Raw genomic sequence first — 280,859 nt, forward strand, 5'->3', positions numbered from 1 at the left:
ATGCAGACACCATTATGGGATTCTTGAAAGTAGCCTTTTTAGATCTTGATATTTGTCATGAGACAGTATCTGTACTTATTTTCTTGCCTAAATTAACAATTCTTTTTAGTTGTAGCCCTAGTGCCTGAAATTTAGCACAGTACAGGGTAGACCGTGAATAAATCTCATTGCAGGACTAAAGTTATTCAATATTAGTAATAACATTTTTAAATGTTATCTCCTTAAACTCATAGACTTCCAGAACTTCAAGAGAACTTGGAGTTTATCTTGCCCAAACCCTTTATTTTAAAGTAAGGAAACTCAGTATATGCATAACTGAATCACTTTGCTGTACACCTGAAACTAACACAACATGGTAAACTGACTCTACTCCAATACAAAATAAAAATTTAGTTAAAAAATGAGTAAATAAATAAAGGAAACCCAGACTTAGAGAATCTTACTTCTAGGGCTTAATATGATGACAGGGAAACTACTTAAAGATCATCTCACAGACAGAAGTAAATCTGGGCCTGGAGCTCAGGTGTCCTGACTCCTGTTGAGTCTCTTATCCTTCCCTCTCTTTGATTTAGCATCCTGTTAAAAATAAAAGCCATATTTCCATTTTTCCTGGTGATGTTTCTATGTATTGGAATATAGGAAGGCACAAAGGGAACCTTTCATGAAAATGGCCTGTGCCCTAGAAAAATGTGAGGGCTACTCTTATAAAAAGATACTATTTTCCTTCCTATTGCTCTGAAATTATTTTTTATAACACCAAGCCCAAATGTCTCTGTCCTTTGTCCCCCAGACGTCTGACAACTTTGTGGAAAAAAGGTACCATAGAAAATGTCTCCCTGTGAGGTCCTTACATTGAGGCCACCATCATCAGCCATATTTAGGTAGTGAAAATGGAAAATTACTTCCTTAAAAACAATGACATGATATCCTACATGTAGCAATCATATCAGTCAATTGTTCACTATATTTGGAGATAAAATTCAGAAGCACTGGGATGAGGGCATTAAGTGAGTTATTTTTGTTTAAACTCTCTGCATTTTCCCTAGAGATTCTGCCTTCTGTCAAGATGGAGTTGTTCGGGCTTTAATATTTGTCATCAAACAAATAGCTTTGATCTCATAGATGCCATAGAGAGACAGGGGGGAAGAGCCCCATTACTCAGAGAGAAAACAAACTTCATGAGCTGCAGGCATACGTTCTGAATGTCAAGGCCCTATGCCATTGTCATTCTTAAAACAGAAATCGAAGGACCTGCAGAGAAGTATGTTTCCCTAAAAGGCAGTTCACCATGGAAGGAATGACAGATCAGCATCTACATGGTCAAGTTGGGTTTTCCTGATTCAATGCATTGGCTGGGGAATGATCACAAATTCTTGTGCCTTGCCAGATGTCACCTTAGATACACCTCTGCGAGTCCACGAGACACAGCTATTTAAGGCCAGAGCTAGGTCTTCTCTGCCTTCCCCCTGCTCCAGCCTGACACACAGTGAGTGCTAAGCAGAAGTAAGTGCTCGGAAAGAACCCATTTATAGCAAACAGAACTGGAGTCTAGGCCAGTGGTTCCCAAGCGAGGGTGATTTTGCCACCACCCCGAAGGCAGCAGAGACAATTTTAGTTGTCACAACTTGGGAACGGGGGTGCTCTTAGTGTCTAGAGAGTACAGGCCAGGGATCCTGCTAAATATCCTACATCGTGCAGGGCAGCCCCTCGACAAAGACGTATCTGGTCCAAATTGGCATTAGTGCTGAGGTTGAGAAACCCTGCAGACACTATGAGAGGGAAAGGCTATCCCTGACTCCTCAGATTCGCTTTCCACTGGATGTAGTTCCATCAGTTCAACCCCACGGCCTTGCTCTGCTCCCCGACAGAGAAGAGGGAGTGTTCCTCAGATTGGCGAGATGTGGCTGAGAACCTGGGCATGCAGAGACCAGCCCTTTCTTCCTGCCTTTCTTCTAGGGGATGCGCGGCTCACAAGCTTCTGCTCTGCTCCTCCAAACGCAAGCACTACAGCCCAGGCCCCAGGAGGTCCCACCCAGCCTGAACCTGAGCAGGTGCGTCAGTCTAATTTTGCGGTTCAGTACCAGGGAGCCCATTGTTTCTCCACACCTAAGGCAAATATAAACCTCTTACTTGGTTCAGAATGCAGGCAGGGAAAATAAGCACTATTTATGGTCACCCAAGTTTCCCAAATAGGCCGTGTTTGTATTCATTAAGACCTATATATTTGTTTCATTAGAGCCATCCTGCGCTATTTCACCCCGGGGCCAAGGAGTGCGGGACGTGGATTTTTCCTCAGTGGACAGTCGCTCCCAGGAGCAGGTTCTGCCTAGACAGATATGCTGTGATATGCTCTTGCTATCAGGAAATGTCCCTAAATTATTGGGAAGCAGGGGACTTAAAGATACGTTTGAAGTCATCATCCAGCCAGCACTGCTGTGACAGACATGAGTCATTTCAGAAATGGAGGTTTCTGATTAAAGACTGAACTGGATTTGATAACATGGAGAGTGCAGCCCTCATCGGTAGGTTGCAGGGAAGGTGATGTTTGCTCAGACTGAACAAATGTGGAGGGTGGCAAAGAACAGGCCCTTTCCAGGACATGGGCCTCAGGTGTCTTCGCTGTACTTAGAGCAGAAGTTTACACATTTTCATTAGACGCTCTAGGTCTGTGAGAAGATTTTTTCGTATTGTCACTCTCCCATAATGATAAGTCTAGGATAAAAACATCTTCTTAAAATGCGCTCGCCAAAATGGACAGAGAAAAATGACGTTAGTGGTTTCCATTTCTCACAGCTCTGTTTAAAGCTTTTCCCCCTAGACACATTTGTTTTATTTTTAGTGCTTTCCCTATAACATCATTGATTATATCTGATTCATAATTAACTTAGAAAACACAAGTAAGACTTGGGATTTCCATTTAATACTTAGATTTGGGAAAGACAATATTGATGGTTTTGTCCGCTCAAGTTAGTACCTCTAAGTGGACTTTGAGCATTCTCCAGTTTTACTTTACCCGTTTTACTAGATGGAATAAAATTGATATTTGATGTTGAGCAAGAAATACTTATTTGTTTTCCCCCAATCATTATTGTTCGTTTATAGCTCTTTCATCATGTCTTCCAGTTGTTAAGATTAAGCTAACATGACTAACATACCCAGCAGCATCATTACTATGGTAACAGCCCTCAATACTTGAGTACCTACTTTGTATCACAAATTGCCCTGGGTAATTTACACAATATTTCCTTTAAATCTTATAATAACCCCATGTAATGGGTGTTATATCCCAGATTTTTCAGGCAAGAAAACTGAATCTCAAAGAAGTTAAGTAGTTTACTCAAGGTCATATAACTATGAGGGAAGAGTCTGGATTCAGTCTGAGGTTTGCCTGACTCTTTTATCAGGGATATAGATATAAGATCATATCAGCAAGGCACAGGGCAATTCAACCCACATCAGTTAAGTGCTTTTTCTGTGACATGCCCTATATTAGCTACTGCCAGGAATAATTAAATGGCAACTGAAGAAGCCCTGACCTCAAGGAATATCCTTAACAAGGAGATGGAGAATACAGGTGTGGAGGTAAAATGTTTCTCAACATTTTTACCAATCTACTACTGAGGGCAGAAGAGATTATTGAGTAATTCAGAGGATCTGAACATGTGACCCCAACTGACTGCAATGGGCATGGCACATCTTTGAAGTACTGCTGTAGTTAATATTTATTTATTTATTTATTTATATATTACATTTTGCTCCATAACAGATCCGTGTTATTTTAATGTAGTTACCATTGACTAGAATGGGTGCTCCCAGTAGATGAAGTACTTTCTCCATGTGATTTCATGTTGTCTTGGAGTATCCCACTGCTGTGACTATCTACAGGGTGAGTCAGAAAATTGGAGACCCAGAAGAGAGGACGGGCTAGAGGATGGCCCTTTGGAGGTCTTGGGATAGAGGTGTGTATATTTTTCAAGTGGGAGGAACATTAATAATTGTGACCAAGAGTGTGAACAGTAGTAGATTAAATTATTAGCTCCAGCACTTCACTCCCCTCTGCATCTATAACTTTTGCCATGAGACTTTGTAGTTCTTCCGACTAGAGTTAAAGGAGTCCCTCTGCCCCCTGTCATTGGCCTTGGACATGTGACTTTTATTAGCCAATGAGATATTTGCAAATATAACACAAACAGAGGCCTGAAATATATGCAGATAACCCAGAATGCTGTCCATGCCTTGGCACCAATCCCAGCTGAGCCCAGCCTCAATCAGGTGACCTCACTGACCTACAGGAACATGAGTAAGAACACTATCAGTTCATATCTGCGAGACACAGAACAATTCAACCAACATCCATCCATTGAATGCTTCTTTGTGTGTCCCCTCACTGCCCTGTGCTAGGTACTGTCAGGAATAATAATGTGGCAACTGAGCATTCCTTCCAGATTGTTGTTAACCGTCGCATTTGGGGCCAGCTTGTTTCACAGAAAACCTAACAGATCTCTCGAACTTCAAATACTATCCTTTTATTCCATAAATATGTGAGTACCCACCCCATACCAGGACCTGCTGGGGATGTGATCTTAAATAAAGCAGACATGCTACCTGATCTTACAGAGCTTACAGTCATGAACCTATCTTTCTTTGTGTTAAAAAGAAAAGTAATTCTTTCAGACTGCAAGTCATTACCCTCCACCATCTACTGCTTTTAAAATTAAACTCAAAAAGTCTTGAAAGTATTCACAATCATAACATTTCAGGGAAAAAAGCTATGGTGTAGAAACTAGACAATGTGCTGAGTTTGGGGTTTTGTTTTTCATTTTTTCTGCAAAGCAAAGCAGTATAATTGGAAAATATAGTGTCTGAATGCAATAAATAGTCCGTGGCTTTCTGAACGTATGAAGATGAGTGTGTGTGTGTGTGTGCATGTATGCATATCGGAAATCTCAATAAATGGCATATCATCTATTCAGTTACCCAACTGCAAAACCCACAAGTTATCTTTGACTCATCTTATCCGAGTTTTCCCAAATATCCTGTGAATAAGTAGACTTTTGCATCATAGTGTCATCCTAACCAAGCCATTACCATCTGACCCTTGGATTATGAGGCAATAACATCTTAACAGGTCTCTGTTTTCTCTCCGTCTTCTCTCCTTGTCTAGTCTACATCAAAAGATTTATCAAAGATATAAAATTGACCTTTAACTCTTATGCATGATGTCCTTTGATGTTTTCCTATTCCTGTAGAATGAAGTCCAAGCTTTTTAGGACACAAAACAAGACCTTCCATATCTCAGCGCTGCCACCTCCCCTCCTATGACTCTGCCTCACACACGGGCATCAGTAAGTAGACACATCATTAGGGCAGGCATAAGGGTGATGCAAGCAAGGTGTCTAAGGACACAAACTTTAAGGAGGTACTGACTCTTGGGATCACACAAGCACACCCGAGAATGAGTGCCTCCCTGAATGTTGTGCCCTAAGGGTCTTGCTTGCTTCAAGCTGGTCTCCTCCTTGAACTTCATGCTGTTTTATAGCTTCCACTTCTTGACTCATATGGTTGCCTTTGCTGGAACACTATTTTCACCTTCCTTTTCCTGCCAATTCTCACTCACATATTTTAGATTGGGTTTAACTGAGCATCTCCTGGGAAGCCTTTTCTGACTCCCCAGGTTGATGTAAGTTTACTTATACCTTCTACGCTCCCACTTCTATCTTTTTTCTTTCATTTTTTAAAATTGAAGTATAGTTGATTTACAATGTCATGCCAATCTCTGCTGTACAGCAAAGTGACTCAGTTATACGCACATTCTTTTTTTATATTCTTTTCCATTATGGTTTTCCACAGGATGTTGAATATAGTTCCCTGTGCTACACATTGGGACTTTGTTGGTTATCCACTCTCAATGTAATAGTTTGCATCTACCCACCCCAAACTCTCAGTTCATCCCTTCCCCACCCCGCCTCCCCCTTGGCAACCAAAAGTTTGTTCTCTATGTCTATGAGTCTGTTTCTGTTTTGTAGAGAGGTTCATTTGTGCCATATTTTAGATTCCACATATAAGTGTTATCACCATATGGCATTTGTCTTTCTCTTTCTGACTTACTTTAGTTAGTATGATAATCTCTAATTGCATCCATGTTGCTGCGATTGGGCTTACTTCAGTCTTACCACTTACCATATTGGGTGAAAACTGCTTATCACCCCTGCCCCAACCCATTGACTCTAAATTCTCTTAAGATGAAGTGTTTTTATACTCATCTTTGTGACATAAAGGTCTAGGCCAGTCATCCTTGAAACTCTCCCTCTTCTGAGTGATCTAATCTATTACTAAATCATGTGACCATTACCCCCAGACATCTTTCAAGGCCATCAACCTCTCTCCATCTCCACTCAAACCACAAGGCCGTCATTATCTCTTACCTGTACTATTACATTAGCTTCTTATCAGGCCTTCCCATGTCCATTCACACATACCCCCAGCCCAGCACCTTCATTTGTTCTTTTCATTGTAGCCATGGTAAGCTTTGGAAATTGTAAGTAGGATTATGCCCCCAAACTTTAATGGCTTCTTATTGTCTTAGGACACGAATTTATATCCTTAGGTTGGCCTACAGCCCTCTTGCACAGTCTGACCCTGTATGAACTCTACAGCCAATCTCACTCAATTTGAGCCATTTTTTTTCATATTCCATGCAGTTGCCCCACCTAATGATCTGGATACAGGCAGGTCCCACTGATTAGAACGTTTCACCCCCTCCAGTATTTCACAGGATTAATAGTTCCTTCTCATGTCAGTCCAAGAATCATTAGGTCAAGCCTCCTTGAAAACTCAATCTAGGTCAAGTTTCCTGCTACTCATTTTCCTAGTTCTATGTTCTTTTCCTTCAAAATACTCATCTCAGTTCAAAAATCTCATGTTTCTGGGCAATGATTTTTGTTTAATGGCATCTAATTTTCTTTGTGTTCATAAAAAAAATAAAAATTTATCATGTAAATTTTCAAGCATGTACAAAGTAGAATATAATGGAACCCCCAGTTCCTTCTCCCTGCCTTAACAATTAACAACATATGTATCTTTTATCTTTTGTATCTTTTATACTGCCCTACTTCCTCCCCAAATATTATTTTATCCTTAAATACCATAGCTTTTACCTCTAGAAAATAAGAACTCTTTCTTTAAAAAAAAATCCACAAAACATTTTCACACTCTTAGATTGCCAAAAATTAATGGGTTTTTAAAAATTATCAAATATCCTGTTAGTGTTCAAATATGATGTGAGATTTATATTTAATTTTTGACACCCCATCACATTAAGATCAGGGACAATCTACCCAATACAACACATGCCACATAGTAAATACTCAAATATTGCTGAAAGTGACTGAATAAGTTGATTGTTACTTAATAAATATTTATGAATATTTATGAACTGGTCACAAGAGCTCAAGGATACCTGGGGAGCAAGTCCCAAAGAAGACCAGTTAAAGAAACTGCTACCCCTTTCTTCACTCCATGTGGGACAAGCCTCTTCTTCAGTTGGCATTCTGGCCCTTGGAGCAAGATGGCACTCTGGGACAGACTCAGAGGCAAGGAAAGGTGTCAAAGCTGTGCCCTTGCGATAACCTGCTCTCACCTTTGAGTGAGACTAATGAATGACAGAGTGCTTCCTATCACAGGACATCTTTACTTTTGCAAAAATTTAATAAACAGAAACCTCCATTAAATAGTCAGGAGACCAGAAGCAGGAGCTCTCCCACCCCACTATGATAGCCAAGCCCAAGAGGAAGAAAAAAAGATTTCTTTTCTGGCAACAACTCAACCAATGAAAAGCCATGGAATTTTTGTTTATTATAGCCTTCTCAATTTTCTTTTCCTCCCTATAAAAAATTGTCTTTTCCTTGCCCTGCAGGGACTTGTGTGTGGCTCGCCACGGTCACAGACCCAGAATTACGATTCTTTGTTGATCCTGAATAAACCCATTTTGCTGGAAAAATAACTGGAAGTCTGTTGTTTTAGGTCAGCACTCTCTTTCTTCCCATCAATCTCTTTTTCCCATTCCCAAAGAGCACTGGACTCTAAAAGTAGTGTCCACTAGTCAGAGGTGGTTGAACCAGGCATTGTAGGGATTGGTGGTTGGTCAGGAAACTTTGTGTCTCTGTACAGACACTTCAACATGGTCTGAGTATGTTATTAAGAAGCTCAGGTTTATCTCATCTCACCACCGGGGAGGAGAGCAGTTATAGTCAAATTGAGTCACAGGAGAAGAAAAAGCTGTAATGCTTATTACTTCTACTCTCTTTTACTTTTATTTTTTATATATATAGTTTATATATTTCCTCTTATAAAAATAGTACTTACCCCTAGATGTGATTTTTCATTCTTTCATAAGCAGTTTTCCACATTATAATAAACCTTTGGTATTATCTTTTACTCCACTATATTCTATTAAATGGCATTTCCAAACTTTTTATAGTGAAAATTTAGTTTGCTTCCATCTCTGAATTATTATAAATAATGCTTTGATAAACAACTTTGTACATAAATCTTTTTCTGTATCAAAGATAATTTTCTTAGGGTTGATTCCCAGAAGTAGAATGACTGGGTCAAAGAACATGAACAATTTTAAAGCTTATATAAGCCTATTACCAAATGGCTTAGAAAGCATCGTTGTTCATTTTTATAAAATTAATGTGCCTTTAAATTAAATTTAATTTTGAAGTAACTTTTATTGTTTTTCTATTGCATAAATAGCCCATAATTATTATAGAAAACTTAGACGATACAAATACGTAACAAGAAGTAAATTAGAATCAGGAGCAATTCCGACACTCAGAGTTAACCACACAACATCCTATTGCATAGACTTCCAGATATTTCTTTATGTTTATCAGCAATGAGATTATACTGTGCATATATATATATCAAGTTCTATAAGGTCTGAAAGAAGAAACATCACAGATTACTACTTATAACAAGGATATGTTTCAGGGGTACATAGAGACACAGAGTAACTAGAGAAGCTGTTTCATCAGAAATATAGTCATTACAGATCCAAGTGCTTCCAGGACAAGGATTTGGCTGGGCCAAATGAAGAAGCAGATTAGAGCATTCTCTTAATACATCTATTCCTAATCCATTAAATGCTTTTAGCATTTTTACTTCCTGAAAGAGAGATTTGATTCGGTTTGTTTGCTATCCTCCATATGGGCCACTTCTACATCACTTTTGGAGAGGGTTCATTTCCTCTTTTACATCCAGCCTATTTATATTTACCTTGTGTTCTTGCATGGAGGCTTTCAATCTGTGGAGAGAGTCATATGACTCCTTTCACTCCTGCCAGGCAATTTATGAAGCAAAGAACTAATTCAGGCACTTCTCTCTGACATGATCTAGGGAGGATGTATATTTTTTAAATGCCACTCACATTAATGTCAGTATAACATTGTTTTGTAATTCACTTTATTAATTTAACACTGAATCTTCAGCACTAACTTTAAGCATTCCATCATTATGAATGTGCCAGAAATTATTTAGGCCGTTTCTTATAGCTCAACACCAGGTTTCTTCTAATTTGAAGCTATAGTTTTTTAAATGAGAAAAGAGAGGCTTTGTAGATGAATTATTTTTGGTTTCTTTCTGTGCTAACATGTCTTTACCCATCTCTTTTATTTTAATTTTTCTAAGGCATTTTATTTTAGGTGTGCATCTTAAACAAATCTGCAATTTTTATTTTTTAATAGAAGAGTTTTCCTATTTACATTAATTTTAATAACCAAATATGTATTATCTTTTTTTAAAAATAAATTTGTTTAAACAAAACAAAACCAGTTACCCATTTCTTCCACCCCTATTTTCTTTCCTACCTACCTGTTTTTTTGTTTTCTATGCATCCTGATTGTTTTTCTCCTTTTAATCTCATTTGTTATATCACTCAAGTCTTATTTGGAAATAATATATTGTCTGATTTGGAAAAATACATTCCACTTTTCTGCTAGTTACCTTTGAGGCAAAAAAAAAAAAAGCTTCTCTAACAAATGAGAAATAACATCTTTGAATGCTTTTCATAGAGGCTCATACATTTAGGAAGAAATTAATTCCTTTATCTCCTGAACTTACCAACCATAATTTTGTAGGAATAAATGACTTTTATAGGAATAAACAGATCATTATGGATAGACACATTTGATTCCTCCTTGCTCAAGAATTTCAAGAAAATGTAAAATTCCAAGAATTTTAATGTTTTCATTAAGTTTTATAACCATTTTTACAACCATTATTTATATATAAATTATGATAAACTGACTTTATCATCGTCATTTTATATACCTTCCTTATTCTTTAGTGCATTATTTTGTTTAACTTAGTAATCAGCTATACTATTTTTTCATTTAATTTAATTAGGAAAGATATGTGGATGCTCTATTTTTTGAGTGCTTGCTTGTCTTAGAATAGGAGAATTTTTAAATTTAATCTTCTAATACCTGAACTGGTTTTCCATCCTAGCCAATCTGCTATTCGCTGCCTTCATTTCATTTTAAAATTAAACTTGTATGGAAATCCAGTCTTCTCTAACTTTCTTCTTCCCCATTTTATTATTCAATATCCTAAGGAATTGTATTGATAGTATACTTCTGGTAATTTCTAATTTTTGGTTTTTTGTTGCTTTTAAATTGGTTCCATATAGAAGTATCTAATCTCATTCCTCAGATTGGTCCTGAGGGTCAAAATAGTCCTTCAGAGTATTTTCAGATGCCTTGTGATTTTTTTTCTATATTCTTAACTTATAGTTGATAAAGTGTGTATTAGGGTACCCTAATAATATTATATATGTAAGTGTGTGTAGGGGAGAGAGGGGCATCTTTATGTATCCAATTCTCAGAGCTTAGATGGCTTCTTTCAGAGATTCTGTAAGACCCTATAAAAACCCTATTTATGCTCAGTTAAGGGAAAAAGAAACATTTACTTTTGTATTATGTGTTGTTGTTTGTTATTGAATCTTTATGTTTGTTTACGTGTGCAGTTAACTCTGAATCAGAGTTCAAGTTACATGTAGGGATTAAATGGTGCTACAGTCAGAGGCAGACCTGTCAAAACATATTGCAGGGGCTTCCCTGGTGGCGCAGTGGTTGAGAGTCTGCCTGCCGATGCAGGGGACATGGGTTCGTGCCCCGGTCTGGGAGGATCCCATATGCCGCGGAGCGGCTGGGCCCGTGAACCATGGCCGCTGAGCCTGTGCATCCGGAGCCTGTGCATCCGAAGCCTGTGCTCTGCAACGGGAGAGGCCACAACAGTGAGAGGCCCGCGTACCGCAAAAAACAAAAAAAACATATTGCCGTGTGGTTTTTTTTTTTTAAATAAATTTATTTGTTTTTTGGCTGCGTTGGGTCTTCACTGCTGTGCACGGCCTTTCTCTAGTTGCGGCGAGTGTGGGCTACTCTTCGTTGCGGTGCGTGGGCTTCTCCTTGCGGTGCTTTCTCTTTGTTTCGGAGCACGGGCTCTAGGCGTGAGGGCTTCAGTGATTGTGGTACGTGGGCTCAGTAATTGTGGCTCGCGGGCTCTAGAGCGCAGGCTCAGTAGTTGTGGCGTGCAGGCTTAGCTGCCCCGTGGCATGTGGGATCTTCCCAGACCAGGGCTCGAACCCGTGCCCACTGCACTGGCAGGCGGATTCTTAACCACTGCACCACCAGAGAAGCCCTACAGTGTTTTTTCAATCGTGGTTTTTGTTGCATTTTTTAGTCATCTGTGGCACCCTTCTGACTATTTACTCTCACTCTATCTTTCATCTACGCTGTTCACATAATCTTTATATTTTTATAGATTCACACTTGTTAATTGTTTAATAAAAAAAATACAGAATTTCTTGTCTTGCTTATTAGGGCGCTCTCCATCTCAGAAGTTTAACCAATATTTGCCTATATTTCCCTTTGGTGTTTTAAATTTACATGGCTATTCAATCCTCCTGCAAGTTATTTTTGGATAAATTATGAGATAGAAGTCCTTCACTAGTTTGTCTCAGATAGCTAGCCAACTGTTCCAATGCTGTATTGAATAATCCATCACTTTTCCATGGGCCTGTCATGCTACCTTTATCATGTACATCTTCACATGAACTTGCCTTTATTTCTGTACTTCAGATTTCAATTATATCCATCAATGTCTAGATTTCAATGCCATATTTTGCTAATAATCTGCCATTATCAAAGTCTTTTGATTATAGCTGCTTTTAATCCAGGGTATTAAGTTATCTCTTAAAGTACAGCTAGTCCTTTACAAAAATTCATTTGTAATGCATAGAATTTATTATCATTATTTACTCTGCATTTTACAACTCATTATTCACCAATGATTTTTATTGTCTTTCCCTATCTTGCATTCTCAATCTGATTTAATTTTCATTGGCTAAAGTAATTCCTCGGGTCTTTACGAGACTTCTTTGGTGGTATACTTTCTGAAGTTCTGTACATCTGAAAATGTTCTCCTTTTTCCGCCACAGCTGAAGGATGTCTTTGCTGGTTATAGAAATCTTGGGATTTACAAGTGCGTGTACATTGTTCAACTATTATTTTAGCTTCGAGGTTTACAAAAGAGAAATCTGATACTTCTCTGATTGTCTTATGTAAGTAGACTTTTGTTTTGTTTTGTTTTCTGTCTAAAAAGAGGGCCAAAGCACATCTGGCCAGCTGCTTCTTTCAGTCAATAAAGTTTTACTGGGACACAGCCATAGCTATTTATTTACATATTGTCAATAGCTGCTTTCACTTGCTATAAGGCAGAGTTGAGTAATTGCAACAGGAACCATACAGCCCACAAAACCTAAAATATTTGCTACCTGGACCTTTACAGGAAAAGTTTGCCAACGCCTTCCCTAACCTAACTCACAAGAATAACTGTCCACTGAGAGCATTTCGGACATGAGAGAAGAGCGGTGGAGAAGATATTTTGGAGCTTGGCATCTTCAGACAGTGCACCATGAATATGTCCTCCTACAAATATGGGAGACCAACCTTGCAAACCCTGCTCTGAAAGGATGAACATGTCAGACATATGATACCCAGATGGGTCTGCAGCAACTGTGATTCCAAACAGCTTACCGGTGCCAACTTCATTCTCTCTGAGTGAGGTAGGCGCTGGGAGGAGAGAGGAGGACGACCTTTTTGAATGGCTTTCTGCATTCTGTGGCAGATCCAGCTGTCATGTTATTGAAGTTGCTGATGCCCCGAGAGTAACACTTCCTTTAGGGAAGCACAGTCTTGCTTGTGGAAGAGGTTTAATTTATAAGCCGTCTAATTTAATTTTCTCTGTTTGGACAGACTGTAATTTGGTGCTAGAAAGAAACCCTTCAGAGAGTTTTGTTGTCTTAGCAGACAATGACATGGCTTCAAGTTGCCCTACCTCAGAGCCCCAGTGCTCACACATTTGTGGCAGATATACATGCTTTACCTCTTTAGTTGCTATTTCAAATCAGCACTTGGGTGATAGCAATTTAGGCAGACAGGATCGCTCGTCTAATTCTACTTATGTCAAATTACGTTTGGTACAAGGGAGCAGAACAATTTAAATTATAGAATCCAAAAAAATACAACTTCTTTCAGAGCTCCTAATTGGAAAAGGTAACATATTCAGTAATCCCCTGGGACTCTGGAAGAGCTAATTCATCTCAGCAGAAGGAGCAATTATTATCAAAGACCAGTGTGCTTAGCTCACTCCACACAGGGACAGATTCACCAAAGGAATCGGGCTTTTAGAACACTGCATTTAATCTAAATTTGCTGTCTGTTCCATCACGAATTTAACTTGCCTAAACCACTGAGCAAGTAACACGAGTTTCAAGACCATTCTGTAGTTCACTGTTTTCATATGTGTCTATAAATAGTCCAAGAATCTTAGCAGGAGAAGAAATCAAGCCCATCTGTTTTGGAGACTCAGAAAAGCTCCCCTTTCCCATCACTCAGTGCTTTGCATAGAGCTCTGAAAAAGCAGTTTAATTTGAGTCAAGTCAGGCACTCTTCAAATTCTAATTTATTTTATTGAACAAACACTGGCACAGTGCTTACTTAGATGTCAGGCACTGTTCTGAGCACTTGATAAATTAAAATATTTAATCTTCACAACAGCCCTATTAGGACAGGTCCTGTTATTAAAATCCATTTTACAGATGAGGAAACTGAGAAACAGAGAGGTTAAGTAATTTGCCCAAGCTCGTGGAAATAGGAAAAGTCAGGATTTGAATTTGTATTCAGGAAGCCTGGATTCAGAGCCCAAACCCTTAACCTCTGCTCCCTTGGCGCCACTTCTGTCAGCATCCCTCACCACCAAAGGGAAATCCTTAAGCATCATGGCTTCTGAGAAAGCAGCACCATCGTGAGCCCTCCTACCACGGCTTTCCTAGAGCATTTATCAGTTCCTCCAAATCTCCACTGAGGAGTCTTGTCTTGTGCTGTTAAATAACAATTCAGATGATATGCTATAAATCTGACTCTTTAAATTTTCTTGGGCAGGGTACAAACCCAGTACTGTGCTCCATAAATACATACTGACTTCTTCATTGATCCTTTTTGTTTTGGGGGTTATTTGGTTCTGTGGATATTTTATTTACTAAGAATGGAAGTGTGTCTTTGAGATGTGTTTACCTGGGGAAGTCTGCTGGTATAACATTACAGACATCTCCTAGAAAGATGAAGAAATCTCAATCCAAGTGTTTTGAGGGCTTTGAGACCTCTGATTTCAAGGGCCCTTGCCATTTTCAAATGGACATTTGTGGTTCTGATTATCTGTTGATAAGCCAAATTCCATAAATAATAAATAATATTATTTCCCCCCTTGGCATGAACTAGAATCACAGGTGTTCCAAAGTTGGTGTATGAGAGAAAAATCACTGAGCTAGAGAGAGACTTGCTTATCAGCCAGCTTCCCTCTAAATGCAGCTTTGTGCCTTCTTTTTTCAACATACGATCTTATCTAACTCCCCAAAAAACTTGTAACATAAGAACACGAATTGGGGACTTCCCTGGGGGCACAGTGGTTAAGCTCTGTGCTCCCAGTGCAGGGGGCCAGGGTTCGATACCTGTTCAGGGAACTAGATCCCACATCATGCCGCAACTAAGAGTTCGCATGCCACAACTAAAGAGCCGGCGAGCCACAACTAAGGAGCCCACAAGCAGCAACTAAGGAGCACGCCTGCTGCAACTAAGACCCAGTGCAACCAAAATTTAAAAATAAATTAAAAACTAAATAAATAAATATTAAAAAATAAAAATTTAAAAATTTAAAAAGATAAAATAAAAAAATAATTAAATATAAACAAGCAGTGTAAATTAAAAAAAAAAGAACACTAATTGTGTAGTGGTTATTTGCAAATACTACTTTGAGAATTGTGAGGGTTTCAGGATACAGTCCTGGAGAATATCAAGGTTCTATTATAGTTAGTAATTTATGGGTTGATTCTACCATAGGCCATGAATCTTCAAACACATTTATAGCAGTGGAACTGTCTCTAAAATGAAAAATTACACAGAACCCCAAAATGAAAAGACAGAGCTCTTCAACTTGGCCTCCGCAGACTTTCTAGAACACAGTCTGAAAAGAACTGCTGTAGGTCAAGTACACATACTAGTGCTCTGTGTTGGTTAGGCAGGGGACAGCCAGTAGCTGAAAATGGGCAGACACTCCATTTTTTATGAGTTCATGAGTATGTAGCTTTAATTTTCATTGAATACTTTCACTTGCAAAGATGCCAGTTGGATACACTGGTGGCACAGTGGTTAGGAATCTGCCTGCCAATGCAGGGGAACAGGAGTTCAAGCCCTGGTACGGGAGGATCCCACATGCTGCAGAGCAACTAAGCCCGTGCGCCACAACTACTGAGCCTGCGCTCTAGAGCCCACAAGCCACAATTACTGAGCCTGCGTGCTACAACTGCTGAAGCCCGCGCACCTAGAGCCCATGCTCCACAACAAGAGAGGCCACCACAGTGAGAAGCCCGTGCACTGCAACAAAGAGTAGCCCCTGCTTGCTGCAACTAGAGAAAGCCCACGTGCAGCAACGAAGACCCAATGCAGCCAAAAATAAGTAAATAAAATAAATAAAAATTTTTAAAAAGATGCCAAGAGCAGAATTTGTTGAATCTGCTTAGAATTCAGTTTGGATGGTCACTTAGATGGTCATTTACTTTATTCCTACTCAAATTAAGAGTGTTTTTTATAGCCCAGACAAGAACTCATGATCTCTTCTTTTATTGGAAGTAAATTTTGAAAAGAATTGATGGTAATCCAAGAGACCTCTCTTCAGGATGGTTCCATAAATTCATAATTTGAGATATTCGTCCATCCTCTCTGCTCCATCATTTCCCAAAGACTTATGAAAAGCAGAAAGGGGTTAGGGGTGCCAACAAGTAGAGCTGAAACCCCTGGCCTGATGGGCTCTGTTGCTGGAAACCAGCAGTAGTGGCTGAGAGTCCAATTTATGATGGGTGGTAAGGACTAAAATTACAAAGTGGATGATGAGAACACAGCATCTGAAGATTAGACATGGGGGAGGCTTGCTAGCTTGTGAAGAGAGACCAAAAAAAACCAAAAAGCTGCCCTACTGAATTCCGGGGTCAGGGCTTTAAAAGAAGTTGTGTCCTGATATTCATGTGACCAGGAATCAAGCTGCTCACTGCACTGGATCTGTGACACCCTTGGCATCGCTGCAGGACAGGTCCCCCCAAATTGCATTTTAAGACCTGGTTCTTAACTGGAAGGAAAGGACTTCAGTGGAGGAAACTCAAAATTACGAGACTGCTAAAGACAAAAAAATAGAAAAATGAAAATAAAACAGAAACCAAAACTTCCTTCAAAATGAACCTGCAAAGCCAACTTCCAAACCTAAGAAGAAAACTGATGCTAAGAAAGGCAGACAGTAACAATAACATAGGTTTCCTATTCTGTTCCATGAGGTTCTCAGTCTCTCTCTTTGCCAGTTATATGCTTTACCATATATTTTACCTTATAAGACATGTTCTCAATCCCTTACTGTTCCTTTTCAACATTGTTTTCTTTTCGACCCTTAGCTCTCCCATCATACTTACAAGATAAGCTTGCCACATTTTATTAAAAATTTTTGGGATATTTACTGGGATTGAATGAAATTTAGAAAGAATTTATATCTTTTTTATATATATAGGTGAATATATGGATATATATATCTGTGGACATGAGCTACATATAAGGCTATTTGGATCATTTTGGAAAAGTTTTGTAATTTTCTCCACAAAGGTTTTACACATCTTTTATTTTACATGTAAGCACCTTACAGTTTTTATTAGTATTGTGAAAGGCACCTAAAAAATAACCTATAATAGAGGCCAGAATACCAGGAACTAATATCTTCATAGTGCCGAGGGGTAAAAATGGCCAATTTAGAACTTCATATTCTGCTAAATTGTCGATCAAGAGAGAAAAAAAGAGAGAAAGGTATTTTCAACATACAAAGATTATGATAGTTTACCATCTACAGATTCTCCTCCCAAATTTTAAAATGTTCCCACCAAAAGAGAAATATTATGAGATAAATATTGTAACCTCCATTTTACATGTGAGGCCCATGAGCTCCCAGAGGAGTCAAATAACCTATGCAAAGTCACAAAGCAAATTATGGATATAAGTACTGGGCTCTCACCTCATTCCTGCTGAAGCCAAATTATCTAGCAGCCCCAAGATTGGAAGCTCCTAGAGCCAGTAACTTATTTCTTTTTTGCTGCTAAGTAGGAATAAACTGGTTTCACTCTGCCTTTTGAGAGCCTGGAAAAAAGGAAACTCATGATTCCCTCTAGGACTAAAAGGTGATGGGTCTCTGAGGGCAAGTTATTCACAATAGGCTGGTGCATAGTAGTTGCACAATAAAGATTTGTTAGGTTGCACTGAACTGAGCCAAATTCAGTTGAATTGAACTTAATTGTTGGTAATGAAGGGAGATGGTGCAGGAATCCTCCTTCCTGAACATCATGGAAGAAACAGGAACCATTCTCCAGGGCTGGTAGAACCCAGGTATCAACAGCTCCAGTGTAGCACTAGTGAGTTATGATTGCTGGGTAAAGCAGTCCTTTTTCTAATTTCATGGATAACAGTGGAACTTGGAAAAAATAAAAGTGGACTTGAGACCCTTTGTCACTTGAATTTTTATTTTATTTTATTTATTTTTTTGTTCTTTTTTACCAATAAGCTCTTTTCATCTGGGAGCAAATGTGCCAAAGAATTTGTTATTATGGGATTTTTCATTCTGTTCAAAACAAATTGAGGAAACATTTTCCTTCCAGAAAAAGACATCTTAGGTTTTGAATAAGCATCAGAAAATCCCTACTTTTATCAGAATCTTCCAGTATTTTCTGGCTTGCTCTTCATCCCCTATGTACATCTTTTCCTTAACATGTCATTTTTCCAGGTGACAACTGCCTTAAAGAGGCCAGTTTCCCACAGCAATGTGTCAGAAATGATAAGCTTTTTTTGGTTACACACAGCTAAACGTGGACTTTAAAACACTGGTCTTTCCAGTCTATTACATGCTCACAAACCTTTCTTTTGCCGTCCCTCAGGGGAAAAAAAAGTGTACAAATCAATTGGGCCAGGATTTTCTTTTCTTTGAATTAACTAGTGAAACCTTTCTCTTATCTATTCTTTTCTACTCACACAAACTCTGTGTCTTAATTCCTCCTAATGGTACCAGATAACTGTATTCCATGGTCCTTCAAGTTGCAGTAGGCTCAAAGCTTTGGGCTCAAATCAGTCATAGCTCTACAAATGCGAACAAACTATGGAACTCCCACTAAAATAGCAAAGCAAATTGTCCCTACTTTTAATAATGCAGCTTTGCACATGGAGCCCATATGGCCTTTAAATTAAGAAATTAGTTACATTTCCTTGATAGCTCACATTCTTATTAGCACCTTTGGCGTCCTTACTTGGCCTCCTTCTAATTATTCATAAAATATTATCTTACATGAGATGTCTTGTTTCCCACTAATTTTTTTCAGTTTAAAAAATTATTATTATTAAATGGCATATTCCCAGTATTTATGTTAAAGGAAGAAAAAAGAAAAGAAAAGATCTTTGCTATGGGATGGAAACTGGTAATTATGCTCTGCTAAGCACATCACAGACGCCCAGCTGGCACAATTAAAGAAATAGCTGATCAGTTCCAGTTATTGATTCTGCTAACATGTTTGTTCACGGTTGCTTCTTGTCTAATTAGTTTTTTCTGCTTTCTTAGTCTAAAAGCATACCTTTCCAGACGGGGCTATTTTCAGACATTAGTGAGCAAGGCTTCCTTTAGTTGCCTTCTAGATTTGTTTTTTTTTTTTTTTTTTTTTTTTGATGCAATAGTTTGCCTATTCATTTAGCTAGGCGATGGCCTGAAAGCTAGACTTTCCTCTGAATTCCTTATTGAATTTCAAATCTGGATCTTACATGCTTCTCTTTTTAAATGGATGTCTCCGGAGCATTGGTACAGCCCCAATTGAAGCTGTTGTCATCAGGGGATGACATGAGACTAGGGCTGTCTCCACAAACCGGGACAAACTGAAAATGCCTAAAAGTTGCTGGAAGTCCTATTTGGTGAGGCTTGATACAAGCATTCATTCTCTCTTCTGCCAAAAAGGAAAAATTTTAACACATTGTAATTTCCATTTCTGAAACACAGATCGTGCAAGGAGTAAAGACGTTTTTGCTGTTAACAAAAGGCGGGAGGGGGCAAAATGCAGCACCAGTTTCTAGAAACAAAAGCTTATGATCTCTGTCCTGGAAAACCGATGAATACCACGCTATTGGAGGAGAAAATGCATATGGTCTGGAGTCTTTGCCTTTGTCAAAGTTTGTGGAATAAAGCTTTAAAATACAGCAACAGATGCTAGTGTGACATGGAGGCAGGGCGTCTGTGGCCCAGCAGATCAGTTGACTAATAAACCCTGCCCTGGCTCTATGGCTGTGCTCAATAGCAATGGCAGCTGTCACGAAGCTCAGGGACGCCGGGATGCTGTCAACATTTTAATCACTCCCGTGCAGGCAAAGAATAAATGTTGCTCTTTTTTAACACTGCTATTTTTTTTTCCCAACGTAAGGTTTAGAATCAAAGGCTTTTGTTTACCTAAGCATTAAAAATGAGGCAACCTTAGAGTATTTCGATAGGAATTTCTATTGTCTCAGTTAAAAACGATGGGACCGATCCATTTTAATCTGGTGTTTTTACTCTTAACTGCTGATTTAGTTGGTCCTGTTGCTATAAACCTTTCAAACCATGGAGGATGAGCCAATTTTCCTTCTTTAACAAAAGAGCATCTTGCAGATTATAATATTCCATTAGCTTTACAGTTTTACTTTAGCACCATATTGAGGCATTGAGACACTGATTCAAATGATAGAAAATTAATTTTCAGCTTTTTATTACATTTTCAGTGGAAAACTACTGATGATATAGCTGCTGTAGCATAAAAATGACACAAGAAATTATGAACTTTATTTCCTTCAGGGAAAAGAAAGTAGACAGTTAAAAGCTTTGCCACTGCTTGTATCCGTCCTAAAAGTTCACAGAAGACTAAAATTTGACCCCCCAAAACCATGAAAAACTTTAACCTTTTAAAACTTCTGCTGTTAAAATCATTACATTTGGATGTAAAACATGATACAGAACAGGAATAAAAATGAATCACATCAACTCAACAGCAAATAGTTGTAAGTAAAAGCAACTTCAACAGAGGCAGATTTTAAAGATGGGAATATAATTTGGGAACTCTGGCTCTAGCACCAAATCTGGCCCACAGACTATTTTTGTAAGTAAAGTTTTATTGGAACTCAGCCACACTCATTCACTTACACACCATCTATGGCTGCTTTTACACTACAACAGAGAATATGTGGCCTGCAAAGCTAAAATATTTACCTTGCTGTTTATGGAAAATATTTGCCAACCCTTGGAAGAATGCATAAATTTTCTCCCTTGAAAAGCAAAAACTAGAAATAAGATGCTCTCTCTCCCTCTTTGTTTTGTTTTGTTTTTTTCCACTAAAATATGCACAAGACAATAATACTGACTTAAGATATCAGGTCATTTCCAAAAGGGAATCCCAGTGGAAATCAAACCATAAGGGAAAATTGAAACTTTGGAGCATTCCTGAAGAAATGAATGAGCTGGTATAGTTCATTTACTCAGATATTCAGAAAGCAGTGTAACAAATAGGAGATCCTGTCTTCGCACATTTTATTCAGTTTATTAACAATTGGTAATGCTTTAGTTTCTGTACCGTTGCCGAAGTTCACTCATCTCCCCTCCAACTCCTTCCATAGCTTTTGTCACAACCTGGGTTACCTCCTTTACACCCATTTAACTCTATTACGTGGTCACATAGTCCATGTCCCACTATTGTGTGCCTTGGGATAAGTCTACCGGTGTCATCGAACAGTATGATTGTAAGTCTCTGACTCCCCCTTTTTCCGCCCTCATTTCCACCTCAAGCATTTAGTCATTTCAGACTGTGCTCCTTTTTGCCCTTCAAAGCAAAAGGAGAAGGAGAGGACTCAAACTCCTTTCACTAAGGTATGGTACTGGACAGATGAAGACAACTCACCCTCCCTGCAAAAACATTTGATTATAGTATAGGAGATATAATAAATGCACCTATCAGCACTTCAGGCTTCTAAGAGTGGAAACCCCGCCCCCTGGGGGATGCTGTTTTCCAGAGGGCATTTTCTAATGCTTCTCAAAGCATATGATCAAGCTACTGCCCACATCTAGGACTTTTTGCCAGCTATATACTTTCTCTGCTATGCCTGCTCCCAGCCTGCCATGTTCCTTCATTATGTGGCACCAGGGACCAAATTCTCCAGTACACTGTGAACCACGTCTGAAACATAGGCTTATCGAATATTTAAATGCATGAGCATACGTTGCTTCTCAAAATGCCCCAAAGCCTGCCCTCTTGACTCAGAGTAAAAGCCAAAGTCCTCACTAGAGTCCAAAAGCCCCAACATGGTCTGGCTCTCCTCTGCTTTCTGAATGTCAATCCTCAGCTCTCCCTTCTGCTCATTCTACTCTGGGCACAATGGCTTTCTCACTATTATCCTTGTTGCCACCTCAGGGCCTTTGCACTTCTTGTTTCTTCTGTCCCGTTATATCCATGGCTTATCACCCTCACTTCTTTCAAGTCTCTGCTCAAATGTTATTCTTTCCCATAACCCTCCATCCTCTTAAGCCAACTTCATTTTTCCCATAGCACTTGTTACCTTCTAAGATAATATATAACACATCTATTTATTTCTCTCGCCATTAAAACATAAACGCCACAAAAGCAGCAGATTTGCTTTTCTTCATTGATGTTTCCCCAGGATGTAGGACAGTACCTGGTACACATCAGGCACTCCATAAGTCATAAGTCTTTCCTGAATGAATTACTTCCAAAGCTTGTGAACAAGAAACAGATTTACCACCGCTCCCTCTTTCTTACCACTTTGACTGCGTTGTAAATATGTACAAATGATGGCTAATTTATAAAAATGTGCTTCTTTCTGTTCCCTCACTTTGAGTCTTCTGTTCCATGGACTTCACCTCACCTTCCCTCTGAAGTCTCCTCAGAGTAAAAAGAAACCTTTCTCCCATCTCCAACTCCATGTGTATTAAGACCCTTGTTACAATGGACTCCTTCAAGTCCACGCAGCATTGCTGCCCAGCTTCCTGAAAAAAACCACAGGAACTATACACCACGTGTACTCTTGGCCCATCCTACTAGGTCCCAGATGGCACAGATCTTCCAGACAGCAAATCTAATATATGTCGAGTCTGAGCAGGCCACAGAGTTCTGTGCCTACAGAGGAAAGAACCTCTACAGAGTGATCATCATTATGTAGCCATATGACAGTCCTTTCCCCTGACATATGGGCTGGGAATTGGGATGGCTGTCACCCCACTTAGTTCCTAAATTGCTGAAGGGCAAAGAGCATTTCTTCAGACCAGGTTAAACCTCATCACAGCTAGCTAGCATGGTGCTTTTCTTCCAGTAAGCATTCAGTACAGAGATACTAATAGGCAATAGGAGTGAGGAAACAAAAGAAAAATTAGGCGACGGCTTAATTATTTGTTTAGAATTATATCTTCACCATATGTAGGTAATGGTTCCAGTGGAAATGTGGCTCTGTGTATAGAGCTGCTTTGACACAGATGCACTAAGTATACAGAGAGATGCAAATGCAGAGAATATGTATGCACGGAGAGAACTCAAGTACTTTTATATCTGAATGACTTCATGCTCTTTTCTTATAACATCTAGTATGCAAAAAATAGTCACAGAAAAACATATTCATCCATTTCTATAATTTTTATTGTTATATCAAATTAAAGTATGTGTTTTTCCGGAATTAAATGTAAGATGTAGAATTTCTAAAAGAGGCTTTGAGTCTCACAACTACTAAATAAATTTAAATTTAATTAAACTAATTCAACCCTTCTTGTGATGTGGTTTATTTTTTTCCAGTTGGAAAAAATGACCACATTACCATTGTTACTGGTAAAAGAACAAAACACAAAAGTATAAATGATTAAAAAATTATGTAGGGGGCTTCCCTGATGGGGCAGTGGTTAAGAATCCACCTGCCAATGCAGGGGACACTGGTTTGATCCCTGGACTGGAAAGATCCCACATGCCGCGGAGCAACGAAGCCTGTGCGCCACAACTACTGAGCCTGTGCTCTAGAGCCTGAGAACCACAACTACTGAGTCTGCATGCCGCAACTACCGAAGCACGCCTAGAGCCCGTGCTCCACAACAAGAGAAGCCACCGTGATGAGAAACCCGTGCGCCGCAACGAAGAGTAGCCCCCGCTTGCTGCAACTAGAGAAAGCCCGCAAGCAGCAACGAAGATCCAACACAGCCAAAAAATAAAAATAAATAAAATAAAATATAATGTTAAAAAAAGAAAAGATTATGTAGGTTTACTATGGTGAGCATGGGAAATGAAACTTACATTTAGCTTTGCCTGGGGTAACAACTCCAGCTGCATTGCTACAGAAACTCCCGTTCTTTCCACTTCTATATCAGCCCCTCTTTCCTCCAGCTACTGTATATCTACAATTCTCTTTCCTTCCAAGCCCTTATATCCCTTCCACTGTTCCAAACACCCTTCTTATCTACTTGTCAGTGATGGCAAGAGAGGTGAGGCAGAATGACGAAGGTAAAAGAGGGGAAGCGTCTGCCCTGTTTCCACATCATGGCTAAGAGCCACTCCCTCCACCGCAGCTCTCCCTGTCCACCATTGCCTGCTATTTCCCCTGCACCTGCCTCAGGGTCTCAGTGTGCCCCTCATATTACTTGTCTCATTTCAGAGTTCCTGCTCTGGTTTCTATACTCACAGCATGAGGAACTCTTATCCCAAGCCCTGGATCTTCTTTGTCTGGCCATAGGAAACCCCATCAGTACCTTCAAGCCTACAACCAACAGGCAGCTTGAGTGGTTGGAGAAGAAACCTCTGTTCTCACTTCTAGGCCTGCAGTTAAGGGCAGGTGTGCTCCTGATACTCACATCAGCTGTAGCAATGCACTTTTGCATAGGAACATGGCAATGTTTGGTGATTGGAATCTTCAGTAGCACACAAACAAAGAGCCTCAGTAATTAAGAATGGGGGAAGAGGGGATAACCCTCACAAACATTCACACCCAAGTTCACAAGGGAAGAGAGAAACCTTGCAACTGTTGGACAAAAATTTCCCCCAGCTTTATTGAGATATAATTATGTGAAACATTGTGTAACTTTAAGGTGTACAGGTGATGATTTGATATGTGTATCAATATCTGTTGCAAAATTATTACCATGATAGGGTTAGTTAACACCTCCATCACCTCATGTAATTATTTTGTGTGTGTGTAGTAAGAATATTTACAGTTTACTCTCTTAGCAATTTTCAAGCATGTAATACAGTGTTGTTAACTATTATCACTATGCTATACCTTAGATTCCCAGAACTTACTCATCTTATAACTAGAAGTTTGAACACTTTGACCAACATCTTTCCTTTCTCCCCCACCCCCCAGGCCTGACAACCACCATTCTAGTCTCTGTTCTGAGTTTAACTTTTTTAGATCCCACACGTAAATGAAATCATATAGTGTTTGTCTTTCTCTGTTGTCACATATGGCAGAATTTCCTTCCTTTTTATAGCTGAATAAGATTCTTAATGTAAGTGTTTATCACTCTAAACTTTCCTCTTAGAACTGTTTTTGCTGCAACACATAAGTTTTGGTATATTGTGTTTTCATTTTTGTATGTTTTAAGATTTTTTTAATTTCCCTTTTTATTTCTTCTTTTAACCCATTTGTTGTTCAGAAGTGTATTATTTAATTCTCAGATACTGTGAAAATTTCAGTTTTCTTCCTGCTATTGATTTCTAATTCCATACCTCTGTGGTCATAAAAGATACTTGGTATGTTTTAAATCTTCTTAAATTTGCTAACACTTGTTTTGTGACCTAATATGTGATCTATCCTGGAGAATGTTCCATTTGCACTTGAGAAGAATATGTGTTCTGCTGCTCTTGGATGGAATGTTCTCCACATATCTGTTAGGTTCACTTGGTCTAAAGTACAGTTCAGATCTGCCTTTTCCTTATTGATTTTTCTGCCTGGATGATTTACCTATTGGGGAAGTGAGGTGTTAAACTACCCTAATATTATTGTGTTTTTATCTATTTTTCACTTCAGATCTGTTAGTATTTGCTTAATATATTTGGAGTGCTCCCATGTTCAGTGCATATCTACTTATGATCGTTATGTTCTCTTGATGAATGTACACCTTTATCATTATATAATTGTCCTCTTTATCTCTTGTTACAGCTTTGGAGTCAAATTCTATTTTATTTGCTATAAGCATAATTACCTTTGTTGCCTTTTGGTTTCCACTTGCATGTAATATCTTCTTCCAGCTCTTCATTTTGAGCCAGTATGTATCCTTGAAGCTAAAGTGAGTCTCTTGTAGGCAGTGTATAGTCAGGTCTCTCATCTTTTTTCTTTTTTCCATTCAGCTATTCTGTGCCTTTTTACTGGAGAATTTAATCCATTTACATTTAGAGTACTTATTGATAGGTGAGGGCTTACTAATGTCATATTATTGTTTTCTGGCCCATGTTCCTTTCTTCCTGTATTTCTGTCTTTCTTTGTGACTTGATAATTTTCAATAGGAGTATACTTTGATTTCCTTCTTTTTATCTTTTGTGTATCTACTGTAGGTTTTTCCTTTGTGGTTACCATGGGGCTTAAAACATCTTATAGATATAGCTATCTATTTTATGCTGATAACAACTTTGATCATATAAAAAAAGAAAAAAAAAGAAAAACCTCTACCCTTTTAATCTCCTCTTTTATATATTTAATGAAATAGTTTACTTCTTCTTATACTATTATTTATTTAAAAAATTATTGTAGCTACAATTATTTTTAATACTTTTGTCCTTTAACCTTTATACTAGAGTTAAGTGGTTAATACGTCATCATACTACAGTTTTAAAGTATTCTGAATTTGACTATATACTCACTTTTATCACTGTGTTTTATGTTTTCATGTTACTAATTAGTATCCTTTTATTTTAGCTTGAAGATTCTTTTCAGCATTTCTTATAAGTCAGGTCTAGTGGTGATGAATTCCCTCAGCTTTTGTTTGTCTGGGGAAGTCTCTATCTCTCCCTCATTTCAGAAGGACAACTTTGTTGCATAGAGTAGTTTTGGTTGCAATTTTTTTTCTTTCAGCACTTGGAATATATTATTCTTACCTCTTGGCCATAAGGTTTCTACTAAAAAGTTCACTTATAGTGTTATGGGGGATAGTTTTATGGGGGTTCCCTTGTAAATTGCAAACTTCTTTTCTCTTGCTGCTTTTAAGATTCCCTCTTTATTTTGGGGGTTTTTTTATTATAATGTTTCTTGGATTTTTACTTATTGTATTTTATTATATTTTTTATTTATTATAACATGTCTTGGAGAAGACATTTTTAAGTTGAGTTTGTTTGGGGACCTATGAGCTACATGAACTTGAATGTTCAAATCTCTTCCCAGATTTGGGAATTTCCAGCCATTATTTCTTTAAATAAGCTTTCTGCACCCTTCTCCTTCTCTTCTCCTTCTGGGACCCCATCAACCACAGATTGTCTTTTTTAGTGGTACCCCACAGATCAAGTAGGCTTTATCCATTCCTTTTCAATCTTTTTTCTTTGTTCTTCTCTGACTGGATAATTTTAAATGTACTGCCTTTCAATTCACATATTCTTTCTTCTGCTTGATCCACTCTGATATTGATTTTCTCTGTTTTTCTTTTTCTTTTTTTTTTTCATTCATTGTATTCATCAGCTCCAGAATTTCAGTTTGGATCTTTTTTACAATTTCTATCTCTTTGTTAAACTCTTTATTTTGTTTGTGTATTGTTTTCCCTATTTCATTGAATTGTCTTTCTGCGTTTTCTAGTAACTCATTGAGCTTCCTTAAAACAACTATTTTGAATTCCTTGTGACGTAAAACACAGACCTCCATGCCTTTAGGGTAGGTTACTAGAAATTACTGTGCTCCCTTCATAGTATTGCATTGCTGTCTTCATTGCTGTCTTCACATTGAAAGTAGCGGTCACATCCTGCAGTCTTTACTGACTGACTTCAGGAGAGAGATACCTTCCATCAGCTCTGCTGGGTATTCTGAGGCTTTCTCAGACTTTCTATGGATACACCTGCTCCTCACTTCTTGCTCCCTCTTGTAGCAGAAATCTTGAGCTTGTTTGTATTCTCTAGAACCTGCAGAGCCAGGCCATGTGCTGAAACCTCTCTTTTGCTTTCCCAAGAGTGGTCTCTTCCAGGCCTGCATACTTGGGTCAGCTTTCTGTACATGCTTACCAGCTATCTGCAACAGCTTGCTCTTGCCACCATCTGGAACGTGTGCAAGAGGTCAACCATGGTGCAGAGGTATATGGGTAAAGTGTGATGAGTGCTGGAGACGACCGTGGATCAGCTGGGGAGATCTGTAAGCAAAGTATCCCCAGTGGCTCGTGGGCAGGCCTCCCCATTGAGTCTCTGATGTGGTTAGTGGGATCTACGTCCACTTGATATGTTCTGTTCTGAGCCATGGCTGTTGTTCTCCTACCACTCATGCCCCCAGGCATGCAACACAGTACTCTGGATGTGGCAAGAGGGAAATGGGCCTTTTTGGCAGTGTCTGACAAAGATGGGGAAGCCAGGCGCTTACTCACACAGTATCACTTCCCTGCCCTCAGGAGAAATCACGGGCCAAGAAAAGCTCTCTTGGCACTGAGCTGTGCCACCTTGCAGAAGGGGTGATGCAGGTGAAGTCAAACTGTTCCTCTCACCTGCCTGATGCATCCCATCTTGATTTTTTCCACAACAGGGTGCTAGGACTTCTCTGCTGGAAGAGACTTCCACAAAGGCTCTCTCATTTGTGGATGATTGTCTGAGATGGTGTTCTCCAGGGCGTCCCAGAGGGGAGAGGGGCTGGAGCAAGTTCATGAGGCACTTCTGTGTCCACAGCCAGTACCGAGGTCTGCGTGCCTATTACCTGACACATGGGTGGGTGGAGGCTCCTCCTGGGTCCCAGGCATATGGTGCTGGTGACAGACCAAAGCCAAAAGGGCCTGTAACTGAGCCCTCAGAGGCAGAGAGCTGTTTTCAGGTCTATAGCTGGGACCACAGTTGGCAGGTCAGCTGCCTGGTGTGGGCCTGTCTTCTCAAAACTGCTCTCCTCATTCATGGACTACACCAGGCCTCACCCTTACCTGGAGCTCTGAGCTCCCACAAAGGCACGTTTGTCTATGGACAGATGCCAAATTGTTTGGGTGGGGTGATACAAGCGAGGGATGTCTTATTTGGTCATCTTGCTGATGTCTCTCTCTGGAAACTTTAGAAATTGTTAAAATAACACAGTTGAAACTTGCTAGCCTGAAAAGTCTCACAAAACTTTTTTTTTCTTTGGTTAAGATTTATTTGTGTAGATAGCTACATCACCACAATCAACTAAAATCCTTTCCACACCTGTTTTGGGCTGAATTATGTCACTCTCCAAATTCATATGTTAAAACCCTAACCTCTTATACCTCAAAATGTGACTGCATCTAGAGACAGAGTTTTAAAGAGGTAATTCAGTTAAATTAGGTCACCAAGGTGGGTCCTCATTTTGTATGACTGGTGTCCTTATAAGAAGAAATGATTAGGGCACAGATACATATAGAGAAAAGACCATGTGAAGACACAGGGAGAAGTCCATCTACAAGCCAAGAAGAGAGGTCTCAGAAGAAAACAATTTGGCTGACACCTTAATCTTGGAATTCTAGCCTCCAGAATTGTGAGAAAATAAATTTCTGAGGTTTAAGCCACCTAGTCTGTGGTATTTGTTACAGCAGCCCTAAAAAACTAGTACAGGGACTTCCCTGGTGGCACAGCAGTTAAGAGTCCACCTGCCAATGCAGGGGACATGGTTTGATCCCTGGTCCAGGAAGATCCCACATGCCGCGGAGCAACTAAGCCTGTGTGCCACAACTACTGAGCCCATGCTCTACAACAAGAGAAGCCACCACAATGAGAAGCCCGTGCACTGCAACGAAGAGTAGCCTCCACTCGCTGCAACTAGAGAAAGCTTGCGTGAATCAACGAAGACCTAACGCAGCCAAAAAAAAAAAAAAAAAAAACTAGTACAAACCACCAAACACTGTCACTCACTGGTTTATAAATGATGTGACCTTAATTGGCAATCTGAATATATCTAAATTTGTTTCCATGTGAAATTTTTATGCAAACTCTTAATCTACTAGGGCAAAACTTTTGAAATGTTATCTCTGTTGGGGACTACTACCTGGGGGGAGGGGGCTGGTATCAAGTACTTTTCAGATCCCAGTCTTGTAATCTGAAAGAAACACACTGGAGGTGCGTACTTGGGAAATCTTTCTATCTCTAAATTCAGGGATTAGAGACCTGGCAATTGAGTGATGGCAAATACTGCAGTCAATCAACAATATTCTTTCTCCCCTTATTCCACAGAATAGAGGCTTTAGAGAGGTAAAACCAGCATCAGATTAAGAGTATATTTTCCAGCCTTTATGCTAGTGGGGAGGTTTGGCCATAAAGCTAGAATCTGGATAATGAGATGTGAGTTGAGGTGTGTAATCTTTGAGCCCTATCCATAAAGGAGAAGAAGCATACCCCTCTTCCTTTTACCCCTGAGTCTAAGCGTGAAAATGGTGATGAATCTACCTTCAGGACAAAAGCAATACCTTCAAGATTTCAGATATTTCAATGGAGACTTGGTTCCCAACACAACTGAGCTTCTCAACATCCTGGGCTATTTAGACTGTTACATGAGAAAGGTATAATTTCTACCTTACTTAAGCCACTGCATTTTGAGATTTTTATAATGGTAGACTAGACTGTATTTTAACTGATACTCAAATGCCATAAAAGAAGAAAATAGATAAAGATCTGGAAAGAAGGGAAAAAAAGAAAAAGAGTGAACAGTTTCCCATGTATATAATTTATCAGTGCATTGATTTATGACTTAAAATGAACACTTCTAAAAAAAAATAAGGGAAAGACAGATGGCCAAATAAAAAAATGGTCAAGATACTTGAAAAGGTGCCTTATAAAAGAAGATATCCATACAGACCACATACATGTGAAAGGTTGCTTAGTCTCAGTGATCAAAAACAATACGACCTCACAACTTCTGAATGGCTAAAATTAAAACCTTTGACAACACCAAGTGCTGGTGAAGATGTAAAACAAGTGGAATTTTCCTATGTTGCTTGCTGGTGGTAAGGTAAATGGTACAATCATGTTTGAAAACACTAAGGTAGTATTTACTGCCAAGAGTTGATCAGATGCCTCTCCCATGTCCCACCAACTGTAGCACCTAAAGAAATGTGTGCATATATTTCTTAAAAGATACATACTAGAATATTCATACTAGCCCCAAACTGGAAACAACCAAGATACATAAATTGTAGAATGATCATACAGTGGAATACCGTACAGAAATGGCACGTAACAAACTACTGCTACACAACGCAACATGGAAGAATAGTCACAAATATAATGTTGGGTGACAGGAGCCAGAACCAAGAATAGAGAAACCCCCTGACTCATTGCTTCCAGCCTAAGTCAGTTTTGAGTTCTAGTAAATCCTAGCCAGTTCTTCTTTTTTACTTCCTGATCCCTTCACGATATCTATACACAAACATTACTTGAATGAGGACATTCAAGACTTAAACAAAGACAAATTCTTCTTCCTAATCTAGTTTGGCCAAATAAAATAGAAGGAAAGGTTAAGTGATACATTATCATAAGGGAAGAAAACTTTACAATTAGAAAATTTATAAGAGGCAAGTTTGTGAGTGTTAGATTACAAAGCAAAGAAGTTAAGTTTCCAGTGTCTGGGTGTAGGACTGGAAGCCGGGACTCATCAAGGAAGGGCTGAAATTAATTGATAAGAGATGATCTGAGCAGAGAAAAGTGTTAGTAATAAGAATAGAGAAGAAAGGCCTTATTAAGAAGTAATCTGAATACGTGGCAAAAAGGAACCATGCTTAGAAAATAAGGTTTGGGAACCAGATGGCCCTAGGTTCTAATCAGGGAAATTTACTATCTGTGTAACTTTGGGCAAATTACTTTAGCTCTCTAAGCCTCAATCGCAAAACTGGGGAATGTTTGTTTCTAACTTGCAGCAATTTTAGGAGAATTAAATGAAGCAACAGAGCACCTGGCATATACATAATACTCAGTAAATTTGAGGTCTATTTCTATAGCTACTAATAAGTTTATTATTATTACCACATGTACAGCTTAGCAGAGATATTGCCATTAAACTATATGACTCTTCATCATCCTGCTTAAATGATATATAAAGTGCTTGTGTGCTCAGCACTGCTGAATCTCAGGAATAGACTTCATGTTTAGAAGAGGTATAGACTGAGGTATCGTTGCTCCTAAAACATTTTGAACAGGTTATATTCGACTCGTCCTTATCCACACACGTTAGAGGTCCCTTAGCTTATATAAATATAAAACTGTAAAACACCAGTCAGCTTCTGTTTACCAGGTCACAAAGATATTTGAGGTCCCTTATATCTCTGTAACTAATTCTGTGCCACACAAATGCATTGAAAAGGAAAATAAAGACAATTATCCACATAATTCAAGGAGCAAACACTTGCTAGAAGGAAATTAAAAGGAAAATTCTATTGAACTATATTTTCTATGAGGAAGCTCACCATGGAGCTATTCAGCTTAGCAATTTCTTGTATTTGTGCCACTTTTCTATGCCTTCTAATTCTGGTTTTACTTGCTTTTATAAAATGACATTTAGCGTTTGTGTAAATAAGCCTCTAAAATATGGAAATCCTATTTATAGACGTGGCTTTATAGAGAAATACCTGTGATAATGCTTACAGTCTAAGATCATTACGAACAAAAAACCCTCTGGCTTGCTTGCTACAAATTGGAATTTCTAATCTTGCTTCCAAAGAAAGGTTTATGTTTTTTATTGCAGTCTAAATTTATAGACTTTTTTGGATTCTCACATTTCTATAGTCATTTGCATAGTACAAAAAACATATTACATAATGAGTCAGTCAAGCTAAATTATAGGCAGTTCTTTTCAATCAGGCCACTGCAGTTCTGTGTTGCTCAGTTCAGCTCCTGTCTCCCACTGCTCAGATGTTGCCATGGTGACCAATTTTTGTCATGTACATTCCTAGGTCCCGTGCGGCTCCCTTATTCATAACACCTCGCCATCACTACAGTGACCGCTGGCTGTTATCTGATTACCTAATCTCCCCTTACATATCACCTTGAAGCTACCTGGGTGAATTCTTGAAACCTGAGTGTAAATGATATGTTACATAAACAAGAAAATAAATTCATATGAAATAAGAAGATCATGGTAATAACAAATAAATAAGACTCTTTAAGCCATCCACAGGCAGGAATTCTATGAATTTATACTCTCACTATTCTCCAGCTATATCACCGTCCATATCATTGGAAGATCGATTTGATTCTTTTATGACAAGTGGAATAACAAGATTGCAAAACTGTAGAGCTGAATTTGATCAACCACGTTGCAATCCATCTGATCGTTGAGATTTCCACTGTTATGACAGCTGAAAAACACAAATCATCAGTATACTGGAAGAAGGCACTGAGGAGGTGCAGAGACAGTCTAATTTATCCATAGGCCTAAAAAGACAATGTCATATGGATAAAATAAATTCCACCTCTTTTTACTTTTTAGATATTGTAGGCTGAATCTCTTTCGAGTAAAAGCACAACCTTAAAAAAATCACAAGAAACCAGATCAAAGACATAAATAGAACAAAATATGCACAAGCGATCTCATCCAAGATCAAAGATGTGAACGTAATTGCCATGAATAAGAAGTGCAGAGCTCACCAGAACAGAATGCCTTCAGCACACAGAGAATTCTCCCAAAAGAAAAAGAAAAAGAAATGAAGAAAAGGAGAAAAAAGAGTCTCTGGTAAATCAAGCGCTCCACAAAGCCAGTAAAATGTCTTTATTTTCCCCTTTGCAGGAAGCAAAATTTCTATGCCGTACTGTTGAAATGACCAAATATGGAGCAATGCCCACCAACTCTGAAGAAGGGAAGCACATTAGAACATTTCCACTTTATGGGCTAAGCGTCAAAATTTTATAGTTTTTTTTCCTGCCCAAATCCACCCCCAAAACTTTAATCTTTAAAAATGTTTCACTGTAAAACAACCAGGTACAGAGAGGGTTTTCAAGATAGTGAAATATTGACATAGTACCATTTGAGAGAGCAGCTTTGCTTGTTAAAATCATGTAATTAATTTAATGCATAAGGGAAAAAGAAAAAAAAGTAGAGGGAGTTCCCTTTATTAAATATTTATCACTGGAGCCCTGGGTGGATGCCACTCAGAGAAGCAATCATTAGAGATGGGACATTGATTGAAGTGAATATTAAGTAGTACTCTACGCTAAATAACAACTGCTGATTTCTTGGGAAAAAAAAATTCTTGGGACTCTTAAACGATCTTTTAGAGAGTCTTATTGCATGCACGTAATTTTAAGTAATTCGGTCTTTTAAAAACGTCTCTGCCTCTGACCTTATAGAACTTTCATCTCATTCAAGCCAATGAACTCAACTCTTTTCTACCATTCTACAGTGACAGGGTGCAGGGGAGAGAGGGAGAGGGAGAGGGCGTGTGACACAGTACGAGACAGGGAACACGTGAGATCAGATGGTTATCAGAAATGCAAGCTCATACCTTCAGAAAGAGGAGAAAAAGCAAATTAATAATCCATGATTTGGAACTTCCCTGGTGGCACAGTGGTTAAGGATCCGCCTGCCAATGCAGGAGCCACAGGTTCGATCCCTGGTCTGGGAAGATCTCACATGCCGCGAGCAACTAGGCCTGTGCACCACAACAACTGAGCCTGTGCTCTAGAGCCCACGAGCCACAACTACTGAGCCCACGTGCCACAACTACTGAAGCCCCTGCACCTAGAGCCCATGCTCTGCAACAAGAGAAGCCACCACAATGAGATGCCCACTCACTGCAACGAACAGTAACCCTGGCTCGCTGCAACTAGAGAAAGCCCGCGTGCAGCAACGAAGACCCAATGCAACCAAATAAATGAATAAAATTGAAAAAAAATCCATAATTCTATTTAGCCTACTAGGGGGAAGACAAATTTATGATTCAAGGTAAAGTTTGATCAAATAGGTTAGCACTAAAAGTGCTAACTTTATTCTCTGTAGCAAAAAACATTTAGGAAGCAATGTGCTTCCTAATGATATTTAGCTATAAATATGTACATTAACAGATATGCACATTTTTGCCCTTAGAATATAGATATAATAATTGAAAATACTGTTTTGAAAAATAATACAAATTTGGGGCAATCTATTTCTATGAGGCTAACGTCCTCCACAAATGTACCAGAATTCATTTTGAGGTTATTTATTATATTGTAGGGTTATTATGGAGAGCAGTATTTTCCTATCATTCTAGATCCTGAATATTATCTGACTTTTATTGTGACTGAAGTTCTTTACATGTTTAGTAGGCTAGTTTCCTGGGCTTACTTCACCTGCAAGCAAAATGCAGCCTCCACCTACATAAAACAAAGCATTATTCAAGGACATAGGATTTCTTGCCACAGAGATTTTCATTGCACTGTGAAGTAGAAGAAAACTACTGCAGAGTGGATTATGCAAGGGGCTATATGTGGGAGGGGAATACAAGACATTTTAAATAAACCTAGAGAGACACTGAGGCTTACGTCTTCTTAGCACTAAGTATGGTAAAACAAACAAAATTAAAATGTGTCCAGAGAAGGGAAGTCACCTCCCAGTAGAAAATATCCCTTTACTATTTGTTGGAAGGATAAGAGTGGACTACTGAAGAGTGAGTCCACTTCCTGCAACATCTGGAATTTCTAAGGGAAATGCTCTTTCCCCCAATCCGTCTATTTATATCAGCATGCCGTGAGCAGTATGCTTTGGAGGCTACTATTGAATCCACTTTCAGGGATTTTAGAAATGTCAGGATAAGAAAAAAAAAAAAAAAAGGACACTGTTCCCTAGCCAAAAAGGACATTATTGTACTACCATTGATTACAAACACCCTTGGGACCATTTTCTTGAGAAGCTAGTAAAATAGTCTGGTAAAATGGAATAACATTCCTCTGAGGGATGCTTACACAGCAGTAGCAGTTCTCAACTGAGGACAATCCACCATCCCTCACCAGGAGACATGTGGCAATGTTTGGAGAGATATATATATATATATTGTGTGTGTGTGAGTGTGTGTGTGTGGTACGCGGGCCTCTCACTGCTGTGGCCTCTCCCGTTGCGGAGCACAGGCTCCGGACGCGCAGGCTCAGCGGCCATGGCTCACGGGCCCAGCCGCTCCGCGGCATGTGGGATCTTCCCAGACCGGGGCACGAACCCGTGTCCCCTGCATCGGCAGGCGGACTCTCAACCGCTGCGCCACCAGGGAAGCCCCGCGATATTTTTGATTGTCACAATTGGGTGGGGAGTGCAACAGGCATCTAGTAAGTAGAGACCAGGGATGCTGCTCAACATCTTGCAATGCACAAGCCAGACTCCCCGCCCAAAAAGAAGTATTCAACCCAAAATATCAACAGTGCCAAAGTCGAGAGACCCTGGATTAGACGGTCCCCTCACTTCCCCTCCACTTGTCCTTTGATTTCATGAGAGCATTTTTACCAAGAGATAAAGCTTACAGTTTCTTTAAGGATAATCGAATCACAACTTTTCTTAGGTGACAATCACATATTCATAACCCGTTTACTGTAATGATGCTTCGAATCGTGTATTGAAAATTTAAAGTTTGATAAATATTCAGCTTGATTTTTGGATTCATTATTTAGTAACTGGGCTAAAGCCCAAACTTTTGTCAGGATGAAGTAATTCCCCACACCGTTATTTCACTCTTGCATCCCTCTTGTGATTAGGAGTCTGACGCCCAGAAATGGCTTGGCAGCTCTATGGACCCACACATCTACATTTTTCTTTGTGTGTGGATTTTCTGAGAGCCCAGCACACTACTGATAACATTTTTACCTTGGAACTTATTTGATTTTTACAAGTTATGGCCTTTACAAACAGAAGTGATTCTCAATCACCTTTATACCCCCATTTTCTCCTGTAACACTGTAGACAGACATCTGGGGATTTTTGCAGAGTGCTCAAGTAACTGTTTTGAATAAGAGAATTGCTATAGTCAGAATTTCAAAAGAAAAAAAACTCTTTTCTAGTCTTTTTGACTCCTCGAGTCCTGCTAATTCAAGTCAGAATTGTAGATGTTTCAGAGTTGATAGAAAAGAAGACTTTGAGCTTGCCTAAGCAGTGTAGTGTGGCATCTCGTTAGAATGCAAAATCCTCTTTTAGATGTTTCGTGGTTAAATGAGAGAGATGCACTGGACACCCTTTTGGTCTCAGAAACAAGCCTTGATCCACTCACTTTGACAAGACCCACTGTACGTCAGTCATTAGGCCATTTCATAACAAGGCATGTCCTCATTATAAGTCATTTATTCTGAAGAATTCTAATTAAAACAGACCAGGCAAGACTTTTACTTGAAAATTTCCTTTATCCATTGTCAAGCTACCCTTGAACTTTAGGCTGACTTTCTTTAGTAACATTCTATAATCCAAGGTGTTCACACAATCATTCAAAGATATGTATTGTGTCCACTACCCAATAATATATATGTAAAGTATAAATTTTTGCTAGGCTTACTTCTGAACGTGGAAATATTATCTTAAAAAGTAAACAAATAATTGAGAAAACTTTTCATTTTTCCTTAACTCAGTGTTTTCCAAAATGTTCTGAGCATAAAACAAATTATCTGGTTACTTATTAAGAGTAAAGGCTCTTAGCCCAGCTTAGACCTCTGTGGGAGGACCCTAGGAACCTGTATTTTTAAATAGCACCCAGAGAATCATATGATTTGGTAATTTGGGAAACAGTGCCTTAGGAGAATGCACATACCTGGGAGGCCACAACAGACACCATATTAAATTATATATTAATAGATTGGGTAGCTATCTTTCTAAAGGTTGCTTGATACATGCAGAACACTTAGAAGAGTGGCGCATAGTAAGCGCTGAGGTGTTAGATATTATTTTCCCGTCATACTTGGTGTAGATAAGGATTATCATTTAACTAGGTCAGCCTTCAAAAACCATTAGTCTTCTCAGTCAATGGCCCAGAGCCTTGTATTTATTACATCCATGATTCTTTTCGTCTTTTTCCTCAGCTATTTAACTAAATTCCTGTCTCTTTTTTTATTAACTTTCCTATTTTGATGGCTTTCTTATCTCTTTCTTTAACTGAGTGTTCCTCCTGATACTGACTTTTCCAAGAGTCATTTAATTCTTTATCTGTTCACACAAGGAACCCTTCCTGGGAATTCTAACATTCCACTGATAATCATCAAGGTATGTACCTTGATCCTACCCTCTAAACCCAATTTACCTGTTCCCTGAGACTGATTATTTAAAATGAATCTGAGCTTTCCAGGCTCTTACCCTCTCTAACTAATGTCACTTCAATGCACAAATATTTGAACATTATTCTGGAATATTCCATTTGAGTTTTCTGGAACAGGTTATGTTGAACCTGGGAGCAACCCAGATGACATGTTGATTTTTTTCCCTACTTCAGAAAAATCCTTATGCTCATTCACTGATTTATCCATAACTACAGCTGGTATTCTCTTTTATACAATGCTTGGAACAATCATAAGAAAGGAACAGAAAAGGCCGTATATCAGTCTGCCCCTTTCCACATTATTCATTACTCATTATTGCAGCCTTTCCTAAGTAAAAGATATTTGTTACATAAATCAGACATGTAAAATCTATGTCACTGAGTTAAAGGGAAAAAGAAAGAAGAAGCTATTACTTTGGCCTACTATCAATTCATGTATGTTTAACCTTTACACCTAATACGAGTATTCCTAGGCTGAATTTTGCAACTGAGAGATCACTTCATATGGTGGTGTATACATACATTCATGTATGCATACAAATGGGTTTATTCACAAAGAGAATATTGTTTTCTTTGTAAAGAAGAGTTTCGTTCTGCAGTGAGTAGATAAAAACCATTGCCTTTATTTTATCCACTGATTCTCCCCTTTCAGATCTTAATGAAATAAATAAGTGGTAAGTCTGAAAATTCCCAAATGGCCACAGAAGCTACCATTACTCTGTGATAAAAGAGGTTAAACTGCCCAAAGCCATAATTTTGAGTCTTAATTGAATGCTAGCAGTTCAACCGTGAGCAGGATGTCCAGAAGAATGGCAGATCCTCTGTAGGCCTCCCACAATGGGGATGCGTGGGTAGACACCATCTGCAGCTCAGGGGTGGGGGAACAAAAAGACATTTGAGGAAGAGGGCATTTCTTACCGATATGATTTAATGGGAAAGAGCTGAAAGTCATCCATCATGACTCTGACACACATCACACCCAAGATCAGCCAAAGCCACTAGATGTCACATACCGCCTGCAGCGTGTCAGGCCTTCTGGCATCAGCACTTTTGTGCATCCTGCCACCTCCCCTTTCTTGCTGTACTGCATGGGGAGGCCCAGGAATGCCTCTGCCCATCCCACACCAACGTTTGCTAATGCAGGCTTTATTATCGCACACCTCAACAACCACTCAGGACAATTCATCTGGTGACAGGGAGTGACAATCAGAGCTGAACAAGGATGCCAACGTCACCAGATGCTGCTGGATCTCTCATAAACTGGGTTAGCTCGACCATGCTGTTCCAAGAAGGCCAGGACAACATGGGCCAGGCAAGCACACATAGGTGCTCAGAAGGACTCATGGGGACAGCTGCTCAGAGACACAGAGATTAGGCCCAGACTCGCTTCCACTTCTTTCAGTTTTCCTTACAGATCTTACTTTAAACTAATTATCTCAAATATACAAAATATGGAATTGGGTTAAGACGAGCAAGGAAAACAAGTAAGCTATGTCTCCAGATCACAGTATGATGACAACTTGTCCTCACATCCAAGTGTTTTTCATTTAATTTCAAAGTATGAAACGGCATGAAGACACACACATTTATCATTATAATGTGTTATAATTAAATTTATATTATATTCTCTTGTTTTAACTTCTTAAACTATTTGTTTTTATCTCATCTTCCAACTAAATTACAAGCTCTCCAAGCGCAGAGGCCATGGGTAGTGGTGCCCCTTTGGTCCTCACAGGGCCTAATTCCGTATTAAACACTTACTGGTTGCTTGATGACTGGTCAGCTGGTTTTAAAAGGTTTTGCTTCTGTTCTTGTTTTCAATATTTCCAAAGACTGTGGAAGAAAACTGAAGACAACGTGCAGAGTGGAAAAAAACAAGGTTTGAAATTATTGACTCGGACCATATCAAAGAAATATAAAGGCAAGCAGTTTGATTTTGTCACTTGAATCGAGGATATTAGTAACCTGAAAGCCCTGTGCTTGTTCGGAATAATTTTACAGGTTCAGACCCTAAAAACTGTGCCCACCCTTCATGTTCTAGGCTTGTATATACCATAGTATAAATAGCCCATTTGCATCTAGGTGTATTCGTTACTAAATCATAGGAATACATAAAACTACAAATAAAGGACAGTTCTCTAAGACAATAACTTGTCTGAGTGCAAAATAATTGGGACTCTTGCTGACTGAATGCATTGTTGTGTTTGGAAACAACCCTATGAAAATACCAACCATATCCTGAAGCTGGCACTTCAAGTTTATCCAGGAAAATCCCATAGTACAGTGTCTTCATCACTATTCCCACATCCTTTGAGTATACCCATATTAATTACTTTCTTCCTAGGTTTTTATTATTCTCGTTTCTTCTAACATTTTCCACACACACACAAAGAGTTAACTTATATTGTGGACAAGTTATTGTATCCATTCCTGAATATATTCTCTTGCTGGAGCTCCAGAAGTTGGTACAATGTTAATATTGTATTGCGTCCTGAAACAACTTTTATTTGGGGGCATTGATGCAATAAAAATATTTCATATTTATCATGTATACTAAGGGTAGAGATTACCTGGTGGAAACGACAAGTTCTTACTCTGTTTGTGAGAAAATTCTGATTTGGTTCTCATTTATAAATTGTGAACCAAAAGGTAGGTTGGGAAAAGTAACAGAGCAAAATTAAGCACGTGATTATTACTAAGTATTAAGAGCAAATTGATGTCATTCAAGATACAATAAAAATACCATATATAACCCAGTTCTTAAAATCCAAGTCAAAAAAAATACAAACCTAAGGACAAAAGAATTTATTCACTATATGTGTCCTATAAACAATGTTTTCTTGTTAGAATTAAACTATAATTTAAATAACCAGATCCAATGCAAGTAAGAGACTATGCTAAAATATTGATAAATTAATTGACATTTTAAATATCTCTTCCTTTTTGATCAGGCACTTGGAGACTGACATTCTAACTTGGATGAGTAAGGGTTTAACTCAGCATAAAGATATGTACGAAAATGTAATTTATATATTGCGTATGTAAACACTGTGGACACACCAGAGAACACAGTCCATATGTGGTTATATGACCTCATCTGAGCAGCCTTCTCTGACATCTTACTCCTGTAGCTGCAATGTGCCTCCACCTTCAGCTGCCATCACCTTTTTTTTTTTTAAACATCTTTATTGGAGTATAATTGTTCTACAATGTTGTGTTAGTTTCTGCTGTATAACAAAGTGAATCAGCTACACATATACATATATCCCCATATCTCCTCCCTCTTACATGTCCCTCCCACCCCCCCCATCCCACCCCTCTAGGTGGTCACAAAGCACCGAGCTGATCTCCCTGTGCCATGCAGCTACTTCCCACTAGCTATTTTACATTTGGTAGTGTGTATATGTCCATGTCACTGCCATCACCTTTATGCATGATGCATAAAGGGATTTGCATGATGTGATTTGCTCACTTGCTTTATTGTCCCTCTCCCCGACTAGAAGTGGCCTCTAAGAGGACAGGGACTTTGCTACTTGCTCCCTACAGCAGTCTTAGCACTTCACATAGTGGCTGGCACTCAAAAACATACGTGCGAATGTTAGAATATATATGAAATACATGTGTTCTTTTGGAAGTAGATAAAAGAAGAACACCAAGAAGAATTTTCACGTGTGTAATTGTGATCTTCTAACGTCAGTTGTAATGTAAAATATTTCTTCATTCAAATAAAGTGCTTTACGCACAGTATTTTAGTATGCATTGCACAAATAATCTTTTTCAGTAAATCATTTTCAATAAGTACTTTTCCACAGAGCAGCTGAAAAGGAGTAGGAAAGAAGGTTATAGATAAAACATAATAAAGCTTTATGATTAAAATTTCTAAAGTCCTCAAGGTATTATTCCATGACTCATGAAATAAAGGCCCTTAAAATCAATTAAATGAAACCAAGTTCAGCGTATTGTAGTCGATACTTAGATTCCTGAATTTTATATAGTGTTCACGTTTGCCAGAAAGGATGCATTATTAATGCCTACATTAGATTTGCTGATGGTAAGCGACTACAGTGATGAATGGGGAGATTTTCTTGCACATACACTATTTTAAAAGTTTCAGTGAGTGTGTGTACTTTTAGAATAATTTAAACTGAATTAAAACAATCTGAAATTTTTGTACGTAGTAAACACCTCTAATTCTAGTTAGCTCCAAATGCATAGATAGATGAAAATGTTGATAAAAATGGAAGGTAAATTTCCATAATGAGAGACTTCAGTTGTTAAAAAGTCTTTCTTCCAGGGGACTTGGGATTATACTTTGAACAAACTAAAAAAAATAGATGATTCCAAAAACTTAAAATCTACTTTTCTTACCAATTAGGTAAGATACTCCCCTTCAGCACACTTACTTATGACACTATGTTTGTTTAACTTCAACATCCAAACAACTGAGACAGTTAGCAAAAGACCAATTTTGTATAGCTCCACACCCACAGATAATGGGTCTTTAAAACCATGCACAATGCCATTCTAGAATTCTCTCTTTGAGAGAAAACCACAAAAGCATTTTTTATTTTCCAGCTCTTGCCTTTCTTTAAGCAAAAGTATTTAATTTTTTGCAAAAACTAATAATACATTTATATGAGTCAAACATCAAAAAGCATGAAAGGCATATGGTGAAAAGCCCCTTTCTCTTACAAAGTAAATATTTTGGAGTTGGTTTCCCAGTTTCACCAAGAAGTAAATTTGCAGCTTTATTTTCTGTTCTACCTCTTGCTTTTGGGAGTTTCTAGAAGAGTTTCTAGTTTCTTGGGAGTTTATAGAAGGATGTTCATCCCAGAAGTTCTGCCTTCTTGCTTGAAGGATCAAACTGGGGCCCGTGATCGTTCTGCAATTCCCTGGCCCCTCTGTTGTCTCTTGATAGCCCTGGCTGCCTGCCTGAAAACTTTCTCTCTTATTTCATATCCTAAAAAGAAAATTCTTTCATCCTTGCCATTTTCCAAGGTGCCCTAGTTCTCCTGTAGCCGTCAGTGCCAGAGTCTTCAAAAATAATCCAGACTCATTGCCATCATCTCTTCATCACCACCTACTCATTCTTTAACTTTATGAAATCTAATTTCTGCACCACCACCACCATCAACCCTCTCCAACACACACACACACACACACACACACACACACTCTTACACGCACACATGGAGACCTATTCATCATCCTAACCAAGAGCACCTTTCGCAGTGGCAGCTCAGCCACTCCTGGAACCATGGCCCAGCGCTTCCTCCACCCAGCTCCATCCATAGAGACGCTCACATCACCCAACCTAGCTTCCTTTTCCTCACCTCAGGATCCTGCCTCTGTTCCCTTCATTGGTGTTTTTCCCTCTTTCAAGTTCTGCTTACTCCAGAGCTCTGTGGGGTTTTTGTTTGTTTGTTGTTGCTTCTCTAAATCATCACCAGAAGTATCATCCACTATTGCTTCTTTGGGAGATAATACAAAATCTTCATACTGAGCTCTTATCTCTCTCTGGAATTTCAATTATGTGCTTCCCAGGTCTCCTGGATATTTTCACCGGATCGTCCCACTACTGCCTCAAAACCTGCTAAACTCACACTCTATTTCCCTCAGCCAGTGGTTCTCAGTGGAGGGTGATTTTGCCGCCGCCCTTCCCCCCACCTCCTGGGGACATTTGGCAATATCTGGAGACATTGTCACACTGGGAAGAGCTGCTACTGGCATCTAGTGGGTAAAGGCCAAGGGTAATGCTGAACATCCTGGGGTCCAAAAAACAGCCCCCAAATTATCTGGCTCAAAATATCAAAAAAGTCCAAGCTGAAAGTCTGCCCTAATCTAATTGCCACTGAAACATCCCCATTTCTGTCACCTACTCACTTTGACAGAAGGTCCTGCATTTAATCCTGAGCTGTTCCTCTTCTTTTCTATTTTCCTCAGGTTTCCCACTCCATTCAATATCCAGAGTTTCACTTGGGTTTTTTCCTTGGAAATTTCTGTTCATTGATTATATTCTTCATTCCTATTACTGCAGTATTTGCATGCAAGCACTTGGGTAAAAAAAAATAATAGTTTCACTGCTCTCAGTAGCTCAAGACTCTTTTCCCTCCTATCCTGACACTCTACTGCTAAATACTGCTAATACTGTTTCTCCCACATCAAAGATTTTCAATGGCAACTTTCTGGAGCCTCTTTGTCTTAACATTCCTTCACAGGTCAGCCCTTACCACCACCTTCCTTTTACGCTCTGTTCGAACTTTCCATTCTGCCAGACTGGCCTATCCTTTATTCCATCTTTTGCTCTAAATATGAGAACTAAATAAATAATTACACTAGATTAGTAGCTCTATCGAATAGACAGCAAAATAGTTGATTATTTTGCCTGTCAATAAAAATTAACCATTAACAAAAACCGGTTTATCCTTTTGAAGATTCTATCCTAGACATTTTGTAACATATCAGAGAATTCTGGAACCAAGCTAACTGAATCAGTTCTTGTCTCTGCCACTTCTGAGCTTAGGCAAGTTACTTTATTTCCTCATCTGTAAAATGGGCTAACAATAAAGCTTACCTTATAAAGTTGCTGTGTAACTTAGAACAGTCCCCAGCATGTAGTAAGCACTATAGTATTCTCTATTATTCCAAAAGAAAGAGAAGAGTGCTCTATTATTCCTTTGTAAACCCACATTTGCAGGCTATTACCGATGTATACTGCTAATAATGTTATTCTTATTGGTGTGGTGGTCAAAGTGATACACCCTTTAATACACATCTAATTGTTTAATAAGCTGCTGAATATTTTCTGAAAATAGCAACCAGATTTTTCTTTATGTGTATGTATATATATATGTATATATATATATATATATATATATATATTTTTTTTTTTTTTTTTCCCAAGAGACTTTTAAAAGATTCTGGAACCTAAAAGTTCCTACAAGATGCAAAGCCTCAGTACATTCAGTGTTCCCACATCAGCCAAGTTCTCCTTGTTGCCAGGGTTATCAAGTTTCTGAAGTTCAGCATTCAACATGTTCACTGTTAATTAATACATGGCTCTGATCTACTTGGGGAAACTGTAAAAAGCAATTAAGAGCAAACCAGACTGAAGAATAAAGGACGGGCTTTCTTCTTTTTATCTCTTCCCGGAGTTTCAACGTTTTTCACTGTAGCTCCCCCTGGGTGGGTTGAGAGGTGGAACAGTTCATAAGTAATTATTTTGAAATTGGTGAGGGGTCGGAGGAGGTGTTAGCATTTCTCCCTAAACCTGGCCTTCCTTGTGAAGTTGCTGCTGTCTCCCTGTTCTTTGCGTCTTTCCCCTGGGTGGACTCTCTCTCCCGGAGTGATGGTGACAGCAGGGAAAACGGGAAATGTGGATCTGTAACTACGTGACTTTATTGCCTGGTGTACAGGCTCCAGATACCATTTGATTTCATAACTCAGATCCTTTCCTTTTGCTATCTCCTCTGTTCAGTATCAAACTCTGCCCAAGTCCTCTCTCAACTACCACCACCACCCCCACCGTAAGTGGAGCTACTAGAACAAGTGAGGATCTGCCTGTAATTACTGCTTAATTCATTTGCATGTGGATGTTCTCATTATAATGTCATTAGCGTGGGGAGGGAGTTTGGTTGCCAGAGCAACCAGGAGTGGGGCAGGTGCAGTTCAGCCTCAGATGGATTCTCGGCTGTTTGGTCAAACTCCACCTGTATTCCTGGCCATTATCACTCTTCTGGTTACCAGAAGAAAACATTCCGCAGCTTTACCCTCTTTATTTTGGCTGTGTCTTTGGAGTGTCTTGGTAACCTGTACACTTCTTCCTGATTTTACTAAAAACTTCTTTTATTTTAACTAGCCATGCTTAGGGATTTAAGCTCCCGCTCGCCACATGTGGCTTTTGAGCCCTTGAAACGAGGTTAGTTGAAATTGAGATGTGCCATAAGTAACTGTAATATACACAAAGGTCTTCAAAGACTTAATATGAAAAAAAGAGTGTAAATTATCTCAATAAATTTTTTAATTTGGATTGTATATTGAAATGGTAATATTTCAGATATATGGGGTCAAATAAAATATATTATTAGCTTTTTATTTTATAAAATGGCTACTAAAACACTTAAAATTACATATGTGACTCACATATATGTTCCATATTATATTTTTATGGACAACACTGTCCTAGATGATAGATTTCTCTTCTAGACCTCCCCTCTGATCAGTACTTCCTTCTTTATCCTTACAGACATTTACAATAGCTGGAATCCATGCAGAATTTCCATACCTAATTCTTTCTGATTGCCTAGCAATTTGCTTGTTTTAGCCATCATTTCATAAATACTCTTAGAGGTTAAAGAATTCGGTTTTCCCATCAATACAGGAATTCCCTCTTAAAGCAATGCTGATGGATGGCTAACCAGGCTCTGCTTGAGTCTTTCCCTGGGGCCCCTACTTTACAGAATATAAGATAGAGGAGAACTCAAATTATAAGAATGCTTTTCCTTACATTGGCAAGAAATCTGCTTCCTTCATAAATGCTACCCACTAATCTTAGTTCTGCCCTTGGAATAAAAGTAGAGTAAGAGTGCTTCTCATCCACATGACAGCCCTCCATTTACTTGAAGACAGCTGTCATGATCTGCTAAGCTAAGCTTCTTTGTTAAACATTACCCACTCCCCTCAACAATTTCTCATAAGTCATGGCCTCGAGGCTCAACCATCCTTGTTGCCCTCCTCCAGACTTTTGTCATTTGTCAATGTCCCTGTAAAAATGAGAGATCCAGAAGAGGACATCCAACTCCAGATGTGGTGCACACTGTGTAGAAACAGTAAGACTATTCCATCTCTTCTACCCGACACAGCCTAAGACTGCATTTGTTTCATCACCTCCTCTGTCCCATTGTCCCATTCTCGTCCGCTCAACCTAATAGATATTTTTTCATATAAACTGTTATGAAGTCATAACTTCTTTATCCCAGACTTACATAATTGATCTTTTAAAACTTGAAACCCAAGGCTTTATGTTTACCTCCGTAAATTTTACTTGTGCTCTTTATTACCAGGTAATTTTGTCTGCTTCTTTCTCAGTAAATTAGCTGTGCTTCTCAGCCGTGTGCCAGTCAAAGACATGATAAACTTGCTTTCGATGTCATCTCACTCACTGATAAATGTACTGAACTAGACGGAGCCACCTTGTCCATTAATAAAGAGACTTTGGCAACTGTTTTTCTAAAATCAGTATGCACTGTGGTGTTATCTGGACAAATTATTCCACCAGAAAACAATAGCAGTCAGTAACGATTTATTGTGTGCCTACAATGGCCAGAAATCTTCTAGACATTGAAGTATGATTTGAATTCAGTGAAACAGTTCTGATGCCTAGTGATCACCTCCTCCTTCTCTACACGTTCCCAAGCTGTATCTTTAACAATCTGTTAGGACTGTTAGGACATTTTGCCAGACTTCGTTATTGATCTTGCTGGTTTACAATTTCTGTAGTTCAACATTTTAACTTTTCAAATAACAAGACACCATTTGCAGCTTGCCACTTTTTCCATATTCCATCCATCCTCACGGTGTCTTAAAGGTTATCAGCCACTATTCCACAATCATACCTATAAGTTATTTTATTTTCCTGGGGAAGAGGTCAACTGTACTTGGAGATTTATAGTTATTTAAAGTTGCTCTCTCCTTTCTTCTTTCTTTCCCTCGTCCTGGGGAAACTGTATCTGCCGTGGTTGTCACATTAGCCTGGCATCTAATGTAGAGACTAATTTTTGACTGCTTAAATTTTTAATGTTTTTTCCTCCTCTTTCCAGTTTGAAAGTTATCTCTTCATCTCATTGAAAAAGAAGGAAAATTAAGCCAAATAGGTCTTTTGCCTTCTTTCTTTTATTATTAATGTTAAAGCATTTTTCCCCAGGCATGATCAACAATTATGTTCTTAATTCATCTTCTGAAGGCAAAAGGTACACCTCATTTTCTAAATAACTTTCATCAAGATAATGAGACTAGATTCCAGGAGACTCTTGGTTTCTATACCTGGATTTACTAGTAGATCATTTAGAAATTTTGTATACTTGTTTTTCTCCCATCTATACTTATAGTATGTTTCTGACTTATAAAGATGTAAAAATGTAGTCAATTAAAATGAAAAAATTATACAAATTGTCATCAGATTTTCTACAGAAGCAATCCAGTGAATTTCTAATTTAGGACTGATTCTCTCTCTCTCTCTTTTTTTTTTTTTTTGGTAGCCTCTGCAGAAACATGTAATATCTTGACACTATTAGATGGCCTGGTAAAATATTGTTAAACTCATTTAATTCTAAGCCCAGCATTTACATTGTTACCTATATTTCATGTGTGTATATGCCACAGATGCTGGCAATAGTTGTATGGTTATAATGGTCTAGCGTTGCATGTTGAAATCTTTTGTATAGCCAGGCTAAAGTGTCCCAGAGAAAAAAGTTCTAAATAGGTGCTTTTGAAGAAGAGGATGATAAATTGTTACTATCTATGTTGCCAAAAAGTAAGTGATTATATATAATTGAATGAATCTTGAAAGGTACTGTAAGCTATGAGTTTAGTCTTCTGCATTTATAAATGTTACATCCACACTTAGATTGTATCTACTAGTGTAGTGAGAAGGCAAACTGTGAAAGAGTAATTTGACTAATTCAGTCATAATTATCATATCAATCATTTGGATATTTCAGAAGAAAGTTTTAAGTGCCTGAATTATGGAAATAATTACTCCATTTCTCCATTGCCTTTACTCTGTGCATATGAAGAGATAATCTGATAGACCGTTTTTTTCTTTTTATAAAAAGACAGCTTTTAAAATTCGGAACCACCCAATATAATCTCTGAAAACCTTTCACAGGTTTGCATCTGGGTTCTTTTGATAAATATTATCTTCTCATTTTTATAGCAATTTTTCCAAAGCAAAGGGCATCTTTTTCTAAAGTTATTTGTCAGTATAATGCAAATTAAAAATTGCAGCTTAATATTGTAGATTATTTCCTTACAATATTGCAAAAACAGCCTTGAATTGAATTAGATCATACTGGCTGCTTACTTAATTCAGTTAAAATCAGTAAACATGAAAGAAACTAGATTCTGATGGTAATTTTATTCATGTCTCAGATTTACAATAACCTCAAATTATTTTGTTTGATTTGTTTTTCCACCAATAATTTAGTTTAATTTATCACTTTACAAAACCTGAATAGGCTATCAAAGTATTGAAATATAAATTCTTTTAGGAAACCTGTCATTCTGAGATTGTCCTTATTTTTGCTCCCAATAAAAGATTTGTTACCACCCGCAGGAAAATTTTCTAACCAAAAGATAGCAATAGATTGACTAATTAAAAATGCATCCATCTGTTGGTCTGCTTGTTGCCTTGCTATTTGAAAAATGCAGATCTAAGTGGGTTGTTTTATTTATGAAGACCCTCTAACTGTGAGAGTTATGAATTCATAAGCTTGCATTCATCAACACAATAAAGGTTAACATTATAACAAAAGTTAAATATATAGAGCGTTTCATATATTTCTTTAATAGGTTTGAATTTTCAAACATGTAATTTTAGAAAATAGAGCTTTTTTATATAAAATGCAAAATAGGTTTTAACTGTTCTTATAGAATTTTAACAGAAATTAGGATTTACACACAAAAACATCTTGCATATGAACCGTTTGATGTTTGCTTTGCTTATGAATAGCAGATAATTACTTTGAAGTGACTGAATATGAAGCTTTATTCTTCCTCAAGGAAGAAGTGTGAAAATTGGTAGAACTAGGATTATATTATTTTAGCATTGAAAGGAAGATGATCCTTTCAATCATCTAGATCAAGATGCTCTAGATTGAAAGTGGAGGCTTAAAGAGATGTGATTGCTTGTCCAATATCAAACAATCCAGAATCTAAGATTCTTGCTTTCTTAATGTGGCGTTTCTTTCACTGTTTAACGTGTTCTTGTAGTACCCTGAGTTAAACTGTCTGATTTTTAAGCTCTGCTTTGTTAAGTTATACATAGAATCTACATTCCATTAGTTAAGATTTTGTCATCTGTGTTTGGGAGAAAGAAATTTTGACTGATATCTTTACTTCCGTGTAAATTTCAGGTATAGGAAAGAAATCAAGACTCACACTTTGTGATAGCCAAGCAAAGAAGCAGTTTGTGTGTGTGTGTGTGTGTGTGTGTGTGGTCACCATGTAAGATATCTACATATAAAAACAGATTAATCTCTGCAAGAGATGGTACGCAGGAAGAAGACAATTCCCATGGGCCAACAGTGCGTCTACCTCTGAATTTAAGACTAATAACAAATGGAAACAGTAAATTTTTGGTGAAAAAGTACTTGTGAGGCTCTTTAAAAACATCTTTCAGACAATTACATTAAATAATAAAAATGTATGGTCCAATTTTTAAAAAATGATTTACTGCAGTTATCTAGCACCTCACCAAATTAAGATACAATAACGTTAACAACAAACCATTATTTTGTGCCAGGCACTATGCCTATGGCTGAATATAGAGTATCTCACTGAATTCCTATAATAATCCTGAAGTGGGCACTATTATTCATCCCATTTTACAGATGAAGAAACTGAGGCTCTCACTAGGGCATACATTTCCCTCCTAGAATGTGATAAATGTAAAGAGAGTTACTGTGTGTGAGAAGAAGAACAGAAAACATGAGAGCTGAGATGAGGTTGAATATCAGATGGACAGTTAGGGTCTTTTAACTAAATGATGCTCTCTCCTGCTTTAGCCATAGATGCACAATTTGAATTTGGGTCTCAATAAAGTTACAAATCACATGTCATGGGCAGTCAAGCTTACTCTCAAATGGTCAAACCTTTCACTGTTAAATCTTGCTATGAGTCTATTATGTCACATCCATGGAGAAATAGGTTTTTATACAATGCTTAATTCTGACAGTATTTTTAAAAGTTCAGACAATTCTAAATTTTCTTTGATTCCTGACAAAAAGTGAGAACAGGGGAAAAAATGAAAAAGCATTAGTTTCTCTGAACCTCATTTTAATCACGAATTTGAATCTTCTAAACCATCTAACTTTTAAGCACACTTGCTAACAAATAGCTAAGCCATTTGTGTTTGTTCTGCGTTTTATTTCTCTCTGTGTTGGGGGCAGGCAAATAATCAGCTAAAAAAAGCTAATGCTGGTGGCTTTGGGGGACAGGCTTCAAGCTCCTGAAATCAAAAGTGGACTGCAGAGACAATGGGGAATGTAGTTAGATACTCTGTTTACGGAAATGGGCACATTTGTCCAATACGGTGTAACCCAAGGCCATCCATTTTGGTTTGGCAGCAAGCAAGTAATTGTATGAAAAATCTGCATTTATTCCCCAAATGGCTATAATTAATGGGCCCCATAAAGAAAGTCAATGCAAATCCTATGTGGTCACAGAAAAGAAGCAAACCTCCCAAACTTTTGGGAAAATTTTCACCATCAGCTAGTTCAATTTTATAGCATCGGTTAATTACAACCTGATTCACTGATAAATATACCTAAAGGAAAACACCTGTCCACACACAATATGACTACCTACTGAAATTCATTTTTTATGGTTATTTCCCAAATTAAATACCCTGAACATAAATGGAAAAATGTATGTTTTCCTTGGTGAAGAAAGAATTAAGGAGAAATTCAATAATATGGACTTGAAAGAGAAAATCAATAACTTATTTTGAAGTTACAAGAGGCAATTTTATACAGATGCCAATTTTTAAGGAGTTTATTTTTTTCTTTAATCAATCATCCTTCCCCCTTTCCCCTATATAAACTGCTTTTATTCTGAGTTAGAAGGCAAGATGGTATTACTCGAAAGCGTATTCTTTATAGAGATAATTAACCTCAGTGGCTTAAGAGTATTTCTAGACTTGTGTGAGTTTGTTCTTATGTGTATGCGTATTTGTACAGATAATCTCCAAGCACACTTTGTATTAAAATACACCAAACCAACCCAAATTGAATTCTAAAGACCAATATTATTCTTGGCATTATCTTACCAAGAAGACAATTTATTGAAAGCCCATTTCTATCCACAACCAAGTGTAATTTATTGGGGGTTTCCAAGAGCTTTAAAATATTAATTCCGAGTACTACTTCATTTGTTCTCACCAATTTCATCAGTTTGAAAATTAATCAATTGGCAAAAATGTTGAACTCTAAGTGATATTAGATTTGAATTATGCATGTGAATTTCATCAGAACATGAAGAGCAAAACATATTACAGAATTATAAATAGGTAAATTATCTTTGAAGAAGGATCTGTGTAAACTGAGAATAATCAATAATATGGCTTTAATTCTAAAAGTTTAAGGCTTTTCTATCTTTGCAACTCTTAGTTTCATGTGTGTATATTTTTCCAGAATTCTTTACATTTAGATTTGTTCTATTTTTTTATACTAAGTACCGAAAGAAACACTGGTTTTGAAGATTCGCTGTGTTTAGAAAAAAAGAATCACAAAAGTATTTCCGTGGTAATTATTAGCTTTGCACTCAACAGGTTTAAGGCATTGGTGAATCAAACATTTGCTCAACATTCCCCATGGATTTGCCAACCATCTGTGTTAACATCCCAAGTAAGCTCCAGGGTTATAAAGTTATTTGCTCAGGTTTATTGGTTACACTCTTGCCCCCGAAAAACTACTGCTTGCCTTTTGCCTGGTAGACCAGAAACCCAAATGTTATAAGCGACAGTGCTCCCAGACCCACAGCAAAACAGATCATTTACACAAGATGATAAGCTATAATATTCAAATCTATACCTTTCATGCGTTTTACTTTTATATCTTCTTATCTCCAAGAAAACAAAAAATAAAAATAGATACATAGTAAAAGTAAAACTTGAGTACAGCTACTACAAAAAAGTAAGCTATAATATATTACCATGTTATAATATATTAAATATTATAGGTGGTATGTACCTTAATCGAAACAGAGGCAAATGTATTTTACTTCCTGTGACAAGGCGAAAATTAATCCGTTTATTTTTAGAGAATATCAGGGCTCCTAGTGATTTTAGAGTAAACTTGGAACATTTGGTTTAAAGATCCTGCGACTTTAGCAGATCAGGAAATGTGATGTTCAGTTTTAGAGACTCATAATCAGAATGCAGACGGCACCAAATAAAAAGTAATTAAAATGAGGCTTCCATCTTAATCCAGTCTCTCTTTCTAGAGATTGGAATTTTAATTTGTGCTAATGACCTATCTGACTTTTCAGAGAAGTAATCTACTGTACAAATAGAAACAACTCAATAGCGGGGCTTCCTATTGTAGAATGCAAACTCCTTCCGATATTAAGACATTACATTATACAAGATGCAATCCGTGCAAAGTCTCAAGCATAACATTCCTCCAGCTACTTTCCAATTAGCAAAAACAAATGTTCCCAAGTAATTTTATGAAGAGATATCAGTACTTACAGGTCAGCTAAGGATCAATCAATCCGAGAAAGGGGAAGCTAGAACCTCTGATCACTCAAACTGGGAGAGAAACTAGGACTATTCTTGGGCACCAGTCCCCAGAAAGATTCAGCAAGGGAGCTTTATACTTTGCATCAACAAGCCTTGGAATGCTTGCCTTCCCAGGGTGATTATTACATCACATTGCTGGGCTACAGATGTGGGAGTTTGGTATATGTATGTGTTTGCATTTTTGCCTGTGTTTGAGAAAGCAGTCTCTGAAGGACTGTAGATCAAACCCTCCCTCTGGTAGGCTCTCATCACCAGCTTTTGAAGAAGAATTAGTTATGTGCCCCCCTCCTTTTCTACCTAAATGTAGTGCTGGGCCTCAGGATGTTGGCACACAAAGCTTCCATCCAAGGCTGTCACTTGACTGACAGCAAAAAGGTTGCCGGGAGATGGACAGCTGTGTGTAGGTGGACACGGAAAAAACAGAGAGCTGAGCAGATTCAATCAGAATACAGCAAGAAGAAGCTTCTAAACCACAGACCCCTCCAGCCTTAGCAGCCTTGAGAAGCTTTAAAGCCGCCTAGTTTTATTTTTAATCGAAGTCAGGTTTTAAAACAAGTACCCAAGTTTATAAATAGATGGATAGCTATAACACATAAATACACATTGTAAAGTGGCACAATAAGTGTATTGTTAAAGAAAACTATAAATGGCGAGACCCAGAGCATCCTGAATTTCCTCTTTGCCTCGGCAACTCAACGTGTGCGGTGATTTCCGCATTGTAACTTTAGCTCTTGGAGTCACTTAACCAGGGTGGCCTGCTAAGCAGTATGGGCACAACTGGGCATTTATCGAAGTGTTTTAAATGATAATAATCTGATTGAAAACTATAAACGTTTCAGATGAGAACATAAGGAGACACATGGAGGATATGCGGCCCGGTTTTGTTTTTTTCTAATTTTTATTGGAGTGTAGTTGCTTTACAGTGTTATGTTAGTTTCTATTGTACAGCAGAGTGAATCAGCTATACGTATACATATATCCCCTCTTTTTTGGGTTGCTTTCCCATTTAGGTCACCACAGAGCACTGAGTAGAGTTCCCTGTGCTATACAGTAAGTTCTCCTTAGTTATCTACTTTATACATAGTATCGATAGTGTATACATGTCAGTCCCAATCTCCCAATTCATTCCGCCCCCCGCCCCCAGCTTCACTGAGCTGCAGTAAACTGACCATTTAATGGAACAGACTTGATTAATTTCCTGCCGATGACCAATTACCTCTGAGAGGTGTCTATGTAATATAAATAGGCAGGTTAAAGCTTCTGCAATGGGACCTCACTCTTAAAGTTAATGCATGTTGGAATACCTCTCATAATCACCTGTGCATGTTTTGGTTCAAATTTGTTTTAATTCAGAGCTGCAAGAGATAGAGACTTAAAAGTCAGGCCATATATCGTAACCCACATGTTAATCCCGAATGTCAGAGTGGAGTATCAAGTCTCAGGAGATAATTCCTATAATATTTATCAGGTACAAATATTCTCTATAGAAGAAAGATTTATCCCAAACTGGGATGAATCAGTTTCCAATCCAGCTAGAGATGTTTAAGGATGTTCTTCTTAAAAGGCTGTGTTAATAGAGTCACAAATTTAAATAATAAATGGCATGGGACTACCATTCTCTGCATTTTAACGCCTAATTTTTAACTTCTTCTCTGACTGCCCCATCAAAAGAAAACCTGGGGTGCATACACATAGAATTGAATAAGAAAAAAGCTAAATGGTCCAACCAATATACTTTAAATGTCAGTTTGAGTCAAATGATCCGTTACTAACTGAATTTCTTTTCACCTCCCTACTTCAAATAACTCATTGTTGGCCTGAATTTCAGCCAGTTTATTTGTGCAGATATAGGCATGATCTAAGAAAAAGTAATTCCACATATAACTAAGTAAAAGAGGGCTGCTTAATATATTTTAAAGTTGTATGATGTAGGTTTGTGCATAGACTTCTGAGTTAGCATTTATTTTATATGAATTTTTCATTGTTTTTAAACATTCTATGTCCAAATAATGCCAGTTCTAACTAAAGCATGTTTATGAACCTCACTTTATTTCTTTATATAGGGAATTTACTTACGTTCAATTGATTTTAATAAGGTTTTACTGATTTACGTTGGGACTCAAGTAGTATTGTAATTCAGAAAAAAAAAAAAGCCTATACTATGTTTCTGGGAGTTTTGGCTGAGTTTCCTCTTTAGTCCTTTTGAATAAACAGTCAAAAGTCATAATCTTTTGCAGGCAAAAAGCTTTCCTTATTTATTAATTGAAATAAATTATTAGGTTAAAGAAATAAAATATAAACATAATTTCAAAAGCAATATTTCCTCTATAAATATGCTTATAACATTCCATTAATAAAATAAACATTTAGGGCTCCCCTGGTGGCGCAGTGGTTGAGAGTCTGCCTGCCAGGGCAGAGGACGCGGGTTCGTGCCCCGGTCCGGGAGAAACCCACATGCCGCGGAGCGGCTGGGCCCGTGGGCCATGGCTGCTGAGCCTGCGCGTCCGGAGCCTGTGCTCCGCAACGGGAGAGGCCACAACAGTGAGAGGCCTGCATACCTCAGAAGAAAAAAAAAAAATAAATAAAAATAAACATTTAAAGAATTTATATTTTACTGCTGACTGAAAGAAACGCACAAACTAAAAGTTGAGAATTATGTTTTATCTGGGGCATTACCGAGGACTATAGGCCGGGAAAGCAGCCTCTCAGAAAGCTCTGAGGAACTGTTCCAAAGAGGTAAGAGAGGAGCCAGGATATACAGGAGCTTTTGCTAAAAAACAAAACAAAACAAAACACAAACACACACACCAAAAAAACAAAACATGTAATCCAACATCAAAAGATTACCGCTAATAACAAAAACCAGACATCTCAAGTTAATCATTTGATTGCTTTTCTATATATGGAAAGATGCAAGATTCTGGGCATGTTGAAATTATTTCTTTGATATGCACCTTAACTACCTAGGGCCAGTATCCTGTTTTTCTGCATCCTGAATTCCCCTCAGGGCGCACCGCTGGGGACAGCTGTCGTGACTGATGACTTGATGGTGAGCAGTATTCATTGTTTACTGAAATGGCAGGCAACAATTTTTTGTCCACAGTACATATCTGTCATTTAAGACATTTTTAGAATATTCAGAGACCTTTTAAATTACAAAATAAATATTGGAGGTACAAGCACTCTGTAAATGCTTTAGACTATGATATGGGAAAGGAAAGTTCCGTTTCTAAACTTCCATTCTCATTATGCACTAAATCATAAATCATGTTCACAATCCTATTATTTTTCTTATAGCATTTCACTGCAATTACATATGGTTTTTCAGAAAGAAAAAATAAAAGGGAGAAGAGGCTGTTGCTGTGCTTCTAGAAATTGATTCTCTAACCAGATAATTACTTCTCTTTTAACGGGGCTAAATAAAAAGGGTTCCAGTTTATGTTATCCCCATATATATTATCATTAGTTTTTCATGATAAAACAACTGTAATTCCAGAGCTCTTTTAATAATCATAAATCAACATAGCTATTAAATATTAAAATATTTAATAGCCAAAATAGTGGCTGTAACTTGCAGCTTCACCTTGGCATTTTGAGTAAGAATGAGTGAACACCATTTGCTAGGTGTTGTATCAAAGGGTTCCAAGTAAAAAGCATTCTACATTTCTTCGCGGGCATGGCTTTCGTGCCCGAAAAATCAAATCGTTTTGATGTTTGACTCATGTTCCCAGGACAGCCAAAAACAGATGCAAGTGATCTCCTCTGAATTCTCCTGAAGAAAGGTGCATTGTCTCTGCAAAACGTTTAGTTCTGGATATCTAGAGTTGCTGCAGGACTGAACTGGGTGGATGTCTTCCTCTCGTTCCACCTCCTTCTCCACAGCTCCCAGGAGAACAAAAGTTTCCCGGTGGTTTCTGTTCGGTTCCCCCAACCCCATGCGGTGGGTGTCGTGTCTGCCCAGGGCTGAAAAGACAACATTCACATCTTAATCACGCGGTCTTTGGCACATAGTAGGCACTTGAGTAATGTTTGAGTTGAACAAAAATTCAGATATAGCACCAGACAGACTTTCAGAAAAATCTTGACCCCTTGAGATCTCCATCCTTATTTTCTTGTCCTTTTCCTCAGGGATTCTGAAGGTCTTTTACTGTGTCTTAGTATCTCACCCGTCTGACTGGTCAAGGCCTGAGTTCCGGGGCTCTCTTTCCCACTGAGGTGTAAAGGACTAACAAGTGGCCTGCTTCTTATTTGCATAAGAAATAGCAGCAAAGCCTTGACATCAAAAGATAAAATCTCCAACAAAGTTTCCTGGGAGATTTAAGAAGCCCATCAACTATAGTTTCAGGTCATTATATTTCAGGTGGTTGCTAAGTTTAGGGGCATTTTTCTGACAAAAGTTGATATTTCATTAGAGCTTTGGTTATTCATTATCACCAATATCTTGACTTGGTGGTGACATTTTTTATTCCTTACACCTTGTTTCATTTAATTATTTTTGAAACTATTATATTTGAAGACAGTTACAATCCCTAGGTTCAAATCCCACTGAATCATGTAGGGATATAAGAGTTTAGTGTGAGCTGTAATAAATCAACAATGAAAGAAGGGAAGCACTTAGAATTTATTTCCCCTACCTACTCCAGGGGTTGGTGAAATAAAGCCTTCTCCTCTCATGGAAAGCATAAGGTGAATCACAGAGATCGGTTTCCTTATGGAAGGGAAGTTTCAAGCTGAACAAATGATTGCGCATTTAAAAATATTAATAGTTATTAATGAGATATTATTTGAAAGTAGTAATAGCTACTGATCATGAACCAGACACCATACTACGTGCTCTACAAAATTTATTCCATTTTTAGAAGAATCACATAACTATCTACAATTCACAGATAAGAAAACCATATCTCAGAGAGGTTAAGTAACTTACACAAAGACACCCAGCTAGTAAAAGAACAGTTAGAATGTTAAACTAGGGATGTCAGTCTTGAAAATCCTGGTTCTGGCAATGACAGGGAGTCATTGGAGCACTGTTGGAGACTCCATTTATTAATAAAGAGACCAAGGTCCAGGGAAGTCCAGCTACACTAGCTACAAAATCTGGCAGACTGTCTAGTAAAAGGCAAAGTGGATTCCTGTTCTCATTCTAACCTTTTCTCTAGTCTTCCATGCCCTCGCTTTATTGTCGTTTTTTTGTCCAAAGGTCCAAGGTTCTTGTTGCTTTGGTAAAATTGGTCCTCCGTTTAGATGCAGAAACTCCTAAGATACTTGGTGTTATTTTGAAAAGTCTTTACAAATTAGAGATACTTTTGAAATTCAACCTTAATTCAAATAAGCATTTAAAATGTACTTTGTAGCTCAAGATTTTATGGTAGGCACTGTACAAAAAGAACAATTATGCCAAGAATTTCAAATTATTCAATTATTATTTTCATTAAGCTTATAAGCATATATGTTTTGACATATCTCTTATTGGATTCAAAATACTCTCAATTTCTCACAGCAGTGGGGAGGCTAGTTTTATTAAAGAGTCAAGCTAATTTATACTAAAAGTAGGTGATTTTAGGCGCTTTTCGTGTGGTATTCTATTGTATGTTTTCGACTTCACTGAGTGACTGATTTGTTGCAAATACTCTCAAATGTCTGAAAATTCCAAGGCGTTTTCCAATAAAGTAGGGGATTTGCATAGATGGTAGACCAGGACCACCATCATTTTTTTCATTTTTGTCCTGTTTTTAAGGAGGAATCATGTCTGTTGGATTAGAACACTTTTCCTCTAGGTTGTCACAGTGGACAGAGGAATTTTCAGCACCTCATTTCTTCTTTTTTTTTCTACTATAACTTTTATTACGGAAAACATCGAACACACTTAAGCATAGAAAGAATAGTATAATGAATTCACGAGTCCTATTTTCGGCACTTAAAAATATACCCCAAATTTCCCAATTCTGTTTCATCTATTTATTCCTTTACTCTTTTTCTTTCTTTTTCTTTTTTTATTGGAATGTTTCTACAGAAATCCAAGCTATCGTATACCTTCATCCTAAATACTTCAGTATTCAACAGCTCATTTCTGATCTTTAGCCCAGAAATGCTATAAAGAGGAAGTTATAGTTCAGTTTTCCCAAGTTAGCATTTCCTGCCTCTTGGGTCTCCAGATTATTGGGCTGCTTTGGGTCCTGAAAAGAGAAATGGGAAGAAAAAAGGGGACAGACATCACTGAATGTCCCCTAGCAAGTGAAGCCTTGCTTTCAGGCAGCTGTGGCTAGAAAGACTTTAATAATCAGTGTGCATATACCGGGGGTGGGGGTGGGCAGGGAATGGTTCATGTTTTAGAAATTTTACTGTTTCTAAGGAGGCAGCCAGCCGATTTCCCATTTCAACCACCCATACATGCAGCACTCAAATTTTGCAGAGAGGCAACAAGCAACTATTGTTTAAAAACGTTTTAAAAATAATTCGGATTGCTCTTTTTCTCCGCTGAGTCTGTGTACAGAATGACAGGGACCAATATTCATCTCCTTTTTCAATAAACCTCAGGGAGACACGTGAAGGAACCTAGAAATGCATTCCTTAGAAGGACTTCGTGCAGTTATTTTACACGTACATATATATCCCCCTTTTTACTTGTGTAAAATCAGTAGCTACAATAACTGAAATCCACTTCCTCAGACTGTGACATTTCAGTAGGTCTTTCACGGAGAAGTCAGAAAGTCTGGAGCCGCACAAGCTGTCCCTCTAGGCCACCGACTCACACGGCTACTGCCCAGCGCCTCGCCAAGCGCGCTCAAGTAAAAGTTGCCCATATAATTAGCCCGGGTCTGAATTTGCACAAGTGGAGTAGACACGATGTGCTACGGAGGCCAATGACCTGAAACCGTGGCCGCGATCTGCTTTCTCCTCCACACCGCCCTACATCCCTCGTTCTTTCTCTAGGATTTCTATTTCAGGGATGGCAGCTACTCAGGCAACCCCTGGGATACTAAGAGTTTCTCCTTGAAACGCTTTCTGATTTCGTCTTCTGCAATCCAGCTGGCGAGCAGTGCGACAGGACTCCGGGGCCCTCTCCACGGCCACCCGCCACCACTCCGCAGGGGTGGCCTGGGTGCTTCGGAGAGGAGCGGGTGGATGAAAAGATACCCCACGGACACACCTACTCTGCGGACTGCGTGCTGCGGTCTTTGTCCGCTCGCCCTTCCGCGGGGGCCTCGCACTCCCTTTTCTGGCCGGCAGGTGGCGCGCGTGGTTCACGATGAGCTGCCGCCGGAGAGGGAAAGGCGCTTCCATCTCCCCGCGGTCGCCTTCCCGCTGGGACCAAGGCCCGGGAGGAAAACCTGGCCCTACCCCGTGCGGAGCCAGAAGAGGGGTGGTTTGGGAGGAGGAGAGAAGGAGGGAGGCCTCGTCAGGAATCGGGGCGTCTTCAAACGTCCGGAGAAATTCACCGAGTCACGTCGGGGGCCGGGCCCCGGGCCGCCTGCTGCGTTGCGGTCTCTGGGCAGCGCTCAGTTGGCCGCGCCCGCGTCCGGGGCATCAGGGGACAAACCAGGGCCCAGTGCTGCCTGGGCCCCCAGGAGGCCCACAGTGACACCCGCAGCACCTCGGCGGGGGCGGCTGCGCGGATTTCTGCGGGTCCTGTCGCTCACCACCGTCTACTGGGGCGGCGAGAGCTGTCCGGACCAGCCCAGGGGAGCAACGGGAGCGCAGGGCTGCAGCAACCGCTCCGGGCAGCCCCCGAGCTCGGGTTTGCGGCAGGTCCCGGCACTTCCACTTCAGCTCTTCGCCTCTACCCTCCGGGCCCCGAACTTGCTCGGCCCGGTTCCAGGGACTCCCCACGGGGAACACACAGTTGGCTCCCGGCAGCCAAGGCCATCTCGGGGCGCCTTGCCGGGGTGGGGAGTCCTGTCCCGGGGCCGGGGAGGTGGAAGCGCCTTTCCCTCCACGGCTGAGCGCGGAGATGGGGCCTGAGGGGGCTTCTCCGTTGCTAGAAAGTCTTTCGTTCAGTCTCTGGAGACAGGCCGAGGGCTGCACTCGACGTTGGGGACTGATTAGGTACCGCTCTCCAGGCAGCTGGGAGCCTGGGAAAAAAGCAGTAATCAAGCCACAAAACTCTCCCCAAAGAGCATTTCATATGTAGATGCACCACAAAGACACAAAATGGGGCCAGGAGCCAGGTAGCAGAGAGAGGCCGCGGCCGCGCGCAGGAGTGAACGTGTAGCCTGAGTCGGGGCACGCGGGAGGCGAACACTTCGACCCTCAGAAAAAGAGCAACAGCAAAGAGGCAGGTCAACTTGATACTTTTTTTATTGCAATAAAAGAGCATTTTTCTCCATCTCAAACCGCCCGAGGCGTAAGATTGGGTTCCCAACCTTTCCTCGGACTTCCCCCAACCAATTCAGAGTCTTTCGAAGCTCCTTCCGCCGTCCAGGGGCTGGGCCGCTGAGATGCGACCAGGGGACCCGCTGCTTCACTCCAGCAGGGGAGGGACGCGGCAGAACTCGCCCCCTTAATCCCGGGGAGACCAAGCGCCCAGCCGAGCCGAGTGGGCGGGGCATAGGGGCGGGCTCTGCTCATCGGGGGCGGAGCAAGGCAACCCCTTCTGCGCTACTATTGGCTGCGGGCCGCGGACTGGCGGGCGCACGTCACGGGCGGGGCCCACCCCCTTGGCAATGTCTTCAGCCTGCTGCACTCCTAACTTAAGCATTTATTCCACTGGGATAGAAGCGGCAGGAGCAGCGTTAGCACCGGCGAACCATGGCTGGGATTTTTTATTTCCTCCTCTTTTCGTTTCTGTTTGGGATTTGCGACGCTGTCACGGGTTCCAGGGTGTATCCCGCGAATGAAGGTAAGAACGGGGCGGCCTTTCTGCGGTCTGGGACAGAGAGGCGAAGATCGGCGGGTGAATGGTCCCCGGGAGCGCGAGGCCTGAGGGTGCAGGGGGATCCCGGCGCGAGCGGTCGCCTTGACTCCGGAGAAAGGGGTCTGGAGCGAGGAGAACCACGAAGGGAAGGCGGGGAGCGGCCGGGCAGCCTGCCTCGGGGCGGTGACCCGTGCGTGTGGCGAGGTTGCCCAAGTTTGTAGCGAAAGGACAAAGTTTATCGGCATCCACCGGCGAGGGCATCCCGAGGTGCCCCGAGGGGAAGCATGGGAGACAACGCCAAGAAAACAAATAAATAAATAAATTTTGTGGACCTACTCCTACCGCCACTTACCCGCTCAGCCCAGGTCGAGGGGGAACGGAAACCTGGAGGTCCCTGAGGGTATGGTGGTGCTCTCGGGTTCTTGCGAAAGCTTTGCGAGCTCTGGTTTCTGCAAAGTTTCCCGAGCCCTGCGCTTCCCGGGACCTGGCTGCCGGGCCTCCGCCGCGCAGCGGTCGTGGCGCCGCTCGCCGCTCGCCGGTGACCTGATTTGATTGCTAGCACCCGACGTCAGATACCTTTCTCCCAGCCGGGCCCCTGCGCCGTCGGGGTGCGACTGCTGGCCTAGGGGACACAAAGCTCCTCTTGTCATCCCGCAGACCTTGGGAACCCGCTGGCAAGCTGAACGTACTCGAGTTTTAGCTTTTTGCCCCTACAACTGTACACCGGGTTAGTTAGAAGGGAACGTGCCGGACCAACTGACTCAGTATAGGTGCTCAGTTTTATGTGCGTCTGTTTGGACATGCTGGAGGGCTGTGTGTGTGTGTGTGTGTGTGTGTGTGTGTGTCTGTGTCGGGGAGGTGGGGGTTTATCATTTAGTTTCTGATGATCTCAGAGAAGGGCGAGTTGCGTGTGCGTGTGGGTATGCGCGCGCGCGCGCATATGGGTGTCTGTGGGTGCGCGGGTGTCCGCGTCGACGCGGACAATTGTGTGCCTGTGCTCGAGTGCCCCGATTGTGTGCGCTTCTGTTCCGGCAATGCTCGCGCTCGAGCCTGCGCGCAACTGGCTCGCCGACTCCTTCACCTCCCCACCCTCCCCCATCCATCCATCCATCCATCCATCCATCCATCCGACTGTCCATCTTGCCAGGATCCGTGCATCCATCCCCGTACAATCTATCATTTTCCCTGTTCCGAAGGAGGGAGCCAAAAACCAACTTAGCCTTGGCTGGGCGGGCGGCGCCAAGAGCTCGCCGGACGCAACCTCCTAGAGATTCACACACCTGCCGGCAGACAAGGCTTGGGAGGAAAGAGGCGCTCTGTCACCCTTTCGATCTCCTCTCTCCTACCGACGTGGGCCATCTCGGTCCCTGGGGTCGTTCCTCTGAGCGGTATCGTGGATCCCGCGTTCTCCTGACTACTTCGCACTCTTGTTAGGACGTCCCCCAAGACCTCTCTGCACCAAACGCAGAGATTTTTTCCTTTTTTCCCCTTGTTTTTTCTTTGGGGAACAAAACTTGGGAGCCCTAGACAAAAAAGGCGGTGATGGAGCTGTAGGCTGATGTAGAAAGGAGGGGAGGTCAACCCCTCTCCGACCCCTCCTCCCCCTTAAAAATTAATTCATTTTGTTGCTTTTTATTCCCATCACGTTTTCTTTTCTCCCTTTTACCCTCCCTTTCTACTCCCTTCCTTTTTTTGTAAATTGGGTCTTATTGTTCCCTTTGTGTCCCTAATCCACCTTACATAAATCCAAATGGATGTAGCGGGCTTTTCTCTAGAGACCAAGAGGAGAGAAGGTGGGGGGCGCAACTCCGGGCGGGAGCGACCCGGGGAAGGCTCTACATTTTAAAATAATTAACAGAACCTAGGAATTCAGGTTTCTCGGGAAAATCAGGAGAAAGAGGCTCATTTTTAACTACTTTGACGTCGGGGTGAAATGAGAGGAGAGGTGGGCAGAATTCAGGGGCCGGGGGGCGAGACTGAGAGTTGGGGTGCGCACGAGCAAGGATGAAGGTTTCCCATTTCCCACCCCTCCCCCCGCCTGAAGAGCCAGCCTCCCTGATCAAATTAATAACCCAGTGGTTCCTTTGAGATGGGCCTTACGACCCTCAGGCCTGCAGATCTCGGTGGGAAAGACAATGTGGAGAGTTTAGGAATCCATTGCGTCGTTTTCAATGTTCTCGGTGCCTAGGACTGTTCCAGCGTGGGCGGGGTGCGACCGCCGTATAGCCGCCCTCCCGGTCCCCCCAAGCTTGGATGCATACTCTTAGGTGTAGCACAAGCATACAAAATCTATTAGGCAGTCCTCCATAACTAAAATTTAAACCAGTGATTTCCTCTTGGGGGAAGGAGTCTCCGATTGTCTTCAAAAAGGCCAAAGAGAATACTTAAGTGTATTTGCATTCTAATTCCACACGTCTGCCATTTCCCCCTTCTGAAACTTTGATATTTAAAAAAGCAGCGGATACCACATCCAGGGCCTATTATTTGGTGGTGGAGGGAAAAAAAAAAATGGTAGGGGAGAGAGCCTTTTCATGACCCTTTTGAGTACTCTCTGATAGAATTCACTTGTGGCTCTGTCACCATGATGATGAGTTATGCGGTCATCTGAAACTTGCAAAAACAAATAACTCTAGTAGATACCAGACAGAGATGAATGCAGATTTTGCTTGGGAGTGTAACTGCCCTACATAGATATATTTATTTTTTGAATTGTACTTGAGATTCTCAATTCATCCTTTTTAGAAAAAGAATCAACTGAGTCCTGGGATGGAATTTTAAATGCTAAGCAAGTTAAATAAATAAGAACCTGCAGATTTAAAGAGGGGAGAAGATCGAGTGAGTAATGATTATTTACATAAGTGAGACCGGGTTTAGGTTTTGATCAGAGTTGGATATGCACACCCTCGGCACATATGGAAACGCTCAGGCAAATGGTTTTTTGTAGTATTGGCTTTTTGCAATTGGAAATTAATCTATTTTTCTTTGGTTTTTTGCAGTTACTTTACTGGATTCCAGATCTGTTCAGGGAGAACTTGGGTGGATAGCAAGCCCTCTGGAAGGAGGGGTAAGTTCCGAATTGCTCTCTGACCCACAGGGTAAAAAGGAGTGATTAGCAACTTTCTGAGAGTCCTAATGGCGTGATTCTTGTTGATTGTGGCCGGGGGTCAGATTTCCGCCATGGCCTATGAAGTGAATTACGCTTTGTTGGAGAAATCCTATACTCCCTTTGGATAGCTCTGTCATGGAAGAACTGGAATCCAAAAGGGGTTTCCAAACTAGGAGATTGGTGGAGGCATTGCCTTAGATGCCTATTTAAGACTAAAACACCAACAAGAAATACGATCTGGGGACCAAATTCATATATATGCCTATTGCTGTGATAGCCATGAAGTCCTGACAGGGTTAATTTTAGAGCAATTGTTCTATTTCCAGAGGAGGAAAATGAATAAACAAAAATACCAGGGAGAGAACATTACTAATCGTACCAGGAGCAGGTTTAGTTCTGTGTGAGAGCAGCGGGGGGCTCTGTAACTTGCTATGACAATCTTAAATCAGCTGCTTTTCACTTGCACGCTGAGAGAAAGCCTTACAAACTTGTACCAAGGGCAGCATCTATGCAGAAAAAAAAAAAAAAAAGCCCCAAGTTTGGCATTGTTGTTACTAAATATGAAAGTTAAAGTATTTGGAATCTTGCATCTTTGGGGACTGGGGAGGCTGGATTATAGAGTATGAGAGGGCATCACTGTTCGTTTCTTCTTGAATTTGCCGTGAGAATAGAATAGAATTAGGTCAATAGCTGCATTCTCCTACCCCATCCTCCCCCCCTAATAATAGGTCAGAATGAATCAGCTTTGGAAAGAAGTCAGTACAATGTGTAACTCTGGCATCTGCCAAATTAAAACTCTCAAATCCTTTAAAAATTAAGCATATCATCCTACCTTTACATGCTTGATAGTCTGTGACTGAGTCATTTGATTAAAAGCAGTGGGGGTGAAAGATTAGGAGTCTTTATCGGGCAAAAATTGTAATGCCAGCACCCAGTATGGCGCTTCACACCTGGCCATTGAATAAACAATAAAGGATTGAAAAAAATAAAGATTCACAGAAACTGTTATAGAAGATGGGCTTCAAAAATAAGACAAGGGGGCTTCCCTGGTGGCGCAGTGGTTGCGAGTCCGCCTGCCGATGCAGGGGACGCGGGTTCGTGCCCCGGTCGGGGAGGATCCCACATGCCGCGGAGCGGCTGGGCCCGTGAGCCATGGCCGCTGAGCCTGCGCGTCCGGAGCCTGTGCTCCGCAACGGGAGAAGCCACAACAGTGAGAGGCCCGTGTACAGCATAAAAAAAAAAAAAAAAAAAATAAGACAAGGCAAGAATGGAAAATTTTAGGCTTTCTCCAAAGCAAGTCTTGTCATCCATTTGAAATAAAATGGAGATTGTCCTGCCTTCCTGTTTTTCTTGCCTGAACCTGACTAAAGTTGGTTGGGTCTCTGCTGAAAAATTCTAGTCTGCCCTCAAAACCATTTTTTTTTTAAAGGGAGGGAGAATGATTGGCAGGTCTCTGGCAGTTTAGACAGGCTGTATTCACCGCTGATTGCAGGCAATTGCCCTCATCCTTTGAATGCGAAGAAAGGTACAGCTTTATCTTGTGAGAGTCAGACTCTTGTTAATCCTATACCCTGGAAAGGTCATTGATTCAAGGAGGCTTTCCCATGCTACACCAGAGGTATTGCTCTGTAGGCTGAATGTATTCCCGGACTGCTGGCAAAACTGAGGATGGAAGGTATCGGTACTTGCATTAAAAAAATTAATGAGCCTTATTTTTCTTACTGGCTGTTCCCAAGTTTGAAGAGAGGATACATCCAGTATGATTTTGGACCTGACTTGTTACACTAAATATACATGTGGCCTATTGAAAAGCAAGGAGTAACACATTTTCAAGTACAGTTCATGGTCTATCTAGTTTCTGGGAAGCTTTTATTGCAACTTAATACGCTACAGACATCTCCCTCCCCCCACACCAGCTCCCAGAGAACTGTTGAAAGAGCACCTGGTCACTTTTTCTAGACACAAAACTTCTTTTGGTTGTCTCCGTGTCCCTTAAAAAAAAATATATATATACTGTGCATAGCTGACTGTACACAACCCAGAACCTTTTATGGGCAGAATGTGGACTTCTGAATATAGAATGTATTCCTTCCCTTTCCTTAACTAGCATGTGTGTAATGTTTTAAATATTGTTATGAAACATAAGAAATGAAATTTTATTTGTGTATAATAGAATTAGTCCTTCCAAGCTACATAGTAGCCATTGAGAAATTATGTGCCAAATTATAAAGTTTAATTAATTTCTAGATTTTGTAATAAAGAAGACTTTTTTTGGGCCTAGAATGAAGGGGTAAATTGGATATCTAACAAGTAGGGGGTGGATTGGCTTTAAAAAAGTCTTTCTGAGTGTAAAAGCGTATTTGAATCTTTTGATTTTTCTGAAATCTCTACTTATTGTTAGAACAGTTCACATCTTTCTTGGCTGGAAATCTGAGATTATAATTTTGACGAATAATGACATTTATTTGTTGCTTGTTGTTGTTATTTTTAAAAAGAAAAAGAAACCTTATTTGACAATACCACCAGGTCAAAAATGAATTGTAGTCACTGTTCTTTCATTTTTCCATCAGAACAGCTAAGCAGAACATGAAAATAATGGAAAGTGATGGTTTCTGATGGCAACATTGTAGCAAAAACCTAATTTCTTTTCAGTGTTCATTTAAAGGAGTATACTGAGTTTCTGACACTGATTGTAAAATGCAAAACTAAGGGGAGATTTGTCCTTGTTCTGCTGAATTGATCAATGTGTTTAGACAATTAAGTTTGGGCTGGAAAATTCGAATTAGACCTGAATTATGTGTATGAACTGTGGAGATATCCCTATGTGCTTTCATTTACATTGATAAATGTGTTTTTCCATATTTCCTTTGTTCTGAGATGAGAAGCATGCTGAGTAGGTTTTTTTGAAGGTGGGGATCTATTTTTGGATTTACATGAATTTCCCCCAAATAAGTAAATTACTGGTGATTTATTGCTTAGTGGATAAAAAGAAATTTTAATCACCACAGGGCACTTAACTCTCCCAGTTCTAAAACTTTCATAATGGTGGCAGATGAAAGGGATACAGAATTTTATGCATTATGGCCCTTCACATAGTAACATTTCCATCCATTAATAGTTTTCCAATGCACAGATGGGAAACCTGTTAAAAGATATGTTATGATTCTATGTACTTCATTGGCTTGAATGGAGCTTTAAGTATAGCTATTATAGAATACAAATTTTTTTAAACTATCTTTTTTCTTCTAATTATATTCATGTGTTAGATACTTAAGCTGATTTGTACCAGATCTATATAAAGAAATTACTGTAGATATTAATGAAGAATTGGAGGCTGTCTATCAGTCTGGTAGGAGCCCCAAATTATCTTGCTGCTTTTAGGATTACTTTAAAAGCCACAGCGAGAATGAAACTACAACGCTAGTCACAGTGAATTTTGCTGAACTCAGATTATCCCACTATGAGAGTCTCTATGTTAGGAGGTAGATTGAAAGAAAACCCTACCATCCTTCTTTAATTTTCTTGGGCTTTGACTCATAAATACCATTTACTGTTTTATTCCCAATATCCACAGTCTATTTAGAAGCAGTGCACGTGTGCATTTGTGTTTACTTTGTTCTAAAAATAAGAACAGTATACAAACTTTTTGACTGAATACATGTTCTTGAAAAGTGTTCTACCATTATAAATGACAGTGTATTTGAGAAATCTAACCATAAAGTTTACTCTCTATCCTCCCAGGATTACCAAAACCAAAATGGTGAGATTTTCTTTACCCCTTTAAAGAGTAGTGACATCGCCAAAAAAAAAAAAAAAAAAATAGACTTTTTTTTTTAGGTGTTAGAGAGCAGAGTTCTGACAGGAGCACCACTGATTGATAACTGTCTTCCTTTGGCAGACTCTGCACTTCCTGCTCTTAATTTGCAGGTCTCTGCTCAGTTGTTGAAACAATACACATACTAGTTTTTTCATTTATGAGTAAGTTTGAACTGTTGTCACTTGAACTTGTAGCAGTTGTAATAGGTGAATTTGAGGTTGTTAGACCACCAGGAACGAGGAACTGCTGAGAACTCAAAAGCAATCAATCCAGCAAAACCTCTGGATCTGAGGCAAAAGAGTGAAAATTAAAATACTTTCCCAATATAATATCACCTTGGTGAGGAATTAGTGCTGGGTAGCTTTCTTTCTTACTTCAACAAAAATCATCACTGTGCTATGAGGGTAAAATAGAACTGATAAATCACGGTATGATGAAATTTTTGTAATTGATGCATTTCCTTTGGATCTTTGCAGTGGGAGGAAGTGAGCATTATGGATGAAAAAAATACGCCAATCCGAACCTACCAAGTGTGCAACGTGATGGAGCCCAGCCAGAATAATTGGCTGCGAACTGATTGGATCACCCGAGAAGGGGCTCAGAGGGTGTACATTGAGATCAAGTTCACCTTGAGGGACTGCAACAGTCTTCCGGGCGTCATGGGCACTTGCAAGGAGACGTTTAACCTGTACTACTATGAATCGGACAACGACAAGGAGCGTTTTATCCGAGAGAGCCAGTTTGCCAAAATTGACACCATCGCCGCCGACGAGAGCTTCACCCAAGTGGACATTGGCGACCGAATCATGAAGCTGAACACGGAAATCCGGGACGTAGGGCCATTGAGCAAAAAAGGGTTCTATCTGGCGTTTCAGGATGTAGGGGCCTGCATCGCCTTGGTTTCGGTCCGAGTGTTCTACAAGAAGTGTCCGCTCACCGTTCGCAATCTGGCTCAGTTTCCAGACACCATCACAGGGGCCGATACGTCTTCCCTGGTGGAAGTTCGAGGCTCCTGTGTCAACAACTCAGAAGAGAGGGATGTGCCAAAAATGTACTGCGGGGCAGATGGTGAATGGCTGGTGCCCATCGGCAACTGCCTATGCCACGCTGGGCATGAAGAGCGGAATGGAGAATGCCAGGGTAAGGAGAGCCATCTTGTACTTTTCATCAGGACCGCGTGCACATAATTAAATCAGAGATGAGGCTAAATGGAGTAAAGCCAGTAATTAGCAGCCCCTGTGGGACGTGGTGGGACAGAGGGGTCTAATGAGTAAGTGCTACAGCTCCAGGTGGTAAAGCTAAGACGATCCTAGTACTGACAAAGTAAATGATGCTGCTGTAATCAGCAGAAGGCCAGACACGTTTGCTAACAGGCACTTAGATCTGAACCGGCTTGATGTGCCCTCTGAAATGTAAATGAACAAGCTGAAGAAAGGCCTTGATTGATCCTTGCTTAAAGAGGGCCGACCCATTTTCGAACCATGGTTCTCCCGTCCGTAAACATCTCTCCTCGTGTGGATGTGTACGTGAATGATATAAAGGTGGAATTAGGATTTGTTGTTCCAGTTTCCTCCTGCTGATTAAAATTGAGCTGTGCGAGGAAAGTCCAGTTTTTCCTGCCTTGTGGACCAGTGTAGACATGGCCCAGCAAAGTGGAGCGGCAAGGTGTCGAGTGCCTTATGTTCCACTGAGCACCCATTGATAGGGTTTCCAAGTGAAATGAACCTTGATGAAAGCCCTCTTGATTTCCCTGAGGATGTGATAAAGAGCTAGGAAGGGTCTTCTTATTCGATCTGTGGTGAGAGGCAATAGTAAATTGTAATCCATTTTGATTATTGAGTTTCTGAAGAAATCCAGATTTTTTTATCATGTTAATTACTATTTATCATATTACTAAGGTGACTTTTTTTTTTTTTTTTTCCTCTCACCTAAAGTTCTGTGTCTGCAATTCCCTCTTCCCTTATTTCGCCTTTCCGGGGAGTTTGCAAACTCGTCTTCTTTATAGCAGCTTTGTGTTTGAGGAAGGACTGGGAGTAATCCATATTTATATGGATTGCTCATGTCATGTGTGGATTAAGCCTTAAAAAAAAAGCAGTTATTCCAAGATTTTAATTTTTGCTTGGTATTTATTTTCAGTGGTTGTTAATAGTCTGCTGCTGCCAGTCTTATTATGGTTCCTGCTAAAGCGTGTAACTCTTGGTCCCATCTCTGGAACAGATCAGATTAATCTTTTCTCAGGGTAATTGTTGAACTGTAGACTGCATTGCCACATGGTTCATCTGATTTGGCGATTAAAGAGCCCGAAATAACTGACTGCCAAACAATTTGTCTGGCATTTCAACCATCTTAATGACAGGGTGGGATTAACTATGGAGCAATCCACTTGACTGATTGGAAATCAACAGTTATAACCTAAAGAAAGTTGCATTTGGGGTAGTTTGGTGTCATAGAGTTATGCATTTCTCCTTTCAGAGTTCATAAGTGTCATTCTTGATCTGCTATAGTTATTTCTAGGCATAGCTAACAATGACTGTCTTTTAACTGCATGGAAAAGTAAAACAGAATAAAGGCTGGCAACCTTTTCTGTTGACCTAGAGTCAAAAGGTAAACCTGTGAACTTGAAAATTTAAAGGTTGGAATTTCAAGGGTTTTTTTGTTCTGTTTTGTTTTTACAAAGGTTGATTTCTTGCCATTTTGTTAACTCTTGACTTGGCAACTACTAGGTAAGCTGTACCAAATGGAAACCCTGAAGTAGATTCTGGTATTAACATGAGAAAATACACGAGTGCATTGTTCCTGGCACTGAAATTACAGTCATCATAGCAGGAAGAGTGAAATGAATAGGGCAGTGACATTGCATCACATTTTAGAGTAAGTTATTCTGCCTTTTTGATTTTTGTAAGACAGGACTTGCACATCTTTACATTTCAAGATTCTTATATATATTTAAACACACACACACACACATTGTCTTCCATTTCTTGCTCAAACGTTCATGCTTCTGGCATTAGTGCATTTCTCTGTATCTAACGTCATTGATTTCCAATTGTCACAGAGCCCAGTAACTCATACATTGCTGCACAGTGAGACTCCTTGACATTTTTACAACCCAAATGAGGAGGAAAAGAGAAAAAGATGGAGGGGGAAGTGAATGTAAAGGCAATTGAACATGGTAGTGGTTGGCTTTATGGAAATAACCTTGGGAATCCAGTTCATCGTCATGTGGTCCATGGAAAGGGTGAGGCTTCATGTTTTAGGTCCAGTCCGTTTCTGAGCAAACTGTTCCTAACACAAGGCGAGATATGTAATGGAAGGGGAAGGTTGATTAAGCTATTTTTGAGAATCTTTGTTCTCTGCACTCTTGCTACCCAGGTATTTTCTTTGCTACTTGTAAAATGATTACATCTTTCAAGAAGACACTTCTTGCACAAAACCTTGCACTTTGCTTGTATTCAAGACTACCAGGTAAGAATCTCTGATGAATTTAGGGAGGAAGAAAAAACCTGAATGACAACAATTCTAAAATTCCAAGTTTGAGTGAGAATTTTTAGGGATAACTCAAGACTGTAAACATCTTAAGAGTAATGAAAATGGTTTCCTCCATCCGTGCCATCATTTCTGGAATATCAGGATTATCTAGGAAGAGCAGAAAGAACATCGACACAAGGAAATGTGTCTCAGTTTGGTCACTTAGCTGCAAGACCTTGAGCATTTCTTAAGCCCTCTGAGCCTTGGTTTGTTCATCTATAAAATGGGTTGATAATAATTGTACTTAGCTTAGAGACTTGCTAGGAGGACACAGTGATGTAAAATTAGTAAAAATCACCTTTTAGGTCATAAAGCATTAATCTGATGTTAATGCTAACATTTCCTGTATCACTCAGCTCTTACCAAGGTCATAGCTGTTGAACTTTAAGGTTGTTGAGTTAAAATGGTAAAAGGGAAGTCCGTCTTACAACCGCTCTTAGAAGTCAAGGACAAAGATAGGAAGCATTGCCTTTGCCCTAACAAGGAATAACATTCATTTGAAAATGATATTTGGACAGTGTCATTTTTTTCCCCTCCCCTACAGGAAAGAGAACTTTCTTCTGAGTGAAAGAAAAGTGATTTGGAAGTGGGACAAGAAAGACCAGGGCGTAAAGGGAGCCTAAGAAAGGATATAAAGGAGAATGGGCAAGTCTTCAGAACTCTGGCAGCAGGTTCCTCCCCAATTGTCTTTTCAATGGGTCTGCTGTGGCAGGACAAATAGAAGAACAGGTGAAAGGTCACCTACTTCCTCATCCATCTTCCTTGGGGTCTGGGAGGTCAGAGTGAAGATTGATTAAGATCTTAAATGTTTGACAAAAGATCCTTGGGCAAAAATGGCCAGGGCGGGTGGGGGCCTGGGGTGTGCTGTTGTTTGCATCTAACCCTGGTCTTCGGCTGGAGTCCTCAAGGGACCTTGGGGACACGACTACACTTCCTCTTGGAGTTCTTACCTCCAAGCAGTACATGCAAATGCAGACGGAGGTGAGTAGCCGCGTCAAAAGTGTCAAGAGCGGCAGGGTGATGGCGGGCATTGCCCTCTGAAGCAGCTGCAAGTTCATTCTGCCCTTGAATACCATTTTCTGAAATGATCTGGCTCAGTCCCAGCAGGACAAAAAAGAGTGTAAGCCACTCATTTGTCTTCTCCAGGAGAATGTCTGCCTGGTGTTAGCAGTAGTTTGAACTTGCCTAGTGATTGGGTGCAGTGGATAGGTAACTGTGCTAGTTAGTAGGAAAAAGGAAACAAAATCCTCCTGAGACATGTCCCCCCCACCCCCGGGAGGGAATGTTCCAGATGTTTTACAGGGTTGTTTTATTACCTCAGAAATATTAAGCAGGAGGAAGAGAGGAAAAGATTCTTTATTAACTTATTCTTTGCTTAATTAAAGAACTGAACAATGAAAGGAAGTCACAGATTTACTCTTTGTGAAAGATTAATAAGCAATATTTTCAGAGAGCATGGATAAAAATAATACTAATGAAAAGAAGACATTCTTATGGAGTCACTTAAGGCCAAATAATGCTAGGTAGGAATTAAACCTTGCTTAAATACGTAATTTTGCTGTAAATTGTTTGGGGTCCTCTATATCTAGGATCTATATTATATATCATTACATATATGATGCCTTCATATCAGCGAAAGGTATCTTATTAAAAGCTCTTCTGAGAAAGAACGATACAGAAATGCTTTGATGGCTGTAAAATATTTCCCATCTGTGCTCTGAAAAGAGGGAGAGGACTGTGTTTAGACAAAAAATATTACTTTGTTTTCCTAATATATTATAGAAGGACCGTAGGAGAACGCAGTACGGGAAAGGAAGCATTTAAAATATAGTTCAGAGAGATACTGTTATATCCTTTCCACTTCTGAAATTTTTCTTCTACCTTTGAATCATGTCTTTAAGAATCAATTGCTCAAGTCACATGGCTGCTTTTATCTCTGGCTTTGAAGCATGGCTGTGATCATTGAAAGACACGATTCTTTACATCTGAGAAGAGCAGGGTTTAATTATTGTCCTTTTCCCGTTATACTTTTTTATTTTCCCTTCTACGTGTGACCAGGCTTCTTTTGTGAGTGTGAATCAGGCAATGGTCTCTATTTGGGATTCACCAAAGCACCACGTAGGAATTATCTCAGGGATGTTTGAATCCGATATTTAAGATTTGATGATTTATTTTAATCTGACTGAACTTCCTTGTACTTTTCAAAAATGAATTAAGACACAATTATTCTGTTAAGACTTGAGTCTTTAGGAGAAAGACATTAAATGGCTTTTCAGTTACTACAGCGCGAAACAGAGGTGGTCATGATACGTGTTTGACTTTCACATCGTTGAATTTTAATACTTAGGTTTTTGGGGGGCAATTTTTTTTTGCATTTAATTAATGAATTTAACATTACCAAAGAACTGTATGCTTCAGACTCTTACTCCAACTTATTTCTGAGTTTCCACTCTTCATGATTTGACAGATAATGCAAATATATCTATATTCATGTATTTAAAAAAATTATAGAAATGGAATCATCTTCTTGTCATCTTGTTTTTAAGGTGCTTGACTGTTTGTCATGGACATCATTCCATATTAGAGAATATAACTTTTTTTCATCCTTCATAATTGATAATTAATATTCTGTAGTATGAATATATCATGCTTTAATTTTTTTCCTTGTTGGTTGATAGTTAGGGTGTCTTAGTTTTTCCTGGTAATATTTTTAAGCAAACACTTTAATTTGTGAATCATACATGTACATTTTTTAAGAAATTGGATTAACCTTGCTTTGTTATTTTTCTGGCTTTATCTTGGACAAGTGAATTTAGTAAAACTTCTTGACTATGAGCATGTATGTGGAGGAGGTCAGTCTAGGATAACCAGACAAGTAACACCACTGACAATTAAGGAACACAGTGGAGTCTCATTAAATGTTCATTGAATGAATGAATAAATAAATGCATAAGGTATTGTGGCCTGTTTCATATTAAACATTTATTTGGTGGAGTAGTGTTTCATGGAGTCAACATGATATATCAGAATCTTTGCATGTGACTAACGTATTATGAGGTCCTTTTTTGTAATTCCTACTTCCGTTGGGTCTTAACTATTTTCATCACGTTTATGAACCATCTCTATGATCTGAATGTTCAAAAATCTCTGCGGCCCATGAGTTAACACAGTTATTGGCACAAAATGGCTAAGACCTGCCTTTGAAGTTTGAGACTTGGGTTTAGTTTCTAGGTGTGCTGCTTAACCAGGTGTGCAACCATGGTCACTAACTTAACCTCCCTAACCTCAAGTTTACATCTGCAAATTGCTGACAATGGTATGTTATTATGTATGATACACACATATCAGCATGCATGTACAAAGGGTTTAGCACAGTGCCTAGAATGATAAAGCGCTAATGAAGTGGAAAATGTTATTGTTACTTTTATTGTTGTTCGATAGAAATATGGTGACAGTATGGGCTATTAGGTCATTGTCTGTCCAACAATGGAAACCGGTTTAGGGTTTGAAGTAGATTTTTTTTGGCGGGGGTTGGGGGGGGTGGGGTGGGGGAGAGGTGAGGGCAGTGGTGACATATGCAAGGGTGTAGGGGATGGTATGAAATGACTGTTCTTATCTGCATTGATCAAATCCTCTGTTCTCCAGCCTACTGCAGTGATTCTCAAAGTGTGTTCCAGCTGGGTTCCCCAAGACCCTTTCATGTGGTCTGCAAGGTCAAAACTTTAATACTGATATGTCATTCGCCTTTTCCCTCCCCTTTTCTCATGAATGGAGTTTTCCAGAGGCTACCTGATATGTGATAGCTCATCTCATCAAATTGAATAGAGAAGCAAGTATGAGAATCCAGCTGTCCTCTGTTAAGCCAGGCATTTAACGATGTCACTCTTCTCACTAATTTTGTTTTAGAAAATAAAGTAATTTTTTTCATTAAAACATATTGTGTTAACATGTAATGGGTTTATTATCGATACTTTTAAATAAGTTCCTCTCAGTTTCAATTTCTAATGGTAAATATTGGTAGCTTTAACCCACATAAACAAAAGCACTTTGGCAAGCTCAGTTGTTTCTAAGAGTGTGTAAAAGGGTCATGAGACCAAAAAGTTTGAGAACCGCTGCACTGGGCCATCAGCTTTTTGTTTTTCTGGCAGGTACAGAGAGTGTACTTCTGTCTTCTGTAGACACTTAAAGTAAAATAAGAAAGCTCTGGAAACTTTCAGAATCTGGGAGATTTAGGTAGCTTAGAAGAATGACATTTATTCAACCCTTTAGGTGTTTCTATAAAATTAGGCAGCAATTAGCCCTTAGCTTTTTAAAAACGGTTTATCTGTGTCCGATAACATGCCTCAGTGCTCTCTTAAGTTTTACTGTGCTTGTGAGAAGGAATGATTAAAGAAGGCCTCAGCTGGGCCCTGGACCCTGAGAGACTGTATCTTTTTCACTTAGGGCCTAAAACCTTTCTCACTGTGTCCCCTTCCAGCTGGTACCTCTGAGCTGTTTTTGGGGGAGGAGAGCAGGTGAGGTCACTGGGTCCCATGATCTGGAGGGTAATTAATAGTCCCATGACTAAATGGACATTTTATGAATATTCAGAGTCTGTTTGGGCTTCTGGGGAGACAATCGGGTTGGTACCGCTGACAACTCCCTTTGGAGACACGGAGCGTTTTCTGCGTGAATGCGGGTCGTCAGCTGTCCGCCTAGGGTTGCTTTTGCCGGCAGCAGATTCCTCATTTGCATATTCTGTATGCGTCCTCATGCAAAACAGCACACCCATTTCCCCCTTTCACAAAGGCTAGAGGGCTTCCTTTGGAAACTCCAGCCAAAATCTCCTTCTGTTTATGCAGAACCCAATGATTTAGACACCATGCAAATTAATTCGGTTTTGATTTGAATGCTTCCAGAGATTGGGGGTGTAGGCGGAGAGTGGGGTATTTGCACAGGGCCCTTTTTGTACACAACTCCGCACCCTCCCCGCCCCCCCCCGACCCAGTGTGTCTGGTTGTCACTCCCCGGGCCCCTTGCCCCACGCAAAACAACCCACGGTCCCGCTGCTCTTTTTTTTTTTTTTTTTTTTTTTTTTGCGGTACGCGGGCCTCTCACTGTTGTGGCCTCTCCCGTTGCGGAGCACAGGCTCCGGACGCGCAGGCTCAGCGGCCATGGCTCACGGGCCCAGGCGTTCCGCGGCACGTGGGATCTTCCCGGACCGGGGCACGAACCCGCGTCCCCTGCATCGGCAGGCGGACTCTCAAGCACTGCGCCACCAGGGAAGCCCACGCTGCTCATTTTACTGTGACCTTTGGAAAGGAACCTAGTCTTGGTGAATCCCTTGGCTTGTCTGTTTAGTGACAGTTTCAGCTGGAATCTTGCTGTTCCTTCTGAGGAGGGAGGAGATGGCACTATTCAGATTATGCTAGGAATGTTTAGAAGTGGCCCAACAAAGGGCTTAAAACATTGTCAAGTAAAAGATAAAATTCTTGGAGAAAGATTTGTTAAGGTCTCAGGAAATTCCAAAAATAGGCTTTAGGTCACTAGTGGGCTGGAACCTATTCACTCATTCAACAGATAGAAACTGAAAGGGTATAGTGTACAAATCACCATTGGTATTTTCATTGTGTTAGTGTCCTTTATCTATGAATGAACACAACCATCTTCATACCTAGAATCATGATTAAAATCTCATATTTTCACTTATGTCCCAGATAACTTTCTTTCAAAGGCGTAGTAACTATAATTCTGTTCCTTATTCTATATGTATATTCGCTTTGGGTTGAATATTGCCTTTTGAATTCCTGTCTTCCCATCCCACCCAGTGTCTCCAAATTTACTTAACCTTTGCTTTATTCCCTTAGAATGGTAATGCGAGCACACTTATATTTAACCCAACAAACTTCACTTTCCGCTTGAAAACAGCACTGTCTTCAGAAGGCCGTGATCATATGTATTCTATAAACTAGAAGAAGAGGACTGAGCATGAAATGTTTTTGAAGTTCAATTAGTTTTGAGTTCACACTGATTCACAGGGCAGCATAGCCAGACTTTGCAGTGTAATTAGGCGGAAGGGCTGGGTCAGCTAAAACAACATCGAAATGTAGAAGAGCTTCGGTTTAGCTCCACGTGGCCTGACAGAATTTGATGATGCTGTTCAAAGTCGATTTGGGATGGATTATTAGGATTAAAGAACACCAGAAGGCTCTGTACTTGGTATAGTCTCTCGTGTCATTAGTGGATGAGAAAATTCAGCTGCTTCTCTGGCTCTTGTTTCCAAGAATGGATTTAAACAGACCCACACTTCTCAAAGGTGATCTTACTAACCTCTTCTTAATAAGTTACAGATCTCCAATTGCTCAGAATCCTGAAAGTACCATTTGAAGTAAGTTGATTGATAATTATCATTTCCCGTACGCGTACAGATATTTGCCACAGCAGTACAAAGCTATGGTACAGTTTCTTAATTACCCAGATAATCCTGTTTGCTTGTATTTTTAAACTATGAAGTGCTGGGTAATTATTCAATTCTTAATAGAAGGCAAATGGCAATGTAAACAATAATTAGGATGTTAGACAGACTAAGGCGCTTCAGAGCAAATTGGATTTTTTTCATACTGTTCAGCATGAAGTCCCATAAAGCTAACAATTTAGAAGCAAGGCAAAAAAGGTTCCATTTGGTTCATATTTTATGGCGTTATCTCTTCATGGCTTGTTTCTGTGAATAGCAGTTTGCCCCAATGAAGCTGGCTGCGCCCAAGCCAACTGTTTCCTCTGTAACAATCGCTTCCCTGCTGTTTGACATTTGGCGATGTTCTCCCAGGCCTCCAGATTGGTCCTTTGTCTGCTGCAGATCCGAGGGGTCAGAGGTTAACAGAATACTGATTTCCTCTCATAATACCATAGCAGGTAAATATGGGCCAAACTCATGATTAGTTAAGACGCAGCTAAGTAAGGAGTGCTTTTCTCATGGGCTTTTGTCCTTAAGAACTTCCCTGATTTGAGATGCTGAGTTTCCCAGCTCTTTCCTTCCACAGCGGCATCTTCATTACCAGAGCTGCTGTCTCTTTTATATAGCTTTTTCCGTTAATAACCATTCACAACTAACAATATATCCCCAGAAATACATGACCTGAAAACTGAGCAAATCATCACGTTTGATGAATTAATTTCACCAGCTTAACAATACTTTGCAATCTTTACACATTTAATTATGTCTTGTAGTCTTATCTGTACTGTTTGTTTCATGGATGAAATAATAAACTGATAACAAAGGCGGTAGACAAAGATCTTTTAATAGTGGTGCTCTTACCCGCCCTCCATTTTTTTTTTCAGTCCAGCCTTCATGGTGTGTTGCCAATTAGAGGTATAAGTAAACAAACAATTTTATTCCCATTTTCACCATTTATGGAGATGTTCAAGCATTCATCAATATGTTATTAATATTTTACATTTAATTTAATGTAAATTTACATTTACATAATTAATATCAGTTTAATTATATCAGTGTTAATTTTTCTCCTAAGGATTAATGTAAGCTACTCAATAGGTTATATCTTAATTGTTCATGTTGGACACACAGGCTGTAGAAGTTTAAAGTATCTTTCAAACATTCTGTTACTATCAATTAATTAATGCAAAGGCCACCTTTGTGTATATCCCTATCCCATGTCTATTTGGCCAACCTCCTTCACATTGCACTGTGACCTTGATGCTTAGATTCATTTGTTTTCAGTTTTAAGTGTTTGAAAAAGACATCTCCACTTTGAAAAACAGTTTCCTTTTGAAGTGTCCAGCTTGGCACTGACTGAAGCAGCCCCCGGGCCAATTAGCATGTTAAAAGAATGGGTCAATACCTTTCTGCTTCCTCCACCCTCCTTGCTCTCTTCTGAGGGGGAAGAGTTTTGAAGAACCCTAGGAGGCTCTTGACAGATGTGCCAGGAGACTTCAAGAGGATTGTCGATTGCCCTGAGTAGGGAACATTGACGGTTTGATCTAGTGCCCAGACAGCTTCTCTGCTGGCCATTTGAAAATGGATGCAAGAGGCACTGACAGCTTCAGGAAAGCTCTAGCAGTTCATGTAATTATGGAGAGGATTAGAAGAAAAGTGTTGGGAGAAATAAGAGATCAATACAGGGGCACTAGTTGACTTGAACTCACCTTTAGCTGTTAAACACTACATTTTGTAACATTTAGCCTATGCACATGGAAGACTATTTTATAGGTTGGTTTTTTTAAGGGTTGTGTAAAGCCATGCATTAGAAAAAAACCATAAGCAGCCACTGATTTTTGAGAGTGGACTTGTAGGTAATTAACACTGTAACACTTCTAGTACTTAAGATGCAAAGGTGCTAATTAACTAATGGGAGAAATTGAGATTTCATTACTCTGGTCTCTAACGAGGAGCCAGCAAAGATGTGCAGCTGAAAGTAATATTTTGAACATTCAGGTTTCTTTTAAAGCATTTGCTTTAGGAACTGCGTCTCTGTTTATCCTAGAGTTTTCAATTAGCACTAATGCAGGGCTACAGTAGAACAATATAAAAGCGCCGTAATTTTGCACCAAGGAACTCTTGTTGATGGAAAAATGAGAACGTTGTCTTTGCATGATTAAAAAGAAAAGCTTTTAAAAAGTTTGAAACTCACCACCTGAGGGGCCCAAATGTCTTGCTTTAGGAAGTTATCCTTCACGGACAAAAAAAAATGGCTACTGTACTGAGCTAAACAAAGCCAGTACATACTTTTTTTCTAAAACATCAGGAAGGATTCTGGGATCCTCATTTACAAAATGTTGTGGCTGTAACTAATTTCAGTGATTTTTAAATGGTACTTGATAAGGCAAGAATTTTTGCACTATGATTTCAGCAATTGTACTGAACTATTATCGGATCTTTCCTTTCTTCTAGAGAAACAAAGTCATTACTGAAGAGAAGTAATGTCTGACCTCTACAAAAATCACAACTATTATTGCAACTTTAAAAAAATAGATATACTAAAAAGAACCCTACCCCCCTCAAAAAGGATCATTGACTTCTACTACAGATAATGATTGAAAAACAGAAACCTATTGAGTTTCCCAGTATTTCCCATTATATTTTCTAGCTGGTTATCACTGATCTACAGGAAAGCTATTGATTTTTCTATGTTTATCTTGCACCAATCATTTTCTTGAACTGCCTTGTGAATACTAATAGGTTTTCAGTTAATTCTGTAGGTTTTCTAGAGAACTAAGAGTTTTAGGTGGCAAGCAATCCATATATTTTTCCTTAAAAAAAATTAAACCTCTTATTTATGATTTCTATCTTACAAAATTGGCCAGAATTTTCAGGCCAGAGAAGAATAATAGTGTAGATTTGTAAGCATCTTTATTTTATGCCAATTTCAGAGGGCATAATTTAAGTATGCTGTGAGATATATTGTCTTAATATCATATTTCCAATTTTTAAACAATTTCTAAGGAAGAAGGGCTTTTGAATTTTGCAATGCCTTCAAGTATCTCTTTTAGCTATGTGACCTTTCTGACTTGCTGTGTTTATGGGATTGAATATATTAGTAGATTTTTCTGAAATAATCCGTAAACTCTCTTTGCATTTGTGGAAAAAAATCCTGTTATGGTGGCAGTAAATTTTGATAAATAGTTCCTTAATTCTATTTGTTAATCGAAATGGTGATGAAGAGCCAGGATTTTGGAATAAGAATTTAATTTTAATCTCAGCTTTATTTACAATGTGACAATGGGCTCTAGATACTCAACTTTAGCACTTTTGTTTTCTCCTCTGTAACAGGAGAATAATGATACCTACCCCATGGGTAGCCTTAGGATTAAATAAGGCATGTATGTAAGCCTTACTAGGAAGTGACATCTATTCAGTGCTCAGTAAAATGTAGAAATTTGAATTATTTTAATTTGAATTTTTAATAAATAACCAATTGATATTAACCTATATATTCCCTTTTTCTCTGTCTTTCTCTAACTGTATCTCTTTCCTCCCCTCCTATTCTTAGCAGGTTTTAGGATTATAATTGAGTCATAAAGTTTAATTACGATAGTTTTCCATTTTTTAATTAACATTGGGAAAGTTAGTGTGCAGGGATCTAGCTTTACTCTGCAAGTTTGAAAGATTTCGCCATTAAACTGGCTCTAGACTGTGCAACTTAAGATATGGGCACTTTTCTGTATATTTGCTAGACTTCAATTAAAAAATGCAACAACTCCAACAGGAAACTGACTCTGGAACCTCATTCATTTGCTTTTCTAGTCACATAAGTGACTCTTCAGAGTCCATAGTTAGATGTGTTCTCTTGACTCTGATCTGGGCTATTCCCAGCCTCTCTTGACTTCAGGGCTGAAAGCACAGATGCCACACTGCTCTCCTTTGTAATTACATCACTGAGATTTCTCATTACTTTGGTAGATCTTAAACATATAAGTTAAAGGCAATAGGATCGTTCAACCTGGAGTTAATGCATAGGTATGGTTGAGCTAGTCATAAAATCAGGATCCTGGCTGTTAATGAGGATCTAGTTGAGATGATATTTAATATCTCATTAGGAAAAGGCTTCATTTCACTGCAGAGTGAATGTGGATGCAGCTCCTCTGAGCTGTGGTGCTTTGCTCTTTTTTTTTTTTTTTCTTTAATTGAGAGAGAAAGAACTTGAAGTGACAGATTCCCTGTTCTAGAAACGTCTGGTGTTCCTTAGAGCTGCAACTTTGACATCATAATCTGTCAATATTTTATATTGGTTTTGAGGATTGGTAAGCTTCATTTTTTTTCATTTCAAATTATTCTGTGGGCCTCATGCAAGCTACATGAGGACCAGAGGACAGATATCGCCTCAGTATAAGGAAAGACCCATCTAATATTTTGAACTAGACAAGAGTGGAATGTGATGCCTTTTGAGAGGATGAGTTCCCCTTTGAAGCTGGTGTTCACACTGGCTGGATGACCCCAGGGCATCTAACTGTATCCCTCCAGTAAGAGATTGGAGACCCTGTGTTCCTTAAAAAGGTGAACCATTGTCATTTTGGGCAGGATGATTCTTCCCTGAGTGTAATATTTACCAGGCACTGCGGGTCCATCCTGTGCACGGTGGGTATGAACTTTGCAAGGCATTTGGTGTCCTGAGTAGTCCCTGGGCAGTAAATGCCTATGTCATCCTCCAGTCACTGTGACAGGCCAAAACCTCCCCTCACGTGTCCAACTGCCTCAGGTATGTTTACTAATCTCAATTGCAAGCTTCTAAACTAGACAAACTATAAGATAACTTACAACTGTTGAGATTCTAAGATAGTAGGGTATTTGGTCCCCTGTTACAAATGTTTCATGTTTCCTATAGGATAGGTAATTCAGATCTAGGATCTTTTTTTTCTTTTTTTTAAATATTTATATATTTGGCTATGCCGGGTCTTAGTTGTAGCACGTGGGATCTTCGTTGCGGCATGCAGGATCTAGTTCCCCAACAAGGGATCGAACCAGGGTCCCCTGCATTGGGAGCACGGCGTCTTAGCCACTTGACCACCAGGGAAGTCCCAGGTCTAGGACCTTGTAGCGTAGAAAAGATGGAGAAGCTCTTCAAACACTCCCGGCTATCAACCTCTCTATTTTTAATTTCCTTAAATCTAAGTGTACACCACAGCATCATCATCTGTTTCCCCAATAGGCACCAATTAAAGGAGATGGGGAATGTCTTGTGGAAGAAATTGCTCACATGTTATAAAAGCATCTGTAATGATGACCAAAAACCAGGTTCCCTACTGACTTATTTAGTCCTAAAACAGCCTTATAAGGCAGGTAGTGTTATTATCCCCATTTTATAGTTGGGAAGGCTGAGGCATGGAAAGGTGCCCAAGGTTCTGCAGACTACTTAAAACAATTTGAAACCAGGTAGGCTGGCTCCAGCCTCCAAGTTGCCAACTCTATACCATACTTTCCCTGGGTAAGAAGTGTTAGAAATCAAGAAATGTCTCCCCAAGGTAACTAACAATATGGAATCTGCCTTGTATTCCTACAAGGTAAGAAAAACATTTTAAATGCCTGAGTTATAAACTTATGTAAACAGCACCCTGTATTTACTCCAAGATTTGTAAAACACTCATCTGCCAATGGGTGGCCTTTGTATTATTTCAAATGGCCTGGCAAAGAGCAAAATGTGACCTTGCAATTATTAAAGCTGAAGACCTTGTCATAGTGTGTTACTGAACAAATTATTCTTATTTTGACTCTGAATCACAGCACAGAGGGAGGTTATAAGCATAGATCCAAGTTTACATAAGACAGAACATCATCTCCTCTTAACTGGAGGACAGCTGAACCAAATGAGAAATTTTTTGATTTCTCAAATGCTGTACAATAAATCCAGAGCTATTTAGAAGGAAAATCAATCTATAAAGGAGGATGAACTTTTCATAATCTAAATGTTGGGCTTGTGCTTTTATGCTGGTCCAGGTAGAGTATTTATTTGCAAATGTATGCAGAAAAAGAAAGAAATGGCAACAAAATCATTTGTGATGCAATTCATTTCTGCAATAAAGCAAAAGGAGAAAAAAGGTGAGCTAAACATTGCAAATGGTGGTATATGTGATTCCTTCAGCATCCACACAGCCATTCTACTTCCCCCCCCCCCCATTGTGTTGCTACCTAGTGGCTTCAGTGGAAATGGCTCCCCTTTCAGCACCTAAAATCAGCTACATCCTGAATTGTTCTATTATGGAAGTCTCAAAAATTCTTTTTGTGGGGGGCTAAGTCATTTAGAATCAGGTTTTCTGTTGCTTGCATCACAACCCTAATTAATAAAAGAGGTCATTACTTTAACTGAAAACTAGTCGTCTATAGACAAATGTTTCACATAGGAAGCATCATGTGTTTGCCCAAGTTGAATAGTTACTTTTCCAAAAGATTCCTTTCTAGTCCTATAAACAACAAAAACGTATTGGATGGCTATATTGTCCTCCCTCCTCAGCCTGATAGCAAGATAGACTAGTTTGGGTTCTGTTGCTAATTGGAGAGAGAACCCTCTTCCGTACAGTGGCTTTGTGAAGTGAGATATCTCTCTTCTGAGTGTTGAAGAATATTCAAGCCCTAACGACCTTAGAAATCCTTTATTTAGTTCATGCTTCTCATATTACAGATGAGAAAACTGAGGTTCACATTAATAAAGTATGTAATAAATTAATAAAGAGGTACAAACTTCAGTTACAAAATAAATGAGTCACGGGGATGAAATGTACAGCGTGGGGAATATAGTCAGTAATAATGTAATATCTTTGCATGGTGACAGATGGTCTGTAGACTTATCGTGGTGATCATTTTGTAATGTATAGAAATATCGCTACGTTGTTCACCAGGGACTAACATTGTGTTCTAGGTCAATTATACTTCAAACAAACAAACTTATAGAAAAACAGATGAGATTTATTGTTACCAGGGGTAGGAGGTGGGGAGAGAGGGATTTTATAGATACATACTACTCTATATATAAAAGATAAACAACAAGGACCTACTGTATAACACAGAGAACTATATTCAATATCTAGTAATAACTTATAATGGAAAAGAATCTGAAAAATAATATATATATATATAACTGAATCACTTTGCTGTACATTTGAAACTAACACAACCTTGTAAATCAACTAGACTTTAAAAAAATTAAACATTCAACTAAAAAAAAAGTGAAAAAAAGTAAAAAAGAAAGAAAAAAATAATTAAAGATAAAAAGACTGGCTCCTGAAATACGGAATTTTAGAGTCTTGCCTTCTTGACTGTGTCAAAGAGAGGATAATCCCAGAAAAGATGTAGGCAGCCAGGGTGAAGTAGCATCTACATACCTTTGAAGTTGGCCTTGGAGAACTAAGTCCTATATACTCAAGTCTACTCCCCAAATTAGGCTTTTGATATGAGATCAAACTTCGTCCTTGATTGCAATCGTTGGGGTTTCAGTAAACTGTTTGCCCCCCACCCCCATAAAAGCTTGAAATCCTCGGAAACGCTCTGACTTTTTTTGTCCGCATCAATACGTTCTGAGGTCTCCATGCCTTTTTGTGCACTATTTCCTTTGAAAAAGAGTTTGCAGTCTAAGGGAGCAGGCAGCCCAGTAAAAATATTTACGATGTGTGATAAGTGAAGTTTGAGGACCTGGAAGAGGGAGATGCTGAGTGCTGCTGGAGGTGTGGTGTAAAGGAAGGTTTTTGGAAATTTGGACATTGCATTGGTCCACTGGTGGACTCAGTGGCCAGTGGGATCTAGGGGGTGTGTGAAAGGGAATGTTTTGAGTAACTTCAAGGTTGTAGGTTTGGTGCAACAATGCTTAGTGATTCTATTCTTAGATTAAGGAAATCCTAGGAGATGAGGTAATTTTTAAGGGAGGGTGGTTTGACCTGGCAGGATAGAGGATTAGTTTAGTTTATACTTGTTACATGTAGAATATAAGAAAGGATGAGGCTAGTGGTCCAGGAAGGGAAGGATGACCATAGTTTTATTTGCTTTTCATTTATGAATTTGACCTTATAGAAAAACAAGGATTTCCTTAGTCTAAGAATAGAATCACTATGTAATTCATTCCATCACAGGAGATGAAAAATGCCTTTCTCCTTGATCATTAAAGCTTAGCCTTTGTGTCAAGGTTTCTGCCTTCATATCTTCGAGTTTGTTTTATTTATTTATTTATGCCGTTGTGGGTTTCTCGAGAAGACAGAGTGGTTTGGTGGCCTAGGGCTTGGGCCCAGGGTGGGGTGACTAGGGCTCTTCCAGGAGTGTGGATCTTGTGCAAATCACTTAATCCCTCTAGTTTCTTCTATTCCTCATCTGTGAAATGGGCGTACTGTTACTACTTTTAATTTTGCAGTATAATTCGTCTGATTTGTATACATGTTTTAATATATCTATTGTGTCTTTGGTTAAAAAAGATACTTTAATATTTCATTTTAAAAATATTTCAGCTGATTAATACTTCATTTGACCAAAATATAGGTTTCGTATGTTAATTGTACTCTGGTTTTATTGTGTTTATAGCAGCTAAGTATACCATGGGAAACCCTACTTATTGGAGTATGAAAATATGGTTTTAAGCCACGTTGAAGGGAACTGATAAATCACAAGGTTATTGGGGTGAGAAAAGAATCATGAGAAATTCCTGTTTTTTTTGTAGAAAAATGTGGTAATACCATTGGCAAGTAAAAAGACTGGCACGGTCATCTATAATGTCGCCATATAATGAGAGTCATACTTACTGTTTTGGTTTCTGTGCTTCCAGACTTTCTTTGGTGCACACATTGCCACACACACTCACTGAGTTATTGATCGTATAGCATGCTGATAAAAAGTCTTTCCAGATCAATACATATAACTTGATAATATCATTTTTAAAGGTGACAGAGATTTCTGTTGTTTGGATGGACCACCGTTTCTTCACCCGCCCTCTGCTTTTGGGCTTTTAGGTTGCTTTGAGTGTGGTGCTTTTTTAATAACATTGTCCTGAATATCCTTACAGGAACATCTTAAAATATAGGCTTAATTATTTTTTAATAATTGTTGGTTTGAAAAATGTGCAGTTTTAGATAGAGGCTTTGATATTTATTGGAAAAGACTCAGCTTTGAGATACATGCTTACCTAAGCTTGAAACAATGAGAAATAACATACCTCTAGTGACTTCATATGACCATTTCCATGCAAGACTCATTAATGAAGTGAGCTCCAAAGTGGAGGTGGTTTTACTCATTAGCATGTGCATGTTAGAAAACTTCCTTTAAGGTTTTTGCCAACAAACCCTTTCTTTTCATCCAAAAGAAAGCAATTAGCTTTTAAGCTTTATTTTAAACAAATGTAGGATTCATTGGCTATGTGATAGCTGTTAGCAGGAACCCTTTAATATAAAGGATAGCCTTTAATATAAATGATAATATAGTTTAGTCACCTGATAAACATTATTGCCTCTAAACCTACTGTAAATTTTCCCTCCCACTATCGAAGGAACATCACTGCTCTTAAAACTCAGAGAATCACTGCCTTTCATAAAGACATTGTTACAGTGAGCTTCATGAGGCTGGTTGTTTTATATAATCTCTTCGATACTGTTGTCTTATAGTTTTAAAGAATGCCTTCAGGGCTTCACCAACTGGAAAGGAAAATGACTTCCTGGATTATGAGTGGGCTTTAAAATAACTACACACACAGAAACCAGCAATTCAAATTCCTGAAGGGTTAGCTGATTCTTCTTTTTTATGAGTTAAATGCATTGATTGCTGTGTAATCAATTGTTTCTGTGGGCTTAAAATTCATCTTGCTACACACCAGAGATTTAACACCTTTAAACTGGGTCATCCAAGTGCCTATACTAGCATTCTCTGCACTTATCTCCCAGTACCCCCTTACTCACCATGGGATGTTAATTATGCAGTTCAGTTTTGCACCTTCCCCTTTTTAAAATGAATTAAACATCTTGCAAGTTATTTCTCCAATTGCATGAATGGAATATAGAAAAACATTGCATCCTTTCTTTCCCACTTCCTAGACTCCTTTTGCCTCCATCTTTCTCAGTGAAGGAATCCTGTACATGTTGACTCTTAGCTGGAAGATCTTGTCATTTGAAAATAGAGTAGCATCTCTAAGGACAGTGAAACCTTGCACGCATGTCCTCATACCGAAAATATTCATTCTTCTTTGGGCAACTCATCTCTTAGCAATGTGAAAAGTAAAACCGTGTTATTTTTTAATTTATTTTTCCCTATTAAATGAATTATCACATTTTATTCATGAAACTAATACTGTTCATTGTAGAGCATTTGGAAAACAAGAAAAGGAAACCGGAAGTCACATTTGGGATCATCCTCGTACCCGTCCTCTGGTTTCTTGCTGTCCCTGCCTAAGTGTAGATAGAATGGTGTTTCTCTGCCTGGTGGCACTTGCCTTTTCCTTTTTCCTGCCAGTGCAGAACAAGGAAGTGCTTCATTAGTAACCTCAGAATCACCTACTTGCTGGGTGGGTGATTTGTTTTGCTGTTGTAGGTGGCATTCCTGTCCTGCTTGGAGTGAATATTGGCGTCTATGTGCCTGTGATGTTGCAGCTTCCCACGTACTTTATTGGCCCAGAAATTCCAGCTACTCCTTTCTCTTTGCAGCTTGGCATTCCAGATCCCCAATGGGACCAGCACCTTTGGCTGTAACCCCAAAATCCTCTGTGAATGAGCTTGCCGATCCCTTCCCCTAGGATGTTACAGCCTGTTTCTCAATTCCACAGAATCTTGTTCTGAATCATCAGGAACTTGAATGTGGGTCGCCTACCCGACTTCTAGGGTGGTACCTTCTTAGGACCCTCTCTCTAGCTGCTTCTGACTGGGAGTCCTGAGAGTTTGATGTTGTCCCCAAATCAAGACTTAGTTCTCCATGCTATTTTGGACACGAATTTGGCCCTACGTCACTTTCTTTAGATCTAGTCTCCGCAGATTCATCTCCCTCTGCTGCCCGTGTCGGTGAAGTTTTACATGTTTGAGCAGCCAACACTTCAAAGACAAGCAGCTCTATGCCATGGAAAGTGTTTAAGCAGAAACTAGAGGGAGTCTTTAGTAAGAGAAGCTTCAGCAAGTCCCTCACTGGAAAGAAGGACTGGAATAACCGCTCTTATCCCTTATAATTTTGGCATTATTATAATTCAACAGTAAATGCCTCTACCTATCACAGGTTCAGTAAAAATTCTCTCATTTATTTTTCCGATCCTATGCCGAGAGCACTGATTGCTGTGGCCCATTGAATGTAAAATCACATTTTAAAAAGGTCATCTCCATACAAAAGGAGGGAAAAAAATAATAACATGTTAATCAGAAGTGGCTGTTTGGTAATTTAAATTGTATTGGCCAAATTATTTAAATTACATATCAACCCTGTTTATTTCTGTCAGATACGAAGACAACTAAGAAAGGTTTGATTCACTGGATACAATGTTTCACCAGCTGGATGTATATTTGTTTTGTTTTGCACATGGAAACTTGAGTGATCACAAGAGCCCTGGCTGGATATTTTGCTCGACTAGAGAGAATATATTGAGTTTATTAATTAAGAAAATTATCTTGTAAAAATGGACAAGTGCTAATAAATGAAGTAGTATTTAGGCATAATTGACAATTGTCTTCCCTCTTTTCTCTGTTCCCCTCCTCCAAGCCTATCTAGCCATTATGATATAGGTGGGATTATATAATTATAATGGGATGTAGGCTGAGATTATAAATCTTCCTAAACCTGAGTGTTGATCATGTGACACTCCTACTCTGAAATCACCCCTGGCTTTTACCTATAACCCTGCAGGGAAAGGAGATCCAAGCTCTTTCTTTGATGTTGCTTCACTGCTCTAAGAACCCAGCTTCCAGGGCTTTTGCCCACACCGTTTCCCCTGCACCACATGCTTTCCTGCCTGTCACTATTAGACACATTCTTCGAGGCCCTCTCAAGCAGCATTTTCTTTTCCCTTTGAACTCTCCTGAGTGTTTTGATTGCATTCCTTTTTTTTTTTTTAATACAGCATGTTCTTACCAGTTATCTATTTTATACATATTAGTGTATACATGTCAATCCCAATCTCCCAATTCATCACACCACCACCACCCTCCCCGCCACTTTCCCCCCTTGGTGTCCATACATTTGTTTACTACATCTGTGTCTCTATTTCTGCCATGCAAACTGGTTCATCTGTACCATTTTTCTAGATTCCACATATATGCGTTAATATACGATATTTGTTTTTCTCTTTCTGACTTACTTCACTCTGTATGACAGTCTCTAGGTCCATCCACGTCTCTACAAATGACCCAATTTTGTTCCTTTTTATGGCTGAGTAACATTCCATTGTATGTGTGTACCACATCTTCATCCATTTGTCTGTCGATGGGCATTTAGGTTGCTTCCATGACTTGGCTATTGTAAATAGTGCTGCAATGAACATTGGGGTGCATGTGTCTTTTTGAATTATGGTTTTCTCTGGGTATATGCCCAGTAGCGGGATTGCTGGATCATATGGTAGTTCTATTTTTAGTTTTTTAAGGAACCTCCATACTGTTCTCCATAGTGGCTGTATCAATTTACATTCCCACCAACAGTGCAAGAGGGTTCCCTTTTCTCTACACCCTCTCCAGCATTTGTTGTTTGTAGATTTTCTGAGGATGCCCATTCTAACTGGTGTGAGGTGATACCTCATTGTAGTTTTGATTTGCATTTCTCTAATAATTAGTGATGTTGAGCAGCTTTTCATGTGCTTCTTGGCCATCTGTATGTCTTCTTTGGAGAAATGTCTATTTAGGTCTTCTGCCTATTTTTTGATTGGGTTGTTTGTTTTTTTAATATTGAGCTACATGAGCTGTTTATATATTTTGGAAATTAATCCTTTGTCCATTGATTCATTTGCAATTATTTTCTGCCATTCTGAGGGTTGTCTTTTCATCTTGTTTATAGTTTCCTTTGCTGTGCAAAAGCTTTTAAGTTTCATTAGGTCCCATTTGTTTATTTTTGTTTTTATTTCCATTACTTTAGAATGCGGGTCAAAAAAGATCTTGCTGTGATTTATGTCAGTGTTCTTCCTATGTTTTCCTCTAAGAGTTTTATAGTGTGCAGTCTTACATTTAGGTCTTTATTGCTTGCATTCCTTAATGTCACTGATACTTTCTATTAACATATTCTTACTTTTTATGGGCACAGAGTATTAGTGAGTAAACTCCCTACTACTTATTAGCTGTTTGACTTCTGGCAAGTCAATTTGTTTCTCTGTGCTTAGTTTACTTGTATATAAAATGCAGACAGGGGCTTCCCTGGTGGCACAGTGGTTGAGAGTCCGCCTGCCGATGCAGGGGACGCTGGTTCGTGCCCCGGTCCAGGAAGATCCCGCATGCCGCGGAGCAGCTGGGCCCGTGAGCCGTGGCCGCTGAGCCTGCGCGTCCGGAGCCTGTGTGCTGCAACGGGAGAGGACACAACAGTGAGAGGCCCGCGTACCGCCAAAAAAAAAAAAAAAAATGCAGACAGTAATAGTACCTCCTCCACAGGTGGTTGTTTGGATTAGACATGTAAATACTTGCAAAGCACCTGAACCATACCTGGAACATAGTAACTACTCAATAAATATTACCTTCTACTACTACTACTACTACTGCTACGACTGTTACCGGGTCCAGGCTCGCTCTGCTCGCCGCAAGACAGGCCAATAAATCAGAGACGAGGTGTTGAGGCAGGGAAGACGACTTTATTCGGAAAGCCGGCAGACCCAGAAGATGGCAGACTAAAGTCTCAAAATAACCGTCTTATCAGGGTTTGGATGCCAGTTTCTTTTATAGCACAGAGAGGCGGAGAAGATGAGGAAGTGAAGTAAAAAAGCCATAAGTTTTGCAAATATCCCCTGGAATGGCCAGCCTCGGGGAGGGGGTGTGTTAATTTCTTTCTTGCAGCCATCCACAGGTGGACAGGGTCCGGATGTTTCCCTGAACAAATGCACTTTGGTTTAACATTCAGGCGGAGGGGCAGAGTTCCCCAAGGCAGGCCATTATGTATAGACAGTATCCGTTTAGTGAACAAAAGCGACAGGAAGCAAAGGTTAAAGTAAAAGAAACAGATCCAACATGGAGTCAGATTTGGCTCTTCCCTGTTACACAACTACTGCTACTACTGCTGGGTTGTTATGGTCCTGTTTCAGGGCCCTGAGCTTGGTGAGCAGAGTTTCAGCTGCGTTTCAGACCCCACTTTCCCTTTCAGTTTGATGCCCTTGTTCAGTGAACAGCCTATATAACTGTATACGACAGTTCAGTATCAGACTCTATGTTCTCCCGGGCCTAAGTATATATTCCACTTATCTTTGCATCCTTTCTAGTGCCTAAAATATAGTACACAGAGTTCTATTCTGTTCTGGTACTCCATATGTGATCACTGAAATGAATGAATAAACAAATGTAAAAAGAAAAATGTCACCGCAGTTTTGTTTATTTATAAGAGGCCCATTGCTTTTTGAAGCATGCTCACAGAGTGTATCATGTATTTTCAGTAAGAAATCACTATTTTTCACCATCTTGTTACAATACTGGATATGTCATAAATTTAAAGAGTGAAATTGAGGGTAAATTTTCTGTGGGTTGATTTACTAGATCAAAGAGTGACTTCAACTTTCAGCACTTATTTTATTTGCCAGCATAAACTCAGAGGTTTAGTCAAGTGCCAAGAAAAGAAGTTAATTATCTGAATTATGCGGATCCTGGCAAATCAATCTTTCTTTTTTGGGGGGAAGAATAAGAGCTTTGAGTCTTTATCTCCCTTCAGCAAATCCAAATGATTATCAAAGTAAGAATAAAACTCTAGTAATTAATCTAATAGCTCTAGGCTGCTAATCATTTCGGAAAAGTGACATTACCCAGAATATACTGGTTACCATTACTGCATGTCATTGATATATAATTCAGTTGATTTTCACACTTTTTACATTCCAAAATGAAATACAGCTTTTGCCATGTCACTAGATTGGAATTCTTTGACAATACATTAACATGCCAAAAATAATATTACATATAAGAATAATGTAGAGATAAATTACAGGTAGAGCTGTATCCCTAAGGAGATTTTCATTTGTGTCTTAGAATAGAAGACTTATAACCCTACTCACACAACTATTTCATTATAGTATGTTTCAGGCTCTTAGCTCAATTCAATAAATTACTCGCTTTGTACTTGCTGTATGCTAGACGCTCAGTGAGGCTGAGCAGTGTACTTACACAAAAGTCTATGTAACTTTCAAGTACATCCTGATTGTATCCAAAGAGCCCAGAGAGACTTTTATGCAAATGAGTCCTTGAACTGGTCACCTTGACAGTTTTATAGGATTGGCATAATGCTGCCATGACTTTGAAACGTTTTTGGAACCGTCTTTTTAAAAATGTCTAATGTCTTCTTTTCAAATGTGCTTAGTACTGGACAATTCTGTGCTTCAAGGTGGATTTCATTTTTGGAAAGCACATAATTTATAGACAAGGTTGTTGATAGATGAGAAGATCAGTCATGCTGTGTTATACATATTTTTTAATTCAAGAACAATGAGTGATTGCAATGTAACAGACTCTTTTCATGAGTAATCTTACTTTGAATGCAGCCACAAAAGAAGTATTTGGAGCATATGGTTAAATTAGTAGGATAAGGGTGTGGTAGGTCTCCAGCATCCTTGGGTTTAGCTGTCAGTCGCAATGTAACCTCTAAGAAGTCAAGTCTAGTTTGTTCCCTCTTGAATCCTCAGAACCCTGGAACTTGCTATTGAAATGAATGAGCGAGTGAATGGAAGCTTGCATGGATGAATGTTAACAGCAGTTCACAAATGCACTCATAGGCCCTTGGACATATAGCAGTTTATCTTGTTTATTATTATTTAACTTTCTGGCATTCCTTTAAATAATTTGTGTTAAGGTCACTTACCTGGTGAGAATTTGGTTCTATGTTAACCTCTTTTCCTGCAGTATTTCTTTGTAGTGCTACAACCTGATGAAGTAGTGACTGTCATTATTCCCTTTTTCATAGATGAGGAAACCAAGGCCTAGAGAAGCAAAGCAACTTGCCCAAAGCCAAAGCCACACAGCTAGTAAATGAGTCTGGACTCAACCTGAGAAGTCCGGCTACTGATTTGCAATCTTAACCAGGATTCTATGCTTCCTTTCGGTGTATCTGTTTTTCTGATTGGATACATGTTCTCACATAATGCTTTCAATCCTCCTAAACAGGGGATATAGAAATCCTTTTAGAGATAAGGGATTTGACCAAATTATGTTTTATAATAGAGATTTTCTAATTTAGGAAACCAGCAACCTCTTCTAACCATTTTATTTTGGCTTTCATGGGTCTCATTAGTTTCTTGATTAACAGTGAATAGTAACTTTGTATTGTTCAGTATGTTAAAACCATGTGATTATCTGCTTATGTCCCCACCTAGATGTCCATAGCCAGTTCAGATGCAACATGTCCAAAACTGGGCTCTCCTCCCTGCCCCCCAATAAGCTTGTTTTCCGTATATGATTACATTTAGATGTTTAAGCCTGAAACCTGGGAGTGATTCTTCACACCTAATGGTGTGATCCACCTAATGGATTTGTCTTCTGTTGATTTTATCGTTAAATATTATCCTCCACCTTGCTGCCACTTAGTTCTTACCAGCTGGGCACCCTGGCTGCCGTCTTGGTTATCTCCTGCTTACTACTGTGATGTCCTCCTGGCTGCCCTTCTCCCCATACCACTTCTCTACGCCAAAGGACTCTTCATGTTTTTCCCTTTATGTTGAAATTTCCGATTACTCTTTCATTGAGATACAATCTTCTGGAATCTTAATAGTGCTTTTTTCTTTTCCCCAGAAGAAAAAAAAAAAAAAGAGATTTTCTAATTTAGGAACTAATGGGGGTTTGGGGAAATATCTTTAAAGAATGTCAAGGGTCTACTGCAGAGCAACCTTAGCCAAGGAATATGATGGGCAGCTTTCAATGAAAGGGTAAACCACCAGTACATTTATTTAAAATAATTTCTCATCTAAAGCCCAAGCTCCCAAAAAGGCCTACAATCTTCTTGAGAAAGGAGTACTTTAGGGTGGAAACACTGAGCTTCTAATCTCTGTTCTGAAAGTATCCAATTATCTGATCATGGAGAAGTTCCTTACCTTTCCCACATCAGTTTCCTCATCTAGAAAATAATTAGCTGGAATAAGTCTTTTACAGGATGCCTTTTAGCTCTTAAGTGTCAAAATGTGTGATAGGATATTAAGTGCTGGTTCTCTGGAGATTAGGGGGAAAAAAAAATCTATGTTGACTGGAGCTATCTGGAAAGGCTTCCAGGGAGAAGAGGAACTTGATAAAACTTAGATAGTACAGGTGGTATAAGAGGAATAAATGCCCCTTGGGCTAAGAACAGGGAATTAGCTGTCACACCCTGGGGCTGAGGAGACTGGATTTTTGGAAGAATTTGAAGAGCAGAGGAGAGATTTGGTCTCTTCCACCTGGCTCGTTCATCATCTAGTCCTTGATTGCATGCTCTCTTCTGGCCATTGAGAACCATTGATCTTGGAAGATTCTAGATATTTCATCCAACCAAAGAGAATGTTTTGTCGTTATGAAGATTTGTCATGTTTACCGAAATCTTTGTTCTACTATTAAGGCATGCAGAAGAAAGATAAGGAAAGCCTCCCAGGAAAGTTGACCTGAAGGTTATAGTTAAAGGATAATTTGCTTAATTTAAGCAAAAGGAGAAAATGACAAATCAGTTGTTTGAAGAGCAAAAAAACAAAGTGCCCTTGATTTGGCATGATTGTTTTATTGCTTTGTAGATGGGTAGTTTAGGACAGTAAACAAATGATGATGATGTTTATTCAATTTGGAATTTGGAGCTGTTCTAAAAGGTTAACACACGGCTGTTCATTTTGTTTTTTTTTTTAGGTGTAGGAATGGCATAAAATAAGTTGGTGGAATGTGATTGTTTTGAGGCTTTTCTCTCTGATGATGAACCCCAGTGGTTCTGAAAATGAGTTTTGTACATTAGAATCATTTGGGGTGCTTGCTACAAATATACATGTTTAAGGTCACCTCCCAAGAGTTTTGAGTTTTGAGTCTGTGACCTAAATTGTTAACAAACTCCCAGGTGGTTCTGGTTAAAATTGTGGACGGAGCCTAGACCCTTCTAGGCCCATGAGGTCAAGTTCAGATAGACAGAAATTAGCCAATACCACATTGTTTTGGTTGGATGCTGTAAATAATATTCTTTCTGATTAATACAAAAATTAAATCATGTAGATGCTCAAGCAAAGAGCAGTTCTGTCTATTGGAGAATTGTGAGTTATTTACCTCTTTTTTATGGAGACTGTTTCTTGGGGGAAAAAGTAGTTGGAAGGACAACTACACAGAAGTGAAAGCCTGTTCAGTTTGGATTTAGGCATCAAATTATCAACTAAATGTGGCAGCCCTAGTAGAACAAAGAAGAGCCAATCAAAAAGTTATCAACTATTAAGACTTTTAAACAGGAACCAACAGATTGACCTTGGGTTCCAGGGAGAATCATAGCTTGCTGATTGTTTGTTCTCTTCCTTTTAAAAAGGTAGGGAAATTCACTCAACCCCACCCCTGCAGCCAGACCAGTGAAGAAGGCCATTTCAGGCTATCAGGCAAGAGACAGTTTTTCTGGGAGGGAGATCCTTCCTACATGCCAGTGTTAGAGCGTTTGCAGATAAAGAGTCTCCGAATTTTCTGGAGTCAGCCTAGCATGCTGGTTAAAAGGAAAACTTTGTAGAGCAGGGCTGGATGTGGATTAGCCAAGAAGATCAACAAATGGAAGTAGAATCAGGACCAGCACCAGAGCTGAGACCAGGGCAGAGACATTTTCTCAAACCACTGGTGGGTACCTGGGATGTCAATGATTTGTTTATTCATTAGAGGTCTGTTTTTGCACAAATTCATTCTTTAGTCAAGAATGAATTTCTCGGAAGAGGCACAGTCCCGGATGCCATCATTATTCCATATTTTTTGAAACTCCATAAACTGGAACTCATTCAGTGCCCTATAATCTGTGTGTCTAGAAGCTATGTTGAATTTTGCAGTTACAGATGGGTGTCGACCAGGGTTTCAACATTTTTCTTTCAGGGACACACCTATGAGTCTATGCTTTGAGCACATCAGTTTTCTTCTTTCAGAGTCATCAACCCCCTTAATCAAGTACACATCTATGTCCTTTATTGATACAACTGGGGGTGGATGGGGCAGGTGACTACCTTTCCTCCATTTCCTCGTTCAAACATTTAGCAAAGGGCCACAAACCGAAAGAGAAACCAAGTCAAAAGAAGACCGGCCAGGCTTATGATTTGTTGTAACACGTTTTGAACAAAAAATGCCAGTGTTTTGAGAAGTAGAGCTGCCAGATGATAGGATAAATAATGAGTTTACTATAACGCATGTATATTGTTCAGTGAAACTCCTTTATAGTTTCCATGCCAAGGCCATTTGCGTGGCTCAAATAAAATGTAACAGGCATTTAACTCTAACAGCATAAAACATGACTGTAACATGACTGTTAAATGTAACAGCATAAAACATGACTGCTTTCTTTTACGCTGGTCTTCTTGAAGCTCATAAATTGGCTCAAAGTTTTGGTTCCTTGAGCAGGAACTGGAAATTAATAACCTGCCCTTAGAATGAGAAGGGATTTGGGTAAATCATGTCTACTTAGCAAGTTAAAGGTGGCCAACAATCAGAACTTATTGTGAAATCTCAACAGGTGGGATTTTTCCCATCTTTCAATAGGATACATTTAACTATCTCTGTAACAATGTTTGAAATTTACCTTTCAAACACCTTAATGAGGCTGGTTTGTCTCAGCAGGGTCCCACTTTGAAAGAGCATTGGCCACACCTTGAGAAAGGAAAAGGGTCAATGATGGCCGCTAGAGGTTCTTTCTTCTGACACATTTTCCTTTCTGGTTTTGTTTTGTTTTTGGCTGTACCATGCTGCTTGTGGGATCTTAGTTCCCTGACGTGGGATCGAACCCAGGCCCCTTCCAGTGGAAGCTCAGAGTCCTAACCACTGGACCACCAGGGAATTCCCCTGACACATTTTCATTGGGAAATTCTGCACATGGTCTCTCATTTATCCTTCCCTTAATTCAGCAGACATTTGTCTTCAGTCTCTGCTTCCCTGAGAGGACCATTAAGCCCTGGCCTTGGCACAGATACAAAATTCTGTTTGGGTTTGAATAGCTGCGATGTAAAAAGTAAAAATAAAACAGACATCTAGATAAAATGTTTTTGTCTAGACTGTATCTAGATACATAAAAATTGTTTAGACCAGATATAGGTGTGATACAGATAGATGGATATAACGTGATCCTATTTATACTACTTTTGCTCTTTAAAAACAAGAAAAGAAAAAAGCTTTTCACATACATCAATGAAGAAAAAGGATATCATTAAAAATCAGCCCTGAGTTGGAAGGCAAATGTACTTATTTGTACAAGAAGTAGATTTTTATATTTTTCCTTTCTGTCATGGTTCAGTGTTGAATTAGAATATCTTTATTTTTTTTTTAACTTCCATGTGTGATTACGTTGAAATTCCTGCCTGAGGACTTCCAAGAATTTTATAAAAATTATACAATGTAGAAGTTCTTTAAAAGAGGATTTTGAGTCTCAGCCATACTGGCTCTTTAAGCTTAAAAAGTACGCATGGCTTTTGCAAACAGAAACAAGTCTAATGCTTTGAAGAACGTAAGAAATGATTGGTGTTTCAGGCATTGAAATGGTTAATCTATTAATCTATACTAGAGTAATAAACCCCCCAGTATAAACCCTTTCTAACTAGATTTGGTCTTGCAAGCTTATCTAATAGAGAGTTGAACATCACTTTTTTAATTTTGCAGTTTTAATACTAAGGTTTAGAAGCCCTCGTTGGACTTTTCTAGCAGTAATTTTTTCTTGACCTTGCTTTCTTGAGTCGTCTTAGAACATACTTATTTGCTGCAATTGAAGCAGTTGTATCTTAACTGATGCTTTTCTTAACTTGATTGTAGCTGGGTACATGGGCTGATTATGTGACTCTAAATTAACATTTATAAGTTAGTTCCCAGGCCTTGGAGGTGTCATTCTGTCTTCAGCCACTTATAGCTAGTATTTGAAGGACTTCCAAGGTACTTGGGGGTGGCGGTAGGGGCTCAGAGAATCACATTTACCCACAGCACAATGGAGGAATGGACAACAAAAAGAACTGCCTTCCTGCCCACTGCAACGTCCTGCTGTAATTCTTCCCTTCCTGGCTCCCACAGGGCTACGGATGTAGCCAGCAGAGCTGGAGAACAGAATTTCCCCTGTCCCCCATTCCCAAATCATACGCATCAAGCCCTCAGCCCACATGTTTAAGGATGCCGAGCGCAGCAGCTCTCCTGAGAAGGATGCCCAGGGGTCCACGTGTCCCAGTACCCCTGCAGGATTCCACTATGTGACAGAGTCACCACTCATCCCATGCCAGGCACAGGTATTCATCCATCCCTATCCGTCCATCCGTGGTTACCCGCTGCTGTGTTGTTTTATTTTAGAATTTGCTTCCAACTGCGCTCAAAGGCTTCACTGTTTGTTAACGGCCATCTCCTCTCTGATGGATGATGCTGAACACAAAGGCAGTTGAAAGTAACAGTGTGATCAAATCCTTTCTCTTCCTGTTCTTCTGCATGAGTCAGTCTCCTGGCCTTAATGTTTATATAGATCCTTAATAACAAATAGCTGATGGCGACTTGCTGAGACATGTACAGTAAGGAAAGAAATTACGTATTAAAGATTTGGGTCTAGTCCCCATTTTTTTTTCAAAGAGGAAAAAACAAAGAGGGAGAGAAAGAGAGCCTTGTGCTAATAACCAGTTTGTGCAGTAGCGTTCCTTTTTCAAACCTAATGAGGTCCGATTCTCACACTTGTTTTGATTTATTACCTGCTCCTGCTGGTCTGTTTTGGTTATTATTTTGACATTTAGCTAATATCGCACTTGAAATCCTTTCACTTTCTTTTTTTAAATTTATTTATTTTATTTTTGGCTGCATTGGGTCTTTGTTGCTGCGCATGGGCTTTCTCTAGTGGTGAGCGGGGCAACTCTTCGTTGCGGTGCGCGGGCTTCTCATTGCGGTGGCTTCTCTTGTTGCGGAGCACGGGCTCTAGGCGTGCGGGTTTCAGTAGATGAGGCTCACGGGCTCTAGAGTGCAGGCTCAGTAGTTGTGGCGCACGGGCTTAGTTGCTCCGCGGCATGTGGGGTCTTCCCAGACCAGGGCTCAAACCCGTGTCCCCTGCATTGGCAGGCGGATTCTTAACCACTGCGCCACCAGGGAAGGCCCTCCTTTCACTTTCTGAATCTGTTTTTCTGAATCTTTTCATGAGTGTCTTTGTGGGAGGTCAGATTTCCTTATGTGAAAATAATACTCAGGTTAAAACACCTTTTCCGTTTCTAGTGCTCTGTCTTCACGTTGAGGAAACCGTACTTGCAGGTTTGCCAACTGAAGGAAAACGGTTGCTGGATTTGGGTCCAAAAGCTCCGTGTGTCATGCCTAGAAACCATCACAGTTGATGACCAAAGTTTCTGCCACCTTCAGTAATATGAATGCGGAATCACTGAAAGTTGAAGAGGTTATGCCCTTCGGCAGCAACTCAAATTTTGCTTTTAAGTCTGGGCTTCAAGACCAGGTGTGATGACCTCTGAGATGCTTCTGAGTCAGAGATTTTATACCAGGGGGATCTCAAAGCGTTAGGTCAAAATAATTAGCTCTGCCTACAGGATAATCACCTCCCTCTCTCCTCAGATCCAAACAATCTTTAAACTTGTTTTAGAGGATAGGCGTTCTCTGTTGGTACAGGTCAGCGTGTTGTGTTTAGATGTGGGAAGGGCTGGTGGTCCTTAGGGAGGGGCGGCTGTTTCGCAGAAGTCACAGTCCCCGGTGGAGAGAGGAAGCCGTCCACTCAGTTACCTCCATGTGCTCTGTGGATGGTGGCCGCCACCTTCACCCCACCTTTTCCACAGCCCCCTCGGGACGCAGCAAAATAAATCCCTTTCCTTCCTTCCTCAATTGACCCGACATCTCAGTGTTTTGATTGCTTAACATTTTTAAAATCATTTTTCCCTGATGTCAAACAGTGTGTGATATATATTAATAATAGAAAATTTAGAAAGTATAAAGTATTGCGTGAAGAAAATTACCCACAATCCTATCATTCAGAGAGACCCACTATTACTAGATTATGTATATTCTTGAGGTATTTTTTTTTCTTCTTTTGTTTTGGTGGAGGCGGGGGGGTGCATATGGACAGACTGTTTTTAATGCTCTCTGCTTATAATTTATTTGAGACTGCACAAGCTAATTCGATTCTTCATCTGGTTCTATCAGAGGGGCGTATCTGACCAAGGCTAAGAGCATGCCTTTAGTTGTGTGAGCGTTTGAAAACTGTTTGAATTGTTGAGCTGTAGCATATTTGGGGATGACACAGAAGAACATAGGACCAGAGAGCTGGGATAGAGGAGGAAGGGTGTGGAAGTGGCCATCAGAGGGACCGAAAATGGTGAAATGGGAGCAGCGCTGGATTTAGAATCAGAAGATCAGCTTCCTGCTCTGCTGGCTGGCAACCTCCCTGAAGCTCTATTTCCTAATCTGGAAAATGGGAGAACTCCAGCTTTTCTGGGTTGTATTGATGATTCAGTTCATTATACGAGGTACTGTTTGTGAAGATGAATTGTAAGCAAGCACTGCAAGAATCAGATAATATTATTATAATAAAAAAAGGTGTTCGGACTTGGTCGTGGTGATTCAAAGCGAATAAGAATAAAGTGACCAAAGGTGGCTGGGAGTTGTAGGTGGGTGTGCAGGTAAAAGGTTTAATTGTCTGATTTGATTTCATTGTTATTGTTGTTAATGCATTTCATGGTTAATGTGGACTTTCTGTGAAGATGGTTATCCAGCCTGGAATTAGGATGACTTCCTTTGCTCTTTCACTGTGGTCACTCTTCCTTCTCTCATCTGTGTATTTTTAACTCAATAAGTACATTCTCCTGTAAAGCTAATATGTTTGCTCTGTCACCTAAGAGACCCTTATCAGACTTTTGCTGCGGGATTACAGGCCTCCATATCAGGAATCTTGCTGCATTTACACAAGGGTGAACCAGACAGGCAGAGCTCTGTGTTTTAAACAACAGATAAGGTTTGTGTTTCATGTGTGTGGAGAAGGAGGGGCGGGGAAAGAGGGAGAAATTGGGTTGGGGTGGGAGCTGGGAACGATGTCCAAACGCCCGTAATCTGTGAAAGAATTTCTTTGTCTCTGCTCCTGAGCTTCTGGAATACTAAAAGAAGGAGTTTGCAGGGCACCTGCGAGAGCTCTGGAGTCAGATTGCCTCAGTCTATACCCTGTCCCATCCAGTCCTTAGCTACGCAAGTTACTTCATCTTTATTTTATGTTTCAATTTCCTCTTAGGTAAAATGGAAATAACAATAGTATCTAACTCCTAGGGCTGTTGTGGGATAAGGATAAGCCATTAATATCTTTAGGACCGACCCATGCCAACTTTGCCTTGACTCCTCTGGAAGGATTTGACAAGTGGTCCTGAGGCAGTGTGGGCCTCCAGGTTCCATGAGTGCGGAGGAGACCCAGGTGGGCCTCCCTTCCTGTGCTGGGGGCCACCATGCTGGGCTGTTCACTTCTAGGTGGGGATGAAGGTGGAGGGTCAGGGCTGCACTTTGAACTGTGACCCTCTTCATCCTGTGGGACGGAGTCCTTGTCCTAAATCTGGACACTATCAAGTTCTGTCCAGGGTGTCTTTCGAAGAACACGCCTGTTCATTTCAGCTACCTCTTCCCAGTGTCATAGTTTCTCCTTTCCTGTTCCCTCCCTCTTAACATTTTTCATTGAGAGACTAGGCTGATGGGCCTGTGAGTATGGACGTTAATCAGAGACACTTTGCTATTGAAGAGTTGAACATGTTTGTTAATAAGAATCCTCTGAACCAAGAGAAGATGGGGACATGTTGAATTTACCCGATTTCCACACCATTTTTTTTTCTTATGTTGTTCCAAGACAGATTAGTAGACTATGACTTTAATGCTTTTTCTCATTTTAAGTGTGTGTGTGTGTATGTGTATGGTGGGTGTGTGTGGGTGTGTTTATGTGTATGTATGTGGTAGGTACGTGTGTGTGTGATGGGTGTGCATTTTTCTTGACCCTCGATCCTATTGTTATTCCCTGAGCACACAAGGGAAAGACAAGCTTTTGAGGCATGCATAGTTCTGGAATTAAGCTTCTTGGTTCAAATACTGACTCTGAAATTTATTACCGGCAAGCCATCTAGCATTTGCCCAACTCTACATGCCTCAGTTTCCTTAATTTAAAATAGAGGTCATGTGTTTTCTTATTTATCAGGTCATCTTAAGTATTTAGTAAGATTACCCATGTAAAGTGCTGACCGTACTCATTCAATAAATATTAGTTATAATTATTTTTAGAATGTGGAAAACCTCAATTTGACTTTCACTTTGGCCATTTTTAACTAGCTGGAACCTTTGCCTGAACCTCCATTTTCTCATCTAGAAAATAAAATGGGGAAAACGGTATCTAATTCTGAGTCGTAAAGAGGGTCATGCACTTCAGCATTTTGGGGACACAGAACCTAAAAGGACTCGATAGGTTTCTTCTTCCTTCCCCACTCGTAGCCTCTTTCCTTGGCAATGTTTTTTCAGGGCATGTCAATTTCAGGAAGAAGCACTTCTGTAGAGAGGATATAGGTGCCACGTTTATGTTTCCGGCTGAGGACCTCAGGGCAGCGTGGTAAGCAGTGTATTTTGAGCGCTGTGCCATGTACTTGGTGGGCAGTTTTCCATTATTTCTCACACAATGTTGTCCCAGTTTCACTGAGGAAATCACAGCTGGGGGTTAAGTCTCACATCTCACTGTCGAGCGTCAGCTCCATTATTCAGGTCTGTCTGACTTCCGGTTGTGTGCCTAACCCCTGAGCCGTCCTACCCGCACTGAGGGAACACGGTGGAGCCGGGAGCACGGGTGTCCCCACCGCCGGAACTAATGGAGCTAAATAGAGGACGCATCCCTTTCTCACCTCCTTATCTTGTTTCACTGAAAGGTAATTTAGGGAGCATATGATCATTTGTTTACCTCCACAGCCCTAATATCCAGGCCACGAGTCAGAGAATTAACCTTTTAACTTAATATATATGTCGTACATGGAGTCTAGCACCAATTTTCATCCACCTAAATGGTAAGTTTCACGCAGCATAATGGATGTCCTCTCTGTGTACACATTGTAGGGGACAAATGTCTTGCAGCTGCTTTGCCCTGAGGCCATTGTGAATGCCACGTTTACTTGACAGATGGGTCTGGTTTACATCATCAATTTTTATCACATTCTTTTATGAAATAGAAATTTCTATCATGGGCACGTAATTTGCTGAGTGTTGAAAATAGTGAGCTCTTTCAGAAGGCTGTAAACTTACATATTTGTATGAAATTTGCCCTATGTCTTCTCTCTCTTTCGCACTTATCCCAGAGGAATGAGACAACAGATAGTACAGTTAGGGGAATTTAAAGGGTTATAAAGTCATAATGATTACTTGAAAAATTTTATTTTAAATCTGTATTGGGGGAACAAATACCTTAACTATGAGCACGTTCCTGGTAATTCATTGGCAATAGCCGTTAAAATGTGATCGAATCAAATCTAGGTTTGGGATGCTAAAAAAGATCAATTATGTGGCAACAGATTTAGGTTGTGTTTACTCACCTGAATGGACACTTGAGATGTTGAAAGTATTGAGAAGTCCAAGTACAAATTTCTTATATGTTGTATCTTTCTGGCTTAAGTCATTAAGATATATTTAAATTTTATGTAGATGGTTAAGCATTTGGGAAATTCTGAAAGACCACTGTCTAGAACTATACTTCCTTATCTTTTTTAGTTTGCCTATTCATTTGACATAGGCTTCATTAGGAATTGACAATTGTACTTCCCAGGTAACGTTCATCCTTACGTGAAACTGGTTATAAGTCTATCTTCGGTGGGTCATGATGACCTGCAGCTATATTAAGATTTGACATGGACTGACCATTGCCCTGCATTCTCATTTTTATTGTAGAAAAACACCTGCAAAGATAGGCAAACACCCGAGGAATGATCACGTCATTTACCACTTGCCTTATTGGCTGTCTGCACGTGATTATGCTTTCTCAAGTTTCATTTTCCTTTCTTCCATTCGGAAGCCTGGCATGAAAGTGCACTCAGACAGAATCTGGTGGGTTTAATACTTAAACCTTGGGGAGTTCTGGTGCTAAGGAGGGAGGGTAGTACCTGGCAGGAGGCACACAGGAGTGGCTAGAGCCTTTGCTCTGGAGCCATTCTCTCTGCATCTGACCTCCCGTCCACCACTTAATAAATATTTTATTGCCTCTGCAAGTCAGGCACTGTTTGGGTGCCTTGGTTTTCTCAGCAGAAATATATCTTTTTGGAAGCATATTGATGATACTGAGGTTCTCAAATTCTAGGCGGTAGTGCACAGTTTTAAAATAATGTAACAATGAGAATTTTCTTTTTATTATCACCTTCAATTTATGGCAAGGGATATTGGCTTTTGAGTTAAGAAATTAAGAAAATGACTGAACTTTCAGAAGATACAACTCCTGAGAATGGAACATAAGTCTGTGAAGTGTGGGAGACCCTGCTAGAGCCATGTTCTGGAGTGGGTGTTTATTGGTGTGTTGATTGGGTTTAAATCCCTGTAATACTGAGCTTTGTTGTAACAGTAACCTACTGTCTTTATATAATTTCTAGACTGGTCATTGCATAGGTGTATGGTTAGCTAACTTTTTGACTCATTGTGCTTTATAAACTGGACCAATCCTACAATTTAGCTGCTCCCACATCACTCCCCTGATACTGTTCTCAAAGAATACAGACGTCTCTGACATTGCCAATCTGTCCCTTCCTAGGCCTCTTCCTCCTTAATAATCACCTTGACTGTTTGAAATTCTGATCTCCTTTAGCTTTTTTCATGCACCCTCCTTGTTCTTCCACAGTGAGTGTAGCATTTGATCTGTAGCAGTGGACACTGAAATTCTCAGGTGCCTTTCACCCACACTGGGCGTAACCGGCAATGCCTAGGTCAAGAGCAATTGGTTGCTCTCGGTTAAATGTGATCACGTATTTAAAGTGCGTGGCCTAGTGCCTGGTGGTGGCCAATAAATTCAAGTTCCCTTCTTGCTCTGTTCTGTTGTCTATCCTGCCTCTTTTCCAGTTGTCTTTGAAAGATGGTATTTACAAGATTCCTTCCTAAACTTTTTCTGAATCTACAGCTTCTCCACTCCTGTGATTCTTGTGTTCTTTGCAGATATTTTCCAAATCTCTGTCTCTAATTGTGCTGACCTCCAGACCTGTATTTCCAATGGCTTCCAGAACATCTCAATTTAAAGGTCTTGGATTCAGTGACCACCTAGCTGACCTCATGCCCTTCCTTCCAAAATCAACTCTTCTTCTTCTAGTCCCTCTTTTGGTTATGGTGTCTCTTCTCTCAGGTATTTGGTTTGGAAACCTTATAGCTAGTTTCAATTCCACTTTTTCTACATCCTGCAACACCTAATTAGACCTATTGGTTTGGTCTTGGGTAGAGTGTCCTTCCTTTCCTCATTCAAGGGCAAGTTTGGAAGTAAAGTTAGCTGCTTGAAGTTAGGCCAAGCAATGGCTACTTGATTGATATTCACAGTTGTAGGTCACAGAGTCTGTGGGGCTGAGAATAGGGAAGGAATGATTGCAAAATGACCCTGGTTAGCACTGCATGGACCAGGCCAAACCTTGCTGTATATGGAATAACCTGTCTCTCATAATCTCTATTTTTCAAATACATGCAGGTGCTACTATAGTTAATAAAATGCAAATGTATTTTAAAGAGTTATTGAATGTGTAGTAACCTTTTGTCATTGTAGAATTTTTCAAATGCTGCATACTGAAAGTGCCACTGTTGGGAGGTTTCATCAGATGTTATGATGTCATATGATGAAACATGGATTTCAAGGATTATTGACTTTCATTTGTTCAGAGTCACAAATGCATAGGAAAAAGAAAAATCAGGGATTACATGAGCTTTCAAAAATTAGATTTGGGGGAAGAGAAATCATAATTGAAAATCTCAAAACACTTGACTAGTAAGTTTAGAACTCCCATCTGTTATAATCAAGATATGTGTGTGTGTGTGTGTGTGTGTGTGTGTGTGTCTAGGATAAGTCCTGTCCTCTGGGTTTACCAGTTGCTTGCTGGATAACAGGGAAATAAATATATGTGTAAATAAGCACGAAGATAAAGGAGCGTAGTGTGCACAAAGTGAATGTGAGGTCTGATTCCCGAACGTAGTAACGCTTCACAGAAGACGTGGTGGCTGATCTTATTTAGGCTTAGAAGTGCCCACCGAAGAAAAACACACAACCTAAATGTTGTGAGTTATGTTTTATCGGGGACCTTAGTGAGGACTATAGCCCAGGAGAGTGAGGAACTTCTGAAGAGGTAAGGAGGAGCCAGGATATATATGAGTTTTCATTGGGAAACAAAAAACAACAACAAAAATTACAACCACGTAGTTGAACGTCAAAAGGTTACTGCTAATCACAAAAGAAATCTTAAGTTAACGACGTGGTGCTCTTCTATGTGTGGGAATCTGCAAAAGTCTGGGCTCATTGAAACTATTCCTTAAATATATATATATCTTAACTATTTAGGGTTAGTATCCTGTTTTTCTCCATGCCGAACTCCCCACAGGGTACACTGTCATCGGGGGCTGATGGCTTGATGGCGGGCAACATTCCTTGTTTACTGAAATCGCAGACAACATGTTTTTGCTCTGCAGAGGAGAAGTTAAGATTTTATTATTCAGAAGTGACTGAGAACTTGTGAACAATCCAAGTAAGAACAAATGCTACACGGTCTAGTTTGATTGAAATGTAGGGTATCTGAGGAACAACTGGGGCTGGATATGAGGCTTTTGAGTGTCTCTACTCTTCTGTTCGAATTTGATGGAGTACACAGTGGGGCCCCTTGAAAGATTTTAAACACAGGCGTGACACAATCAGTGTGGACATTGTATTTTCTTTATTACAGAAAATGGGTATTTAAAAATTACGCTTAAATCCAGATAATGGCCAATGAAGAAAGTGGAAGCAGAAACTAGAGGAAGGGAGAGAGACAGAAAAACTGAGAAACTACAGGGGAAGTAGAAGGATCTTGGTCGAAGAGCTAGGTGGGACATGGCTGGAGCTCTAGGTTGTGCTGGAGGTAACCTGCTTTTGTTTACTTGGGCTGGGAGTTTAGAATGCTATCCTTGCCTTGTCTCTGAACGTTTACTTTGGTTGTTCTACCACTAGGCCCAGATCTTTTCATGTTTTTTAATCCTTAAACCCTGAGAGGCTCCTTTCCTAGGGGCTAGGTAGCTGTAGTATTAACTTCGAGCGGCAATGCCAGCAGCATGAATACCATTCAGGACCAGTCTCCTAAGTGGGATGTCTTTATAGCTGGAGCAGAAGAAAGAAGTTCTGTTGGATGAGCTGAAGAAAAGGAAATGTTTTCTTGATGTCCCTTCCTGTTCTCCACCTCTCTCTTTCCCTCGGATTCTTGCTCTGAATCACCATCTGTTTTCCACCTCACAGGGTGTTGGGGTTAATATCAGCTCTGCAGTCTGTGACTCAGGGTCCAAACATCCTTAATCAGAAACTGCATCATTTCAAGTACGTTGAGGAAACGCATTTCCTTTGTGGCCATAGGACCCTAGTAATCTTAGTATTCTCATATTCTCAAACCATGGATCATGTTTTGTTATGTTCTACCCTCTTTGATTTTTTTATTTTCTTTTAAACTACATTTATAGGCACCCTAGCTGTGACACTGCACTGTTTTGTTTAAAACATGCACCTGCTTTGTTAGTAAAGGAAACTTTGCCAAGAGAATTGTATGTAGGTGGGTGTGACTAACTCAGCAAAGAGACTTATCTCTCATCCTATCTGCCCGAGGTCCCAAGGCTGCCTTTGATAAGACTTAATTCTTCCCTCACCAGCCCCACCCATTCCAACCTGTACTGCTCTTTCCTCCCCCAAGTTTTATCTAAATAGTTTAGCTTTTCAAAACTAGTCAGCCCTCTGGATTTATTTTCTGTTGCGTGACCTGAACCATGGGCTTCCTACTCCTTTGATTGCCAGGGGCTCACAAGCCGAGAGCATTCACATTTTGCCTCTCCACTTCCCCCACCCTGTAAGTATTACCAGCAGACCTTCTTGCCTGCCTGCGTTGGGGTTGTACTCTTTCCCTCTAGGCAACTTTCAGCACAGCCTGTAACGTTGCGAGGCTGTTTGAAGGGAAATCTGAGTCCCAGTGGCCAAGAAACACAGGAACAGGAAAGGGAACCCAAAATGATCTTTGTAAAGCTTGGTTCACAGAGCCAGGGGTGGTCTGGTCGTGTGTCCAGCCTTCTAGAGCTGGTCACCAAGGTTTAGATGCTACAGGCAATTCATCCGTCCATTTATCCAGCCTACCAGTATGTCATGAACAGCCACCAAGATGCTATACGCAGCTGGAGATTTCATCGCAAACAGGATAGGCACATTTACTACTGCTACTGATCAAGAGATGCATTCTACAGGGGGAGATGGGCCGGGAACCTCTAAACACACAGTTCATTACTGAACGATACTTGTGCAGAAGGCGGGCTTGAGGAGAGGGTCTGTAAGAGTGAGGCTTTCCTTGTGGCTGGTACCGGCATCCCAGGAGTCCCTTCTTTTCTTATAAGCTGAAGATGACTGTTTTGCACTGTAGGCTAAGGACTGAGCTATATCATCACAGGGTCTATCAGGAAAAGAGGGTATGAATGGTATCAAATCTGAAAATTCTACTCTCGTGTTTTCAGTTTTCTGGAAACCAGCTAGCTATCTGCGGTCTCCCAATTAGGTCAACGTCAGCTCTGTGCGGAAACAGGGAAGTAAAGACCCCACTTGAAAACCAACAGAGCCCGCCCCCACCAACAGCAACCTAATGTCGACTCAGAAGCTAACGGCTCTTCCTTTACTTCTGCTGCTGTTGACAAATTCTTGTCAGTTGCACTCCTGGTTCCGGTTTGCCTCGCGCTCCGGAATCCGGCCCTCGGGCAGGCTCCTTGTCAGTGGGTGCTGTCGTGCAGCTGCCATCAAGGTGTGGCTGCTGTATGTAAGTGGTCGGAAACCTGGGCCTGGTTACCAGCCTCGTGGAGACTGTTGTGTTGGTGGGAGGCGTTCTGTCATCAGCGGTGGGAGTGATGGCCCAGTCTGCTCAGGTACATCTAGACATGACTCATTTCAAAGGACACAGCCAAGGGGAAAACCAAAATTTACTCCTCATGTCACTTGTCTGGTATCTTAAGTCCACATCCAGGAATATTTTGTGACCTCACTGGAGAGCAAAGCGAGTCCTTTATGTCATTTACTTGGAACCCAAGCTCTGATCCCTGCTCCTCTATCCCCACCCTGGTCCAGGTCACCGTCGTCTCTTCTTGGTCTCCCTCAACAGCCTCCTCACTGGTGACCCTGCTTCTACTGGTACTCCCCAACACCCATCTTCCATCAGCCCCCAAAGTGATCTTTTGAAAAATCTCTACCCTGCTGGTCTCTTGGAGCTCAGTGTTGGCTTTCCTCCTCAAGCTTTCCCTAGAGACAGCTCTTCTCTAATGGATGCACACCTCATCAAGGACCTTTGCAACTTCCTTTTTCTCCTGGAATGCTTTTCTCACATAAATCTTCACATTTGCTGGCCCTTTCTTAATTCAGAGCCCAGCTCATGGGTCACCTATAAAAGGCCTTCCCTAAGTACCTGCTGTAAGCCCTTTCCCCAATCTCTTTCATGTTACCACTTTGCTCTCTTGTAATTATACCTGAGCCACTAGAGTGTGTGCTCTTCCAAAGCACAGACGCCCTCTCTGTCATCCCCTCCCTCTGCCAGGCATATGCAGCTGCTCAGCTGTACATGTGGAGTGAGTGAGCCTTGATGCCATAGAGAAAAGACATCTGTTTTCTTCGTTCTCTTTTCTGATTTTAGTAAGTGGCAAAAGGAACATAGGCATAGGAACACTTAGAAATCTCTGCTAAGACGGGTAAGAGAAAGTTCAATAAAGAGTTTAAAGTTATGAATTTATGGGGGAGTGGGTTGTTTTGATAAGCCCGTAACTCAGACCCATGGCTGGTAGGTGGTCGAGCTCAGGTCCTGAGTTCTGTGGATGAGCCCACACCAGGCCTGGAAGGGAAGGTAAATGTACTGGAGTCATTTGCTGAATAGCATTTGAACCAAATCATAAATGACTTTAATGTTTATTAAAACATGTTGGCTCTTTCAGAATCATTGAGTCTATCGGATCCTGGGAGGAGTATAGACCAGAATTTTAGAAGTTTAAAAAGAAATTTTATAAATTATGTAGTCTGGTGTCCTGAGAGGAAACAGAGGCCCAGAGACCTTCAGTTGGTAAATATTGGGACTAGAACCCAGTTCTGGTCCCCACAGAGCCTGGCCTCTGGATTCACTTCCTGCACTTACGCATATGCTAGGAATGAATAATGACATACCAAGTGTAACCTTGACATAGCCTTGAGGAAAAAAGCTTCATTTTGTTCATGGAGATGATCATACACCTGCCAAATTTTTTTAATGCTTTTCTTTTTTTTCTCTTCTGGGAGGAGGATTTATGACTTCAGCCTTTTTTTTTTCTTTACTTCTTCAAATCCGAACGTCATTCAAAATGATCCCACCTCAGGGCTAGGAAAAAGTTTTCTATTCTAATAAATAAAATACAGATCTTCTCATGGCCTCAGCTTTCCAGACACAAAACTGATGTGCTTTTGACAGCTCTGTGGAAGGACTTTTAATGTTTCTCAACTGCTTTGTGATATACAGAAAGTAAGAGTAATTAGCAAAGAAATTAAACCATTTCCCAAAATCCAGGTTGGTTACGATCTTGTAAATAGAATCCTAAAAAACGTTTTCAATTTCCCATGCTGCTTATAATCATTTTTGAAGGTTAGTTCAGAAATTTGTTTTGGGCCAGTAAAGATTTTTGTACATCTGAGATGAATTTAGGTTATGTTAGTGAAATTCAGTTCTTCTGTGTTTGGCAATAAGCCTGATTTAAATGGCTCTCACTGTCACCCCATCTATATTTTACAAACAAGAGTTGTCCCACTCTTCCTTCATATGACCCAACACTGCGGGAACTTGTCAATATCATGGTCTTGTTTTTGTTTTTATTAATATCAATTTTCATCGTGATTGCTTGTGTTTGATATTTGGGATGAGATACAAATGAAGAGATCATGACTTGATATTTCCCCCTGGCATCCCTGTTTGTGATTTATAATTTATACCTGGGAAAGATTTACTCACCTAACTGATAATCCTTCCCAACAAAAGATAAACACCTGTATAAGTCATCAGTGTTAAGTCAGATGCACTTGAAAGGGACAAAGAATTCACCTGCAAGCACTTTTGGCATCTTGCCCTTTCCCATGAATCCAGACTGCTGACAGAGAAAGCTGATGCTGCCAAAGCACTTTCAGCAGGAGAGCTCCTGAGGGAGGGACCAGCCCCACCTGCCATACTGTAAGGACCATCGTAGAGGCCTGCCCTTTGTGCTTTCATCAGCGGAGATCCGGTGAAAGCAAAGAAATTGTCCTAGTGCTGTGGGGCTCAGATCTATGAATGTGCAGCTCCGCAGCCTCCCTTTTGTCCAAGTGGTCCTGTAGAAAGCTCACAGGTAAGCCCTGACCAGTTGCTAGTCCTTCCTTGTCAAGGTGGGTGCCCATGGGCTCTCAGTGTCACGCTGCATATTCCTGCTAGCTTTAAACTGATTTCTTGGGACCATGATCTGTCAGCCTGATGGGCTGAAAATGCATTAGATAAAGGATCAAACCCACCCCACCCCTGAAGCTTGCATGAGTGTAACTGAGTCAGTGGGAGAGAGTGAGTTGGTACTAGCACTGTTTTATTTAATAGTGAAGTCATTGGTGATCTCAAATGTTTGGTCTGCTGGTTCTTGCTCTGATCTCTCAGATTGTCTCTATACGGCACCGAACACAGACGGTGCACGTGCCCCGTGAATTTCACTTGGTCTAGACTAGGACTCTTCAAGGAGCTGCTTGGGAATGTTTTGTTGTTGTTCTCCTCAGACGTGAGCAGCGTTGGAATAGTCAAACACATGTAATATTAAATGCTGGCCGATAGTTATATAAAATCACTAATCCACTAATGCAATACCAAAAACAAAACAAATGTTTAACCTGCTCATATCCGTTTAACATAAATCCCCTTTTTATCATGAGTAACTCAGAATTTTAAAACTCTCTCCAAAAATTCTCAGTACGATAATATTCAAAAAGTAAACAGTGGGGCCCCCCTGGTGGCGCAGTGGTTGAGAGTCCGCCTGTCGATGCAGGGGACACGGGTTCGTGCCCCGGTCCGGGAAGATCCCACGTGCCGCGGAGCGGCTGGGCCCGTGAGCCATGGCCGCTGAGCCTGTGCTCCGCAACGGGAGAGGCCACAACAGTGAGAGGCCCGCGGCGGGGGGGGTGGGGGGGGGGGTGGGGGGGGGGGAAGTAAACAGTGAAGGGGCCCATGATCAAAACCTCAGCAAAGAATTGTAATGCATCCCTGATAACGTTAGCAGTGAGTCTTTTAAAGCTTCTTTTTCTTCTTCTGAGCTCCTTGGGCCCCATCAACATAACAAAAAAGAAGAGGGAGGCACTGAGCAGTTATTACTGTAGTCATTTCAGCCACATAAATCGTGATTTGTGACAACTCAGGCTGTAAAGTCGTTTGGATGACAGTGACCAGCGACACTGCCGGAGTTAATCAAATATTTGTTTAGCATGTGTTTCTCTTGGTCTGGCCCTGGCTTCAGAACATATTTCATTCATTCCCAGTCTTTACAATCTTTACTTTTAAATGGAGAAACAGCAAGTATAGGATGTACCTAGAGTTAATGAGAGAACCTCCACGTGGGCTGTGATCTCCCTAAAAAGAGGGGCCTTGTCGAAATCAGCCTGGTAAATACCCAGAGTGCCCACTTCCGTGATCTGTTCCTGGCTGGCAATCACTAACTCTTGTTTTATTTTCTTCTGGGTAGAATCAGCTTCCTGGCCAAACTCTTTTTCCTTCAGGAACATTCTACTCAGGGGTCACCTGTTCTTACAGATGCCATCTTTCTACTCCGTTCCTTCTATATGCAGACAGTCTTGGGACTTCCCTAGTGGTCCAGTGGTTAAGACTCCTTGCTTCCACTGCAGGGGGCGCAGGTTCCATCCCTGGTCGGGGAACTAAGATCCTGCATGCTTGCGAGGCGCGGCCAAAAAAAAATAAGCAGATAGCCTTGGGTTAGGTGCGTCAGAAAGGTCCCCATAGAAGCCTGCAGGTACCCCTGCCAGAGAGCATCCTTAAGATGGGAGTGGGGGCAGCAGTCTACTCTCTTCCTGAAGGCAACATTTCCCAGATTTCTTAGGGCTTAGTATGTGCTCAGTGAATACTTTCTATCATTGTTACTATAAAAGCTTAACAAAAACATTATAATAATGCTTAATAAATGTTTGCTAAAACATGAACAGCCAAATGAATGAAAAGGTGTGCATACCTGCTAGTGGATGATCTCTTTACATAATAATGCTGATCACGTGGATTCAAGTATTAAATTCAGAGTATGAGGAGCGGGATCCTTTATTCAGCGCTCTGACCTCTTATTTGAAATCAGTGGATGTGTAATGAACCACTAGTCTTTATGTACCCCAAAGATCAGAGGCCGAAGAAGGCGATAGCACAACTCATTGGAAAGTTGGTCCCTCTCTGAAATGTCAGGGGTAATCAAGTTCAGTGTTAATGACTTCAGAGTCGCATGCCATCACTGTGATTAATGTACTATCAGTGGTGAGGATGGAGCCTATATAGCTGCACTTGTTATGTTCCCATATATTTTCAGTAATTTTAGATTCAAGTTCAAGGCAGGGATTAGGTGTTTTTAAGAACATGATTAGGAAATTCCCTGGCAGTCCATTGGTTAGGACTCGGAGCTTTCACTGCCAGGGTCCAGGTTCAATCCCTGGTCGGGGTACTTAGATCCCACAAGCTGCATGGCACAGCCAAGAAAAAAAACAATAATAAAAAAAAATTTTTTTTTAAGCCGTGATTAAACACTTTGTATGTTTAGCTCATCTTAAAGTATTTGTTTTTCTTGACTTTTTTCTTTATATTGTAGACATTTGTGATTTTTAACTTACATTTGTTTCCTTTCCTAATATAAACTTTTACATATTAGAAAAGCAGATAAACTTAAATTTTGTCAAAGCCTTAAAAACATTATTATAAATCATTCAATTAAGTTCTGCTCAACCTATGCAAATTTATATCTTCAATACGATCAATAAATTGAAAAAAAATCAATCTCAAATTTTATCGAAGAAAGTCACAGTCATTGATATGTGAAATTTAGTATGAAATAAAAGGAAAAGATCCACAAAATTTGCAGAGCTCTGGGGATTAGATTGTTTCCTTGAAATAGTGTCATTGTTTTTCAAGGCAATATTGAAATCCGTGATATGTTTTTTTTAATATAGCAAATTTTCGGTGTCCTAAATGGGAGCATAAGAACAAGGGTTAGAGGTAAGAATCTTTATTTAACAAACTACATATTAAATATATACATATATATAGAGAGAGAGATTACAGTTTGTTGTGCCGCCTTCTATTTTAAAATTGTTACCCCCTATAAAACTGAAATAACTTATTTGTTTCTAGCAATGCTCTATTCTGATTTATTATAAATTCATGTTAAGTCCCATCTTAGAGAAAATTGTAAAGATCAAACTAAGTTAAAGTTTCTAGCCTCACTGTGGTCAATTCTGGTAGCAACCTCTGGGCTTTAGATCAGAATAGATTCTGTCTCTTTCAAAAATACTGAAGCCCTTTATTTGTCCTGTCAAGTCACTTACATCTAAATTTGGAAACCTAATTGCCTTTGTTGGAGCCCTTAAAAATTCCCGCATGAGAGAGAATCCCAAACTGATGTAGCCAGAGATTGGAGCTAGCAACCTACATTCAGGTCAGTACCTTTACATATATACAGAGGAAGGCTTTTTTTTTTTTTTTTTTTTTGCGGTACGCGGGCCTCTCACTGTTGTGGCCTCTCCCGTTGCAGAGCACAGGCTCCAGACGCGCAGGCTCAGCGGCCATGGCTCACGGGCCCAGCCGCTCCGCGGCATGTGGCATCTTCCCGGACCAGGGCACGGACCCGTGTCCCCTGCATCGGCAGGCGGACTCTCAACCACTGCGCCACCAGGGAAGCCCCAGAGGAAGGCTTTTTTAAAGCAGTTTCTGGCAATGGAATTATGCCTTATTAATATGCTGAATCTACTAACTCATTTTCTTCTTTTCCATGTTTAGTTGAACTTTGTCTTTGGAATTTCTTCTGTTCACGTTGACTCCCTCCAAGTTTACCAAAGAGAAATAGCTCCTCAAATAATTAGACTGTGTGTTTTTGAGGCAAGCAGGGGAAATAAGTTATTTCTCCATTGCATTCTTTTTACTTGTGTTCAGTAATTTTTGTGGAGTTAATTTAAATTTACCAGGCTTTATGTGAACTTGCTTCTAGGGGATTTACTGCATCTTATGTGAAAACCGTCTGCATCTGACATTTTAGAATTACCTACCTATTTATGGAATTATACTGCATTCTGTTGAAAGAGCAAGTCAATTTTCAGTGTAGATTTTTTTCTGTCATTTTCTTCCCCTTTGTCTATTTTTTGTGAAAGCTAGTTCCAAGATAAGAGTGGAAACAATGGAAGGAGCTGGAGGGTAGAGAATAGGATGGAACAGTGGTTTGCTGAAGGAGATGGTCTGCATCATAAACTATTGATGGAAAAAAGAAACCTCAAAACCCAACCCAACAATTTACTTAATTTTTAAAATGTTCTTACATATTTTTAAAATAAAAATAAAACTTTACCTGAAACCTACCTTGTGTATGATCACTAAGTAAGTTGCCGATGCTATGAGACAGAATTCAATCCAGGGTTTTTCACATCATGTTAACAAAGGAAATAAAACAATGAACACGTTATCTCATAGTGTTTTTGAAATTATATCCAGTTCTGTTCAAAAACAAAACAAAAACTTGAGATTTATTTTTAAAAAATATATGGATTATCTGCACCTTTGCAGCCTGTTATATCCCACTGTAGTAATAATACGTTACCCTTTTAGTGAGTAGTTAATACAGACTGGGCACTGTGCTTCACTGCGTAGGTATTGTCTCATCTAATAAGTACATCAGCCCCCAAGTCAGGCTACATCACTTTCTTACCATTGCTGCAAAAGAGTAAACTTTCCACCAACCATCTTACTGGAAAAGTAATTTGACTCAGTACTATAATATGTACATTCACTTTAAATTGGCTTTCAGGGAAAGGTTTTTAAAGGCAACATTTGGGGTGACTGCTGCAGGGTATATGACTTTCTTCTGATTGGTTAGTGATGAGGTAACAGGGTGGTGTTCCAGGAATCTTAATCATCAACTTTCTGATTCCAACCAGTCTGGGGTCTCATTGTAGTTACTATTTACCACCTGGGTGGGAGTCATAGTTCCTACAGAACTCAAAGATGTCTATCCGATTGTCATGTATAGCCCTTGAGGAGGAACTAGGCCTCTGTTTTATCTCTGAGCTATTGTACAAGCTATCTTGCTTAACTGCTTTTCCTTTGTTTCTGCATTCCACCACTTCTCTGATTAGTAACTGCTTGGAACTCAGGGAGACACTGCAGGGTAACAGAGATCAAGGAACCTTAGATTCCAGGCTTGATCCTGGCATACTCTGGAAGGAATGGTGGGCAAGTCATTCATCTCGAAAATGAGTGTGTTGGACTAGATTTAATATTGGCAAAGTATGACCCCCAGGCCTGACATCTGTTTTTTATGGTCTGAGAGCTAAGAATGATTTTTATAGATGACATTTGCAGTCAATTTGATAATAAGGCACACTTTTTTTGAGCTCCAATTAAGTGGAATATTATCCCTCCAGATAGGAATTCCATTCTTCTCATTAATAAATAGCACTTAATTGTTACTATTATATTCTGAATTTCATCAATTAAAAATTTTTGTAGAAATTCCTTAGAATTTTATCTTGTTATGTAATTACCTTCTTAATATCCTTGGTCTTCCTCTTGGCCTGCAAGGCCTAAATTTTTTACTATCTAGCGCTTTACAGAAATGTTTGCTCGCCCCTGGATTAGATGATCTCTAAGCTTCCTTAAAAAACTCAATTTCCATTTTTTTTTTTTTTCCAACACATATCAGGAAAACCAGTCGTGGAATGCAGATGACTGACACAGTGGTTTTGCCAGTGTTTTGCTATTTATGAATGGAATAGTCGATGGTCCCAAAGCAGAGCCCAGTTTCCCTGTAACAATTGTCCATCTTTACCCTGTAGATTTCAAAAGCATGAGGAGATCTATAAGCCTGATTTATAGGTTAAGCTACACTGCCTGGGTTAGAAAACCAACCCTGCCTTGGGCAGATCGTTAACCTCTCTGCCTCAGTTTTCCCATCTGTACTATGGGGGATTTGTTGATGTTCACAACTTCCCCAAAGATGGCTGGGGATTGCACATTTCTGTAAAAACCTGAAAGCAGAAACCTTCTTTAGAGACCTCATTTTATTTTATTTTTTAATTTTTTTATACATTTAATTTTTTTTAATTAAAATTTTTTTTTGTTGGGCCTCACCATGCAGCATGCGGGATCTTAGTTCCCTGAGCAGGGATCAAACCTGTGTCCCCTGCATTGGGAGCACGGAGTCTTAACCACTGCACCACCAGGGAAGCCCCCAGAAATTCTCTTTGACAGATTGTTTTCCCCTTAGGAAAACCTCTTACGTTGTTCATATAATATACAGTCTAGCAAGTGAACAGTTAATCAGAAACTAATTTGATAATGGCCGTTACGTAACTTTGATATTTCTAAAATAAATTCCTAAGCATGCTGAAAATACTGTATATCCAGTACACCAAAGGCAGAGTTCCCCATAGTACCCGTCTGGAAGTGTGTGCCTAATATCCTACCCACATGATGAGGGTAGAGGGACCCGCAGGCCTCCCACAGCCAGATGTTCCCCCTGGACCAGTTTGCATAAATGGCTCAGATTGCCCCAAGGGAGCCACTGTTGGAATTTCATCTTTAACCTTCTGGAGACTCCAAATTAAAATGCAAATTTGTTACCCAGGAAGGTAATATTTAACACATTAATGTGTATTTGTTAGTACTTTAGCACAAATTAGGTTTTCTCAAATTAGCCAGCTGCCTGACAGCAGTGCTTAAATAGAGGTGAATCAGACTCCCAGAGGTGGGTTCGGGGTAAATTTGAGTAAAGGTCCATGTCCCATCACTGTCAGTACCCAGCATTTGCAAGAGTGCCTGTGTGTGGTCACACATGAACACACACACACACCCACACGTGCGCGCGCGCGACTTAAGATTCCAGACTTTAGCATAGCATTATTCAATAGAAATAGAGTGCAAGTCACACAGATGATTTTAAGGTTTTTAGTAGCCACGTTAAAAAATGTAAAGTTTCAAAGGTGAAATTAAATTTAATGGTATTTTATTTAACTCAGTATATCCAAAATGTTGCTTCAATATATAATCAATATAAAAATTATTAATAAGTTAGTTCTCCTTTTTGAGTACGAAGTCTTTGAAATCTCCTGTGTATTTCACATTTACAGTTTGTCTCAATTCGGACCAGTCCCGTTTCAAGCGCTCAGGGCCCGCTTGTGGCCAGTAGTTACTCTGGACAGTGTAGACCTGGAAAGTGGGTCACAGACATGTGGTTGACCGAGGCAGCAACCTGGTGGGCTGGAGGGACAAATGGAAGTTGGGACCACCCGTACTTCCCCATCACTCAATTATATCAGTGTCACATTTTGCTAGAAGTCAGTCTTAATGCTGACTCTACCACTTAGCTGTGTGACCTTGGGCAAGTTACTTAAAACCCTCAGTTTTTGCATTTGCATGTAAACACCATAAATGCTCAATGAATATTTGATGTATCATCACAATTGATATTATTAGTACCTATTTTTAGAAACTATATTAGTTTAAACGTGAACTATAAAGGCAGTCAGGTGCGATCAATCTTTCTGTATTTCTCTAAAGAGGAGAAAAATGACCAAACATCTATATATATATTATCTTTTAAGAGTAGGTTTCACTGGTTCCTGAAATTGGCATTCCACCTCATGCAAATCATCTATACACTAAGAAATCCTGAAGGTACTACCTTGCCTTAAGAACCATTTTTTTTTTTGTTTTTAACCAAAAGTAGTTATATTTAAATATTCCACAAAGAAACTTCTACAGAAGACTGTCCTAAAATACAACCTCATTTTAGTAGTGGGTGAGCCAATGAAACAAAAGTTTTTCTTTCTCTTCTTTGTCCTCATTTATCTTCCTTTATTTAAAGTCAGCAGAAGGAACTAATTAAGGCAAAGCTAAAGGAGAAGAATTCAGAGTTTTGCATGGCACATGTGAATTAATCTTCCCACAATGGCATATTTGAAAGGTCAAGTAAGGCACTCCTTCTCTGTACCCCATCTAGTGAACCCTCACCAGCAACGGGGCAGAAGGAAGGCATGTCTTGGGTGTGCAGTTGGGCTCTCTCCAAACTTGCTTACCAAGTCACTATCATTCAAAACTACAGTGTAATGGTTTTCACCCAAAAGAGAATGATGGAAAATCATAACACATGTCAATGCTTGCTCTACACGTTTCATGGGGGTTTTGTTTAGAATGAAAGATGTAGTGAAGATTTTAAGACGCAAATAAATGGTGATTAAATATGGGCTGTACTTACACATCCATGCACCAAACGCTGCAAGGCTGTGAACCACACAGAGCAAAGAAATGTACTTAGCCATCAGTTTAGAAGGTCATTTTGAATGTAGGCAAGCAAAATGGCTGTGTGCATGAAAAACCACTACTGTATTTTGAGAGATCCTTCCTAAGAATCCTGAAATATTAATAACATGGTCTTAATGTAGTTGAAGACACAAGAATGTGTTAAGGGTAGCAAGGGTGGCTGAGAATAGCACAATGACAATTTTGTATTTTCTGCTTGCAAGAGGAAAAGAGAGTAAAAATGGTGTGTTTAAAGAACAGCAGCCTTCAATTTCCCAAATAGATATAAAACTCTGTATTCTCCAAATGAATTCACAAATACTTACTCTTGGTAACATTAATATACTAGCTTCAAGGAAACAGAAAAGAAGTATAAAACTGAAAATTCATTTTTCCCTTAAATAAACATGTATATATACAACTAATTTTTGAACTTTAGGAAATTCAAGATATCCTTCAATTTGATTTTTGTGAACTAGGAATTCAACTCTTTAACTGGAAGTAGTCTTATTGGGATAGAAGTGGAGGAAATAGCAATGCTTTTTTTTTAACAAGTTTTTGAATGTGTTCTGTTTTCACATGGCAATGAATCAGTCATAGGCCAATTTTGTTGTCAATCTCCCTCTCCCACTGTGAGTTTTTACATTTTGATGCCTGATGAAACGAAGGTGCACAAGGATTAGGCAGGAACATGGAAAGTTTTCCTCCAACATCCAGATGTGAAAAAATAAAAGCAGTTTATCCCTTATTGGCCGTCCCAGCCCCGAGCGACCAGGTTTCCACAAGTTGCCTTTGTGGGCTATGACTGACTGAGTGAGACACGAGACCCAGTGGGTTTGTGTCAAGTTCAAGGACTCATTGTGTTTCAAGTGGGAAGAACGAGTTTGACCCTCTGTGCTTCTACCTGCCAAAGCCACAGTTTTTGATTTTAATCGAAACCCTAGGGCCATCTTAAGCGTGACCAAGAAGCACCTTGCATGTTGAACCTTATCTAATGATATGGTGCGTATCATATTGAGACACATAAATCTCAGTCATAGTCATTGGAGCAACTTGTTTTTCTAAGATGCTCCGGTCCAGTGACAGACGGAAGCAAATAAGGGAGAGATTGATCTCCGAGCGCTTTTATTGTCGGTGCTCCACACACCATAAAGTTTTGGCTCGTTAAAGGAAATTCCATAAGGAACTTTAGTTAATAATGGTGAAGTAACTGCGTGCTTCTCTGGAGCTTCTGCTGAACTCCGTTTCCGCCTGCCGTTACCAGAGCATGATTAAGAAAATACCAACAGGATGTGCTGGACGGGGGAACAGACTTCAACTTGAAGCCGTACAGATGCTTGATGGATGAGTAACGAGACAGGGAATGTGGCCATTTCTCCTCGGAGAATCACGTAGTTTTTTTATCTACTGGTTTGAGTAAAATCTGCTGGCGCGGTTGGTCTCTTGCGGTGGTCACGCTGATGGAAAAGGCCCTTCTCCCAGCTGATATTTTTGATAGTTTAGAAATACCCAAAGTGTGTGATAAATGGAGAAAATTGAGAGTGAATCGTACTGGAAAGATTGTGGGTAACTGTAACATTTTTATGGTACCTCTGGTCTTATAAAATAACTTTATTTTTAATGGCCTTGTCACTGTGGGTTTAATATGGATGGTGTTGTCAGTCAGTTTTTATTTGAGGTTGAGACAGATTTGGGAGGTGATCTTGAAGGGCATAGGGGAGAAAAAAAAGGGAGAGAAAGACGCTATTAATTATTATTTATAGTGAGATTTCCCAGAATTATTGAGTCTTTCCACATTAGTCAAAGCGGTCCTCGGTGTCAGTGTGATGTTAGATGAGGTCATGGAAAGCGTGTCAGGTGCATAAGGAACTATATGGCCCTGGCCCATGTTCTCTCTCCACCAGCCACTTGGGCTGTGTGTGCAGAGGGAGGGCGGTGTTGGAAAAATGGAGGAAGGGGGAAACATGAGGGTTTTATGAATTTGAAAATGAACGCAAAATATCTGCCAATCTTGAAAAAAAATCTGAACATATTATATTCCAGAATCTACCGTAGGCAGTTTTATATTATTTTCCCCTGAAATCATGATCCATGTCTTACCAACTCTTTTCTTTTATGCTTGGTTGCTTCTGTTGGTCTTTCACTTTGGTTCTGTAGCTGAGCGTAATTAGGAAATAATCATCTACCAATTTTTTTTGGCGCTGGGACACACTTCCAGCTATTTGGTTCAAAACCATGCTGTCAGATTCCATAGCATGGGGCCAAGAGTACAGGCTTTGGGGGCCGAGCACTTGCAGTCAGAGCTGGTCCCTGACATTTACCAGATGCGTGGTCTGATGCCGACAGTTTACCGCTCAAAGCTGGTATTCCTCATCTCCAAGGTAAGATTAGTAACAGTGCCTGTGGAAAGGGGGCGCCGTAAGGATCAAACGGCATCATACATATAAGCATGTAGGAAGCGCTGGGTAAACTTTAGCTGTGCTTTTATTGACACAACCGGTTTTAAGAAATTTTTTTCCACAGGGCTTTGCCACCTGACCGTAATGTTAATGGCTCTTAAAGAGTGACTGTTATCAACAAATGTTATGGGTTGTTTTACCTGCATCTCAAGCCAGGTGCTCACTAGTGATTAGCAAAAATGTCTCTTCCTTCTGAATCAAGGAGGTAACATTTCGCTTTGCTATGTTATCAGGGGTTTATGTTGATTTTTTTTCTGCTTTCCTTTAGCTTGCAAAATTGGATATTACAAGGCCCTGTCCACGGATGCCAGCTGTGCCAAGTGTCCACCACACAGCTATTCTGTCTGGGAAGGGGCCACATCGTGCACCTGTGACCGAGGCTTTTTCAGAGCCGACAGCGATGCTGCCTCCATGCCCTGCACCCGTAAGTTGTACGCTCATCTCCCGTTTCTTAGATGCCAACAACTTTCATTTCCACCTAGCAGGGCACTGCTAGGCCTTCTCCCAGGATAACCATGCAGGGGTCAAATGAAATGAAACATGCATCTTTTCTCAGTCAGAGCAGGGACAATCCTTAGGAAAAGAAAGGCTCTTTCTCACTGAGTTTGTCGCCTTCAAGATGCGCAGCTGCCAGCAGACGACTTGGTGGAGCGGAGATTGAACATTCAGGGGTTGTCTGACACAGTGTAATTAGAGCTGAGACTGGAATTTATAAACGGCTTTACCGTTTCATCTAGGACTCCTGGGGAAGAGTGACAGCTGCAAGGGAAACAGGTATAGGATGGGATCACATGTGGGTAAGTGGTTTCAGTTCTGTGCACGGATGTCATAGCTTGCAATGTCATTACCCTTCTTCCTTCTTTCCTCAGAGTTTTGTGTTCATAACATTTAGACCCGGATCCTAATAAATGCTTGTTTAATGATAGGCACTGAACACATGCTGGGTTAAGGAATGGATGGGGTTGGCACCTCGGTATGCAGGGGAATAGACAACTCCTTTCTCACACTTTACATGGACAGTGTTTCCGGGGGTTGACATTCCTTTCATGCATACTCTGGGATTCATAGACCCTGCAGTGGCTATGACCTTGACCAGAGCAGGGAGTGGTGGGCCCGGGTATTCTACCCCTGTGTTCTCATTGACTGAGACTGTGTTTGGAGGGACAGAGCTGAGTGGCCAGGCGCAGGGGCTTTCCACGGGTTTTGGCTTTGTCTCGCAGCCCACCATTTAGTACCCAAATGACTATTTAGCCTTTGAAGTTTCAGTCTCCTCATCTGTAGAATGGTCTGGTAATAGTACCTCCCTCATGGTTGTTGCTACTCAGTACACTCATGTTATTTACATACTATGTAAAATGCATAAAATCATGCTACTTGACAGATGTTAGCTTTTACTGTCATTAGGACTTGCATTATTTTGTTCCTTAACTACTGTACATTCCATCTTGGCTGGCCTGTAAACATCACTGCAGATAGCGGGTTGTTTTTCTGGTTTGGAGTCAGTTGGGTCAGCTGGGGGGCCATTGTCTAGCCCAGTCAAAGACCACCTTTAAAAGGAGTGAGCGGAGAGGGCTTCCCTGGTGGCGCAGTGGTTGAGAGTCCGCCTGCCGATGCAGGGGACGCGGGTTCGTGCCCCGGTCCGGGAAGATCCGACATGCCGCGGAGCGGCTGGGCCCGTGAGCCATGGCTGCTGAGCCTGCGCGTCCGGAGCCTGTGCTCCGCAACGGGAGAGGCCACAACAGCGAGAGGGCCGCGTACCGCAAAAACAAAAACAAAAAGCAAAACAACAACAAAAAAAAGGAGTGAGCGGAGAAACTTCAGGGCCATCCCAAATTTGTACTGAAATTGCTGTACCCTCCGGAGTTCATTTCATAACCAGAGAGGATAATAATTATTGTCATAATAACTACAACAACCATTTTATCATTATACCCGGGTAATGCATTAGGCACTTTTGATTAACTTTATCATAGGGCTCATATGATAACAATCTACGAGATAGACATTATCTTTATTTTAGAGATGAGGTAACTGCTAGCTCAGAGATGTTAGGGGTCGTGACCAGGACTACACCCCAGCTGGTGATGGTGCCGCAAGACGAGAAGACTCGCACGGTGTCTGTTTATTGGGAGGCGCTCCTGCCCTCTTCAGAGGGAAGGAGTACATTAGGGCCAGGCTTAGTTGTAAACATAACTGGACGAAGATTTCCTCATCTTCTTTTTCTGTTCCTTCCATAGACTAAGTACTTTCTCTGGATGCCACGTATATTTGATATGCTCAAGTTCAGCCTGTTTCGTTTCCAATCTAAATATTCTTCTCTTATGTTCCATTGTGTGCAATTAGTTTAATAATAAATTCTCCTCCTCTGTCCACACCCACTACCAACATTTCTCCAGTTGAGATTTTAGGGCATAATAGCAAGCTCAAAGGGAAATATAGTGGGACGTCAGTGTGATAATTGCCCTCAATTTGCATCATGCAGTCCAGCACCTACGTTCCACACAGATAAGTCTTCTCCAGGCTGGGGCTTGATTGTGAACCTCATAAAATTCACCTCTGATGGCAAGACAACCTGGCTTTTTCTCCCAGGTCTTTTTAGTCTTATGATTCTGATCTGTTATCTAGCATTCTAGGGGGCCATGGGCCAATCACTTAATTCCTGCAGTTTGCTATGTGGGAGCTTAGGGAGACCCCAAAGGTTGCCACATGCCTGAGTTACTGGTATGTTTACCATATGTGTAAAAGTGGTTTCTGAACCCTTGGAGTTGTATGTTTCTGCAGGAGTAAATTATTAGCTTTACCCTGACTACGCAAATGAGAGAAAGAAAATATTGATTTTAGCCTGTGGTTAGACCTGAAAGTTTAACATGAAAGTAACTTTTGCATTTTTCAGAGATTGTTTTCAACCATGTAAGAGAGGTGGCTTTTTGTGTCATTGATAAGAGACCCATGAAAATACCAAAGCAATATGTGATCCTTAACACGCTCCTAACAAGATCATTGCATTTATTGTATCTCTCCGACTCTGAGTTAAGAGGAAACACAGTGCTGGTGTTAATACCACACACTTGAGAGGCTATTTAATCTCTCCAAGCCTCAGTTTATTGACCTATAGAATGGGATTCTCACTATCTACCTGTGAGGTGGTTTTAAGAATTAAACAAGAAGGGACTTCCCTGGTGGGCCAGTGGTTAAGGCTCCGTGCTCCCAGTGTAGGAGGTCTGGGTTCGATCCCTGGTCAGGGAACTAGATCCTGCATGCTGCAACTAAAAGAGCCCACATGCCTCAATTAAAGATCCCACACGTGGCAATGAAGATCCTGCGTGCTGCAACTAAGACCCAGAGCAGCCAAATAAATAAATAAATATTAAAAAAAGAAGAAGAAGAAGAATTAAACAAGAAGATATTTGCAAAGGTCTGGCACATGGTAGGGATATAACGAATGTTTGTTCTCTTCTTTTATCCCCAGCTGGTCACTTCCTTCCCCAAATGACCTCCACAGCAGACAGCCAGTGCATCTCACTGCCCCTCTAAAGGGATTGTCTCACTTGACTACATGATTAAATTACCAATGTCTGTACTGTACTCCAGAAGCTCTGGGGGTAGGACTGAGGCATCAGTATTTTCAAAAGTTGCCCCCATAATTCTACTGTACAGACAAGGTTGAGACCACTTCTCTACAGAGTTGAATTTTTAAGTTTTATTTTTTAATTTAATAAATATTAACTACACAAGACTCTTTAAGACGTCTTTGAGATAGGGGTAATCTGGGAGGTGACCATATTTTGCTAACAGATAGACTAGTAAATTAAACAGAAGAATTAGAATCTATTCTAGTCTACGGCCCTCCTTCTAGATTTCTTCCATCCTGGTGAATACAGTGGACCTGCATTGTCCAAGACGGTAGCCACGAGGCACACGTGACTGTTTTAATGGCCACATTTCAGGGCTCAATAGCCACATGTGGCTAGTGGTGACCATACTGAACAGCACTGCTATAGACTATTTCTGTGATCACAGAAAGTTCCATTGGACAGTGCAGTGGTAGATTTTTCAATAGAGAAGACAGTGGGAGTTTCTCAGAGAACCCCTTGATCAAATAACCCAGAAAATGAAGCCCTTCCCCCCTCGCCCCACCCCCAGCTTTATCGGCTTCTCCTGACAAGATGTGGGGATGGAAAGGAACATAAACATCAGGGATCCTTTCAAAGTGATTCCAGCCTCTAATCAGTTCTTCCCAGTTGGTTAAGCCAGGTGACAAACCCAATCCCCTTGTGCTGACAGCCATGCGAATCAGGGACTTCTTTGTTCATTATGCTGTCTTTAACCCCAACATTCTTACGCAGCCCTGAGTTTAGTGATCGCTCACTGTGACGGCACACTAATGAAGAAATAAAACACACTCTCTGAGACTCATTCTTCTGGCCAAAGAGAGACTCTGCTCCACTGGCTTGTAAAATCAGGTTTTTGTTCACTTGGAGAACGATTAGACCCGGAATACAAGCAGCACTGGCTAATTTAGAAGGAAACACCTAAGAAGTTCTTCACACCGTCGACATTGCTGGAGAACGTCAGAGAATTTAATGGAGAATAAACTTTATCTCTAGGAGGACTTTGGATGGAGCTTCTGGTTAGGTTAGGTTAGCATAAATGGCTGTGAGTAAGATAGGCAGTTTTCAATGGAGGCATCGTGAACATTTTCAAGAAAATAATCTGTACCTGTTAGAATGGAGTAAGGACAACGCTTCTTAAATGTGAGTGTGCGTAGAATCACGCGAAAGACACCTAGGGATTGGTAGGAGATGTCAGGCTTGACGTTCTGCATTTTTAACAAGTCCCCAGTTGCTGCTGGTCTGTGGACCACCTTTAGCCAGTAGGAATTTAGAGCCTCCCTGATGGATCGCATGTGATAGGAGACCCTCTCTTCTGTCCTTGTCACTTCCAGGCCATTTCTTCAGCTCATTGATGACTCTAGAGAGAGATTTCAAGGGTTCTGAACATTCTCCCTTAATGGAAATCGAGTACTTCATTTGTCTCCCAGATGAAGAAAATCCACCCTGGTTTGGTGTTGCATAATCAAACACAGGCACTGTGGAATCTCTACTATGTTACTAGGTTACAGCCAAAGAGTGGAAATGTCAGTGTTCCCTTTAGGCACAGACATCAGTCAAGAAAGTCAACAGGGTTTTTGGAGACGTTGCCAGCAAGGCAGACACGCAGGCCTCCATACGTACAAGGATGCCATCTAAGCTGATGAAGGGATTTTGCTTTCATGAGCCATTTCTTAAAAGAAATTTCAATGTGATTTTAAAAAAATGGAGTATCGTTGATTTACAGTGTTTTAGGTGTGCAGCAAAGTGATTCAGTTATATATATATTTGTGTGTGTGTGTGTGTGTATTCCTTTTCAGATTCTTTTCCGTTAGAGGTTATTACGAGATATTGAATATAGTTTCCTGTGCTCTACAGTAGGTCCCTGTTTATCTATTTTATGTATAGTAGTGTGTATCTGTTAATCCCAAATTCCCAATTTATCCCTCTCCCCTCCTTTGCCCTTTGGTAAACATAAGTTTGTTTTCGATGTCTGTGAGTCTATTTCTGTGTTGTAAATAAGTTCATTTGTTATCATTTTTTTAAGATTCCACATAGAAGTGATATTACATGATGTTTGTCTTTCTCTGACTTACTTCACTTAGTATGATAATCTCTAGGTCCATCCATGTTGCTACAAATAGCATTTCAGTCTTTTTTATGGCTGAGTAATATTCCACTGAATATATGTACCACATCTTCTTTATCCATTCCTCTATGGATGGACGTTTATGTTTCTTCCATATCTTGGCTACTGTGAATAGTGCTGCTGTGAACGTGGGGAGCACATATCTTTATGACTTAGAGATTTCGTCCTTTCTGGATATATGCCCAGGAGTGGGATTGCTGCATCATACAGGAACTCTATTTTTAGTTTTTTAAGGAGCCCCCGTACTTTTCTCCATAGTGGCTTCACCAATTTACATTTCCCCCAACAGTGTAGGAGGGTTCTTTTTTCGCCACACCCGCTCCAGCATTTATTATTTGTAGACATTTTAGTGATGGCCATTCCGACCAGTCAGTGTGACTTTTATCAATGAAATCAATGTCCTTTAACTCTGATGATCACCAACCCTTCTCCTCCAGATCTCTTTCCCCTTCCCTTGTAGTCGGGGAACGTAGTCTGGTGATCAGCAGTGCTGGGAGACCTTGATGCCTTAGTCATTCAGTTGCTCGTTCAATGATTCTAGTCGGTGTTCTTTTCCCCCTTTGGAAGAAAGAACCAGTATTACATTTAAGGTAACTTTCCAATCCTTCATTGTGTTTCAAAATGTACTGGAAAAAATGCCTTGTGAAAAAGCAAACTGGCTTTGGAAAGAAATAACTGATTTGTTATTTTGCCTCTTCTACTTCTGAGCACCATTACGGTACTCTGTACTTTTCAATTGGAAGTCTGTCCTTGTGCTGTTGGGTCCTCTTTGTTTAACTTGTTTGATGAAACTTATTAGAGCCTCGTGATTGGGGGCACTCTGTAAATAAGAGATTATTATTTTAGATTGCCAACTTGAAGGGCCTTCACGAATCTGTCTGTAAGTAAACGGCCTTGAATAATTCAGTCAGTTATGCCAAACAAACAAAGAATGATTGATTGATACTTAGATGTGGCCTAAAATATTCCAAAATTGCAGCTTTTAAGACAATTTGTACTGGAGGAGCTCAGTGCTAATGAGGGCAAATTTACCAAGATCTATGACGAAAGGTCCTGATTTGAGGAAAGCTTTCTGCAGGTTTAGGTTATCAAGAAATTGAAACAGCGTAGCTCCAAACAGCAAAGCATCACTTACTTTGTCTTTACATTTGCCTTTTCTAATTGAATTTATCGCACCACTGTATTTCCTCTAGAAAATGTATTGTTTTAAAATTACCATTTCAGTTCTATTACTCAAAGCCCTCCCTTCTAATGCTTTCTGACAGTTATCCACATAATGAACCATAATGAAATGATGAGCAATCTTCAGTGGAAACCCTATGTGGATCCCAGTGGTGCTGTGTGACTGCATTGTTAACATTTGAATGCAAATTAAAATAACATCGTCCTTACTTGTTTCCAAGGTCAGGAGAAGAGAGAGACTTTTTTCTTTTTCTTTTTTTTTTTTTTTTCCGCGGTACGCAGGCCTCTCACCATTGTGGCCTTTCCCCGTTGCGGAGCACAGGCTCCGGACGCACAGGCTCAGCGGCCATGGCTCACGGGCCCAGCCGCTCCGCGGCATGTGGGATCCTCCCGGACCGGGGCACGAACCCGCGTCCCCTGCATCGGCAGGCGGACTCTCAACCACTGTGACACCAGGAAAGCCCTTTTTTCATTTTTTAAGTGCTTTAATTTTGGAAATCTCATATCCATTTTTCAACAAGCCCTTGAAGGTTCCACTGATGTTCATCTCTGCCCCAAAGACTTACATGCTTAACAGTCCAGCTAAGGGATTTTGGAAGGGATGTCTAACAGGAGACTTTGATGTTATAAACCACAGGATAAAAGGTAGCTATCGGTTTCAAGTACACTACGTTTCTTCCCCACCCAAAAGCATATTTCTTTTTGCTTTGGAACTGCAAGTAACGAATAATATAATGATGGAAGGAAGGACGTTCTGTGCAATTGATCAATGAGAGTGTAATTGGCTCTGGTGACAGACTAGTTAGTGGAAGAGTGAGACTAAAGGCCAAAGATTCCTAAAGTTTTGTTCACGAAAGTGTTTCAGAAGATCCATTGGTTGATCCCTAACCACTTCACATTTTATTGTCTATGTTATCAATCCTTTTTTGAGAACATACTTTTATGAAAATTCTTGAATCTAAGTTTGGTTATTTCATGTGATTTATAAAATTTGCAATATTAGAGTGTAGTTTCATACTGCATTCCATAGGACAAAAAGTCAATTAAGACACCAACTCCCCCTTTTCCAGATCCTGTGACGTAGTTTTTAAGGCAGAACATACGGTCCCACTGCCTGTTAAGCCAGCTGATAGGCCACCAAATGTGCCTGTCCTCTGGACCATGAAAACTGATCAAAACAACCAAAGCCATTTTCATGATTCAGACGCAGCCTTCCACCCATTCCATTTTTAGGCTGCATCTTTAGTTAGATCTCTAGTTCAAGGTCTGACATCAGTTAGTGAGTAAACCACATCCTTGTTTCTTCCTTTTAAGTTATCTTTCAGCCTTTTGACTGTGAATAGAAACAATTACCTCTAAAGAACCCCAGTGCGTGATTCTGGTCTAAAGACCGTTAAGGATATAAGGGGAAAAAAGCATCAAGTGTGCTTAATGGAAAGCACTAGACAGACCCCAGGCTGATCACTTGCCATTTGGTAAAATTTTAAAAGTTCTAAGGTATTCAATAAAGATCAGATATCAGCTCGTTGAGTTATTTTTCAAAAATGCTACTTTGGCCTCAGCATTGTCCTCCAACCTTATTCTAGCTTTATGTAGATAAGCAGTCCAATGTGGACATTTTATCGGGATTAATAGTACAATGTGGATTCGGCCGAAAAATGCATATGTTTGAGGAACACGAATGTGTGCCCAAGTGAAAGACTTGACTCTTCTGCCAGCGTCATTTAGCCAGGTTATTACAATTTTTCCACCACCATGAATAATTAAGGATGGCTTGTTATCACCCGAGCCCCGTCATCTCTGGATAGCACTTTTGACACGACTCCTGGAAGTCCTACAGTGGCTGTGCACAGCATGCTTCTGTGAAACAAGGTCAATTAGACACTTTCCTGAGATCCCCTGGGGTGAGAAGTGGATGCCTTCTCTGCTATCAGCATTTTGATTTTCCTGTCATGGCTGACTCTTGCTCTACATGCCGTCTACAGCTCGGCAGAAGATGGACTGAGGGGAGAGGCCTGTTGCATAGATAGAATTGCCCCCCACCCTCCCATGACCTTCCACCCAGGAAAGCATCTTTAACAAAAACTCCTACTCTTGAGTGGAATGTAGGAACCAGGCAGAGAGGACAGAGCACCATCGGGGAGGTAATGCCAGCGAACTTCAGCCTGAAGGGCAGGGCAGCCAGGAGAAATGTGAGAACACTCCAGCTGGGTCCACAAAGAATTCGTAGATATGCTTCATTTTTCCTTTGAATTGTCCGTATCTCTGGGAAGGGGGTCATTTTAGCCTTTGAATCAGGCTTTCTGATCCTATCTTCACACATATCTGGCTGTGTGAATTTGGGTGAGTTGCTTCACTTTTCATATCTTAGTTTGGGGTCATCAGATTGCTTGGGGCAACAAATACTGGGGCTTAAATGGGATAAAGGATGAAAAAGGACTTTGCAAGAGATTAATTCACAGGCTAGCTAATTCTAAAGCAAAATACTTAGAAATTTCTTTAAAAAATTACTTTTCGTGGTCTTTCATATTGTAACTTCTTCACGGATAACTGAGAGTTAACTGTATAAAGCACTTCAGCCATAAGCTAGTCATCTTAAAATAAAGAAACTCCACCTGCAATTAACCTAGTAAAGAAAAGACAGATGGTTCCTGGGTGTAGAATAGGAAAAATAGATATACCGAAAAAATAGGTGGTAGCAAACTTTCAGCAAGGAGTTACCTCTACAGGAAACCAAGAATTTTTCGTGACGGTAATAAGTGATTGATGTGTTGGAAGGGTTCTGTTTTTTAATAATGGGCAGTTCTGCTTTGACTCTATTCGTTGTTAAACACATAAACTGCCGCTATAAAAGGTTATGCGCTGTGCATACATCTTGGAAGAGGTGTCCCAGCAGCAGTCTTCGTGTAAACTCACCCACAGCAGCAAAGTCTGAGAGAAGGCAATTAGTAGTGACACGTATATAACTGTCAGGGGGGTTGCATGGGCTCTGTTTCAGAGTCAAAACTTACACACCCCAACTGTTTATTCTGCCTTCTAACCTGTCTTTCAGCTGGAGAGAGATTAACAAAGGCTTATCTGAAGGGTTAGAGGGGTTTACAGCTAAGGCACTGAAGTATTATTGACAGTCCAAAAGTTGTACATGATTAATGAAGCCTTACGAAATGGAACTCAAGACCCGAGGTGCCTCTTCCTCGGAAGCTCTGTCTTGTCCTGGTTGCCTCGGCATTTTAGTAGCATGACAGTAGCGCTTCAAGAAATTGATCATTTAAGAATTATGTTTCTGCCCATGCTCTGGGGGAATGTTTCTTCCATATCCAGAATTAATTTCATGGCACAGGCATTGAATTTTAAAATGGTGATTAAAAATCAGCTAAGTATTAGAAGTGTGTGATAGCTTTGGAAGCTGCTTTATACTTGAGCCTGGCTACTTTGGTTTCCTAGCAGCTATCTCCTAGCCCTGGTTGCAGACTTTTTTTTTTTAAAGCTTTTAGCATGTAATTGCCGTTTTTTCCTCCCCCATCACCTTTGCCTTTTGCGATGTGATATACCGAAGTGCTGTGGCTGTGACGCTTCTGAGTGGTGAGCTGGACTGGGCTTAAAGAATCATCCTTCATTCACTTGTTCAGCAGACATTTAGTAAACATCTACTACACCTTTGGCATTTTTCTAAGGGCTGGAAGATGCTCACAAACCAGAGAAAAGATTCCTGTTCTCATAGAGCTTCTGTTTTAATGGGCATAATAAACAAGATAATGTAAAATTCTCACAAGAAAGAAAAAACAAAGATCATGAGACAGGGTTAAAATAGAGCAAAGGGAAGAATTTCACTTTGCTGAGAGTGGTCAGGTGAGATTTGAGCTGAGACATCCCCCCAGGGGGCGGGGGAGGCGGGGAGGGGGCTGCTCTTGAAGAAGCCAGGGGACAATTCCAGGCACAACTACCAAGTCTAAAGAATTTGAGTTGCAGGTTTAAAGTTTTACTGACAATGTGAGTTTTAAACTTGACTTATTTTTACCCTTTGGTCCTGGAGTCTGCTGGCACTTCAGTTGTTGTAAGTAACAGAAATTTCAGGTTTATGTGGCACATTTCACCTTGCGTCCATATAGATTTAAACCCTTTGGCAGAACCTACTTTTAAATGCATTTCTCAAAGCAGGTTTCCATCATTTGCTGAAATTTCAGTTACTTGCTCTAAGAATAAAGAAGTGAATTTTACCTGACTTGTGACTTTGGAATGGGGTACATAAGGTGCAATTATCCTGACCTAGACTTTCCATGGGGTGGTTTATAACAGACACCCAAGTTCACAATGGAGGTATTTTTGACTTTGGATTTACTGTTGGCTGATCCTTTTTGAACCATTTTATTAAGCCTCCTACAGATTTCATGTGTATTTGTAAAACGTCAGGTTGTCCTAAATGGGCTACTTTAAATCCTGGCATAAGCCATCAAGTATGTTTTCTAAGTTACTCAGGAATTACACTTTAGTCTAATACATGGGAGGGAAGAATTATGATTTGTGGAATTACTGGAATTTTCTTTGATGCTTGGAATATTGCCCTTGTTAAATGTCACATTCATTTAATTTCTCTAGATAGTGTGTGGTTCATTTCTGAAAGCTTGTCTTTTCCCAGAGGAAAACACATGATAGGTTAAGGAAGATCAAGATTTCTTTTATGATGTAACAGGATATGATGCGATAGTCCTTTGCTTCTGCTGTAATTTGGCTACCGTTTCTTGGGGACTTCATACTGTCAAACTCCTGTCAACTGAATGCAAGTTGACATCCCACTAGAAAATAATAATTACCCATTGTAGCACCTTCCACCAGCACCTGCTGTGCGATACAGAAAGTCTTTCACACCCGTGAAGCAAATGGATGTTCATTAAATTTATCCACGGTGGTAAGAAATGCAGAGGCCATTTCTGTCAGAGCAATGAGAAACCCAAAACATAGGCCATAATATTTTCTGTATTTTATTCCTTGCTTAATCAAAGAAAGTAGGTGTAACTTGGACTTCAGAAGCCAGAGTTGTTACCTGACCTGTATAAGTGTGTAAATCAGGGGTGTGATCTCCCTAGATTAGTTCAGAGTATGCTTGAAGTCCCTAGAATTATGTGCAAAATTACGAGTCATCATCTTTATGGGAAGGGAGTGCTTCGCTCCTATCAAAGTCCCTGTAGCAGGGCTTGGGAAACTATGGTCTGAGGGTCAAATTCAGCTGCACTTGTTTTTGCAAATAAAATTTTCTTGGGACACAGTCATATGCATTTGTTTAGGTATCGTCTATGATTGCCTTCAAGGTACCATGCAGAGTTGAACAGTTGCTAGAGAGACCATATAGCCCATAAAGGCTAAAATATTGACTATCTGACCCTTTACAGAGGTTTGTTGAATGTTGTTCTAAAGGATTAGTAAGTTAAGGGTTATTGCCTTTGACTTCTTGTTCTAGTAGTTAAGCTATTACCCATGCCACTAAATTATGTTAAAAATGTGAAAGGCATTCTAAACATGAGAACTTTAAAATAGTTTAGCATGCTAGCCCCATTCTTTGATGCAGGAAGAGACAACCTTAGGCTTATATGTGGATATCAAGCAGGTTTTACAAATAAAACCAAAAATGTAAAGGAAGAATATTTATTATCCCCTTAAATATACTTCAGTATTTGATTGATTTGTATTTTAAAATGTCTTAATTTTGGTCATAAAAGTAAAATTTAAAGAAAAACCATACTTCTATAAAGGCTAATAAGGCAAAGGCCCATGAAGCCGTTAAAATTAACTATCTTCAGAGATAAAGTTTTCCAGAGCTTCATGCCTGAAGAAATCATTCCCTGAAGTCAAGACGGAGGAAGAAAAGTCGTAATAACCAATCCCAAATTAACAAAACTTCAAGTGATGGAGCCCACATTCTGAATTTCCAGCCATACTGGCTGGTTGCGGAGCTAGAAAAACGAGAGGAAAGAGTACTTGCCCTTCCGTCCTCCTGATGCTCACATGGTCCATATTTAACTTCCTTTAGTCTCTTCCTTGCCCCTTTGATTTCCTGCCCCTTCCTTCAACTATCCAGGAGAGTATCAAAATGAATCAGAATATCTTTTTCCTCCCTCCTCTAGAGCAGGTGACAAATACTGGACACAATAAATATTTGTTGAGTGATTGAATGGTTCCGCAGTCCCTCCTAACAGAAGAACCCACCTCTATATGATACATAGCCCTCCCTACTTGTTCCAAAGTATTTTTAAAATGTAGAAAAGAAGAACTTGAATTAAACTAGCTACTCCGAGATACTCGTTTACAGGGCTTAATGGTAATGAATCAGTATGTGAAAAGCTGGCTAGTACAGCCTTATCTCAGAGAAGCTTGTATTAATTCACCAGCTTAAAATAACATTGTAGGTAGAAGGGCAGAAGATGCATTAGAGGACCTTGTTAGTTTTCCATTCATGACTCCTCAAAAGTTTATTGAGCTTGCTCTGAACTAGGAATCATAGGAGATACTGGGAAATGAGGAAGACATCAATTCTTCTCTTGAGGAGCACACAGACTGTGATAGAAACAGATATGTACTGGGTGTCTGATTAGCAAGACCCCTTTACATGTTCCAAACAGAGTAGGAAATAGAAATAATGCCCTGAAATATGGAATAATCTCATAAGCAGGATTACTGCCAGTCCTACATTGAGGCTAGTAGTGGGCAGTTTGGGAAGACATAAAACCCTATAATTCACAGTGACCTGCAGCTACCTGATGTTGGTGCATGCTTGGTACATACGCTGTCAATATGGAGACTAGAAAGTTAAACGGTACGCTTATCCCTATTAGTTATAAATCTCATATTTGAAATTGGAGACATTTAGAGGTGGGCATATATCTGATGAGAAAGGCAGGCATTTGTCAGAAATTTAATTGTTCCTAGGTATCTAGATACGATGCTATTACTGAACCAAGCTTGGGCCTGCTCACCTGACCTGCGGCAAAACCAACCTACCGACACAAGGTTGTGGTGAAGGAAAGTACAGCATTTATTGCCAGGCCCCAAGTGAGGAGAATGGACAGCTAATGCTTTTGAGCTCTCTGATGACTCTCGGGGAAGGGTTTCTAAATACGGTGTGAGGGAGAGTCTCAAGGTAGGTGATCTGCTCGTGCTCAGTTCTCTGATTGGTTGACGGTGAGGTAACAGGGTGATGTTTCGGGGATCTCAGTCATGGACCTTCTGGTTCCAACGGGCCTGGGGTCTAGTGCTTGTGTCAGCATGCAGTTAGCTTCTTTTACCTGATGGGGGTTTTCGTATCTATAGAACAAGTCAAGGTTATGGTTCAGGATATTAACTGTAGCCCTTGAGGAGGAATTAAAGGTCCTTGACTTTGTTTTATGGCTAAACTATTATTATTTTGTCTCGCTTGACTGTTTTCCTTTGTTTCTGCATATTCTCACTTCCCTGATTAAATTTGCTCTTTGGAACTCGGGGAAGGCCTAGGAGGCTAAAGCTTTTCCACACACAAGAGAGAGGGGCCATGGGGATCTGTCCCCAGGAAGGCCCTACAGAGTCCTGCTGGGTTTCAATACTTTAAAAAAAAAGAGTTAAGTTTTTTTCCTTCTGGATGCCTTGTGTTTATTGAGAAAACTCAGTGTTACTCATGTTGCCTGTATTATTCTCTTTAGCCCTCTCTACAGGTAATTATTTTAAGATGCTGCAGTTAAGTATGCCCGTTGGGCCCAGATTGACTTGGCTGTATTAAAGGCCATGCTTTTTTTTTCATTTTCTTGAGAAGAGGATACTTTCTTTTCTGAGGAAGAGATGGCCCTTCCCTATACGTGGAAACACACCTGATGTGTTTACCATCTTTTAATTGGCAAAGTTTCTTTGAAAAGGAAAAACTCAATACAACCACCATTGTGATTTTAATTTATAAAGCAAGTGTGCTTTCCCAGGTTTATGCAGAAGCCAAAATAATCATCTACTAGGTGCACACTTCTATTATTCCTTCCCCCCACCTCAATTCTCTGGCTATAGTCCAATGTGTAAGCTGTTGCTGTGCCCCCACGTAACCATCACTCCTTATGGCAACAAAACATAACACATACGCAGTACAAGTCACCAAACCATTCGTGGAGGCAGCGTTGAACTTGAACTTGCTTAGTTCTAGGTCTTCCGTTGAGCATTTGCCCCAGGGTAGATTCTTTAAGAATCACTGACCCAAGGAAGAAGGCTATTCCGCACTACGTCTTGTTTTCATGCCAGCCCTCCATTTTGAAACCCTGCAGCATCTTTGTATTTTTTTTTCACGTAGCAGCGTTATATCTCTGAGTCCTGTGACCATTTAGTTTTCTGCTCCATTTCTTCTCTGTTTAGACACTGCCATGCCCCGTCCTACATACTAATTACTGACTTTTTGCTTCTGTGCTTGATTCATTGTGTCACATTTTCCCATGTGAAAGTGGACTAGGAACCTTGGCAAGGAGGTTAATGGATTTGAGAGTCACTCTTATTTAACCCTGAAAGTCACAGCAAAATAAGAACCAGTGGCTTGACCCATTTTATGAACCAAGCTGTGGTCAACTTCAGCGGCAGACTAGCAATCAATTTCACATGATGGAAAGAAACATCTACAGAATTTGAACAGGATTGAAGATACACCTTCCCTTTTCCTATCTTTACCTCTCAAACTTTGGCTGAAGCTACTGATTTTGTTGTTATTTTACCTTTAATGTGGAAATAACCCCAGAGTGTGGGAGTCAGTACTTTGGGATTTTAGTTGGACTCTGTCACTAATTAGGTTGCGTGAACTTTCAGTATTGTCAACTCTGCTTTCTGGCTCTCAATTTCCTCATCTATAAAATAAGACTATTTAGCCAAATGATCTTTAACATCTTATCTGGCTCTAGGAGTCTGTGATTTCAAATAGCTCTAATCATTTATTCAAAAAAACATTTACTTAATCCTGTTGTTTTCCATTACTAAGGACCATAGATATAAATTTGGAATCTAAACAAGAAGGAAATTTGTGCTTCCTTTCTGAGGACCTCTGTGGGGGCAATCTTACCTTTAACACAAATTTTACAGCAATGTCTTTCCTTTAAGGTTCCCAGGATGGGGACCAGGTCTTAACACTAAGAGAGAGAGGTGGTCGGTAATTAGTCTCCCAGGGAGATTGGGAGGTCCTGCTTACCTTGTTAAAATAAAGGCTTCGGGCTTCACTGGTGGCGCAGTGGTTGAGAGTCCGCCTGCCGATGCAGGGGACATGGGTTCGTGCCCTGGTCCGGGAAGATCCCAGATGCCGCGGAGCGGCTGGGCCCGTGAGCCATGACCCCGGAGCCTGCGCGTCCGGAGCCTGTGCTCCAGGAGAGGCCACATCACTGTTGTGGGAGAGGCCACAACAGTGTAGAGGCCCTCGTACCGCAAAAATAAATAAATAAATAAAGGCTTCAATTAAGTTGTATAAAGAGAAAAGGAGAGTGAATCACCCTTATTCAATATTATTACCAAAATCCTTTAGCCATTCATCACTGTGAACTAAGTAATAAATACTGAATATGACTCCTTATTCGTAAAAGTTACCTCTTCCAATTCTCTGGCAATGGCTAGTCTGGAACAGTATATTCCGTTATGGTTGACTAGGTAAAGCTTCTCCTGACCTCATGCAGGCTTCCGGTTAACCTCCTTTTTCTGGGGAACATGGACACATTTCCCTGAAAGCAGTCATTACAAATATATTAGAAGTAGAATAGAAACAATAAGCAAGAAGCCTCAGATTGTCACTGAAACTTGCTTTGGCTCTTTTCTTGGAACACCCGATTGGGAAAGAGGAAAGAAAAGAGAGAACCTTCCAATTGTTGCAGTGAGTCAATACTTTTTCCTAGAGTGCAGCAGGTATCTTTTAGACCTTTGGAATCAACTCAGACTAGGAAAATTCCCCCTTTTCTGTTTCACCCTGATTCTTCTCCCTGAAGACAGTTTGTGTCACAACATCTTGGCATAGAGACTAATCTACAGCAAGAATCGAGATGGTTCATCGTGAGTCTGTGGTCTTATTTACCGTTGCTATTTTTAAACCAACCATTTATGTTGTTTGCAATCAGTTCTGTTTCAAAACAGCCACTGCCACCAGACATATTTTGGAAACCTTTGATGTCAGTGGAAATGTGTATCATAAGAAGAGCCTGGTGCAGCCCTGGTCAGTTGAAGGACAGGACATGGGGTCTTAGGAGTCTTTGCACAATCCCTGCCCTGGAGTTGAGATTTCTCAACAACTGTACCTTCGACATCTCTGCAACCAGGTTAAACCAGTTGCTACTTAATTACCCATAAACAGCTTAACTCTCAACTGCCATGTCAGACCGAAGAGGCGCATCTATCCAGGGCGGTTATTTTTATCCCATATTGGTGGCGCATTGTACTGAGGAGTCATCATTTATCTTCAGAAGTGGTGTGTAACTATTAATTTACCAGAGTCCCGCAACAGCCCTCGGAATTAGAAACACGTTCGTATACCCATCTTTCAGATGATTAGACTAAGACTAGATAAGTTATGAGAAAAAAAGCCTGGCCGCTTCAGATGGAACGTCAGGCTTGGAGCCCATTTGATATAGAGTTGTTTCAAGTCTCAGAGTGGCAGTCGATGCTACATTTGTTTGTTCAGGAAGGAGAATGACGCTCACACATACAGCCTTCAATCATATTCCCCCTTTTTTTTTTTTTTTTTTTAATTTTTTTGGCTGCACGGCTCGTGGGATCTTAATTCCCCGACCAGGGACGAAACACGTGCCCGCTGCAGAGAAGACTCCTAAACACTGGACCACCAGGGAATTCCCTATGATATTGCTCTTTTAAAAGATTTTTGCTGGCTTGATTTGTTTTTGGCTTTCTTTGCCAAACAGGACCGTCTTGCTTCTTGTAGCTGCAGAGAAGAATATAAGCTCCAAGAGATTCCAGAGGCTAGTTTCAGTTCTTGGTGTGATGGTATGTTTTGTTTGTTTCTTTCTTTTTCCAGGTCCACCATCTGCTCCTCTAAACTTGATTTCAAATGTCAACGAGACTTCAGTGAACTTGGAATGGAGCAGTCCTCAGAACACGGGCGGCCGCCAGGACATTTCCTACAACGTCGTGTGCAAGAAATGTGGAACAGGTGACTCCAGCAAGTGCCGACCCTGCGGAAGTGGGGTCCACTACACCCCACAGCAGAACGGACTGAAGTCCACCAAGGTCTCCATCACTGACCTCCTGGCTCATACCAACTACACGTTTGAAATCTGGGCAGTGAATGGCGTATCCAAGTATAACCCTAGCCCAGACCAATCTGTGTCCGTCACTGTGACCACCAACCAAGCAGGTAGGGATTGGCTCCACTTTATCGTTTATCTAAACATTTATGGAGAAAGAGCTTGTGTTGATATCCATGAAGGATGCTGAAGTTCTCCAGTTGAAGAAGAACTACAGGGATCTAGTCATAAACCTGTGAGCTGCATTATAATACAAAAGATACTGAGAAGGATGTTTATTCATTCAGCGATATTTTTTTGGATACCAACTGTGTAACATGCATTGTACTAGGTGGTGGAGATTAAATGAAGGCTAAGACAGTGTCTGGTTGAAAACAGATGACATTGGGTTGGGTCATTCCATGCTAGACTTCTCATGTAAGGGATGCGTCTTGGCCATTTTAATCACAAGGTCATGGTCAGATATCAGCACATTTACATATTATTTAGGAATGTAAAGTTGGTTTTTACCAACACAGAGTGCTATATTGGCGTTTGCTGTATTTTCCAACAACAGCATTAGTGGATGTAGTTTTGATCTTGTTTTTTTATTTTAAAAATTAAAAAATAACTGATACGGGTCTTTATTGGAATCACCAGGTGGTAAGCCTGTGAACGATGAATGGTTTAATGGGTAGCTTGCTCTGCGTGGTTGACAAAATGTTCCTTCAAACACATGCTACTTTTGTAGCCACTTTCATAGTTAAATTCACACTTGACAGGTGGAGGAGGAGAGTTAATTTGCCTTGTTTCCTGCCTCACTTTCCTCTTCTAATTCAGATGACTGGAAAGCATTTTCTGTTCATGGAGAGTTTCTGCTGGGGTAATTGCAGAACTGTTATCCAATCTTGAATATCAGGTATTCTGAAGTGTGAATTAGAATCTAGATTTCTAGGCTCTGCTCCTGACCCACTTACTCCCATTCTTCCCCCAAAGAAGTTTCCACACTTTCTCATGATAATTTTCCATTCTGGATTTCTACCACATGTTTCACATTGCCACCTCCGTGTTATTTATTTCTGGGGATTTAAAGGGGAGGAGGAAAAAAGGACTGTGGTTTATCCTTTTGTGAAGCTCTTAAGAACAACCCACTTCATCAGAAAAGGATCATAAATTGCCAACAGCCCTATCGCCTCTTAGTGCACTGCTCCCTTAGATGAGAGTTTCAGTAAGTGCACTCAATAGTTAAGTAAAATATATCTGACCTGATTGACTCCATAGTGAGAAGTATTCCAGTATCCCAATCCAAAGTCATTCTTTTTCCACTTTTCCCCGAACTCGCTAGAATAAATAGAAAGTTAAGACTGAGGGAAGATTTTGAATTGGTGCTAGACTGACAGATCTTCCCAGAAGGTAGTTTCAGTCACACAGATGTGACCAATCTTTAAAAATATGTGGTGTGAACAGATCCTCTGGTTATGTTTTTGCCTTTTATTTCTGCACTTCTAGGATGTGAACACTGTTGTGGTCATCGCTTTTATTTCTCTACAAAGGCTAGTATGATTTAGGAGGTTTTGGAGTTTTTTTTAAATTATTTTTTAAATTAATTAATTAATTAATCTACTTTTGGCTGCTTTGGGTCTTCGTTGCTGCACTTGAGCTTCTCATTGCGGTTGCTTCCCTTGTTGTGGAGCACGGGCTCTAGGCGCATGGGCTTCAGTAGTTGTGGCATGTGGGCTCAGCAGTTGTGGCTCATGGCTGTAGAGCGCAGGCTCAGTAGTTGTGGCGCACGGGCTCAGTTGCTCCGCGGCATGTGGGATCTTCCCGGACCAGGGCTCGAACCTGTGTCCCCTGTATTGGCAGGCAGATTCCTAATCACTGTGCCACCAGGGAAACCCAATTTAGGAGGTTTTGATAGCATCACAAGGACTCTGTGAATGCCAGCTTTTTATTAGTTGTCTTTTGGAAGAAGGCAATGGGAATATTGCACTAGGTCTTGGAAACCTAGGATGTTGAGTGTCTCTGAGTTACAGGGAGCCAAGAAGGTGCAGAGTGGTCTTTGCACCCCTAGAGAATCTGGTTTATGATTCAATCAATATTCTTATGTTCAGCACCCCCGTATTCTTCCGGCTATCCTCCAGTACATCACTACTTTGTGTTCTTAATGGAATTAAAACTAGGAATGGACCTTTGAAGCCTCAGCTGTACAAGGTGAAGTCATTCTCTTTGGCAAAGTGTAGCCTTTGGGAGATGTGCTGAGGACAGGCTTGGTTCCCACAGATTTTGTGGGGAGACTTCTCTGACTCTGTATATTTAAAGATTTAAGCCGCAAGGGACTATGTCAACCCCTACCAAGCCAGAAGGCACAAAGAACACAAGGAAGACAGGCCAGAAATCCTCCAGAAGAAGAAAATGTGCAAAACATTATGCCTGGGGAAGGAAACAAAGTCAAAGTTTTATTTAAAAAGTAGGTGTAATTCTTCTAGATCTAGAGAAATGGTGGACAGGGAATTCCTCTGACACAATGAGGTTTTTTCTCTGACACGGCGAGCAGTCCTGCCAGGAGGTTTGCTGAATAGGACAAAATTCCAGCTCCTTATTTTAATTTTCGTAAAGGGTAATGCTGGGAAGCTGTTCAAAATTAAAAATAAATCTTTCAATAAGGAGACCTCCTATGTGGCCAGCCAGAAGGCTACTGCTTAGCAGAGAGTCGTATGTGTGCACAGTGCCGCCTCGTCATCCCACAGCGATTTGGAGTTCACCAGTTCAAAATCATCGGGATGGTTTATCTTTGACTAACAAACCTTTTCTTCATAGTAGTGCAGATTAATAATGTAGGCCAAAATTCTGGATGAATGTAGCAACCATAAACTCTATCAAAGTTCCCCTATACATATTTACGTACACACAATTATATTCTAATTGCTGTTGTTCTGCATTTCATTAAATTAAATTCCTTAGGGACCTCTATAGGGAATGAAGTCTCACTCTATAAGGAATACATTGAATAAATGAATGTTAGCTTTAACCACCTGGAGGCCACCAAGTTTCATGGCTCTGCATTTTTGCTCTGTTTTCACAGGGTCCTTTCTCTCACCGGTGGTAGCATATTTAAAAACAAATACAAAACCTAGAATTCCTGGTTTTATCATCACCACCTCTGAGACCGTCACAGTTGAACAGCACCGTGAAGGTGAAACTCACCTAAGCTCGTATCAGAGCCAGCACTTGAACTTGGGGAGAATCCTGCCCCCAAAAGGAGAAAGTTGCTTTCTTTTAAAATTATGAGATACTTAATAGCATTCCTGTAGTCAGCTTGGCATCTCCCCATTTGTGAGACCAGACTCTGAGTATCTGAGCCTGGAGATGGGGGTCTAACTGGGCTTTGATCATGCAGTTGTGGGATGCGGTGTGAATGGGCCAGTGTTCTCACGTGGTTATTTAAACCATTCTAACCCCAATCTTACAGTTGGTGTCTTAAGGAGCTAATAACACCCCTTTCCTCCCCTCCTGAGTTCAAACCCAACTGACACAGAAGACAAGACAGAGGGAACTCAGAGTGCCAGCTTTATTGCCGAACAGCTGATGAAAGGATGTGAGCTTTGTATCTCTAGCCAAAAGGGCTGGATCTGGTGACACGGCCCCAGTGGCACCCAGGGACAGTGTAATCCAGCTGGCTGACTGCAGGCTCCTTCCCAGGACAGAGCCTGCTCTGCTCAGGTCACCCGAATGTCTACGACTTCTCCCAGATCCTCTTCCTAAGCCTCCACCCGCACCCCAGGCCAAGAGCGTGAAGTAGAGGCGAGGAGAAGGCAAGGATAGGGGGGCTTCAGCAGAAGTAGCCCCGGAGGAAAACATCGGACAAGGAAAATGGATGTTCTCCCTACACTTACTTTCCTCCATTGCAGTCCAAACGGAACAAAATGAGAATCCCTTGAAAACTCTTTCTCCTTCCTCCATCTTCCATCTTTTGTTTTGGAAGAGACGGTGTTTGTTCCGTCTTTTGTTTAGGAAGAGATGGTTTTGATGCTTATGAAAAAGGAATAAGCAGACCGCTGGGTGATTTGTTTTCTAGATGACTTTCCTTCAGTTTACTTTTACTTAAGTGGACCATCTCAGGGAAATGAATGCAGGATGTGTGTCTAGGAGAGAGAAATGCTGTATAAATGAAACAACGTTTTCCTGACCAAGCAACAAAACTGTGGCTTTTTGCTAGAAATGCTGTGATGGCAGCCGGCAGTAGACCTTAATCACCCAACCAGTTTTCACTCTGCACCCCCTAAACCTCCCCCAACACCTGTCTCCCAGCTCTGGGGCTGGACCAAACTCTAGGTTCTTTTGTTTGTTTTAAATCGTGATGAACCCCTATGGCTGATACTCTCTACTTACCCCAAGGTGCACCCAGGACAGATATAACATTTTGACTTTTACTTTGCATATGATGCTGTTCTAGATGCTTTACGATGAAATACGTCTGATCATCTCTCTTTAGCACGGATGTCATGTCCTAGTGACAAAACATCTTTAACACGCTGGGTTTGGACAAGTTCAGATATTCAGTGGGTTACATAATTATCTGAACCTAGCTAATCTCTAAGATCTTTTCCAATTTTAAAATTCTGTGATTCCAGGAATATACCCATGAGCAATGAAGTATGGGCTTGAAGTAGGGCTTCATTTCCATATGTTGTTCAGAAACTGGCTCTTAAGGCAATTCCAAGAGTGGGAAAACCTTCCAAAAATGCTTCAGCAGAATTATCAGAATGCATCTGAATCCTGCCTCTCCTCCATCCTTTCAAGCTGTTCTTCTAGGCTAGGTGTTCCACACCCCTCCCCAAACATTAGGCAACGCTGGGTGACATTTTTTGGTTGTCAAAACTAGGAGGATGGGGAGTGCTATTGCATCTGCTGGGTCAAGTCTAGGGATGCTGCTAAACATCCTAGAATGCACAGGACTGCCCCACGACAAAGTATCTGGTCTGAAAAGTCCATAGTGCCAAGATGGAGAAACTCTGCTCTAGTGCCATGCTTGAAAACCAGATTTTATGACTTCATAGCAATGCCCACCTTCTCAGAGTTCCATCCCCCAACCTGTCTTTGTTTGGTTCCATCGCTCCATGCTGGGAACACAGGGCTCACAGCACTATTCTCAGAGGATAGACAGTTATAAAAGGCCCTCTGGGGCCTCTTGTGAAGAATCCTAGTTGCTTTGTCATCAGATGAATTGGTGCTGCTTGTCAGACTGGCCTTGTTCCCTAGGATGGATCATTAAGAAAACTGCAAGAAAAAAAGAAAAGAAAAGAAAACTGCAAGAAAATGCCACATTGACGATAAAGTGGCAGGAACCTCATTGTAATGCCACTGCATAGCACAGATATTCAATACCCATCTGTTGATTAACACATTTATTTACAGTAAAAACAATCAGTGAATGTTCTTTGTCAAGTAGTGATAAAGTTAATAAAACCAAAATAATGAGAAGAGAAAAGAAAATAACTAAGTACAAGAGGCATTCTGTCTTTTATTACTCAACTGTTAAGTTCCCATTCTCTCTTTCTTGGCTGTCTTTTAATTAGACATAGTATGTTATTTGAGTGGGATAATGGGGAACGGTGGGAATTCTCATCCCCACTGGGTATAATTGCTACTTGTCTTCTAGATGGTAAGAGGACAGCTTCAAGGAGATGTTGGAAGAAAGGGAAACATCTTAGAGCAATTGTGTTAAGCAGTGCGCTCCAGGCATGGTAGAGTGGGGCAGGTTTGGTGGAGTCTGAAGCTTAGACAATTTTTGTGTGATTTCAGAAAAAGACCTACAAATCTACACATATCAAATGAAGAATCAAGCTTTGGAAAGGGCCCATGCAAGCTTCCTTAGCTTCAATATATAAAATCCTGCCTCTTAGTTTTATGGGACTATTGTGTAATTATGCCTAAAAGTGCAAAGAAACAAGAAGAAAGTAGAGATTGCAAGAAGTCCGGTTTGGCTTAATAGGAAAGGTGATGTAGTGCAAGGGTTATACTGGAGTGGTTCTGGCCTATAGCTGGTGGGGAGGGACAGTGCTGCGTGGACCTCAAGTGTGGTTTGAGATCAAATTAACAAGCAGAAAGCACAAGCAGAATGGTAACAGGTTGCTAAACCCAAATGAGATGTGAAGGATCTGGATTTCCTATAAGCTTAAACAGGAAGGAGCAGATCGAGGAAATATCTGTTGATATTTTTGAGGGACAAATATCTGGCTTCTGTTAGTGCTTTAGAGCAGGGGTTGGCAAACCAGAGCCCCAATCCTGATCCCCCGCTTTGAAACCCCCTAAGAATGTTTTTTTCTATTTCTAAAGGGCTGAAAATAATCAAAAAATAATATTTTGTGAGATTTGGAAATTATATAAAATTCAAATGTCAGCGTCTGTAAAGAAGTTTTATTGGAACAAAGGCCCACTTACCTGTGTGTATGTGTTGCCTAAGACTGCTTTCCCAGAACCACAGCAGAGTGGAGTTCCTTTGGCAGAGTTGCCTGCACAGCAAACATATTCACCATCTAGATCTCTCCAGAAAAAGTTTGCCATTCCCTGCTCTGGAGTACTAAATCAAAAGAGGACGACATTGCAGCATGCAACTCTGCATTTGTAAAGCAAAAGCAGCCGTAGACAATATGTAAATGGGCGTGGCTGTGTCCCAATAAAACGTTATTTACAAAATCAGGCCCTGGGCCAGAGCCAGTCCTTGAGCTGGGAGGTAACTGGCTTTAGGGTCCATGTTCTTAACCATTACCCACATCACATCAGCCTATTTAATCCTCACAGGTTTATAGTGAAGATCAAATGTGAAATCACATGCCCAGCTTCTAGCAGGTATCCAATTAACATTGCCTTAAAAAAAGTTTAAACTCAGTATTTGGAAATCTTACTTCAAATTGTTACCCCTCTAGTTGGAAAGGACCAATGAGAAGAGGTTGAAATGCTGGTGTCATTTGTCAGAAACTACTCCGGCAAAGGATGGGATGGATTGACATTTAGGTTCATCTCACATTGGAAACAATTTTGATATTTAGCAAGACAGCTTCTTTCTAGAGGTTTTGACTCTATGAACAAGATTTCACAAAAATAATTAGGATTTCAAACACGCCTTGACTTTCTTGTACCACAGATCTTTTCCCAATGACATCAGGTTTTTTTTTTTTAACATCTTTATTGGAGTATAATTGCTTGACAATGGTGTGTTAGTTTCTGCTTTACAACACTCAGGTTTAAATATAGAATGTGGCACATGCCGGAGGGACTGTTCTGAGGGGGCAGTGTTCCGGTTCTCTTGAAAACATGCATTCTTAGCACTGCTGTATGGTTCCTAGATACTGGCAGCATTTTTTAAAATAATCATCTGTGCTGCTTTTTAAGGTTGCTTCCTCACTGAGATGATGTCTCGTTTGCCTTTGATCTCAAAAAAGTGATGTTTTTTTTTCTTACTCCTAAGAAATGTAAAGGAAGAACACATGATGAAACTAGTGAAGTCTTTAAGTCAGAAATCTTTCTAAAGACACATTTTAAAATTCTTCAAACAAATTGTAAGCAATTCCATTGAGAAATTTTGCTGAAAAGTTGTTTGTACATCCTCAACGGTTGGTATGCAATCGTTAGGACCTCTAAGGTGGAAGCCGGTTGGAGAGTCCTTTCTGTGCCGGGGTCGTTATAGGCCTAAACAAGCACACAGTGGGCTTCCGAGAAGCCAGGCTGTGGTTTTCTCATTAACAGCTCTGATCCAGCCATGGGCTCCTGGTTTAATTTCGTAATGCCTAGGAAATATACATTTAAAAAATATGCAGTACAATTTTTTTTAAAAAAGAGAACAGTCTCTTGATTCTAACTTTATACATAAAATAATTTCATGCCTGTGGAATATTGTTGCCACCCCGATAATTATTACACATGCTCACTAATTATGATCACGAAGAATAAAATAAACCGGTAGATAGACAACGGTACAGCTTCTTGTGCGTGGCACCAGGGTCCCAGAATTTGTATTCAGGGTGGGTGCCACAGTCCCGGTGGGGAAAAAAAATAAAAAGCCTTCCAAAAGAACCTACTGAATTATCCAGCTTCAAGGTTGACTGAACAGCACGGACAAATAGTATGTCTGTAGAGCCTAGTGGTAATTACTGCATATACATAAAAAGTGGGTTGCATTTTTAAAGAGGTGAATATTTCACTCTAAGAAAATGAAAGTTTTATTTACACACCCAGAACTGAGAGCGCTATTCTTCCTAATTCTTTTCCCTTCACTCCTACATAAGTATACACACATGTTCATTTGTGAGAAGGGAGATCAGTTCACCAGCGTTCACCCTAAACGCTTGACAGTCTTAATGCTGATTTGCTTTTCATTCCTTAGTGTTATACTTGTTCCTTCGGACACCACGGCCAACTTTTACACCCTACGGAGAAGCCATCGAGAGATTTGAAAAATAACTACTGAGATGAGAAATGAATAGCGCAGGGCTAGCAAAGGTTCTGGATGAGCTTCTAAATTGTCTAGTTGTCACTCCAGCTGGCTGAATGAACGGCTGTCTCCTCAGAGGAGCCAGAAGAGACTCTGTAGGGTCCAGTTTGCAACTAAACATCAACAAAAAGATCCAGAGAAGCTTCTATCAAAGCTTCACTCACCCCATACTGATGTCTTTAAAGAGTTGTTTTCTTTAAACACGGGGAAAACCAAGAGCCGTGCTGCAGGACTAATCCTGCATTGAGAGATCTTAAATCTGCAGAGACTATTAAAACACCTGTCCCTGCTGTACAGAGCCTTCTCTGAAACTCAGTGGCCGTGTGCTGCTTTCATGCTGGTGTACAGCAAGAGAGCATTTTCTGTGTTTCCTTCAGGTAGACTCGAGAGGATTTCTTTTAGGTTTTACACTTTAAATCTGTCAAGATAGGCATACCTTACGTAGCTATTTCTATGAGTATTAAAAATATATTTTTAATGGATGGTCCCCCTCTGTCTACCTTTCACCCCCAAGACACACACAGGCGGGCGCACACACACAAATGTTTTCCTCCTTGGCTTGTGCCAGAAGAATGGAAAAGTTTCCATTGGTTGCCCCAAAACTGCAGTAACAGAAACAGAGAGATGGTGCCACACATCACTTGCCTCGTGAATACCGTGGCTTTCATTGGGAAAGGTCACTAATGATTGTGGTCGCACATGTGAAGGTTGGTACCCCAGAGTGCTGGAATCTAGCTGAACAGTCAGTCAAATGGCTGCCAATATAGACCCATAGCTGAAGAAACAGCTCTGACATTAAATTCCTTCTTTCCCTGTTCTGATAGATTGGTCAGCCCACCCAGGAGGAGCTCTGCTGTGGCTCTCCTGTGCTTTATGACAAAGCGCGAGAGCTACTCTCTAAAACATAATCTATCTAAAATATCTTATGGGGAAAATGGTAGGGATTTGCCACCCTTCTTGGAAGGGAAGGGGAGAGGAAGAACAAGAGGAAGGGTGGGCCACTCCTTTTTGCCTGGCATCTTCTAAATGATAATCTATGTACATGAATTTCTCAGGCAGTTTGGTCAAAAAGCCTCTTTGATGAAAGCTGGGGGGTAGCTGAATTGAAAAGTTTCTTATCTAGGAACCTTTTGTGGTGTGTGTGCATACAAACACAACTTCAATGTGTAGCTTCAGCTTCACAGCGGGTGCTAAATAGGGACCCGCCTCCAGCAAGTTTGCTGTGTGTAACAGGCTTGGGTAAGATCCATCCATTGGAACAAGCACTGAAAGGGGCAAGCTCACAGTGGCTCCCTGGAGAGTTGGTGTTGTTTAGGTAAGGTACTGCAAGCTATTAGTCTGCCTCCTGAATCCCACCCCCCCCTTTTCTAAAAAAAAAACACACACACATAATAAGTGTGTATTTTGAGCATAATAGCGTGAAGGTGGATGAGAGCACAGCTTCCTCCATGTCCCTTTATCAAAGCCAGGGCAAACATATAAACAGGCCAGGGATTTTGAATATGCAACTAGCTGAAAGCTTAATCAAGTGTTCCTTCCCCTCTCCAAGATAATCAAGGACTTTTTTCTTTTTATATATGAAAGTTTCAGGTTATCCTAAGCGTTGCTGGAGGAGCCCTTACTTGCATTGAAACCCACTGAATTCGATCCCGATTCTACAGGGCTTCAGGAGAGCAAGGTTTTAGGAAACTTTCTAGGAGGATGCTTTTGGAGGCTTGGGAGTTCTTGTTGCTAACGTCAGCGGTCCCCAACCTTTTTTGGCAGCAGGGACCGGTTTCGTGGAAGACAGTTTTTCCACAGGGGATTGTGGGGGAGGGATGATTCAGGAGGTAAATGCGAGCGATGATGGGAAGCAGCAGATGAAGCTTCGCTCGCTAGCCCGCCGCCCACCTCCTGTTGTGTGGCCCGGTTCCTAACAGGCCGCGGACCTGTAGCGGGGACCAGACCCTGGGGCTGGGGACCCCCTGGCTAACATCATCTCATTTTCCCCATTTAAAATAGGGGTAGGATTGCCATTACAGTATGTAATCGGGACACTTCTTGCTTTGTTTTCCATTGAAAGCAAGAAGTACAAATACAGCAGAATCTTGCCGTACGAACACTGAGTGTCTTTATAACCAGAACAGTGGTCATAGTTTTTAAAAAGCATAAGTTATCTTCACAGCCCTCCTTGCATACATCAATGCTGATTAGCCAACTCATTAAGGCGTGGCTCTAAGAGGCTGGTAATATATTTAAGGAATCTTGATATAATGTAAAAGTGTATTGTTTGGGGAGATAGATAGATGGAAAGCATCTCACTGTTAACTCTTCAAGGGTATAACCTTAACTGTATGAGTTCTTTGGATGATGGCTTTCACTCTTTCTCTTTTCTTCCTTCCTTCCTATTTTAGAACACACACGAAATAACATTCATAAAACTGCTCATGGTGTAATGGAGCCCTGCTCCAACATCTTTCTTAGAGACCACGCTGTGGGACTATTTCTGGGTGAAATGTTGTTCTAATGAGGTCCTTCCGATACTTAAGGTTGATTTCTGGTTGGGGCTAGTGATACTGAATTTTACCCTTCAGCAAGTTGTGTTAGAAAGGCCCCAGTGAGATGCTGTGAACCTCCTAGTTTTAAAAATAATCAGGTCCTAAAACAGTTATAACTTTCCTGATACATTCTTTGTTATTCTTCATGACTACAAAAGTCATCTTGGATTCTCAAGCACAGACCCAGTTCGAGACACCTATTGGCCTTAATAACATTTTAAAACTTCACGTCTCGGTTGTTCTCAGCCTCAGTCTCATAATGCCTATAGGAGTTTAAACTCTGGCACATACAGTTTAGTTTCTAGCTGATACCCCCAAATTAAAACAAAACTAATTCTCTGGTTGGCAATTCCCAAGCTTAAAATTCCGTCTCATAAATTATGCTCTTTTTTTTTTTTAAACCTCTATCATAGCTTTCAAAAGAATTGCCAAAAAGATAGTTTCAAATAGGAGGGCTGCAAGAATACCATTTCATTGCTACATTTTTGGAGAGCATAGCATGTGGTGACCGTTTATATATGAAGCATTTTTAAAACACGCTGGTTGTAATTTAACCCCAAGGTCTCTGTATTTCTACCCTCCCCTTACCAGTCACTTCTCGGTGCTTGTCTATATAGCCAGCAAGAAACTGAACGAGAAAGGTTTGGCTACAAATAAAACGAAGGCTTCCTTAGGTAGTATTAAACCCCAGTTCCTCAGCATGCTATGGTTCGTGGATATTGTCCCCTGAGTACGATTCTCTGTGTTCAGAACTTTCCCAGACTTCCATATAGTGAAACCAAACTGAAAATAAGATGGAGAGCCTCAGTACTTCACCTGATTGGTCTACTTCCTGTTTCTCTCTCTGTCTCTCTTTCTACTTGTAACCTTCAAGTTCACCATCCATGGCCATCACTTCTCAGTATTTAGCCATTGTTCTTTCAGCCAAGCAACATTTGGACTTGGAAAAGTTCCGAGTAGCATACAACACATAGATTTGCAACCAAAATTGTGTTGGAATGTTTCCTCTGCCTACCTCATCCTGTCAGGGATCATCTGTAGCCTATAATTTCATGCTCCACTTTATTCTTTGTCAGATATTTTTCATCTCTGTTTTTTTCTCTTTTCTGCCTATGTGTTTCAAAATGCAATAACAGAAAGAAAGATGAGTTACTAAAAAGTAATTTCAAAGATAAAAATAACAATGGCTCGTGAAAATGCTTACCATTTATGGAGCTTATATACTCAATTTAGGGTCGCCATGACTTTATTTTTGAGCAGCTCATGAGGTCTTTTAAAATAACCATTTGGAAGAATAGGTATCCTGTTCCAGCTGTATATGTGATGGGGAATTGGATGGCTCAGGAAATGACTAATGGGACTCTGGACCTTTCTGTCTTTAAGTCATCTTCTTGTATCTGGACTGCATCATAAGTGGTCCAAGGCCTGACCATCTGGCAGCCACTGAATGGCTATGGTAATGGAATTGGTCTCAGGCCAGGTCTTAGTCGACAGGTGTTCACATCATAAGTGACACTAATTGACTTCCTGTCTTTCAACTTGGAAGACAGTGGACTGTCACTGAGACAGTGATGGGGAAGGAGTTATTCATGACATATTCAGGCTCCATTGAAAGCCAAGGAATTCAGTACCTTGAGCTGGCACCAACCTGGCACCTTGCAGATAGTGTACTTGTCTCTTACGGGTTCCATTAACCTCAGAAATAAAAAATAAGAATCTAATTGCAACAGACTTGCCATAACTCAGAATGGCGAATGCTGTTTTTCTGAGGTTACGTGAGCCTCATGTGTTGAGGCTTTTTCTCTTTATTTTGTATTAATTAGGTGCCTCCTATGAAAATTTTATATAAGGATGAAAAAAAGAAATTGGATTCTTGGCCTGTATGATGGTATCAGTCAGGCTATCTTCTTTTATTCTGTAATTTTTTTCTTTGTTTGTTTTGGGGTTGATTGCCAGGTCACTTATTCACAGCAAATGATATGGATGATACCCTTTGATGGAGAATTAATAAGGCTATCTTAAATGCCTTTGTGAACTGGAAACCAATGTGAAGACGTAACTTTGAGGCTTTCATTAACATAAATTTCAAAGCGTAGAATTCAAGGGGCTTCATCCAACACATACCCTTTTCTGTTGTTCCAGGTATCTGAAGCATAATTTATTCACTGTCACTGGGGCCATGACCTGAGGGTGACTTGGCCTGACTTGGAGGAGATTATTAGTATTATTTGTATTAGCGTTATTAATATTTTGTTCCTTGAATTTTCCTAGGTTTATCTAAGGGCTTTTTTTGTAAACTCCGCAGACAATTTGGATATCCCTGTAGCAAGTGGCAAAGCCATACTCCTGAATTAGTTATCACACTTAAAAGTCAAGATGACAACAGCCTCAGTGGATCTATTTATTGAAGCAGACAGCCTCTTTTAGCAGAATGATCAATGTCTTACCTCTTTCTGAAAGGCTTTTCAGGCACAGGAAATCGTCAAGCATCTGATAGAGAGTAATGAACAAGGCTTTTTATTGGTCAGTTTCTGGAGTAGGCTTTTAAGCATTTCTGCCTGTAAATGTAGAAACCTGAGTGTGAAAGTAAAAGGCAAGAGCAAAGATTTACTGGGTGCATCTATCATCCTGGCTTTTAGAGTCTTTGTGATTAATACATCTTTAATTGGGGACTGATCTAGATGCCTTGAATGTCAGAAAGCTAAATGTTACAGCATTGTCTCATTGGTTCCTAACGCAGCAGGACGATTAGCAGCTGTCTGAGTAACAAAAGAACCTGAAGCCCACAGCACAGCTTTTATTTTCCAGATTTGGAATGCCTGAAGCTCTCCAGTGGAGCTGACAGCTAAAGGAACAGAAACCTTCGTTCACAGCAGCTAATCCTTTTCCGCTCTCTGTGCTGTATTTCTGCTCAATAGGAGAAGACTTTTCCTTGACACCATCCTTCATATTCCAGATTAATTTCAGAGGGCATTGTTGGTCATGGAGGGGACTATATTGCCTAGGGCTCTTCATTCTAAGCAAGACACATAAAACAATTTCAGCTAAGAGTTTATATAAGATACTTTCCAACATACTGAGGCGCAATGAGAAGATTCATCTTCCTAGAGGCGTTCAGAGGAAACATATTTATTTAATTTTTTTCTGTTGTTGCTAGATTTACCCTGTTCTCTTATCTTTAAAAGGCTGTCTTGCTCAGACAAATTCTTACAAATCGCCTTCCAGTGGAAAGACTTGTTTTCCTGTTTGCCTCAAACTGGCATTCTTACTTAACAGGAAATACACACTGAATCCTGCCATGTTTCTGTTGGCAAGTGTTGGACTACCCTTGTCAGAACCTGCCAACAGACTTCTTAGTAAGCAAGTAGAAAGTAAAACAAGCAGCTCTCAGACGAAACAGAAGACACAATCGTATTGCATCAGAGACACTCGGGTTCCCCCTAAGTCATTCCCAGTTAATTCTGGGGGGGGGGGGTGGCCTTGGTTTCACATTGAGACATCACTCTCTTGTAATTCTACACTAATGGAATGGCTATCCATGTAGGAATGCTAATTCAAAAGAGTTATTTTGAAAAGAAAAACAGGCATTTAAAGAATGCATTTTCCTTACTGTGGAAAGCAGCAATTGCTGTATGGCTCAGGTATTAAATATAGCGATTAAATAGTTATAAAAGCCCTAATTTGCAAAAATGTGCATCTTTCATGGCACTTTCAGATTTTTGACCCCAGAGGGCTAACTAAAAATTGTGAATGGGTCTTTCTATTATTAATTTTAATATTCCATCTTTTATACTCTTAGCTAACACTTTTATTTGTTCTTTAACCTTTTTATTGAAAAATATATACACATACAGAAAAATAGACATGACAAATGTATCGTCAATGAATTATCGCAAAACAAACATCTCTGTGACCAGCACCCAGGTCAAAGAATAGAAGAACATTGCCAACCTTCCAGAAGCCTGCCTGCCTTTTGCCCCCCACTTCTTCCTTAACTCCAAATACTATTATTTTATTTTGTAATTAAATTTTCAGTTTCAGGTGATTCTCTTCTTAACTCTGTAGGTAGTTCTGAGATGATTCATCACCAAAGCTTTACACTTTGTCTATTAACGGGGATCATGTCTGATTTATCTCTGGATTTCTGGCAACCAACAATGTACATAGATGGCCCTGAACCTAACATATAGCAGACCTAACATTTGCTCTGTTACTGATGCAGCTGATGCTGTGGAAGAAGAGGCCATTTAGCCTTCAAATCTCTAATTTCTTATCAGTGAAAGAAGGGGAGAGACTAGAGGCTTTTACAGATCAGTGGTTGAAAATGTGGGCTCTAGGACCTGACCTTTGAATTCATCACTTACAAGCTACAATTTGGGGCGAGCTGTTCAAACTTTCTTTACCTTGTTTTTCTAATCTGTAAAATGGAAATAATAATAGTACGTTGCCTCAGAGGGTATTTGTGAGGATTATATGAATTAATCCACGCAAGAGATTGAAAACAATGCTTGGCACTTACTAGTTGCTCCATAAACGCTAGTTGAGTGTGTGTGTTTACAGACATGTGATGTGGAGAGAGGATCACATACATACTTTTGAGTCAGGCAGACTTGGGTTTTAAAATCTCATTTTATAGCTTTGGTCAAATCATTTCATTTCCTTGTGCTGCAGGAGTTTCCAAACAGAAAATCAAAGGTGTTAATGATAACTGTGGACTTGAGAGTTGCAAGGATTAAATGATGTTAAGTGTGTGGAGGTGCCTTGCAGAGGAGGCCAAAAGCATATTTTTGCTCATTTGCCCATTCTTCTCTGTTTAGCTCTGATTCACGTGGCCCAAGTCTTTACCTGCATGAGCTGTCAGCTATTCAATGAAGACTAAACTGTTTTCTAAAAAGAAAACTAAGCCAAGCCATTTTGAGAACACTGCTGTCTTTTCCCGTTAAAGCAAGCTCAGCTGAATCTTTCTGCCCAACATTTCGTGATTCTGCGGAATTCAGTCACTGTTAGAAGATCTGGGACTGTGCTTGTGTCTTGTGTCCCTGCAAAGCTGCACAGTCTGTTCCTGGCATTGTTGACCCCCAGGGCAGCACTCGGCCAGTGCCTCACAAACAAGTGGCTCTCCGCTCGCTGTGGGTGCCCAGGAGCTGGAGTTTCCAAGAGGGAGACCATTCAGGCAGCTTTCAAGTACGGCTCAATCTTCTGCAGGCCACGGTACTCCTACACTTATTTTAGTTAGTTATTGTATGAAGATGTTACTGCAGCTCTTCCTCGACTTATAATGGGGTTACTCCCCAATAAACTCACTGTAAGTTGAAAATACATTGAATACACCTAACCTATCAAACATCATAGCTTAGCCTCGCCCACCTCAGATGTGCTCAGAACACTTAGGTCGGGCAGAGGTCATCTAACACAAAGCCTATTTTATAATAAAGTGTTGAATTTATTGAATACTGAAAGTGAAAATCAGAACAATTTTCTGAGTACGTCTGCTAGCCCGGGAAAAGATCAAAATCCAAAATTCGATGTACAGTTTCGACTGAATGCGCATTGTTTTCACGCTATCATAAAGTCGAAAAATAGCAAGTCAAACAGCAGTCATCGTAGGTCTCGGACCCTTTGTTCCCTGAATGTCTCCACTTTACCTGAATGGGCTGCCGTCACCCCAAATGTCAGTTAGCAGGTTAACACGGTAGAAAATTGTTTCCTGCTCCAGTCACATCCAGTTGGTGGCGAAGAGGGGGAGGGTCTATGGGGAGCTTCCAAGATGGACCCTGAGCACCAACATGGAGCTGGCAGACTGTGGGTTAGAGAGGATGGAGAGTCCAAGGGAGCTATTTATGCGATAGATCTAGAAGGGGAGTCACTACTTCAACCCACACCCAGAACTCAGGGATGTGAACCATCCTACATGTGAAGAGATCTAGGAAATGTGGACCTTGTCTAAGCAGCTCCATCCCAGAAACACTTATGGGAGGGGAACTCCCACTTTTGGGCAGTTAGCCACAGAGGCCTATCCCAAGACCTTCAACTTCTGTATGCTAACACTTAATGTAAAGGCTAAGAATTGCATCGCATTCCTTTATTTAAACTGTGGGTGATAGCTCTCTGTAAAGAATTTGCCTGAGATAATCTGCCACCCATTTCTCTGCAGAAATAAGAGTCTGAGTTAAACGCTTTGTAAAGTCTTGCTGTTGGATCACTTAGTTAAAGCACCATTAACGTCCCCAGAACAGATTCTGTCCCTCACTGGAAGCACAGGTCTGTTGTATCTTTTGGTAAATGTTACTGTACCCTGCTTTATGTTATAGTATTTGTTTAAAATAGATGCTGTATGTACTGACCTTGGAAATCATTTTATGGGGAAAAAAGTGCATCCCTCATACATTTTAAGTATAAGCTTAATATTAATATTTCCATATTTCAATATAAATGAACTTGATTTAATTCAGTCTCCTGAAGACTTTAGTTGAGAATCTGGCTCCATGTCTCTTGTTGAATAGGAAAAAAAATTCCATATCAATTTTAGAATAATCAGGTTTTTCCATACCTTTTGTCTGTTTGTTTTAGAAACAATTTCACTTCTTGACTATGAGAAAATGTGCTTAGGTACTTATTAATGGTACAGCAGCTAAAAGCTATGGGGTGCAGAGCTGAGTTCTTACATCAGTGATGTATTCAGGGAGGGTGGATAGGGATTGAGTCTTTTAATGATTTGTATCTAAGGATTAGCAGAGGGCTAATCCAGCTGATTGATTGAATGTAGTGCAAACAAGATCGTGTGTCTAGGAAAGCACTCTGTGCACTGTTGAGTGCCACGAACTACTGCAATATCATAGTAAAAAATAAAAGTTGCTCAGTGGTGTTTGGTGCCATAGGTAATACAAAGCTCAGAGGAAGAATCCTGTCCTCCCTTTGGTGCGATGTGGAAGACAGCAATTCATATTAGCACCCGAGTTCTTAGCATCTCTGCGATGGCAAAACCCTTAATCACAAGGATATCATTAGTGCTCTGAAGCATTTAATTTTTAAAATGCACCAACCTTGGATAAAGAGCAAATCAGAGCTGTGGCGTTGAAATGAGAAAGAAAGAGGGAACAAAAACCACCTTAAGCTCCAAATAATTCAATCTAAATACGCTATTTGCATTAAGCAGAGCTACGTATAAACTGTAGGTTTATTTTTCCTATCAGGGAAAGACCCCTTAAGTAAACATCGCCTCTTTAAATTCAGATCTTGGGGAGGGAAACAAAACCCTGCTGAGGTTAAAGACGTCTTCCCTCCAAACGATGGGCTTGAGAACCACAGGCGTCCTTGGCTTTAGGTTTCTTAAGGTCCATAAAGGGCCATTTTCACTCTTCCCTGTCCACAGGCTGGAGACCTTTTGTTGCATCTGTTTATTTCCTGCCTTATTCCTTTCTCCCCGCTAATTTGAGCCAGTAATGAAATGCAGTGGGTAGGTCCCCCAAACTCTTTATAATTCAACGCTTGTGATGCAGGACCCAAGAAGACAGTTTTACAGCCCACAAGTGAAGGACTATAGTGACTCCTTCCTCCCTTTCTTTTCTCCGGGTCTCTTTTTCTCTTCATCCTATTGGGGTGTCACAAGGACCAAACTGCTGCAGTAAAATGACTTGTAGGTGTTTGATGGCAAGTCATTGAGGAAGTGAATAAAAGAAAATTGCAGCATTCACATCGGTGGGGAGCGGTTAGAACTGCTGAGCTTTGAACCAAAGAAGGTGAAATTTACCATTTTCCGAAAAGGAGCCACCTCCGTTTGACATCAAAGCACCTCCTGTAATTGTTCATTGTGAGACGCACGACTGTTGGAAAGTCGTGATGGAGCCCCGAATCTAGGCTATTTCTGTTTATCCAAAGCACACATCGAGATAAAACCCACCTGGGTCTTCGGGATGCGCCGTGGTCTGCTCTCAAACCAAAAGTAATCACAGGTACATGGCCAATGCGGATTCTACGGAGAAAGCATTCTCCGTTTCTCGAGGGTATGTATTATTTTGAATACAGAATTATTTGATGGGGAGAGAATTTCTCTTGGCTTCCTAGTGGAAAGCTCAGATCATTCAGCCTCAAGTTTCGGTAAAAGTTTCCTTTTATCCTCTTGAGTTTTTGCTCCATCTTTAAAAAGTGATATTTTCCTACCATTTTACTTGTTTGCAGTGGGTACGTGGAAAGACAGTCTGTTTCACACGCTTAATCTTGCTGTCCCTACCCTGACTGCAGAGGGCACTGTACTTGGTTACCCTGACACTTCAACAATGATGTCCTGTCCGTGGGATTTCAAGGATATATGCGGTACTAAGGGCTGCCCCTGGTGGTGACTGTGCTTACGCTAGTGAGTCTTTAGAGATAACTCTGGTCTTGTCAAACTAGGGGGCTGCTTGGGGCTCTTTCTGGATTTAGGATTCTAACTTGAAGGGAATCTCAACACCACTCACCTTTGTAGTTAGGAAGTCCGGAAAACTATGTGCATATGCCCTCCAGATACAGAGGAGAAATACCGAACATATTGTCGACGCCCTCATCCAGGGAAAGAGCAATTTCTCAAAATGCTATATGGAACAGGTGCAGTGAAAACTAGTTTTAATGTTAACTTACTTACTTTTTTTTTTTTTTTTTTTGCGGTACGCGGGCCTCTCACTGTTGCGGCCTCTCCCGCTGTGGAGCACAGGCTCCGGACGCGCAGGCTCAGCGGCCATGGCTCACGGGCCCAGCCGCTCCGCGGCACGTGGGATCTTCCCGGACCGGGACACGAACCCGTGTCCCCTGCATCGGCAGGCGGACTCTCAACCACTGCGCCACTAGGGAAGCCCTTAACTTACTTTTGAATGACATTTTACAGCCTGTGTGTTCGACAGAAGTTCAGAAGCGCCAAAAAAGCCTTAGGAAACAGAGACTCCATTTAAAATTAGAATTGTCATTTGCTTCACTCCTGACTGTCAGTATCTTGTTAACCTAAATAGCAACACCAAACCCACAAAAGGCCATCTGAAACAGGTGCAGATATAAAGTTGTTTTAGGGATGACTTACTTCTGATACTTTATGTTTAGAGAACACCTTGCTGGCTACAGAGATTTTTAGATCTATTTAAACGTTTAGTTCACCTTTATTCATTCGACAGATTTATTGAGCGCCCACTGTATGCCAAACAAGATCTTGAATAGCGGGCATATAGAGATAAGTCTTGTGCTTATAGGTTGTACATTCTAATAGCCTACATGCTTGTATCTGAAAGGAGCGTGTTTTACAGATGGGAGAATGGAGGCAAGGAAACTTGTCCAAGATGGCAGCTAGTAAATTTCAAACCTGGATTTTTATCCAAAATCCTTTTTAAATTCATTGATTTTTTTTTTCCCCATCAAATTAGTAAAATGAAGACTACTCCGCGTGGCTAAGGATGCTTTTTCATCTTTACCTCATTTCATGTGTCCTAGATGAGCCCTCGGCCCCCACAGAACCAAGGGGCTAGTGATTTCCTGAACTTTCCAGTCACATGTGCAGCAGTGCAGCTCTGATCAGCCATCCTCTCCCCTTTCTGCTTCTTGTTTGCCCCAACAAATCAATCTGGCCCACACTTCCCCAACCTTAGTCCAAATCCTCCATGGTTCTTTGTGTAATCCACAATGCACTCCTCCACATTCTGGCTTCTTATCCCAGTTACTGTCTGTTTAGTCAAGTACTGTTTAAGTTTTAAAACATAAATGCCTATTTAGCTCTACTTTAAGTTCTCCTCAAGCAAAGGCTTAAAGGACATTTGTAGAATGATTGAATGATGATTGATGTGTCAGCATGATTTGTAAGTGAAAAGAAGAGGAAATGGAGGCCACATTTTAGATTCAAAACTACTGAAATCCCCTTGAGAGTAACAGGAAAAGGTGGTCTCAGACATCTGCATCTCAGGACAGGAAAATGGACAGTGAAAATTCTGCTCTAAAAATTTGAAAATTAAGGGCTGATTTGAATTAAATCGCAAATCTTTCTTTAGAAAGTACCCTTTAGGAGTTCTTGCCTTTGTGATTTTTGCATCCATCCGTCATGATTCTCTAACCACACTGCTGTCGGCTAGCACGACCAGCTCTTCTGGTTGTGTGTTATGTCAAAATTCTAGGCATTAGAGGAAGGCTGCTTATGTCCAGGGGCACAAAATTTCCTTAAAGCAAACATCTCTTTTATGAAGGAAGTCTGTGGGTAGGGAGGAATGCCTTTCAGTCTAAGATGTGCCCTTTTCCTATAATGAGCATACCTACATCAACCCTCAGCTTCCTCCCAGCTTCTCTCACTCTTCTGCAAGTGTATTACGTGTCTGAAGACACGGTATAATGAGGAAGTCTCTTACTTCTCCCCATTGCCATGATAAAACTTGGATAAGAAGGTTAGCAGGAACTGTTTCTTGAGTTCTAGAAAATGGATTCTCTGGGTTGACACTAAAGAGTGTCTTCTCTGTAAGATTATTAAAAAATTCTCTGTCTTCTTTTTTTTTTTTTTTTCAGTTAAGAGGCTAAAGGGATAAGATGGCACTTAATTGGATACCAGAGATTGTATTTAATTTAGCTTCGTTTGCCCGTTTCCCTTTTTGCCGTGTTCCATTGGTGCTCATTAAGTTTGTGGTTAGTGGATGCGTCGGTACGGTGGAAGAGCCAGTCTCCATAAGGTTTGGGAACGTAAACTGGGAGGCAAGCAGGACCTTTCTTCTGCTTGGTCTTTTTATGTGGACCAAAATTCCCGGTATGATGAGAAGCCTTCTTTTGAACTAAGGCACTGATTTGTCAAAGCTCCTATTAAACCATGTATCTGGGACGGGTGTTCAATCTGTTTTTTTATTAGTCTTTTATCTCCTCTTCTAATTCTGTTGGCAAAGGGCAGAGCCCTGAGGTACTGGGACTCAGGATCCAAAACACTTCTAAACCGAGTAGGGTTTGGCCGTGTTTACCAAAGTGTGGAAACATACCAATGGTGGCATCAGAGATGATTTTAGGGGAGACCCAGATGGGACATTGTGTAATACTGAGTTGCTCTGTGTGAAAGTTAGTTCCTTTTCCATTCTCTCTCAGTTCTGATTTCTCTAAGGTCAGAATCTCAAATTGGTCTCAGGGTTATCCTTCATGCTTCTCTAACACTGGCTAATCTCTTTTTTTGGCAAAGCATAGAGAGGCAAGGGCATTTATGCAATTTTTTTACATCGTATTAATTATACTATTGTTACATATTCTTTAGTGTATATATTATTTTTATTTGTATGGTTACCTGCCATTGATTGCACGTGATAACTCTAGAGGGAAGTTTTCTTTCGAGAAATAAAGCATGTCATCTTAAGGAAATTGTTATTTAAATCATAATCCAAGTTGCAGAGGGATGTGGTAGCACTTGCTTGGGTGGCATGAGAAGACTGATGCTTGGGAACCACTGAGGGAGGGAAATGATTGAGAAATGCCATTGCCAAATGCCTCCTCTAGCGAAATGAGCCACAGGCTGGCACACAGGGCACGGTGATGGCTTCTAGATGTAGAGTTGGAGGCTGTATTGGAAGCAGGGTAGGAAAGGCGAGGAAAGAACCCTTATGCGGCTTGTAACATGGAGGGCATCTTCTCTCCAAAGTGGCAGTGTGGCAGAGCCCAGTTTTTCCCAAACTGGTGCTTTTCTTGCCAAGGAAGTTAAGAAGCTCTTCTCCAGGGGGAAGAATAACTTGCCCTATTGACTATAACGCGCATCCCTGTTTTAGGCCTGATTCTCAATCTCACTTGGTCATGGGTTGCTTTTGTCACTGTGGCCTGATAAAAATGCTCTTCTGAAAAAGAGCTGTTTGGAAAGAATTCAGACTTTACAGCCACACAGCATCATACTTTGTATAAATTACAATGATTTATTCTCCTTTCCCCTTTCATCTCATTTTCCTCCGTGTTTATAACAGCTGAGTAAGCATGCGCTCTCGGTTTATTTTCACGTTCGTGCCTGTGCATCTTCCAAGTAGGGCTGCATTAGGAATATCCGATTAGTTAACACGATGATATTGTGAACTGCCCGTCTGAGATTTTGTGAGCCCTCGGTGGAGCTCATATGCCCTTGGAATGGCCACAGGAGCACCGCCTCTGCAACTCCCGAAGTGGGAATCGGGTTCATTTCCCACATGCGATAATTTAGGGATAACGCAACCAGAGAGAAACCGTCTCGGTTCGTCAGTGCGCTCACTCCAAGGGCAACCAGGCAATTCTCTCCCGAGACATCTGTCTGATCAGGTTCTGATCTAGAACATTTCTGAGCGTAAGTTCATTTTATAACTTTATGATTTTCCTCCCTCCTGCTTTCTTTCTAACAGCCTCACTTTCCTATTTCATTTCCCAATCCTGAACATGAGAGTTGGGAGAGCCCCTTTTTATGGAGTGGATGCTAAAGTGCTCTGTTAGGCCGTATATTTATTAACTGGAGTGAAATGGCTTTTCACAGCCAGGCAACCTTCCTAGCCTCCTTGCTACCTCTATATTTAAGAAAGTCACTCCTTGATTGTGCTGGACAATGGCTCAGTGTCAACCAGTAAGGAAGGAGAGGGAAGGCTTCCCTGGTGGTGCAGTGGTTGAGAATCTGCCTGCTAATGCAGGGGACACGGGTTCGAGCCCTGGTCTGGGAAGATCCCACATGCCGCGGAGCAACTAGGCCCGTGAGCCACAACTGCTGAGCCTGCGCGTCTGGAGCCTGTGCTCCGCAACGAGAGAGGCCACGACAGTGAGAGGCCCGCGCACCACGATGAAGAGCGGCCCCCGCTTGCCACAACTAGAGAAAGCCCTCGCACAGAAACGAAGACCCAACACAGCCAAAAATAAAAATAAATAAATTAAAAAGAAGGCTCAACATTAAAAAAAAAAGAGAGAGAGAGAGAGAGAAAATGTGAGGGGCTGCAGGGGAGCCTTGACACAGCTAATGAGTGCATTTCCGGTTCTCATTATCCACAGGTGTTCCGTGGCTTTCATATATATGTCTGCTACGTGTCTCTCTGTTCACTCAGTTTGCTATTACTAACATTTGGGTTGCCTTTGATGGAGGATGTATGTATTTACTGTATCGAAAATTTACTTGTGTTTATGCCTGAGATCCAATCTGGAATAGCTTTGGGGGCGGGGGTGGGGGGAAAAGGAGAAGGAGAAATAGGGAAGAGAGTGTGTGTGTGTGTGTGTGTGTGTGCGTGTGTGTTACCATCTCAAGGCACCCCTAACAGAGATGCCAGGCTGTCAGATGGTCCCCTCCAAGAGGTGCTCTCTGCTGGATTAGCTTTAGCAGGAAGATTCCCCTGTGTGACATGTAACTTTGGTGTATCTGGTTGCATCCCTTGCCACCAGCATACCTGTCAGATGTGATCAGAGGGTTTGCAGCTAGTCCCATTCCATTTTCAGATAATTTATTTTACTTTTTCTCTTTTTCTTCCTCTGAGTTACGATTTGGCAGTTGTGTGTTCCGGGGAAGTGCAGGAGGATAGCCCAGCACTATGTTTTTCCTCAGTGGCCGCTTTTGGACGTTTGTTTTCATATATATTCACAGTTTGAGAATGAATAAAAATATACATTCCATTAAGGAAAACCTCTGATATCTGGTTCTATAGCAGCTTGGTTAGATAAGATCACAGATTTCGTGAACGCTCCCTCTTCTTCCTGGAGATGGCACATTTGTGCCATTGTTGGTCACCGCAGAGCTTGATAACGGCTGGCTGGAGATGCGACCACCACAGTGAAGAAGCAAGGGTTAGGTGGCCTGGGTTGATAAAAGTTTCTGCTCCCCAACCCTGATAATATAGCCGGTGGAGGACGGCTTTTGTGTCTTTCCCAGAAGAAGGAGGTTTGCTACCCAGCAGGCAAAAGCAATATTTCAACTCTTGTAAAAGAGTTGCAAAATGCCATATATGTCCAGAGAGACTATCATAGCTTTATTTGTGTTCTTCATTATTTGCCTGGTTGTGTTCGAACTGGAAACTCTTACTGTAATTAAGCAATACTTTTATTTATATTGGAAAGTACGTAAATTGTTTGCCTTCTGGCATTCCCTACAGTACCCTTGGAAGAGTTGCAAAGTCTCTTGTCTAAAATTAAAGACCAATAACACGACACTCAATTCTTCGGAGGTAGTATGAGATGCAGTTTCTCTGAGCTTAAGAGGAGATTTTCCAAAGGTTTTCATGGCTTGCAAAAAAATAAACAAGCGGATAGCATTCTCTATACCTACGGCCTTTCTGAGGAGTGGCTGCAGGTGCTGTAGAGGTAAGGCCTGTGGACTTACCAGACTACTTCAGAGATGGTCTTTTTAAGACAAACCATATACAAAAAAATATTGGAAAGAACCATAAAATGGTATATGCTTTTGTACTAGGGAAGAGGAAAACGGGGATTTGTCAGAAGACAAGACAATCCTTCACAGTTTTCTAAAATAAGATGCTATTATTGACTGATGCCACCAATTTTTCCCCCTAAAGTAAGATATCTTTTTTTTTTTTTTCCCCACTAGCACCTTCATCCATTGCTTTGGTCCAGGCTAAAGAAGTTACAAGATACAGTGTTGCTCTGGCTTGGCTGGAACCAGACCGGCCCAATGGGGTGATCTTGGAGTATGAAGTCAAGTATTATGAGAAGGTATTACTTGAATAAGCAAGGTTCTTCTCCTTTCTTCCCCCCAACCCCTCTTTCCTTCCCTCCTTCCTTCCTTCCTTTCTTTCTCTCTATAGTTTTGGTCAGTTATAAGTCCTGGGATACTAGTAAATCTCAAAACCAAATGCATTTTGATTCCCAATCAAATCCAATTATGAATTTTATGTATTAAGTTGCTAATCTTAAAAAAGAGAGAAAACACATTATGTTCTAATATAACTGTATTTTTTCTTTCTAGTCCTGCAAATCAAGATAGCTAAGCTAAGAATGTCTTATCTATAAACCTTCTATCAGGAAGAGTGACTCATGAAAGTTGAAATAATGATCTGTTTAAGTAGATCACTGCTATTCAGAATCAAGGTGTGGATTTTGATGACTTTTAATAGAAAATCAAGGAAAGAAAATTACATTCTTCAGCCTCTTAAAGTTATAGAAAGACATTATGTTTTACAAATAACTTGTCTCTTAAAGGACAGCATTCTGAAGAGAGTTATTTGCATTCAAGGTTGTCTAGAAAATGAACAATTGTCTCTTTCTTTTTAAAGGTAATCACTTATTGGCTTCCTTATTAAAAGCAGAAAGGGGACAGGATTTTTTTTTTTTTTTTGAAACCAGATTATAACATTTTTGACATTTTCTAGAATGGAAAATAGAAAAAGAAAAGGGACCTTCTTGCAGTAGTTATTTCTGTGAAATTGCTGGGTGTGGAGTGAGAAAAGCCATCAACCATCATCTAATGTTCTTTTCAAAAAAAAGATTATGGGTAAAGATCTGGATATGGTCAGTGTCAATAGCGATCATACCTGAACTCCACATTTCTTTCAACATCTAAGTAACAATAGTACTTCTAACATTGAACTGAATATAGTGTTTAGAGTTTATCAATCTCCATTTACTTTCAACCTCTGAGTGAACTGGCTTGGCTGCTTTAATACTGTATCGGAGTAAGTGGGAGATTTATTTTGCCACCTTCCTTAATTTTATCCTCTCGTAATGTAGGATCAGAATGAACGAAGCTATCGGATTGTTAGGACGGCTGCCAGGAACACAGATATCAAAGGCCTGAACCCTCTGACTTCCTATGTTTTCCATGTCCGAGCCAGGACAGCAGCTGGCTATGGAGATTTCAGCGAGCCCCTGGAGGTCACAACCAACACAGGTAACGAGTTCTGAGATTCTTTGTACAACCCAGGGCAAATCCCATTATGGTGAACTGAGAAGCTATACAAATTTTTGGTTAGGCAAACATTGTGTTGCAAAGACTATTGCTTGAAACTAGACAGCCAGTGTCCGTAACTTAGCACACCTCTTGCTATTTAGAGAAGAACATTTTTCATAACGGTATCTGATCTGCCTTTTCATATGATTGAAAAATGTCTATCTTTCTCCTGTGTCGAGCCTTCCATAAACCATGAAAACTGGGATTGCCAAACTGACTAATGGACAGTTGCATAGCTAACTATCTTACATTAAGCTAAGGAGTTTTCTCCCTGGGAAGATTCGAGAAGGTACCAATTTTTTTTTTTTCTCTCCTATTTATTTCTAGGAATCTGTTCAAATCAAGTCAGATCAGTTTTTTTAAAAGCCCCTCTAGACAACTACCTCAATCTTTCAACATTGTGAGTTGGACCAACTGGATGATTGAATCAAAATGTTAATAGAGGGCATACCTATGAATAAGCAATTTACATAAGACATCTCCCCTCCGTAATTAACAAACAAAAATTGAGCCTACTGGATAAGGAGCTGGTGGGGCAGAATTTCCTACATTAGTTCTAGAAAGTAATTTTATTCACAAATTATTAAATAGAATATGAATGAAAAAAGAAAGTACTCTAGAATAAAATCTGAAGGGGTTTGACATCCTTTGTGATTATCCTGGAAGGCTTCCAGGAGGAAGTGGCTTTTGAGCTGGGCAATAATAGACAGGTTTTTTTATAGATGGGGTGTGAGGATGCAGTGGAGAGGTCATTCAAAACTGCTTGTCCTTTTGGCAATTTCCAGGTGTCTTTCTCACTAAGGAATTCATCAGATCCTTAAGTAAGAGTTTGGGCTGAGACTAGAAAGGAAGAGAAGAAAAAGCAATGAGTGGAAATGTTTGCCATAGGATTTCATAAGAGTCTTCTGGTTGGAGTTCTTCATGCAATTATAAAAAAGAATGTCTTTGTCTCGTTAAGGCTGTCTTAGAAGATGCTGTTGTGTGAATACGTAACGTAGAGCAAAATAGGCTGTGAGCATTTCAAATGGCTTCAGAAAGTTGAAACTTGTGACAGTCAGAAGTTCTAGCGCTTAGGACCTTGCCCAAGGTGATCCTTGTGTAACTGTCTTTGCCAGTGCCTTCCCGGATCATTGGAGACGGGGCCAACTCCACCGTCCTGCTGGTCTCCGTCTCCGGCAGCGCGGTGCTCGTGGTTATTCTCATCGCCGCTTTTGTCATCAGCAGGAGGTAAGCACTTAAGCCACTCACTGCCCCTGACCCCCTTCCCAGTTTTTATGAGGGAGCTTTTTGTCTCCTCCACACAAAGCTGAGGCTTTTGATTAGCATCATAAACATGGCATTTGCAGCACAAACTCCCTCCTCTTTGCTTTGATCTCCCCACCCCGCTGCTAGAGCTTCCGGCTGGACCCTGGTGGCAGCCCTCACCACTGAGGGTCCTGGAAAGACCCAACTGATTGCAGGAAACTAAGCTGAAAAGCAGGCCATTGAGAACTTTCTAGATATTCTAGGCTGTAAGGTGTTACATTTATACCTCTCTTAAGCCTGAACTGACTGCTAAAGGCCAAAAAAAAAAAAGCCATATTAAACAGACCTCACATTTGAGCTCTATTTGTCAACTGTGTTACTTCACCTCTTTGAGTCATTGTTTCCCTTTTGTAAAATAGGGATAATAAAATATCTGCCTCTGAGAGTTATTGACAGGAGAGTTTTGATAGGCAAAGTCGATAATCTGTCACACAGAGAGTACTTCAACGTGATATTGGTTCATAATAACAGTAACCAAAGCAAGGAAGTGGGCATTCCATCTTCCCTTAGGAAAAGCCATCGACATTTCCAGAGAGTATCCTTTGAGCACTTCGTGGGCATGGCATTGTTCTTGGAAATGGATCTAAAACAGCAATTACTTATTCTATGAGAGTTTACACTCTAACTTGATACTTGGAAAACAGTCTAGAAAAGAGAGGCATAGAAAGAGCTTGACAGCATATTCTTTTGTGTGTGTGTGTGTGTGTGTGTGTTACAATAAAACTTTATTTACAGAAACAGGTGGTGAGCTGGATTTGGCTGAGGGTCATACTTTGCCAACCCCTGAGCTTGAAAGCATATTCTTTTGATCCAGTTTTTCTTATTATCATTGCCTCCCTCAATTATTAACACTGCCTGGAGCTTCCAGAAGAATGGGAGGGAGGGGGTTTGAGGGGACAGCTGCTCGTCTTCAATGTGTGTCCACATCTAGGTCCTCTTTGTCTCACGTGTGAGAATCTTCCCCTTCTCCAACCTTTACCCCACCACCCCCACCCCCCCATGCCATCAACTGTTTTACAAGGTGGGGCTTTTAAGAAAAAAGCAGAACCCGGGGATGTCAAAATGATCCTCTTAAATATAAATCTTCTCATGTCATAGAAGAGGAAACTGATACTCAGAAAGGTATAGTCCTTCTCTGGAGTCACTATGTTGCTTTAGTGGTAGATCTGTTACTGGACCCCCAGTAGCCGTGCTTGGATCTCAGGCCATTGTCTGTTGCACTGTCTTTTCCTGGCTCAACAGTTGATGAGCTTATTGATGTCACAGCATAGCCTCTAGCTGTTTCCACTGACCTGGGCAAGCCACCATGATTTTCTCTCACTTTGTGGTACATTATAATTAAGGTGATGACCATATATCTTAGTTTGCCTGGATGGTTTCAGTTGTCACCCGTATTTATTAATATCACGTCTCTGCTCTCACTCTGCAGAATGTCCTGGTATATAGAGATCAATCATGATCCCTCTCGCACAGTACAGCACAACTCCTTGTGTGCGGGCACCTCCATTTGTCATCGTGTGTGTTCTTTTTGGTGCGAAGTCTGTTTGATTAGAGCAGTGAATTTCGTCTTGAAGGAGTTAAACCCACCACAAACACTCACTCCTGTTGCTGTAATACACACACACAAACATACATCTAGACATGCCCACTGTACCCTATATAATAGTACAGCTCAGGCTTTGGAAACTTCAACTTGGCCTGAACAGGATCTGAATTCCCAGAGTTCTTTCCTTTCCTGGCGTTTGATTTTGGAAGTCAATCAGGATGGACCTCTTTCTTATTCATCGCCATTAGACTTTGTGCATGTACACATGCCAGGCTCATAAACACATGGGAACTATAGGCATTAATCTATATCCATCTGATAGCCAGGAGGAGGGAGTGGGATGAGGATTGTATAGAAATTACATGGGCTTTTGCTTTTGTTATTACGTATTTCTGCATTGAAAATTTTACAGTGTATTATAAACAACTTGTGTCATCAGAAAATAAAGTTGTTGAAAAGTCTAAAACTAAGGAAAACATTATTAATAACTGCCACTGCAAAAAATCTTTGACTAAAATCCAGCACCCCAGAATGTTCAGAACCATTTGAGAGAACACTTGTTCACAGAAAGTGGGTCTCGTCTCGAATCTCAACCAAGATATTGGTTGGAAGAATTCTCTAGTTGTGGTCTGGCTTTCCTGTAGAGTTACTTTTTTTGTTTGTTTTTTGTATTTTAAGTTATCCTAAATACAGCAGTCAGACAGGAGTAATTAGAAATAAGTCACCTCGTTATAAGTTTTTTTTCAGATTTTTTTTTTGATAAAAGAAAAATAAAGAAAAGCAGATGAAAATGTAATACAGGAAGACAAGTTTATGAAAAGCTGTAGCTATAGAAAATAGCATCGCAAGCTTGATGACTTAATTTCCTTTCTGCTTTTATTGATCACTTTATTATATAAGGCAGGATTGATCGGATTTCCAATGATGAGTCCCCACCTTAGAGAACTGCGCCTGTCAAGTGACCCAGCCATGATCTTGTCCCTTCTCCCCCATTAAAAAAAAAAAAAAATGTTACTTCCCAAGGCTGATAAACACTGCTTGGTGATTGGTCCTCAATGGATCACTTCTTAGAAAATGAAATTGTCAACCCCTTGGCCTCCTATTGATTCTTCTTTAGTGTCGGACATAAAGCTGTCACGGAAAGGCTGCCTGGAGCCAGGTAGCTGACAGGCTTTGCAGCGGCCGATGCGCACTCAGCTGATTCTTCTCCACAAGCAGGTTGTGTGCTCTGGCATGACGGACCGCAGATGTTTAAATGGGACACGAACAGGTGAGAAGAGAAGAGACAGGTAGTGCAGACAAAAGTCTGGTCCGTGCTTTTAGTGAGAGTACAAATGAAAGATGGTAAATGGTACCCCTAAAGTCATCTCACCACCCTGCAGCCAGCCATCTGGAAGAGCGACAGATGAAACATCCTAGCCTGGAAAATGACGCGGCTGCTTCTTGCCTCTTAGAGCCATGGATAGTTGATGGCAGAATGGATGCGAGGGACGGACCCCTTATAGGGCGATTCCCCACACTGCTGATGACATGGGAGATTGTTTTAAGAGGTAGATGGGCAGAGATCCACACAGTGAGAAAAGTTTCAGTCCTTCCTATTACTTCAAAGGAAAATCTGTTTGCTAATTTGTCATCTAAGAAAGAGGAAATGGCCTCAGGCTCACAGCTAGTATCTTGCTGGATTTTTTTTTTTTTTTACAGCAATGGTTTATTTTATTATATTTACTTTATATGGAGAAATATGAGCTTTAGGCAAGTCAGAGTAATCTTTCATTTTTCCAATGAGAAGATCCACTTTTTTCTTTTGACCAACTTGGAAGTGTAAACATTTGGGGATCTCAGTGAAAGGATGAAATTCCTAAATTCATACGTTTTATTTATGTATTTAAAATAATATACAGAATACATTGACTTAGATTGATTGTATGTTTTTACCATCCACATTATGTTGAAGAAATTAACTTACATTTTTTATAGGCATCTTTGATCAGTGTCCTCCTGTGTCACTTATCACATACGTTATAATTTAAGGATTCTGTCAGCTTTTCAGAGAATGTAATTGTGCCTGCCATCTGGGTGGTCTAAGGTACAGCATTTCTTGTATTTACGTAGTGCTGTCTCTAGAAGTCTTCCTAAACTACATATGCATTCTGTTGGCAACATAGCACCATCTCCTTATACTCCTGTAGGTACACACTTGTGATCTCCATGGTGTAAGCACTTCATTGCTTTTAAAAGTGATTTTTGACTGTTAACAATGACATCATAAAATGCAATGATAAGGTCATAACCTCAGGACTAACGAACTTAGTGATCAACTGTGTTAAATTCCTCTGACAACTACCTCCCCCTTTTATATTAATGATTTTTTCAGTTTACCTCCAAGCATCCTAAATAGTTTTAATTCAGGTTGCTTTGGGCCAGTGTGTCTCCCCCAAATAGTATTTTATTGTTCAGTATGTATGAGAAACACTTTTAAGAAAGAACTAGAATGCAAGATGAGTTCCTCTTTTCTAAAGGACAGTTTGGTGACCAGAGACAAGTACTGCCTGATAACCAGCCATAGGTGGCGTTTCTACTGACCTTCTGATGATCTCTGGTGCCGCCGGGTTTCCATTTATGTTAGGGTTATAAAGTACCCCTTTTACCTGAATTAAAGAAGTGAATTAATTGATTTTAAGAAAAAACTGAAATGGCTATGGCAAAATTTGTGAAGGAGGCACACATACGGCTCAAGGTAGGAAACTACTGGCATCTTGTATATTAGGAACTTGAGGCCTGGAGAGGAGGTTAAACAGTTAGCTGCACCAGGGTCACACAGTACTGGCCTAGATAGATTATTTTAATGTCTTCTGGACTGAAAACATTGACCTACATCAAAAGTTAGCATTGACAATTGTAGCAAACCAGAGCTTCGGGAGTCTCCTTCATGATGTACCATTTGTGATGTGTGATTTGATATGCAATCTAACACATGCTATAAAGTCAGACCTTGCAAGTTAGCTTTATCTTCTTTGCAAGGTTACGATTTTCCGCTTTGGAGCTGAAACTGTTCCCATAATGCTAAAACAGTCACCATTCAGACTCTATCTCCCCCGGGGTCCTAATTGTAATATTATGGTCACATAGGAATGAATACGCTTAAATGTTAGCCTAAATTGGCTCTGATGAAGTCGTGTAAATTCCTACCATTGGCAGATGGTACTGCGGGAACATTTCTAAACAACCCGTGTGCACTCGTGTGGTTCAGTTCCCCCCATGTCAAAATGTTGCTCGTGAAGAACATGTAGCCATCATTTGGTGCAAGAACAATGACAGCTTAAGGAAGGGGAAAAAGAAGAATAGCTTCGATGCATCTTCATAGGTGATGCCGTTAAACGCTGGAAAGTGTCCTCCTGGAGCGATGCTAGTTATTACATTGCTCTATCTTCTTTAATCTGCACTTTAGCTGAATAAATTACTTACCTTTTGCTAATTTGTTTTGGAACAGTGAGCCCCATCAATCAAACCCATCGACTTGATCGGGGAAGTCAGTATTTTACTAAAAGTGGGGTGCATGCTGGGCCCTGTCACACTTCGCTCCACTATTTTGTTGGTTTTATCGGGTAGTCAGGGTGCCAGGAACAACACATTGGTTGGGAGGGCAGGGCTGGGGTCTCATGCTGTCCCTGGACAATGTCTGTTAATACCCTGATTCTGCCTCCCTTTGACAGAGGCGAGCTTAGTCACAGGCTCTCAAAGTTTCACCTGCAGAGGAGTCTCTTTACCTCCTGCAGTTAAAAGGTTCCATGTTTCCTTCGGGAGCATTCACTCACAAACCACTCCCCTCCTTCCCCCCTTTTTTTAATCAGCTTGCGCACGTCTCAATAATTAGAAAATCTTCCACAAAGGTTTCCTTCTGTCATTCAGGTGATCTGCCTTGGATGTCAATTTAGCACTCTTTTAGGCGATGTGGTTTCCTCTGGTCTGGCTGACCCAGTGATAAGCTTCCATAGGCTTTCTTTCTCTGGACAATAACGAACACATTGTCCCACCCTGAGCCAAAGGAGAAAGGGTCATCAGGTGACAAAGGTAGAGCAGGACTCAGGCTTTTTAGTTTTAAAGGTATTATTAAGTAGCTAATAGGCTACGATTAGCTTTTGAACAGTAATCCCTGTGTTTCTTTGTCAGCATTCCCTGTACTCTACCGGGGTCTTCTCCTCCAAGTAACGCTCCAAGTAAAGTTTCTTGATAGGGAGGGTGGGAGGGAGGGAGACGCAAGAGGGAAGTGATATGGGAACATAAGTATATGTATAACTGATTCACTTTGTTATAAAGCAGAAACTAACACACCATTATAAAGCAATTATACTCCAATAAAGATGTAAAAAAAAAAAAAAAAATACACCTTCTACCAGAAAAGCTGTCCTTCAGAGTTGAAGCAGAGAGAAAGAGTTTTCCAGACAAGCAAAAGCTAATGGAGTTCATCACCACTAGACTGGCCTTACAAGAAATGTTAAAAGGACTTATTTAAGCTGAAACAAGAGGGTGTTAATTAGCTGCAGGAAAATATATGAAAGTATAAATCTCACCGGTAAAGGTAAATATGCAGTAAAAATCAGAATAATTTAAAGTTGTAAGGTTAATTACTTACAAAACTTGTATGAAGATTAAAAGACATGAGTAGTAAAAACAGCTATAACTACAATACTTTGCTGAGATACACAAGATAAAAAGATGTAAATTGTGACATCAAAAACATAAAACAGGGCTTCCCTGGTGGCGCAGTGGTTGAGAGTCCGCCTGCCGATGCCGGGGACACGGGTTCGTGCCCCGGTCCGGGAAGATCCCACATGCCGCGGAGCGGCTGGGCCCGTGAGCCATGGCCGCTGAGCCTGCGCGTCCGGAGCCTGTGCTCCGCAACGGGAGAGGCCACAACGGTGAGAGACCCGTGTACCGCAAAAAAAAACAAAAAAAACAAAAAAACATAAAACATTGGCGGGGAGGGAATAAAAATAAAGAGTTTTATAAAAAAAATATACCCCTCCTCTAATTTACTTCCTCCTTCTATGTTCGGAAGCCTGAGGAGGGGATGGGCAGGTCAGCCTTGTAATGGTCCCTGCCATTTTACCTCTCCTCTAGCTTTGCACAGATTTCATGAATATGTTGATGGAAAATGGCACTCCTGGGCTGCTTGAGGCTGCTCCTTTCTTTCGGTATCTACAAGGGTTTTTTGTTTGTTTTTGCGGTACGCGGGCCTCTCACTGTTGTGGCCTCTCCCGTAGCGGAGCACGCGTAGGCTCAGTGGCCATGGCTCACGGGCCCAGCTGCTCCGCGGCATGTGGGATCTTCCCGGACCGGGGCACGAACCCGTGTCCCCTGCATCGGCAGGTGGACTCTCAACCACTGCGCCACCAGGGAAGCCCTCTACAAGGGTTTTTGATGAACTCTCTGACAGTTTAAAGTTGGGACAAAAGCTTCCCTGCTCGATGCATTTTTTCTTCTTTGAAGGAAAGAAATTCAAATCAGTATTCGAGATCTGAAGTGGTTTAAAATATATACTTGTAATTTTAGATAATGCTTTTAGAAGCTCTGATAAGATACAATCTCCCGGGCTGGCAGGACCCTATCACACCCTTGGGACCTAGGCACGCATTTCCCTGACATAAAATGCTATTGTCATAGTCCCTGACCTAACACTCTTATATTTCCTTTAAAAGGAGAGGGGAGGGGGAGTTTTGGAGGGGACTACATCTTTCATACAAATGTTTGGTTTCAGGACGTTTAAACCTGTTTAGCTTCTTTGATGAAGCAATGGAGTTTGAGAGCAGGTGGAATCCAATTTAAGTGGATTTACTGATATAAAATGTACTATGACTTATAATTAACTCACCAGCTATCATCATATAACTTCATCCATGCTGGGAGAGGCATGTGAGGTAGTGAGCTAGATGGGGCAGACACACTCCTCCTGTATTTGCTAGGAGGGTCGTGGGTAAATGACTTGCCCTCCTGCCTCCATGTTCTCATCTGTACAATGGGACTGAACATGTGTCTGTCTGGCTGATTGCTTTCATGGGGTTGTTGAGAAGATGCCATGAAATGTTATATAGCAAGGCTCTTTTAAAAGTTAAATACAAAGCAAAAATGCAAGCTATTATTTGGGACTGAATGACTCGCACTTTGAAGTGAACTCTAGTAACTGAGGTCTCTGTTTACTGAGCTGGTTCCTGCTTTGCAAACAGTTAGGGGAAGAGATAATATATGTGATGAGAGCACTTTGAAAAGTTAAATGCAGTGTAAAAATGCCAAGTATTATTATTTGCAAGGGAATTATACACACAGAGGAACATCTGTAGGCTCTGAGGGTCTGATTGCAGAGCTGGTTCCTGCGTTGCTGACAATTAGGAGAGGAATGTGGGTGAAGGGCTGGGACACGTGACTGTGACTGGGCTGCTCTCTGGTGGCACTGCGTGGCCCTCTCTCTTTTCCATGACCATCCTGCCCTTCTTGACTTGTTCAGAGTGCAGGGGTTCAGGTTATCAGATTCAGACAGGACCACACTGCTGCGACCCCCTGTGGCCACCAGGGACTCTTGTCACCACAGAGCCTGTTTCCTCACATATAAGAGTCTTGACTGACCTCATCTTTAAAGCTCTAAGAAAATTACAAGATGATTATAAAGTGCAATATAAACTTGACATTTTTGACAGAAACATACATGTACATATTTTATTCACTAATATGGTCTCATCTTCCAACTTTACAGAGTTCTAATATGGACTGAGTTGATTTTCCAATTTAACATACATACACATAGACACATATGTATGTGTCTGTGTATAATGAATCAAGGTGACTGATTCAAGAATTATATATATTCAAGCTTTCTTTTTGCCAAGACTTTTTATAACCAAGCCTGATCTCACTCCTATGGGACACTGAGAGCAGAAGGCCAACTGTAGGACCATACACTGTTTTTTGGAGAAGAGAATTAGGCGACAGATGGAAACTTATTTTTTGTTTTGTTTTGTTTTGTTTTTATTTGGTTGCATGGGGTCTTAATTGCGAGATCTTCGTTGTGGCACGTGGGGGGTCAGTAGTTGCAGCACGCGGGCTCTAGAGCGCACAGGTTTAGTTGCCCCACAGCATGTGGGATCTTAATTCCCTGACCAGGGATCGAACCCAAGTCCCCTGCATTGGAAGGCAGATTCTTAACCACTGGGCCGCCAGCGAAGTCCCGGATCCTGATTTTTACTGCTGCAAGTTTTCTACAAACTCTGTTTACCTTTTAAATTGTCATTAATCATTTAGGAATTTGTATGCAGCAGCTGAAGCCAATAACCACAAAACTATTGTTTTAAGAATATCATATAATAGGATAATGAGTTTTTTTGTGGTGAAAGCAACAGGGCTTACTATTACTTATCACATACTGACTACGATTGCCTTTGATGTATGCAGAATTCACCTAGGGAAACTTATTTTAATTCAGAATATGTATGTGGGGAAATTAGCCAGTAAACTTCTAATCTATTTTCAATACAATAAATTTCTCCTGGGGATTTAAAATTATAATTGTATTATAAAATATTTGCTGTATCGCCTCAGTTTAATACTGTGGTTACGAGCAGAGACTCTGGACTCTGCGGTGACAAGTTACCTACCCTGTTATTTCACCTCCCATAAACCTTAGTTTTCTCATCTGTGAAATGTGCATTACATATCTGCCTGACTTATATTATGGTAGTAAAGAACTTGTGGTTTACAGATTTTGAAAATATTGTTTTTTACCTTTTAATAGACGAAGTAAATACAGTAAAGCGAAACAAGAAGCAGACGAAGAGAAACATTTGAACCAAGGTACAGAAAACTGGATTAAAAATAATTTTATTTTTAGAGCATGTCTCGTGTTTTCAGTTTAGAAATGTCTAAATAATATTCACATGGCTATTAATATTATATTCCTTTCATGAAATTATCCAAATAATGTACTTCAGGGTTTCAAACTGAAATAGGTGATTGGTATTTTTTTTTAAGTGAAATTAAAGATGGAGGTTGGGTAATTTCCTTAGATGCTTCTTTTTCCTTATCTTATCCTCCAACCTGAAAAAGTATTGGTCTAGCTGGCTCATTTTTGTAGCTGGGTGGCAAGATTTAGAAGGCCACAATTTTTCTCTTATTATAAGGTAAACATTTTGGAGACAATAGAATAAGAAATTGAACACACCACAGAATATGTGCTGTGGAACTCAGGACTATCAATATTTCTTTAGTGGATTTTCGTTATTTTGATATTCGAAGTGGAGTCAAAGACTAAATTCAAAGAATCGGCTCTGAATGACGAGCAAGATAGAAAACTCTGGAATGGACAGTGGTTGGTGTCTCTCCAGGAGTTCTGTCCACGAGAACTTTCTGAGGTGATGGCAGTGGTCTTTATCTGCACCATCTAATGCATTAGCCAAGGGGCCACAAGCACCACTGAATACTTGAAAAGTAGTGAGAATGAGGAAGTGAATTTTAAATTTTATTTAATTTTAACTGATTTATATCTAAATAACACCACGTGGTTAATAGCTACCTTATTAGCACAGGGAGGTAGAAGGGCTGGAAGAATAATCCTGAGAAATGTTTTCTTGGCTAGAGCATGTGAAGTGATGAAGGGTCATAGAGTGTCTGATAATTTTCCGTTTGTTCATCTTGTTTCCTTTCTAAAACCACACTTTCTCATTTGCATGTGGTATATATTTTTAAAAACAAAAATGATGCATTTTTTTGAGATGAGGACAAAACTGACAGTCTTGGAAAATCAAAGGGTTTGAGCCAACCGGTATCCTACACCTCTCAGCGCCCCAAAGCCCCAGGAGCTTGAGCAGGGAGAGGCGGGGTGTAAATGCCAGTGGAAAGTTCCCAGTAATCTCTCTTTTTTTTGTGTTGTTTTTTTTTTTTTGCATTACACGGGCCTCTCACTGTTGTGGCCTCTCCCATTGCAGAGCACAGGCTCCAGACGCGCAGGTTCAGCGGCCATGGCTCGCGGGCCCAGCCGCTCCGCGGCATGTGGGATCTTCCCAGACCGGGGCATGAACCCGCATCCCCTGCATTGGCAGGCAGACTCTCAACCACTGCGCCACCAGGGAAGCCCCCCAGTAATCTCTAATGCATCTTGTCCCGGACATCTCTGGCTGCCCCAGAGCTCACGTTCCGAATTCAGTTTACCAGTGACTATGGGGTGTGGCCGAATTACCCTTCTTAGTATTTAAACCATTGATTCGCCGAAGCTTCCAGGTGAAATTCAATGTCTTTTCTTACAGCACTTTCTTTCCAAAACAGAATAAAAGTGGAACTCCAATACAGAGTTTGTATTTTCAAATCAAATAACAGATACTATCCCTCTCGTACACTTAACCTAGGTTTAATCTTAGTTTGTTAATTGTTGTCAATTGTTGGTCCAGATATGAGGCAAAAAATGATATCTTGTAACACAGGTCATTTGAGAAAGTTTCTATCATCTTCTCTAAGGAAAGAAAGCTGGAGATGGTGGGTAGGATGTGAGCAACTGATTGGGACAACAATATTTATTTATTTATTTTTAAATTGTGTTTAGCTTTTCGTTGTTGTTGAATTTTATTTTATTTATTTTTTTATACAGCAAGTTCTTATTAGTTATCCATTTTATACGTATTAGAGTATACATGTCAATCCCAATCTCGCAATTCATCCCACCACCACCACCCCCACTCCCCTCACCACATTCCCCCCTTGGTGTCCATACGTTTGTTCTCTACAACCGTGTCTCAGTTTCTGCCCTGCAAACCGGTTCATCTGTACCATTTTTCTAGGTTCCACCTATATGTGTTAATATGCGATATTTGTTTTTCTCTTTCTGACTTACTTCACTCTGTATGACAGTCTCTAGATTCATCCACGTCTCTAAACTTGACCCATTTTCGTTCCTTTTTATGGCTGAGTAATATTCCATCGTATATATGTACCACATCTTCTTTACCCATTCGTCTGTCGATGGACATTTAGGTTGCTTCCATGACCTGGTTATTGTAAATAGTGCTGCAATGAACACTGGGATGCATGTGTCTTTTTGAATTATGGTTTTCTCAGGGTATATGCCCAGTAGTGGGATTGCTGGGTCATATGGTAATTCTATTTTTAGTTTTTTAAGGAACCTCCATACTGTTCTCCACAGTGGCTTTATCAATTTACTTTCCCACCAACAGTGCAAGAGGGTTCCCTTTTCTCCACACCCTTTCCAGCATTTGGGACAGCAGTATTTAGATAACACATTCCAAATTTCCTTATAGAGACTCTCTTTTCTTCCACGGGATAGGTTGTTTTTAAAATTTCATCCCTGAAGTGTGAAGACATTCCAGGAACTCAGTAGAGCTACAGCCTCTTAAGTAGCAAACAATTTTTGTTTACCCACTAACGAAACCCGGAGCAAGAATTTAAACATTTTCTTATGTCTACGCTAAGCATTTTTCTCATGCTAAGAAAACATTTTCTGTGCTGAATATTTTTAGATCCAGAGAACTTCAGTGTATTAGTGGTTCCTGAGAAGTGTTCCGCCAACCTTTTGCATGTTTATTACTCAGGTGTTAGAACTTACGTGGATCCCTTTACGTACGAAGATCCCAACCAAGCAGTTCGAGAATTTGCCAAAGAAATTGACGCATCCTGCATTAAGATTGAAAAAGTCATAGGAGTTGGTAAGTGTCTGTGTCTATAAGCCTATTTTCTTTGTGGATATTAAATATATGTATGTGGATTATATAAATGCATTAGAATGTATTGTATGTGCCTGTATATGTAAATATCTGTGTACCTGAAATTTCCTTGATCTACATGAAACACCAGCACAGTGCCTACTGTATAATAAGCACTCAACAAACGTTAGCTATTGGCTGTTATTCCTTCTCCTTGAACGTGTTTCTGGTTCAGAGTCAGTTCTTTTTCTCTCCCAAAGGTGAATTTGGTGAAGTATGCAGTGGGCGTCTCAAAGTGCCTGGCAAAAGAGAAATCTACGTGGCTATCAAGACATTGAAAGCTGGTTATACAGACAAACAGAGGAGGGACTTCCTGAGTGAGGCCAGCATCATGGGACAGTTTGACCACCCAAATATCATTCACTTGGAAGGCGTTGTCACCAAATGTATGTGCGTCGCTCCCTTTACAAAGCCAAGTTAGAAGTTACTGGCAAATTAAACACACATTTTCTTTCCAGGGAAATGACAGATGGAGCAGACCCACTGATTGCTAATAGGAGGAAATCAGTGCAGGACAAGTCATTAATCTTGTAGTCATTTCTAAATGGGTGTATGGTGTAGGCTGATACCCTATTTCCAAGGCAGCTTGTGTGAGATTTTAGCGAAATTAATATTGCAGATTTTTGGTATGCCTTGCCATCTTTCAAATCTTTGCTAGACCAAACTGATTGTCACAGGATAGGCGCAAGCAGATGGTAAGCAAAATAAATTTTAAGTACTTTTCACATAAAACACAACAAAACCTCACCATACCTTATGTTCGAAGCGTGGGTTCCAGGTGCAGGGAGTGTACCTTGGTAATCTATTATTTTGGGGGATTTGCTTGTCTGCTCTGCTTGATTTATGGCAACTGCAGTTGCAGTTCAGCACCTATTTCCAGTAACACCTGGTTGCACCTTCCTTTTTTAGTCCATTAGCATTCGCTCAGCCCGTGAACCACGCTTCAGTTAAAATACGACACAGCTCAAAAGATGCATTTTGCGAAGCAGACCCTGAATACACCTGTAAGACTGGCTAAGACCAACTTGTAAAGCACCACATGGACAGGGCAGCTGAAATGGTTACTATTGAAGGTGGCTCTGTTCCAGAAGCCTTAGTACCTATTATAGTTACTACAAGTCAAGGATCTTGTAAGCCTGGGGCTATGTCTCCAGGACGGCCAAAGTGCCATTTAATTTGATACCAGGTGCCTGGGAAAAGCGTCCTCCATCAACCGGTACAGAGCGGCTGCCTCAGTGGGTGAAATGGAGGTGTAAACGTTGGATGTTAGGTCTGGGGCAAAGGGGGCAGTAAGACGCAAGGGTACACAATCTTTAGGCAGGGAAAATTTGGAAATTACTAAAAAGTGAGAGCAGATATACACTAATTTAGAGGTCCTCAAACTTAAACATGCATCAGAATTCTGGAAAACTCATTAAAACACTTTCCTGGGCCTCATCTTCAGAGGTTTGATTTAGTGAGTGTTTGCCCATGAGTTCACATTTCTGAAGAGCTCAAGGTCAATCAAGCTATAGTCCCTGGAACCACACTTTGAGCACCTTTGGCCTAGTGACCAAAGATTTACACATCATCTACTGCTAGTAAATTATGAGGCCTTGACTAGTTGCTCAAGTTCTCAGTTTCCTCATCTGTAAAATAGAGATAAAAATGGAATGGAATATTTAGCGTGTTTGGCATAATGCTTATTTAGCGAATTAAAAAAAAAAAACAACTAAGTGTTAACTGGCATTATTATGTCTTAAAAAGTCCATCTTTCCCCATCTTTGGAATCCTTCAAAAAAGGAACCTTGGTGCTAAGGGTATATAATTTTTCACCTAAGGTGAAGTCTATAATTAGCATAGAATAGCTCTATTTGCTTTTTAAGATGAGTTTTACAGACAGGATATTTTTCCTGTGGCCTGTGGAGCTGCCCAGAGCCCTTCACTACTTTAATTAAAAGATAACATTCCCTTTAAATACTTCTGCAGGTCCATTTTCTCAAAAGGAGGCTCTGTTCAGCTTGGGGTGTTTTTCCTGGGGCAGACAGTGATTTTTGTAGCACCTCTGCAGAAGAGGGAAGAAACGGGATCTTTGTGACCTCTAAAACCCGTGGCTATTACAGCTGGAACTGTTACAAACGACTGGATGCATTTGCATAATGCACTTGTCACTGAATTAAAATGGTTTAAAATTTCCACCAGAGGAGCCATCCCCTCCCCCCCACCTTTCCGCTCCCCATTGCCTCCCTGCCTGTTCCGGGAAAGGGTCTATCTCTACCCTGGAGCCCAACGTGGACCCATTTCCTAAGCCCCTCTGTGCTTACGGAGACATTCATCTTTATTTCTCTTGTAGAGCTCATAAACATTCTGACAAATGGATACTTTTCATAAACGAAAAAATGGAGAATAATTGTGAAGATAGTGCCAACAGTCAGACTAGGGAGGTGTGAGGGTGAAAGAGTGGGAGAGTGTGAATTCATGACTGGACTTCCTTGAGTAACTTTGTAAATGGACAGGGAGACTATAAATTCTTGCCAGTACCCCACGGATCTTCTCCTTGCTTCCCCACATTTCCAGAGGGATCTTGTGAAATGGAAGTAGGTGTTAATGTACCATCAGGGGAGTCACCCCTTCTCATGAGCTGACAAAGTATCGTTTGATTGAGGCAAGTTAATTAAAACTCATTGAGATGCATTTGTTCTATGTGGTCACAGATGCAGAGGGTAAATGAGTCTGAGGACTAAAGGCTTCCTAATAATATTGATGGAGGATGGAAAGGTGTACTGGGACCACTCCCTCCAGCCAAGGGGAAAGAGATTAGAAGTGGTTTTGACTCATCCTTTGGTCTACACCGAGATTCCTGCTTTTTCTGCCTGCTTTCATTCATCACTTGAAAATTAAATGTTCGTGGTGGCGTTTTCTAATCCAACATTTTTGCCTCGGAAAGATTTCTTAGGCACGGTACCAAATGTTCAATCGAAGAACAAATTGATAAATGGGACTTCACTGAAATTAAAAACGTCTGCTCTTCTAAAATTTTGCCTCTGAAATGAAGACATTTCTCCTTTCCCCACACCAGTACAGAGTCTCATCTGATAGGGGCTCTGGGTGGGAAATGTACTCGTTTAGAATAATTCTGGGGGCTTTCCGGCAGTGGCACAGCCCAGCCCATTTTCCCTGACTGGATGTCTACATCCAAACAGTCCACAAGGACAGCAATGAATGTTTTTGATTTTTCAAACTAACATTTTATTTTCCTCACAGGAACTCTTCTGTTCTCTTGGCTTTACCCCTTGCCTTAGTAAAATATCGAAGATTTACACCCCACTGCCACAAATACCCTTTAGAAAGAAGGAATTTCAGACCTTGAGTGCATTGCCAGAGATTAAGAAACTAAAGAATGATCCTTATTTCCTAAGGTCCTCAGAAAGAAAACCAAAGTGAAATGAAAGTGTTTCCCACTTCTCTCAAACCTTAAAATCATTCTGATTTCTTTGCTTAGAAAAGGGAGAAGGGCACACAAAGGTTCTAGTCCTGAATTAAAATTGCTGCCTAGGATGAAATCACTTATTGACCCTTTTCTGTGATTTTGTTGTTGCTGCTGCTGAGGCTGGCAGCTTAAGGAAGCAATAGACTGAATTTATTTACAGATAGGAAAAGGGAAAAGAAAGGATATAGCCCCTGACCTGAGTGAGACAGGGGGAAAAGCTAAGATGGTACATGCTTGAGCTTTTAAGATGAGTCTGGGTAATGAAGTATCCAACATAGCTCCCAGAAGCTTGGGTTCCTCTAAATAGGTAAGAAAAAAAAAAAGTTTCTCTCTGTTCATTGATTCCTTTAGCATTGTACAAGTGGCTCTTCTGGGGACAGAATTAATTAATTATCTTAAAGATTTTTTTCTCCTTTAAACGGGCCATTTATCTTCTTCTCCATTTGCTTGAGAGAGCAAATACCCATCCACGTGCTCCCTGGATACCAGAGGCCACTTTATTAAAGACCTTGTCAACAAGCCGCCCAAAGGGTTAACCTTCCAGATGGAATTTAAACCTACTCGTCCTTTTAATATTTCATTCCTAGCTCCCCACAGCTGAGGCATAAGCTTGGCTTGTTTTAATTAAATTAGATCGCACAAGACAGGTGTCCTGGCAGGAGAATTGCGCACAGCCCATTTTTATCTCATTAACTGCAGTGCTCATCAAGGGTTTTGTGTTTTTCTTTCTGGAAACTCTAGGTAAACCAGTAATGATCATAACAGAGTACATGGAGAATGGCTCCTTGGATGCATTCCTCAGGGTATGTGACTACTTTATATTAAACCCAAGAATGTTGGTATTTAGAACAGACTTCGAGTATTTGTTCTGTTTGGTTGTATTCATGGACTTTTTTCTAATGAGGCAAAGGAAGAAGAGGAGAAATAGAGAATGATGTGATTTTTAAAGGCTCTTCAATAATCCATGTACAAGGAGGGTAGTATTTGATTTATTCTTGTATCGTGGGGCTGTTTGAGCCATAGATTCATTCCAGTTGGATAATTTCCATCTATTACAGGAAGCAAACCCAGCTCCTAGGATATACTCTACTCATGAATTAGTGACTTTGGTCAAAAAGGCCCAGAAATCATATTGAGTTTCACTGCACACCGGATACAGATATCAAAAAAGATCCAAGTAATAAATGCCTGGTGAAAATTAATTGGGCCTAATGCTGAGATTGTACCTTATTTCTTTCGTCCGCAGAAGAATGATGGCAGATTTACGGTCATTCAGCTGGTGGGCATGCTTCGTGGCATTGGGTCCGGGATGAAGTATTTATCTGATATGAGCTACGTGCATCGAGATCTGGCTGCACGGAACATTCTGGTCAATAGCAACTTGGTCTGCAAAGTGTCTGATTTTGGCATGTCCCGAGTGCTAGAGGATGATCCAGAAGCAGCTTATACCACCAGGGTAAGAAAGATTTGTGACCTCTGGGCTTCGACTCTGATGAAACTGTTCCTCTCACTTTGATGTTTTAAACCCTTTGTGATTTTTACAAGTTTCCTCATCCTTCAGAGCCCCTTCATAGCCATGCATCCATTTTTAAACCATGTTTCCAAGAGGGATTTTGAAACAGCCTCTAGATGTGTGACCACTTTACAAAGCCACAAGTTAGAGCATCACTTATTATTGTATTTTTTCACACTTAATCTACCTTCCTTCCTTCCTTTCTTCTTGTTTGTTTTAGATTTTCTACTTGGTTGCTTTTTATTATTTTTAAAAAATCTTATTTTAAACAGGACAGAACAATATTTCTAGTCGGCTGCCTACCGAACCTGAGAATGTATATACAGGACTTATAAAACATTTACACTACGCAAGGTTTCCCAGTATCTAATGGCCTGCGTTTTACTACTGGTAGATAAGCCAGGATTAAGGCACAGTTAAGAGTTATCAGTATACAGTTAATGGCTATGCTATCTTAGCCGGACAATCTGAATATACGATACTAATGGAATAAACACAGAATCATAAAAGTTATTGGCCATTAGGGCCGACACTGTTAAAATCAACATGAAGCAGACCAGCCATTTTCTTCTTTTAATGCTCACCATTTTGCACCTACAATGGTAAGCATTGGGGTTTTTTGGTATAGTTCGTTGGGGGTGTGTGTGTGTTTTCTGGTAGTGTTCAGTTTCTTTGGCTGTAGTTTTGATTCTTACACATATCCTCTTCTGAATTCAAAGTCCATTCATTCAGGAGAGAATACATCCTTGTCCACGCCAAAGACTTTTTATTTTTCCCCAGTAGTTGGAGAAAGGAAAGTAAAAGGAAGCTTCTAGAATGATACATTTGTATAGCCAAAATATTTAAGGAAGGCAGAAGGCAGCACAAGTGTCTTGCTGTATGGAACAAGCATAAATGTAATACAGTGTATTTTCAGAGTGAACTGCAGTGAACCAATGCAATTTGCAGTACAATTTACTGCCCTGTTTAGTAGCTCTAATAAAGCAAACTTTTAAATGATGTCCTCTTGAACACCTTAAGGGTCTGAATTGAAGTAGAATTAATTTCCCCAGATGGAACCCTAAGAAATTTGAAACTCCATTAAAAATACCTTGCACATAAGCAAATCAAACAAGAGACATTTGAGACCTTTAAACTTTTCTTGGGTAATATTCAATTGCTTTACCATTTTTGCAGGGTTTTTTTAGAAAAGTAAATAATAATCAAAATCTGGCCCTCCTGCCATTAAAGTTAATAATGGCTCTAGCATCTGGTATTATTTGACTTCCTCTAAGAGCCTGTTTAGCGTATTATCTTCTAGCTACGTTGGTCATGTTTCTCGTGCTCTATAGGAGTTGGATGACAGTGGGATGGATAGAAATGTTCATATTTAACTTTCTGAGGTCATGATTTTCAAAGCAGTATTAAGTATTGCCTTTGTGCTGCTGGGTGAGAGAATCTGACAAGAAGTCAAGATTACTGTCAGCTGCACATCCATTGATATATACCACGGATAACGTGTATTTTGTAAAACCTAAAATGTCCTTTCTTCTACAGTATTGCCTTAAGTAGAGCTCAGATAATAGGTAGGCTTTTTAAAAAAATAATTAAATATATTAGTTGCTTACTTCCCTGTGACTAAAGAAAACATATGAGAACTGTCTCAACCTGGAAGATTTTAGTTAGAATAAACAAATATCCTGTTATTGTTTGGACAGCTATCTCAGGAATACTGTTGCCCTGCTTAGCAAACAGTAACAACATTCAGAAACTAAAATGGCACATCAGTGTACTTGGGGGGATAACCTAGAGCTCGGATGTTCACAGGGTGGCAAGATTCCTATCCGGTGGACTGCACCAGAAGCAATTGCCTATCGTAAATTCACATCAGCAAGTGATGTATGGAGCTACGGGATCGTCATGTGGGAAGTGATGTCGTATGGAGAGAGACCCTATTGGGACATGTCCAATCAAGATGTGAGTCTTTATGTTCTGAAATATATGTCTTTGCATTAATGTATGATGGAGTAAGTGTTGAGCTTGAAATGATACATTAAACTTAGAATTCTTAATACAGATGTGTCTAGTAATCTAGCTAAAACTTATAGTCCTGGATTTCCAGGACCAAAATTACAAAGCCTTAATGGTATATAATATGGGAGATAGATAGATAGATAGATAGGTGCATAGCTTGATCGATTAGTGATATGGAACAGTACTTTTACTTTGTTAACTTTCAAACCCATACTGAAATAAAATTAAACCTTGAATTTTAAGAAAATGCAAGGATATCTGAAAAACACAAATTTCACATGAGATGAAACTGACATGAAAGGTTTATTGGAAGACAATTAGTGAATATTTTAAAGCTGGCAAAATTGTAATTAGAGCTTGCCCCTTGAGGACTCTAAAATAAAGCTTCACTAAATGACCCTTTGTAAATTATACACATCCCTTTAAATGTACCATCTGGACTACTTTGTAAGGGAGTATCCACAATGCCTCCAATTTTAGAAAAGCATTCAATAATGACACTAATAAGATTCCAGAGTAATAGAATTTAATTACAAACATCTCCAGTGAGAAAGGAAAAAAACAAACCTAGACCAACGGGGATCTTCCTAGAACACTTATTAGCTAATTCTGGAAAGGTGTTAGTTAGTTCTAGAAGGGTTGGAAATCAGAACAACATGAAATGGCCATTTCTTGAACTTCCCTAATTTTTTTATATGAGAGGTAAAATATTATCATAGAGTGTGTTTACGAATGTGTGGTATTCAATTTATCAATAAAAATTGTATTTTAAAAGAAGGTTTTTTTAAAAAATGTTCTCTGATGTGGAATGTTACCTGCTCATCTGGCTTATCCCGAAACAACAGGATGTTGCCAAACCTTGACAATTAAGTGAAAAACCAGGTGCACTCAAGAAATAGGATGTTGCCTTATCCGTAGAAGATTGTTTAGAGCAATACAGAAGCCAATGCATTCTGTGTCCAGTGGGGCAAAAAGAATTCTCTAACCAGAATAAGAGGAACAGTAGTGTTGACACTGTAGTGTCTATAAATTATAAAGGAAGGTTCATAGCAAATAGCAAGAAAGACAGCAGCTAGCATAACTGATAGGTAATTACAGGCTGGAGACAGACTATGGGAGTGAACAGTGTGTAATCTATTGTTTGATGTGATTATGCAGACACCATCAGGTGCCTTTCTTGTATGGTAACGTTAGGTTTTGAGTTAGAGACATTCAGAGGAACAAAGACCAACAACCTAGAAGAAGGAGTAGCGCCTGTATTTACTTATTCGATTATTGGATATTTAAGCTTTTCTTTATTTCAGTTGAGAGCGGTCCCAAATGCTCATAAGAGCAGAATATCTAAAGATGTTGTCAGTTTTCCCACTCTAAATATTTTCAGACCTATAGCTTTGACAGCTTCTATATTATATTAAAATAATTTTGTTGGTTTAAACTTTCAGTTGTCTGCCTTTATCCATGAAAAAGCATCTCAAGCCAATTCTCTCCCACAAATAATATTGATCTATCATTCACGTGTACTTGTCTCTGCGTTGGAGTCTGTATAGAACAGGAATCTACAGGAAATGTAACCGGAGAATTACTTTCATGGGTAGAATTCATTTGGCATATGGTGAATGGAGTCAAAGTAACTGTTAAGAAGATGTCAAATTTATCAAGTTTTTTGTTTGTTTTAATCCTCGGCCTTCCCCCCCCCCCCACCGCCACAAAACATTCAGCAGTAAACTGAGAAAATATGCTTTGTTAACCCACAAGCCATCTTCCAAGCTGGCAGTGGATCGGGAGCTAATGAAAGAATACTAAGAAGTCTGAGGGTTTGTCACAAATTGTGTTAACCTGGCATCAGCCCAATGTTGCTTGCATTCTCATCAATTCGACGTAAAAAGTTTTCATCAAGTCCAGAGTCAACACCATGCACCTGGAAAGAGAAAAGAAAGTCAGAGGATCAAACTGACCTAATGTCATTGCCAGAAATAAATAGAATCACGTTCAGTTAGATAGCATATAGAAGTCTACTTTAGAAGGAGAAGTAAATTAATACTAATACAGTAGGAGGTTGGCAAAAAATACATGGGAGAAAAGGGTTCAGAGGGCTTAATAAATCACAAGATGATTGTTAAACTGAAACGGTATCCTGGTTAAAAGAACCACAGTTATACTGGTACGTATAAACTGGACCCAACTGAACTGATTATTTTCTCTTGAAGGCCGGTCATTGAGCAGTAATAGACCCGCCTCAGGGGGACTCTGTCATGATCACTGAGATGGCTGCAGCCAGTGGTGGTCTCACTAGGAGCTGTCATTTTAGTAGGGGGAGAAAAAGGACGGATTTAAAGCAATTAAAACTTTTAAAAATCCCCAAAGAAAATCCCCTCCAGAATCTCATAGGATACCCGTAAACCCAGCTTATGAGTAGCCAAGAAATTAAGAAGTAATTCTGCTTTTTAAATTTGGCATGAGTCGTATCATATTGTGTTATTGGAATTCACACCCTGAAGAAGGGGGATTTAGAGAAAAGCCAATAAGAAATGCTGTAATACCTGTGAAGATAGATTAGAAAAATTAGAATTAGAAGAAAGCCCGTGGAATGATTTATGGCTTATTAGGCAGGAGGCCCGCTCTGGGCGGGAGGCAATTATCACCTATCATTATCACTTCTTTCCTTAGATGTGCAAGGGTCCTCTTTAAAATATAAATGCCCCAAGGAAGGTTTTTGTTAATTATTTAAAAATTTTTAAATCTAGTTTTGAGCGCCTTTAACAGGGTCAGTTGACAGCCAGCTGAGACCAAGAAAGAGATACAGAATTGGTAAACTGGTGTATTTTGGTCTTCCAAAACTAAAAATGGCGGCGCATCTGGAGGGGTTGAGGGATGTGCTATTTCTGAGAGAGGTAGTGTCTTCTGGATTGGAAGGTCTGGAAGTTGGGCTCTGGTATTGACCCACCAGCTGTCTGAGTAAGAGTACAGAGGCTTAAAGTGATGCAAAGGGACTTCTGTTTTGTAGGCAACTATTAATGCTTCCTAAGGAACGCCTTTAACACTAAGCTAGAGTCTCTTTTGCTCAGAGTGTTTAGCTGATAGACGAATGAGAGGGTCATCGCCCTGTGGTCTCTGGAGGCCAGGCCAACACCATGTGGTTGATCTGATTAGGTTCTAACCGCTTTGAAACATTGATGCTTCTTCACTTCGGAGTTTCAGGTGGGCGTTGTCTACCATTTGAGAACCCCTCATAGCAACAGCTGGCTTCCCTGCCCTGTGGCCAGCAATACTCAGGTCCAGCTCTGGCTTCTGTGAAAGAATTGGAGCTGTTCCCATGCTCCAGCTTGCTGGCAGCTTAATGGACAGGAAACTTGCTGGGCAGGAGGGTGAACCTCTGACAACAGCTTGCTTGGCAGCTTAACGTACCATTCTGGGTTTCTGGTTTTGTTTTGTTTTTTCGGTAGGTGATTAAGGCCATCGAGGAAGGCTATCGGCTGCCCCCTCCGATGGACTGCCCCATTGCACTCCACCAGCTCATGCTAGACTGTTGGCAGAAGGAGAGAAGCGACAGGCCTAAATATGGGCAGATTGTCAACATGTTGGACAAACTCATCCGCAATCCCAACAGCTTGAAGAGGACGGGGACCGAGAGCTCCAGGTCAGCCGTGCTTACTTAATACTGATGTATGAAAGAATACATCAGAGATGGCAGGCAAGAGGTGACTCGCTTTAATTCCCGCCTTCTGGTCAGAGGCCACTTCACAGCTGTCTGCAGCCTGGGTGGCTTCTTCCTCCTTGAGTATTTATGGTAGCTCTTTTCACCATTTTGAAGACCCTAGTACTTGTCAGGCCTCAAACAGAAGTCAGAAAAACAAATTTAAAACAACAGCAACAACAAAGGAATAGCTCGAGTGCTTATTTTGTGAGGCTGGACCTGAAAACTTAGGAAGATGGATGAAATGTACTTTTGTAAGATGGTCAGGTTACTAGATGCTGTATTTTGAAAGGGGAAGCAACATGGAGTTAGCAAAAAATAAGGATTCGAAGACATCTTTAAGTCGACTCAATAAAGTGTGAATTGTAGCAAGAGATTCCTGGGTTTCAGTTCTTAAAGTTGCTCTTTGCTGAGTCTTTCAAGAGGGGAAGGAAACAGGACCAAGTTAAAAACTGATCAAGTTACAAAGCATGCAGATGAATATTTGAGAAGAGTTTTAAAAACTAAAATGATTGAATCACCTGTAAAATAGGTAGTTACTTCATTGAAAAGAGCAAAAAGAAGCATTTCAGTCCAGAAAGAAGATAAAGATACCGCAGGTCTTATAATTAATTCAGTAGGAACTTTTCTACCTGGAAATTGGGCTTTACTGGTATAAGATCCAGGCTACCTAGGTACCAGTCCCATTGACCATTGTTAGGAGTTAAATGGTTTAAGAAGACAGGCATAATAAGATTAGGTGATTCAGGCCCGCAGGAGGAGAGGCATCTACTCATCTCCAGATGTGTGCTTCTCAAAGTCTTCTCTTTCATCAAGACCCTGAGTTAAAGGTAGGAAGACATTTTCCCCCTAGTATCTAAGCCCTTCCAGTCTTGGCCAGCACTAGGATGCTCTCCTCCAGTCTTTTTCTTGAAAACTTAGCCTACAGATTGGAGGAGAAGGAGTACGCTTACCATTAACATATGTGAGGAAAAGAATTGCGAGTGAACAGCAGAGATACCCTGTGTTCTCTCAGGCTTTCAGATCCTGTACCACTAGCCACCATACAAAGAGTTAACGACCGTGCTCTCCTGAAATAACACTGGGCTGAATTCACATCTTCCTTCTGCCACTGGTAGCTATGTGACCTAAAATAAAATCCCCCATCATTTCTGGTCTATTTTGGGTTCTTCTCTTCTCCAAGAGGGTGAAAATGGATGGCACTAAGGCCTCTTTTCCAGGTGTAGCTAGTTTCTTTGATTCCAAAAGCTAGTTTCTTTTATTCCAAAACTCCTCCAGCTTTTTATCTCCAGCTACAGATGCCACGTTATTTTGTCCGAAGGTTCTTTGGTACTTGGGGCTTCTCCTGCTGGTATAAACTCTTCAGTTGCTAACATTGTAGAATGTGTGATTTGCACCAAAGTACAGAACAAATTGGGCACACTTTTCTCACTTCGAGATTTTTCTCATTGATGGTACTTAAGAGCTTTGATGCTTCTTACTGCTTGCTGATAATGGAAGGTAACATGGTATGTGATTCAGCACAAAATTAGGCAAATGTCACAGTGTTCCACAAAGAGCACAAAGACTTCCAGAACAAGCTTGGGAATGACCCTTAGAGTTCATTCATTACTGAGTAAGGGTATTTTCATTCTAAGGTCATTTTGACCTTGTCAGGTACCTAGAGCCTCCATGTGGCCCTTTTAATGCTTTGGCTTAAAGTTAGAAGTAAATGCAAACTTTTGGTTTTTGTTCATTCATATTCCTGGTAAACATTCAACACTAATATCTAAAATTCTATGTGGCAGTGTTTGTTATTGGCTCAAAATTGGGAAAAGAATGAAATCTTGATGATTCTTACCATAAAAATCTGCAGAATTTTACTCAGAAAATCGGATTTAATTGAAATAATGGACAAAAAAACAAAGGTCACAAAGACAAGCTGTTATTTGAACACAAAACTGGTTGATAAAGCCAGTCTTTCTTAACATATCCATATAAAAAAAGAGGTAATGCAAACCAAGATAATTTAGGTAACAATTAAAATGAAAAATGGATCGGATTAATTCTACTATGTAGAAAGTTAAGCCACTAGAGGGACTTAATTTTGTTTTTACAAGAAAAGGATTTTTTTGGTTGAAAATTCAGTAGTGATGACATAATTCCGATTTAAACGTTCGTATTCGAGCAGCGTAGTCTCAGGGTGAAAATCAGGTCAAAATGTTAAGATCAACCACATTCTATAATTTCTAGGGAAAGGGAGTTCAAGAAAATAGAACTTAACAAGTAGCAAGGTTGCTATACAGGTAATTATAATAAAGGTGGTATAAAATACCCTGTTAATGTCTACCTTATGATTATTATGTAGTTTGAGATGAAGATGACTATAATTCTCTTAATAAATACTTCCCAGAAATACATTATTTATTGTGTATCAGTATCGTGAGGGATGACAGAATACTTGCCTTGAACTCTAGTCCCTCTTGACAGTGATCTAATGTAAAACACCTGGCCTGAGAAATGCATCAACTAATAAATAAGTTAATAAGAAGTGCTTGGAATTTGTTGAAATGATTCTTTTAGGAGCCCCAGCAAGGGAAAACGAGAAGCACATTCCACAATCCAAACAGTGATCAAAGTGGCCATTCTTCCTGCCAGTCTTGGCACACGTGCTGGTCAGGCTGCATTGATTAAAGAGAGGATTAACTCCCTGCTGTCCCAAGTTTGTTTGAATGCACTGAGCCTGCCTGCAAACCTGGCTGGAAGCATGCCGGACTTGAACTCTCGCTGTTTTCTCTGCTTCCATCAAGTCTGGCAGGTTGCAAGCTCACAGTTTTCCTTACTCATCCTTCACTAGGGTTTCCATAGTTGCTGAACTAAAGTCTGTGATATTCAGTGCTGGCGGGGACTGGACCCTTCCTTCAAAGACTGAGCTGGTTTCAGCCACAAGGGCTCCCCCAATCTTTACCACAGGCTAGGATGTTAAAAGACCTGCTCTGATCCTTCATGCATTAAGAGGTCCACATAAAACAAATGTGGGAAATGAAGTTAAGAACAAATAGGGTGATTGAGACATGCTTTTGCAGCTTTATGAAATTAGGGGCGAAAAATCACATGATGACATTTGACGTTGGTGATTCCATCTAAAGCCCATTCTTGGTGCTTCGGTTCCCCTCGCCTGTCTTAGACCATTTGACTTCTGAGTCAGGCTGTCTCTCTAATAATTCTTGTCTGTCTACACTTGCTCGTTCCATTTCCAGACCTAACACTGCCTTGTTGGATCCAAGCTCCCCCGAATTCTCCACCGTGGTATCGGTGGGCGATTGGCTCCAGGCCATTAAAATGGACCGGTATAAGGATAACTTCACTGCTGCTGGTTATACCACACTAGAGGCTGTAGTGCACATGAACCAGGAGTAAGTACTCAGCGATGTAACACGAAAGGGTAAATCTAGATTTCATAGTATTTTGCTTCTTTTGCTTTGAGCTGCATAAGCGCCCTACTCATTTTTTAAAAGAAAAGAAAACTGGAATGCCTTTCATTTTGGTTGACTGAGTGTAATTTTGCACAGCCTCCATAAAGCACCTACCTTGTTGCATTCAATTGCTTAATTAAACATTTTAACACACCTGCCTTGTTGTGCTGTATTAACTGTGGCTGATTCAAATGCATGTCTGCATGAAGCCCAGGAAAGAGATTCTCAGCCCTCATCACGTTTTCCTCTCCCACTCTTTTCTCCCCCTACCTGCAGTGACCTGGCCAGAATTGGCATCACAGCTACCACACACCAGAATAAGATCTTGAGTAGTGTCCAGGCAATGAGAACCCAAATGCAGCAGATACACGGCAGAATGGTTCCAGTCTGAGCCAGTATTGAATAAACTCAAAACTCTTGAAATTAGTTTACCTCATCCATGCACTTTAATTGAAGAACTGCACTTTTTTTACTTCGTCTTCGCCCTCTGAAATTAAAGGAAAAAAAAAATATCTGCAGTGTTGCTTGGTGTACAGATTGCTGAAACTGTGGGGCTTACAGAAATGACAACCATCATTTGAATTAGACCTGGAACAAATTGTTTCTCAGAAGTCCATCCATCCATCACCAATTTGTAAAATACATGTACCTATATAAATAGAACACCGCCTCCGGTTTCAATGCCGTATTTGCTGCCAGACACTGAGCTTCTCCAAGACATCCTTGATCTTCTCTCCATTTGGAATTACAACCGTAGTGTTTTGTTTGTGGCATAAATTACAGTCCATCCTTCTTTCACCGGAATGAAGACCATGTCCATTTTTGAAAGACTCAGTTAAACTTTTAAGGCTTGGTTCGTACCGGGGATAAAACCTAGGTGAACGTCATGTGACTCATCGGTGCTGCCGCTTGGTGCTTGGGCCACCTGGTGGATTATGCAGACACGCGGGGCTGGAGAGAAAAGGAAAGTGGATTTTAAAATAATAATAATAATAATAAAACCCAAGCACCATACCCCCTACCTGGACAAACGAGGTCTGTTTCTTTGGGCCCGAGGCTGTGCCATATAAGTCTTATCTGGGGACTCTACAAACTTATCGTAACTACCTTATGGATAGTGGATTGTGACAATCTTGTGTAGGGAAGTTTCATACTTTCCTCCTTTAAAGAAGCAAACCCAAATCTACAAGGTAAGACAAAAGAACCAGCAATGAGTCCTTCTCCAATGAAAGCTTTTTTTTTTGAAACTTTCTTATTTGAAACACTGAGCAGTAAATATCTTTCATGGCTATCAGGTAGTTTGGGTTTTTTTTTAAGATTTCAGTCCTCTTGACATTGGGAGAGGAGACCCAAAGCAGTATGGCTTCTCTACTGTTCTTCCAGGAAGAAGTGAAATAGGAACTATATGAGGTCAGGTTGGCATCTAGACCTCCACTGGCTGTGCTTTCTTTCATACTATGAGGGTCCTCTTGTCCTTTGGTGCCCTTCGTTCCTGCCACAGATGCCTACCGAGCATCTTTTGGGTACTGGGTAGTAGCCTCTAACCTTGTTGGGTCACGCACATGCCCCATTCTTTGGAGAATTTGCTTCAGTTAAGGAGTACTGGAGGGTCTTTCCATGAGTTTCATTTTTTTTTCCTTCTTTTTTTTTTAATTTAATTTTTATTTTATATTGGAGTATAGTTGACTTACAATGCTGTGTTAGTTTCAGGTGTACAGCAAAGCGATTCAGTTATACATGTACATATATCCACTGTTTTTCAGATTCTTTTCCCACAGAGGTTATTACAGAATACTGAGTAGAGTTCCCTGTGCTATACAGCAGGTCCTTGTTGGTTACCTGTTTTATATACAGTAGTGTGTATGTGTTAATCCCAGCCTCCTAACTTATCCCTCCCCCACCCCTTTCCCCTTTGGTAACCATAAGTTTGTTTTTGAAGTCTGTGAGTCTGTTTCTGTTTTATAAATAAGTTCATTTGTATCATTTTTTTTAGATTGCACATATAAGCGATATCATATGGTATTTGTCTTTCTCTGACTTACTTCACTTAGTGTGATAATCTCTAGGTCCATCAATATTGCTGCAAATGGTATTATTTTATTCTCTTTATGGCTACGTAATATTCCACTGTGTGTGTGTGTGTGTGTGTGTGTGTGTGTGCATATATATATATATATATATGTATATATATATACACACACCACATCTTCTTTATCCGTTTCTCTATCGATGGACATTTAAGGTTGCTTCCATGTCTTGGCTATTGTAAATAGTGCTGCAATGAACGTTGGGTGCCTGTATCTTTTCAAAGTGTGGTTTTTCCGGATACATGCCCAGGAGTGTTCCTGTCCTGCTCCAGTAGCCCCTGTACCAAACTGGGTCAGCCAAGGAGGATTTACCTAGATGTCAATGGTGAGACTTGGAAGTCACCTTGACTGACTCATTATCAGAAAGTGACCTACTAAAAAAATAGGCTTTTCATCCATCAAGCCCATTAGCCTTAGGTACTTCTATTTTAATCCCGGAATTTCTTCTTAAAACACGTGAATTTAAATGACTCTGTTCATTCCTAGAAGCAAATAGCCTAACTTTTTTGACTGGACAAATTTTTAACTCTTCCATTTTTATCACTTTTAAAGAAAAGCTTGGCTGATTTTAATGACCTTTCTCCCCCCTTGGTTTTATCCTTATAGAGCAAGGAATGTTAAATTTGATGCTGTCAAATCATGACAGTTTAGTAAAAACCTTTTTGCAACATTAGTTGTGAAAACTTTTCTGTTCAGAAGGAATGTGAAATTTGTTTTTTAAACTTCTCCAAGAATTTCTGTTTTATCACCGCTTTTGCTGAAGTCGGGGAGTTCTCGATATTCATGTTAAAAGTTGACAAATGTTGGGGAGGTTCGCTTGCTTTTAAAATAAATTATTTTTTTTCCTTCTGTAAAGCTGTGGGATATTCTGTTTTCAGTCCCCACAGTCCAATTCAAATAAGGTAGCATTATAGTGTTATCTTGTGAGTAAAAAGAGAATGTTACCTTGCACACATTGAATAATTAAAAGTTTTGCTTTCTTACAATTAACAGCTTAAGACTTGAGGTATTTTTCTAAACATTGAACATAGTCAAAGCAGAACGTTTTTAAAAAGAGAGTGTGTCAATTCTAAGATGTCCTAACATGTTAACGTAACGTACGGTGTTGGAGTGGATTTGTTACATCTTAGCAGGTATCTCTGCAAATGAAATATTCAGTTGAGAACTGAGGAAAAGGTGGAATATGAAATTCATTCAGAGATGGCTTTCTGAATCTTAATTTTTACACATTGTCTGAGTTAGAGTCCAGGCCAATGGAAAGACCAAAAAAAGGCTTTCTGTGTGTCTAAAATAATATCCAGTAGCAGTAAAAGTGGAACTCCACTGCTTCCAGGAAGTCATGCACATTGAAAGAGAGATGTGAGGACAACAGGAATTTGTATTGTTTCTCAGGGTGTGGAGCCAGACTCTGGCATCCAGACTGCTTGGATTCCAAAACCAACCGAGATGTTGACAGTGGGAAGTTCACTCTGTGTTTCTTTATAACTCAGTTCCTCCACCTGTAAATTAGCGATAATGACACTCTAACAATAACACCTTTCCTAACACATGGTGTTGTTGTGTATATGAACTAATCCTTTGTAGAACACACTGAACTTCACAGAAGAAAGGAGTACTCTTCCTCCAAGGTTTCCCAAGTGTTATTCACCTATCTTTCACTTGTGAACCCAAACGTTTTTTTGCAGCAGGCCAGAGCGGGGTGAAATGAAGTGCAGCAGTAGGGAGCTATCCAGATGAAGCTTCTTCACTTTCAGTGGATGTATGAGGGTTTGCGGGGTAGATGTGTATCTATACAGAAGGTGGTAGACCTATCAAATCACTCCTGTATTATTTAACCTTAAAATGTATGAAATTGTTATTTTATAATTGGGAAGAATGAAATGTACAAGTGAGACTCCATTGCAATGAAAAGAACTGGATGATAAAGACACTTTGATGTCTTCATGACTGACTCAAAGGAACAAAGCTTTTGTTTATTTAGTCACCATGAAAGTCACATCTTTCACTCCTGATCCCACACAGACCACATGCTTTGTCTGGTCTCTGTTCAAGCAATTCCTCACGATAAAGGGGTTACTTGAATTCAAGGAAGAAAAGGTTTATTTTTCTCCCTTTTATTCTGACATCAACTAGATATAAGCCTCCACATTCCCACACTTTTTTCATATACGCACTGAGTATCCAAATAGCCCACTGAATATTACAAATATATTTATATCCAGGCATTTAGTGAAGAAGGGAGTTGGCAGACACAAACAGGACAAACGTGTTTTTGAGATGACCCTTTCTCCTCTAAGTAGCAAAAGAAAATCACCTTCAAAAAGTGTGTATATCCATATGGAGTTGGTTATTCTCCTTCAGAGTCTCTAAGGTCAAATTTGTGTTCACTTTGTCTTTCATGTGAATACATGTCTGTCTGATGGAATCCCTGCACGTTCAGGTTTAAAATACTATGTTCGATAGAGTACTGATTTCCAGAGAAGAAAGAGTTGGAAAAATAGATCTGATCCTTTTTCTTTAATTTTTTTTCATAATTGTCAAAAATGAATGATGTTTACAAGTGACTACCTGAAGACCTTGGTAGTTATGTCCTTACCCACATTTATAATTTTAAGTTGCTTAAGAAGTAATGTCTTTCTCAATATTTTATACAAAAATTTTATTACTTTCTCCAGGTAGACTAAAGTATTTTCTACAAGTCTAAGTAATGGTCATTTACCTCCAAGAAACTAAATTTGATGTATCTCCCTCACACAATAAACAACGCACATATACAAAACGAGCAGATAAATTGGTTTGATAAAATAAGGAAAATTATCTGTAATAAGATGCACTTTGGTCTGAATTTTTGCTCTACACTTGAGGCCACCAACTGCCAAACACGCCACTGTGGTGGAAGATATAGTCCAAGAGCAACCTTGATGGAAAGTTATCAAAAGGAAAGAAGAGGAGTTGCTTCTTTTGGCTTGAGTTGATTATTTGATGAATGAGAGGACCGTGGTTCCTTTGCATGGTGCCAGCCTTGTTAGAATCTAGGCTGATGGGGCGGCTGCGACTGTCTCTTGGTGGACTTCAGTCCCCAAGACCTCCCTCACTGTGCCCATGGCCCCGGGTTCCCTCTCTCTACCTGTTACATGCAGATTGCACGGATCCTTTACTAATTAGATAGTCCCATTCGTTAGAAGTTACTTTCTCTTTACGAAAAACATCCAATGCTTTTTATTTCGTAGCTGGCATTTTTTCAATCATATTGTTGAATATTGGTGGATTGGGATGTTTCCAGATGTGTCCCTAAAATACACAATTTCCCTCTTTGGAACAACTGACTTTTTAGAGTAGTACAATTTGCATCCTTTCAGCAGCTCTAAGCCCTTCTTGCACAAATGAACCATAACAGTTCAGAATTTTTATTTCAAAGAAAGGCTGTTTCCATGGTGGGTAAAGTTTGGCTGTTCACTCAGACTGTATGGATTCTAATCCCAGCTCTGCTACTTCAGAACGTATGAACACAGGCAGGTTTTTTAACCTCTCTGTGTTTCCATATCCTCATCCATATAATAGGGATATGAATAGTATCTTACTCTGAGTTATAATAATGAAGCTGTTAGTAAACATTTTTATTATTATAGTTATCATTTTTTTCAGAGGAGGAAAGTAAGAATCTATGATATTCTCCCTGGACTCCTTACCGAGCCATCCTGCCTTCTCTGTACTTATACGGGTTGACAACTGGCTGGCGAGATAGGTTGATGTTTTGTCTGAAGTCTTGTTCTTTTCTCTCCAGGGAGTACATTCTGCTATCTTGGCCTCACAGCCCTTCCTTTTGATTACAAAGCCCACAGAAGCAAACAGAACACACCCTCCTCAGTTCCTCCTAAACGTGTTTCTTCTGCTTCTACTATGCCAGTTCTGGAGCAAAGACGCTGATGAAACAACACTCATTCCTGAAAAGAATACATTTCTGACTTTCAAATCCCCTTTCCCGGTGAAAGGAATGGCAAACATTCAAGCTTCAGCATCTGTTCTCCAATTGCACTGAGGAATGTCCTGTCTGGCAGCACCAGCTCTGCAGAGCCCCTGTTCCCCAGCTCCTTTGGTTTTATTTATATGTATTTCCATAGCTCATTTCTGTAGGTCCCTGCTGCACTGGTGTGGCAGCAAGTGACCGAAGGCTACAGGTTTTACCATGGACACCAGGTCCGGTGCCACCACACAAAACAAAGCCAGTTCCCGTGAGCTGCCTACGATATGCATTGCTGAAGTAACGTTTTACCCAGGGTGTGCCATCGCAGTGATATAAATATATTTTTTTCCTAGACTAAATATGAGCTGACTATCTCTTTTGATGTGTGTACATAGGTGTGTGTGTGTGTGTACGCGTGTGTACGTGTGTGTGAGTATATAACCTCATGCTTAGAACTGCCTGTGAATGTTGCGGAATGCTACACGCGGAGAGGTCTGGTCTGCCACCAGTTCTGAGATGAAGAGCCACGTGAGATAGTGGGCCTGGAAACCGTGCCCCATCCCCTTAGAAGGACAACCCGGAAGTGTTAAATGTCCTGTATCTATAAGTGTATTTTGTAGCAGCCACGCTAACCTTAGTAAGTCATCCTACAGCTTTGGACAGAGGCATTTTCACCTTAGCGGTGGAGTGATTTTAGAATATAAATCCATTCAGGTGACAACCCATCATCAAAATCACGAATTCTGATTGAACTCCTCATCTGAATCACCAGTTCCTTGGTGGAGGGAGAGAAGGGGATGGAATTTGTCTAGTAACCCCAAATGGAATACAAGTAGCCTTTGTTTTCCTGCATAAATGGACGTGTTGAATGCGAACAAATATATGCAACTCATATACTTTTGGAGATGAACGTAGACGCGTGTGTCGGCTTTGAGATGATGTGTCCTGGATTAATACTTTGTCTCCCAATATCACAGAAAAATACATGCCAGTGACTCTTGAGGTTAGCATAGTAGGGATGAAATGACCTCAAGCAACTTCAGGTTCCCAATTTACACGGAAAGTTCGACTGTTATGAATATGCAGCTAACTTCTGTGGCCCTCAAAAGTGCATCAGCCTTCCGGAATCTGAGGTCCAGTGTGTGAAGATTCAGTTTTGATCTGATAATGTATACCAAAATCCAGCCAACGTACTGCCAATTTTCATAATCGGAGTGGCTGCCTTGCTTATTCTAAGCTATGGTTGCAGAAACTGTGGCCATTTATATAAGCTATAACATCAAATCAGGGAAAAATGGGGGAAAAAAAAAAAGATTCCAAACCTTATATTGTTGGATAAGTAGAGAAAATCATCAAGAAATATTTATCACATTCTGACAGGGTGTATGGCATTGTATTCTCATAACTATGCCAGAGTGACAAAGTTAATTCACCCCTTTTTGGGGACTTTAATATATTTCTAAAGGGATGTGCCTATGCATTGATGCCTGAAAAAATATGTATAAAGAAATGAGGTTGAATCTCTGAGTGGGTTTTCTTTCCCCGGAGGTCAGGGCAGGAGACCAACTTCAGGTGCTGTATTTAGCCCCAGGAATGAATGCTGCCCTAGTGAGCTCAGATGCGAAGACATACTCAGATGCTAAATCATTAGGCAGCATTAAGCTGTTCCCCTGCACCAAATCAAGTAGCTTCACCATGTGTTCGCTGGCCCCCAAATTATTTTTAACAATCTTAAGAATGAAATGTTTTGGTGTGTTTTAAAAAGTTATTTTAAAGAAAAGTTATGCTCACTACACTGCTGGTGTGTGTTTTCGAGACCTCTTGTATTCAATCTGTGAAGGATATGTGTATTAATCCATACACACTTATAGCCTCAATATTTGTCTGAAGACACTTAAATTCTGACAAGTAAAAGAAAGTTCTAGAAGCAATATTTTCACTTCTTTAACATTCTCCAAACAACATCAAGCATTGGTACACACTGAAGAGTGCATTTATTTTTTGTATCACTCCAAGCATGTTGGAATATGCAAGGACTGTGGTTAAAATTAGAATGTATAAGGCATATTATAATTTAGTTCATACTGAAGAAGAAATTAACAGAACAATGCTTGGTTCAGACATGTTCCAAAATTTGAGCGATCTCTTGAGTTAGACATAGAGATTTTTCTATTTTGTTTTAATTTGTCAAGGTATTTTTTTTCCCTTCATGAACTTTAGGTACACATAACTTATGTCATTTATTTATGGTCTTTTATACCTAGTTTGTAAAATTGTAAAATAGCAAACTAAATGCAAAGAGTTTGCATTTGAAAATAATAAAGTAGTTGCCGTATACAAACGTGGAATCTAGTTGTCTCTTTTCAACAACTTCTGCCACATGCATCGTGTTTCTAAATTAATCGCTTGTTGTCATTTGGTTAGAACACAAAATCTTCAATTCTAATTTTGCTTATTTAGAGAATGAAAAGCGTTGATTTCTAAATGGTCCTCGCCCTTGAGAACAACATATTAGCAAATCTAACTTAGATTCCGTGAGATCCTGTATCCCACTGTAATTAAGACTGAACTTTGGTTAGAATTCAGTCTCCACCTCTTACTCATCATACAATCTAGGGCAAGTTTCTTAATTTCCCTGTGCCCGTTTCTTTGTAGAATGGCAATTACAATGCCAAGAGCTTTTATGAAGACTATATCCAAATGTTAGTACAATGTCTAGCATCTAGCCAGAACTCAACAAACAGTAGCTCTTCTGAGGATACAAGCTGTCTTTAACATTCCCAATTCTACACCCACTCTAACACCGTTGCTACTGATCCAAGTGGCTAGCTACGCGTCCCTACCATGAGCTTTTAATCCAGGATCCATGGACCCTTGACGATACACCACTGGAGCTCCAAGGTGTCGAAAAGTTTTCTTAAAACATGGTGCAGTTGTTAATGATTATAGGTGTGGTTTGATGGGGAGAAAGTTAATAAATGTTATCAAATCTTAAATTGGTGTAGGATACGAAAATATTAAAGGCCACAGTTTTAAGAATGGATGCTCTCCACATTATTTCATTCAATAAGCTACCATTGGCTAAGCCTTTGTCAATTGGAAATCAGACTCGAAGACTTACTATAATAAATTAAAGCACTTAAGTGCAGCTAGCTTCAGAGAATGGGGCATGCCTTTTAGTGTTACCAGGGACATTTTAAAACATGGGCCTTGAAATGAATCTGGGTTACATCTGGTTATTTCGTGTTTATTTCTTACTGAAACACCTCTCTAGAATCAGCTATATTGATATGTAGAGTAGTTGACAATGTATTTGTGATTGGAAAGAGACTAGGCTTGACATTTTCTCCCCGATTTGTTCAGCGAGATGGAAAAGCAACTGTGATTCTCCAGAGAAATAACTAATAGGAGATGTATCTCTATCTATATATGGAGATATAAAGATATAAGTATATAAAGACACTCTTTATGAGGAAATGGCTCACAAACTTATGGAGAGTGAAAAGTTCCACAGTCTGCAAACTGGATACCCAGGAAGGCCAGAGGTATAATTCAGCCCAAGTCCAAAGGCCTGAGAACCAGTCAAGCCAATGGTAAATCCTTACCCAAGGGCAGGAGAAAATGAGATGAAATGTCTCAGCTCAAACAGTGAGGCAGGGGAAAAGGGGCGGGGTGGGGATTCCTCCATCTATATCCTAACATACTGGATGATGCGGACCCACAGTGGGGAGGGCAAGCTGCTGAGTCCTCTGACTCAAACGCTAATCTCAACTGAAAACACCCTCACAGGCACACCCAGAAATGATGTTTAACCTGGGCACCCCATGGCCTATCCGTTTGACACATAAAATTAACCATCACGTTGTCGGTATTTTCCTCTACATTTTCTAGAATGAGCTGGTAGAGTGGTGTCAAAATTGCCACATGTAATCTTCATAATTATGAGATTTATTTCAGTGCAGTGCAAGCTAGCTTCTGACCCTATATTCTCAGCGGTGAAAACACTAAAGTTTTATTTCCAGCTCACATCACAGCCTGGAGAAGATTCAGAGGATCTTCCTGGCAACTTTCCAAGCAGTGACTCAGGAATCCAAGCTCTTCCCCTCCCTTGTGAGGCTGCCACGTGTGGTGTCCAAGGCAACATGTAATGGGAAGAGAATGTGGAAGATTGTCTTGAGGCTTTAAGGCCAGGCTTGGAAAGGGCTTATATTCCTACTTCCCTTCTTCGTTGACCAGAACCCAATCACACGGGCCTAACCTGTTTGAAGGCTGGGAAGTGTGCACAGGAAAAAGAACTAAAATGATTATAGTAGTTAGCCAGGCTCTATCACAAGTACAGCAGCCCCGTGCACCTAGGGGAGGTCAGGGAAAGCTTCCAGTAGAAGTGAAGTGCATCTGTAAGCTTTGCCTGATCTCCCATAAACGTGTCCCGTGGTCATTTCCCAGAGATGCAGCAAGCGTCAGCAGACTTGTTACAACACTTGCATTGTCATCCGTGTCTATCTAGATGCTTTAGGGATTGCATTTTCCTTTCTGCATCACAGATCTCTACACTTTGGCTACACACAACCTTCAGTTAATACACAAAAGTACCTGCCTCTTAGGGTTTAAATTGCCTTAGCCACTCAGTTTCCCTAGGAGGAAAGGGGGGTAGGGAGCATAGAATAAATCCTAATGCAAGCAACAGATTTAAGGTGTTATTTTTTCCTCCAAATAAAGACACAACTAGAGTGTGTAAAACCACACCACCTTAACCCCTTGATGCCTATCAGATGGACATAACCCTGAAGACTTATTCTGAGACATCTTCAGAGTTAGAGACAAAGTGCAGGCTTAGAGGATTTCATTCCTCTAAACATTTGTGAACACTTAACGGCATGCCTGCCATGTACTAAACTCTATTTAAATACAACAGCCTGTGACAGAAGCACTCTTACACCCATTTTATAGATGAAAACACTAAGGCATAAGTTGATTAGACAGCTAGTCCCAGGCCACCTTGCTAATAAGTGTTGGAATTTGGGATTTAAAGACAAGTAGTTGGACTCCAGAGATTGCTTGTCGCCTCTACTCCCACTGCCATACCATGTGATGAACCCGGGTTGCTCCCTTCTATCTTATTAATCAATTTGTCCGATGCGTACGTTCCAGTTTGATGATGATGTTACACGCCATTGTGAGCAGTATATCCATCAGTGCATTCTTCCCTAAACACGACTTGCCTATTCTGGTGCCAGATGGCTTACTTTTGACAGATTTGTCATGTTAAATTATTTTTGATAAACTCTACTGAAACAAACTATACCTTAAGCACAATGTTCACCTACACACTTTGTTTTGTGAGAATTAATTTTCAAAGTCTACTTTTCACTAAAAGCAGAGTGTAAGCTATTATTGCTAAGATACCACCTGTGATACATAGCGGGGGAGGAAGTGGTGATTTTCTTTAACTATCATTTTCATGTTCTAAGCATAAAAACCATGGACAGCGTTTCTCAAATGCCATTCTTCATTTGATGATGACCTGTGACAAAGAGGCTAGTTATTAACCAAATAGAAAAAAAAGATGGGTCCAAAGACGAGAGAAAAATTAACCAAAGTAAAGACTGAGCATGATGGAATAAAAAAGTGCACAGATTTGATGTGGACCCTGCCTTGGCTACTCACTATCTGTGTGACCTTGGGCAAATCACTTAACTGCCCTGAAACTCAGTTTACTCATCTTTAAAATGGGAGCCTACTTTGTCAGGGTCTTGTGAGAATTCAGTCATCAATTCTAAGGAAAGCCAGAGCTGCAAATATGGATGTCTACACAGGCCAGTTAGACCACGTGAATAAGCCATGTTGTCCCAATGTGACACAATAGAGAGTAGGTATTTAGATAAAACATTAGGTTGATAAGATGTTAATGAGTATTATTAAATAGATGGTAAGTTGGGGCCAGAAGGTTTCTATGGTCAAATAAGATTGGAAAACAATGATACATTTCACTACTCCCTTTTGGAGATTCATAAAACATTTTAATACATTAAAGGCTCTGAGAAGTCCTGTGGGAAAGGAACCAATTTTGCTACTTTAACTGCACATTTTCCAAATACACTTGATAATGAAACCCTTTTAACATCTCCACAGAATGAAAGTTCTCTGCAACACAATTTGGACATCTATTCTCTGAGGATTCAGATGAGAAAACTGAAGGAGGGAGAGGCCCACAGATGCACTCCATGTTGCACAACTCTGATGTCCTGTCGCTTGACTCCCAGCGCATGGTGCATCTACCTCCACACCCCAAGGCAGAGTCCAAGGACTTACCTGGATTTGCAGCTGCACGGAGATTTGCCTGTTGTTCATTGGTGGTCTAGGGGCTGCAATGAACTGACTGGGGTAGAACGTATGATGCAGGAGCATAGGTTGGAGAGATTGTGCTACTGGAAAGTATGACTGTTGAGTCCTGATTTCGGAACCCATATAGGAGGTTTTAAGTCATGAAATGACCAGTGTGAAGCAGTCATGACCTGAGCTTAAGGTCTGAGTTCTCCTAGTCATAGTAAAGGACCAAATGGATTTTGACAATGAAAAAATGTACCACACATTTAAATCAACAACCTAATTAAGGCTCGTAGCTATATTATGGGCTTTGGCCTCAATGATTTTACCCTTTCCCTTTGGAGGAAGTGCCTTGAGCCACTGACTGCTCCCAGCTGAATGGGTAATAGACCCCTGACATATCTTGTTTCAGGCAATCGCCCTAGATATAATTCTTTGTTTACAGCACTGCTGTGGAAAACTTGATGAATGCTTAGAAGAAAATAGAATTAGGACCTAAGGACCTAGTTAAAATCAACTTAGTAGAACATAGACATTGCTTTGTGTAGAGCTGGAAAAGATAGCCATGAGAGAAAGTGTCTTTAACATGCATCCAGAGAAACTATATATTATACCCATAATATGTAAGAGGCAATTACGGCTTAGTAATCTGCAGTGTATCACTACCTAGCAATCAGACTGACGTATTCTAATGAGACCCACGTTGTTTGTAATCAGACTGGCATTGCTTATTCAGATCTCTGTTCCATAAGATGCACTTTTAAATGGCTCAGATTGCACCAGATGCTATAAGAGATAGCATTCCATTTTATTCCATTACCAGCATTTTTCCCTCTTTCAATTAGCATAATTTAAAATCAGCCAGAGGCAAGTGTGAGGGGCTGGAAAGTTGCAAAGAAGTTCAGGAACTACTTGATAGAAAAAGGCAAGAAGACACACATGCACAATTTTTTATACGGGCAAGAGAACATTACAATTAATAGAGTTTTTATTCTTTAAGTTGCCCAGAATTTATTTCCATGACTTACTGAAATATTAGAATCTCTCAGGGGGCTAATTGCCCTGTAGGTTCTTCTTGCTTATGCATTATCTTGTGGATGACATAATAGAATCACCACAGCATTTACTTACTATTCAGTTAAAGTTTAATTGAGTTCATCTTTTTCTCCCCCTCGAAATGGTCAGGAACTTGGACAATCAAAGCAAATTCTCGTTTGTAAAATGAGAAGATCCTTGTAAATTGCTTCTTTAAAGTTAGGTCCTGGCTGTTTATAAAATATCTGATGTTAAAACCTGAGCTAACGTAATACACATTTTCCCCTGATATAATCTGCCATGATGCCAGAAACAGGGCTTTTTAGATAAATTTTTAAAATAAGGATTGTCATCTGATATTGGGAGACTACATTTCCAATGATTTGTCTCCCCAGGATTTTTGCATCATCCTAGCAATAAGGTATAAACTCCCCAGGCTGTGTCTTGGGCTTTTGCTGGTAGCTCAACCAGAATTCACTCCCCCTTGGTTCTCTTCCTAATAGCACCTAACTTGAGGACACATGTCCTCTCTTTATGTCATTTGAGTGGGACTGACCTATCCCCAGCTATAGTCACCCTAGTGGGTCTGAATCACAATAAACCCTTGACACAAGGATTGGTTCAGAGGAGGTCCAATCAAAGTGAAACTTGAGACTCCTTTTCCATAGGGTGGGAAACCACCTATCTGAAACCCTACCCCACTGCTGCATAAACAAAATGTACCATTTCCTCTAGCAGCCATTCTGGGATCATGAGAAAATTCACCTTCGGTATGAAAGTGACACACATAGGTGAAAAGAATCTCAGAGAAACAGAGCTGGAGCCAGTGGTCTCCTGGAGTCGGCTAGCACCAACCAGCTCGCGAGAGCCAATTGTTAAATTTTCAGGAAACTTGTGAGCCGTTCAACATGTTGGTAGCTTAATATTGGCCACGGTGGAAGTATTCACACCACAGAAATCTGCAGACACTAAAAATCAAGGGCTGCTGCTTCTTTTTCTCCTTCGCTTTTCCTCCTCTTTCTTTTTCCTCTTCCTCCTTCTCTCCTTCTCGCTTCCAGATCTGGTTGTTAAACATTTACCAGCTTTCCACCGGCTGGCGCTCTGACTGAATCATGCCTGAAGCCTTGACTCACTCCTGCACTTTTCATATCAGAAGTCTAGAAAGTCTCCCCTTATTGTTAAGTCAGTTTGACCCAGATGATTCTCGGTTACTATTAACCAAAGGCATATCCTCCGTGACCTGAAAAGTTATCCGTGATCTAAGGACCAAGAACTGTGCTAAGTGCAAATTTACTTTAGCTCAAATAAAACATCCAGGTCTACAAAAAAAGGTACTTTTATAAGTTCTGATTCACACATGAAGAAACTAAGCCTCAGGGTGCAAGCACCACTTATCCAAGTTTCAAAGAGACCTACTACAGTTTTCTCAAACTACAGTAGCTTGAGACTACTACAGTTTTCTAAATGCACCAAGCGTTTTCATGCCTTAGTGCCTCCCCTGTGCTGTCTATTCTTTTTATAGACCATACCCACCTGGTTAATGCCCATCATCCTTCAGGATCCTGAGTCAGTGCCTCACAGAGGTCTTCTTCATCCTCTCAGTCTGAGCCGCGTGATTCCTCACATCACCTTGAGCCTACTTTGCCGACAGTGTTTTTAACAACGCCAAGTACTTATTGATTTTCTTTTTTCTTTTTGGAATTCTCAATAGGTTCTTTATTTTTTTACATCTTTATTGGAGTATAATTGCTTTACAATGGTGTTAGCTTCTGCTCCGCAACAAAGTAAATCAGTCACACATACACATATGTTCCCATATCTCCTCCCTCTTGCGTCTCCCTCCCTCCCACCCTCCCTATCCCACCCCTCTAGGTGGTCACAAGACACCGAGCTGATCTCCCTGTGCTATGCGGCTACTTCCCACTAGCTATCTATTTTACGTTTGGTAGTGTATATATGTCCATGCCACGCTCTCGCTTTGTCACAGCCTACCCTTCCCCCTCCCCATATCCTCAAGTCCCTTCTCTAGTAGGTCTGTGTCTTTATTCCTGTCTTACCCCTAGGTTCTTCATGACATTTTTCCCCCTTAAATTCCATATATATGTGTTAGCATACGGTATTTGTCTTTCTCTTTCTGACTTACTTCACTCTGTATGACAGACTCTAGGTCCATCCACCTCACTACAAATAACTCAATTTCGTTTCCTTTTATGGCTGAGTAATATTCCATTGTATATATGTGCCACATCTTCTTTATCCATTCATCCGATGATGGACACTTAGGTTGTTTCCATCTCCGGGCTATTGTAAATAGAGCTGCAATGAAGATTTTGGTACATGACTCTTTTTGAATTTTGGTTTTCTCAGGGTATATGCCCAGTAGTGGGATTGCTGGGTCATATGGTAGTTCTATTTGTAGTTTTTAAAGGAATCGCCATACTGTTCTCCATAGTGGCTGAACCAATTCACATTCCCACCAGCAGTGCAAGAGTGTTCCCTTTTCTCCACACCCTCTCCAACATTTATTGTTTCTAGATTTTTTGATGATGGCCATTCTGACCGGTGTGAGATGATATCTCATTGTAGTTTTGATTTGCATTTATCTAATGATTAATGATGTTGAGCATTCTTTCATGTGCTTACTGGCAGTGTGTATATCTTCTTTGGAGAAGTGTCTATTTAGGTCTTCTGCCCATTTTTGGATTGGGTTGTTTTTTTGTTATTGAGCTGCATGAGCTGCTTGTAAATTTTGGAAATTAATCCTTTGTCAGTTGCTTCGTTTGCAAATATTTTCTCCCATTCTGACGGTTGTCTTTTGGTCTTGTTTATGGTTTCCTTTGCTGTGCAAAAGCTTTGAAGTTTCATTAGGTCCCATTTGTTTATTTTTGTTTTTATTTCCATTTCTCTAGGAGGTGGTTCAAAAAGGATCTTGCTGTGATTTATGCCAGAGTGTTCTGCCTATGTTTTCCTCTTAGAGTTTGATAGTTTCTGGCCTTACATTTAGGTCTTTAATCCATTTTGAGCTTATTTTTGTGTATGGTGTTATGGAGTGATCTAATCTCATTCTTTTACATGTAGCTGTCCAGTTTTCCCAGCACCACTTATTGAAGAGGCTCTCCTTTCTCCACTGTACATTCCTGCCTCCTTTATCAAAGATAAGGTGACCATAAGTCCGTGGGTTTATCTCTGGGCTTTCTATCCTGCTCCATTGATCTGTATTTCTGTTTTTGTGCCAGTACCATACTGTCTTGATTACTGTAGCTTTGTAGTATAGTCTGAAGTCAAGGAGCCTGATTCCTCCAGCTCCGTTTTCCATTCTCAAGATTGCTTTGGCTATTCGGGGTCTTCAGTGTTTCCATACAAATTGTGAAATTTTTTTGTTCTAGTTCTGTGAAAAATGCCAGTGGTAGTTTGATAGGGATTGCATTGAATCTGTAGATTGCTTTGGGTAGCAGAGTCATTTTCACAATGTTGATTCTTCCCATCCAAGAACATGGTATATCTCTCCATCTATTTGTATCATCTTTAAATTCTTTCATCAGTGTCTTATAATTTTCTGCATACAGGTCTTTCGTATCCTTAGGTAGGTTTATTCCTAGATATTTTATTCTTTTTGTTGCAATGGTAAATGGGAGTGTTTTCTTGATTTCACTTTCACATTTTTCATCATTAGTGTATAGGAATACCAAAGATTTCTGTGCATTAATTTTGTATCCTGCTACTTTACTAAATTCATTGATTAGCTCTAATAGTTTTCTGGTAGCATCTTTAGGATTCTCTATGTATAGTATCATGTCATCTGCAAATAGTGACAGCTTTACTTCTTCTTTTCCGATTTGGATTCCTTTTATTTCCTTTTCTTCTCTGATTTCTGTGGCTAAAACGTCCAAAACTCTGTTGAATAAGAGTGGTGAGAGTGGGCAACCTTGTCTTGTTCCTGATCTTAGTGGAAATGCTTTCAGTTTTTCACCATTGAGGATGATGTTGGCTGTGGGTTTGTCATATATGGCCTTTATTATGTTGAGGAAAGTTCCCTCTATGCCTACTTTCTGCAGGGTTTTTATCATAAATGGGTGTTGAATTTTGTCGAAACCTTTCTCTGCATCTATTGAGATGATCATATGGTTTTTCTCCTTCAGTTTGTTAATATGATGTATCACGTTGATTGATTTGCGTATGTTGAAGAATCCTGGCATTCCTGGAATAAACCCCACTTGATCATGGTGTATGATCCTTTTACTGTGCTGTTGGATTCTGTTTGCTAGTATTTTGTTGAGGATTTTTGCATCTATGTTCATCAGTGATATTGGCCTGTAGTTTTCTTTCTTTGTGACATCCTTGTCTGGTTTTGGTATCAGGGTGATGGTGGCCTTGTAGAATGAGTTTGAGAGTGTTCCTCCCTCTGCTATATTTTGGAAGAGTTTGAGAAGGATAGGTGTTAGCTCTTCTCTAAATGTTTGATAGAATTCGCCTGTGAAGCCATCTGGTCCTGGGCTTTTGTTTGTTGGAAGATTTTTAATCACAGTTTCAATTTCAGTGCTTGTGATTGGTCTCTTCATATTTTCTATTTCTTCCTGATTCAGTCTTGGCAGGTTGTGCATTTCTAAGAATTTGTCCATTTCTCCCAGATTGTCCATTTTATTGGCATAGAGTTGCTTGTAGTAATCTCTATGATCCTTTGTATTTCTGCAGTGTCAGTTGTTACTTCTCCTTTTTCATTTCTAATTCTATTGATTTGAGTCTTCTCCCTTTTTTTCTTGATGAGTCTGGCTAATGGTTTATCAATTTTGTTTATCTTCTCAAAGAACCAGCTTTTAGTTTTATTGATCTTTGCTATCGTTTCCTTCATTTCTTTTTCATTTATTTCTGATCTGATTTTTATGATTTCTTTCCTTCTGCTAACTTTGGGGTTTTTTTGTTCTTCTTTTTCTAATTGCTTTAGGTGGAAGGTTAGGTTGTTTATTCGAGATGTTTCCTGTTTCTTCAGGTAGGATTGTATTGCTATAAACTTCCCTCTTAGAACTGCTTTTGCTATATCCCATATGTTTTGGGTCGTCGTGTCTCCATTGTCATATGTTTCTAGGTATTTTTTGATTTCCTCTTTGATTTCTTCAGTGATCACTTCGTTATTAAATAGTGTATTGTTTAGCCTCCATGTGTTTGTATTTTTTACAGATCTTTTCCTGTAATTGATATCTAGTCTCATAGCTTTGTGGTTGGAAAAGATACTTGATACAATTTCAATTTTCTTAAATTTACCAAGGCTTGATTTGTGACCCAAGATATGATCTATCCTGGAGAATGTTCCATAAGCACTTGAGAAAAATGTGTATTCTGTTGTTTTTGAATTGAATGTCCTATAAATATCAATTAAGTCCATCGTGTTTAATGTATCATTTAAAGCTTGGATTTCCTTATTTATTTTCATTTTGGATGATCTGTCCATTGATAAAAGTGGGGTGTTAAAGTCCCCTACTATGAATGTGTTACTGTCGATTTCCCCTTTTATGGCTGTTAGTATTTGCCTTATGTATTGAGGTGCTCTTATGTTGGGTGCATAAATATTTACAATTGTTATATCTTCTTTTCTTGGATCGATCCCTTGATCATTATGTAGTGTCCTTCTTTGTCTCTTCTAATAGTCTTTATTTTAAAGTCTATTTTGTCTGATATGAGAATTGCTACTCCAGCTTTCTTTTGGTTTCAGTTTGCATGGAATATCTTTTTCCATTCCCTCACTTTCAGTCTGTATGTGTCTCTAGGTCTGAAGTGGGTCTCTTGTAGACAGCAAATATATGGGTCTTGTTTTTGTATCCATTCAGCCAATCTGTGTCTTTTAGTGGGAGCATTTATTCCATTTACATTTAAGGTAATTATCGATATGTATGTTCCTATTCCCATTTTCTTAATTGTTTTGGGTTCGTTATTTTAGGTCTTTTCCTTCTCTTGTGTTTCTTGCCTAGAGAAGTTCCTTTAGCAGTTGTTGTAGAGCTTGTTTGGTGGTGCTGAACTCTCTGAGCTTTTGCTTGTCTGTAAAGGTTTTAATTTCTCCATCAAATCTGAATGAGATCCTTGCTGGGTAGCGTAATCTTGGTTGCAGGTTTTTCTCCTTCATCACTTTCAATATGTCCTGCTACTCCCTTCTGGCTTGCAGAGTTTCTGCTGAAAGATCAGCTGTTAACCTTATGGGGATTCCCTTGTGTGTTATTTGTTGTTTTTCCCTTGCTGCTTTTAATATGTTTTCTTTGTATTTATTTTTTGACAGTTTGATTAATATGTGTCTTGGCATATTTCTCCTTGGATTTATCCTGTATGGGATTCTCTGTGCTTCCTGGACTTAACTATTTCCTTTCCCATAATAGGGAAGTTTTCAACTATAATCTCTTCAAATATTTTCTCAGTCCCTTTCTTTTTCTCTTCTTCTTCTGGAACCCCTATAATTCAAATGTTGGTGCATTTAATATTGTCCCAGAGTTCTCTGAGACTGTCATCAGTTCTTTTCATTCTTTTTTCTTTATTCTGCTCTGCAGTAGTTATTTTCACTATTTTATCTTCCAGGTCACTTACTCGTTCTTCTGGCTCAGTTATTCTGCTATTGATCCCATCTAGAGTCTTTTTCATTTCATTTATTGTGTTGTTCATCATTGTTTGTTTCATCTTTAGTTCTTCTAGGTCCTTGATAAATGTTTCTTGCATTTTGTCTATTCTATTTCCAAGATTTTGGATCAGCTTTACTATCATTATTCTGAATTCTTTTTCAGGTAGACTGCCTATTTCCTCTTCATTTTTTAGGTCTGGTGGGTTTTTATCTTGCTCCTTCATCTGCTGTGTGTTTTTCTGTCTTCTCATTTTACTTACCTTACTGTGTTTTGGGTCTCCCTTTTGCAGGCTGCAGGTTCATAGTTCCTGTTGTTTTTGGTGTCTGTCCCCAGTGGCTAAGACTGGTTCTGTGGGTTGTGTAGGCTTCCTGGTGGAGGGGACTAGTGCCTGTGTTCTGGTGGATGAGTCTGGATCTTGTCTTTCTGGTGGGCAGGCCCATGTCTGGTGGTGTGTTTGGGGTGTCTGTCAACTTATTATGATTTTGGGCAGCCTCTCTGCTAATGGGTGGGGTTGTGTTCCTGTCTTGCTAGTTCTTTGGCATAGGATGTCCAGCACTGTAGCTTGCTGGTCGTTGAGTGAAGCTGGGTGCTGGTGTTGAGAGGGAGATCTCTGGGAGATTTTCGCCATTTGATATTATGTGCAGCTGGGAGGTCTCTTGTGGACCAGTGTCCTGAAGTTGGCTCTCCGACCTCAGAGGCACAGCACTAACTCCTGGCTGCAGCACCAAGAGCCTTTCATCCACACGTCTCAGAAGAAAAGGGAGAAAAAGCAGAAAGAAATAATTAGTAGAAGTAGAAAGAAAGAAAGAAAAAGACAGAAAGAAAGGAGGGAGGGAGGGAGGGAGGGAGGAAGGAAGGAAGGAGGGAAGGAAGGAAAAAAGAAAGAAAGAAGATAAAGTAAAATAAATTACAGTAAGATAAAATATAATAAAGTTATTAAAATAAAAAAAATTATTAAGAGTAAAAAAAACATAAAAACGGATGGATAGAACCCTGGGACAAATGGTGGAAGCAAAGCTATACAGACAAAATCTCACACAGAAGCATACACATACAAACTCACAAAAAGAGGAAAAGGGGAAAAAAATCATAAATCCTGCTCTCAAAGTCCACCTCCTCAATTTGGGATGATTCGTTGTCTAAAGGAGGGAAGGAAGGAAAGAAAGAACGAAGATAAATTAAAATAAAATAAAGTTATTAAAATAAAAAGTAATTATTAAGAAAAAATTTAAACAAAAAACGGACGGATAGAACCCTTAGACAAATGGTGGAAGCAAAGGTATACAGACAAAATCTCACCCAGAAGCATACACATACGAAGTCACAAAAAAAGGAAAAAGGGAAAATATAATAAATCTTGCTCCCAAAGTCCACCTCCTTAATTTGGGATGATTCGTTGTCTATTCATGTATTCCACAGATGCAGGGTACATCAAGTTGATTGTGGAGATTTAATCCGCTGCTTCTGCGGCTGCTGGGGGAGATTTCCCTTTCTCTTCTTTGTTCTCATAGCCCCCTGGGGCTCAGCTTTGGATTTGGCCCCGCCTGTGCGTGTAGGTCGCCTGAGGGCGTCTGTTCTTCGCTCAGACAGGACGGGGTTAAAGGAGCCGCTGATTCGGGGGCTCTGGCTCACTCAGGCCGGGGGGGAGGGAGGGGCACGGAGTGCGTGCGGGGCGGGCCTGCGGCGGCAGAGGCCGGCGTGACGTTGCAGCAGCCTGAGGCGTGCCGTGCGTTCTCCCGGGGGAGTTGTCCCTCGATCCCGGAACCCTGGCAGTGGCGGGCTGCACAGGCTCCCCGGAAGGGGGTGTGGACAGTGACCTGTGCTCGCACACAGGCTTCTTGGTGGCGGCAGCAGCAGCCTTAGCGTCTCTTGCCCGTCTCTGGGGTCCGCGCTTTTAGCCGCGGCTCGCGCCCGTCTCTGGAGCTCCTTTAAGCAGCGCTCTTAATCCCCTCCCCTCGCGCACCCGGAAACAGGGAAGAAAAAGCCTCTTTCCTTTTCGGCAGGTCCAGACTTTTCGCCGGACTCCCTCCCGGCCAGCTGTGGCGCACTAACCCCCTGCAGGCTGTGTTCACGCCGCCAACCCCAGTCCTCTCCCTGCGCTCTGACCGAAGCCCGAGCCTCAGCTCGCAGCCCCGCCCGCCCCGGCGGGTGAGCAGACAAGCCTCTCGGCCTGGTGAGTGCCGGTCGGCCCTGATCCTCTGTGCGGGAATCTCCCCGCTTTGCCCCCCGCACCCCTGTTGCTGTGCTCTCTTCCGCGGCTCCGAAGCTTTCCCCCTGTGCCACCCGCAGTCTCCGCCCGCGAAGGGGCTCCTAGTGTGTGAAAACCTTTCCTCCTTCACAGCTCCCTCCCACTGGTGCACGTCCCGTCCCTATCCTTTTGTCTCTGTGTATTCTTTTTTCTTTTGCCCTACCCGGGTAAGTGGGGGGTTTCTTGCCTTTTAGGAGGTCTGAGGTCTTCTTCCAGTGTTCAGTAGGTATTCTGTAGGAGTTGTTCCACGTGTAGATGTATTTCTGGTGTATCTGTGGGGAGGAAGGTGATCTCCGTGTCTTACTCTTACACCATCTTCCCGGAAGTCTCCTCAACTCCTATTTGTAGTTTTTTAAGGAACCTCCATACTGTTCTCCATAGTGGCTGTACCAATTCACATTCCCACCAGCAGTGCAAGAGTGTTCTGTTTTCTCCACACCCTCTCCAGCATTTATTGTTTCTAGATTTTTTTGAAGAATGTGTTAAGAAGATTAGAAAGATCATTGGCTTTTGTGTCAAATAGACTGGACATGAATTCTAGCCTCACCATTCATTACCAGGGTCATCTTAGGGAACTTGATTACTTTCCTCATCTGTAAAATGGGACTGATATCTAACATTTAAGGTTGCTGTGTGAAAGTAAATAGTTGTTACGTGGCCAGGTACATGGTGATAGACACTTAAGAAATGGTAACTCCTTACCTTCATGCCCTACAATCTTAGTCATATAATACATATGCCCCCAGGACTGTCACCTAAGATTTAGTGTCTGACCTTCATTTTCTTAGTTTGGATATTACAAACTACTACTTCATCCTGCTAATACTAATTATAATCATAAATAACAATAGCCACAAGTATTACTATATATCATGGGAGACTGGAGTCTTTTTAAACTGAAAGTCTATTAATTATGGGTTTGTAAGAAGTTTCTTATTTTAGGTTTAGGCTGTGATTTATCTCTAAATCCATCTCATTTTTCTTATTAGATCCTGTGTGTGTGTGTGTGTGTGTCACTGAGCCTTGCTGACAAGAGATTAGAATGTGAGACCAGGCCATGACAAGAGTGATGTGTACTTTGTCATGATTTTGTACTTCATTTTGGAAAAAATACTTTGAAAAAAAATGTTTTAAATGCTGGGTGTGTCTTAGCAACTTGGACTGAGTGACTCTTCTCCTACTTGTGTTGTTATTTGAGACTGAATATACCAGACTTTGGAAAATATCCCGTTGACTCTAAGGAATGTCATAGCTGAGCCATCTGGCTAGACCACACATGATGGGTGGTCATTTTGACCTGGATGCAAGGTTAATCACTATCCTGGAAGTAGGAAGTTCTAGGGCTGGACATGAGCTAGCCCTTGGACTGGTGGAGAGGATACTTTTCTTTTATGGGTCTCCAGGTGGGGAAGTGAAGGTTGTCCCGGACTCAAGATGTGGGAGTATGTGGAGAATTTCCAGTGGTGAGAATTAGTGGACCCTTGTGCAAGGAGGCAGGCTGGAAGGTAGAATGGGTGTTGACCTAATAAGTGGAGCTAAGGTAGATTTTGGGCATGTGGGATGCTAGCAGTTGTGAGTTATTCCCTGTAACCCTAAACCTCAGTTGAGAGTAAATCACGTCTTCCCTAATCCTTTCCTGGTTGTAATGTGGGGAATTGGGTTCAGCAATTAGCTCACGATCAAATCAGGGAGGAGCAGTGGGGGCCTGTGGTCAAGAATAGCTTCCCAGAAGGGAAGTGCTATCAGGAAGATTGTCAGCAGCACAGGAGAAGATGCAAGGGGAGGAAACTGACAGATTTGTTCTAGACCACGTGGAAGGCAGGATGCTGGGAAATACCCAGAAAACTTTGAGGAGGTTTTCTGTGCCAGGGGTTAGCTGTGAAGTGTTCAGATCATAATAGTCTGGGCCTGAAAAGAAAATGCAACATCATTTTGTAGCCACAGGCAGGTGAGGCTGATGACTTATACGTAGATTTCTTATTTAATTTCCACAACAAACAGGTTGCAAGTATTATTACTCCTATTTTGCAGCTATAATACCAAGAATTAAATTCAGGTTTTAACTACTTATGAAATGGCCACACTGAGATTTGTGCCATATCCATCTGCCACCGAAGGTGATGTCTTCCTATAAGACCATCATGCCTGCCTCCTGAAGGAGTGAAATAGAAGTGAAGAGAAATGTGGCTCACTGGTTAATTTCCTGTGGTATTTCCACAAAGCAAACCTGTGAAAGTATTGCTTTCCATCTGTTTCATCCATTCTTTTGATATAAATTGCCTATCATTATTATCTGTCCAAATGTCTTGATGGGGGAGTGGGGTGTAGGGGAAATTTGTAATTTTCGTAAGGACCAGTAACATTTCACTTCTTAAGTAAGACTTTTAATTCTCTGGTCTATGGCCTGAAATTGATTTTCCCCCAGCTGTTGACCAATGTGATAGAAAATCTACTTAGTGTAATAGGTACTCTCTCCTTGAGCTGTTGAAAAAGAATATTGTATAGTTTAAAAGATACTCCATCTAGCCTGAACTCTGACACAAAGAGCTTTATGAGTGCAGGTATGTCGCTCATGACTCCTTAGTCTAAAACCAGGATTTGTGCTTCCTAAGCTCTGTCTTTCTGCTCTAACGTTCAATGTATAATTTAAATTTCTTGGTTCCTGTGTATGAGTTTCTGAATTAAGGAATGTTTATACACAGACACAGAAAAGAAAGGCAGCCAGCACTGCCTTTATTTAGCAGATATGCACTGGTATTTCTGTAGCAGTTGTATATTTAAGTACTTTCATGCTAGTTGGTACCTGGCTTCTGTTCTGAGACACCCTGAGTGGCTCATATTACCCTAGCTGTATGCGTTATCCCCTGTGCAGCCCCACAATCATTGAGTCAAGGTATTTCATGGAAGTTTATTATTTTTTGAAAGGTTTAGAAATATTTTCACATGTATAAAATAACAATAACTCTAAATAGAGTATGCAGACATAAATTTAAAAAGACACCTAGGATAGAGAGAGAGAGAGGAAGAGAGAGAGAGAGAAGCAATGGCTATCACTAAACACCAATAAGAATGACATGAAAACTTAACACTATATTAGACACGTATAGTCTCCTGTGTCATTCTGTCTTTTCTTTCTTTTTTCCCTCCTTTCTTTTTGTTTCTTCTTTTTATATCATCTAAGAGTTAAAGAAAAGAAATTTCTATTTTCAGACTTTTTCTGAATCTTTTTCCTAGAATTGTCAATAGCACAGAGCTTTGAATAGGTAGATATCTTTCATTAAAAAATTAAACTTTCGGTACTTTGAGACTGAAAGCACATAGAAAGAAGAGAACATTTCTTGTGCTATTAAATAAGCTCAAAGTGCTTCTTTTATTCATTCTTTTATTCAAAAAATGAGCAGAATGGTCTGTGGTGTTTTGGATGGTAAAAAGAATGAGGTACTCACAATGCAAGGTCTTTTACTGACCCGCAGTCACTGTTCCTTGCAAAAGGTAATCTAATAATCCTCTATTCCATTTAAGGACTATACGAGCTTGTACATTTCCAGACATCTTAAATGATTTGCCCAATGACCCTTCAAGCCCTTCTGATCCAAGTATTGTTATTACTCTTGCTTGATGGGAATTTAGGTGGACTGAAGTTGAGTGAGATCTTGGATGCTAATATATGCCCTGCTGGTGTGTGGTTTTCTTTCTTATAAGTCGGTCACATTGTCCAAAAATGTCCCCCCAAAATACAAGCGCATGGCTCTGAGTTTTTGTTTTTCTGATTGACGCGAGTAACTTTCAGAAATCTCTCTGAAGTTCTTTGAGGATCTATCGCTATTCTTGACAGAGTTTTGTAGTTGATTGCTTTGAAGCCCACTTACCTTCCTTAGCTGATTAAAGATGTCACTAATGTGCTTTTTTAATTAGTTTGTGAAGTGGGTGGAGATGGAGCAAGTCAATTTCATCTTGCTAAAATCCAATCAATGCTAGTTGACTGAATGACTTTAGTTTATTTAGCCGATTGACCCTGGACTTCTTCAAAAGTTGTTTTCTCTTATTTTCAATTTTGATGAGTAAAAAAAAATGATTTAATTACAGAATTCACTTTTATGTTGCTTAATATGCTGACAGGAAATTTACCCTACTTTTCCACCTTATGTACAACTCATAAGGCATATAATAACCCTCCGCTGAATTCAATATTTGCTGTTCCAAACTATAAATGAGACAACACAGTTTTCTCTTTTGACTTTTCATTTCTCTTACTGTGCAGCAAGTATTTATAGAAAGAAAAGATTGCCCAGACCTTTGCAAAAATATTTACAGTGTCTAACTTTTGTTGGATTTTCTTTAGGGTTTTTACGATGCAGTGTTTTGTAAATCCTTTCACTGGTTAAACTTCCTTATTGAAGTAATGAATAGAAAAATGGTGGTTCCCATTTATCTGGAGAAGAATTATTGTGACTGCCTGCCTGGGCATCAAGCTGAAATGCTTACAAAACCATTTCACATCTCAAACAACAACCAACCAAATTTTATTTCTGTCAAAATAATAGAAACAAATGGTTCCAAAGCAGAAATGCTGCTAGTAAACGTTTTCATCACAATCAAGCACTGTGGCTATTAAAATTCATCCAAATTAAATGTTTATTTCTGAAACAAATGCCTTTGTAAAATATTTGCCACCGAAGACTCCATTGACCCTGCAGGGAGAGTTCACTTATGTGAAAGACCTATGACTCATGAAAGCCTAATTAGAGAAAACTTCAGTAAACTTCTCTTTCAAAGGAAACGTTAAGCCTGAATTTTTAAGGGGGTAATGAAATCTCATTCCAAAGTTTTATTTCCAAATGCCATTTTTAAGAAATTCTACAAGCTGACTCATGAAGAACATGGGCGGGTCACTGTTTGTCAAATGTACCAGGAGATCCCAGCTGAGTCCCAAACTGGATTTAGGTCCTTGTTTCACTTTGATTGGTTTGATCCTGGAGTGTCTGAATGGAACAGAGGAGGAGGAAAAACAGTGGGATGGATGGATTGGTGTCTACTCCCCTGGCTCAGCCTCAAGGACTGATCTTGAGAGCACAGAAGAGGATGAAACTTGTCTCTTGATGCATAAAATCTGCATACAAGTTATCCTAAAATGCCAAGCACATTTCAAACTTCTGCATATACCTTATACACTAATATCTCCTCGGTAAAAACAAGTTACATGGGTGAATTCAAGACCAAAGTGTATGGAAGTCCATTCACCCACCATGAGGTTAAAACAAATCACATACCTAAGACCAACATCGATGGGAAGGACACATTCTCCCGTCGTGAGGGAGGGGGAAGTGAGTAAATATTTCCTGAACAACATTATAATCTACTGCAAGTGGTAAAGCCAGAAAGTAAGGATATGTGTTCATGAAATATTTATGAGTGTTAGTCCAAACAGTGCCAAAGATCATAGTGCAGCTTTGACACCCAGGGTTCAGAGTTGCCACCAGCAGAGAATTGGTGGCAACATGGTGGTGAACATGGTGGAACAGTATTTCTCCAGAGGCCTCTTGCCTATAGTCAGTGGCCAGGTGCCTTGGTAAGACGTTGGAGCAGTGAAGCAGGCGTGTTTTTGTTGCTGAGCACACACTAGATGCTACTACCCCTGGAGAATCTAAGAACTACCTGGGAGAGACTTTCAGTGGGGCTAAACTTCTAAACTAGCAGGAGCATTGGTACAGATTAATTTGTGTTTGTTTCCTTTGGATAGCATTGTTTTGTAAATTAAGTGGGAGATTAACCTCACTTTCTAGATAGTTCCAAAATAAAGCCCCCAATGAGTCTTATATCCATATTGTGAAGAGAACATATTTTGCCTGCAACTATATATTTGTGTATAGGATGGCCTACACAACTTATTTTTAGACAAATAATGGAATGGATATATGTGTGCAGTGGTGGTTTTAGCCAACAAACAATTGAACATTTAAAAGAAAATTGGAAACAATTTGAAGGTATACCATGTGGTTTTGCCATTGTATCCTAAAAAGACACAAAATTTCTATTTGTGGAAGCAGTTTATGATCCTACCTGCTCCTCCATCTGCCATCGTTTTCCTACTAACACATGTATGTGGATGTTGTCCCATCACAGTGACTACAAGCATGAGCATGGGGGTTGTGTGTTGCAAAGGGCTAACTTCTTACCAAATCCATTTCCTCTTCTTCCTGAATACATAGCTAGATTACATTTTGCAAGTTCCTTGAGCGTAGTTGTGGCCATGTGACTGAGTTCTAGCCAATGGAGTGTGAGCAGAAATGATGCTATGTCATTCCTAAGACTGACCCATAAAAACATCCCATGTTTGATTCTCCATCTTCTTTCCCTTTCCAGGGCTTAATGTAGACAAAAATGCCAGTCTTGGAAGCCATGTATTGAAGATAGTAGAGCCATAAAATGAAAGTATACTGGATCTTTGAGCTACCACTTGGCAAAGCATCCACTGATCAGGAATTTAAATAAGCAAGAAGTAGAATCCTATCATGTTTGAGACTGTGTGACCACAGGTAAGTTATTTGCCCTCTATACACATCAATTTCCTCACCTGTTAAGTGGTGTGCAATTCTAAAATATGTACACAAAACTCATGGACACTCCTCCCTTCAAGAGGTGGAGTATAATTTTCCTCCTTTTGGGTGTGCTCTGGACAAAGTGCTTGTTTTCTAACAATATAGTGGGCGTAGTGGTGTGTGGCTTCTAAGACTGGGTCATAGAAGGTGTGGTGGCTTCCTGTTTACTCTCATTCTTGGATCCTTTCCTCTGGGGGAAGTTGGCTGCCATGTTGTAAAGATACTCAAGCAGCCCTATGGAGAGGTCCACCTAGTGAGGAACTGAAGACTCCTACCAATAGCCATGTGACTGATCCAACTTAGAAGCAGATCCTCCAGACCCAGTCAAGCCTTTAGATAACCATCGTGCTAGCTGGCATCTTCATCAGAGATTCTGAATCAGAAATACCCAGCCTCTCTCTGATTTTGATCCATATAAACTGTGTGATCCGTGGAATCTAAGTTGAGCAATGAAAGGTATGAGCCCATTAGGGGGACTGATAGGCAGATTAAAGTCAATAGATTGGAAGTTCCAATGAAGATCAAAGAATGGTTGGATTGAGACAGATGTTAGACTATGTGAGCTAGAGAGATAGAACTGATGGTCAGAGTGTACAATGCTTAAAATCAAGATAGTGGAAGTAACATAACCATGGGTGTGGGATTATAAAAATCTAAGTTGTTAAGATCATAGGAGTTAATATCTAAGATGAACTGAAGGATAGATTGTTGGAAGTGAGAGGCTAGAGTGATGGGCAGATTATTTTGTTAGATGTTGAAGCTGCCAAGAATATGACAGGGATGGGGTTAATTTTGTCAAGAAAGGCAGTGAGCTGGATGCTAATATTTTCAATGAATATGGAGGTCAAATTGCATACTTGTTAGATGAGTAAACCAAGGAGGGATGGTTGGTGGTCCTTCCTGACAGATGTGGGTCTAAGAGGCCTGCATGTTTGAGGAAGAAGGGATAAGAAATTGTATAGAAGTGGCCAAGAGGAGCTAGGAAGATACCATGTGATGCCCAAGCCCTAGGGTACATGGGAGCAGGAGAAAAACATCACCGTTGCTGATGAAGGCTGTTGGGGGGAGTAGTGCTGTCAGACAACAGCCAGACTGCTGCTAGAGAAAGAAGGAAAAGGACGCATCTGGAGGAAGTGTTGTAGATAATGGGAATTCGGCTGATAATAGACTCTAAATCTCAGGTCAAAGAGTGAAAGGGTTTGTGAGGCAGAGAAGTGGTGGGAGATTGGGTCAGACTAGGGGATTACAGGGCTACAGGAGAATAAAAACCTGAGTAATGATGGGAACTTGGAAATCCTGAACTTCTGTCAGTGATTGATTTAAAAGCATAACTGGCTTGACTGTGATGGCCTTTTAGATGAAGGTGAATACTAAGCTCTGCTCATAGCCTTTTCTTTTCTTTTTTTTTTTCTTTTTTTTTACGGTACGCGGGCCTCTCACTGTTGTGGCCTCTCCCGTTGCAGAGCACAGGCTCCGGATGCACAGGCTCAGCGGCCATGGCTCACGGGCCCAGCCGCTCCGCGGCATGTGGGATCTTCCCGGACCGGGGCACGAACCCGTGTCCCCTGCATCGGCAGGCGGACTCTCAACCACTGTGCCACCAGGGAAGCCCTCATAGCCTTTTCTTAGACTTGTTCTTGGTCAGGTGGTAGGGGTGAGGTGGGTGGTGGCATGGCTGCCGCAAAGGTCATCTTACCAGGAGTCCATGGAGTTTCGTGGGCCTCCCTGAATTTCCCGAGGATGGGGCAGGGTGTCAGGAGGCACTCTGAAGGCACTGGGTGGTGCTACAGTCCAAACAACAGGGAGGCCCACAGCTGGCAGTCTCCATAGAATTCTGGAAGTCTTACTTAAATTCTTGTTTGCTGAGTTTCAACTGTCTGCCCTATTGAAAGATCAAAGCACCAAATACCCTTAGGATTCAAAATGGTAGAGTCTATAAAATGTTGCTTCACTCCCGGTCACCACTTGATAAGAAAGGGAAATTGAGTCAACATTTTAGACTTAACTGCTTCTTCTTCCTTATCGCCTCTTAAAATAGTCATTGTTTTATTATTATTAAAACTACAACGGCTGCAGCAGTTGTTTAGAATTTAGCTCAACTAAAGATGCTTTTCAGGGAGGACTAGTTTAGCACTGTTGGAACTGCCAGTGCATAGTGATAGTATAAAGCAGATTGAGGGAGTTCCCTGGTGGTCTCGTGGTTTGGATTTGGGGCTTTCACTGCCCGTGGCCTGGGTTCAACCAGGGGTTCAATTCCTGGTCGGAGAACTGAGATCCTGCAAGCCGAGTGGTGTGGCCAGAGAAAAAGAAAAAAAAAAGAAAAGCAGATTGACTTCTAGTTGGTTTTATAATTTTTTTTATTTTTGCGGTACGCAGGCCTCTCACTGTTGTGGCCTGTCCCGCTGCGGCCTTTCCCGCTGCGGAGCACAGGCTTCGGACGCGCAGGCTCAGCGGCCACGGCTCACGGGCCCAGCCGCTCTGCAGCATGTGGGATCTTCCCGGACCCGGGCACGAACCCATGTCCCCTGCATCGGCAGGCGGACTCTCAACCACTGCGCCACCAGAGAAGTCGGTTTTATTATTTTTTTTTTTTTTTTTTTTTTTTTTGCTGTACGCGGGCCTCTCACTGTTGTGGCCTCTCCCATTGCGGACGCGCAGGCTCAGCGGCCATGGCTCACGGGCCCAGCCGCTCTGCGGCATGTGGGATCCTCCCAGACCGGGGCACGAACCCGTGTCCCCTGCATCAGCAGGCGGACTCTCAACCACTGCACCACCAGGGAAGCCCTATTATTTTTAATATTTATTTATTTGGCTTCACCAGCTCTCAGTTGCAGCATGCTAGATCTTCGCTGAAGCATGCGGGATCTACTTCCCTGACCAGAGATTGAACCTAGGTCCTCTGCATTGGGAGCGCAGAGTCTTAACCACTGGGCCAGCAGGGAAGTCCCAGTTTTTAATGTCTGCAGACAATGCCCCCTGTAATGCCTTCACCTAAAGTGAATCACTCCCATTTCCCCACCATTCCTACTCCACAATTACTGAAGGAAATTCTAGGAAAAAGCAAAATCCAGACAGCAAAGAAGATGCTTTTCCCCTTGTTCACAGACCACTGCTCAGTTTTGTTACTTAGGGTGTCCCTACACTGCTTGGGGGGTGATGATTGTGGTGGACCAGGGGAAGTGACACCCAGAGGGAGAGGCAGGTGAGTTCACAGAACTCAGCAGGGCCATGGTGCCTGCCAGACAAAGCGACACTATTGGTGATTCGCAGAAATGCTTCGCAGGCAGAGGGGCTGCTTTGCAGAAGTAGGACCCTGTGCCAGCAGGTTAGGGCAAGAGCCAGCACTTCTAGATCGACCCCAAGGTGGGTAAGAAAGAAAGAAGGTCAGTTCTCAGAGAGCGCACAGCCTAAGTAGAGCAAACGTCAAATTAGTAAACTTCATAATAGAAAAGAATTTATTTTACTATAGTGTATAATCTGATAAGCAGAATGGTAGGCAAATGTGTACAAAATGTATGGGAAAGTTTCCTGGGAGAAATGACACCTGAATTGACTCTTAAGAGTAGGAGTCAGTGACCTGCTGAATTTGTCCTGTTGTGACTTCAGAAGTGGCTCTTGGGTAGATGAGGTATTTGGAGGTGGAGGTGCTCCCAAAAATCCCTTTAAATGAAACAACATCATAATAGCCCAGATTTATTGAGCATCCACAGTGTGCCAGGTGGACTGCCCAGCGACTCGTCATCTAATTTTATCCTCAGTGCAGTCCCTGGGGTATGTGCTATTATCATCCTCATTTTACCAAGGAGGGAAACTGAGGCTTTGAGCAGCCAAGCAACTTGCCAAAGGTCATAAACTACTAAGTGACAAAGATCAAATTTGACTACAGTCTGACTTCACAGTCTAGGATTTAATCTTGCAATCATCTCCCAAAAACAAATCCAGGGGGGCACGTGGATCACTGTTCACTTAAGCCCTCAGCTACCCATCCCTGTAAGCTGCGTGTAAGACTGACATTGCTCTAATGGGACAGCCCCTGCAGGTATTCATCCGAGCTAGGGTTGGCGAAGGTAAGGGTCATCACCAGTGACTATCCCGAGGGGTAAGATCCAGGCTTTGTGCTCAGATTTCATCTCTGTTACTTCTTGGCCATATGACCTTGGCTAAGTCACTTACCCTTTGTGAACTCGGCTTCCTCATCCATAACAAGGGGCTAAAAGACCTATGTCTCAGAATTGTTCTGAAGATTAAATGCAAGTAGGAGAAGTAGCCACTGACACATAGTAGGCACTTTTCACGTGCTACACTGACATATGTCAACGTTAACTAAACAGGGCATATCACAACTGGTTTCTGGGGGAAACACAGCTTACATTCAATTTCATTCTTCCACAGTGACATATTTTGACTCTTAAGTAAAAGACCCCAGGATCGCTATTTATTTTAAACAAACACCTGTCATCGCTCAAATTAGAAACACTTGCCGAACCACGCTACAAAATATTTATAAATTCACAAATGTGTTTTAATTGCTGCTAAGTAAAACGAATTCAGCTGTAGTTTTTCACTTTATGAAAAACGTGCCTTCATTCCTTTCTCCCCAGTCTTAATTAGAACGGTTGAATATTGGATTTGCACAGCCAATGGTATGGTATTTGTGATAAAGGAAAGTTTGGGGATTGGAGGAAAAGGGAGTTGAAGGTGTCAGAGAGAGATGGCTTCATGTGAAAGAGGCACTTGACATTTCAGACGAAAATGAGGCAGACACTATATCTCTATTTTACCTTGTAACTCCTACCCACAGTGGGAAATCCGTTACCTAATTTGTGTAACGTGTTTTCCTTTTCTTTTGATAACGTAAGTCGGAAGGTATCCATGCATTTTACTCATCGTACGTTTTGTTTTTTTACTAGAGTCCAGGGGAACAATAATAGCAGTTTTATCTAAAATTTATTAGAATAAATAATGCAGTCTGCTTTCATTGGTGATGGCTCTTCAGGAATTGTATCCCTGACCCAATTTCCTACTAGATTTTTCAGCATTAAGATTTTGAGTGTTATTTCGATCTAATTTAGCATAATTTCTGGCAGGAGAGTAATAAACCAAGAACACTCAGGTCAAATTCTACCTACACATATGTTACATTTGGTGTTTGAAAACTTTCAAGCAAATATTTTTTGAAAATTGGAAGGTTTTACGTGAAATCCGGGCTTTGGCTCTCTCTTAGCAAAAATGGTACCTCTCTCAAGCAAACCAGTACCACTCTACCCTATGGCAGTGGTCCTCAAAGTGCAGTCGCTACGTCAGTATCACCCAGAAATGCAGATTCATGGGCCCTCCCAGACCTCCAAAGTCAGAAACTCTGGGGTTTGGCACAGCAACCCATATCTTAGTCACCCTCCGTGTCACTCTGAGGCACACCAAGTGTGAGACCCTCTGCCCTACAGCAGCAATGTGCTGGAGTTTCCTGGAAGCAGACATCTCTCACTGGTCCTTGATGGCCCAGTTGGCTGTGGACCCAGTTGTAGAAATGATGCGTGTGCCTATACTCACTTGCCTCTGACCTTATTAGGAACAATTTCCTAGCAGGTCCCTGGGGCCAGCCAGCTTCATGGGTCTGTGATCTCTGCAGTCAGAGGGCCCCACTCTCAGAAGAGTCCTGAGTTTGATTTAATGCTCTGCTAGTCTGTCTTGAAATTCTTAATCCTTTTATCTTTGATTTTGTGTTTTGTAAGTGAAGTGTGATGAGACAATAGAGCATGCCTGTGAGCAGAGTAGATATACCTGTCAGCAGCACGTATGGGCTCAGGCTGATGGACACAGAGGGGCGATGGGCAGCTTACGTGCTGTACAATTGGCCTGGGTGCACAGTGTCCATGTTCATGCCTAGGGCAGTCCAGGGCACCACGGATCTCCAAAGAAGTGATGGGATGCACATTCATTTTGACTATATACAACCAGCACAGGAACTACTGGCACTCAGGCAGTAAACTTCATCAGTAAATTACTACAAAATAATAGTGTATGCATAGACATTGCAATAAGGCATATTAACAAGTTACTAGCAGACTTCCCTGGTGGCGCAGTGGTTAAGAATCTGCCTGCCAATGCAGGGGACACAGGTTCAATCCCTGGTCTGGGAAGATCCTACATGCCGCAGAGCAACAAGCCCGTGAGCCACAACTACTGAGCCCGTGCTCCACAACAAGAGAAGCCACCGCAGTGAGAAGCCCGAGCACTGCAAGGAAGAATAGCCCCTGCTCGCCACAACTAGAGAAAGCCCGCGTGCAGCAATGAAGACCCAACACAGCCAAAAAAAAAAAAAAAAAAGACGTTACTAGAATTCTTCAAAAACTTTAGAATCTGTGTGCTTGAAAACAGTTGTACCATTGCAAAGCAACTATTCAGAAGCTTAGAAATAGAAATTAAATTTTAAAATGATCACATTTGATAGAAAAGAATGCTATTTTCATTTGAAGCTTTGGATTAACCAATTATTAACAAGAAAACAATTTTATATGAATGTTTCCTTGTAATTGAAGATACAGCAGTATAATACATAAATAGGCATTTGAATTATATACACACCGTGAAGCCATCTTCAGTTTCTTGTGTGACCTCTGCAAGTTACATAAAATGTCAGAGGAAACATTTAAATGCCATCGTATAAATTTACACTTAAAATTATATTCAGGCTTACACAACATGGATCTGTACAAAGAGTTAAATCTTTTTAGAAAAATTGTTTCTCAAGAATCATTAGTGTAGATATTCTAAAATTTGTATTTCAAAATGTCTTATCAAAAATTTCTCCCCATATTGTGAAGCATATAAAATACTCTTAACAGCTATAGTAACAGTTGCATCGGCATAAATAAAGTCCTTCTCAAAGCTAAAAATTATAAAAAATCATTTGCTACGTTTCATTTGCCAACAATGATTATTTTCAATTATACTGAATGAAGTTGCTAAAACTATAAACTTGATTGATCTAATAAAGGAATAGGCAGAAGAGAGAGCCAGAAAAATCTCATGATTGATCAAGATACCATAGTAGTCCTTATTAATAAAGAATTGGCTTTATTAGTATTATTATTTATTGTATAAAAATATGACATGAAAATTTATTTTTGTAATTTATAAGTTTATGTTCTTTTTTATGTATTACTGCTACCCCATTACATTTCACAGTAATAAAATCTTTTTAAAGGTAGAAGCTTTATATTTTAGTATCTTAAACAGTATTCTCCCCCTGCTTTTTAACAAGAGGTCCTAAATTTTAATTTTGCTCAGTTTCCAAAATTATGTAGCTGGTCTTGCCTGGGACATCTGAGGTAGCCACACTTAAGAGTAGACATGATAAACATGAACAAGAGGAAAGTCAGGAGACTCACTTTCAAAACTCAGCTCTCGGACACTTCGTAAGGTATTTTGTGCTTTCAATGTCCCAAAGGCAGAAGTAGTTCTGAGACTGTTCAAGAGTAAAGAAGACCAAAGAGCCATGACAAACAGAAGCAACACAGAAACACTGATTATATCATGGATGGAGAAAAAAATTAAAAAGGAACTTTGGGGACATTGGGAAATCTGAATGTGGACTAGATATTAGATGGTGTCGCTGAATCAACACTTATTTTATTGTAATAATGGTAATGCGGTTATATAGGAGAATGTCCTACTCTTAGGGAATGCATGAAATTTTTAGGAGCGAGGTGTTACGATGCTTCTCAAATAGCTAAATGAGAGAGACGATGGGAGGGAGACTGCAGGAACAAGGGGATGTGGCTCCATGTTAACGGTTGAGGTGGATGAATCTGGCTAAAACGTGTGTCGTGATGATTGTATTATTTCATTTCTTTGAAGGTTTGAAGTTTCTCAGATTAAAGAAATTGAGAAAATAAATGAATGACAGGGTGTAGGGGGCTCTCTGGGAAGTTGGTGATGTTGGTAATGTTGCTTATTTAATCAGACATGGATCCTTGTTGCAAGGATGTCTTCAATTTCTAATCATCTACCCGCTATTCACTTATGGTTTGTCTGCTCATTAACGTATATGCTATTTGTCAGGTAAGAAGTTTTCAAATGATGCTCTATAATTGAGCAAGCATTACCCAAATGTGATGTACTGTTCTACTGCTGAGTGAACATATGTCAGTGCTTTCGGAGTGCGAGAGTTTTGCCAGTTAATCAGATGATCACTTTCCTTCTGTTTGTTTTGTACATCAGATTCCAAATTTCACATTCAAAGTTTAAATAAAAAGTTTAGTATGGAAGAATATGAGAACATGTAACTAGAAACCACTTTCACAAGGGTGGACCCGGGTCTTATGCAGCTTGAAGCTGATATGATTCTGAGGACCCTCCTTGAGGAAGACAATACAAAATTCAACCTGAAAGTAAATATTGCTTTAGAAAGTGTTCAGGAAATGAGGGCTCAGAAATTTGACTATCTTTGTCTTCAAGAGAAATCTGCCTCTGGTGTTTATTTTTCATTATTTTAAGTTAGGACAAAGGAAAACTTTATTCCTGTTTCGATTCCTCTTATTTCAGCCATTATTATATTTACTATAATCTTGTTGCTTCTCCTGGGCACCTCCAATAACAGTTCTTTTTTTTTTTTTTTTCATGACCAAGGGAGCAAAACTTCTCTGTTTGCTTCTAAACAATGGCTGGAAGAGAAGTATTCAATCTATATACTAGTAGGATGGAAATGAGAGGATTAGAGTAGAATCTCTGACTGCCTCCCCTGTCTAAAACGACATAAAACGATACACATCCCACTAGTATCACCAAACTCAGGGCCTAGCATGTGTGCCAGATACCACGTAACAGCTTACAAGTGACCAAATTGATTTTGGTTTAGTCCTCCCAATGGCCTTCTGAGATGGGACTTATTATTCCCATTATGTAACTGAAAACATTTCCCCAAGTTCAACCAGAGAGTAGTGCCTGAGATAGAATTTAAATTAGGATTTTGCGCTCCCAAAGCCTGTGCTCTAACCATTACACTCTGCTGTCCTAGCCAACAGGAACAAGTTATTCCACACCCTGGGACATGCAAATGATTGCTCTCTTGAGTTCAGGATGTGGCATTTGCTTTTCATGCTTCTAATAAAAGAGGGAAATACAGAATAGTTGAATGTTAAAGTTGAGACTGTCTATAGCAACAGGGCAAAAGGAATAAGCTCACTGTGGCTATGTGGCTTAGGTTCTTGCTTCTAACAAGACAAGCCCTTCCTACTCAGCTCATGTAAACTCTCCAGAATGCCAAAAGGTGAAACAAGAATGAATAAAAAATGCCTCTGGCTGATGTACACTTGCTTTTTTTTCTCACATTCATTTTCATACTTAAGTCACTAAATTAATGCAATTTCCTAGTTCCTTTTCCTAATTAAATTATTTTCTCTTATACCAGCCAACTAAGCTTACCAAGATAGTTTAGGGACATCATTTTGGTTTTTTGAAACAACTCATTTTGCCCCATTTTAGAGAGGTTTTATGAAACTCGTGCTCCAAAGGCAATCAACTTCTCTTTCTCTCTCCCCTCTCTCTTCCTTTCTCTTTAAGGAACTGACAAACATAAATAAATATACCTCAAGATTTCACTTATAAATGAACATATCCAGGTTCAGATTTTTTTCTGTAAAAGATCATATGGAGGGCTTCCCTGATGGTGCAGTGGTTGAGAATCCACCTGCCGATTCAGGGGACACGGGTTCGTGCCCCGGTCTGGGAAGATCCCACATGCCGCGGAGCGGCTGGGCCCGTGAGCCATGGCCGCTGAGCCTGCACATCCGGAGAGGCCACAACAGTGAGAGGCCCGTGCAGCGCCAAAAAAAAAAAAAAAAAAAAATCATATGGAAAACTTATGCACTCTTTCTGCCTTTTATAAACTCCAAATCAGCGTCAATCAGTCTGTCTTGATTTGGTATCAATCCCCAGAAATTTGACTGGCAAAATTTAAATACGTTTCAGGACCAGCTGAAAAGGGACAATCAGGGAGGGGTGGATAAAAAACAGATAATCTTTTGAAGGCAGCATCTGAGAACATTTGGTAAAATCAGGACACCCTCGCACCGCCAGCAACCTCGGGTCTCATTAGACCTTTCTTTCTGGCTTGAAAGGCCTCTGCCTTCATTTCGTGACACTGTCCATGGACCAGTTTTCTGCAGTACACAAAACAGATATGTTTTCCTTCCAGTTCTGGCAAACAAGTCTTGTCTTTCATTATAAAGACATGTTTATTGATGTTGAGACAAGCCGAGTTCCTCTTCCACTTGTGTTTGAATTCCTGGGCTGTGGCTGAGGCTCTCTGGAAGGGGGCATGGAATCGCTATTGGCTGCTAGTTCAGAACTGATTCTTTGGAGTTCAAGCTTCTTTCTAGTAACTCAAGACATAGATCAAATAATAAGTACGTCAACTTTTGATAAAATGGTGTTTTACCGGGGAGTAGTGGGTGGGGTAGCTGAAAATATTTTCAGCTATTGTCTGAAATTGAAATTGCAGATAATGTCATCAATTTAAACGCCATTTTTGTAGTGTTAGAAATATTTGGGGTGGCCAAAAAGTTCGTTCGGGTTTCCCCCTAAGACGTTACAGAAAAATCCGAACGAACTTTTGGCCAAGTCAGTACCTCTAGTATTTATTCCCTCTCTTCCACTCTCTCCTTTTGGGAGGACTCCAGCCCTATATTTCTTGGGAGTAGAGAATGAGATTCTTTTGGATTGCCACCCTGAGCCACATTTATGATGGACAGGACTAAGGTTTCTTGAGGATCATCTTTACATGTGCCTCTTGGAATACACCTTAACTAAACTACACTTGGGAAACTGGACAAGACCCTCCCCCATCCAGGGTGCAGCCAAGATGCCTCACAGCTCTTTGGAGAGGGGTGAAATGCATTTGTTTTCCTACGATAAAAATCTTTTAAGGATCAATCTTACAGTTTTCTTTCCTGTTGGAGATGCCAAGGTAAAATTTAGGGCCCAATTATTAGGCAGTCATTCATTGTAGCTGATAGTAAAAGAACTCTATAAAATACTGTATTGTCTTTCTTTACCACTATTATGTCCATGCAATGGTAGTAAATGACATTAACAGATAAAATTTAACACTAAATTTAGTAGAAACCATGGACTTTACGTGAGCCTATCAATTCTCCCTAAGCAAATTCAGTTATTATTCAACAAATTTTTGTTCAGTGTGACAAAATGAAGAAAACTGACTTAAAATTTGCCTGAAACCTTGCTCCAGTGACCAATCTACCTCATCAGAGGCAATGGTGAGCAGTGATTGATGCTAAACACTGAATACAAGAAGCAGATGTTAGAAGCAGAGAGTACTGAAGCTTACAAATAAACAGTGACTAATTAACCCTACGTGATTTAGACTAGGCCACCTGGCTATTGTAGAGGTTATGAAATGGAGGCAGTGGGGAAGGAAAAGGATGAACTCAGCAACCTCAAAGAGCGAAGTGTGGGATTTCGTATAGGTAGCCCTCTACGGTTGACAAACTATGCTTGGAAATTATGCAAGCACAGCAGAAGCTGGAGCACAAGGGAAAAATGGAGCCATGAAACTGTGCTTCTAACTGTCTTGACTTGTTTGTTAAACATGCAAATAATTACAGGCTGACTGGTGACAACAAAAAGAAATTTATCTTTGGAGTCTCAGACTACTGCTGGTGGAAGGAGCATGGACGATTTCCTGGAGGGGTTGTCTCCCTCTCACCTTAACATTTATAGAAATAGCAACTGCGATTCAAGATGTTTTCTGCCTAAGGTCACATCTCAAGTGAGTAGTAGGTGCAGTTAGAACCCGTGTCTCTTCAATTCTTCTCTTAGCATCCGGTCATCCTCCAGATATAACCAAAACTTGGCACAAATGAAAATGGTAAATGTCCATATGCAAAGCCTCAGACAAAGCCTGTAAATATTTGTGAAATTACACTTACCCTGGCTTTTCCCAGGGTTACATTTAATTATCTTTTTGATGGATTATATGCAGATGTATGATTATATGAGACAAATGGGAAAAGGAAAAGGGGAAAACGCATGAGGTGCGTATAGTTTTCTGTAACTCTTTTAAACGTCAAACTCAGATTCTGACAATAGAAACATAATGAGAAATGCTGTGATTTTCTGAAAAGAAGCTTTTTTTAAAAAAATTTTGTAGCCATAACACTGAAAATGATAGAACTGATCCTGTAGAAGCTTTTCAAAATGTGGTCAATTAAAAACATACTGCCCAGTAAGTAGGAAAACTAGACATCATTACCGATGGGGGTTGGTCAGGTCAGTCTGGTACTGGTTAGGTTATCTTGTATGGAAGCCCTGCATGTGATATCCGCTCCAGATGGAGAGATGAACTGTGGATGGATATAATGTATGCCTTACTGTAGTACCTTGCTCACTCATCTTAGATTATTTTATTAAAAAAAAGAGAAAAAGCAGCTGAGCTTGCCATCCTACCTCCAAAATGATGAGATTAGATTTATGTTTGGATGTTTTTTAAAAGACCACGCGAACGCATTTCTTATCAGAGACATTACTTTGGGTTTCTTGGTTTTTAATCAGTTAGATAGGCAGATTTGTTCAGAAAATGCACAATGATTGAGTTACAGATTGATGGAATAATTGAATGGGTGAAGGTTGGTACTGCCAAGTAATACTTAGAAAGCAGTATTAACCTTATCGGACTTTCTGGTAGTTTTGTATAGTAAATTGTTAGCCAAATGCATGCAATTAAGCAGGGCCTAGAGAAGACAAGGTGATTCAAAGATTTGTCCCCTTCTGTATTGCCTCTAGCTAGAGGTAGAAAATAAGAGTGAATAAAAAATTGACAGTGGCAGCCAATCAGAAGACTTTCTGATGGAAACTTTCTCTCTGAACTCTAAATAAAGGTAAGCTTGATTGTGTATCATCAAACTTACCACCCAGAGAGGTTTATACACATGCCATGCACTGCTTCATCATAAGACTCCACAAAAATTATGTCTCCACAAATCAAGGGTTTTATAGCCACTTAAAATTTCTACATCAAGTTGGTTAGTGTATTTCTCTTTCGAAAACCTTTTCTCTCTAACTGCTCCGTTTTACTTGTTCTTCTAGTAAGGAAGAAAGTGGAGCAGAAAAAAAATGTTACATCAAATAAAATGGTGTGATGCAATTCAATTTACTAAGTATACTTTAACTACTGCCTGCAAGGCCTGTGCTAAATTCTTGAAGTTTGAGTTTAGCCATTTTCACAGACTTTAGTTATGCAGTTCTTGGGGTCCTGACCCTGGAAATGTCCAGATTCTAGCAGCTCCCTCTCTTCAAATTCAAGAAAAAGTAGTCCCAAGAAAGGTCTTCAGTGTATTCTAGGGTTCTGGGAGGGCCTGTTGAAATATATTCATTGAAGAGTAGTTTAGGAGCTCTGCTGACACATATGTCATTGAACTTGAAGTTCTCTTTTAATGGGAAATAATAAAGTATGAAACAAAAAGTTTACACTGAAAATATTCTTGATAAAAATTTTTAAGCCTCTGCCCTTCTAAATGTTATCCATATGTATGCTGTCTACATGAGATACTTGTTCCAAACATTCTGCAGGAGAGAATAATTTAGTCAGTATGGAACCATTAGTAACCTAAGAGTGAAGAATCAGGGTTCTGCTTGAAGTAAGGCTCATATGAACATAAAGAAGGGAAGAGAGAGGAATTTGAGATTGACTGGACATGAGAGACAAAGCAGTCTGCGGCATCACAGTTTTAGGCCAAGAGCCTTCCAACAAGCTTCCCTTCCTCCTTGTTACTTTCTCCAAGTTATCCTAAGCTTTCACTCAGTATAGTAGCTTTAAGATCCTCTTTAAAACTACTTTTTAAAATCATATGTGACTTACAATCTTGAAAACGTCAAATGAATAAAATGCGAAGTTTCTTTAAAATACCCCATGCACGTTCTCATAACATCAGTTTTCCCATTCTCACCTCCACACTTCTGCAAAGCTCTTCTCTTCCCCATTACTTTATGTTCATTTGTAGGCTCCCCTAGTGCTACCCACTTTAAAAGAATGGAGGGCTTCCCTGGTGGTGCAGTGGTTGAGGGTCCGCCTGCCAATGCAGGGGACGCGGGTTCGTGCCCCGGTCCGGGAGGATCCCACGTGCCGCGGAGCGGCTGGGCCCGTGAGCCATGGCCGCTGAGCCTGCGCGTCCGGAGCCTGTGCTCCGCAACGGGAGAGGCCGCAGCAGTGAGAGGCCCGCGTACCACAAAAAAAAAAAAAAAAAAAAAAAGAATGGATAACCAAGGAAGTGGATCCAGACCAAGGTTAACATCATTTTCCTGTCTGGTCACTCATCACCATCCCTCTCGCCACTCTTCTCTCCACTCTCTCTGCCTTGGCAGTTTTCAAAATGAACCCTTTCACTGAAATCTTCAATTACATCCTCTCATCATTACCATTGTTAATTAGCCCACAGAATCTTCACCCAAATATTAGATATGCAGAGACAAGTTTGTCCCTTCTGATGTTTAGAGACTTGTGTAACCCTATTATTATACAGATTGTCAACATACAGGGAGATGCATTGTACTTGTTAAGAATCTCCTTTAGATGTCAAGCCTTAATTTAATGTGTAGGTACATTACCTTGCTGGAACAATCCAGCTCTGCTCTTAAAATACACCACACACACACACCTGAATCAACATGGCTTACTCCTGGCAAATAGGGGTGTTGCTCCAAAGTTGGTGATTCACTCTCTATTAACAACTTACTACAATGACCTAATCAAATGAGTTTGTTTCTTCTAAAATAGAAACTGTATCTACAGTTAGCTTGGAGTCACCAAAAAGAGAGAAAAAAAAGTTGAAGGAGTAAGTGCAATCTTCCTTAGGGCATAGATTCTGTAGTACTTAGAACAGAACAGGGAGTTAGAAGATATGGTTTTTAGTGAGAGTATAAGATAGAAGACCAGAAAGAGAAAATTAATTTTTTTGAAAGAAAGATGATGAGCTACAACTACACACCAATTCAAATGACGTGAAAAGTATATACCTACAATACCAGACGCTGGAGAGGATGCAGAGCAACTGGAACTCTCATACATTGCTGTTGGGGATGCAAAATGGTACAGCCACTTTGAAAACAAAAGATACAATGCTCATATGATTCAGCATCCCATTCTTAGGAATTTACCCAAGTGAAATGAAAATTTATGTTCGTATAAAAACCTATACGTGAATGTTTACAGCAGTTCTATTCATCATTACCAAACACTAGAAAAACTCCAACTATCTTTCAATGTATGAGTAAACAATCCATGATACATCAATATAATGGAAAACTACTCAGCAGTAAAAAGGAATGGACTGCTGACACATGGAAGAGCTTGGCTGGATCTCAAAACCACTATAATGAGTGAAAAAATACAGCAGTTTCAAAAGATTGCATACTGCGTGATTCTTTTTATATGAAAGTCTCAAAACGCTAAAACTATAGTGACAGAGAACAGATCAGAGGTTGCCAGGGAGTAGAGGTGGAGGGAGGAGTGATTGTAAGGAAACAGCATAAGGGAATTTTCGGGTGTGCAAGAGCTGTTTTGTATCCTGATTATTGTAGTGTTTACTTGAATGTACGCATGTGTTAAAATTCATAGAACTGTACATCTGAAAAAGATAATTTTACTGCATATTAATTATAAGTTCAACTTTAATAAAAAGGTAGGAAGATGGACAGAAAAGAATATCAAACATTCTTTCTTGAAATTTAAGTACAATTTTTACAAAAGAAACCAGTGCCAAAGGGATTTCTTTCTAGTTGCACAAAGAAGTCAAAGAAACTACTGAATCCCTACCAGACAAGCTGCTAGGAATTCATGATTTTATTTTTCAAGTTGGAATAAAACTCGTTTTCTGATCTACAAAGTGGAGAATTGCAAGAGGAATTTATGTTTATATTATGATAGAAACCACAAAACAGTCACATCCCCTCTCCCCCCTCGCATATTCATTGCTTGAAAGAGAGGCTTGACTCAAATGTAGACCTATAAAAAATATTTCCTGAAGAGAGTTGAAAGTTTAAATCAACATATTATCTTTGGAAATGACATTTGCTAATGAAAAACCATCCGCTTCTTTAACAGGCAAGTTTCTCTTCTGCCCTTTCATGGCTTTGAGAGTGGTTACCATGGAAAGAGACCAGAGCAAAGTAAGAGGGTTGCATTTTTTTTTTTTTTTTTTTTTATCTTCGCTCTTTGGCTTTTGCTGTTTATGCCTAACGTTCCCAAGAATTTATGGGCTTAATCAGTCGTCAAGAGACACAGCTTTGTTGCTTCCCTGGATAGTTGTGACTTTATGTAGCGATACATTGCAAATATTCATCAATCCATATAGTAAGGTAGTTCCTTTATGACTTTTATACAGCCTGATACTTTTCACTGTGTGCGTGGGTGTGGTCTTATAATGAGGCTACACACTTACCAGATCCTTATTGTAAGTTCTTCATACCAAGAGTTTACCATGGTATATGTTTTCTCCTTTGTGATTTCTTTTTTTCTTAACATGGGGAAGGGTTTGTTTACTAAACTAACTTAATTTGTTGTTTGTTCAGCAATCTGATGCTTTTGTACGGAGCTAGGCATTTCACAGTTCTAACGGCTGTATCCATCTTCTGAAATCTATTGTCTCTCCTCTACTCACATCTAAAGACGGCTACTGTTGTTTTAAATACAACACAGCAAAGCAAAACAAAGATATCTGTGACAGAACATGAGAGCCTAGAACAGGAGTCAACAACCTGTGACCTGTAGGCTAGTTGCCTGTTTTTGGAAATAAAGTTTTACTGGAACACTGCCACACCCATTTGTTTATATATTGTCATTGTTTATTTCGTGGTCCAATGGTAGAGTTGGGTAGTTGTGACAGAAGCTGTATGGCACACATAGCCCAAAATATTTACTTACTGGCTCTTTACGGAAAAAGTGTGTTGAGCCCCAGACAGAACATTTATCTTAACCAGTGCTTCATTTTTGTTATGACAAATTTTATCTTAACCTTTTAAAAAGCTCAAGTTATACACAAATGAAAACTCAGTTCGTTCAGTTTGAAAACACCTTGAGAGGACATTAAACGGAATTTGAAATTAAGCATTGGATTGATCCATTGAGAGGCTGCTTCTCAAAGCCTGAATGTAGAAGGACTAGAGCTGGGTTTCCACAATGAAATCCACATGCAGTGTTCACAAACCTGAAACGTCAAAGGTCCCTGCTATCCTTAGCCCTGCTAAAGCAATGGGGAAAGCATCACCAGAAGAATGGGCATTTGAGTAATGACAGTGTGCTAGGTAACTCTTAACCTGGAAGATACATATATATTTTCACCCTAAGTCTGAGCATATATTTTTTAAAAAAACAACCCTTCCATCTCTGAGGCATAAATTGGAGACTATTAACAAAAGGAATTTTGGACATTCAAAGTCGTCAGAGGAATTAAGTCTTTAGGATTTCCTTTGTTGGGAAGATTTGTATAATAGCCAAAAAAAAAAGAAAAAAGCACCAACCAGTATGAATGGAACCAGTTAACCCACCCTTCTCTCCTCTATTTGGGATTATGAGTGGGTTACATTGATTTGAATCCCCAATTTTCATTGGCTCCAAAACCTTACCTGATTGATGTTGAGAGATACAGTCTGTGTAAGTCTCCCATCCCCCTAACATATCTAAGGTTTCCCAGGATTGTTTATAAAGTCCATACATCAATCCTGGGTGTTGCTGCCCCACAAGCTGTAATACCCAGTGCCAGTTCCCTACAGCCCAAGTCTGGAGGATGCTGTGAACTTGCCCCATTGAGGCAAGACTTACCTTCTGTCATCTGGCTACTGCTGTGGTACCATGCATGATGTCTGGGAGACCCACCCCTTCTGTTTATAGAAGGGTAGCTGCCTATACATCCTCCTCCATTCTATGATGCACACGCTGCTGGGTGGCTATACCAGGCTGGGCTTCAGGACCACCTGCACACTCTACTAGGGGCATTTCTTGGCTCTCTTCTGTGACCCTCAGGCCTAATGTTATCTGGCTGATGTATGCACTCTCATCCTTGTGAGGTCACCTCCAGGACTTTTCTTGTCTTTCCTATAATCTGGGTTATTCGAAGAATCAGGGATGCATGTTTGAATCTCTAATAAGAACAGAATGTAATCTTGGTTCCCCCCAGCGGAACTCCTTTTTATCTATGTCAGTTAGAAACAAACAGATTCTTGGGAGGAGGGATCCAACCAATTCTACTCTCATCAAAATCCAAGCCTTAAACTCCAGTGGATTCTTTAGGGTAGGAGTTGTAATTGAATTCTTTTACCACCATGTTTGAGCCTCATAGCTTCTCCGTTCAAGCACTGGTGAAGTAAAAATGCTTCTGTTGAACTCTAAGTAGTAGGGGTAAAAAACTGCATATGTTCACTTTTGAACTTTGCAGTTATCAAAGTTGAGGGTTCAAAATGTGGTCTCAGGACCATCTGCAATGGAATCTTCTGAGCATTCTGAAAATACTGATCACCACCATGTTCCCTAATAACCCAGAGTGGGACCCAGGAACTTGTTAGTGAGAAAACACATCAGTAAATAGCAAGCAAGAGTACACAGTAGGTGTATCTATGTATTATTAGCAATTTTCTATACAGATGTATGTTTGCTAGAAAACTGCATATAATTAATTCTATAACATGCACCTGATTCTTTTCAATCAATCTTTTAATTTCCTATAAATCTATGTCCCCAGGGGATCTGTCCTGAACTAAGTTTGACCATCTTGGAACATTCCTTCTAGCAATATTCCCACCAAAAGGAGTATCTTAAATTGAAACCCAATACAGACATATATCAACAAACATCTAAATGTTTTTAAAATACCCACCTAAAAGAGCATTCTTCAGATTTCATCATCCAATTGGTTGATGCCATATAGATACTGAGTAGAAAGCTCACTGACACACAAAAAGATTGCCTACAGAAGTAAATGGAACTAAAAGTAGTACTTTTCTGATAAACCATTATGTACTCAAAAGTATCGGGGGTCTGGGCTTGGGCTGAAAGCTGAGATGCAGACTGTTACAAACCCCAGTCAGTGCTGTAGTCTTCTTTTTTCCTCTGGTTATTTTATTTATTTATTTATTTTTTGCGGTACACGGGCCTCTCACTGTTGTGGCCTCTGCTGTTGCAGAGCACAGGCTCCGGACGCCCAGGCTCAGCGGTCATGGCTCACGGGCCCAGCCACTCCGCAGCATGTGGGATTTTCCCGGACCGGGGCACGAACCCGTGTGCCCTGCATCGGCAGGCGGACTCTCAACCACTGCGCCACCAGGGAAGCCCTCCTCTGGTTATTTTGTGGTCTTTATGTTGTCTTTTAAACCCAGAGGTAGTGAGAGTGAAAAGTTTGGAAATCATCTACTTGTCAAAAGAAAGGCAGAGATTTAAGAAGATCCAACAACCATAAACTCTGGATCAGCGTTCTGGGAAATTCACGTCCTTCAATGGGATATCTACCCATACGTCATGAAAAAAATCTTCACAGGTTTGAGATGCCTGGTATTAATCATCTAAAAAGTTGGAAAAAGTAGATGAGATAAAACTTATCTCCCCTCCTGCAGTTTTCACTGGGTTGCTGTTTTGGTAGACAGAGAATTGGACACTAGTGTACTGAAAAGTGTAAATTTCTATTCATAAATATAATAATAAATATTATAAATATTTGAATATTATAATAAATAATAAATATAAATATTTAAATGTGTAATCTTTATTCCATGTTTTGATCACCTATCAAAGAACAGCTTTAAGGCAGTCAGTCTGTCTGCTATATTGTGTTATACTATTTTGTTCTTTTTTTTTTTAATTTAAGTATAGTTGATGTAAAATATCATACTTGATTCTTAATTGTTTTCTGATGCCTTTTCTTCTTCTCCCTCCATGGCATCACACTGTTTTTTCTTTTTCTTCTTTTCTTCTGGCTCCTTCTGTCTGCCTCTCCTTCTTTTTCCTCATTTGTCACTCTTGTATAGCTTTGTGCCTGAAACTAGGTCATGAGACTGTAAGGATGTCAGCTTCAAATTTAGTTCTCAATTCCCTGTCTTTAAACCACTTTATACTTTGGGGATGATTTGCTCTTCTTTGTGGTTAGATGGAGCAATTTGAATACCCTTCGTATTGCACATGAGTTTTTCCTTATATATACCTGCTTAGATGGCTTCTTATAAGTTATTATGCATTGGTATTCACACATTACAGCACCTGGGTTGTCTTTAAAAACCTTCAGGTCTTGATAAATTAAACGAAAAAAAAGAGAAAAGCACTTTACAAAAGGAACATAAAGATAATTTTTGTCACCACATTTATAAAACAGTTCCACTAACCGAATACAGCCTAGTTCTTACAAACGCAATTATGGTTATGCCTCATTGAGGGAAAAGATTTTTAAATATTAAAAATAAAGTAAGCCACAGAAAACTCAAATATCCTCCCCTAGGAACAAATAGTAAAATCTGGTGTTCATTAAAATACTTGAATGTTAATGGAAGAAAAAATGTCAGCCCTGGGTCTCCATTTCTTTGGACAAAGACAGTGTGGTTTCTCAGTTTTCTCAAGGCCTGGCCTACTTAGGATCTGGTGAGACTCTTTGGAGACAGGAAGTGTGAGGTTGGATGTAGAGAGCAAATGGGTGAAATGGTTTGGGGTACATCTCCTTGACCTTCCCCATGGGAGTACAATCAGGTACCAGGAGCCCACTCCCCTTGTGGGTCTTCTCTATTTCCAGAGATCTCACTGCCACTGAAGTGGGGCAAAAGGTCTACAGAAAAACACGACAAAATAAGACAAGACCAAATGTGGAGATTTTAGAGGATCTATGGGTTTCAAAGTGCAGGTAGACAAGGAAGATGTTGCAAAAATCAACAGCATGTTAAAGAAAGTGGTCCTCCCAACCCCTCTCCCCCAACCCTCCCCCCTACACACACACACTTGCCTTCTTGCCCTTCCCTCCTGCTAGACCCTTAGCCAAAGCAGGACAGTCCACAGGCATCTGCCTGGATTTTTTCACTTTAATTGGCCATACTAGTTAACATTCCACCATTAAGAGTCATTTTTGTTGTAGGCTTCCCTCCCCTTTTACATCTTAATTTTATTTTCAATGCAAATAACTCCTGGAAGATCAAAAGACTGTCAGCTATTAATACTTCAGAATAAACTAATTGAATCAGATTGCCTGCCGTATGATTCCTAGATAAAACCAGCTGTGCTAAAGAAATAAGACCCCTGCAGGGTAAGGAGGGGAATTTTTGGAGAGAACTCTGGCTGGAGGGAAGGAAGAGGAGGTCTTTGTAGGTAATAGAATCTGAGGCTGGGGGTTGCTTGCTGGTTCTGGGTATCTAGAGGTGTGTGGAGTGGAGCAAAAAAGGCAGGTAGGGGGCTGTCAAGGTCAATACTGGATTATTTGAAATGTTTGCCCCTGGCCATGGAAGGGAGGAAAGCTCCCAGCCTGATGACTTCCAGGAAAAGAGCTGGAAGAATTTTATGAAAGAGAGTCAACAGTCAAATTTCCGACTTGCCAGTTAGGTGAAAGGCAGTGATAACTTCATTTTGTGTTCGTTGAAATATTTGTTGCTAGTTCCCTATCCTTCTAAACTGATGTACACGTGTGCCAAATTCTGGCACATATTATATGCTAAATAAATGATAGGCATCATTATTAGTAATATGTTTTTAAAATTATAAATGATCTCTTATTAATGTATATAAAATTTAATTAATTAATTGACTAATTTCAGTTAATTAATTACATTTTATACACATCAGTAAGAGATCATTTATGATTTTGAGTAGGTAACATATAAAGAGAATATACAAGCTCAAGAATTAATTGAGAACAAATATACATAAATAAAATGATTACTTTTTTAATTATAGAAACAGTAGTAGATAGAAATATAGTGGTTAATACAAAAAGTTTTCCAAAAAGGGAATCATCCTACAATGACATTTTATATTTTTTTCACTAAATATTTAGTAGACTGAATAGTCAGTAAATAGAGGCACATATCATTTTTAACATCTGAAAAGCATTCTATTATGTAAAGTCACATATTTGACAAGTCAATTTTTGATATACTCTTAGGCTTTCTAGTTTTTAAAAAAATATTATAAACAACACTGGAATAAACTTCAATGGTTCTATATTTTTGTTCTAAAACCTTGGTAGTGGACAAAGACTTTCTAAACATTATACCAAAGGCAGAACCGTGAAGAAAAAGTCTAAATTTCTCTACCAAAAACACAAAAATTACACTACTGAAAAAAGGGTAGAAACAAATTTGATCTTATACAGAATTTTAAAAGACAAATGACAAACTGAGATTAGCAACACAAGTAGTAAAAGTAAATATCCTCAATATAAAAAGCATATTTGTGAATCAAAAATATGACTCTCTTAACAGAAATATGGGAGAAGACCTTATACAGGCAGGTAATAAAAAATCAAGCTGCTGATAATGAGATGCCTTCTTTTTGCCAAAGATTGAACATTATTTTTAAAATAATTCTCAGGGTCAGTGAGGGGATGGGGAAATTAATGTTTTTAACACATTTTGCCCTTTCTTTTTCTACAAGTTTTCCATATAATTGCATCTATCCTTATCTTTAAATATCATATATATTTCAACTACACCTAATTATGTACACCTTGTCACTGGGCTTCGCAGCCATACAGAGACCTGCCTACTTGAGTTATCTAGTTCATATCTGACAAACATCTGAAAATTTACAAATCCAAACAGCGCTTTTACTTTTCTTCTCAAGCCTGGCCCTTTCCCAGTCTTTATTCATCCAGGGGGTCCAAGTCTCAGAGTAGAATTATTCTTCATACCATCCTTCTTTCTCTCCACACTCAGTATCACCAAGTCCTATCAGCACGTCTCCAAGTATGTTATCAGTAGAGCCACTTCTTTGCAGTTCTATCAAGATGGCCCCAGTCCTGGCCACCATCCACCATTTCCTGAATTACAGAATGAGCTTCCTAATTGCCCCCTTCAACTCCATTCCCATCCTTCCCCACTGATTTTTCCACTGGGCAATCAGAATGATACTTTTCAAATGTAATTAGATCATGCTTCTTCCAGGCTTGAAACTCTTCAATGGCTTTTCATTACCCTTCCATTAAATTCAAACATTTGGTACCTAGAAGAGCACATAGTAGGCACACATAAGTATTTACTGAATGAATGGTTACCAAGGCCCTACGTGGCATGGCCACTATTCACTGTTGGAGCCTTACTCGAGGCAGTCTTTTGCTCTGTCTTTCTCCTCTTCTTCCCTTCTCTTCCACCTTTCTTCAGGGTCCCCAAACGTGTCAAGTCCTTGCCTGGGTCGGGAGCTTTGCCGCCACACCTTCCCTGTCCCTGGAATGCCCTTGCCCCGCTCTCAGAGGGCTGCTTCCTCCTTGCCATTCAGGACCCAGCGGAGAGGTGCTACCTCCTCGCAAGGCCTTCCCTGAACACGTCGTCTAAAGTAGATTCACTCTGTGATCCTGTCTCATACTGCCTGCATTGTTTTCCTCCACGTGACTTAACAGAGCCTGTATTTATTATCTAATTGGGAGGCCTCTAGGGCAGTGACATCAACTGTATTTGGCTCCAATTGTATCCTTTCTTTTTTTTTTTTGATTGAGGTGTAGTTGTGTTAGTTTCAAGTGTACAGCAAAAAGATTGTTATATGTATATATAAATATATATAATATATACACACACATATATATATTCTTTTTCAGATTCTTTTCCATTATGGTTTACCACAGGATACTGAATATAGTTCCCTGTGTTATACAGTAGGTCCTTGTTGTTTATCTATTTTATATATAGTAGTTTGTACCTGCTAATCCCAAACTCCTAATTCATCCCTCTACCTCCCCTCCTCTTCCTCTTTGGTAACCAGAAGTTTGTTTTCTATGTCTGTGAGTCTATATCTGTTCTGTAAATAAGTTCATTTGTATCTTTTTTTTTTTTTAGATTCCACATATAAATGATATCATGTGATATTTGTCTTTCTCTACCTGACTTACTTCTCTTAGTATGATAATCTCTAGGTCCATCCATGTTGCTGCAAATAGCATTATTTCATTCTTTTTCATGGCTGAGTAATATTCTATTGTGTATATATGTACCACATCTTCTTTATCCATTCATCCATTGCTGGACATTTAGTTTGCTTCGATGGCTTAACTATTGTAAATAGTGCTACTAGGAACACTGGGGTGTACGTATCTTTTCGACTTAAGTGCTTTCGTCTTTTTGGATATATGCTCAGGAGTGGGATTGCTGGGTCATATGGCAGCTCTATTTTTAGTCTTTGAAGGAACCGCCATACTGTTCTCCATAGTGGCTGCACCAATTTACATTCCCACCAACAGTGTAGGAGGGTTCCCTTTTCTCTACACCCTCTCCAGCAGTTATTGTTTATAGAATTTTGAATCATGGCCATTCTGACCCATGTGAGGTGATACCCCACTGTAGTTTTGATTTGTATTTCTCTAATAATTAGCGATATTGAGCATTTTTTCATGTGCCTGCTCCAATTTTATTCTTCATGCTTTCCATAATAGTGCAATCTGTAAGCCAAGAAAGAATAAGTGACAAAATCATAGAAGTTAATAATTAGTACATTTTGAAAACTTTTTCTCTGCTGGGCACTCTGCCTTGAAAGCAACAATACACATAAATACAGGTAAATCATACATGGAGTTAGAAGAGTACCTGATGCCGGCTGAGCTGCAGTGATATTTCTAAGCTTATATTCTCTTGTTGAATCTTCCTAGTCATCCCACACAGAAGTCTCTACTTCTTATTTTAGATGTGAGAAAACTGGATGGGGCTTAAAGAAGTTAAGGAAGTGCCAGAGCCTGGACCCAAACCCAGGTCCGTCTGGGCCAATCTTTCTGTCTCCAGTTAGGAGTGCCTTTGGTGTCACACCATTTGCTAAGGAGTCACCATCCCTGTAGGGCTGACCTTGGCCTGAGACACTGCCCACTTGGAGCAGGATCTTCTACTCTTTTCCCAGACTCCAGAGTTGGATGGGGAAATAGGCATAGACACTCGTCAGGGAGAGAACAGCTAAAATGAAGTTACTCTCATTTTCTCTCTGATATTGCCCATAACGAGAGCGACACTCCATCCTGGTTTGTCAGAGCAGTCTCAGTTTTCTCTGGTTGTATAATTATTAATAGTGAGGGTCCCTGTGTGGGCTCTACATCACTTGGTCACTCTGTCCACAACTGTTCCAGGTGGCTGGTAGCTGGTCTGCTAGCCTCCACTCTCCACTTTCCTTCTCATTTATTTTTGGTGACTTGCTCTCTGTGCTTTAATACATTGGCTTTCCCAGATGGTGGCCAACTCCTGCAGGTTCCCAAGTCATCTGCCCTATGAATCCACCTTTGAGCGAGGTCAGAGCCCAGCCGTGGTCAGAAAGAATTGTGAAGCGTCAGGACCTGGGCTCAGTATCTACTGTCCTGCCTACTCAACACACAGCAGCTGACACCTTGCCTGTGCACTCACAGGGAAGAGGGCTTACCACAGTTTCCAGCAGCCACTCCAATCTTGATCATCTTCCAGCCGGGTTCTCCCATAGTTGACTAGCCTTGAAGATGCTTCAGGAACTTCAGGGAGTCTAAGTGCCCTCCCCGACTCCCTTGCCCATGGGGACTGCTTGGTGTCTTCAATGGGCAGATTTATTTCACTCTGTCAAGCCCTTATAGAGAGGGCAGGAATCCTTGTGCTGCATCTCCTCAAACCCCTGCTCAGTATGTGGTTTTGAAATGATAATGAGCCGCTGGTTTCCTTCCCTGGTTCATAGACTCTTGTTTCTCATAGGCTGAATAGTGTGTCTCTTGATTCATCCTCTAAGGAAGATGATTGCCATGTGTCGTAACGATATAACATCATCTTGCCTACCTCCTTGCTCCAACATAACCGTCAGCGGATAGATGCTGGGCAGCTTGGATTTATTTTTTGCTGCATTCAATCAGGCACATAACATCAGGGAGAGAATGTCAGTTTATTGCAGCACAAGGTGAATTTCTCTCTCCTCAAGGCAATGACACAGAATTTTCCCAGTGGGCAGCCCCTTAGAGACCGGCTTGATTGTATTTTTCCATAAATGAGCTTTCAGGGGGAGTGTCAGGCTCTGGCTTGATAGAGCCCGCTGGACTGGTGATGGGATTGGATATTGTCACCCCGTGTTCTCTTCCAGGGAAAGGCTGGATTGATTGCATTATTTAGAGTAAGCAAAACCCAAAAAAGCGAAGTGCTTGACTTTCAGGCTTTTCCTTCAAAAGGGGAGAGCTGATGGCAGTTTCATTTAAAAAGGGGGAAGTGACTATTCGATCCATGGTCTGTTCTCTGTTCTAGAGGGATATCATTTTTGCTTATTTTCCATCCAGTTGCATTCATTCACGATGCCGAGCACATGCCCTTGCCAGGACGGCTCTCCTCTCTGGGTGGGGAGGCTGGCAACATTTCTAAGAAGGGGCAGTCAGAGGCTAAGGCAGCAGTGGTTTTTAACTTGCACTCAATGGAACTGTAGGTTTTGTAGGGGGTCAGCATTGAAGCCTGGAAAATAATTTCAGAATGTCTGATATTTCACTTGCCTAGCAATGCCGGTCCTTTGTTTTTGTGTCTTTTATTTATGACAAAACATACCAGTAGAAAGATCTCCTAAATCTTAGGTTAACTAAAGTATATAGGGAGTGCAGATCTTCATAATAAAAAATATAAATTGAAAAAGAAATCTTCCCAATATGGATGCATGGTATTTTATCTGGAAGCAGTACTTAGAGATATTCATGGGAAAAGAAAAATAGATGTCTAAAGTAACTCTTGCAAATATACCTGAACTAGTAACCAAGGGATCTAGTCTTAAGAGTAAGGATTTGATACCTGTATCAGGAAAAACCCAGTTCTTCCCTACTATGTAGGGAAAAACCTAGTTCTTTCCTCCCGTATCTTTCTTTCCTGCTCACATAGAACCCTTCACTTCTGATACCTGTGGTCACTGGATGTGTGGAGGTTTTCTCCCACCAACAAGCTGCGTGTCCTGCAATTTGATTCATTTCTGACACCATCTACTTGGAGATAATGTCAGATCCCACAGGTTAAGGGCTCAGTCCCACGAGACTGCTCCCCACTTCAGATGCCAGTTGCCAGCAGTAGGTCCCCAGGTTACCCACAACTGCTATCCAACTTGGCTACAAATCAGTTTCCCGTGACCCCCTGCTCATGTTTGATTAATTTACTAGAGAGGCTCACAGAACTCAGGGAAATGCTTAGTTACGTTTGCCAGTTTATTAAAGGATATGATTAAGGATACAGATAAACAGCCAGATAGACCCTCTGGGAGGGTTCCAGGCGCCGGAGCTTCTGTCCACAAGGAGTTGGGGTGCATCATCCTCCCAGTACGTGAATACGTTCACCAACTGGGAGGCTCCCAGACCCCATATTATGGAGATTTTTATGGAGGCTTCATCAAATAGGCATGATGGACAATTAACTTCATTTTCATTTCAAACCTTCTCCCTTCTCAAGGGAATGAGGGGAGGGGCTGAAAATTCCAAGCTTCTGATCATGGTTTCTTTCCAGTGACCAGCCCTCCTTCAGGAGCCAACCAGTAGCCCACTAAGAGTCACCTCATTAGAACAAAAGACACTCCTATCACCCAGGAAATTACAAGGGCTTCAGGGGCTCTGGGTCAGGAACAGGGAGCAGAGACCAATCTATATTTTCTATTATCTCACAGCCTAGATGGCCCCTCTCCCCCACTCCCTCACCTAAGAAAGCCTTTGTGAGAGAAAGAGCTCCTTTCTTGATGGTCCTACGGTATCAGTGAACAGGTGGTAGGTGAGGCCAACTGGGATGGGGCAGGATGAGGAAGAATAAGGCTGGGGAGTGATGGGGCAGGACCATACTCTCTACACCTTTCTCTCTCTGCTCCATTTCTACCCCCATCCTCAACTCTGAGCTGAACACGAGGAGGGTCCATGAAACACCACTCCTGGCCACTCTGACCTGCTCTTTGATGAGCACGGAAAGTGTCCTGAGTGTTGCAATCCAGTTCCCATACCCTGGAAGAAGTTATCTCCTCAAACTTCTGAGCCTCAAACTTCTTTTGAGGCTCCTTCTTTTCGACACAATGGTGGCTTTTTCTTGGCTAAAATTCAAAGAAACCTCCAGAATGAATGAGGAAAAACTTTATATCACTTTGTAATCCACAGCTTGTCTCTACTGGTTCTATAAGTTTATTGTATTGTTTTCAGAATGTTTACTTAAAACGTGTGCAGAGCTGGCATAGACCAACGCATCTATGTCTTCTATCACCGGGGCCACCGGCAGGAGGCTAAAAATAGTCCACCGAATGCTTTCTTTCACCAGAAGAATTGTTTATTTGCCAGAAGAAGAGAGAAAACAGAAACTCACTCTTCACCCCTCTCCCTGAATTCCTTCTGAAACCGAGTGAATGTTTTGCTCCAGAAATAAAAGTTCTTTGCCTTGAAATGGGGGCTAATGAGGAGTTGGCACCTTCAGTTTGTTTCTGCAAAGTTGAAGGTGACATTGTAAGGAACAGCACCAAAAACAGAGGAGAGCTTGAGCAAGCTTTATTTGGGAACGCTCCCGGGCGAGGTTCACTGGTCCGAGAGAAAGGGGCCAGAGAAGTCGCACCCGGGTGTGGGCGCGAACAAAATTTATAGGGGTGGATGCAGGGGAGGTGCTTGCTGTGTGAAGCAGCCCTTTTTTTGGTAATCTCTTGGGTGTTGTGGCAATGTCAGGTGTCGGTTGCATCAGCCACTTTGGCGGGGGTTCCTTCTGGCTCCCTGGGCCCTTCCCTGGACCTGCTGGCCTTACAGACGTGAGTGTTCTGATCTTGTCACACACTTGCTATAGAACTTTAGCAGCTTGCCATTGCTTAAAGGACAGGGGCTGGATGCACTGCATTTGGTGTTTGAGTGTCTTTTTAATCAGCTCCCCCGTCACCCTGCATTATTCTCTGCTATTCCAGAATTTTTAGCTTCGGATTCATCTCTTTAATGTCCCCCCGTATCCCTGGTGTTTGCCTGGTCCTTTGATCATACTACTTTCTCTACTGAATGCCTGACTCTTATAAACCAGTCTGGTTCTGCTCGTCTTTCCAGGAAGGGTACCCAACTCCCCTCCTGGAGAAGTGCTTCCCTGGCTGCCCAAGTTATGAAGAGCTTCCTGGGTGCCTGCAGGACTCAGAGTCCACAGCCGTCTGCTCCTTTTGACACTTGGCAAATGAGAGTCTTACACAGGCATTTATCTTTTTATGTGTGCAAGTTTTATTTTCTTAGTATCTTGAAAATTTCTGGGAATAGTGACCGTAGGTTTTAGTCTCTGTATCCGATGCAGCAAGTGACAAACAGTGGGTGCTTAATTAGTGTTTAAGGATTGATTTAGGGATCTTTGCTCTGTTTCCACCAGGTGAGTTGAACATCCAGGATATCATCCAACCTAGGGGCTGGGCTCTCCAGGGTTTTTGTAAAGTGGAGTTTGATAAACACTTCTTCCCCTAAAATGCTTGCAGGGGGAGGGGGTGGGTGTTGTGAGGAGGAAGGTCACCTTTGTGGTTTAAAAAAATAAAAGAAAGAAAGAAGCTGTTTTGCACAATGTCCTTGTGGAGTCACCAGACACCTGAACAAATTAAAGGTGCTGAGAAATCCTGCAGTAAAGAAAGCTCTTTTATTTTGTTGAATCTACCATTTCCCAGATTAATTTGGCCACGGAACTCTTCTGATTTTTTATTTTTTCTGAGAAGTAAAGACATTTAGCATCCAGAAACACTAGATGTCTTAGCTCGAGCTGCTCTAAGAAAAATACTACAGACTGGCTGGCTTAAACAGCAGAAATTTATTTCTCACGGTTCAGGAGGCTGGAAGTCCAAGATCAGGGTTCCAGCATGGATGGGTTCTTAGAAAGAGCCCTCTTCCTGGCTTGTAAAGTGTAGGCTTCTTGCTGCGTCCTCACCTGGCAGAGAGAGAGAAAGACAGCTCTGGTCTCTCTTCCTCTCCTTTTAAGGCTGCTAATCCCACCCTCATGACCTCATTTAAATCTAATTGCTTCCCAAAGGCCCCACCTCCAAATACCATCATCAGGTGTAGGGTTTCAGCGTATGAATTGTGGAGGGAGGGAGCAAAAAAACTTCAGTCCAGAGCACAAAGCTTCTTTGAACACAGCTTGAACAGAAGTGGCATCTTTCTCTGTCTTCTCACCTACCCTAGCTCTAAGCCACACTCTCTGTGAGTTTTTCCTTATCTACGACTCTGGTATGGTCTCTTGGGTAATTGGGTTTCAATACTCTGTTTATTATTTTGCCCAGTTTGCACTAGAACAAACTCCTTCCATTTCTTTCTTTCTTTTTTTAAAATTTTTTGCCTGCACCATGTAGCATGCAGGATCTCAGTTCCCTGACCAGGGATTGAACCCAGGCTGCCTGCATTGGAAGATGGAGTCTTAACCACTGGACCAACGGGGAAGTCCCAAACTCCTCCCATTTCTGGTGTTCTGTTTTGCATTCTTTTAGGTAAGTCCAAATGAGGATCAAGAAATTAATCAATATTTCTAGGAACTTAAGTAACTACTAGTCTTAACACAATAGACAATTTCTTGTGCCTCTGCCCTAGCCAGCTAGGTGAACATATTAGAGATTTTCTAGTCTAATCAGATTTTTAAAAAACATATGAATTAACTAAGGACTTGGAAAGTGAGTAATGCACCCACAAGTTGGGGTAATGTTGGAACTAAATCCAAGTCTTCTGGCTGCCAGGTAAGTGGACTTTCTCACGCACCTCTGACTTCTCAATCATGTGGTGTCTCCTAAGTCTTAAATTTTCCTTAATCTCTTGAAGTCAGCTGAGATCAACCCAAACAGAAAAGGTTACTTCTCTTTTCTTGACTTTTCTGGTTTACATGTAACCAGACCCTTCAGTTCTTCCTCGCAGGATATACTTTTCCTTCACTTTTCTAGTCTGGTCAGTCTCCTCTGGGTGTTTTCAAGTCAATGCCCTTTGAAAAATGTGGCACTCGAGACAAAACCCAGCTCTCCAGATGTGACCTGACTTGACAAGGTGTAGTGGGGCTCTCCCTGCTCCCTTCATCCAGGCCCACTTTTTCATTTGCTCTGGGAGAAGGACTCTCAGTGGTCTCAGATATTATTTTCATCATGCCCTTGCCTGCCTCCAGACCTACTCACCATCTCTAAGCCCTCCCACCATTTGGTCCCTCTCTCATTTCACTCATGTCATCTCTTGTTACACCCCCGGCTTTTGTCCTCCTGTCAGACAAACCTGCCTGGCACTTCCCTATACCTGTTTCTGCTTCATTTTTTGAAAAATCGCTGACCTCTGGTAGTGGTTACTTCCCTCAAATCATCCTTTCTTCTTTCTGTATGCTACCTGAGGACTCCCTCCTTCCTCAGGTCTTTGTTCAAGTCTCATCTTCTCTATGAAAACCTTCTAGACCAAGCTCTCCCAGCTCTTACCCCTCCTCAAAGATACATTCTCTTCCCTGTTTTCTCTCTAAATGTTCAGCACTGGGGGAATACTCTTTGTACGCCTTGTAATGCTCAGTGTAGTTCTCTACCACCTGTGTCTGTAAATCAACTTTCTTTCTCTCTCATTGCAGCACTGATTGCAATGGTGAGCATTTGTGCGTCAACTGATTTGTCACAAAGCACTTATACATACACTGGATCATCTGACTCACCTCAATCTTGTACAGGGGAGGCAAGTATTAGCACCCCTTTTATTTTCAGATAAGGGCAGTGAGCCTCAGCTGGGTTACATAACTTGCTCAAGGACTAATAAATACATCTCTGATTCTGAGAAAACTTCCCCCATTGGCTGCTGAGATAAAGTTTGTATGAGTAGAGAGCAAGCTCAGAAGATGCGTTATCTTACACAGTAACTTTCGGTTTTGAAGTTTTCAGACAGAGGCAGCACTCTTACAGCTCTTCTGCACTGGACTGGTGGATTTGCTCATCCTGGGAAGTACTGGCATCTCAGTTGTTTTATTTATTTATTTTTTTGGTTTTCATTACCTCTCCTTTATTTTGTGCCATTTCTGTATTTTTAAATTCCCTGTTCTTTACTTGGCAAGTAGGTTAGTAATATACATAAGAATCAACACTTTTAAAAATCCCTTGTGAAACATTCATTGAAAATGAGAACAATCTTATGTTGCACAAGTTCTAGAATTTTCTACCCCTGAACAGAGTAGGTTAAGGATTGGCTGATGTTTTCTAGGAGGGACACAAAATAATGTGAGCACAAGGTGAAGAGCAAATTGATACTATTTGGAAAGAAAATAACCATGAGGCCACACCATTTTGCCTCACTACTCCATTGCAGTAGACAGGGGAATCGAATTCAACAAAAGGTTTCTGAGTCCTTACTATGGGTTGGTGTCGTTCTAGGGACTTCAGAGAAAGGAATAAACAATACAGACACGATTCCTGATCTCACAGAGCTCACATTCTAAAGGTGAAAACAGTACAAATAAACAAATGATATATTTCAGACAGTGATAAATATTGGCAGAAAATCACATAGTACGATGTGATGGAACACAGCTCAAGGGTGGGGCATTAGAGTGTGGTCACAAAGGTCTCCCTAAGGGGGTGGCATCTGAGTCGAGATTTGCATAAGACATAGGCATCCTAGTAAAACTGCGGGCTGATTGTTCTGGGCAGAGGGACCAAAAGACTGTAAGGGGGGAAGGGACTGCGTTTGAGGTTTAGAAAGAAGACTGGCAAGGCTAGCATGTCATGAGTCAGGGAACAAGGTAAGGAAACTGCAAGTTTACATAGAATTCTTGTAGATCAAGGGAGCCATTGGAGGGTTTAATGGGGAAGGATGATGTAATCTGATCTACATTTTAGAAATGTCACACTAGCTACTCTATGCACAAAGGGGGCTATTGGGAGGCAAGAATGGAGGAAGTGAGGTTATTACATTAATATTAATCCCAGTGAGAGAGGATGGTAGGTTTCATCAGGTATTAAGGATGACAGAAATATAAAGAGATTTAGGATATATTTTTGAGGTGAAAATGATATAATAGGCTCATGGATCTGGCATGGAGGTGAGAAAAAGTGAAATCAAGGATGACTTCTATGTGCCGATACTAAGTAGAAATATTGGCTAGTGCTATGGAGAGTTACTAGGCAGAATTTGACGTGAACCTCAGCACTACTGCTGTAGTCTTTACTGCCGGGACACCCCTACTGGTAAGCTCCATGGATGGGAACGTCTCAGACATTTAAAATAAATAATTTATATTCCTTCCTTATAATAAAGATTATATTATTTCATTACAAATTTAAGTCAGAAACAATCCAGAGGAACATAGTTTTAGTTTAAAAGCAGAAAAAAACCTCTTAATGGTGGAAATAAACAGCATTCAGTGTGCACAAGGAGTCATATACAAGGAGTTGAAATATGCAGTGAGTTGGGTCTCATTAGTGGGGCTCACCCAGTGGTGGGATATGCAGCTATTTCCCCTGGTGGGGAGATTAGGCTCCTTGGCATTTAAGCAGAGGCAAGGTCTAGCTCTCACATGGGTGGGGAGGGAGTCGATCTGATGTCAGGAGTGGTTAGAGGATAACCAAGTGTTTGGTAGTATGACCTAGAATATCCAAAAGACATTTTCTCAGTGTCTGACGCTGAGTGATTCAGAGTCTTATTTTGATATGACTTTCTCTAAGTCTTTTTATCATGGTTTTGGCCACTGTTATGATGCCTTAAGAACTGTAGAGAAGGGATTTCTTCTAGAAAATCCACTAAGAAGGAGATGTCCTCTTGCTCCTTGAAGAAAATGTACAGCACATTGAGCTGGAATATTTGAAGACTTCAATAAAAGTACTGTTGATAAAGAGTCAACCAGTGATGCTGAAACACCCCAAGACTCGCAGTGGTGGTAAACTCTTCATGGTCTATGGGAGCAAGTTATGACAAAATTGCTACCAAACCTGAAAGGGATCAGAGATGTGAAAAAAGGGTCACTGAAAAGAAGCTATAGAGACCACGGCCGCCTCCACAGCTGAACCCCAGCAGGGAGGGAGCAAGCAGGGAAAAACTATTCCCACCTTTCTCTTCCTGTTCTCCGATCTGCAGGGTCTCTCACTGGCTGATGCTCAAATAGGAGCCAGAAGGTCAAGGATCCAGGCCTCATACTCCTGGGGCCCAGGGCAGGGCAGAGAAAGGTAGAGAATGGATTAGGGGGTGAAACTAACACTTGTCTCTCTACGGTCAATTTTGGTTCTACGATTTCAGGTTTATATTCATTCTTCTGTTAGTTTTACGTACCACCTTTTACATGCTGAGCACACAGGTAGAAATCACAGTTGTAATCACTGTAGAGATAGATGGTAGTTGACTATTGATTCTGAGAGGCCGGCAGGTAGCAAATGGCCACAGAGGTGCAAAATTTCGTTTCTAATCGCACAGATTGAAAGAAAAACAATCACGAGCACACACAGAAAAGCAGATTCAATTTCCAAACCACATTATCAGAGTATTTTTATCAGAGTAAGTGAGAAGTTGATGTGTGAATACTTACAAGAAGGCTGTAGGACCCACTGCTACTTCTCATGCCTCTTCTACTTCTTTGGCACTAGAGAAATGCTTTAGGCATTGGATCAGCGAGGATTTGGTTCCAGCCGGGAACTAGAATGAATGGAACATGGTCCAGCTCAAGAATGAAGGATTCTACCCCATGCTGTTTGATCTTCATCCCTACTTAGCTACTAGGTGCAGCCTAAATCCCCCCAGCTTCTTCCCTCTCATCTGAACTGCACTGTGGTTATTGTGGATCAATATTGTGGATCAACAAATTGTGGATCTATTTCACGTCCTCTCTAATACTTTGAAAACTACACAGTATGAGGCCTAATGAAGATGGCAGGCCTCAGAATGACTTAGAACTGAAAATATGACTACATCGAAAGTCTTTAGAAGACAAGATTTTAATGGCTGAATGATATGCTGGAAGAGAGGAGTAATTTCTTCTCGAATGCTAGGATGAATTATTTACGCTTTGACAACAGTATGTGTCGCTAAAGCAGCTCTTAGTTATTTGCCACTTCTGGCTACAGTTGATCCTGCTGCCCATTCTTGTAATTACATTAACCTCTTGACTTTACATGACAAGCTTTTCCTGTGTGCTGTGATCAATAGCCTATAACTACACCTCTTTAATAAGGCCATAGTTACACTTCAGTTCAGATACAATTAACTTTTTTCCCCCTTTCTTTTTGATGGGGCATGGAATAAAATGTCTTATTTTAACATCTGAAACAAAGGAAACCATTTTGAAGAAAAAAATTATGTAAAAATATGCAGATCCTATGGGAATAAGTGATTGCAATGATAAATATGCCAGTTGATAATCCATTTCTGCAGGCACATGAGATGAGAAACCTTGGGAGAAGCAGTGGATTTCAAAGCCCTAAATTGGTGTGGTGGCCTTTAAATCTCTGTTTTGATAAACTTTTTATGTTCAGTAGGATTAAAGGCACTGTGGACCACCTACTTTCCTACTCAGGCTATATCAATTAATTATAGTGTATGTATGTAAATAGAGAAAGCATAATGTTAAATGTTGAAACACCTTTGAGGTCAACTAGTTAAAGCCTTCTCTTTGACAAAGAAAAATTGAGAGAAGTAGATATAGCACGTATGTGTTAGAGCCTGCCAGCTCAGGAAAGCAGATTGTGTGTATCCAGCCACATCGGTAGATTTAAATCAGCCTTTGTGGGAATACTTACACCACGGAAATTGGCAAACTTTACAAACCAGTGCTTTTCCCCCCAAAGAGCTAAACATCTACCTGCATATCTATAGCTATAGCTGTATCTATATCTACATCTTAATCTATATCTATATATCTCACACATATATATATGTCATTATGTGCTATATTATGTAGGCATTCCATTTATATTTCTCATAAGAAACAGTCTCATAAAACTTTCCCAGATATTTTTGTGGTTACAATTTAATGTTTGTTTGTTTATTGCTTTATAATATATTAACACAAACACACACACCCAAATTAGGTACCTATACAGACTTGCAGGGAGCTGTACTTTAGATTAGACTGCATGTGGCCCAGAATACTTTTGAGCCTACAGATCACTTTGAGAAACTCAAAGGAAAGCTCATGAGAATCAGCTCTACAAAGATAAGCACGATGGTCAAGGCTGCAACCAGACACATTTGAAACACTAAAGGTTTTGGATGTGAACTGAACATAAAACAATGTAAAGAACCTATATGAGCCAAGAGGGAGGGGGAGGGATGGATTGAGAGTCTGGGATTAGCAGATGTGAACTATTACATATAGAATGGATAAACAACAAGGTCCTACTGTATAGCACAGGGAACTGTATTCAGTATCCCGTGATAAACCATAATGGAAAAGAATAGGAAAAAGAAGATATATATGTATAAATGAATCACTTTGCTGTACAGTAGAAATTCTAACACACCATTGTAAATCAACTATACTTCAATAAAATACATTTTTAAAAAAGAACCATTATGATTATTTCTATATTACCAGTGAGAAAACTGAAGCTCATAAGTCAATCAGTTATCCAAGGCCACACAGAAGAATGGGAACTTCCATGCGGACTCCGTGTCTCTGAGCCCGAAGCTTCTCCCATCACTTTACACTGCCTTGAAATTATATCTGAAAACCCTGTTCCTCACACTAACTCGGAGCCTGGCAAGCCTCAGAGGACGAGGTTGCAGAGGGGCAGAGACGGGCAGGAGGTGGCCCCCTCATGTTCTGGAAGAGCCTTGGTGTCTCCCATGTCTTCCTCCCTTGACGAAAAGCTAAAGTACATTCTAGTTTAACCTCAGCACATGCTAAAACCCCCTATTTCTTAAACTTTTCTCACTAGGGAATAAAGCCCGATAGTAGTAATTCCCAATTTTGAGTATGCATAAGAATCACTTAGGGACATTTGATTCAGTGGGTCGAGGACTGGGGCGCAGATATTTGAATATTTAATGAACACTCCAGTACCTGTTGATATATGTACTTCCACTCCCCCCACTGAAACAGAGGCTGCTCTGGCCCTAGGACATTGTAAATTCTCTCAGTTTCTCTTGGTGATAGCCGCATTCTAATTACCTTCTGCTGTTTCTGCACCCACTCGAGATACTATGTTTTCACGCTAAATTTGCTGATCATGTAATACGTGTAGGCATCAAGCATCTATATTACGCAGATTACTTTCCTGCATTATAACAAGTCTGACACTGTCATAAAAGAAAATTAGAGTCGTCTGACAGGATTGAAGCAGCCATCAGCTATTTCTTAAGGTGATTTTAAACCAGATGCATTGTCTATAGGGAACACTGGATGGGTCCTAAATTATTGCTATTGGTAATGGGGAGTTTTATTTTATTGTTTCTAAGATATATGGCTCTGATAATATAGTGCAGAAGATAGTAACAGACTTTGCTCCTTTACAGCATTATACAATTAGAGGGAAAATTGATTCAGTTCACATCCAAAACGCTTCATGTTTCAAATATGTCTGGTTGCAGCCGTGACCATCATGCCCGTCTTTGTAGAGCTGAATCTCATGAACTTTCCTTTGAGTTTCTCAAAGTGATCTATAGGCTCGAAAGTCTTCTGAGCAATCTGCAGTCTAATTTAAAGTACAGCTGCCTGCAAGTCTGTGGGTGTGCGTATTCACGTTATAGATTTGTTCCGAGAACTAAGGGAGATACACGGAATGTAAAATGTTAACCCCAGGTGGTTGGGTACAGGGTCATGTCAAGTTTCCCACGACTTAATTCTGGGACTGCATCACTTATTCTGAAATGGCTTTATAGGGAATCTCTGTTTTGTGGTCAAGAGTCTAAAGCTCTGAGTAAAAGGTATCAGAAGTGGAAGGTGAAGTAGGTGAGGGTAGTTTTAAGCACACACATAATTACAGGTGGCAATTTTGGAACACTTACCATGGTAAGAACTTTACATAAATAATCTCATTTGCTTCCAAGAACAATCCATTGAGCATGCACTATTATAATCACCATTTCCAGACGAAGAAACAATGATTGATTATATGACTTGCCCAAAGCCACACACCTTGTAAATGGGAGTCTAATTTGGATCCATCAAAAGTAGCATGGAAGTCAGGCTGGCAATGAGATTAGATTAACCCAGTACCAGCTTCTCTACCCATATGTCTTGGGCTGTAGGATCACCTGGGCCTAAAGGTTAGGAAAGATAAAGTGAGAGCAGTGTTAAGTACTTCCCTTGTTTCCTGGAATAAGTCAGAAACCATAGTATAGGAAGGGTGGGTTGTTAAACTCCAAATAAACCCAATTTCCTTTTCATTGAGGGTTTGTAAGAATTAGATTGGATTAACAATAATGATTATATAATCTGCTTCACTAGTGAGTTTTCTTTTCTTTTTTGTCTGTTTTTTTTTTTTGAGGTACGCGGGCCTCTCACCGCTGTGGCCTCTCCCGTTGCGGAGCACAGGCTCCGGACACGCAGGCTCAGCGGCCATGGCTCACGGGCCCAGCCGCTCCGTGGCATGTGGGATCTTCCCGGACCGGGGCATGAACTCGCGTCTCACGCATCGGCAGGCGGACTCTCAACCACTGCGCCACCAGGGAAGCCCAACTAGGGACTTTTTAAAGTGCTGGATATTTTATTGGTTACAGTCATTGTCGTATAATCTGTTCCCACGATGATAAGTGGGATGTAATAGAGCACTTTCTTGGGTCTTTCTGATTCATCTAAGTGTCTTTTGGTTTAGTTCAGTGGGGTAGAGCCAGTTTTTGTGAGGACATAGTATCTAATAAAGTAGTAAAAGTTTACACTTGGCATTAACTCTAGGGATGGTCCCTTTTTTTTAATGGGTGGCCCGTAGGAGCCATCAGAGCAACGGTCTCCAGACCCATCAGGATGGAGCACATACATTGCAAAAGCATGTTGCCTTGCCAATGGGTTTAAATCACATAGAAACAAAATCCGAGCCCCTTCATGTAGATGGAGCTCAAGGGTCTGATAGCAGTCTACAAAATAGCACTTCGCCAAAAAAGTCCAGATTCTTTCAGATCCAATACAAATTCTCCTGAAACATCTGGATCCATTTCCAAATGAAAAACTCGTAGTTTAATGCAATTGCCAGGTGTGACTACTTGCCAAAATATTGAGATGCTCTTGTTAGTGGGTCCCTACTTTAGGGGAGCACATGATAGGGGCTGAATTATTGTTCTGATCTTATCCTTCTAAACAACTTGACACTTTCAGGTTTTGCAGGCAGATATCACTATTTGAAGTTTATACCAAAAGGGGTATTTCTGCTTCACAGGTGAGGTAGAGAAAACCCTGATTTTAAAGTACCTTTCTCACCTTCACAATTGGTTATCCTCTGTTCTGCAGAAGTTATTTATGCACTCCCCGACCCATCTCATGCCCCAATATACCTCTTGATCATTAATGTATGAATCAAAAGAAAAAAATCTACTTGAGATATCTAAATTCAGAGATGTCTAGTTTTAATCTTGTTTCTCTACCTTAGTTTCAATTGTCAACATTGTGAAACAATTTCTCTCTGCTGGGGAGAGGCAAATATTTCCTTCCTGAAAGGTGAATCACTCAGAAAATAATAAATTCTACCCTGGTGCTCTTTTTTCATGTTGTAATTCCTTCATTAATGGGGACATCTGACCCCCATAACCCCTCTTCCCATTCTAAAAGTACAACCTCAAACCCAAATAAATAACTTCTACCTTCAAAGAGCTCAGAAACAAAATGTTTTTTGAAAAACAGTGGTGGCAGTGCCTTAAGACTTACTGTACCAAATAACTTTAACACGATCCCTCTGAGACCAAGCAAAATGTTAAGACAGTGATGCAGACAGATTAGCAGAAACAGACTCTAAAAGCAGGTTCCTTAAAAGATCCCAAAGCTGTCCTGAATGGGCCCAGAGAAGGCTGAACAATAGATGGAATCTCAAAGAATGAGGGAATTACTTATTTTGATCTCTAGTAAGAAAAACAAAAAGGGAGTAGCAGATAATGACAAATGACCTGAAGATGAGGCCATTGTAATATAGCCTTGCCTGCTGCAAGAAAGAGGTTTGTCTGTCCTGGAAACCAGAGCAGACTGCTTTCCTGGGGTGGGAGGGATAGGCTGTCTTTGTCACAATGGGGAGGTTTTTTCATGTCTTTGAAGCAAATATGCATAAACTGTATCTTGTCGGTTAGATGGGTTTCTTCAGTTTCAGGGGTAAGAGTCTCTTCTTTAAGGATGGAGTTGATACCAGCATAGAAAACTATATCTGAACGAAACCAGGAAAGGCCTGTTGTTCAGGAAAGAGAAGCTGGAAGCCTGGGTTCTAGCCAAAGGTCGGCAGTCTTGACATAAGGGCCAGGGTTATTTGTGGTTTGCAGTACAGCGTAGCTTTACGAAGGGGTAGATTTACGAAGGTGTAGCTTTACGAAGGTTTAGCTTTGTATAATGGGCAGAGAATCAAGAAACCTGTGTTCCGTACCCAACGAGTGCCGTTTCCCCAACTGCAAATTGTGATACTTGGATCTAGGGTTCTTAACTTTGTTTCTCTTACTCTTTATTCCATTCATTTTCTTTAAATTTTTTGGACAGGTGGAATTTCCCTTTTTTTTTTTCCTCTTTTGCTGCATTGCGTGTGTTTCCCTTTTTTGTGGCGGTGTTACATTGTGTGTTAGTTTGGGTCTGGAGGTTGATTAGATGTGCATCTTCTAGATGAAATCTCTAGTGGTAATGTTCACCTGTTAATTTCTGTTCTGCGTTTTCCCAACATTTAAAAAGCAGGGGAGTATAGGACTTTTCCTGTTCTTAGATGGATACTTTAAACCTCTATAGAACAGATTTTCCAGAAGGAAAAAAATCTTGATATGATTCATCACTTACCCCAGTATCTAGTTTGCTACACCCAATCTTTGATTCTAGCTTAAATTGAAGGTCCAAATACTTCTTTAATCCTCAGTCTCATATTCAAATAATGAGACAATAACACCTTCTTCCATCCCTCTTTTTTAATCTAAAGTATTTGGAGACCTTCAGATGAAAAACAATTCCAGACTAAGTAAACTGCATTTTTTCTTCCTTACCTCAGATCAAAACAGCACATCCTTCCATTTATTTTCTCTGCATTTCTCTCTTTTTGCCTGGACACCTCTTAAAGACATCGGACATTGAACTTTGGTTTTTTCATATTCTTAAAATGCTAAATGTTCCTTGGAGGACTTCATACAAAGAACAAGTCATCTTTCTTTAGAAACATGGACAATCATTTTCTTTTCAGACAGCTGTCTCAAAAGACCTTGCTATTACATACCTTGAAAGTTGAAGAAATAACATTTCTGTGAAAATAAATGACCAAAGCCACTTCAGAAAGCAGCAAACTTCAAACAACTTGGTAATTTGTAGACCCCCTCTGACATCCCAAGTGCATAATGGATTCTCAAAGACATTGAGGATTAAGTAAATTAACTATGAAGTCACAGCTCTATTTAAACATTTTCCCTTTAAAATCTTTATTTTTTTTTTGGAAAATATATTTGTTGATAGATATTCCCCCCAAAACCACTGTGGTTTTCATTTCTGTCCCAGGTAGTCCATCTATCCCAAAGATGCAGTTGATAAAATCCACAGGCTTACAGCCAAATTTAGCCCTTGTGGGCCATAAAGTCTTATTAAAAAAAACCACAAAAAACCAAAACTCAGATCATTTGGGAGGTTCCTTGAAATAACATCCTGGAAAGGATATTTTCTGCTTGGGTTATAGGCACTGGAAAGACAAAAAAAATCCGTGGTGTATCCAAATGTGAATCATTTGAGGCTTCTGTTCCGGTGATGGTGCCACTTTGTTGAGTACTGTCACCCACATCGGATTTATGGCCTCTAGCAGAGAGCTGGGGACTGTAAATTCTGAGGCCTGCTTCTTAGAACCCCGGAGCATTTGACAATGCACGTAATTAATGATCATTTGCTAAAAGTATTTTGGGGGATTTTATTCAAACAAAGTAAAAAAGAAACACATTAAATATTAGTCCTGTTATATATTATGGGACATTGTATCCATTTGTGTGCCCATAAATCATTTAGCTATGAATACTTAAGAAGAGCAAGAAAGTGATACCCTATGTACACTCTGAGATAATATTGGCTTAGTGTTTGATTACAGGCACAGTGTCCTTAATGGACAGATTCCTGCTCTATATCCAATGTCCAGTCAGAGCTGGGGCACTAAGGAATGGTAACAGGAGGATTTCAGGGCAAGATCAACCAGAGTTCAGGAGTGTGAACTTGGTGATGAAATAAGACTTTTACTAGCCTTCTCAGAAGACTCTCTCTGTCTCCTTTATTGTATTGCCTTCCAGTGATTGGTTTTGTTGCCCCAGTGTGTGTGTGTGTGTGTGTGTGTGTGTGTGTGTGTGTGCATATGTGTACTTTTGGGGAGGGAAGGTATTAAAAATATTTGGCTTGGTTTTACTATCTTTTTATTGGGTCAAAGAAAGAGAGGAGGGTAGTGGCTGCTTCAGTGAGAACGGGAGGAATAAACCTGACTATTAAAACAAATAGAAGATTTATTCTTTTTGAAGAGCTACAAAAAGTCATTTCAATGAGTTAAACCAGAGCTGAAGCTCTGTCTCCATACACAGGGTCAAGTACAAAATTTAAGAAGAGGACGAGAAAGAGGAACAGGGGGAGGAGAAGGGGAAAACAGAAGTATCGTCTATGAAATTCAGACACCCAGTGCAGGATCTCTGGAGCGATTGTGGAGTCAAGGGGCTTATTTTAAGTACTGACTGCCATGGACATGTCATGTGATTTGGTACATACCACTTAAGCTTTCGGGCCTCAATGTACAATTCTAAAATAAAATGAAGGAAAATCAATCATTAAGATCACTCGGGACTTCCTAATTGCAAATATTTATGGTTCCAAATTGACATTTTCAGGAGACACATGATCACAACGAAGTGTGGATTTTTTTTTTTGTCCAAGTGATCCATATAATTGTTTTACGTCTCTGGTTCAGTAGACACAGGCATGATATGTCTGGCTGCCACTGTATATCATTCCTAGGTGCAAAGTCTAAGCAGTTACTGCCTGCCTGGGAAGCAAGAAGTGTCTAAAAGAAAATTATTTAAGATCACATAAGCAAACTTTGGGAGAGCTTTACAAAATCTTTGAAAAATTGGAACTCAGTGCCAATCTTTAAAATTTGGCTGAAGAAAAAAAGGACTTCAAATATTTTTGAGACAAGTTAGTACACACAACTTGATGAACAAATTGACGTTTTTGGAGATTGCTGTTGATATTTCTTGTTAGTATCTGGATGCCAAAAGTAGGCAATTTGGAACTCAGGACCACTAACTCAAATTGAATTGTATTCACAAGTTTTTAATTTTATGGTGATTTAGACATAATAGTCCAAATGAAAGTTATGAGAATAAAGCTATACCATTTAAAAAATTTTAATGTAGTAACAAATAAATAGGTTACTTGTCCAGTTTCATACCAACTATTTGAAGAGAAGGTATACAAATGTGTATTTTTGTCAGCGTCTGCTACTGTTCTTCCCTAGAACGGTCTTTAGCCTCTCGGCACAGTATTAAAAAGTGAGTTCAGGGGTCGACCAACTAAAGCCATTTTTACTCTTATTTCTCAAATTCTGGCCATTTTTGGTTTAGAAACATTCTTTTACTTTTTGTGGCTGCCCAGAATGTCTACACGAAATAAGATGTGGAAGCAGATGAGAAATGTATTTCAAATCAGCACTTAACTGATGATTGTGAGATCTTGAATCCACTTTAATGTCTTTTTTTTAATCTACAACACTTAAATTTTTTTTCATAAAATTTACCACCCTAACCACTTTTAGTGTACAGTTCAACAGTGTTATATATATTCACATTGCTGTGCAACAGATCTCTAGAACTTTCTCATCTTGCAAATCTGAAACTCTTATGTTTGGGTTCTTAACCCACTTTGAGTTAATTTTTGTATATGGTTTTAGGTAAAGGTCCAACCTCATTCTTCTATAATAACACTTTTATATTGAAAAATTCCTCTTACCTACTTTAACTTCTTAAATTAAAATTTTCACTATCAGATTTAGATGAAAATATTCACTTCCTTAGAAAATGACACCCTTGAAAGAGATATTCTCCCATCCTGTCTTATTCACATTCATCCAAATTGAAGGGAAAAAATGGCCAATCATGCATTGTTTTGAGTTGCAAGGGACTCTTTGGGGGTGGAGGTGGGGCAATGGGTTCTTACCCTCATCAGAAGTTGGCAGATGAACAAAAAGCTGAGTCTTTTTTTCTCCAGGGCAGTATTAATGTTTTAGTCCCTAACTGTGCTTGGAGGTAAACCAAAGGAAAAAAGGCACAATGTGTTTTAAATAATGCAGTCCAAGCCATTTGGGGTAGCTAGAGATTTATAAGGGAAGGCAGCCATAAAATCTCTCTGCTGGTGCAGTTAGAAAAAGAGCCATAGTCCATTTGGTTAGTCTGTTTCCATCTCTTAGACACCAAAGAGGCACTAAGAGGAGGCAGCTCAGGGTATTGGTTAGAGCACGGGAAAATGTTAATATCTGTCAAATCTCAGTGGTGAATATATGGCCATTTGTTACATTAATCTCTATGTCTTTCTGAATGTTTAAGAATTTTCATAATTAAAAAAAAGTGAGTTGAGTTTGGAACCAAGCCTTGGGTTTCAAATCCCTATCACCTTACTCTCTAGCTATGGTGGCCTTGGACTAGTTATTTAACTTCTCAGAGCCTCAGGTCCCTCATTAACATAATATGAATAATAATAACCACTATGTGGGTTAATCTGAGGATCCTGTATAGCTAAACAATACCTGACAAGTGGCTGGTTTCTCCTTTGGTAGCAGTCGGCACCCAATTCTAAATTAAAACTCAGCTGAGAAAAGCAATCTCTAAGGAACATTTCTCAGAAGTGATGTACTGTATCTTCATACACGTTCTTCTAGAACTTTATATTTACTTCTGGATTAAGTCAGATCACCAGAGATCTGTGTGTCTGCACCATATCATTTATACCGGGGCTTGTCAAGATGTTTATACTCCATTGTCCTTGGGAAAGATGCTGTGGGCTTTCACTGGGGAATGCTGTTCAAATAGTCCTATTAAAATTTCTGTGTACTCCCTTTAAGCGTGCTGTGGGGATGTGGTTCACTGCATGACACTGGACTCTTCAATGGCTGCCAAGGGAGACGTTCGTTGCTGATCTCAACATAACAAATAATTGTTTCTTCTAAGTTACTTCTTTGTTTTCTTCTTAAAACACTGTGAATTGTTAAACTGATTGGGTTTACCTGTGGGGATGGTAGCTAGGAACTTGCAAGTCAAATTAATGATTTACCCAGAGCAGCTGGATAGGTCCTTATGCTATGGCTTTGTATTCACTTTATTTCAAAACCCATAGTACTTCTGTACTCTTGTTCTCTTGACCTGTTTTTTTCACTTATTTTAAATTTATGTCATATTGCTATATCTTAGATATTCTCGTTAAGTCATCTTAAGTTCTTTGGTAGGAACAAATAACCAGGTGGCATGTAAATAAATCAACGTATAATATGTAGCAATCATTATTATTGATAATAATAGAAATATGAGGTGCAGCTGAAAAGTAAGAAGGTTGAAGGCAGTAAATGTTTCTGAAGAAGATGGCTGGTATCACAGCAAGGCTGAATATTCTTAAATGGCTTAAAACAATTCAACATCTTACGTACTGGGTTCATTAAGAAAAATAGTTAATTTAAAAAATATTTATGGAGTCCATGATATATACCAGGCACTATTATAGGCTATAGTGAGAAGACCAAGTTGACAATTTCAGAACACTTTGTAGGTACAGGAAATTGATTTTAGAAGCTGGAATTTGGGAGTAGGTATAACAGAGGACCATGGGTATGGAAAATGGTAGAGAAGAGTAGTTGGGTTGTTATGTTGTTTTGCAAGGAAAGGAAACAATGAAAACACAGCATAAAAAGGAGACACAAGTTATGTTGCTGTATGGAGAGGAATGGGCTGGGCTGCATGATGAATGCCTAAGGAAGAGACCTCGTCTGAAGTGCAGCCAGAGGAACTTGGCTAAGGACGGTGGTCTCTGTGGTACAGTTTTGGGAAGAAAGCTGGGGAGCTAGCTGAAGGCCAAAAACTTGGCTAAGAGTGGAAATCCCCAGGTCCCAAAGTTGAATCTCTTTCCTGGACACATAGGAGATGGCAGCCATTTCCCAACAGAGGTAAAGTACAGGACCCAGGGGTCAGTGGTATCTTGGTTGTTCTCTACTATTTTCTGCTATTTCCACGAGAACTGAGAAATTGCAAAGGCCTTGCCTTAGCTTTTGTTGTGCAAATTCTGAGCTGGTTAGTTTATGGTATCCTTTAGTCTAAAGTTGATGTGTCAAATATCCCCTTAATACCATCTTATTTCAGAGTTAAGGAGAGCTCTAAATACTTCTTGAAAGAATCCTTATGCAAGTTGTTCTGCTTCTCCACAATGACCAGCTTTTCATATCAGAAGTCTCCAGAAAATGCAGTCTTGACAGAGTCAAGACTCTGACAGTTTTTGAAGACTCATTTTTATTTTAGATCTTGGTTGATTACTGACAGCCCCTTCAGATGATCTGGGCTAATTTGGGAATATACTGGGCCTCAGGAAGCCGTCACAGGCAAAAGCTGGGGAAAACCCTCATGTTTTCTACAGAGTACTGTTATTTACAAAACTCTTTCACTGTTATAAATAATATGATCTTCTCTACTGGCTCAAGGTATAAATATAGTCCTCTCTGTATGTTTTTTTTTTTTTTTTTTTTTTAATTCTGTAAACTTTGCTTTATTTTTATTGAACTTATTTATTTTTTTTTTTTTTTTTTTTTTTTTTTAAACATCTTTATTGGGGTATAATTGCTTTACAATGGTGTGTTAGTTTCTGCTTTACAACAAAGTGAATCAGCTATACATATACATATGTTCCCATATGTCTTCCCTCTTGCGTCTCCCTCCCTCCCACTCTCCCCATCCCACCCTTCCAGGCTGTCACAAAGCACCGAGCTAATATCCCTGTGCCTTGCGGCTGCTTCCCCCCAGCTATCTACCTTACTACGTTTGTTAGTGTGTATATGTCCATGACTCTCTCTCGCCCTGTCAAAACTCACCCCTCCCCCTCCCCATACCCTCAAGTCCGTTCTCCAGTAGGTCTGCGTCTTTATTCCTATCTTACCCCTAGGTTCTTCATGACATTTTTTTCCCTTAAATTCCATATATATGTGTTAGCATACGGTATTTGTCTTTCTCTTTCTGACTTACTTCACTCTGTATGACAGACTCTAGGTCTATCCATCTCATTACAAATAGCTCAATTTCATTTCTTTTTAAGGCTGAGTAATATTCCATTGTGTATATGTGCCACATCTTCTTTATCCATTCATCCGATGATGGGCGCTTAGGTTGTTTCCATGTCCTGGCTATTGTAAATAGAGCTGCAATGAACATTTTGGTACATGACTCTCTTTGAATTTTGGTTTTCTCAGGGTATATGCCAAGTAGTGGGATTGCTGGGTCATATGGTAATTCTATTTGTAGTTTTTTAAGGAACCTCCATACTGTTCTCCACAGTGGCTGAACCAATTCACATTCCCACCAGCAGTGCAAGAGTGTCCCCTTTTCTCCACACCCTCTCCAGCATTTATTGTTTCTAGATTTTTTGATGATGGCCATTCTGACTGGTGTGAGATGATATCTCATTGTAGTTTTGATTTGCATTTCTCTAATGATTAATGATGTTGAGCATTCTTTCATGTGTTTGTTGGCATTCTGTATATCTTCTTTGGAGAAATGTCTATTTAGGTCTTCTGCCCATTTTTGGATGGGGTTGTTTGTTTTTTTGTTATTGAGCTGCATGAGCTGCTTGTAAATTTTGGAGATTAATCCTTTGTCAGTTGCTTCATTTGCAAATGTTTTCTCCCATTCTGAGGGTTGTCTTTTGGTCTTGGTTATGGTTTCCTTTGCTGTGCAAAAGCTTTGAAGTTTCATTAGGTCCCATTTGTTTATTTTTGTTTTTATTTCCATTACTCTAGGAGGTGGGTCAGAAAGGATCTTGCTGTGATTTATGTCATAGAGTGTTCTTCCTATGTTTTCTTCTAAGAGTTTGATAGTTTCTGGCCTTACATTTAGGTCTTTAATCCATTTTGAGCTTATTTTTGTGTATGGTGTTAGGGAGTGATCTAATCTCATACTTTTACATGTACCTGTCCAGTTTTCCCAGCACCATTTATTGAAGAGGCTGTCCTTTCTCCACTGTACATTCCTGCCTCCTTTATCAAAGATAAGGTGTCCATATGTGCGTGGGTTTATCTCTGGGCTTTCTATCCTGTTCCACTGATCTATCTTTCTGTTTTTGTGCCAGTACCATACTGTCTTGATGACTGTTGCTTTGTAATATAGTCTGAAGTCAGGGAGCCTTATTCCTCCAGCTCCTTATTTCGTTCTCAAGATTGCTTTGGCTATTCGGGGTCTTTTGTGTTTCCATACAAATTGCGAAATTTTTTGTTCTAGTTCTGTGAAAAATGCCAGTGGTAGTTTGATAGGGATTGCATTGAATCTGTAGATTGCTTTGGGTAGTAGAGTCATTTTCACAATGTTGATTCTTCCCATCCAAGAACATGGTATATCTCTCCATCTATTTGTATCATCTTTAATTTCTTTCATCAGTGTCTTATAATTTTCTGCATACAGGTCTTTCGTATACTTAGGTAGGTTTATTCCTAGATATTTTATTCTTTTTGTTGCAATGGTAAATGGGAGTGTTTTCTTGATTTCACTTTCAGATTTTTCATCATTAGTATATAGGAATGCCAGAGATTTCTGTGCGTTAATTTTGTATCCTGCTACTTTACCAAATTCATTGATTAGCTCTAGTAGTTTTCTGGTAGCATCTTTAGGATTCTCTATGTATAGTATCATGTCATCTGCAAACAGTGACAGCTTTACTTCTTCTTTTCCGATTTGGATTCCTTTTATTTCCTTTTCTTCTCTGATTGCTGTGGCTAAAACTTCCAAAACTATGTTGAATAAGAGTGGTGAGAGTGGGCAACCTTGTCTTGTTCCTGATCTTAGTGGAAATGCTTTCAGTTTTTCACCATTGAGGATGATGTTTGCTGTGGGCTTGTCATATATGGCTTTTATTATGTTTAGGAAAGTTCCCTCTATGCCTACTTTCTGGAGGGTTTTTATCATAAATGGGTGTTGAATTTTGTCGAAAGCTTTCTCTGCATCTATTGAGATGATCATATGGTTTTTCTCCTTCAATTTGTTAATATGGTTTATCACATTGATAGATTTGCATATATTGAAGAATCCTTGCATTCCTGGAATAAACCCCACTTGATCATGGTGTATGATCCTTTTAATGTGCTGTTGGATTCTGTTTGCTAGTATTTTGTTGAGGATTTTTGCATCTATGTTCATCAGTGATATTGGCCTGTAGTTTTCTTTCTTTGTGACATCCTTGTCTGGTTTTGGTATCAAGGTGATGGTGGCTTCGTAGAAGGAATTTGGGAGTGTTCCTCCCTCTGCTATATTTTGGAAGAGTTTGAGAAGGATAGGTGTTAGCTCTTCTCTAAACGTTTGATAGAATTCACCTGTGAAGCCATCTGGTCCTGGGCTTTTGTTTGTTGGAAGGTTTTTAATCACAGTTTCAATTTCAGTGCTTGTGATTGGTCTGTTCATATTTTCTATTTCTTCCTGATTCAGTCTTGGCAGGTTGTGCATTTCTAAGAATTTGTCCATTTCTTCCAGATTGTCCATTTTATTGGCATAGAGTAGCTTGTAGTAATCTCTCATGATTTTTTTTATTTCTGCAGTGTCAGTTGTTACTTCTCCTTTTTCATTTCTAATTCTATTGATTTGAGTCTTCTCCCTTTTTTTCTTGATGAGTCTGGCTAGTGGTTTATCTATTTTGTTTATCTTCTCAAAGAACCAGCTTTTAGTTTTATTGATCTTTGCTATTGTTTCCTTCATTTCTTTTTCATTTATTTCTGATCTGATTTTTATGATTTCTTTCCTTCTGCTAGCTTTGGGGTTTTTTTGTTCTTCTTTCTCTAATTGCTTGAGGTGCAAGGTTAGGTTGTTTATTCGAGATGTTTCCTGCTTCTTAAGGTGGGCTTGTATTGCTATAAACTTCCCCCTTAGAACTGCTTTTGCTGCATCCCATAGGTTTTGGGTCGTTGTGTCTCCATTGTCATTTGTTTCTAGGTATTTTTTGATTTCCCCTTTGATTTCTTCAGTGATCACTTCATTATTAAGTAGTGTATTGTTTAGCCTCCATGTGTTTGTATTTTTTAAAGATCTTTTCCTGTAATTGATATCTAGTCTCATGGCGTTGTGGTCGGAAAAGATACTTGATACAATTTCAGTTTTCTTAAATTTACCAAGGCTTGATTTGTGACCCAAGATATGATCTATCCTGGAGAATGTTCCATGAGCACTTGAGAAAAATGTGTATTCTGTTGTTTTTGGATGGAGTGTCCTATAAATATCAATTAAGTCCATCTTGTTTAATGTATCATTTAAAGCTTGTGTTTCCTTATTTATTTTCATTTTGGATGATCTGTCCATGGGTGAAAATGGGGTGTTAAAGTCCCCTACTATGAATGTGTTACTGTTGATCTCCCCTTTTATGGTTGTTAGTATTTGCCTTATGTATTGAGGTGCTCCTATGTTGGGTGCATAAATATTTACAATTGTTATATCTTCTTCTTGGATCGATCCCTTGATCATTATATAGTGTCCTTCTTTGTCCCTTTTAATAGTCCTTATTTTAAAGTCTATTTTGTCTGATATGAGAATTGCTACTCCAGCTTTCTTTTGGTTTCCATTTGCATGGAATATCTTTTTCCATCCCCTTACTTTCAGTCTGTATGTGTCTCTAGTTCTGAAGTGGGTCTCTTGTAGACAGCATATATAAGGGTCTTGTTTTTGTATCCATTCAGCCAATCTGTGTCTTTTGGTGGGAGCATTTAGTCCATTTACATTTAAGGTAATTATCGATATGTATGTTCCTATTTCCATTTTATATATTGTTTTGGGTTCGCTACTATAGGTCATTTCCTTCTCTTGTGTTTCGTGTCTAGAGAAGTTCCTTTAGCATTTGTTGTAAAGCTGGTTTGGTGGTGCTGAACTCTCTCAGCTTTTGCTTGTCTGTAAAGGTTTTAATTTCTCCATCAAATGTGAATGAGATCCTTGCTGGGTAGAGTAGTCTTGGTTTCAGGCTATTCTCCTTCATCACTTTCAGTATGTCCTGCCACTCCCTTCTGGCTTGTAGGGTTTCTGCTGAGAGATCAGCTGTTAACCTTATGGGGATTCCCTTGTGTGTTATTTGTTGTTTTTCCCTTGCTGCTTTTAATATGCTTTCTTTGTATTTAATTTTTGACAGTTTGATTAATATGTGTCTTGGCGTGTTTCTCCTTGTATTTATCCTGTATGGGACCCTCTGTGCTTCCTGGACTTGATTAACTATTTCCTTTCCCATATTAGGGAAGTTTTCAACTATAATCTCTTCAAATATTTTCTCAGTCCCTTTCTTTCTTTCTTCTTCTTCTGGAACCCCTATAATTCGAATGTTGGTGCGTTTCATGTTGTCCCAGAAGTCTCTGAGACTGTCCTCAGTTCTTTTCATTCTTTTTTCTTTATTCTGCTCTGCAGTAGTTATTTCCACTACTTTATCTTCCAGGTCACTTATCCGTTCTTCTGCCTCAGTTATTCTGCTATTGATCCTATCTAGAGTGATTTTAATTTCATTTATTGCATTGTTCATCGTTGCTTGTTTCATCTTTAGTTCTTGTAGGTCCTTGTTAACTGTTTCTTGCATTTTGTCCATTCTACTTCCAAGATTTCGGATCATCCTTACTATCATTATTCTGAATTCTTTTTCAGGTAGATTGCCTATTTCCTCTTCATTTGTTAGGTCTGGTGGGTTTTTATCTTGCTCCTTCATCTGCTGTGTGTTTTTCTGTCTTCTCATTTTGCTTATCTTACTGTGTTTGGGGTCTCCTTTTTGCAGGCTGCACGTTCGTAGTTCCCGTTGTTTTTGATGTCTGTCTCCAGTGGCTAAGGTTGTTTCAGTGGGTTGTGTAGGCTTCCTGGTGGAGGGGACTAGTGCCTGTGTTGTGCTGGATGAGGCTGGATCTTGTCTCTCTAGTGGGCAGGTTCACGTCTGGTGGTGTGTTTTGGGGTGTCTGTGGCCTTATTATGATTTTAGGCAGCCTCTCTGCTAATGGGTGGGGTTGTGTTCCTGTTTTGCTAGTTGTTTGGCATAGGTTGTCCAGCACTGTGGCTTGCTGGTCGTTGAGTGAAGCTGGGTGCTGGTGTTAAGATGGAGGTCTCTGGGATATTTCCACCGTTTAATATTATGTGGAGCTGGGAGGTCTCTTGTTGACCAGTGTCCTGAAGTTGGCTCTCCTACCTCAGAGGCAGAGCCCTGACTCCTGGCTGGAGCACCAAGAGCCTTTCACCCACACAGCTCAGAATAAAAGGGAGAAAAAGTAGGGAGAATTAGTAGAAGTATGAGTAAAGAAAGAAGGAAAGGAGGAAAGGAAGGAAGGAAGAAAGAAGCAAAGAAGGAAAGAAAGGAGGGAGGGAGGGAGGGAGGAAGGAAGGAAGGAGGGAAAGAAGGAAAAAAGACAGAAAGAAAGATGATACAGTAAAAATAAAATAAAGTATAATATAGTTATTGAATTAAAAAATATTTAGAAAAAAAAAAAGGGACGGATAGAACCTTAGGACAAATGTTGGAAGCAAAGCTATACAGAGAAAATCTTACACAGAAGCATACACATACACCTTCACAAAAAGAGGTAAAGGGGGAAAAATCATAAATCCTGCTCCCTGAGACCACCTCCTCAATTTGGGGTGATTCGTTGTCTAAAGGAGGGAAGGAAGGAAGGAAAGAAAGAAAGAAAGAACGAAGGTAAAGTATAATAAAGTTATCACAATTAAACTTAATTATTAAGAAAAAGAATTTTTAAAAAAAAGTCATGGACGGATAGAGCCCTAGGACAAATGGTGGAAGCAAGAGTATACAGACAGGATCTCACACAGAAGCATACACGTACACATTCACAAAAAGAGGAAAAGGGAAAAAAATCATAGATTTCGCTCCTAAATTCCACCTCTTCAATTTGGGATCATTCCTTGTCTATTCAGGTATTCCACAGATGCAGGGTATATCAAGTTGATTGTGGAGCTTTAATCCGCTGCTTCTGTGGCTGCTGGGAGAGATTTCCCTTTCTCTTCTTTGTTCTCACAGCTCACAGGAGCTCAGCTTTGGATTTGGCCCTGCCTCTGCGTGTAGGTCGCTGGAGGGCGTCTGTTTTTTCGCTCAGACAGGACGGGGTTAAAGGAGCCGCTGATTCGGGGCCTCCGGCTCACTCAGGCCGGGGGTTGGGGGATGGGGGTAGGAGGGGCACTACGTGCGGGGCGGGCCTGCAGCTGCAGAGGCAGCGTGACGTTGCGGCAGAGGCCGGCGTGATGTTGCACCAGCCTGAGACCCGCCGTGCGTACTCCCGGGGAAGTTGTCCCTGGATCCCGGGAACCTGGCAGTGGCGGGCTGCACAGGCTCCGCGGAAGAGGGGTGTGGAGAGTGACCTGTGCTCGCACACAGGCCCTTGGTGGCGGCAGCAGCAGCCTTAGCGTCTCCCGCCCGTCTCTGGGGTCCGCGGTTTTAGCCGCGGCTCGCGCCCGTCTCTGGGGTTTGCGCTTTCAGCCGCGGCTCGCGCCCGTCTCGGGGGCTCGCGCCCTCAGCCGCGGCTCGCGCCCTTCTCTGGAGATCCTTTAAGCAGCGCTCTTAGACCCCTCTCCTCGCGCACCAGGAAACAAAGAGGGAAGAAAAAGTCTCTTGCCTCTTCGGCAGGTGCAGGCTTTTCCCCGAACTCTCTCCCGGCTAGTCGTGGTGCACTAACCCCTTCAGGCTATGTTCAAGCCGCCAACCCCAGTCCTCTCCCTGAGCTCCGTCCAAAACCAAAACCCGAGCCTCAGCTCGCAGCCCCGCCCGCCCGGGCTGGTGAGTGCCGGTCAGCACCGATCGTCTGTGCAGGAATCTCCCCGCTTTGCCCTCCGCACCCGTCGCTGTGCACTACTCCGCGGTCCCGAAACTCCCCCCTCCGCCTCCCGCAGTCTCCGCCCGCGGAGGGGCTTCCTAGTGTGTGGAAACTTTTCCTCCTTCACAGCTCCCTCCCACTGGTGCAGGTGCCGTCCTTATTCTTTTGTCTCTGTTTTTTCTTTTGCCCTACCCAGTTACGTGGGGAGTTTCTTGCCTTT

General features: G+C 40.4%; 1 protein-coding gene across 4 annotated transcripts; it reads left to right on the top strand.

The window, feature by feature from the left end:
• Positions 1-62,266: 62,266 nt before the first annotated feature.
• On the top strand, positions 62,267-205,937 carry EPHA4 (EPH receptor A4). Of its 4 annotated transcripts, XR_004350708.1 has the most exons (18): positions 62,321-62,411; positions 65,423-65,490; positions 69,826-70,489; positions 125,056-125,211; positions 142,705-143,043; positions 168,444-168,568; positions 169,583-169,742; positions 170,918-171,029; positions 180,437-180,495; positions 183,240-183,353; positions 183,611-183,796; positions 187,621-187,682; positions 188,126-188,335; positions 190,199-190,348; positions 193,849-194,042; positions 197,339-197,523; positions 197,831-198,744; positions 203,426-203,960. XR_004350708.1 is itself a non-coding variant. In XM_032637332.1 (17 exons), the coding sequence occupies exons 1-17, from the start codon at positions 62,321-62,323 to the stop codon at positions 197,943-197,945; spliced, it is 2,961 nt and encodes a 986-aa protein (XP_032493223.1). In that variant the 5' UTR covers positions 62,267-62,320; the 3' UTR covers positions 197,946-198,052. The 4 variants fall into 4 exon arrangements, 2 of the variants coding, with proteins under 2 accessions (XP_032493223.1, XP_032493226.1); XM_032637332.1 differs by lacking the exon at positions 203,426-203,960 and having other exon boundaries at positions 62,267-62,411; positions 197,339-197,494; positions 197,831-198,052; XM_032637335.1 differs by lacking the exons at positions 197,339-197,523; positions 197,831-198,744 and having other exon boundaries at positions 62,285-62,411; positions 203,426-205,937.
• The last annotated feature ends 74,922 nt before the right edge of the window (positions 205,938-280,859 follow it).

Source organism: Phocoena sinus, chromosome 7 (genome assembly GCF_008692025.1).
Source record: "Phocoena sinus isolate mPhoSin1 chromosome 7, mPhoSin1.pri, whole genome shotgun sequence".
In the NCBI taxonomy this organism is placed as follows: Eukaryota; Metazoa; Chordata; class Mammalia; order Artiodactyla; family Phocoenidae; genus Phocoena; species Phocoena sinus.

Bases quoted from the DNA above. Each gene is read 5' to 3' on its own strand.
- EPHA4 (XM_032637332.1), top strand. From the start codon at position 62,321: ATGGCTGGGATTTTTTATTTCCTCCTCTTTTCGTTTCTGTTTGGGATT. The intron at 65,491-69,825 runs GTAAGTTCCGAA...GGATCTTTGCAG, and splicing joins CAAGCCCTCTGGAAGGAGGG to TGGGAGGAAGTGAGCATTAT. The intron at 183,354-183,610 runs GTAAGTGTCTGT...TCTCTCCCAAAG, and splicing joins TGAAAAAGTCATAGGAGTTG to GTGAATTTGGTGAAGTATGC.